The 288,358-nt window shown below is 44.9% G+C and overlaps 7 protein-coding genes and 1 non-coding gene across 12 annotated transcripts; 3 read left to right on the top strand and 5 right to left on the bottom strand.

Moving 5' to 3' along the window:
* Positions 1-50,311: 50,311 nt before the first annotated feature.
* Positions 50,312-50,383, bottom strand: TRNAT-CGU. The gene has a single exon. It is a non-coding gene; the product is annotated as a tRNA-Thr (tRNA).
* A 5,201-nt stretch (positions 50,384-55,584) lies between these two features.
* On the bottom strand, positions 55,585-175,834 carry RAB11FIP4 (RAB11 family interacting protein 4). Of its 5 annotated transcripts, XM_030961834.1 has the most exons (15): positions 175,497-175,834; positions 139,160-139,247; positions 129,696-129,784; positions 75,969-76,192; positions 72,519-72,710; positions 70,861-70,995; positions 69,408-69,443; positions 68,415-68,514; positions 67,909-68,012; positions 67,260-67,400; positions 66,641-66,722; positions 66,245-66,382; positions 65,631-65,789; positions 65,159-65,302; positions 55,585-63,352 (listed from the first exon to the last, which is right to left on the bottom strand). In XM_030961834.1, exons 1-15 carry the CDS (start codon positions 175,638-175,640, stop codon positions 63,236-63,238), a joined length of 1,893 nt encoding a protein of 630 aa, XP_030817694.1. In that variant the 5' UTR covers positions 175,641-175,834; the 3' UTR covers positions 55,585-63,235. The 5 variants fall into 5 exon arrangements, with proteins under 5 accessions (XP_030817694.1, XP_030817695.1, XP_030817696.1 ...); XM_030961835.1 differs by lacking the exon at positions 72,519-72,710; XM_030961836.1 differs by lacking the exons at positions 70,861-70,995; positions 72,519-72,710.
* Positions 175,835-183,077: 7,243 nt separating this feature from the next.
* On the bottom strand, positions 183,078-195,679 carry SCPEP1 (serine carboxypeptidase 1). The gene is made up of 13 exons (XM_030962359.1): positions 195,592-195,679; positions 194,466-194,611; positions 193,517-193,606; positions 192,666-192,821; positions 192,132-192,206; positions 191,855-191,927; positions 190,910-190,947; positions 190,600-190,728; positions 189,054-189,138; positions 188,195-188,308; positions 187,433-187,570; positions 185,959-186,122; positions 183,078-185,847 (listed from the first exon to the last, which is right to left on the bottom strand). The coding sequence occupies exons 1-13, from the start codon at positions 195,641-195,643 to the stop codon at positions 185,782-185,784; spliced, it is 1,326 nt and encodes a 441-aa protein (XP_030818219.1). The 5' UTR covers positions 195,644-195,679; the 3' UTR covers positions 183,078-185,781.
* A 60-nt stretch (positions 195,680-195,739) lies between these two features.
* On the top strand, positions 195,740-201,611 carry COIL (coilin). The gene is made up of 7 exons (XM_030962192.1): positions 195,740-196,003; positions 197,049-198,222; positions 198,537-198,623; positions 199,167-199,214; positions 199,849-199,924; positions 200,659-200,747; positions 201,251-201,611. The coding sequence occupies exons 1-7, from the start codon at positions 195,744-195,746 to the stop codon at positions 201,344-201,346; spliced, it is 1,830 nt and encodes a 609-aa protein (XP_030818052.1). The 5' UTR covers positions 195,740-195,743; the 3' UTR covers positions 201,347-201,611.
* Positions 201,612-205,609: 3,998 nt separating this feature from the next.
* Positions 205,610-215,717, top strand: TRIM25 (tripartite motif containing 25). Its single transcript, XM_030962191.1, has 9 exons — positions 205,610-206,292; positions 207,347-207,442; positions 207,876-208,109; positions 208,548-208,704; positions 209,198-209,275; positions 209,646-209,714; positions 211,018-211,044; positions 211,371-211,466; positions 212,137-215,717. Exons 1-9 carry the CDS (start codon positions 205,672-205,674, stop codon positions 212,667-212,669), a joined length of 1,911 nt encoding a protein of 636 aa, XP_030818051.1. The 5' UTR covers positions 205,610-205,671; the 3' UTR covers positions 212,670-215,717.
* Positions 215,718-217,211: 1,494 nt separating this feature from the next.
* On the bottom strand, positions 217,212-224,485 carry LOC115911405 (meteorin-like protein). The gene is given in 5 exon segments (XM_030962364.1): positions 217,212-218,661; positions 221,188-221,247; positions 221,557-221,966; positions 223,959-224,036; positions 224,346-224,485. Coding segments are annotated over 5 exon segments (1,005 nt in total). The 3' UTR covers positions 217,212-218,344.
* A 588-nt stretch (positions 224,486-225,073) lies between these two features.
* On the bottom strand, positions 225,074-240,354 carry DGKE (diacylglycerol kinase epsilon). Its single transcript, XM_030962154.1, has 11 exons — positions 239,640-240,354; positions 237,905-238,064; positions 237,306-237,425; positions 236,247-236,390; positions 234,375-234,532; positions 234,033-234,084; positions 233,771-233,884; positions 233,206-233,277; positions 232,569-232,696; positions 231,556-231,667; positions 225,074-231,140 (listed from the first exon to the last, which is right to left on the bottom strand). The coding sequence occupies exons 1-11, from the start codon at positions 240,083-240,085 to the stop codon at positions 230,982-230,984; spliced, it is 1,665 nt and encodes a 554-aa protein (XP_030818014.1). The 5' UTR covers positions 240,086-240,354; the 3' UTR covers positions 225,074-230,981.
* A 1,890-nt stretch (positions 240,355-242,244) lies between these two features.
* C18H17orf67 (chromosome 18 C17orf67 homolog) lies at positions 242,245-247,878 on the top strand. The gene is made up of 4 exons (XM_030962216.1): positions 242,245-242,353; positions 243,027-243,127; positions 246,280-246,419; positions 247,411-247,878. Exons 1-3 carry the CDS (start codon positions 242,299-242,301, stop codon positions 246,394-246,396), a joined length of 273 nt encoding a protein of 90 aa, XP_030818076.1. The 5' UTR covers positions 242,245-242,298; the 3' UTR covers positions 246,397-246,419; positions 247,411-247,878.
* Positions 247,879-288,358: the final 40,480 nt, after the last annotated feature.

Below are 288,358 nucleotides of genomic sequence, written 5' to 3'. Positions count from 1 at the left end.
TTGTTAGTCTAATTTTAGTAACTTGTAGGTAATTCAATACTGTTTGAAAGAGGTTATATAGGAGTGAACAGATCTAATTTTCCACCAGTAGAACAAGTAAAGCAGTCCCCTGGTCCTGCAAAAGGCCTTGCCTGTTATGGATAGCTGCATGGATTTTAGAAAAGCTATTCCAAATGTGTGAAAAAGCAGCGTGACTGCATGTGGGGCTTTGCAGGACCAAGGCCTGCCATTGTGTTTGTTTGGCAGAGCTGTTTGACATTGCAGTACATTTTTGTAAGTGCTCGTGTTGCATCTATTTTTACTGTGTTGTGCAATTAGACTTTTAGGACAGAGCTATAACTATTGAACACTGTGCTGGAAGTTACTGCATCTCAGTGGATGAGATAAGATTTTCCTTAGAACTAGAGGAGGGTATAGCTGTGGTATCTCTATGACAATTTCATGGACATTCAGAGATGTGAATATATTCCTTGAAAAAAAAATATATGAATATATTCCTTGTGAATATAATTATTAGATCAGCCTTTACTATAGGACTTGATTTTTCCTATTGGAAAAATTATTCTATGCTGGAAGTCTGAAAGTTGTTCCCACGTGAAATCTGATGTGTAGGATGTGAAACTCCCCCCTTTGCATGAAGGCATTTCAATGTGATTTCTGAGTGAACATGGATATGGTTTTATTGCTGCTTGGTGCTAACAGCTGAAGTAGGTTACAGGAGAAAAGGGGCTGAAAGTTGATTGGCACTGAGTGATCGCAGTGAAACTTGAACTCTGGCCAGGAATATTTTACAAATGGAGACTCTCCTCTCCTTACAGCACCTGGGATTTCCAGGTGATTTTGATGGGAGATGGGGACTCTCAAAAGCTCTATTTCCTATTCCTGCTTCTAGCTAGACTTTGTAGAGTCTAATTCCAAATGGCCTGACTGTGCCTGCCTTAGCTCCTCTTTGAAAGACAAACCTTACTCTGTCATGGGGGAATTTCACCCATAAGTGCTGAGCTTTTGTTTTTCTGTTGGGAAATTCAGGTTGAATAAATGCCAAAGAAAGCTTAAATTTTTCCCCTGCTTTTCTGCTCAGCCTCTTGCATGCTAGAGTATTGGTTGTATCCAGATCAGTATGAACTCACACTGGTAACTGGAATTCCTCCCTAAAGGATCAAAGCTGTGCAGTGCAGAGTAGGAATGCCTTTATTTGGATAAAATTGATCTAGAAATTATAGCAGCTGGCTTGAGTTCTTGGCCATACACATCCCAGTGCTTTAGAGGCAATGTTTACAGGAAACATTCCCTCTTTTTTTTTGCAGTTCAGCTGGTTGAAGACATCTCATTATCTGCCTGGCTTGCATGTCTGCATTTGGTGAGGATTTGAGTTTAAAACACTTTAAAGAATGCTCTGAATTCATAACCTGCCAGGGCTCTCTCTTGGTTCGTGTGATTGGGAAATCTGGATACCAGGGCAGGAAAGGCCAAAATGAAAAGAATAATGTGACTCAATTGACTGTGAAATTCTTCTAGGAACAGGTGTAATAGTGATCATAAACATTTGTGAGATATTTTACTACCAGCTTTAATCCCTGCAGAGGGGAATATTTAGGGGCAGGAGAATGAATGTGGAAGTAACTTCAAAGGCTGAGTTAAAAGATCAGGAGCTCGAACCTTGGGTCCAGCCAAGGAGCAGCTGAGCACTGAGGGGGCTGTGGCTCCCTTTGATCCATCATTCTCATCCAGATCAGTCCACCTGAGACCCCAAGAGGCCCTAATGGGGATCCTCAGGGTGGTGGTCACCCCAGCCACTGTCCTTTCCAGCACAACCCTGCATTTTCCCATTAGTCATGGCTTTTTAATGGGGTAAGACAAACTGTGTAGTGAATAGATCACAAAACCCAGGAGGGGGGGAAAAAATGAAGAGCAAAATTGTGCAGCTGTGGAACTATCTGTGCTAGAGAAAGTGATGCTGGGCTGGAGTGGCTCTTTGAGAGGGGGAGCTGAGAAAGCAGGTGAAAAAGTTCAAATTTCCTCATGCCTTGTGGAGGGCACAAAGCTTTTCTTCAGAGAATGCACAGGAAATGTAAAAGCGGGCGAGGGTCTGAGAACTGCCCAAGGAAGTTTGATATAGGTTGAAAGTTCTTCCTGTGCTTAGGGCCAGCGTGAGGAGCAGAATGCCATTTGCATTCCTCAGGAGCTCAGGTTTGCACAGCTCCTTGCAAAGGCCTCTCTGACAAATGAATTTTTCCCACTACCATTAAGGAAACCAACTCGGGGGTGATTGAAAGAGGGAAAACCAGGAGCCATAAAGACAAACATGTAGGAAGTGCTACAGAGTGATAAGGAAGCCACAATGGTAAATCAGTGCCTCAGGAGGAAGGATATGAAGGGGCACACAAGTATAAATCTCTCTAAACTGATCAAGGAGCTGGTGGGGCCTTTAGAGGGATGTGAATGGAGAGTCAGTGGTTGGAGCTGCTGAGGAGCTGAATGAATTCCTTGACTTGATAAGCAAGGAGAGCAGCTAGAGGTCACATACTCTGTGGAGGACAGGGAAACACAGTGGTTTTCTATGTGGGGAGAGAGAGAAGGCATATTATTTGAAAGTTTTATGTGTATATAAAGCAAGCAGACAGTGGGAAATTAAAACTACTAAAATTGACAAGTCACCAATTTTAGATTAACTTCAACCTACAATAACTGAACTTGGTTTTTGAGAAGTCCCTGGGAAAGCAGTGGTGTCTGAGGAAGGAGACACAGAAAGCATTGTCTCCTTATTAAAAAAAAAAGCATACAACAGCAATTAATAAAAAAGAAATCAGGCAAGTTGTAAAAAAACTTGCCTAAAGTAGCTATTACTGAAGGGCAAGCAGCAAGCAATGTTTGAGAGTCATTTGGTAGACAGTGAAGTAGCCCTCAGTACCCAGTCCTACATTTCTGCAATCTGTACTTTAAAAGGGCTGAATGTACATTAAAAGCAGCAGCAGCTGCCACAGAGGTCTGGGTTTGGATATAAAGATCTGGTTTGGAGGGAGCTGTGAGGTGCTGCTGCAGTACAGACTGTCCCACAGAGCAACCTGCACATCAGCACCTTCCTGATTGCCCAGTTCCAGTGAAAATGGAAAACACATTCCAGTCTTAATATCATGGGATTTTAGACTGCTCTGTGAGTCAAACCTACAGTGTTTTACATCCCCTCTGTGCTACTTGTGGCCAGCTGGAGCAATGGCAGATGAGCAACTTGGTCACACTTGTGCTTCCAACTGCCCTCATCTCTTGGGACTGATGGTTCCAGCACACTGAGACACAGGATGCAGGAGGATGCAGGAGGATGCTGCAGGATGCAGGAGGATGCAGAAGGATGCAGCTCTGCACTCAGATGTCTTCATTGTGTCAGAACTATTGCACCAGGATTTAATTCAATGGCAGGGTCTGAGCTTCTGACACATCCAGTGCAAGTGTGAGATTTCATCCTGTAGATGCTGTGCTGACAGCAGAGGACCTTTGTCAGGCTATTTCAGCTAAGCCATGGCTTTTTAACTTTATTTTTAATTTATGGAGCTCTACACATTTGACACTGCAGATTTGAACCTTTTTACAGCAAACCTGAGCCTATTTACTGTCTCCTTGCTCATGTAAATTCTTAGGAGCTTTTCCCAGACCTACAGAAAGAGTCTGTGTGCCCAAAGGGACCATGGTTTAATGAAGTTACTGCTGCTGAGAGCCTTTTTCATTAGCTCTGTGAAGATGGAGAGAAGCAAAGGAAGAAGGATGCAATACCCCAAGCTCTTTTGACCTTCCAGAAACTAGGAATACTCTTTACTTAGAGGAGAATTTCAACAGAGTTCCTAAGACTCATGTCCCACTAAAGAGCAGAGGCACAAGGCTCCTCTTGTGAGGTGTCAAGTTACCCAGGAGACAGACTGAGCGACTGAGAAATGTTGCAAGTTTTTGGAAAAGAGATTTATATATAAATGTGTTACGGGAAAAATACCACTGGTCATACACATGGTAATTCTTCTGTCTTACTTTGTTTGCTATCTTTCTTTCTTTATTGTTTTCAAAGATTTAAAGGAATTTAATTAAAAAGGCAGTTTAACTACCCTCTTCTTTCCAGATAACAAACACTAAAATAAAGTGAAGTGAAATAGTGGAGAGCCTGCTTTATACTCCTTTTAAAACTGAACACAAAAGCCAAATGAGATCATAGGGTTTATCAGGCAAGCTGCTTCCAGAAACGATGAGGAACTGCTCCTGCCACTGTACAAGGAACAGCTGGACTTTCATCTGAAAAGCCATGGACAGTTCTCATCATCCATCTTTGGGAAGAATAAATCCAGAGTGGAGTTTAGAAGGTGCCTGGGACAGTGAATGGTGCTCGCAAGGAAAAGCCAAAGGAGTGTGGGTCGTTCAGTGTAGGAGAGCTAGAGTGGGGGCACTGCTTTCTGTAGCTGCTGCAGAGGAAAAATGTTATATAAAAGGAAGGAAATTTTTGGCTGATAGAATAAACTGTCATGCAATACACTTAAGATGAAAACAGGGAGGGCTCTGAGTCTTGGAACAATGGGTTCTGCAAGACCTTGGACTGGGGCAGCAGAGCCAGGTCCCTGGCTGTAACCTGTACACAAAAGGGATTGAATGTGGAGCTGAGAAAGTGGGGTCTGGCTGCAGTGATCATCTCCAAGCCCACATGCTCCCATAATAACCTTAATTTCTTCTATCAGCCTGGTACTCCGTAGGAACTGTCCAGCTGTGGTCTCCCAGAGAGCCCAAAGTAGCTTTTATCCTCTGATGGAGCTCTCTCTTAGAGCTGGCTTGATGATGGATCTGGGAGCTGGGACAAAAGTGCCATCAGTGACAGTTACAGACCAACAGGACATCCACTGCCTCCACTGGAGGTGGCAGCCTGGCTTTCCTCCTGATGGCTGTTGTGACAGTGACCAGGTCTGCATCTCTCTCCAGGGTGTGCTGCCATGCCTTCTGCTGGCAGTGGCTGCCTCTGGAAGCTCTCCCCTCACTGTGGGGACACTTCCAGCTCCTGGTGGCTGCAGATCATCCCACTGAGTACCAATAGCTGCAGGGGGAGCCTGGAAATGGGGATGCAGGAAGAGAAGAGACGTGCAGGGCTGCTTCCATCCTGCCCCAGAGCTGAGAGCTGTCAGTGTGTGGAGCAGGCCTGGGTGTCTCTGCTGGTCCCTCCCAGGGCAGGAGGCAGGAGCAGAGCCTGGTGTCAGATGTCTGTCTCAGCCTCTGACCAGCAAGAAAGTCTCCATCTAAATCAACAAGAGCTCTCCAGACTTTGAAACATGGCGGGTGGGTATTTTTAGAAGCCAATCAATCAGTGGTGACTGTTCAAGTTCAGACAAGTCAAACACAGCCTGCAAAGTTACACAGAAGTGCTGTGTGTTGTGGAAGGTTGGTGAGCCTGCTTGTTCGACAAGCTGTGCCAAAGCTGTGAGTACCAGAGCCCAGCTCTTTTTAGAGAGATAACTGTAAGAGGTGTAAACACATTGTGGATTGTAAAACACACACTTTTTAATTGAACCAATAAATTGCAGACTGGGCTTCTAGGGAAACCTTCTTTCAATGTGCTAGAATTATTTTCAAAACCTGAACAGACCCCTGAACAGATGTTTATGTCTTGGCCTTATTTGCAGGTGAGGAAGTGGAGGCACAGTAGCATGAGCTGGAGTTCACCAATACTGAGCACAAGGAAGGATCCTCCAAGGAGCTTGCAGGGTTCTCTAGATGCTCTGCTAGTGTGTGGGGATGAAATAAAATAATAATAATGAATCATCTCCATGAAAAATGCTGGTGCAGCCTGGACTCAGACTGAACCTCTAAAACTGGAGACCAACAAGTCAGCACCCAGATTTAAAAATGATGTTATGACTTCCAAACCCTCAGTTTATCCAGATTGAAAATTGTCCTGGTGTTTTCTGTTGTCATTGACCATAGAGAACAGAACCTGTGGCTCTTCTGTCTGCTACTGTGCTGCTTCTTGTCTTTCCCTCCATCACTGCAAGGCATTGGCTCCAGAGCTCCACACCAGAGTCCTTGCACAGCTGCACAAAATGTAGTGCACGATCTGATTCTGAAGCTGGGCTGAACTCGTGTGTTCATTGCCAGCTGAATTTATGCTGATGCATTGGAAATACATTTTTAGGAAGGATTCTCTATAATTATTACATTATAGCTACTGTTGGGTTGCTCAGAGTACAGTAAACAATTGCTATGCTTGTTAGAGGCCATGAATACAGAAGAACATTCCTCCCTGTGAGGTCTGCTGTTAAATAATAACTTGTCATTTCAAGGCATAGGGGAGTGAATGCCCTCGAAGGGACATTGCTCAAGCCAGTGATCCAGTTCCTGTACCTTCCACCACGTTCTCAGAGCTGCCCCTGGGCAGGAGCAATGGATGTGCTGATGGGCAGCACTGCAGTTCCAACATTTTGCACCTGGATCCTCTCCCTGCTGCCTCTGTTGCTATTTTGCAGGAGCACACAGGGACCCCCTTCCCCTGGAATTTGGGCCTCAGGATGAAGGGCAGGTGAGTGGGGAAAGCTGTGAATGTAACAACTGTGCAGGGTCCAGCTCCCATAGGAGTGGCAAGAGAAGGTGTTCAGGCACACTGAGGTTATTAAGGAGTAATTTCCTGATCAGCAGGTCCAATGAGCAGCTTTCACCTGTGTGCTGTCTCCTGTCTGCTGTGAAGGGAGCACTCACCACTGCCTTTTCCTCAGGGAATACTAATGGTGTCTGTATCCTCCAGCTGTCCTCTCCAGTCACCTCCAGGAGCTTCAGAGCTTTGAGAGATCCTCTCCTCTGTTGTGTTGAAATTGTCTGATGCTGTTCTAGAACTACTCAGACACACACACACACAGAGTCAATACCTGTAATGCTTTGTTTCCTTAGGAATCCCAGGCTTAACAACCATCACCTCACTATTGTCCCAGATGTAACATGCAGTTGTGGTTTTCATGGTGCTGCAGAAATGTGGGGACACAGCTGTGGCTCAGATCAGTTAATAAAATGCAATTAAAATCTCAAGGCTGGAGCAGAGCCCAAGAAATCTGATGGAGCTGCAAGAGCTGGGCTCAAGCAGTGAGCACCAGCCAGGACAGGTGCTGTGTGTCACTCTGACATCTCTCAGTCTCTCTCTGTGGGGGGGGGACCTGCCCCTTATTATATGGTCACAAGAAAACAATGGAAATACATGGCAAGTGTAAGAACTGAGTCTGGAAGCAGCTCAGCAGCGATGTGTGGAGAGGAAGAACACTTTAGGTGCGCTTTAATGATGGTTTATGTAGACTGGAGAGAGATGTGGCTGAGGATGGACACCAGTTGCCTCTGGGGAGATTGCACTGAAGCAGAACTCTGGCAGAAGCTACAGTTTTGGGAGCTCAGTGCTTTTGAATTCTTACCCTGCATCAGAGTGAAATATCTGCCCCCACTTGTGACCTCAGCAGCCACCGTGGCACTGGGGGAAGGAGCCAGACTTGGATACAGATCTGACATTTCCCAGATGCATGGTGGCCCCTGGGCCCTCCATCCCTCCACCATAACACTCTCCATATTTAGGGAGAAGAAGAGGATGATTGAAGGAGGGAATGGCTGTCTCCATACTCAGCCCTCCTGCTTTTTTTGGTTTGCATTGCAAAATCCATGTTGTTTTAATGTAGCTCCTTGTATTTAATGTGTTTTTATTGCTTTCTCTAATAACACTGACCGAGCACTAACAGCCAAATTAAACAAGCTGTGCCAATAAGCCAAACATTTCACTTCAAGCAGCAAAGAGGATGCCTCTTACCCCTACTCAAGCTTAGACATGTAAATGAAGGACTTCACTGCTCCTGGGGACAAGGGGGCAAATGGCTGCTGTGGTGCAGGGCAGGGCTGGGCAGTGGCCCTGCCCTGGGCTCCCTCCCTGCATGTGCTGGTCCTCATCACCCTGGGTCTGGAGGTGGGAGCTGGACAAGGTGAAGGTTGGTTGTTCTCAAGGTTGTCATGTCGCTCCCCATCTCATGGGCTTTATCATGTTAGGTCTTGTGTTCTTGTGGCTGTAAGCACCTCTGAACCACTCTGACTTCAGTGAGAGCTGAAGTTCATGTTCTGCATCACTGAAAGCCTTTCCATGAAATTAAAAATCAATCCCAAACCTCCTCCCCTGGTGGTGATCTGTGGTGTGATGTTGATGTAAGTGTACAGGAGTTTCAGCAGCTGGGTTGCTGGCATTTTCATAGAACTTTTTTCTAATTCTCTCTGTCTTTTGCATAATATTCCTGAAGTTTTTTTCACTGTCTGCTTTTCCCCAACATGTCCCAGACTTCTTCTCTGTCGTCTTAGTGCTGTTTCCTGTTGTTCTCTGTGATCTCCCTTGTTCCATCTTTTTTCTCTTCTCTGGTTTCCTCCCTTTCATATTCGCCCTGGTTTGTTCACACTGGCTCAGCCCACCATCCCAAAGGGGAAGCATATCTGTTTCATTCCCTGTCTCCATTTCCCTCCCAGCCCCACAGCTGTTCCTTCTCTTCCTATTCCCTCAGTCCTCTCTTCTGTTCCCAGAGCCATCCGCTGCCTTCTCCTTTTCATCTCCCTGTCCAACCCCTTTCTTCCATCACTGGAGGTCAACAACAGAGAAAACAGAACATGAACCAGGAGGGGGATGTTACAGCCAAGAATGATGTGCCTGGGAGATGCCAAGTATTGTCTCACCAGCATTAGTCCAGACTGCTTTCATCTGGCTGGGCGAGCTGAACCCACCAGCTCAAGCTCTGACAGTTTCTGATGTTTTGTGCCACACAATCTGTCATTACACCTGAGAAATTCCAGCCTTTTGCTCTGCACAAGTTTAAGGCCAAAAGCTCTGCAGTGGGGATGAGGTGGAATGTACACATAATTTCCAACTTTTCTGTTCCCCACCATGTGCTGCACTTTCCCAGCTAAGCACCAGCATCTGTAGCTGCCCATGTCTGTGCCTTGGCCTGTGTAATTATGTGTTTTTTAGTTCTGCTCAATCACAAGCAATCACAGAGCTGCAATTTCAGCTGGGACAGAAAATGATCTAACAAGTTGGCTTGTGTGTGATTACAGAAGATACATTCTGCCACAAATTTGTGCTGCCACTGCTTTGTGCTCCTAAGTGGAAGGCCCAGGGGGACAGGTGAACACGAGGGTGGCTGGTGTGTGACTCAGGTCTGTCTGTCGGCTTGGGTGAATTAAACCTACAGCTTAGACATGCAAAGAGCTTTTCACTCTGGAGGGAAGTGGGCTGCACTGTGTGTATCGGCCTCAGAAACAATCTGACCTGCCTCAGGCATCTCTTTATGGATTTAGGGAATGATCAAATCTGGAAGGGGAACCTGATCTATCAGCAGGTCAGCCAAAACCCCTCACAGCAACCCTCTGTGCAGTCCAGAAAGTGCATGGAGACCCCAGAGCTGCTGTTTCACTCACTCCACAGCTGTGGCTGCATCTCCTGCCCCTTCCCCCTCACCTTTCCCTGTAATCCCTGACTCAGGCTTTGCCTTCTGCAGCAACAAAGAAAATGTCATCACGCCGCTCCTTGGCTGGTGCAGCGGGAGCGGCGATGGCCGCAGTCACGGCTGGGGACAGCGGAGCTCTCTGTGCCATTATTGTTCTCTGCTCCAAGCTGGAAGCAGCGACAGAAGGACTCTCAGTCTGTCCCTCTGGAATCATCCCCTGGGACCTGAGTGAACCTTCTGTGTTGTGGGGTGTGCACCAAAGCCAGGAACAGCAAATTTTTTGCAGCAAAATAAGGACAGAATCCTCCACCTGAATTTAGAGTCAATATCCGGTTCTTTCACAGTGGTTGCTCAGCATTTATTGACATTTCAACTATGTTTAAAAGGACAAGTAAAGAAATACAGGAGGGGAGTAGGAGAATTTCTAGGGCCAGTGCAGGGTGTGCTGAAGGAGAAAACAATGCAGTGATTGCCCCCCTGGTCAGACCCTCATGGGGACAATTAAACTTCTTAGAGAGCTCTTCTTGTCAGGGTTTGGGACAGTCAGAGGATGTTTCCTCTGGGAGCAGTGATATGCTCTCACAGGTTCCTCTCCAAACCTGATTCAGAGCAGTCTGGTACCTCAGTGTGTAGCAAATGCCACAGGTGACAACTTTGAAATGCCCATCAGCAATTTTAGTGGTGAGTACATATGGCAGTGAGATGAAGGAAAAGTCAGAAAACACTCTTAGCTTGCCTGTCCCCTTCCTAATGGAGATTATAGAATTAAAAAGTTATGCTATGCAAACTGTCCATTTCTGATCATACCATAATGTCCCTCTGCCAAGCTCCATGGCCCATGAAAATGCTCACTCTGCTCATAGTATTTAATTGTTTTAGCTTTTGGTAAATCATCTGTTACAGCCTGTTGAGCATTTTAAAGCATTTCTTGCTAATGGATTTTCACAATGTGGTTTAAGGGATGTTGTTATTAATAAATGTAACTGCACTGAATAGTAATTTGATATAGATGAAAGAGGCATTTATAGATTCCACTTCTCTTTCAGCTGTTGCTAGGAATTTTCACTCCTTCAGAATATATTGAATTTAATCTTGATTTTTTTTGTTAAAACCAGGCTATTATGCTCTGATTCTATAAAGAGAATATGAGTAAGGTTGAACCAGTTGTGAAGTCCCCTATGAAGTCCCCAGTTCTTCTCAACATATCAGAGAGGTTTCCTTGATGTGAGAGAAAACAAAACTGGCACAGGTATCCCATCCAGCATTGGTGGAAAAGTGTAAAGGCAGTTTGGTATTGGGGGAGGGGTTTTTTGCAAGATGATGAATCAATCTTAATATTGATGGAAACATGAAAAGGAAATAATTTCTCCATGCTTGATAGCCAATTTTTGCTAATGGTCTGCTCTCCATTTCGCTTTCATTGCAATGACTGAAGTGCTTTGTTGTGTATAAATTAATTAGGGACTTGCATCTCAGTAGTGAACAGTGAGTGATTGGCTCCAGCAAAACAGGAAATGTGGAATGTCTAAAGGCTGGTATCTGCCACAAACATGGCTCTGTAAACACTTGTGGCACACAATAATGAGAAGTACTGTGAGTTATGTTGGGAGTGCATGATAAAATTATCATAGCACTAAACAAGAGAAATTGTGAGGAGGAATGCTTGCAGAAGAAAAATGGGAAATGTTCTTTTCTGAGAAGAGAGCTTTGCTTCATTAAGATTTGATCCATGCAGAGACTGATGTCTTCAGCACAGGAGACAGGTATTAATCACGGGAAAGAATTTATTTGCACAACCAGCAGAAAGGCAGTTTTCTTAGCAAATAAGAAAAAAATTACTTTCTTTTTCTCAATTGAACTTCCAGTTAAAGATGCATCATATCCAAATGCAGAATCAAAAATGAGCAAAGGCAGCATGAAGCTGGAGGGGGCTGAGACAGGGACTTTGCTCCTGCTTTTCTCAGTTGCTGGCAATGTGACATTGTTCAGCTCCTTCTCTTTTCTATGGCTCTTCCATACCTCCCACCCTCTGTGTATTTTCTTTGTTAGCTCTTTTTGAGAGCAGAGAGTTTCTCATAGCCTGTGTTAGTGCTGCGTGTAACTGCTCCAGATGCTATGGTGATATCGAGAGTAATAGCTCATCTGCCACCCAGCTCATTCCCTCAGCTCATTCTTTTGCCAGGCTGCACATTCTTGTGAATAGGCAGCTAAGAGATTGCTCTATAAAGCAGTAATATGGATCTGCCTCTTATAACAGGAAAAAGTTCAATGAAATTCAGCAGGAATAAAATGAGTACTTGTTATAGAGGAACTGAGACATTCTGTGCAAAATACACAAACAGTACTTACAATAAAGTTTAAAATTCAAGACAAGAAAATGGTGTGAGATGTCGGCTGCAACTTGCACCAGACTTCTCCCTGGGGATGAGTGCATTACATTATAATCATTCTGTTTTTCTGGATTGCTTTCCTTGCAGAGCAGGCTATAAATAATCATTATTGGTACTGCAAGGAGGCAGTGGGTTTCTGAACAACCATGACTGAATTCTTAATTTGTCAGTTACTGATACAATGCATCTGTTTTACTAATTATTTTAATGATGTTTTATATGCAAAGGAAAGAATACAAAATTACTGAGGGGTTTGGGTTGGATTGGAGGACAGCCTACCTGTGACTGTCTGTGTGTTTGTAAATCTTGGGTCTAGACTGATGACATTCAGTGGTGGTTCGTGTGTACGGTTTAGCAATGTCAGCCCTGAGCCTCCAGCTACTCTGCAGACAATACCAATGTGCTACCAGCATCCCATGGGGGACATCTTATTACTGGAGGAGGATTCTCAGGAATGAAAATGCAGTTTTATCCTTCTCAAAGTGTCCCTTGCCAAGGTCAGCCAGGAGCACTTACTTCGAGTGATGCGTTGTTAATATTCCCCTAACTCGCCAAGTGTGAGGCAGACACGGATTGCAGCTTCTGTCCTCCATTTCTTTGAGCCCAGCCATGCCCTCATGGACATCCATGGCCTGACAGTTCCAATCACTGATGTCTGTGGATGTAGAAGATAAGGTATTGATGTAGGAGGGAGAGGAATCAGGAGTCCCCATGATTTCAGGGAGCAGGGCTGTGGTTGCTGTCCTGTGGAGCTTGAGAGCAGAGTGCTTTAGTGACTGTCCTGGGGCCCAGCTCAGTCACTGTGCTATGGGCAGGGAGCACAGCTCCCTGACCTGGGATGCTGAATGATGATGGGTGGGCCAAAACATAGTTGTGGCCAAAATGAGCTTATTTCCTCTTGCATATCCCATCAGGAGAGCTCCTGAGGCAGTCCTGCTCTCCTCTCTGCCTCTCCCCCAAGGAATGCAGGTCCTGACCACACACACTGTCCATACAGAACCTCTGCCTTGAACTTTGTGCCTCAGGCTTCAGCTTTGTGAGCCCTTAGATAGCCCTTCTGCAGCTGCCTCAGGCCACACACAGTCATGAGACTCTCCTGGAGGTGGCAAAGCTGGCACTGGGTCTGGGAATACCTCTCCTGTATGGAGTTAAACAGGTGAGCATAATCAACTGGAAGCCTGAGCACTTTGCCTTAGCGCTTACCTGGAACAGGGTGAACATGTGCCTGCAGCTGGCTCAGGAGGCAGTGGTGACCTGCAGCCCCTCCTCAGCTCCTCACACAGCATGGGCAGCCTTGTCCTGAGGGGCTGGAAGGGCTGTGGGCACTGAGGGGCAGCATGAAAGGGTGTGCTTCTGATTTGGTATCACTTATAGGTGATGTGCTGAAGTCTGGCATTGCCAGAGTTAGACCTACCACAAACTCAAGACAACAATGTGGAACATTGGTGTCTCCCTGCTCTGAGCTATCTCAGCTGGAAAGGCTTTTGGAAATGAAGACAAATGGAAATGTAGCCTCTGGACTTGTTATTACTGTTACTCAAAAGCCTCAGGCATCCAGGCTCTGGCCTGTTTGACCAGTTGCTCTGTGCTGCTGAGGATGCTCTGCTCCTTTTCACTAGAAAGCAAAAGCAGTTTTGTGCCCAACAGGCGATAGACTTTCCTCTTGTTTTTTGTTGGTCTTCTCCACTGCCTTCCCCTGCAAGGGGGGAGCAAAGGGTGGTGCAGCCTGTGGGTTTAACTGGACACCATGCCTTTAATGTGGAGTTGTGTTTTTCTCTCTGGGCCAAAAATAAATGCTACTGAAGGACTAAACAGACATGAAAAGAAGGCTTGGACACTTGGAAGACAAGACTGCTTTGTGTTTCCCAAAGCAAAGAGCCTGTTCACAAGGAGGTTACTTTTTTAGACAAACACTAGTCCTGTGACACTGCCAAGGTCAGTAGGTGCCCAGCAGAGCACTGTGAATTCGAGGCAGACATGCTCTGGGAGTGGGGCACAGCTTTTGTCCCCCTCCAGAGTATTTACAGTATATTAATGAAGAGGAGAGAAATTTGCTTTGCTCTGCCATTTCAACTCTTCTACAGGGATGGAACATGCATCAGTTTGCCAGTGGAACAGCTTCCATCCATCTTTTTGGGACAGCAGCATGGCCTTAGTGCTGTGGTAGGTCTCTAATGCTGTTTTGGGAAGCGAGGGCTGTGCTGCTGCCATTCTGCAACTCAGAAAACAGGGAAAGAAAGGACAAGTCACAGGCAAGATCCTGGAGTGATTCTCATGGTAGTGGGGAAAGTCAGTGAGTGGGTGGGTGACCTCCTGCTGAGATTCAAGTCCCACTTTGAGTACACATACCCTACATGACAGTGATTTTTAAAGGGCTTTGGGATGACGAGTACATTTTTATGATGTGTTTTGAGTGTTGGTTTCCTCTTTTCTAGAATAGGCCCTGTACAGCCAGTTTAAGCGGCCTCTGCTGCTTGTCCTGCCTGCGTGTCTGGAACTGGTCAATCCAGGGTCTGGGTGAGCTTTGCTTTCTTCAAGAACCAGACAGAATGCAAAGTGAATAGCTTGGCACAGGCACCTCATTTTCAGGTGAGCAAGGTCTGGCTGCTGCAGCAATCTCGGTGGGGTTAGGAGGCTTTGAACTTCACCTCAGGCACTTAACTAATTTCTCATAGATTGCAGTGTGTTCTGAAGTGTGATCTTTATGTCTCAGTTGTCTATAAAATGAAAATGCTGGTTCATCCTGAGAAAGGTTACAGTGTCTCACACAAGAAAGGCAAGTGAAGTTCTTTCACTGTCTCTAAAGCGCTGAGCTCTTGAGTCGTCCAGAGCCTGTGAAGACTCTGGTTAAGAGCTTTTAAGGGTACCTCATTAGGGCTGAATCTCCAGCACTGTCTGTAGTCACACACCAAAGTATTCATCTCTCAAAGGACAAACGTTGAGAAATTAAGGGAACAAAGGAGTGGAATCAACTGCACTGAAGACTTGAGGAGTCGAATGTGATGAGAACTGGATTCCAAAACTAGCTGGAACATGCAAGAGGACAAACCCTGAAGGGAAACACTCCAAAACCAGCCCCAAACACATGCAGGAGTTTGGTGAGAGCAGACAAGGGATGGGCAGAAGGTCTGAGCAGCAATGGGGTGTTCGGTTCAGATGCAGCCAGGGACTGAAATCAGAGTCTGTAGGGGAACCACTGCCGGGAATGAGCACCTGCCTTTGGAGCCCATCACCAAGGACATGTTCAGTCCAGCAGTTCTGGACCTGCTTTATGAGCTACTCTGGCATCTTTGCCAGGAGTGGCATCAGAGAAGAGTGTTGGGACAAGACTGGAGGAACTATTTGCCTCAGTCTTCCCATTTTAATTTGCTGAGGTCAGAAAATATAAGGGTAGAATGAGAAATGTCAAAAGTAAAGTTGTGAATCAGATTTTGAAAAGGAAATGAAGCAGATGGTAGAAGGTGTCAGTTAGATAAATACAGAGGAGGAGAAAAGGAAAACATGGTCATCATATAGTGAGAATGGGACTGAGATTAGACTAGTCTCCATATGGTCCAAAATCAATTAAAACCACTTTATCTACATTTTCAGTAGAGATTATCATATTGGACAATGGGGCAAAGATGGAATTTCTAGTAGGAACATACTTAATGGAATGAAAATTATCACATGTAAGACGGAAGGAAAAGCTTAAAGAATTCCATGTGCTCAGATCAAGGTGCCCTGGCAGATTTCCATCTCAGGATTTGGAAAGAACTGGCACATTAAAGGAGCTCAGCATAACCTCATATTTCTCTTTGATGACTGATTTTTTTTTTCCAAGACAAATGAAATACAGGTGATATACTCTATCCAGACATGAGTCAAGAATCTGATATTACACCACATGGGAAATTAGTAGTTGAAGTTGAGAAGATGGGGATTAGTGTGGATGGCAAATGCAGAACTGCTAAAGCCAAGGACAGGGAGCTCTGTGGGAAGGAGAAATGCTGGACAGAGAGTGGAACTCCTCAAGGGTCAGTCTTGAGCCAGTCCTACTTATTTTGTTAATGACTCTGGCACAGCTGTAGGAATGTCATAAAGAAATCTGCTGAGGACACGGCCTTTGCTAATCCAGAGAAGGATCGGAACATCAATCAGCAATAACTTAATGACAGAATTTGAGATAGAATAGACAAAGTATAAAGACAGGCAGTTAAAAATTAATCACTAGAATATCACATTACTCACTTGAAAAGGACAAAAGCAGGGTGGTATAAAAAAAAACACATAGAGAGAATTACTTGCTCTGAGGGATAACTGTGAGCCACCAATCTGATATGGAAAGGCAAACACAGTCCTAGAAGATACAGGTTCACTCATGTCCAAGGAAGATTAGCAGGTACAGAGAAGGGCATTAAAGATGATCAGAGGGTTTAAAACAAGAGGAGACTAGAAGAGCTTCATTTGTTTAGTTTCTCAAAACAAAGACTAGAGCAGATAGGATTGTTTTTGGTAAATACATCTGATAGGTAAAGATCAGAGAAAAAAAGAGAATTGTTTAAACTAAATTACGATGCTGGCACAAGAACAAATGATGTTAGGGCTGGAAATTTAAGATGAAGTGTTGGAATAGGCTGCCAAAAAGCATGATATGATGTAATTGATTGTGATAGTGGGAGACTGGCTCAGTAATGCTGAGCCCTGTGTTCCTAGAAACGTGCAGCAGACGGGATTTTGGCAAAGTGGGCACTGGCCTCTAACAAGGAGGAGGAGCCCCGTGCTGCCTGTGTGAGCAGGAGAAAGAGTAACTGGCCAGTCACCAGCTTTGAAAATGGGGGAAAAAAGGAAGCTTTGATTTCAACAGCTAAAGTGAGGTCCTTCCCTCCTCCTCCCCTATGGGAACTGGCAAACTCAGCTCTTTAATGGTTCAAGCTCATCTCAGCCTTGCCTATAAATAGATAAATGAGATTCCTCCTGTCCCAGTGAGTAATTCTGACATCCTCTCACTGCCTCAGAGAGCTGAGTCACAGGCACTCTGCACTCCAGTCCCTGCATTACTTACATGGTCTCAAAGGAAATTTTAACACATCCAATGAATCATCAGGGATTGGATCATGTTTAAAGTTATTCCATTGGCATTTCCCTTCCATTGTAGCAAGTCTGCCAATACCTAAAACTTTGGCTAATCCGGACTCAAAACGCATTGAGGAAATAGCATGTTGACATATACAGCTACTAATAATAATAATAATAAAAAGTATTTTAAAATTTGCACCAAAAAAACAAGTCATCCTTAGTGGATTCCTCCAGTGCTTTTGGACCTGCTAATTTTGTCAGACTTCTCCTTTTTCTGTAGCTGCTTATTTAAAGGAACTCAAAACTTGAAATATTTAATATTCAGTCATTAGGCCCCTAATTTAATCTCCTGTAGATTTCCTGCCAAAATATTATTTGCACTGAGACGAAGCTTGTAGCCCCATTCTCATTCTCTCTCAGAGATACACATTCCTGGTCTTACCCATGATAAAAATAAAATGCCTGCAAAGCTAAGACAAAACCAGAGCAGTGTTAAGTACAGAACACAGGGCAGTGATACATCACTGTATGAGCCTTATGGGGCATTGTCACTTGTCACCTTGCCTTCTCCCAGGTGGTGCAGAGTGGTCTCATTGGCTTAGAAGCAACACACATTTGAAATCAGAACATCTCTCTCTCTCTCCCTCCCTCAAAAAATATCTGGAAGAGTGGAAAATTCTCCAGCAGAATTTGGGGGCTGTGAAACAAATACAGAAATATTTCTCTCTGTTGGTTTTCTGGCTTGCCTTTCGTATCTTAGAACTGGTTGGGACATTTCACTCATTATTACCAGACTTGGTTTCAGTGAGAAATGGTAACATTTGCTGGTTTGCTGCTGTGGTTTGGTATTCTTAGACCTAAAACCTGGTTTGTTCTTTTGATAGCCCTAGGAAATCAGTGTTGTATTTAAATAACATTTTTCTAGTACCTTTTCATCAGGCAGTTCTCTGCCTGTCCATAGATTGTTAACAAGCGTTTACTCCACACATTCCAGCCAGAGCTGCAGTTGCTCCATGAGACACTTCTGTTGTGAGGCTGGTTGGCTTATTTATCAGCCCAGCACAGCCCTCACTGCCAGTTTGCTGCCAGCTGTTAACTATACAATAGCATTGGGAACAAAATCAGTTCTGGCTCTGCCAGCAGACTTGGACATAATTCAGCTACCTGTCGACAAATGATTATTTGTTTAAGAGCATAAACTATAATATTTTTGTAACCAAAAGTTTTTACCCTCCTCTGCAGCTGGTAAAAAAACCTGAGGAATTTCCAGAAGTTCTCACTTGTGTCTTTTTCAAATTTTCTTACAGCACTGCCTTGTATTGTTGTCTCTATGCAGGAAAAGACATCCTTAATGGGCAAAGCAGTGGTGTCTGCATGCTGCTGGAACAGGGCAGCTGCATTCCTTGGTGCCACTTGGCTGCTTGCTTGGGCTCTGAGGCAGCAGTGCCCGCTGGACAGTTGGGCTGTAAGGATGCTCCAGGACAAGCCAGAGGCCTGAAAACAAGCCAGGGTTTCTGTAAAGCATTAATCACCCCGTGCAGGGCTGGGCAGTGGGAGCGGGGTGAGAGTGCTCTCGCAGCACACACATGGTTTCTATCTAAGCTTTGTTTCAGCTGGATCTTTCCCACTAACTCATCCTTCTTTAACACCTTGTACTCATTTACTGCAGGGCTGTTTAGCAGCACAAATCAATTAAGTGCTGCAGAAACCCACTGAGACAGGGAGAGTTCCCTGTCTCTGGCTCAGCCGGGGTGGGAGGCACGCAGAGGTTAAGCCTGTGCTTTTTGCCACACAGGGAGTGAGGGTGGAGCGTGGAGCAGCCCCCAGCTCATCTCCTGTGTGTGTTTCAGCCCTCCCCAGCACCCTCAGAGAGACTCACAGCTGCTCCAGGAGATCTGAGAGCCTTGGGGAGCTTCTCAACTGGCATCAAATAATCAGAGAACTGGAGAGTGGCAGCCCTGCTGCCATATCCCACTGAGACTGGCCAGGGAGTCTCACTGAGCAGGGCTGAGCAGTCCTGAGGCACCCAGCTGTGTCCTGTGACAGGGACAGGGTACAGTGAGGGTCTCCAAGCTCACCTTCATGTGTCTCACAGGCTTGTCCCTCATAAAATTGCCTATACCTGCTGGGGAAGTCACTGCTCAGTGGTTTGGCTACAACTGGCCAGGGGCACATGCAGGGCTTCAGGAAGTAGCAAAGTCACAAAATCTGAAGGAGAACAGAGTCAGAAAAAATGAGTGGCTTTAAAATAATCATTTGGTTGGTCTTGTTCCAAGTGTAGCACCAGCTCAGCCATGCCAGGCAGAGCTCAGGAAGTGCCTTCCATACTGGCCCCATGGGAATGGGATGCAGGGATGTGCCTCTGCTTCAGGCTGGGCTGGAGCTGCTCACACACAGCACAGGCTCCAGAAACAGGAGAGAGTAATTCAAGCCACATGATAAAGCTGATCCACACAATGAAGGAGGATAAAGCCTAACCAAGCAGTTCCTGCTCCTCATGGGTGTCTCTCAGGAGGGCCTGAGGCTGTGGGACATGCCCTCAGCTCACAGAGACCATTAATCATGAGTGTGCCTTGGTCCCTGGCTATTTTAATCACTGTTGAAATACACACTCCTAAAAATGGTATTTGATTCCAATGCACATGATTTCCTTTGGCTTCCTTTCCCCCAATTAAGTGCAAGCTGTAACTGCTTGGAAATCCACACACTGGGATCCATAGATTTTCTTCTCACCTGTCATGGAGGAAAAACCACTTGATATTACACACAGCATAAGATCCATGGCACCAGACATAAATATCAGAATATACTGTAATGGGGCTATGGTCTGAGTGTGCTACCAACCTGTCCTGTGCAATGGCACACTGGAAATGTCACTGGGTCCTACTGGATCATCAGTTCTTCCCTGTTCCACTTTATTCTGTAATGATTGAAAATGCCTCTTGTATATGCAGGCACTACTCAGGATGTCAGTCTGTTGTTGGAGAAGTGAATGAATCATCAGAAGTGGATGAACTGGGAGTATATTTGTAAAGGGTAGGCTGTAGAAACCAGTAAGTCTTTAATTTTTCCTTCAAAAATGAGCAAATTGTTGAGCAAACAAATTGTTCTTCCACAGGTTCAGAAGAGCAGCAGAGAATCCTTGCGCTGCTCAGCTTCTCTCATGAGGCAGAGGAGCAGCCTGAGGGGTCTGGGGGTGCCTTCCTTTGAGTGCCCAGCTCCATGGGCTTACTGGCACCCTAATTTACAAACTGGGTTGCTACAACTCCGAATTTCTTTGCATTTTTTGTCTATGAGGGTGTTGCTAATGAGCTTAAAGAACCAGTCTGAGTTTACAGACAGAAAGAAAAAGTGAAGTTTACAGGAATATCAACTTAAAAATATAAGGAACATTTTGTAGGTACACGAATTATCAGGGACCCCTTCAGTGTTTGTCACACTGAGCCAGGTCATGGGCCCATGACACCAGAACAAATAGCCAAGAGGACTCCTCACAATTATAATGTGGGATTTAAATCATTAGACCCACAATTCTCTACCTGGGACACCACAACTGTTTTTCTTGTATCCTTACTATTAAGGAAACAGCACATACTTTTTCTTTTCTTTTTTCCTAAAAGCTGCATATAAAACAGCATCAAGCTCAGTAACAAGAGGACTTTCTGTCTGTTGGGCTTCCAGGTTAAGAAGACAAATCCTGCTCCAATGACATTAACAAATTTTTCAAACTTGATGTGGCAGAGAAAGACACAGTCACGCTGTGCTAGATCAGGTGATAAGTTTGTGTTCTGAAATAGGGACCCAGGGATGTCAGCTCATTTTGCTGGGGTATTGTTTTGGCTTTTCTCTTTAAAAAGTACCAAGTATCAGCCTTGAACCCCAGGCAGTACAAACTGGGCACCAGAACAGGGTCCAGCTCATGTGAAAGTTGGCCCAGCCATCCCACTGGAGAAGTTGTAGTTTCTTTCCCACCAATTCCAGCAAATGTTCTCTTGGTGAAACGTGGCCAATTCTGGTACAATTGAAAAGACAAAGTCCAATAACCACCTGCAGAAGCTAAAGGTTCCTTGAAAGCTTGGATTTATTCAGTCTTGCTGAAAATCAAATGTTTAAACTATGACAAAAGCTTGCCTAAATAACTGTATTTCCTCTGTGAAGCAGCTATTTATTCATCAGAAACTACAGCAAAGTACCCCAGGGCTTCAATAAAAGAAATCAATAAATTTGCCTCCAAAATGTATTTCCTGCTCTGCTTTTACTCCATGTATGTGTCTGACATACAATTTCTGTTTGATTGAACGCAGCACATTAAACTGTTCTGGACAGGAGCTGTGCACTGAGAGCAGCTGATAACAGTGCAAGGCATTTCAGCAAGCATCCCCTGCAGTGAGACTCCTTGCAGGCATTAACAGAATTACCTGTGCTTGAATAGAAATTTCTTTTTTTTTTTCTTCTTTTCCCTGTTGGGATCTCACCCTGCACCCTTTGCTCTGTGCTGCCTCGGGTCAGTTCTTTGTGGGCAGTCACCAATCCAGATGCTCTGCACCTTCCAAGGATGGGCAAAGCAGCATCACTGCTTGCTCAGGCTTAGTTCATCTCCTGTTACCTGTTTTTCAGAGAAAAAAATGTGTGCATGTGAAGACCAGGGTGTTTTATTTCAACAGGATCTATTTTCATGCTCATGATGCGTGGCACAGACTAGGGATGGCAACTTGAAGGAAGTCTGGGGCAGTGCTTAACAGCAGTAGAAGCTGAGTCTGAAAAAAACCCCATAATTGCCTGCATGTACTTTTCAAAACACCTTTATTTTAGGTATTTCTGCTTTTTCAAAGCTAAATTGGAGGCGTTAAGTGGCACTGAACTTTAAAAAGAAAGAAAATTCAATCTAGTCAGATTTGTTCTTGAAGTCTTAGTGGCTTAGTGTGGGCACTAAGAAATGCACTTTGGTCTGCTGACAATGTCCTCAAGTGCTAAAGTGCCTGCAGGATGTGCACAAGGGATCCTGCATGTGAGCCCCTGGCCACGCACCAAGTGACCCTAGAGAGCTCTGCTGCAGCAGCCCTCCTCTCTGACAGGCACTGTGGCACCTGGGGGAGCTGCTCTGGGAACAGAGCTGACAAAACCAGCACCAAACCACAGTGCTCTCCTGTTTCCCACATGCAGTCACACACATGGAGGGTTTTGTCCACAGAGGCCAGGATAAGCAGACAACTTGCAGCTTGCCACAAGGAACAAAATACAACGTTATAAAGCCCTGGAACAGCTTCTCAGACATTTCTATAGACAGAGTTCCCATAGCACATAAGAAAAAGATCCGTTTTTCAGGGTCTGGGCTGCAGGATGAACTACAGTTGTTCTGTGCACATCCTCTCTTAGAAGTTCTGACTTGTCCTTCTGACCTTAAAATCCATGGGTGGCTTCTCTTCAGTGGCAGAGCTGAGGTAGGGAGAGGCTGGGGAGGCGTATTCCAGTATTTCAGGGCAAAAAATGTGTTTATTTTAACATATAAATATCCTTATTTAAAGTGTTGATACTAAAGATAAAAATTGTAACAAAAACATCCAAAATAGTTACAAACCCCCATTCCCAATCCTCCTGTTTTCATCACAAAGAATATTCCACAGTAGTAGAGTGCTGCTTTGCAGCCCATTAGCAGAAGAGGTGATTGGGTCAGTTGACTTGTAGGTGTCAGAATCAGAACAGATTGAACTAATTCCATCCACCCATCTTGCCAAGGAAATATTCAAGCCCTTTCATCTTGTTTCAGTATCCAAAGAAGACATGAGAGTTGCTGGATACAGAAGTCCTTGTGGAGAGGAGCAGCAGATCTGGGGTTTCCTATGATGAGGCAGTCTCAGAAATCACAGGCGTCAAAGCAGGAAGTCCTGACACAAACAGTTCCAAAAGTGTCACATTCCTGGAATCAGCTGGCACAAAGGACACTCCAGGACAGTTCTGTGGGGCCTTGAGCAGCCCAGGTTTCTTTGTTCCCTGTGGGTTGAACAGAATCCATCCTTCACTGACAGCGGTGCCTTCCTTGTGCCCATTGTCTGTCTTATCTGTCACACTGGAACAAGGCTTGTCCTTTAGGACTTGCTTACACAGCAGCTGCAGTGGCTACAGCAGGATGACTCCATGTGAACACTCATTCCACAGCCATGGGATCAGCTCCTGGTTCATACCATACCTTAAGTGGAGCAGCCTTAGTGTGTCAGTGTGCCTTACAAAGTTAAGCCAGACCTGGGACTCAGCTCAGGGTTTCTAGTCACTTCTCCTTTATAAAGAATTCAGCTTTAAGAAAAGCAGTTGAAATGCTCCTGAGAATGACAAATAACAAATAAGTAAATCTTGCTCCAGAGCCATAAAACCCAGTTAAAAAAAAAAAAAAGCATGCAGTCCTAATCTATTGGCATGGGCATATAAAGCAGAATTAATTGATAATCATATCAATTAATTGATAAAAATGCTAAAAGCCATAAACAAAGCCTTTTCAGAAAGGTAATGAATACGTAATCCGCAGAGACAATGTGAAAGGACTGCTGCTGCTGTGGGGCCAGGGAGCCATTAATTTGTGTATCCATACCCCTAGAGTTATTAAAGGATAAAAGCTTTGAACATTGCTGCAGAGTTCAATGAAAATAAAAACTTTTACTCAGCATACAGAAGCTCTCAGAAATGCAAATAAAGTATTAGAATGCATAAAGATGGCAAATAATTGAATATTATGGTTCTGTTTAATAAATTGCTTCTTTGCACGCAATTACTTCATCATGGTCTGATCTGAGATATGAGAGCAGGAATAAAGCTCAGAGAAAGATGCTGTGGATGACCAGAGACCTGCAATGAGTTTGCTGAAAGAAGAGTAAAACAGATTTGGGAGGGGAGGAGTGGTTTGGGTAAGGGCTGGATCTTGGGGAAGGGCTCTTTGGGTAAGGGCTCTTTCTGTGGGCTTGGGGTGCATCTCTCTGGTTGCATTTATTTCTGGCGGGGGGGAAATGTCAGACAGACACCATAGGGAGGGAAAGCACTTGGCTTGTTTAATTTCTCCATCTTTGTGCTCCAGTTCTCATGCCCTGAGCATCATAAGAAGCACACGCTCCACACCACAGGTCACAACTCCACGTCCAACAGCAACATTGTCCCCAGCCTGACACCCTGCTCCCACCTGCCTGCCCTCTTTCCTGCCTCGAGCTCTCCTTCCAGGCCTCCCCGTGCCACAGTTGACTATTGCAAGAACAATAAGGATTTTTAGGGGCATTATGACTGGGTTAGTAAAACACAGCTGCCCCTGAAAGTCCCTCATTTTTCTTGCTGCCGCTCAGTCGGTCCCCAGGAGGGCAGGGTGTGACAGGGTCCGTTCTCTCCAGCGTGGCACACACAGCTCTGCTGATGTGCCCAGAAGTGCCCCAGCCCATGGCAGGGGAAGGAGTGCAACTGCTTTGCCATCCCTGTGGGCTCCTCCTAAGTGAACGCTGTGCTGAGTTTCAGCAGAATGCCAGATGGCTCGTCTGTCACTCACAGGGATGCCACCAAACAGAGCCTGGCACAGCTCACTGCAGGCAGCCCTGGAATACCCCAGCCAGAGGGGCAAAAAGCAGGATTACCTCATCCTGTGGTTACTCCTTGTTCTGGCACCCATGTGAGTGGTGGTCTCTGGCCAAGGGAAGTGGAGACCCAGGGGCTGACTGGCCCCACACATCCCACACTGGGTCATACCCTGCAACCCCAGGGGCACTTGGAGCTCCCCTGGGGACTTGCAGCACTCAGGTCCCAGCAAAAAGTTCACATCCATCTGCAGCAGCAGTTGCCTTTAATTTATTTTAAAAGCTGAGAATTTTAGGGAATTACTTCTGATTTCTTAACAACTTTCAGCTAGAGTAATATCTGAAGAAGATCTATACATTTCCAACTAAAAAAGGGCCAAGTATTTGGCTGGAAATTTTCAACCCTCATTCAAAAGTCGTCCTGGAAATCCCAGCCCAGCCCTGCATGTTCTTAGGGCAAGGAGTAACACTTTCATTTCAGTTGATCAGTATTTTGATGGCAGTGGACTCAACAGCAACTACAGGCAGATTCCCACAATTCTGCTCTGTTCTTCCCCCATGAATTCTGCCTGTAGAGAGCTGGGGTGGGCCCCATCCCATAATGGGCTTGCAAGCATCCCTGCAAGCTGTTGCCCTTGAGAAGGACTTTGTGACATGCTCAAGGACTTCCAGGAGAGTTTGTGTCAAAGCAGGAACCCCTCAGCACTCTCAGAGCTCTTCTTCTTTCCCTTTCCCTTCTAGAAAAAGCATCACATTGGTGCCTCAGCAAGGGACCCTTTGCCAGCATCATGTTTGCAGGTGCTGCCATTCTCACAAGCCATCTCGCAGCTGGTGTGACCAGGGAAGCTCGGGGAGTCACAAAGGTCCCAGCCCTGTGCAACACAAGAAAAATATCCTCACCCATCCCACATGGGATGACACTCCATGGTAACAGACAACCTGGCATCCAAAAACCCTGGAGACCCTCTCAGAACTACACAGAGCCACACCTTATTTTCATTTACAATTTCTTCAGTAAGTCAACTGAAAGCAAACCCTATGCCCTGATTTGGTAATAAAACATGAGCCATGATTGGATCCAAATATTATTTGCATCTTTGAGAAAGTTACAACAGCAGTGTGACAATGATAATAATAAAAAAAGGCAGCAGCCCTGTAAATGCTAATGATGTTGGTGTCCTAAATGAAGCATAAAAGCCCACGAGAAGCAGAGCATGAGTCAGAGCATCAGCAGTCCCACACTGAAAGCAGCACTCCTGGCTGCTTCATTCATTTTTGGAATGAGCATCAAGTAGTTTTTAGGACTAAAATGAAAATGAGATGCATGTTGTTATTATTTTCAAAAGTTTTTTGGTTTTATTTTCTTCTCCTTGGATTGACAATAAGCAATTCTTTCTAGTTGAGGGGAGCCGCAGGCAGGACCAGGTCCCTGCAGCACTGGCTGCTGTACCACTATGGAAGAAAATCTGATGAGCCCCTGCCCCAGGGAGAGCACAACCTCCCCAGCAGCCAGGACCCCACCACGAGCAGGCAGAGCAGACCTAGGGCACAGAAATGCAGCAACTGGAGTTGTTGCAGCCTGGGCAGGGTGTCTCACCCCCAGTTTTATTTGACTGGCATTGGGTCATTGGCAGAATTGAGTGAGGATGGATATGTGCTGAAGGGGAACACTCTCCACAGAGGTTCTGCATGTTCCCTCTTGGATTGCAGAGCCAGCACCGGGCTGTGCACTACAAGAAGAGTGAATATTGCCTAAGCTGCTCTTGGCTCCCTGCTGCCCCCGTCCCACTTCCAGATAAAGCACAATCAGATTCTGATGATCAAAGCACACATCTCTAGGTTACACTGATGTTAACTCAAATTATTTTTGTTGTGCTGTATCTGAAACTTAGAAAATGCAAGAGCAGAACAAAACCAAAGTGAAGGTAGAAAATTATTGCAGTTGCTAGAATTCTTCCAGCTTTAGTCATGGAAGGGGATTGCTAGAAACGGACAAAAGGCTGTTTCCCTTAATTTTTTTAAGTGTGAATATTGTCTTGACAGTTTCCTTTCAGAAACAAAAATTGAAAACAAATTGTCCCATACACAAAACAAAGGGACAGATCCTCAGCTGGAATGGACTGGTATTACCAAGTGAGTAACACCCACTCACAGGAGAGATCTGAGCCTTTTAACCAGCAGCTGCCGATCCTGCTGTGCCCGGACAAGAGCTTCAGCCTCCGGGTTTAGATGGCAGCAGTGCTCGATCTGTGTAGCTTGGGGAAGACGAAGGGCTGCCTTCAGAGCAGCTGAAAGGACACCAAGGCTCTGAGGACTCTGGGACTGTGCTCTTCCCAAACCTGGAGCTGACTCGAGGTGCATGAGCCAGTGGACACGACACCAAGAGAGCAGCCCATATCAGCATGGCCCTGGAATTAATGAGCTGCTTTGGAGAAACGCTGGCAAAACTTCCAGAAACCATTACATGTGGGGTTTGCTTTCTGGAACAAGGCGTGGCTCTGATTTTTCTCTCAGAACCAAGATCAGGCTGATCACCATCTTGAAAATTACTGGAGCAGTCCCCAAGAAAGTATTAACTGTACAGCACAAAAGAAATGCACAGTGAGAACTGTGATCCATCCTGGCCAGTTCTGCCCCTGTCCCTCACCCACAAAAAATTAAAAATACACACATTAGGAGAATTCAGGAAGTGTCTCACTTTGCCAAGGGACAGACCATGTCCCCATTGTCACTGTCTCCAGCGGAGCTGCCCAGCTGAGCTCCTGGCTGGGAGAGTGCCCGGGGGAAGCTGCCTGGGGCCCGAAAGGGCAGGAACACTGGAGCACTACTGGAAGAGCAGCCATCCTCCAGGGTGCTCATCCAGGGCTGACAAGAGGTGGGTTTGACCACGTGCATGTGACATCTCCTCTCTTTACAATCCCCATTTTGGAGCATCACTTTTTTTCCCTCACTCCCAACATCAGCAGAGGAGCTGGAAAGCCAGAGTTATTTTTAGGAGATGGTACATCCAGGCTCTGTTCATCTTGACTGGGTCCCTTTGAAAATGGCAAGGTTGGATAATCAAACACATTACGCAGAGTTTCCATAGAGGCTGCTTTGCAAACGAGCCTCCCACCATTCAGATACCCAGGCACCAATATTTCAAAGAGGAGCTTTTGATGCTGCCCTGGTTTGCCTCAGCATGGTGACCTCACTAGCATTTGTACACAGAGCCTTGGAGAACAAGCAGATTAAAGCAGCTGACTTTAAGGATAAAAAATAAAACAATTAGCCATCAACAAGCTACTAGAGGCTGCCACATTACACTCAAGGGGCAAGAGACCATGACCTGGCTCGGGCTGGCAAAGAAGGTGGCAGTGCTGCCTGGCCACATCACCCACCCCGAGCAGCTCAGGTGGGAGCTGTGATGGCTGACACATCAAACTGGCTGGCACCAGGACAGGGACAGGAAGGGAGAACAGTACTGCAGTAGGAGAAAAATGCCAGGGGAGGAGCTGTGGCTGGAAGAGGCTCCACAATTCCTAGCAAATTAACCAGGGCATGGCCAGCCAGCCCAGTCTGGCCACTGCTGTCTTGCTAAAGTCTCCAAAAGAAGGGGGGAAAGGGGACACATTGGAACAGCCTCTTGATAATGGTCCATGGCTCATGCTGAGTTTCAGACAATGTCCAGGACTGGCTGGAGGAGTCCCAGGTCACAGTTCTGCCCAGGACCACGCTCAGTACCATCGGCTGGTGGGTTCAGTAGTGCAGCTGCAACCCAAGGCTCTGACCCCAGCAGTGCTGGAGCAGCTGGAGAGGGCTATGGGGGCATGGATAGTGACCAGCAGTGCCTGCTGGCTCCAGAGGAGTGTGTTCCCACAGAGCCCTGCCCAGACTGGTCAATGACAGGAAAAGCAGCCACACTGCTGGCCTCGACCTGCCAGTGCTGGCCCCCAGTGCTCAACCCACCTAAACCCTGACCAGTGAGTTAACAGAGAAGCTGCCAGCAAGAGGCTGCCCCACCTGGGCTCTGCTGCTCTGCCCAGCACTGAGGGAAGCAAAGAGTTATAGGACAGCAGCAGGGAATTACCAAGCAAAAAGGGTTTTAAAAATCATTTCACTTTAAACAAAACTGAGGCATTACCATAAAGTAAATGGCCACACCTTGCTACTTACTCGGCTTTGCTGACAAGACCAGCTTTTCCATAGCTATTCAAATCTAGCAAGTTCTGGGTGCCTAACTCACTCTTTTAAGTTCATTTTCAAACTCCAGCCAAAAATCACTTTCTGATTCACCACTTTCTCAGGCACAGTATTATTCAGAGAACGCCTGCAGGCAGGTACTGTGCTGTACAAAGTACATAAGCACAACTTTAATTACTCTGTGGACAAGGGATGTGATTAATTGTATGCTTTAAGTTAAGCATGTGCTTAAGCATGCTACTGACCTGGAGCTTTAAGTACATCTATCAGGTGTTCTGGTGCTCTCCATTTACCAGTTCTTTGAGGTCAAATAAGTGGAAAGAATGTAAGAATACTCCTGTGCTCATACACTCCAAAGAATTCACACAAAGTCCAGTTTCTTACTTTTTAAAAAATTACAAATTTGGACTTATTGTCCCCATTTTTGCACCGATTATAAGCATTACAATACTACGTATATGGTCAGAATGTATTAGCATTAAAACATGAGCTAATTATTGTCATTTTCAAGCTTTTAAAAAGCATTTGGTTTAGTTTTTTACTTTGCCTGGATACTGCTTCAGGTAAGAACTTAGATTCATTTAATTTGCACACTTTGTGGATTAGTTCCCTTATGTCTGGGCAGTGTACAAAGCTCTAAAAAAAATATGGAGCATATAATTGAAACTATTGCCCCTGCTAGCAGTGGACTCATCGGACGGAAGAAGTCAAGCATAAAATGTGCATCAGCTATGGGTGGTCACGTAAATCCACATTTCATTAGCCACAGTTTACATGATCCTGGGAATTTTTTTCACTGCACTTTTCCACCTTTCCAGCAAACGCTTATTCCTAGTTCAGAATAATATAGGAAGGTCAAATTGTGTCCATTCCCCGGGGAGGAGCAAGTAGAGAAGACTGGGACCTGAAAGCTCCACTTTTTTTTTTTCTGAAGACACAAGTGCCCTTTTTGTGGCACTCGGGGAGCCTGGACGGGCTGGCCAGAGCCACTGCTGGAGGCAGGCGTGTGACCCGTGCGCAGCGCCAGCATCCCAAGGGCAGGGAACACCCACGCCCAGCTACACCCACTAGCAGTGACATTTCACAGGGACAAGCCAAGAGACTTCCACTGCAGCAAAGCATGTGCAAATCAATTTTCAACAAGCGAGGGAGAGCACAGAGGGTTTGGTTACAAGCGAGGAGGCACGTGCCTCTGAAGGGAGCCTTCTTTGAGGAAGTAAACAGATACAATAATTGATAAGTGTTTTGGCTTCGCCTCATCACTAATCCCATCACATGCTGTTCCTTGCCAGCACATTCATGAAAAGTGTCTATTTTGGATACTGGGGCACAACAGAGAAGAGAAAAAACCCTGCAGCTCCCAGAGAGACAGCTGGTCAAGCCCAGGTGCACTCACTCTTCTTGAAGCACTAATACACTGACCTCAAGCTTTTAAACTATATTGCTCTCTGCTTAAGATGTTGGTTTTTGTTGTTAGCTTAAGCTCTTTTTTTTTGGTACTGAACACAGTAAAATCTTGCACAGAAAATGAAGTTTACATTCCTAGGATCCCAGACTTAGCACTGCACGTGTGGGGAAATGTACATGACTTTTCCCTCTCATTTCAGCATTACTTCTTATGGGTAACTCTGAAATGTTTTTTTCAAAGGGAGGAGGTTGCCAGGCACAGGTTCATAACCACTGGTTACTGTGGAGAATGCCCACTGGTTTTGGGGTTCAGCTCTATATATACTGAAGCTCCTTACAGCAGCAAGTCACAGGACAACCCCCCTCATTTGCTGAACGACATTAATTAAACTGACAGGATTTGGCAACATGAAGCTGAGCTAAGTGTCCTTAAAATTGCTGTTAGTTCAGAGCCATAGGAATAGGTTAAAGAAACCAAATTCACTTGCCATGGAGACTGAAAGAAAGTCACAGCAACACTGAGAACAGCTGGGTGCTGCAGGCACACCCTGGTGCTGGTGCCTGCGGGGGTTCAGTGCCCAACCTCCAGTCCCTGTGAGCTTCTCATCTACCAGTTTTAGATCTCTCATACCAAAGCCATCAAGCAAATCCAAGAGTTAACTGAAATATGTGGTTAAAACCTTTCCATTTGCATCAGTGGCTGGGGAGCCTTCACATCTGTGACTCAAAACTGATTGTACAAACTTCCTGATTAGTGAGGTAAGAGCTCTCTCCCAGCCTCAAGTATTAACTCAGTGAGACACCCTGACCCTGGAGCCATCTCCCCCTTTCCTCTGCCTTGAGGGGAAGTCCAGACCAAGGATCCACTGTTTAGACTGATGAAGTCAACTGAACTCCATACTGGGTGAATGAGGAATCATTTTGCCAGATACTTCTAATGAGATACTTCAGTGAGAATGAGATGTTACCAGTTAATGCTCTGTGAGTGTCCAGGTTCATGACCACCCTTCAGTACTGCAGGGGGCACAAGAAATGCTTGGCAAAAGGGGAAATTCTATCCCTTTAAAAATACTTTTAATGAACAAGAGGCTTCTGGCTGTCAGGTAGTAGCTCAGCAGCACTGCTTACATTCAAAGCTATGCCTGGAATAGTGAAGTAATAGCAAATTTCATTAAAAGTAAAATCTTTGGTTGCTGTGGAAATCATTCAGGTGGGAGACTATTTCTGGAGGCTGTATTGGGATGCACTACATTTCTTTCACTGAAGTGTTTCCTTCCGGGTGTGAATTCACTCAGGGGGGACAGGAGGCAGGGGAGGAGGAGCTCAGCCTGTGACTGATTCCATTCACCTCCTGTGCACTGCACAGGCCACAGGCACGAGAGGCACAGGTAACACGAGGTCCTGACCACAGCTTTTAAAGAAATCCTCATGTTTGCAGCCCACTAGGTCAGAGCTTCAGGGATTATAATCCCATCCCCACCACCCTACAGCACAGCTCATGCTGTGCTCTGCAACAGCCTCTTTAGATGTATTTTTAAGCACTGAAACCCTGATTGCTGCCTGCAAACAACTGACTGTAATTTGGCATTGATGTAAACAGTGATACTGATAGCTGACCAGTTATAAAATAGTTCTGTTTGGAAAACATACTTCAACGTTGTAGAAGGTTTGAAAGTATCAGAATTTCCCAACAGTTCTGAGCATAGTGCTATAAAATGATAGAGTGCTCGTGACTGTTTGTCTGAAAACATTACCAAAATTAGAGTACGGGATAAATCCTGGGCTGGTGCAGATCAGGAGATCTCTGCTGGCTTACAGGAGATGTTTTATTTAGCACTGGGCACACCTGCTGTTTCTTTGGAGAGCTGTAAATTCATTCCATGATATAGCCACATCTACAAGCCAAATTTATGTATTTTAAGACAAAACTACTATCAAATGTTTTGAAATTAAATTGCAGTTTGTGTTCTTTTTGAAGGCAATAATACCATAAAAGTAAAAAGACATCCAAAACTTTATGTAACTAGTATTACATAACACCTTAAACTGGCTCATAAGCATTTTTCTTACTCTGGATTTATTGCATTTTTATTTGGGGCATGTGAAACTACTCGCTACACAAGTGCAGTTAAGTGGGGCTGGGCTGTGGGGGGAAGATAGAAATCACTCTGATAGAACTTCCAAAGTGAGAAACTTATTGCTGTGTTTGCAAAGAAACACTGTCAGAAGAAAAAAGGTTTCATTGTTTCTCACTGCCCTTGATGGCCATTGATACAAAAATTAAATGAAGCCCTGGAAGGGGGCTACATAGAGGTAGCATTAGTTTTAAAGGCTGCCTGCACACAGCCCCTCCGACTGCACAGAGCATTAATGCCATAAATACGTGTGAATGTTCTCATTCAGGCTGTAATTTATTCCCCAAGGAGATGCAAAACTAGCTCAAATATGCTGCAAGAAAACCAAACTCTTCCAATGAAGCGAGTGCAGTATGTGAATCCCGGAGCTAAATTTAGGCTGGGACTTGGAGTAAAGTAATTCTAATCTCAAAGTAGCACTTTGAGTTGCAGTAACAAACACTGTGCAAAGATTCAGGGAAGTTCTTCTCCTTTGTTACAATCTATTGTGCATGACATTTTGGGAGCTCTTTACTGACTCAGATTTAAGAAATTCAGCTTAAGTTACTCAGTTGAATTTTATTGTTCAGTGACATTGATTAAAACCTCCCTTCACTTAGGTTGTTTCTAAAATGTGGATTCAGGCTGGTTTTGGGGTGTGTGCACCAGCACACATGCTTAATGTACTGAAAGCTTGATGTAAACCATTAACTGCAGTGCTGAATAATCCACAAGATGGAAAAAATGCATACTGTAAATATCTGATTAGGGGTTTTTTTCTAAATGATTTTTTTTTGGTGCTATGATCCAAGGTAAATTAAAATGGGTGAGCTCACTTGAGATTAAGCACCTTTCTGTTTCTTGTTCTGTACAACTGCTATTTGCATGGAAATGTTTTTCTTCTCCAGAAATATTTCCTTCCAAACTAACAGATGAAGTCACAATCATACAAAATATCTCTGTAGTCAAAGCAGATTTTTTAATAAAAAGTACTTTAATATGCAACTGAGACTTCAAGTCTTTTATAGTATCCTTCAAGAGTAAACTACACCCATAATGCAGGAATTGAGGAAACTATCTTTCTTTAAAAAATCAAAATATCATTTACAGTTTTAAATCAAGCATATTTTAACTGATCTACTTTCAAATTCTTCACGAAACAATCTTTCATTTCACACAAGATTTTTCATGTATATTCTAGCTCCAAAGCTCCAAATCAGTTTGCCACAACTTGTTTCACTGGAATTCATCAAAAGACTAAAAAGCCAAGTGCCAAGTTGCCGAGTTCTGGCTGCGGCAGAAATTGCCCAACCAATCCCCACAGCCTGGAAAGCCCCAGTTCTCAGAATTAGCTGATGCTTTAAACAAGAGATCATAATCAAAATCATGATTCCTGACAAAGTCTCAATATTTCACTCTATAAATTCTTAATTCATTTTCCAGCCATTTGTAGGTTACTGCTGGCTCCACCCTCTCAAATATCAGCAATTGCTGCTGCTCTTAAAGAAAATTCCACTTTGGGGAAATGTGATATTATTCCAGATGTTTCAGTCCATGGCAGTTCTGCCTAACCCAACCTGATCGTTGCTCTGTAATGCAGCTGAGCCTTGAACAGCTTCTGGAATTTATTCCTCAAACTACTGCACTTGCATATTTGAATTTAACCCTACCAACAGTCATATACTCAAAAGTCCTGTTCTTTGTAACAACAGAGCCACCCCTAAAGAGTTTTTTTTCCAAAAACATAAAACTGTGACTAATTTTAGCAGGCCTTTGGGCCACTGTAAATTAGTTCCTACAGCCTGCTGATTGAATTAAAGTGTTTTAAATTGAGTTCCTCACCATACTTCAAAAGTTATCATGCAGAGAGATTTTGTTGAATCAAATCTGCTTTCAAATTTTATAGTTTGAGGAAATTCCATACTTGGAACGGGAAAAGAAAAAAAAAGTGAAGTGCATTTATAGAGATTCAAACCAGTTGCAAGAACTGGAATGCCACTATTTTCTTTCATTGGATTTCACCAGCAAAAGGATGGGAAAAGATCCTGCCCTGCCTCCAGCCATCCAGGACTGACCCATTCAGCAGACTGGACAGTTCAGGTGATGTTTGTTCCTCAGAATCCCACCTGGAGCAGTGGGCATTACTCCATGGGCTGACATCTGAGTCCTGCACAGTAACTGCCTGAGCAGGACCCCAAAGCCTTGGTCAGGTGGGATGCTTTGTATTTAAAATAATAATAATAATAATAACAACAAATGACAGCTCTACCAGGCATGATCTAGGAGTCACAACTCCAGCCCTGGACCTATAAATGGTGTCACTAACAAATCTATATTGGGAAAATACTGAAATCCTGCAAATGTGGGCACAACATCCACCCATGTGGACATCAGGGACACCGTGAAGGACTTTCTCCCAAAGGACACAAAGAACAAAGACCTATTGCCTGCTGCCATAGAAGGGAAAACACAACAGTCTAAGCCTCATAAACTGACAGGCTACTGAGATCCAAATAAAATTCAGGAAGTTTATCCAAAATCAAATCTACTGAGCAATGTCTTGGAAATATTTTGATTCTTCAGTGCTAAAGAAATATGCCATGAATCCAAAGCCCATGAGTTGGGAAGGGGAAGCTGTCCCCAGACCAGCATCACCCTGGCTCATTTTCTTCAGTCTGCAGCCATGTGATTTGTTTTCCACACTGCTGCTGGCTCACACCAAGGCTCACACAAACACCCAGGCTGGCAGTGGGATCTGACAGAGGTATTTTGCCTTCAGCAAGGAAGGGTTTCCCTACCCCAGCCATCAGACACTCCCCTCTTTGGGATCTGAGCAGTTGTAACCCTCCTGGCAGTACCATCACATAGACCCTCCTTCTTCTCACTTGCTCCCCCAGAGCAATCAAGCCCAAGAGAAACCTCTCTACCAAGCAAGGATCACACTGGCACAAGGAGACAGCAAAGTGCTTTGGGAAAGTCATTCAGGGGCCACCAATTTACCTTTGACAGGGCTGTCACTTGGACTGTGGCAAGGAGCCAAAGCCTCAGAGGTGTGTCCCCACCTGTGGGCCAGCACCAGCCATCCTGCAGCTTCTTCCAGGCTCTCCTCCCCTCTTCCCCTCCCCTCTGAGACCTGGCACCTTGGGGTCCTCAGGAGGGGAAGTGATGAAATCAGCAGGAGCTGGAAGGATTTTCTCAAGTAGGCCAGCAGTGGGAAGGAGCAGCACATTCCCCTCCCCATCTGATTGCCTCTGAGTGCTGAAGAGCTGGCCTGGAGCAGGAGCTGGCCTGGAGCACAGCCCGACCTTGGCATTTGCCATCTGCAGATGGAGCCAAGAGCGGAGGGGAAAGTGCCTGCAAGCTGGGCACACACTCACTGCTCCACTCCTGCGGGGCTCAGCCCTCTCCACGGGTGCAAGGCTCTAACACGAGCATGCCCAGCACTCTGGGAAAGGTCTGTACTGAACAACAGAGCAGATCTCAGGCACAATCTGACTCCAACCTGTCCCTGATTACACATACCTGTAACCCAGACATCACAGGCTTGCTCTGCTCTGTGCCCTCCTGCAACTTAAAATACAGCCCTGGCTCGAAGGTCTCTATTTGCAAACATAGAGGAACAGTGGTTCTTAAATTGCAGGCAAACATTTGACTTCACTCAGGGCAATTCAAAGAATATCCTGCACGAACCCCACCCTTCTGCCTGACAACTCAAACCTTAAGGCCTAGATAGTTTTCTTTCAGGCCTTATCACAGATAAAATATGGCCTTTTTTTTTTTTTTTTTGCTGAAGGAGTAAAACCTGCCAAATATTTACCAACTCTTTCAGAAGGCTGAAAATGTCACCCCTACAGTGTAATAAACTTCCCCGGAAAGGCCCTGATAAATAGAAAGCCTTGCTGTACTGCCCAGAACTAGTTTAGTGTGGCCTAAGTATTGCCAAGTCTGACTGACAAAGGAAGCATATTTGTACACACAGAAAGATTAGCAAGAGAGGCATAAAGTTTATAAGTGAAAATAAAACAAAGCCCCATTATTAACCAGGGAGGGGGGAATAATTGAATCTGCATCCCAGAGAGCACAGAACATTATGAAAGCCTCAGAGCTAAAACAATAATTTAAGAGCTTGTCCACAACTTGCAGCAGAAGCTTGAACCATCTTCTTTAGCATTTGGAAAGTGCTAAACCATGGTCTACCCCCAACCCAGCCTTCAGAGCAATATTATTTAAAAATAAAATATTTTTACTTGGTAATTTGACCCACAAAAAGTCACTTGGGGCATAAGGGAATGTTCCCTTCCAGCCTGAACATTAATTCAGAGAGAATGTTTAAACTCCACAGTGTAAACCAGATGCTGAGAAGTACATCTGCATTGTACTGTATGTTCTTTGGGGCACAGACAGAAATTGGAAAGTGCCTGTCAATGCAGTGTGTGTGGCTACGATCTAAATAATCCTAATAATGTAGATGAATGGAGAAAAACCCACATTCCCAGTACCAACCAGTCTGTCAACAGAGTTCTCACAGCTATAGACAACTATATCCACACTAGTGCAAACAGATGAATATTGCTTAAAAAATGTGTCCTTTCACCTTGGCAAATGCCATTAAGAAAAAAACACTCTAAAAGTGACTAGGGAGTTGGAAGCTCAAAGGTACACATTTAACAAGCCTTGGTGACCGTAAAATGCTGAGCACTCACTTTCTACAGAAGCCAGGCTTCCACTGAATCTTGACTGGTACGCTCAAATGAAAAGGCAGTAATTCAAATTATGCTGTATAGTGCTCCAAAATAGGTTTCAGGCATACAAAACTTGCCAGAGCTACTTAAAGGCAGGAAGAAACTAATTGTTGCTGCAAAAAAAAAAATAATCCAGATTATGTTAAACCTGACAAAAGCTAAACTCAGCTGTTTACCCTTCTTCACAAAGAACAGCACAGTTAAGAAACTCTGGCATGAAAGGGAAAACTTCACTTTAGCCCACCAGCGAGTCCGGGAGCCCGACCAGCAACACAACCAACCTCCACAAAAATCGCTGCTTGCCAGAGATAGATGCCTAACAAGTTGCACAAGTTGGAAGGAGTGGGCTGAGGAGGCACAGGAATCTGCTCCCCGTCCCCCTTTCACACCATCAGGTTTTGATGTTAATGATACGGCCCCGCGTGCCTCGAGTATTTTTACACTATGCTCGTCTTCTTGTAGCGCCGGCTTGTTCCAGGGCGGATGATTAGAATCAGATTTCTGTGATTTCACTGCAGATTCATTTCGTTAAGGGCTACAGATCTGCGGGGGGAATACGGCTGCAAACCGGCCAGCGGAGTGGCTCCAAGGGTTCTCTCCTAAACGGGTAACACTATCTTTGCATTTACTCCTTACTTTCAGGTACTTTTCCTTTTTGTGGCCACTAGACTTGGTTCTTTGGAAAAACAGGCATATAGGGGAAAGAAACGTGCAAAAAGCTTTCCTTGAACTTTTGGTTTCAAAGAAAGCTCCCAACCAGAATAGGTTCATGAAGGGAACAGGCCCAAGTAAGACCTGACTGCATCCAGTGTCCCCCAAGTCAAAAGAAGCACCTGAGGGACCACACATAGGAGAAAATTCTGATCAGTCAAGGTCTGTATGTCCTGACCCGTGTCAGGAGCTGTGTCAGAGCAATAGCTATTAATACACATTAGTGTGCTGCACACAAGTGTTTGGATATAAAGGGCTGAAGGAGAAAAAAAAATGCAGAGGTCTATAACAGCATTTGTAAATTTCTCCCAACTGCGAAAGAAACAACGCTTATTTTTCATGGGCAATGGCTACAAAAAATTGTGCTGAAAACCCAGTTTGTTCGTAAAAATTTCATGGGAAAAGAGCATAAAAGTTGTGTGAGTCTGTGTACACACATACAGAATGTAGACTCCTACAATGCTACATCAGAGAGAAAATTAAATTCTAAGTGGCTCAAAAAAACACACAGGAAGATTTTAATTTTCCATTTGCTTTTATAGACCTTAGCCGTGAGAATTCTGTTACCACTTGGCCTTTTTCTTTAATGGAGGTCAATATCATTGACTTTTTACAAGAGGGAAGTAAAAAACATCTCTACATGAATCAAAAAATTATGAGGACCCTCAAAATAGTTCTAAGAACTTAAAATATAATGTAACATAACGCAGAAGGGCATAGAAGTTATAAATACGACGCTATACAAGCCAAGAGTAATATACACACCCGGAGTTGTATATACACCGTGCCCAAAGAAGGAGCACAAACCAGTGTCTGCAGACGTGCAGTGTGCCGAATCGAAATCCGACAAATAATAAGGAATTCCGGAATGCTGGGCGGTAAAAACGCTTAGGTGAGTAAGAGAATTTCCGGTAGCCCGGCTGCTCCGTATGGATGTGACTAGATTTACTAAAAAAAAAACCTTAAAAAAAAAGAAAAAAAAAAAGAGAGAAAAAAAAAGAAGAAAACAGATGTGTTTTTAGAAAGCGAAAGCGGAGGGAAGGATGCACATGGTCCTGCGGGAGCGAAACCGAGCGCTCGCTCCGCCAAGGCAGGGCCGGGCACAGCCGGTCCGGACCGCCGCGAAGCCGCGGGGATGGCCGCCAGCACCGGTAGGACGCGCACGTTTAAGGCCCTTTCCGAGGCAGAAGAATACAAAATGCACTTACGGTTCGCGGAGAACCAGCTCCGTCCTCTCCCCGCGGCGAGCCGGGCACCCGCCGGCGCCAGCGCCGGGCAAGCCGCGGTCCCCGAGGGCCGCCCGAGCACCGCCCGCCGAGCCCCCGGAGCGACCCGCCCGCGCCGGGCCCCGCGTCCCGCCCGAGCGGCCCCGGGCAGCGCCAGCGCTCCGTCTTCGCCCGCTGCGCGCCCGGCAGGTCCCGGGAGCCGAGAACTGGGACTTTGTAGGCCAGTTGAAGACACGAACCTCTCATCTCGCCCGCAAAGACCCAGCCCTCAGCTCGCCCATCAGGCGCAGGCGACCACTACTCACCGCTATCTTTAAATGAACCCCTTTTTCTGGCCGGCGCTCGCCGCCAGCGCAGAGCCCCCGCCCCGAGGCCATCGGGGACCCCGCCGGAGCGGGATCATTTCCCCGGCCGAGGAAGGCAGCGATCCGCGCCGCCCCTCCCCGAACTTGAGAGCAGTCCCGGTCCCGGAGCCGGTCCCGCACCTCGGGCCGGGCCCCGACGCCCATCGTGACTCGGCACCGCTGATCCCGCTCCCGCTCCTGCGGGAACTCCGTGCGGGGAGAGGCGGGAGCGAAAACACCAAACGGACAGAAAATCCCGAGCGCCCTCCGTTACCTGCTCTGAGTAGGGGGGGCACGGGAAGGGGGCTCGTGGGCCCCCGCCGCCGCCTCCCCGCCCAGAGCCGCAGGTCCTCGGGAATCCGCACGGGAAGGGCTCGGGCTGAGCTACAGCCGAGCGGGGAGCGGCGGCGGGCGGGCGGCCGCGCTCCCCTCTCCTGCTTCCCGCAGCCCAGGGGCTCGCAGATGAATATTTAAGCCAGTATTGATCACGGTGGGTTTTCTCCTACCCTTCCTCTTTGCCCTTGCAAAAGGCAAAAAATAAAAATAAATAAATAAAATGCGTTGCCACAAGGGACGTTGCAACATTTCTCTTGGCTTTTCAAACGCGGCGTTTGCCCCAGCGAGATTGAAGTGTCCCGACACAAGAGCACCAGAGAAGTAGGGGAAAGAGGGGAAAAATACCAAAACCACCCAAAAGCAGTAGGAAAAAAAAAAAAAAGCCAAAATCCAACACCCAAAGCCATCAAACCGGAGAGAGAGGAGCTGCTCCGTGCAGCGTTGCGGTCCCGGGCGGCGGGGCTCCCGTCCGGCGCAGACACGCGTCCCTCAAAAGTTCGCTCCACGTGTTGCGGCCGCGTCCCGGGAGGGTCGGCGCGGCCCGGCGCACCGGGGCGGTGCGGGCTCGCTCCGCCGGTCCCGCGCCGTTTAAGGAAGCGGCCAGTCCCCACCCCTGCGCCGGGCAGCTCCCGCCGCAGCCCGGCCCGGCGGCTTCGGCAGCTCTCCCGGGCTGCCCTCCCCACCCGCTGCCCTCCGCGACGCCTCGCCGGCACGGCCGGCCCCGCACGGGACAGGCGGGGGCTCCGCGGTCCGGAGCGGCCGCCGCGTCCCGCGCAGCCCCGGCCGCTCCCGCCCTTCCCCGCGCTCCTCCCGCCGGGGCAGCCCCGCGGCCCCGCGCACCGAGGGGGCGGCGCGCCCCCTGCCGGCCGCTCCCGGCGCTGCGCGGAGCGGGGCGAGGGTCGAGCCGGGCCCGAGGGAAGAAACCCCGCGGACAGACGTGCGGACAAACCCTGCAGACAAACCCTGCAGACAAACCCTGCGGACAAACCCCGCGGGCAGACCCCGCGGGCAGACCCCGCGGACAAACCCTGCGGACAGACCCCGCGGGCAGACCTTGTGGACAAACCTTGTGAACAGACCCTGCGGCCAAACCCGGCGGCCACCCCGGCATCGCCCGGCGGCGACACCCGCTCCGCACCCCGCACGGACCGAGGCTGCTCGCAGCCAGCATCTCCCTACACTGCTCCCTGCATATCTCCCCGTACATGTCCCTGCAGTGCTCCATGGGTATCTCCCACACGTCTCCCTGAACTGCTCCCTGCACTGCTCCCTACATGTCCAGCCTTCCCCTGCACACCTTGAAGTGGGCATGGACACCTTGTGTGTATCACAGGTACGGCAGAGGACATACTCTGCCCTTCCATGTGTGCCAAGTCTCTTCATTTACATCTCCAGTAAAGCTGGGTGAGTTCACCTCTACGACCGAGATAATCTGGGCACAAAGCGTAGCTGTACCCTGTCTAAATTGTGTCATTTCTTTACACTACTCAGTTGTAAAAATGTTTTAATAAAATGCTACCAGGACCTGAAAAGGTTTTGGCTTCTTTTGGGTGACTTTTGTGCTCATGCATTATGTAATTTTGTGCTCATGTGTGACGTAATTGTGTGTTACGTGTGACGTAATTATGTGTTCATGTATGAGGTAATTGTGTGTTCATGCATTAAATAATTGTGTGCTCATGCATTAAATAATTGTGTGCTCATGCATGAGGTAATTGTGTGTTCATGCATTAAATAATTGTGTACTCATGCATTAAATAATTGTGTGTTCATGCATGACCTTATTGTGCCTTCATGCATGTGGTAATTTTGTGTTCATGCATTATGTAATTGTGTGCTCATGCGTGAAAAAATCAAAGCTAACAGCCAGAGGCCTCATCTTTTAAATCTTTGGGTTCAGCACCCAATGTACCTCTCTGTCATCTACACCACATTTTTTTCCTGTATATCTGTACTGAAGACAAGGCAGCCCTGTGTATGCATTGTTATGGATGTAGCAAGTGACTCTACCTGGCCTGTGTGGATAGAATGCCAGAGAGAGAACTTGAACTGATCTGCCACGGAACTGCTCTCAATCAACACTGTGAAACCATCCTCTACACAGAAGAACTTGTTCCTTGGCTAGAGGCCTGATGACTATGTAGAGCCAAGGAACATGTTGTTTAAAACTGATAGTAGAATACAAGTGAATCATGGGCCATGGGCAAAAAGGTTGGAAGAGGGACAGAGCTCTCTGAGCCTTTTGAAAATAAGACATTCTGGCAGAAGGTAGGAAAAGAAAGAATTTCTTGACCATCTGGAAGGGTTCTGCAGAGATGATGCCTAGAGAGTACAGTAGAAATTAAGACTTCCCAAAAAGGTGTAAAAGACACTAACCTTTTCTCTGGTGAAGGGAATAGATGCTGCAGAAATCCCTTGGGTTGAACAAGAAAAGGCCTCATCAGCTTTTAGGAAATAAGAGACTCCTACTCTTACAGGATGCAAGTTACATCTGCCCACTTCACTCTCATTTAAAAAAATTTTTTAATACTTTTTTTTCTCGGTCTCAGTCATGTAGCTGCTTGAAACACCACAGAATAATTCTGAGAACAACAAATTCACAGCAAAAAAATGTACCTATGTGTATGGAAGGAAGAGCATGAGCCAGGGAATGGAGTTCCTCCCTAACTGAGCTGATGGCACATTGCTTCTCTGATGTCCTGACCAACTGCTTAATTTGCTATTTTCAGCAGCCTCAAAACATGTTGCCTCTTGTCTTGACCTGGCCCCCACTAGTACTGATGTGAAGTGCCACTTAATTTTCATGAGAGCAGAGCGAGACTTTCACACAACATTTTTGCCCAGCAGGAGCTCTATTGCAGGGAGCCTGATCCCATGGGACGAGCTCAGCTGCTGGCAGCCCATTCCCACTTCCACTGGCGCCCCTGGCAGCCCTGTGGCGGTCGCAGGATAAGGCACATTTCAGGCGAGTCTTCACTTGGCAGGAGGTACTTCCATACCTGAGAAGGTCGGGTCTTAGGACTTCATCTCCTCTCACAAATACCTGCTGGCTGTCCTTCATGGTGTGCAGAATCCATGCACAGGGAATGCATGACTACACCCCTGCCTGGATGGGAGCTGGGAAGAGGATTAGGTCCGCATAGAGTTCAGATGTAATCACAAGCATATCGAGTTATAAAGTATCACAACTTACACAATTCTAAAAATAAACATAACCAGTTTCTTTCAAGCTGTTTGGCAGGTAAAAGGTTAATATATTAATAACGTTTGACCAGCAATAGCCCAGAACAATAACTATGGAACAACATATTCTGTCACTTCTGAAAATAGCCCTCTTTGGAAAAAAAAAAACAACAACAAAAAACCATTTTCACAAGAGCCACAAACCAGATGGAGTAGCTTTTTTAAAGGTGTTCACAAAATGGAAGCCAGGTGTGAAACTTCCAAAGTCAGGAGGGATCTTCTGTGGATGGGAGAGTGCCCTGCCTGCTGCTGAGTGGGACATGGACACAGTGGATGGTGCTTGGTCCAGTTGAATGAATACATGCATTAATCTGAGTCTGTCTTTCTCAATCCTGCCTGTGCCTATGCAGTACCTTTCTCTGCCAGTAGATCCACTGATTTGTTAACTCCTGTGTGTGGTACTAAGCAGCATGTGAGCAAGAACGGCTTGTAGCCAACAGCTTGGTATTTTGGCATCTGACCTTGTTGAGAAAGAGAGTGGATTGTCAAAGACATTAAACTTGAGCACAGTGTAACAATAGGAACAGTTGAAATCCACTGATGGCACAGGATGAAATTCTGGTCTTCACCCACAAATATGAATCCATGCCAGAGACAAGGGTCAGATCTCTCTGTCTCCCCATCTTGTTTGTTTGTTTGTTTGTTTGTATGTCTGTTTGGGGTTTTCTTTAGCCAGAACAGTAGGAATAGCAAGTTTGTGATTAAAAGTTCAGAAATGTGCAAATATGATGTACTGCAAGGAGCTGGCCTGATCCCATGTACCTGTGCAGGAACACCAAGCAGCCAGGCTCATTCAGGATGCATAGGAAACTGCAGTCCCTCCTCTGTGATCCTTCCTAGAACCTGGTGGTTCATCTCAGAGCACCCATGTAACACCAGTGAGCTGCAGCTCCCAGTCACTGCTCAGACATGCTCTGGTTCTCTGCTCACTGGCCAAGGCTCTCCCTGTCCAAAGAACCTCTGGGAAATCATCCAGACAAGGGGAGTGTCCTACCAAAAATTGGGCCTTCATATTTAAAGCATGTGTGCATATATTGGAGAAAGGAGAAAATCACAGAACTAATGAGCTCTGATTAAGCTCAGAAATAATGGTTTCCCGTTCAAACACAGAGCTCTGTCCCTTCTTTGGACAACTACCTCATCCCCAATTGTGTCTATTAAAGACAATTACTGGGGGAGACAGATATGTGTAACCAGATGTGGAAATAACGGTCAGCACCATATGCAGTTTAAATTCTTTGGGCCTGAACAAGTTACATAAAAAAAAAATTGGGTATGTGTGTGTTTGTGCACTGTGGAGCAGCTGTCAATGGGGAAATCCCCTTAGCCCACTTTAATCCTACGTTCCACAATCCCCAGGGATTAAACAAATGCACTAACATTATTTACTGTAATGCTCCCTCCCTGGGGGGCTTCAGTCCATGAAATCCACTCCAGCATTTGCAAGTTCCAGTTGTGAAATAGGCTGTGCACATTCTATATTTGGTAGCTCACAAGTACTCTTTCAGTTGGGCCCAGAGTGATGAAAGGACAGGAGTCAGGAATTCAGCCCAAGCAAGTCTCAAAGGGACCAGGCTCAGGCTTGGAGCTCATTTCTCACTGTGCAGGTCTTGCACAGGCACTGAGGCATTGCAGCGACTGCTGAGAGGGGACAGTGATCGCAGGACTCTACAAGATGCTTCCCTAAAATTAAAGATGCTGCCACAGTATGAGTCCTCCTATCTATACTCTGGACATAGGAAATGAGGCTTTAAACCCAGATTCACCAGTAAAGCCTCACACACCTCCCACTTTCCTTTTCCTATGATGAAATCTGTGCTCAAACTTGGGTGCAATCCCTGTGAAATTAGTAACAGGGATTCCCCCAATCCAGATGCATAATCCTCACAGTCCCAATAAGGCTGTGACAGTGCAAACTGCACACCATTGAACTCGTTCAACCATCTGGGTTCAATTGATGGCCACAATGCCCAGCAATAACACAGACAAGATTCAGGCTCCCAAGGACCCTCTGACATACTTGCAAGGCCAGCTGATTGCTCCATCTCTTGCTTAAGCTTCCCATCCAAGTTTATTACAGCTTCTTCAAAGACAGTAAACATTACATTCTATATTAGGCTGTCCTTGCCTTGAATGCATATACAGTTTAAATTCTTTAACTTGGGTGATTGTACCTACTCAGCACTAGTTTGAAGCACCACTGCCACAAATGAGCTGGCAAGGCAGAGCCCCAGGGAGGCAGCCACTGGCCCCATGTCCTTCAGACACAGCCAACAGTAAAAGTTTAGAGGCAAAGGAGTTTTACAGAATAGCTGAGGCTGAACCTCTGGAGGTCACCTGGTCCCACCTCCTGCTCAAGCAGGGTCACCTAGAGAAGGCTGCCCAGGGCTGTGTCTGGATGGCTTTTGAATTTCTCCAAGGATTGAGACTGCACAACCTGTTCCAACATCACCTGGAAAACTCTTTCCTTAATTTTGAATGGAACCTCCTGTGCTTCAGTGTGTGCCCTTTGTCTCTTGTCCTGTTTGTTGCTGAAGCTTTTGCACTGACCTGATATCCCAGGCTGGCCTCTGAGCCTGGCTTTGTCACTGTAATCACCAGGCCTGTGCAGCTGTACTGTGCAGAGCGCAAAGGCAATTCCTCTCCATGAGATTCAGAGAATTGCTTAGGTTGGAAAAGACCTTTCAGAGCTCAACATTAACCCAGCACTGTTAAGTCCCCCACTAAGCCATGTCCCTAAGCAACGCATCTTTTAAATCCCTTCAGGGAGGGTGACTCAAACATTTCCCTGGGCAGCTCTTTCCAAGGCTTGGCATCCTTTGGGTGAAGAAATTTTTCCTACTATCCAACCTAAGCCCTCCCTGGTGCAACTTGAGGCCATTTCCTCTCGTCCTATTGCTATATTAATCCAACACCTGACTCTGCTCCCATGGCACTGCATTTACAAACATATCATTTCATCAGCTCAAATAGATTTTTTTCCCAATTTACAGAAAGATCATCGCAATAAAAGCTATACTCATGTTACTGCTCTTCATCCTGTAACAGCTTGCTCACTGCAGTGAACTTCATTCAGTGGTAAAGGCAAGGTGTACACAGATAAAGAGAACCTGCACACAAACCTTCCAGGCCTAGGCTCTGATACTCTTTCTAATTTTTTTTCATATATTTTACAGCCAGGAACATAAGAAAGTTCTGAGAGGGAATCAGGGAGAAGAGCAGGGCTTCTGTGAGCAACAGGCCCTGTGCTGCTGAGGTTAAACAGGCTGCAAAGAAGGGATTAGTAATCTCCCACCCATCCATTTTGCTCCTCCTTCCCTGCATAATTGCAGGTCATTTGAGACACGCTGCCTGGAGCATCAGTTGGCATTTTCTGGGATCCCCAGAAGCACTAGCTGCCGTTCAGCACCACTTTCTTAATCTAAAATCTGTTCCACAGGTTCTCTGGGGAAGATGAGCGCTGCTCTGCACTACACCAGCACGGCAGTGAGGGCTCCCACTCCCTGTCGTGGCTGCCCTCGGAGCTCATTCACAAAATCCTGCAGCTGCCATTGCCACTGGCACCCCTGGCTCTCAGAGGAGCAGCAGTGCTGTGCTGGGCCCTCCATCCTTCCTGGGCAGGTAGGAACACCCTGACCTGTCCATTAATATCTAATTACAGATGGCAACAGCAACCATGGGGACCTGTGTAAGAGTTGCTACTCCTGTAGTAAAGCAAAAGTACAGCTGGGTTCCTCACAGAGGAGCTTCCCAACTGCTCCCCTCACACTTCTGGAGAAGAGGACACCAGTAGCTCTGTCCCTTGAACACAGAATAAGGATTCTCACTCTGTCTTTCCTACAGTGACATAAACAGAGTTTTCAAGGGGAAAAAATAATTCTTATTTCCTATCTCACTGTCATTTTAAAAATTACTGAATTCTGCAGCATTCAAAGGATTACTATTCACATACACGTACCTGCTCCTCTGGCAGAACAAATCGAGTAATTTCTGTTTCTGCTGAAGCTTTCAGCATGCAGACAAAAACATTTTTTATTCATCAGTGGTAAAAGGCTACAGCCATTTGACTTTAAACACAGACATGCTTCTGGGCTCTCTTCCAGGAAGTCTGTGTCACCCAGGCTTTAGATCGATATGTTTGTCTGCAAAGTCACCCTTTTGATCTGTAATTTTTCATTTTGACACAAGAAATGCCTTTTGGTCAAACTTCAGCAGTCCATTAAATTCCAGGCATAATAGAAATGAGAATCACATTCCTGTAGCCATGTGAAGATTTCCACAGTTTGGGTTTTATTTACTCATGGGTTAATTTACTCTGCCATATATTTGAGACTCAGACAATGCTGCAAATACTGTTCTGTGCCTCATCTGAGCTCACTGCTTCCTGCCCAGTTTGGGGTGGTCTCACTGGCACTGGCAGCTTTATAAAACCCTTTGTATGTTTAGTTGTCCAACCTACAGGAAATGTTGTTGAGGTTTGGGACTGAGCACATGGAGCATCATCCCACCCTGGCTGTGCTGTTCACCTTACAAAGAGGGGTCTGGGCTGCAGGGACAGCCCCCCACAATGGGAGGGCAACTGTGCCAGGCCCATGGCCCAGCTGGCTCAGCCTGCTCACCCCTGGCACACCACGCTCTGCTTGCACAACCCACCACAGGCCTTTTCTTTCCAAGGTCAAGGTTTCAGGGCTTGGGTGCTGGGTTTTTTCCCTCTCTCTTCTCCCTCCCCCCTGTTGTTTTTTTTTTTAAGGTGCCAGCCATGCCATGGAAGGATAACCCAAAAAGCAGAGAGGTGGGAGATCAATCCAACACATTATTAATGGGGGAAGCAGGTCTGCCCAGCTTTTGGGCCAATCCCCCTGCCTGGCTCCACTCAGCAAGGTCTGAGCAAGGCTTTCCAATGATCTCAGTGCTATTTCTGACCCAGACACAGCTCCTGCTGTGTTCCCAACACCCTGCTCTTTGCTTGCTGAAGTTTGACCCAAGGCAGGATGCAGCAGACACTCAGGACAGTTGCAAAGTGCTGAAAATGTTCATATAATCCAAACAAACCCCATTCTTTTCAGTGCCCATTCACATCTTACCTTTAAAAAGCAAACATTTTCTGTCAGCCTCTTAAAAACACATAACTCAGAAATACTGCTAAAATTGAAAGTTTACAAGAAATACTGTTAAAATTGATTAATTTTTATACTTATTTTAAAGCAGTCAGGAAAATGTCTGGATTCTGAATAACTGGTTTGTCAAGCAAGAGAGGACAGGGAATTCTGTTTTTAAATGTGGCCAAGATTTCCAGCAGTAACACATCTTTTAAGTACTTTAATTGTAATAGAGTTTTATTAGGTAATTAACAGGGGCCTCATTTTAATCCTGATTTAATAGCTCCTCATTTCATAGAGGTGTTATGTTCTGAGAAAGGCAGCTCAGTATTTTCTGGGAAAAAAAAATCAAAGATCTTAAATCAACTCAAAAGGGCCACCTAAAAAATTTTATGTTTTCAGTCAGGACTTGTGTCCAAAATAAACAACTCTTTCCTCGACCCACCAAAAAACCCTAAGCCAAACCCATCCCCAGCACAGCTATGATCAGATCATAAATGCCTTGATTAAAGTTCATTGGCTGGCACTGCAGGACTTTAACTACTAATTAAAGCCAAAATCAAATTTATTGCCTGAGTAAGAAGAGGAGGTGGGAATTTGGGAGGTGAGCAAACACGTGACCTGCCCAACACAACCCTGCCCTGGAGACAACAACAAGGGCAGGATGGCCCACACAGAACTGCCTGTCCCTGAACAGAAAGGATCCTGTCGTGGTGTTGTTCCAGAAGTGAAGATGCACAACAGCAATCCTGGGCCAAGGCTTTCCCGTGGGCCTCTCCCTGGGATTCAGCAGGAGCCTGCGCAGGACCTTCCTCACAGACACCTGGGAGCGAGAAAGGAATATTCCAGTTCTGCAGAGACTGAAGTTAAGCAACTGGTGAGCTGCCTGGATGTGTTATGGCCACAGAGAACAGCGATGCCAGAGCTTTATTAAAATACCTGGTTCACAGTCCTGGGTTCGTGGCACACGTTTGGGCAGGACCTGACTGCTTGAGTTTACAGGATGGGAAACCTGCTTCAGGGAGAACCTCAGTTTCACAACTGGTTTCGACCAGAAACAAACCCACAGAATTCTGAAAATCTCTGCAAAAGCAGCAAGATGGCTTTTGAACAAGTAGAAACATTTTGGTTTGACATTCCGCTGTGAAATGATGTAGGGGAAAAAAATTAATCAAAAGAGGGTGTTTCAAAGCTGGAGCTTTCGTCCTCAAAAGCCTCCAACAAAGGTGATGGGATTTGACAGCACTCTATTTTGCAAGTAAAATAGTGTCTGCATTTTTCTAAACAAGTTCTAAACTGCATTTCCTGCTTTTATATCAAAACATACTACAGCTTGTTTTGTGGCTTGCTAATAACATCCTGCACAACCATTTTGTACAGACCTCCCCAAACACCTCATGCACGCACACTTCCAGTCCCCGCTGAGAAAGGCAGACAGCCTCCTGCCCAGTCAGGTCCTGGCCAAGTGTGGCACGGGAAACAGCAAAACCAGCTTTTTCTTAAGCATCAAAGGAAGCAGCGAGCTGCTTCAAAGAGGCTCCTCTGCTCTGCCCAGATATCTGGCTATTGCTGATTTTGCAATACAATGACTCTACTCTTTACATATTTCAAGCTCTCTGAAAGCAGCAATAACCAAAGTGATGTTACACAGAGGCAGCAGAAATGCTCTTGCACGTGTCATGCTTTACACAGACTGATCAGGAACCAAGCAATTAGGGCAAATTCTGGTATAAATGGTACAGTCTCATGGAAAGGGTGGTCAGACATTAGAATGGGCTGCCCCGAGAAGTGGTGGAATCACCATCTCTGAAAGGGTTAAAAGATGTGGATGTGGCAGTTGAGGACACGGTTTAGGGGTGGACATGGCAATGCTGGGTGGACTCGATGATCTTACAGGGCTTGTCCAACCTTACCAATCGCATGATTTTAACAGCACTAAGCGCTTGCTTATTCCAGGATTCAGCCTGTCTATCTGTGAATCCTGCTGCTGGTGCTTTCTGTGTACCCAGCACTTACACAGAAAACACCAGCAGGAGGATTCGTCACACCAAGCGCACCTGCAGCGTCACAGCACGCACATCTGCTTTGTTTTAGCTGTGATTCACCCACTTCAGGACACAGGTCCTGAGGCAAAACGCCGAGAAGTGTCGTCTGCAAGGGGCTTTCTGGATCTGGGGTGCTGGGGGTGACCCCGGGGCTGCGGGGAATGCACACTCACGGGCTGCCCGGTACCACCCGCGGGCTCCCGAACTGTTCGGCGGCACAGACGTCCGGGACTCAGGGACACCCGGCCGGCCGCACGGTGGAACTTCCCCCGTGATCCGCAGCTTCCTCGCAGGGCTCCGGGGCCGGGTCACCGACACTGACGGCAAAAATGAGCCGCAAACGAGGCGGCGTCCGCGGCCTCCCCGCGGCGGGGCTGCCAGCGCACCGCGCTGCCTCGGCAGGCACGGACGGGGTTCGAACCCGCGATCTTCGGTTTACGAGACCGACGCCTTACCACTTGGCCACCGCGCCCGACGGGCTGGCTGCACCCGCGCGCCGCCAGTGGAAGGCAGCGAGCGGCGCGGCCGGGCCGGGCCAGGCGCGAACGGGCCGGGCCGGGCCGGGCCGGGCCGGGCCGGGCGAGCGGCTCGGGGCGGTGGGATCGGGGCGGGGCGGGGCGGCCGCGCCGTGCGGGGGCTCCCGCGGGCACGCGCGGACGCGGGGCGGAGCGCCGGGAACGGGAGCGCGGGCGCGCCCTGCCCCGCCTGCAGAGCTCGGCATCCCCTGCCCCGTGTCGCTGCGGCAGCGCTCCTCGGAAAGCCCTTCCTGCTGCCGCCGTGTCCCCGGTGCCCCCGAGCGCCGCTGCTCCGACACCGCGGAATCCCCGGTGAAGCATTGCTTTCCTTCCTCCCGGTGCTTCTCACGGCAGAGGAACGCGAAGCATCACTGCGAAATCACAGGGCTGCCTCGGGAGACAAACAGTCGCTGTTGGGAACGAGGAAAGTCTTGCCAAGCTCGCACGCACCTCCGGCGCTGCCGCTCGGCAGTGCTGCGGCACCTGCTCCCGGTTTGGGGCCGGGGAGGATCCCCCGGGGCACGAGCCGGCACCGGCCCGGTGGGACGCACCTGCCCGGGCACGGCGGGGGCTGTCCCGGCACGGCGCGGCTCCATTCCGGCACTGCCACCGCCTCCCCGAGAGCCAAACAGCGGCGTTTCCACCCCTTCCCTTGGGACAGTATCAGGCAGTCTATGTTTCCTGATATTCAAACTGAATTTTCACGTTGTACTTCAAACCCATTATGTTCTGTTTACATAGTCAAATCATAATGGCATAAATCATAAATACAATACTGGATTATTAATATTTCCTCCTTTGGGTTTCCAGCTACCAAATATTTAGTCTTATGGCTAACACTTGGTTAAAACCCAAGAAATGAATCAGCTCTCATTTTTATCACCGCTAGCTGTAGGGCAGGAGGGAAGAATTTGAAAGTTGTGGTTTTGAACTATTATTTAGCTTTGAATTGAAATTTTTCATCCTGTTTTCTAGTTTTGAACCAATGTTGGGCAGCAGAAAGTAATCTGGTATTTTTTTGGCTTACATACTCCTCCTGAAAACTACACGCCAAACCAAACAAACAAAAAGCAAAACAACCCAGGCACAGTTAGAAGCAATCTGACATAGTAGAATCACTTTTTCACTTTATGAATTTGTAACCAGGACCCACTCTGCTGAATCAGATGTGAGTTACACAACCTTTATTACAGGGATGCATCCTGTGTTCACAGTGTGCTCCTTGCTCAAATAAACCAACCACGTGAGGCCCGATCAACTCATTCCAAAGAGAAACAGTTGCTTTCCTGAGGGTCTCATTTTTAGGTCTTCAAATAAATACTGCAACAAGCCTATCCAAAAAAAGTAAGGTTTACTTGTTGAGGCTACAGTAATTTGTGAAGTCAGGATCCCAGCTATATTCAGATCCTGAAAACAGCAGGATGGCAGGAGCTGCTGGGGTTACAGAACTTAGAGATATTTTGCACCCTCTGGCCCTGGACTTTGCATTTCAGGGCAGTGAAACATCCCTGAGCATAGGACAGCCCTGGCAAGGCTCGTCCGTCCTCCCCTGCTCTGGCAGAGTGATGGGAAGAGCCCGGCTGTTTTCTGCTGCAGGGAACCTCTGCTGTGCCCATGGCCCGGCCCTGCTGCTCCCTGCAATGGGGCTGCACCTTTAATCCAGATGCACACAGTATTTCCAAGAATGAAAGCAAGCCCCTGTGCTGCTGCTGCTGTTCTTCAGGGCATCCCCCCATTCCCTGCTGTGCACAGCCAGAGCTAAGGGACAGGCTTGGGCAGGGTTATGGCTCTGTCAGGTGGGACAAGTGCTCAGGCTGACCAGAGGATTCCTAAAGGGCTGAGAGCAGCTCTGCCCAGTGACCACTCAGGTTTCAAATAAAGGCCTGAGCACGTTAAGAAAAGCCACAGTGTGGCCAAGAGAGACAGTGCTTCACAAAACACAGCCAGCAATTTTCTCCAGTACAGCAGGGAGAGAGCAAGCCCAGCCTTTCAGCAGCTGAGTTCCATTACCTCTGTCGGTGCCACAGCCCAACTCCTCTGTCTTTTCAGATAACAGTACTTGAGTCATAACCCATTACACACTATCACATCAAAATACAAACTGCATCCCTGTCTGCTAAGGCACAAAGGTCCCAGTGTGATGGAAATTCAGATTTAAGCACCATGCCAGAGGACATGCTGACATATGATCATTGCAAAGTCATTTAAAAATCACCAATAACCCAAATAATTATAGTTACACATCTGGGACAGTCTTCAATTTACTGGTCACATGCATCCAAAAAGCAGTTGGCTCTCAGGATGAATTTCACCCTGAGTTACGCAAGCCACAAAAGTCCCGGCTGCACTGCATGTGTCAAAAGGCATTTAGGGTGGAGTGACACACCCCAGATCCCAGTCTGCCATCAGAGATTCAGGACAACATTGAAACACGGGCCATCACGAACAGTGAACAGAGCGAGGGAAAACATCAAACTCAGGGCCTCAAGACTGCTATGCTGAAGAAAATGTGTCAGCCAAGACAACCTGAGCAGATCAGAGCCTGCTGCCAGACTACAGGAGCTGCCTGATGTACTCCCTTGGTGCTCCCATGAGATGTATTTCCTCTTTGTAACAGTCCTCCTTGTCACTCCCCAATTCTCTTGCAATCTCTTTCCTACTCTGCTACTACCCCCTTTAGCCTCTGTGTGCCTCCAAACCACTTTTTCCCCCAGATGATCAGAGCAAGGCAACAATCACCTCCCAGGAGTTCTGAGCTTTAATTCCTGACTGTAAAATAACTGAAGGTTCTTGTGTCTCACCAGCCCAGCATAACTTGCTTGAAACTATTACAGACTTTGTGGTACGTGGTGGGGATGATTCCTGCCCCCAGAGTAACACGTGATTTGCTTTCCCACTGTCTTTCTCATGTACCAGCAAGTAACTGCTGTGCAAGTAGGTCAGTAGTACAGCACATTAGACTGAGCTGCTGAGATTTGAGAACAAAACTACTCCCTGTCTCTCTGGTGAAGTGGTTTAGCATACACAGTAGGGAGTTTTCTTTGAGCCTGCTGTTATAAATCTGAATATCCAGCATCTCATTGCTGGGAGGAATCTGGGAACAGGGAGCCTGAGAAGATAACACATGGGCACATTGCTTCATGGATTATTTGTACTGTATCTTTGCTCTCATTCCCCAAATATCCCCCAAATATCTGTGCCCACTGTGAGAAAAGCTACCTCACAGCCTCATGGGATGATACTTTAAAAGACATATGCCAGGTTTAGAGACTACTGTCCATCAAATGAAAGCTGTTTGGTATAGTATAATCACTTGAAGACCATCAAAATGTTTTTGAAAGGAAAAAATTTGCCCTGCAACGCTTGAACTGACTAGTGAAGTCTTTTCAAATCTCCCTTTCCTCTTCTGCTTTGCCCCAAGCCCAGCTGGAGGCAGAGATCTTACCACCTTAAACTCTGCTTTGTATTTTAAATAACATGCCACAGGCTTGGTTCCCTGGCTCCCTTCCCTGTCTGTCACACAGGTGCAATATGGTCACATTTTGTTAGCCCAAGAACATGAGGTGACACTGGAGGTGCAGGCTGGGGGTGGGAGCAGCAGCTTCTCACGAGTCAAACTTCAAACCCACGAAACCCCCTGTGGAAACCCATCCCTGACCCACCTGCACCCCGTGGCTATGTCAGAGTGGGCTTTGCTGGCATTCCCAGGCCAACCCTGGTGGTTTCATCTGAGATGCTGCTGGGCAGCTAGGACAGGGCAGGGAACTGCACTGGGCTGCTTGAGGGGACACCTCACCATGGAGTGTCCCCAACACATAACAAAAAGGCTCCATTTTTCCCAAGTAAGGAGCATCCAGCATTTCTCTGGGCTGACAGTGTCTGCCCCTCTGTCACCACCCCTCTGCTGGGCAATGTGCCCACAGACACCAGCTCAGGACTGGCTGCCCACAGGGGCCTGCCCATGGCGCACTCCCCTCCCTCCACACAGATCTTGCAAGAAGCAGCCTGGAACCTAAGCTGATCCTCACATGTTATTCTTTTGACTCCAGCAGTTAAAATAAAGCCCAGAGAAGAAGCCAGCAGGTCTGGTGGCTCAAACTGGAGATTAAAAGAAAAAATTACCTCAGAATGTTGGTCGAGCAGGCCCTGGGTGTGTCCTCCACCATTGCACCTCACGTAGAGCCTGTTCCGCCAGCTCGGGACATGGGGAGTCCTGGCCTGAGCCCACATCAGGCTGAGGTTCCCCCTGGTCTGCACAGCTGGCACCTGCGACAGGTCCTGGCTCCCAGTCACGGCCAGAGGTGTCCCAGCACTGTCCCGCTGCTGCCAGGATAGTCCCGAGGTACACCCGGGAGCCTTGGCCTCTCCAGGGGCCGCCCGTGGCAGAGTTTTCCCTCAGGACTCTCCTGCCCGTGGCAGAGTTTTCCCTCAGGACTCTCCTGCCCGTGGCAGAGTTTTCCCTCAGGACTCTCCTGTCTGTGGCAGAGTTTTCCCTCAGGACTCTCCTGCCCGTGGCAGAGTTTTCCCTCAGGAGTCTCCTGCCCGTGGCAGAGTTTTCCCTCAGGACTCTCCTGCCCATGGCAGAGTTTTCCCTCAGGACTGTCCCGGGAAGCTGCTGCCTTCGGCTGAGGTGTGAAAGTCCCCTCAGCACGTGCCCTGGGGTGGGCACCGCTGGCCATGCCAGGTCACACTACCCCAGCCCCAGATCCCCCAGGACACAGCTCCAGGCTGTGCCCTCCCCACAACCAGCTCACTGCTCCTCAGGGAAGGAGCCACAGCTTGTGCTCATTAGCTACGTGGGTCAGTAAATAATTGTATTTAAGTCACATAAAAAAGCTGGAAACAGCTCCCAGATGGAGTTCCCATCAATTGAGAAGGGCAGCGCTGTTGGTGGAGACATTAATGGGTTGGGTCCTGTGAAGCTTGGGCTTGGAAATTTAACACAACTGTGGATGTCAGGAAAGGCATGCAGCGAGCAAACATCTTCCCCGGTGCCATCTGTGTAACTTATGCAAAGTGAATGACGCTGGTGCTTGGGCGGGTGAGAACAGAACTGGGCATTCCTTCTTTAAATGAAGCACAGAAATAGAGGTGGACCAGGGAGGAAGGTAAGGAGGGACATTGAATCAGTCACCCACCACAGACAATGCTTTAGTCATGCAGGGAAAGCAAATAATTTATTTACATATCTGATTGTACATTACAGCTACCTGAAGGATCCATATCAGCAAGGACAGCTTTATTGTCCCCAAAAGTATTTCAAGAAAATACAGAGAAAACAGTGTAATGGCACGTTGCAACAGTACTGACATCACTTCACTGATGTTATAAATTACAGAATGAGATTAAAAATAGTCATATGCCACTTTTGCTGGCTGCTTTTTTTCAGTAACAATGGAGCAAGTGAACTTTGCTCATTTTCATACCAAGCAGCCTTTGAAATAAAAAACAAAACCACCTCCTTACTTCTAATGCAGTTTTTTTTCTGTGAAATGGTTGTCAAATTCAGTTAAAAAAAATCTGCTCTGTGAGAATGGAACATATTCTTTCATAGATAAAAACTTTGTTTTTTGAAAGATTTAGGGGATATTGATGATTTTTTCCTTGAGACTTACCACAGTTTATTATCTCACTGTCTGGGGGCTGGTGAGTGGGGTATTGGTAAACAACAAGGTGTGAGAGAGGGAACAATTTGAGGGTCTCATCAGATGAGCAGGGTCAACACTCCAGAAATGAAACCACCAGCTTGATAAGAGGTTGGAGGGAGGGAAGGACACTTCTAGGACCAGGGCCCTTGTTGCCAGTTACAGATGTCCAGGCTCACAATGCATCTACACAGCTTCCCAAATGCTGTGGGAGAGTGCTGTGCTACAAACCCCAAGAGAAGGAGTTTGTTCAGCATCTGCCAAAATGTGAAGAGCAAGACACCCAATCTCTCACATCTGCAAGAGCAATGCAGAGCCAGGGTCTGTCCTTAGGAAATGCTGCCACAGAAGCCAGGCAGGGAAGACAAGGACTAACTAAAACATTTTAGGCACTCTAAGATGGAGAGTCTATCAATTGGTAATGCTATTTCTTTTTCCATTTCAGTGGTCAAAGTAAATCACTTGCCTGATCCCACAAAAATAATCCCAGAATGGAAGCTAACCTGAAATGGGCAATGTGTTCAAATGAGGTTTTGGTCTGGTGCCCATTTCAAGTATAAAAGGAAGCAAATTTGCTTTAATGGAAATAAAAACTATAATCACCAAGTCAGGACTGTAACATTTAATTAAGTGTTTTATTATTTTGAATTAACTTAAGCCAACAAGTGGATAGAATTGGTCTCAAAACAATACTAAAACAATAAATCTGCAGAGTGTGTGTGACATTGCCTTACAAGAGACCAACCATCTGACACAACATTCCTAAAAGAAGACAAAGAACTGCTAATTATGTTAAATTTCATTTGCTACGTAATTTAGACCATGACCTAGTGCTTCTAAAAAAACCTGTACAAAATGAATATTTTTTACATCTCAGAGGCACATGAATACAAATCTGATCTATTTTATATATACACATGTACATTACAAGAAACCAGATGATTAAAGAAGTGTATATAAAAAGTGTCCAAAACCAGATGATAAAATGTGAAAATAAAATGTATCCTCACAACAGAGAAGTAAAAGGCACAAGTACTAAAATATGTAACCATGCAAAAAAAGTGACTAGTCTGTGCAACAGAGAAAAACAAATGGCTCTCACAACTGATTTTACAGTAATTCTGAAAATGTCTCAGCATTTACATATATATCAGTGCAACATTTACTGCCCTGTAGTGTACTGAAGTGTTCACAGGATACTAAATTCTTGGTTCTCCTTCTGATGTCCCTTCTCCAAAGCCAGAATAATTTAGCTATGGATAAGGTGGTAAATAAATCAGGGCTGATGCTGGGGAGTGTGAGTTCATCACTGGGAGGAGGAGTGCCTGCAGCCCCTGACCCCTGCACAGATGTGTCCCCCAGAACAGTCACCTGCCACCCCTCACTGGGGCGCAGCGGCTCTGAGGGGTTTGCAGGGTGTCACTGTGCCCAGAGTGGTGACAGCAAAGCTGACAGCTCAGGTGTCACAGCTGCTCCACTCACAGCACCTCCATTCCAGGGCTAGGTGTCCAAATTACACTGCAGAAGCCCATGTTTGTTAATGTTTTCATTAGGTTTAAAGTCCAGTAAAACCAAATCTCTCTAACAGTATGTTTGACCAGGTACTGCTTTTGCAGTTGAACAGAAGCCGCAGACTGAAGGCAGCAGGCTGAAGGCCGGGGTGCAGAGAGCAGCAGAGCCCTGGCAGCTGGCTCCACACTGTGGCAAACCGGGGTAGCGTGGCCCTGCCTGCAGATTCTGCCTGCAGATCCTCAGGGGCTGCTGCTGTCACCTCTGTGATGTGCTGGCCACGCTGAGCTGCAGGCCTGAGCCTCCAGAGTGTGCAGTGGGACACCTGCACAGAACCGAGGCACATCCCAGGGATCCCTCACCTGGATCACCGTTACTCACCCCACCTGCCTGTATACCATGACAACCAGCTACAGTTTTGTCTTGTACGTGGGACACAACCAGTTCTCACAACCACAAAAAAAGGCAAGGACAGGACTGGCCTGGTATAAAGACAGGACTGATATTCTTGCCTTGGTAGCTAAAGTCACACTAAAGCCAAGAATATTGAATTTGTTCCTCCCATCTGCTCAAAGTGCTGCCCCAAGGCACACAGACACCTGACAGTGGCTGGGGACAAGACCAAGAATGTAAATGTCAACAGAACGCTGAGGAAGAGTCCCAGAAAGAAACAACTCTCTTGCACATCAGACCAACTCCCAGTGCATTATGCAGAATGACAGGATTCAGACCAGTACCGACTGCAATCTTCATCAAACTCTAAAGCTACATGTAGAGTTTCATTAACTAGAAATCCATGCATGATTTAACAGCAAATTGCTCCTAGGATCAATATTTTGAATGAATTCAAAAATACTGAGATGCAAAGGAACAAAATGTCAGAACTGTGGTACTATGTCCTTTAAAACCGACCAGTCATGACTTCTTGACAATGTTTCTTGAGTAACAAATGACTTGAGAAGAATATGAGCATTGCTGCTTACACCAGGAGCTGCTCAGTTAAAGTCTGAGTCAAGTTTTCACTTAAATCAGTATAAGCCAAGCCACTGATTTGGCAAGTGTTTGATCAGCTGCTACTTCCTTCCTTCCTTGGAAAAAAATCCCTCAGACCACACCATACAGTATTTGTTTTAAGAGAAAACCACTGCATATTCACTGCCATTAAAGAATGTAAAAAAACCATTCTTTTATTTGTAAATTCTAGTTCTTAGACTCATCACATGTCACGGGCACTGTGATGCACAGACCAGTGAGCAGTGCCTCGTGTAGCAGCCCACAATGTGTGTTTATATATCAGCTTCCAAGCCCTCATTTACAAACCAGATTAGGGAGCCTAAATACTGCCCTAGATCCTCTCTGGAGAGCAATGCAGTTCTACCAAAGTAAATGGAGCATTGCTGCACTCAGACAGCAAAATATTTGTTGATACACATCTTTGAGAATTAATAATGCTGTGTTCAACTCCCTACAGAGCTGGCTGAGAAATATCTGAATTTTTCCCAAAGACCGTGAAAGGAAAGTTGGCAACAAAAGTTCATTGGATGCTGGGTTTCTTTGAAACTTCCTACATATTTGCATATTTAAAATTCCTTAAAAATAGATGGGATAGTTCATCAATGTTGCACTTCAAGAAAAATTCCTTAACTGCTTTAGTCTTAAATAGAAGCTATTCAAAAAGCTGAAAAATCTTCTTTTGATGTCAAAGCAGTTTTGAATCAGCATCATTCTGAAATCAGAACTAGGCAGCAGCTGAAGTCTGGAGGGAAGCAGCCAATACCAGGAAAATCTTGACAGACTGCATTTCAGGTATTCTTTAAGTGCAAGTTTTGAAAGAGGTATTTTTTCTGCAGTACCTTGCGTGGGATTAGCCTGACCAAGGGCAGCTTCTAGCCAAAGGCCAGTCTCATTTTCCACTGTCCAGAAATACCTGTAGTGGTTTGCAACAGGTTTGACCAGAATATAATTTAGCTTTTCAGAATCTAAGGTCAAGATACAGTACCTGGGATTGTGTTTACACCCCCAAGGGTTAAAGAGAACCATGGGTTTGACACAGGAGTGTTCACTGCATCTGTGTATTGCTAGAGAGATGATACCACATTTCTGTGCCTGAAGTGATTTACCCAGGGAAGGCAGGCCCTTGTTCCGCCAACAGTAACACTGACAGAGGCAGGCTGTACTTTCCAGGCCAGCCTGAGAATACAAAGGATGTCCACAGCAAAGAAGTAAGAAATTTATCAGAGGACAGCGAAGTTAGTGTGTCCCCATTTGCAACATCTCCTGTCTGTTCTGCCAGTGTCTGTCTGACACTTGATCAAAATATGCACTCTCTGCAACACTGGTATCAGATTACTCTTCTCCCTGCCCCAGTGAACCACCAAGTGATCCTTTATTACCAAATTACCTGCCTGTCATAAAACACAATGACTTCTTTTCTGGGATAAAAGGGTTCTCCAGGGCTTGAGCTGCAAGATGAGTTACTCTGATATCTATAGTTACTCAGTCTAAGAATGCAATTGCTAATTAGTATTTTTAGAGGTGGATACCTTAGAGGAAAATATATCTGCCAGTGAAATGCCTCTCCCACCTCCAACTCACATTATTTGTCAAACATAGTAAGTATCTGGATATGATTTCCACAGTAACAGATGGCAGTACGACACCAAGGGCCCCACAGGAGCAGAAGGATACCTCCTTTACACAATAAAACACAGCTACAAACACCACCAACATGGTGGTAAGACATCTCTTCAAATGCAAACACTGGAGCAAGGAAGAGTTTCTAAATACTTACACAGCTGGGTACAGAGCTGAACAAGAAGTCCTGTAAGATTTAAGAAATTTCCACTGCTAAGTACCCTTGGCTAGAGCATTCCTTTTGGGATATCAGCCAGATTTAGTGACTACATGTCACTACTAGTGACTGTTCACCTCCTACATATAATTATCTGCACAAAAACTTGGCTCTCACTATAATAATGTCTTCTGTTCAAGTCCACGGGCTTTGCTTTCAGTGCAACAGTCCTCAACACTTCCACCCTAATGAGACTGGGCTTTAGATCACTGAAATTTTGAAGGCGAGTCCAGTTTACTTAGAAACAATTAGGGGAAAACATTCAGTCACCAGCCTAAGCTGCAAGAGCTTCACTCTAACTAAATGCACTGCATGAGAGCAGCACAGCAGTGCAACACAGCTCCAGAAGCAGGGCTGCTGGGTCACCTGGCCCTGCTGGTCACAGCAGGTTTGCAACAGCCTCCTGACACTGTGGAAGAGTTCTCTGTGGCCTACAAAGAGTGAAGTCTCTGGCACTACCTACAAACAGCACCAGGCAGAGGGAAATGCCATCACTAAAGTGCAGGTGAGGAGTCCTGCAGGCAGGAAGCACCGAGCTGGCTGAACTGCCTCTCTCCCACCTTCTGGGCAGCACATCCAGAAGCAGCAGCAGGTGGGAAAAGTGGATGTGTGGGGTTTCCATGGGGTTCCACCTACTTCTAAACAAACAGAAGCTGCTGCAGTGTTACATCTTACACCATTCCCAGGTGGCAAAGGAGTGGTCTTTAAATCCTTTCCTCCAGATCACCCCAGAGCCTCAGGAACCCAGCCCTGTGACATGACTGAACCAGAGTGTCCCATTTCTCCCAGAGCACTGCAGACCTGTGTGCACTGTTGTCTCTCAGTCATTCTTCTGGTTCCTCTCTCTTTCCACTTACTTTACATCTGCCTATGCAGATACATAGAAACAAACTGTTTTTATTTTCTTGCCTTCAAGAAAGCCTGATTTCAGCACGTCCCCTGCTTCCCATCACTCCAGTAACACATCACTGAAGGCAAAAGCACAGAGATTGCAGAAAAAAATTATATATATTTACATCCCTAACTGAATACAGTTTTGTGTATTCAAATTCAGGAAAAATGTATCACATATACACACCAAGATACATCAAGAGAATACTAGGGGCAAGACACTGTCAACAGCAAGAAATACACAGAAAAGCACAGTCATTGCTACTGTAACATTCTCCTGGGGAGTGTATTTAATAGAGGAAACATCTCTATGCCCTGGGGAAAGCCAAATACTCTGGCTGATTTTTCTGTGCCAGTTGGTGTGAATCAAAAGTGTGAAACTTTTACTTTAAAAAAAAGTGCATGGAATAAAATTTGTTTTTAGCATTCAACTACCCAAACAATTCCATAAGCTCCTTATATAAGCTACATTATTAATTAAAAATGTCCTAGCCCTACAGAATAGATCCAGCTCTGGAGAACACAGGCACATGTTGAAGTCATCCCTATTTAAGGCAGCATTTAAGCATACACTCAACTTTAAAGCTTAATGTTCTGTCCCACAGACGTCCATAAGCAGATGCAGCACACACCTAAAGTTAAGCACCTGCACAACTGCTCATCTAAACTGGGATGTGCTCCCTACTCAGCGCTTTAGATATGCACGTGTGTGCTCAGTCTGGACTGGCAACTCCCGCAAGATGAAACTCTTTTTCTTTTTCCTGTCCTATAGGTAGAAGCCACTCTGTACCAGACTGTCCTCCACTGCTGCGCCAGGAACCAGCTGTTCCTCTGCACAGGCTGCCCAGAAATGCCATTCTCAAAGGAGTGCAGCTGTCTGGGGTGGGAAAGCAACTCAGCACATCATATGGAGGGCTGGTCCTCCTCCTCCCCCTAAGGTGAGACATTTCATGCAAATATTTTGTTGTTCTGTTTCTTTTTTTTTTTTTTTTGGTAAGAACTGGAATGTGTTCCTTCAGTGAAATCTTTAAAATCAGGGTGAGGGGAAGTGGCAGAAGCCCAGAATTCATTTTAATGGCCCATAATATACCCCTGAAAATAGGGGAACAGATTTGAAACCTCTTTGCCTCAATGCTACAGGGACCCTGACATAAAAAACACACATGCACACACACTAGAGAGCAGGCTCAGAGCATCCGAAAGCAGGCTCCAAAGTGATCTTACATGAAAAACACTTTGTGCTGACAGTGGCAAACAAATGGATAGTGATTTTTCATAAATAGCAAAAATTCTGCAGTATCTTCCTTTCCTTCCCATTTACTTTGTGTATTTTCCCAAATGTTGTGGGGTTTTGTTGTGTTTTTGTGGGTTTTTTTGTTTGGTTGGTTTTTTTTGTTTTGTTTTGTTTTTGTTTTTTAATCTGATGTGTGGTTTAAGTACTAAAACTAAATCAAATAGGAAACTACATTCAGCACCAGTCAGGAACTGAACCTGGGTATGTCAATTAGTTTGTGGTACCCAAATTCCTGGAAGAACAAAGAAAAAAATTCTTGCTCCTAAAGTTAGGGCCACATCCATATGTTTCCATTGTCTATTTTTACCTTTACAACTAGAGGTAGAGTCATTTTGTCCAGTATCTAAAACAGCATGATCCAGTTATATTGTTATTACATTAATATACAGTATCCATCTCATCACAGGTATTGAAAGTGCACGGAAAAAGTCTAACCAAGCCAATTCAATGACAAATAACAGTGTACCAAACATCATATAAACACACCCGCGCACCCACACTCACACCTAGGGTGTATTATATCATTTATAGATTCATTTACAGTATCAGAGTGCTGCTTAGATCCAGTGGCATGTGCAGAAATATCAGGCAGTTGCTGCTTTTCCTTCTCATATTCTCTTCAATTCTTTATTTCCAAGATAGATGGATTGTGGTCCAGGATTGCCAAAATTATCTTGTCCATATACTGTCGCAATCTGTAATTTATCTCTTCCTGTTCTTTGAGGGCTTCCATGAGCTAAAACACAACATTTCCAAGTTACTCCTGAAATATTCTCAGTAGTTTATGTAACAGTCTGAAATTGAGACAGGTGAGAGACCAGTGCCTGCTCAGGATCATCAATTCCTTTTGTGACAGGTTTTCTAACTCCAGCTCCTCCCTGTATCTGTACTAGAAACAATTCTGTATGTTACAGATCTTTGCTATCAAACAAAGTGGTGAACAGTCATCTCCAGGGATCTTCTGGCAGGTCATTTGAAACAAGTACCCCATCTACCATGCCAATCCATCCTGCATCCATACCATGGATCAACTGCCTCATCTCAGAGCAAGAGCTTCATGATACTCAATTTTTTTATTACTACTGAAATCTAAAGGTGTTTGCATGAAAGGCTGCTGAACTGAACAAATATTTCAGTGTTTTGCACCAAGAAAAATATGTGCTTCCTCTGGAATTCCTCTGGATTTTTTTAAGAGATGTGCATACTTTCTCTCCAAAAAATCTCCAAAACAACCACTACATACTCCACAAGAACAACCCACTTGCTATTCAATGTTCTGTATTAAATACATGTGTTTCACCAGATTTTTGGGCTGTAAAAGGCCCTTCAACCTCTCTAAAGATGAAGACTGCTTTGCTTTTCATCTCTGAATGTTTAATGCCAAACTGAAAAAGCTGCCAAGGCATGTCAGAGTCCCAGATCCTCCTAAAGCTCATGTTATTTGCCTGTCCATTTTCATAAGACTTCACAGAAGTCCCACCCTGAATCTGCAGATTGTTACCTTTGTTCTGATCATAGAGGAAAAATGGCACAATGGGAACAGTTTGTGCAGGTCTGTGAGGTTTTGCTGAGTCTGGGACACAGCTTTCAGGCCTTTCTTCCTTTAAAGGGGGAGTGCTGGATACTCCTCACATCAGCCAGAGCCATGAGATTGAAAGGGACAAAGTCAGATTTTTCTTGACAATACCAAAAGCCAGTTTGCTTTTACCTAATTAGAGCTCTACAAGCAAACAGCCTTTCTTCACAGTGCTCTGGTTCAGCAAGAAATTAAGTTCTCTACCATATAATTCAAGGGCCTTCACTTCAAGGGCCTGCCCAGGAACTAAGGCTGACAGGTCAGTCCAGTACAGACTAGGTAAAAAAGACTTTTCTGTCTCAACTTTTCTTGATGAAGAAATGGGAAGTTCTGTCTGGAAGAGATAGAGCATCAAGGACAAACAATTCCTTTGATCTCCTTCACCACTAACCTGTCTTCTTCCCTGGGAGCTCTCATGTATCCATTGGCCTCATCTCACAATCTGTCCTGGACCTCAGAGGAAGCTACACCAGCTGGACTCAGCCCACATACAAATGGGTTCCCCAGAATATATTTCAAAGCATTACCAAGTTATTATTTGCACAGAAGTTACTTTCTCCAAGAATTCAGCTCTGCTACAGGGAATATATAGCTCAAATATGTGAGACCTTGTTACTGAAGCAACACAAGAACAAAAAGCAAAAATTAAAGTAACTAGCAATGGCCATTTTTGTATGAAATTAATGTCATACTCTCACATTACTCTGCAAGATACAAGATGTTAGAACTGCAAAACAGTTCACTGAGATCCTAATAATTCAAATTTTTTGGAGAGAAAAATGGGAGAGTTATAATATAAGGATACCAAAACAGTGTTAAAGGCAATCTTCTAACACCCTTGAACTCTTAGCAAAGCAGAATTTTCTGTCGTTCATTTGTCAGCTTCAGAGAGTTCAACCTTGACAGTTAATTACATTGAAAATTGCACATTCTTGGATGTAGTACCTGATTAGAAAAGCACATTACCTCATCTCTCGATGCAGAATCGATTTCAGCAGCCAGTGACTGGGCCTTTGTTTGCGTTGCAAAGAGGTTTTTAGCTTCGTAAAGACTGAGGCTTAGAATCTGTCCATTCAGATCATCATTTTGGTCACGAAGTTTCTGATTCTCCTATTTAAGGATGAAAAGACATTGTTTTTTAAGTTTGTCTTACAAGATTTCATTAAAAAATATTTTAACATTACAGGTAGCTTGGATGACACACAGTGAGGCTGCAGCTGACAGCAACTCTTACCTCCAGTGACAAGGCCTCCCTGCCTGAGTTTTTCTGGGGCATAATTTACATCACCAGTGCAAAGAAGTCCTGCACAGATGCAACGAGGCTCTTGTGCTTGTGTGAGAAACGGGGGGACAAAATCTGAAGGCAGAGTGCTTGGGCTTGCATTTTCAAGGTATTTCTGTACATTTGATGTGGATTGAGAGGCCCTTCCCTGCTCACCTGCTTCAGCCGTTTTATTTCATGCTCCATTTCCACCTCTCTGGTTTTGGCATTGAATTCACTCAGGCTGGAGGAAGAGCTTCTGCCACGTCCAGGACGTTCACATTCCAGCTTGTACAGCTGCAGGTGCTCCAGCTCCTTCCGCAGGTCTTCGATGAGCTGTGGGCAGCAAACAGGCCCTGTCTGTGTAGCCCTCCCTCCAAACAGCCCCCTCTGTACTCCAGCAAAAGCACTCCCTGAGCCTGGCCGAGGCCAGTCCTACAACACAGCCTCTTCCTCTACCTTTGCAAGCACAGGTCCCCTAAACAGCCCCAGAGCTGGCAATGGCTGTGATTGCTAAGCTTCATGCATAATTTCCCTTGCAAACAGAGGGAAATGTTAGGGCACACAGTTCTCCAAGAGCTGTAAGCCCTTTGGGTCAGGGATTGGCACTTTTTAAGTATTCTTGCAGCATTCATTGCTCTGTGGGCACCCTTCCCACAGAAACACAATCCAGCAATAACTTCACTGGATATGGTGCTCTCAGTGCTCATCTGTCTGCCCATTCCTTCTCCTCAGGGCTTCCATGCAGGTGATATGAGACTGCCTAGTCTTACATCCCTCTTCACACTTACCTCCTGTGTGGCTTCCCTCTCCTTGTTGAATTCCAGCCTGTTCTGCCTCAGCTTGTCCATCATCCTCTTGTACAAATCCATCTCATCCTTCAGCCGCAGACTCGTGTCCTCCAGCCTGTCTGACATGCGCTGCCTCTCCTGGAACCAACGGGGAACTTCAGAACAGGCTGGCAAGAGCAGGACACAGCTCAGCTTCACAACAGGAACCTACAGACACAGCTGGCCATAAGCTGCCTTGTGTCTCAGGACGTTCCTGCTCCTAAAGGTGACCAATGCTCCAATTCCATCAATAATCTTGTTTACGGAAGGAAAATTTAAGAAGCTGGGCCAAGCACTCTAAGAGTTTGCTCTTATAAAGAGCTGTTAAATTGCTCAAGCACTCAGGAGTTTTGTTACCTCATCCAGTCTCTCTGTTTGGGATTTCAGCCGTGTGACAGTGCTTTTCAGATCACCATTTTCTTCTTCCAGTTGCTGAACCCTGTGTTAATAACAAAAGTCTTACAGCAAATAACTCTTCAAGAATGTAGGCATGCACATCAGTGTGCTCTAAAAAGCCATCTCACTTGCACTTGATAGAAAGACCAAATAGGGAAAATCTTTCTAATCATAGCACTTTTTAACATGCATTTTTGCTCGTTCAGTTCTAAGGTGTAAAATGCTACCCTGACCCTCAGCTTCTTGTGCTCCTAACAACAGGTAGCTGAAAAAACATAAGTTGGAAAACACAAACGCAGACACAAACGTTTGCTAGAACTCATCACAATTCCTTCCTTGAATGTGTGCCAAACATCCAGTTAAGCTGTCTACATGGGCCACGTGGATTAAAGCATTAATGTAAAGCATCCTCCAAGCTTTTGGGCATTAGACACGTGACTGCAGAGCTACTCTACAGAGCTGCCAACGGGCCACCATCTGTGCACTGTTGCTGGTGAACAGCCTACATTTACAAGCAAAGTAAAAATAAAGAAAAGAAGACCTTTTGCCCTGTTCAGGGCAGCACCAAGATGTTTGTTACCTTGTATTTAGCAGTTCAATTTCAGTGCCTTTCTCTTTTTCATACTTGCTGTAAGCTTCTCTGTGTCTCTTTATCTCTTCTTCCAGAGTCTGTTCTGCTGATGTTTCTTGGTCTTTCAATAATTCCTCTAGTTCATGAACTCTAAGGAAATCAGATCTCATTTCAGTAACAGCTTCAGAAGCAAATTCATTGCCTCTCTCTTTCCAGCCTACTCCCTTGTTTAATTCTAATTCACCATCTCTTTTGGCATTTAACATCTCCCAGTATCTCTCATATTTACTAATAAACACAGAATTAAGTAGCATCAGTTCATCTAGTATTCTTTCAGTCTCATGAAGCTGGGACTAAGAACCAGCCTTCTGGTCTTGCTACATGCAAGGAAAAAACCCCAACCACCAGGGGTAACCTCTCTTACAGCAGAAGCATCTTCTCTGTACAAGTCAGTAACATCTCTGTCAAAAACACTTGTCTGCAGGCCTCTTCTTGCTGAAAATTCAGCAAGGCAGCCCCTATTCCACCTGGACTTCTCAGATGAAGCCTTATTTCATCCGTCAGCATTAAGGAAGAAGATTTGGTCATACTCTAGAGGTAGAAATATTCCTTCTCCGCAACTGTGCTGGTGAGGAGACCTGGCTCTGTGCTTTGTTACCTGTGAACCAGCTGTGTGTTCTCTTGTTTCAGTTTGCTTTTAAGGTCACCATTTGTCAGGCTATCATTCTCCAGTTCTGTCACCTTCTTCTCTAGGTACGTGACCTGGAAGGACAAGCAAAAGAGACTGAGTTTGAGTCTCTCTTCAAACACTCCCTCACTGTTCTAACTGGCATTTAGCTACTCTATCATTTTAAAAGGGGGCATATTTCTCTGCAAAGCCAGAAGCAAAATTAAGCTCCACAATTTTGAGTTCCCCAGACCCTGCATGTTCCTTGAAGGTGATCACTGCAAATACACCATAAAGAAGTCCTAACACAATGCCTAGAGCTGTGCTTGCTCAGTTCTTGTGTTAAGCCTGAAAAGTTGTAATAGTAATGGAACATCAAGGACATTTTGAAATAAGCTACTTCAGATCATGGGTAATTCTGAGTAAGATCTTGATCCACTGATGCTGGGCTCCAGCAGGATTTGGTTGGGTAACTCACAGAGCACAGAGATTCTCACCTTTTCAGTGATATCATTATCACAGGAGTCTATACTGTCTCTGAACAAGTCTTCTGTGCTGCCATTACTGCTGCTGAAGTTACTGTTGTGGAAGAGTTGTCTGAAAGATCAGAAGGATCATTACTTCGCTTGATGAGGAGGGAGGACAAAGAGTCTGGCTTCAGACTTTGAACATCCATGGTAAAATCTGTGCAATCATTTCAGTTACAATTACAACTGTTTAAGCCCAAGCCTTACAAGAGACTGGTAGCTAAATGAAGTCATACTGAGCACAGTCAATGACATTAGTTCTATGGAGTGAGTTCTTTGTTGCTTTTGATAGGATCTGCCACTAGCATTAACATAGTTTTAAAAAAACTTAAGTCTTATTCACACTATGCACTGAATTGTATTTGCCTTATTACAAATTTAAAATAGGGTCACCACTGCATATTGGTTGGTACAGTTAAGCTAGAAAATTTCATACTGTATGAACTTCAAAAACCAGAAAAAAAGAAATATCAAGCATTCCCACTGCAGAATAGTGTCAGAATATGTAACACTGGAGATTATCTAAAATGTCCTTGAACCTTACAGCCCTCACCAGACCAGGGCTGGTTCACTCAGTCAAAGGAAGATAACAATTCTTTATGTACTTTTTAAAGGGGTGCTCTTGCTTTCCTTCATATTTTGGCAACAGCAGGAAGGCCCACATTATGAGGGTTAAAGAAGCAGCAGTTGGACTGATGAAATAGCAGTACAAAGGAATACATTTGGCAGACAAGGAAGCAGAAACTATCTGTATTATTAACAGAGCTGTTTCCAATTCAGGGGCCTGCTCCAAGAGTAACAGGGGCAACATTCATACCCAAACACAGGCCCCCTTCCCTTAAAAACTTATTTTGGTACATTTTTGTTTTTCTAAAATTATTCCTACTTTCGTCTCCCACTCCCACGTATGGAATTGTTATGGCTGATTCCACAAATATTCATACAAAACTTGAAGACTCTTACCTTCCAAAAGCTGTGCTTGATATTTTCCTGTTAGGGCTACATGGATACAGAAGGAATGATAGAGGAATTAAACACTTATTTGATTCAATTTCAATTGCACAATGAAATATAATGGACGTTTTTAGCCTACTCAAAAGATGATTCTGTGAACAATATTCTTTAACAACTGAATCAAAAGCTGCAATTACTAAGAACACAAAGATGAGTGAAGCCACAAATTACTGTGATCATTAATAAGTCAATTTGCAGATACTGTTACATGTAGCAGAGATTTGTCAGTGTAAATCAGAGCGAAACTAACATTAGAAACACCACAAAGGGACACCAAGTTAGTGATGGACATTTATTCTGGATTTCCAGTTTTTAGATGATTTTATGAACAGTTAGTTTATCCTTCCCCATAATGCTTCCCAGTTCAGCACAGGAACTGAGGTCTTTCCATTTTTACAGTTCCCTTGTGCAGCCAGAGACTGGTGCTATCTCAATGAAGACCCTTTGCTGCAGACAGCACTGGAACCAGATCAAAAATATCCTGCTGCATCTCTTGGTAAGAGGATGTCACATCTCAGTGTGCACAGACACAGCTCTTGGTCAGGCACATCCAGCCTCCCTCAGAAAATTCCCAAAGCCCTGGCTGGTCGTGGTCTGGGTGTTGGCAGACCCTTGCTAGGGCAGGAACATTGTTCATGGCAAGTTCCACAGTGCTGTGCATAGTGAGGAGCAGCAGGGCAGCGCTGCGTCCCAGGGATTACGCTGACAGGCAGGACTCACATCCAGTTTCTAGGGGGAGCTAAAATCCCACCAAATAATTCCCTTCAAAAACTCTAGGTGATTGTTAGAAGCACTTTTTAAGTGCTCAGCACAGCTTAGGAGTGATCGAGTGGCAGAGAGAGAAATGTAAGAAAAAGGCCTGAAATTGCAAAGAACTCCAAACATAACTTCTGCCACAGGATTTATCATTTTTCCAAGTTCTGTTGACATCACAAAAAAATCCCAGAGAAGCCAAGTACCTCTGCTGACCAGTAGCTTTAGGAGAGGTGTATGTAAGGTTATGTGCATTAGCCAAGGATCTGGAGATCCCTCCTTCCCACCTGGAGAAAGCAGGAGCTAACTGTAGCTCTGCACTAAGCAGCACAGCAGATCCCACTTCCTGGGAAAAATTCCTTGAAATATCACTCTCACTCTGCAATCAAAGAGCTCATTGGTTAAAATATTTGAGTTTAGCAATGATGTCTGCACCTTAAATCAGAAAAAATATTTAAGAGCTGATGAAGAACAGCATTTTGGTTTGGGCTACATATCCAAGTCTAAATTTCTTACTGTTTTGTAAGAACAACACGTGTAAGAAGGAATGGGATACAGAAGGGAGAGGGCTTGCTCTCCCTGTCCTCCTGCTATTAGCCAGTCCCATGTTAAGGGGGCATTGCCAAAAGCAGTGCAATGGGCTGCTTACCTGTTTGCTTTCAAGTTTTTCAGCCTGGCTTCCAAATCGTTGAGGAGATTTATCTTTTTGCAGCACTGTGAGCAGTAAACATCCAGTAACTCGCTGTTATAAACATGTCTCATTTTTCGTGGGGTTTGGCCAGCACTGTTTGCAGGAAAGGAGAGATGTTACTGGCTGTAGTAACCAACCCACAACAGGTTTTCCTTGTGACAGTGTGTCAGAATCACAGATGAGGGACCTGAAGAACCATCTCTAACCACAGCCCATCTATGTCAGAGTTGATGATGGCCAGTGCTACTCCTAGGGCAAGTCCACCTGTCTGGGCTGAGGCCTTCCAGAGGACGTGGATGTTTCTGGGTGGCAGTGAAAAGAATCAGTTTGGGTGACCAAAAGAACAGCAAAAGGTACATGTGGTCCACTGTGATGCACATAGCAAAGGGAGCTACTACATGAGCATATTCAACCTCAGCAATATCCCCCTCTCATCTTGCCCATCTTCCCACTAGAGCCTGGCATGCAACCTGAAGAGTCTTCTCTCCAAGAGAAAGGCAGGAATATGAAGAAGAGAGTGGTCTGGTAGGAAGTCACATGAACCCCCTCAGATGGTAGGATGATAGGAACCCTGGAATGAGGAGGAAGGGAGAAGTGGACCCAGGTCTATAGAGGAGATAACAGTACCTCTTGGCATGATAAAGAGAAAATAAACTCAAATAAAAGACAGCAATCATGGCATGATGTGCACTGAGCCCCAGGAATGAGAATGGAAAGTGCTGCATAAACCTGAGGAAAGAGGGGATGAAAGACACGAGCCATCACCATGAAGGGGCAGTGGAGAGGGGTCTGGCTCTGCATGCATGAGAGACGTGGCCAGGCTGGATTGCAGGAATGCTGCAAACACGGGGAGCACGGGGGGGCTGCATGCAGAACAGAAAGATGCAGTGAGCTTGTCCTGTGTCAGCGATGAAGACAAGACCTCTGTGTGCTATTGATCCAAGCAGACTAATCCTAGAGAATCTTCCTGCTCAGCTCTTCCCAGCCCTGCTCACCCAGTTCCCTTGCCTGGGAGAAGGGCTGTACAGTCTGGACCTGCCCTGGCCACAAGATGTAAGAGCTGCAGAGACCGAGGATACATGCAGGAGGCAAGGGCACTGCTGTGGATTTGTAGCTCCTAACAGACAGCAGCTACTTGCTTATGTTTCCCAAGACATTCCAAGCCAATAGGATGCTTGTTTCAAATAACCCCCTGAACATATTGCAGCAGTTCCCCTCACAGATTAGTGCTAAGGATTTGTAGTATCAGAATGCTAAACAGAAACAGCTCTCTTGTAAGTCTTCACTACACCAGGGTGGGTACATAATGTGAAGTTGGTTTCCTTTGCAGCAAATCTTTTCCAATACTAGCCCTGAACTGTGGAATTATTGTCTGCAATAGAAAGAAATCTCTACAAGCAAAATAGCCCATTTTTTTCAACAGAACCCAGCAGAGGTTATCAGAAACAACATATTTGCTATAGCTCTTATTATTTCATGCACTCTGTCAATTAAAAGGCAGGAAATGAATTCACAATATTTTGCTTTTAAGGTAAGTCTACCTAACCAGTGTAAACTCTGCTATGGTCAGAGAAGAACAAAAATGAAAAATTGTTTGTTAATGAATAAGGAGCAACCTGGAAGATACAGATGAGCCAAGGTCAGAGTAGGCGTTGGTTCTGGTCTCATCATCAGGACATGGGCTACTGGGAGTAAAATCCACATCATCTCCTTCCCCATAGTCTTCAAACTGTTCTTCATTACTGATCAGGGAGGCGGTGGAATAAGTGGAGAGGTCAGATGCTGCAGAAGGGTTGTGAGGACTTGACCTGAAACAAGAGGTCAAAACATCTCGAAGGCCGACTTTGATAGCGCCTCACCTCATATGGAACCTTCCACCTTCACAGGCTGTCCCCTCTTTGAAGCTGTAACCCACCTTTGTGCTAAAGCCCTGAAGTGCTCAATGTACCTGATGTGCAGCTGACAGAGTGCCTTGAGAGACAAGAGCATGAGAATCTATGAACAAGGTACCTGTGTGACAAGTTTGGATCAACACAAACCATTTTGCTTTAAAGAGCACACTTTGATGATCCTCAGCCATCACTTCCATGTGAAGACCACATGGGGATTTCTGCTCTGAATGCAGGAACCATGCAGACAGCTCTGAAATGCATGGGATAGTGAGAGGACCATGTATAAGACAGAGGCTGTCACTCTATTCCACAACCAGAGAGTTTCCCAGTAATCCATACACCCTCTCCCACACCCCAGGAATTCCAGCCATTCTCCTCTGTGTGGTCAGAAAGAAAACTCTGCTCACCACTTACCAGACAGTCACTAAAGCTATTGATGTGACTAATGGAGGCTGGGTTCCTGCCCTTCCTTCCATCAGGACAAATTCTGTCTTGCAGAGGATATATGGACCACAAGAAAAGGCTGTCTAACTACCAGAAAAGTACCTAAAATGATGTTAAATGGGTAGGGAGTGGCAGGACCCTGTGACTTCAGAAAAAGCAGGCACATAGGTAAATAGATCAGCAGAGTCAGGCACCACAGGAAAGCAGCTGGCAGAGCAGTTTTGAGCACGTCAAATCTAATAAAACAGAGCAAGGTGGCTGCAGAGGGTGCACAGGGTTCACCTGCCCAGATTCCAGACTGCCCTGTGCAGTGCACCTGCAGAGTGCAGGTGTTTTACACAGGTTTACTCAGCTCCCACCTTGGTGAGGCAGTCAGACAAGCCAGTAAATCCACAAAAAAGTTCTTACAAACAAACTTCTCCCTACAGAAAATACACCTGGAAGACCTGAAATAGATGCTTCAATTGTGAGTCCCTGGCATTGCCCAAGTGTTCCCTCTCCAGCAGAATCCAAGGCTTCTGCAGTACAGCCCAAGCACTAATGGAATCTGCTGGCACTCTATGCAGATCAGGTTAAGTTTTTCTCTCCCTCTGCTTCAGCGCACAGTGCTTGTATCTCCAGCTCCACCGGCTGAGCCATGGGACAGCAACTCCCAGCTGACATTATTCTCCAGCAGCTCAATATTGTATATTTCCTCCAAAATTTCTTCTGAGTCTATCTTGAGCCTCTCAACCTCTCTACAGGGAGAGTCCTCTTCCTGTAATACTCCACTTGTGAGCTGTAAACAAGAGATGTACCAGTGTTCCTTTGGTGGATGCTGCAAGCATCATTTGCATATCCCTTCCCTCCAAAAGCAATTAGTAGAAGAGGAAGCCTGCCAACATTTCAGATGTATGCTCTTTTGTTTCCCCTGTTTTGATGAGATCCATTTATAACCTGCAACTCATTTATCTAACTCACATTAACAGAAATTAGGGCAAGTCAAGCCAGGCACACTATTGTAGGATAAAGATAGGAATACTCATACAAGAAATAGATGACTTATCTAACAAGGCTCCTTGGCTGAGGGATTAGTGAGAAGCTGACATCTATTCATAAAGTGCTGCTGCACCATGCACATACTGTGTATTGGTAAGTTTTTGGGAGATCTTACAATCCTACTGTTGTTTGCATCTTAACTGCAGTTACACCAAGTGAGTTTGGGAAGAAGCTCCTTCTTCCACCAAGATTAGAGGCCTAGGAATTACACAGTCATTTGCAAAGGAGTTGCTAAAAGTGACTGATTTTCCTCATTCTAACACTTTCTCAAGGGAACTTTCAAGTGTTTGGTGTTTTTTTGTTTGTTTGGGTTTTTTTTTGGTTTGTTTTCAAAGGTAATCTCCTGTTCTTCAGAGCAAGATTTCAGAGGCCTGATACACCTGATAACAACTCACCAGCTTCTTCAGCAAGCAGCACAGTAAATCTCTCTATTGCCCACAGTAAATAGCTCTATTGCCTCTTTTAACACAAAAGCATGAAGCTTCTCATGCTTTTTTCTCCCCAACAGATTTACCAAAGCTGAGGAGGTCTCAGAGGATAAATCAAGGTCTATCAGAGCACAGTAGCTCTTGGTAGCTCCTGCCTGGCCTAGAAGGAGGGTACAGGAGGCACAATGCCTTGCTCACCCCCTTCACAAGAGCCTGACTGGCACAGCTGGGAGGAAAAACATTTCAAATACAGCATGGGAAAAAGTCAGTCACCACAAGCATGGGGCTTTGGAGAACTGGGAATGGCAAGCAGAGGAGACAAGCTTGATAAAGAGCTGATGGAAACTGTAATTATCTTGATAAAGTCTCTGAGGTTGCTTGGGCAGATGGGAGAAGGCCAAAACTCAGCTAGCTGAGAAATTCAGGAGGAGGGCAGGAATGAGGCAGCACAGGGAGCATCCGAGGAGGCCCAGGAGAGAGAAGAAAGGCTGCCTTAGCAACGAACAAAGCTCAAGAGGCACAAATCAAGATGACAGGCCAAAAATAGAGAAGACAAGGCAGAGGCTTACAAAGCAAGCCCAGCTGAGCTCTGTCTGGTGGTGACTGCATTAATTCAGTTCAAAGCAGGATTAAGCCAAATTAGGTTCTTTTCCCCCACAACCATCTTTAACCAGCATTCCCAGGTACACACCTGGGAAGAGTCAAGTTAGGGTTACAGAGACACTGGTGTTAACAGCAAACTATGGTTACACACGCACATGCCAGGACACCCCGTGTTAAACACAATTTACTGTTGCACAATAAAGGTTATGGAAAATTAGAAACACAAAGAATTAACTCGGTACATGAAGTAGCAAAGCAAATCAGCAGAGCCCACAACACCAGGCACACAACTAGATGCACAAAAGACTGCAGCAGTATTCCCTATACTGAACTGCTTTGCAGGAAGTATTGTTTTAATTCCAGCATATAAAGCTTATGGCAGCAGAGAAGAATCTATGTTTTGGGGGATGTTATTGCAGTGATCTGTTCTGGAGACACCCAATGCTTTCACTTCAACACACAACATGAAAGTCCCGTGAGTGCTCACAGAACGTGCCGGAAGGAGCCAGGACCAAGACTATCTAAGCCACTTAGAGGACCTGGACCTCCATCCCCCTTATGTTGTAAATGGATGTTAAGTTTCTAAATCCATCAGCCATCCTCAGCCTCCCCCAGGAGGGATTAGCCACATAAAGGCTCCTTCCTCCCTGGCACCACTCACTTGTCCCCGGGCAGGAAGAGGCCACCGAGCACGCTGTCCTTGTCGTCGCCCCGACACACGTCCGAGGCCTCGGAGCTCTGGGCACTCTCGATGGCACTGTCCATGTCAGACTCATGGTGAACCTCCTGCTGGGCCAGAGTCATCCCCTCCTCATCAGGAAACAGCTCTGGCTCACTGTAGGTGCTTTCGCTGTCCAAGTAGGCACAGTCCTGGATTTCACCGCCCTGGCACAAGGAAAATCGGGAGTCAGTGCAGATCAACCCTGAAGGCAGTGCAGCAGACACAGGAAAAGCAACAAGACACTCTCTGGATGGCCTGGTAAGCAAGAGTGATACTGAATAAAAGCCATGAAACAAAAAGCTGACCTGCTTTACAAAGCCAGCTCCTGCAAGCCAATAAGGTAGCTGTACCTTCCAGAGGGGCCCATGTACTGCCTCTGACTTCACAGGAGAGAAGGACACAACATCCAGCTCTAAAATGCAGTCAGTTTTACCCTAATTCACTACATTAAATAATATGTAATAAAATGTACTTGAAGTAATAAATATCATCAAAGTTTTAGAACTAAATTAGGCATCTTTTGAGAGATGGTAATATATTAGTCACCAAGAGTTAGTCCTCTGATTAATATTACAGATTAAACAAAAGCAAATCAGATAAGTCCAACAGTTTACCCTGTCTTTGAGGATGGACAAAAATTTGTAAGATGAAAAAATAATTGGCAGGTGTTAGATTGTTTAGGGTAAGTCTTGGTGATAATCAAAGATATATGAGAGCAGGAAAAAAAGGGCAAAATCATCTCTTCCTGCTTCCTGGAGCCACACGTCTTGATTAAGCATCAACTAAAATAAGACATCATTCTCATTACTGCAGCTCCTTGCTCTTGCTGTTTGCCCTCTCCCTCCCCTTCCTGCCCCATGAATACTAAGAATAGCCAAAACAAGCTGGGTTCTATTTGCTTGTCCCTGAGGCATAAATAAAAATTCTGAATTGAAAAAATAAAGGCTAAGATTTTACTCTATCCTTTGATAAGCAGCCACACAATGCAGCTTTGACAATTCCCATCTAGCATGACACAAATAACTCAGAGCTGCAGAGCAAGTCTTGACTCAGAGCTCTACTCCAAAGCTCATCTGGAAGCTCCACAGGCAGCCTGACCATTGAGCTACTGCTAGCAAGTGAAGCTTTTAGAGCTGAGTTCATTGGCACAAGGAATGGAGCATTTCATTCATGGATATACCTCGTGTTTAGGCACAACTGTCATCCCACCCAGGAATCCTAAGGCACTGGCACTATCACCAGCACTCCCTGCCCTGCTGGTGAGCACATTTGACACCGGCCCAGTGGCACCACTCAGCTCCAAGTCCACCCCCATAGCCTCTGGACACTCTTCTGCTGGAGCAGAGGAGGCTCAAACATGCTTTTGCAGAACCGGTGATGTTCTGTGCTGATGTCACCAATTGTCTTTTCCACATCAAAAGGAAAAGAGTCAGGCAGAAGCTGCAGCTTTTCAAGATTTGCAGAAACTCCTATTAGAAATGCAGGTCTCACTATCCACCTTTTTCCTGAAATACCAATTTATATAACTCTGAAATCTGCTAGCATATGGAGGCTGAAGAAATTCCAAACAACCCCACCTGCTCAAATCTCATTAACTAATGACTACCCCAGCAGGGAAAAGGACAGCACTGCCTGCTGTGTTTGAAACTCCAGGTACACTCTCAGAGCAGACACCTGGATGCTTTTCTAGCTGAGCTTTCAACAAGCCTTCCAAATTAACAAGCAATGTCAGTGAAACACCTGGCACTATTCAAAAAGCCTTTTCCCACTTTTCTGTGTCAGCTTTATTATGCCTGAAACTTTTCTGAGGTATTGCTTCAAGAGGCATCCCAAAGGATTTATCCTTGGTCTATACCACGCAGTACTTATGGAAGCCACGCTCCTTGTGCAATCAGATTTACAGCTCTGACCCCCAGCCCCTCACCCCCAGCCAGCCCGGGTTCTGCAGGTCAGACACCAGCCCTGGAACCTGCCCTGCCTTAGCCCCGGGTTCTTCAGCACACCTGACCTGCACCCTCCCAAAGCCAGCAGGGACAACGCCACTGCGGCTCTTTGCAAATTACCTTGGGAGCTACAAATAGCACAAGCAGTAAGTCCTTTTTAGTAGGTGTTGAAAAAGCAAAGATTGCAAAGAGCAATTACAATGTTTCAGAAGCACTCAGAAGTGTTTATTTATCTAACATTTTCCCGAAGTTTCCTCCCCCACGCTGAGCCCCACAGGCACAGACATTATTTTCTTAGCAAGTTTAATGCAATAAAGCCTGACTGCAATTATGGAATTGCACCAGCTGGTAAAAGTCTGATCCAGGAGGGAAAGAGAGGGGCAAGCAGTACACAGTGGATCCCTGAAGCTCCCAATAAGCATGTCTTTTTCAGAGATCCTGGAGAAGTCTCTGCTTAAGCAAGTTTTTACAGCAGGAAAATCTCCCTGGTATTAAACAAATTAACGCAAGAAAGCAAAGGTCAAGAAGATCACGAAAGACTCCCTTTTTGCTCCCTGTAGGTAACACCACACATTTGCTTGTTCTAATTATAGCAGCTGAGGTGCTCTCTGAAGAGTCCATTAGCAATTAAATGTGCAGTGTCATCTCTATGGGCTGAGGGCTCACTTCTCCTCTCTGTCCCATTCTGGCAACCTTCACACTTTTATGGGAGAGCTGATCTACACCTACAGCACACACTCCACTGTCCCCAGCCTGCTCAGTGCCAGGATTCTTTTCCAAAGTGTAATTCCTCTATTCCTGCACTTTAAAGCCTCCTGGGAAATGGGGGAAAAAAAGTATATATATATATATAAAAGAGAAAAAAAAAAGAAGAATAAAAGAAATGAGGCTTTGGAGGAGGCAATGGTCCATCATAAGCCTCAACACCTACTTTACAGCTTCTGAAATCCCTCACTGCCAGACTTGGAACCCCTTCTGGAAGCAGGTCCTCCCTTCTGCTGATCCCACCCTCGAGCAGTGGGGAGCTCAGGGACTGATGGGGACTGGATAAATGGAGAACAGGGCCCAACCCAGCTCCTTGGAGGAGCTCCCCCTCAGCTGCTCCCCCACAGAGGGAGAGCAGATGCCACATCCAAGGCTGCCACGGCCTCTCTTCACAAACCTGGCCCGACCCCACTGCTGATGCAAACAAAGTGGATGTTTAGGAAGCACATCTCAGCTGCTCCCTGAGCACCCGGCAGCCAAATCACTCACTGAAGGACCTCAGCCCTTCCAAAGCCAGCAGCACCACGAATGACCCTGCCAGGAGCAGGAGGGCTCAGCTGCAGTAGCTGTCAATTCCCGCTTTAGGTGCTCAAGGTCCACCTCCAATGGGTGCTAACACAATTCCAGGCAATGCACAGCAGCCAGGATCAGCCCAGCATGCTCCAGTCTGTTCCCTGTGGGCAGAACCTCACGCTGTACCACTGAGCTTTGAGAGCTCAGGGGTGTGGAATTCCTGCCCCCTGGAAATCCAACATTCCTGGCACATGGGGACCCCTCGTGCAGACCCTGTAAAGCACAGAACTCAGGTAACACCACTCTGGTCTCCCTTCAGCTCCCTGGGTGAAACCAGCCTCCAGTGCAACTATCACAGTCACACATTGAATTAAAACTTTTCCTTCTGTGGCCTAAATAATCAGTAGGAGAACACAGACAAAGCATCTTTAAAACAACTAATACAGGTTTAAGTAAGCTATTACAAGACAACAGAATCAGGCCATGTTGCTGGTAAACAATATACAGGCATCCACACCTTACTGAGTAAAGCTGTAAGTTATTTGAAGCTGTAATTGTTCAGTGATCATGGTTTCTCACAGAACTATACTTTCAATGATGACATCTAGCACAAGCTGCTTACAAACCACACCTAAGGAAATTAAAGTAAAAAAAAAGGCTGATTGCACACATTAGCCCCTCAAATTATTCCTTCATAGCTTAGATATCTATAGTATTTCACGTACCAAATTAAAGGTTGGCAAGAAGAAGTGTTATTCAGGTAGCCTCAAGAGAGCTAACTTGAGATTAAGGAGAGTTTAAGAAGTTTAAAGATGAATACACACTTCTAGCCTGAGTCATTTGTTTCCAGTGCACATGTCATTAGCAGAAACCAGCCAAGAGAATGAGGTTCTGACGACTTGAATATGAATCACCGGGGTTGTCATTCTCCTAGGCAGCTCCCTTCTTTGTTGGCTGACTCAAAAGAGATAAAGCTGCTGCTTATGATCTTGGAAGATTCTCATAAAAAGAAAACCCAACCCTGAACGTTAAAACACCACCAACACAACATAGCTGCGGGTATCTTTAAAGCCCTAAGTGGTTTGCACTTTATCCAATCGGATGCTCAAGATAACTCCAAGTGCTTCACAGGCAGCCGGCCAGACGCCGCTTGTATAGCAACTGTTGAATATTCAGCAACAGTTTGCTCTATAGAAGCACCTGCTGCCCACAGATCCAAGGCCACTTCACAGAAACTAATGAATTCCCTTCCTCGAAAGAGGCTTTGTGTGGCTGCATTGAAGGCAGATGAGTAAGCCCAGCCTGCCTTTGCAACAGCCACCCCAAACAGAAGCAGGAGCCAGAAGACAGCGATTCCCATGGATTCCTTCTGATCCTTGTGGGGCAGGAAAGCAGTGTCAGCATTAGGTGGGTATGGGAATACAGCTCTGCCTTGCCCTGCAGTGACCTGACTGGGCTTTCCCAGGTTGGAGGCAATCTCCAAAATATGCATATAAAGCAGCTGAAAGCTAGAAACTTGGCTGACAGACAGGCTACATGACATGCCTACATCAATACATTCATGCTGAAGAGCAAGCCTCGTTAAAATTCACTCCCATCACAGCCAAATCACCAGTACCCCTGACATTTAGACAGCTTCACAGTATGCCAGAGGAGACAGGGAAGAAAAGAGGATCCAAGTATCCCACCACTCTGCAATCTGATTAGGAAGAGCTGGACCCATCACACACGACCAGAAACAAGAAATGCCACATGCAGATGAGCCATGGCCCTTCCTTACCAGGATCATGCCTCTGACCCCTCTGACAAGCTGAATCTGCTGTGGGATACAAGCCTGAGTGCCTGCACCTTCCCCAGCCACTTTGTTCCCAGCAAAAGCACAGGAAAAGTCACCTCACCACAACTGGAAGAGGTGCCATGTGGAGGTCTGCCAGGCTTGGTCTCAGATGAAATTACTCACTGTTGCACTCCATCATAAGAGAAAATCCAGGCTCTCTCATCTTTATTTAAGCAGCCACTGCATCGGAAGGCAAGTATTCTCTTAATTACTGACTGACAAAGAAGGGTGTGAAGCATTTCTCCCTAATGTGTTTTAGAAACAGCCACTCCTCTACAAACATTTGCATATTTACACCAAGTGGGCTACATTTTTTAAAGCACAGGTTTTCCCCAGCGTGTTTCCTTTCCTTTTCAGTTGCCGGGCAGAGGTGGGGAGGTGCTGATCTACCCTTTGATCTGACGGGAACAGGAGAGACAAGGAAGAGACAGAAGAGGAAAATGTAGGAGCACTAAGTGAGACCACCCGTGTGCCTCCGTGTCCATGACGTGAGCGAGCTCTCACCCACGGCCGGCTCCCTCCTGCCCACATCTCTCTCTCTCTCTCTCACCCAGGCTGCTGTGTCTGTGCACAGGGAAGGGCAGGCTGCTCACAGGTAGGCTGATGGGGGAAGGAGGCAGTCACAGAAACCACTTCCATCTCCTGCGGCAGAACACGGAAAAACACTCAGTCTCCCCATATAACTGGGAATATAAAATCTCTCCAAGTTCAAGATCAGCATGCAGAGCACTAATATTCTACTAAGCTGTTCAAATATGAAGTTATTTAGGGCCAAAAGTTAGTTTGGTCAACACAACAGCTTCCTGTGATTGTTTAGTTACTCAAATCTAATATTTGAAGCTCTGTTTAAGGCAAAGCTTCACACACTGTTGTGGGTATTGGAAGGAACTTCTAGGGACAAGATTATTCCTAAAATCCAGATCTTGGATTGAGTGTTGGACAGCACTGGAAAGGCAGAGAAGAGTCCCCAGAGAGAGGGCATGCCCGTGCTGCAGCACACTGCCAGCCTCCCTCCCCTGCAGGATAACATCTGTCTCTCCTACAATTGTGCAATTCAAGGACAACAGGTTCTGACTGGAAGACCAAGCTTCAGCTTCTGGGCTGTTCCTGCTGAACCACCCGAGGAGAGGGCACAGAGGTTCTGAAAGGCTGCTCTGTGCTCTGGCTGGGGAGTTCAAAGTGACATCGTGCCTTTTCCAAGGCAGAGGAGAAAGGCCATGTGCAGGCAGGAGCCAGCCAGGGAGAGCAGGAGTCAGGAGGGTTTACACTCTGCTGTCACTTTAATTGGCCATAATGGAGATGCCAGACTTCATCATATGCAGGGTCCAGATCCAAGCACTCCTTTTCACAGGTCATTGTTTATGCTCAGGAAGTTTTAGCATTAAAAGGCTTTAGCAGACTGCTAATTTGATCCTCTAAAGAAAGTAGAAAAAATAAAAAGCTCTTCCTTTTACTTTGAAGTTGTGTCCCCATCACTCCCTGGGCTGCCCCCTACTACTGGACTATCATACACTCATCAGCCATCACTGGAGGGTCATCAAAGCAAGGAGAATCCCTTTGCAGATGAAAAAACATCCTAATTTGCAGTGTTAGGAAGAAGACTGCATTACCTTCAGCATGGACAGGGCCAGCACATCAACCAGAGTTCAGATTTAAACCCACCACATCGGTTGGCACTTTGTTCCATCATTGCTTAAGGTACTTTTACCTCTGAACTGCAACAGAGTTTCCTTTTTCTTTCACGTATCTAGAAAAAGTGGTGTGAAGTGGCAAAAAGCTGACACACCACAAACATGACACAGGAAACTTCCAAGTTTCCACTGCCCACTCCAGTCAGAACAGAAACGAGATGTAACTATCTGAAAAGTCTTCTGGTAACGTTTCTAGAGAGAAATGCTTGTGACTGTGCAAGCTGCCAGACCTCCTCAGAGTGGTAACACGGCCCTTCCCACATAGTGAACTGCTGGGACAGCCCACAGCAGGTACCCCCTGCCACCCCCTCCTCCTGGACAGGGCACCCTGCTCAGCTGTACGTTAAAATGAGCTGTGGGCAGCTCAGCATCACCTTCGTGCTGTGTGTGGGAGTGCTGCAGACATTGGTTTATAAAAGCTGGTATACAACTTTAAAAAAATACTCATATTTGCTTAAAAAGATCTGCAGAGCAGATAATACATGTGACATAATGAACCCTCTTGAGAAGCCTTTGCCTTGAGATGAGACAATCTCATTCTATTTTTAAAGTCAGAACGGCATCAGGGAGGGAGGACAGAAAATGTCAAACTCTCAGCGTGGTTTGCTGCCTGGCTCTGTGGCTCAGCCCCTGCTGAACCTGCCAGCAGGGCATGAGGGCAGCTCTGGCACACTGGGGGCAGCAGCATTCACCATTCCTTTGGCAGCAACACTTGGTGGCAAAACTGTGCCCTGGCTGCCCTGGCCAGATGTCACAGCACTGCTCACACAGCAAACACAGAGCTGCAGCTCATGGTCAAAGGCACCCCAAGGACCCCCCAGCACAGACCAGTCTTAAGACCCAGGGTCACAGGAACGGTCAGATTATGTTACTTTGAAGCAATGGCACAAGGGAACACCTACGCTGTGGCAAAGAGCTGTAGGCTGCTTTCAAAAACGTGTCCTTCTGCCTAAGGCACAGTTCAGCACTCACTTCTCAGCTCAGACCCCTAATTAACCAGCTCCAAGTTACAAGATGCTCTTGCCAGCGCTGGTTGCTGCTCGGGGGACAGCTGAGCTCACACCCAACGTGTTTTCCTCAACCCCCCTCAAGGTCACCCCGTGGGGCCTCAATAAATAACAAAACCCTTGAATCACACTTGTCCGTGGGTGATGCAGGCACATGGGGAAGAGCTCCCTGAGCTGACTTAGTGCTGCCCAAGCCCTGGGTGAGGAGGAGGAAGAGGAGGAGGAGGAGGAGGAAGCACCTCCTGGCACCTCCACAGCACCATTAGGCACAAACAGCGTGAAGAACAGGAAGAAGCTGTCCCAGGCAGGAACAGTTCTGCCTGTGTCTAAGCTAATTATTCACAGAAACACTGGTCAAACTCCCTTCCCCCAAGGAATTTGGAAACTATAATCTTTGCATTTATTTTCTGTACTACTGCAAGTCTGGTCTCCAGCAAACACAAGGAAATAAAGCCATTTAAAGAAAAACAAAGAAAAAAAAGATTTTTGTCTCACAACTCATACTTTTGTCTTGCCACCCACCCGGGTTAGATTACACTGCAGTCTCCAGCAGGGAGGGATGCTTGGGGAATGGGAGCAATTTCAGACCCCAAGAGGTAGAGAAACATCTCGAGTTTCTCCACCACATTAAGAAGTCCAGCCATGCCTGATGAGGAGTAGTTTATGTTGGCAAGCAGAGGGAAAGCATTAAGGATGTGGCTTTGCTGTAGTTTATACAGAAACACTTCCCAGAGCTCATTGGTCACTCTGAATGTAGACAAGCCTAAAAGGTAATTTACTTCATGTTTAAGAAATACTGAAGTAGCTCTGAAGAGCTCCTCATTAGGAGAAGAAAGGAGCTGCAGGACTTTGGCTGCTTTTCAGCTGGTGGCTGGGCAGACCACAGGTTAAGGCATTTCTGCTGCAGGAATAACTGGAATTGCAACCTTTACCCAGCAAAGATTGCAAGTGCTGAATTTAAAAAAAATTTAGTCTCCCCATCTATTTATAAAAGACATTTTATTTATTTTAAAACAAAGTCTCTCACATACCTGCTCTTTTTTTTCAATGAAAAAGTGCTTGTTTTCCAGGGTTTTTTCCCCTTTTTTTCAGTTTCTACAGTGAAGTTAAAGCACTTAATTGCAGAAGGGCTGCCACGCACATCATCGAGCTCCACACAGGACAAACACAAACTAAGAACCCACTGATCATAGACCCTGGCTTGGTCAATAAGCTGGTTTTTTTCGTTTTTGATTTACACAGTAAATACACATAGGCAGGAGATACCTTTGAACCTGCACAGACACAGCAGATGGGAACCAAGAAGAAATCCTTTATAAGATTAGGCTGCACACTGAAAACACAATTCAAAGCAGAGTCATATGCAGAGACCCCCTACTACTAACCAGCAGTATTGAGTGTTAGCTGCAACACAGTGCCCAAAGCACTTTTCTATGCTGTCAGGAAGCACTTACAGAGCCTGTCCTGTGTTTGGTGCAGCAATCAACCTAAATGACTAAAGAAAGTACAAAAGGAGTGACATTATTATGCTGCATTTCAGAATTTTAAGGGTCAGCTACATAAACATGGAGAGCATTTAAAGATATTAATATTTGGATAATGGTTAATTTAGAAACAACCTATGATTACTTTAATAACCTAGTTATTAAATATTTAATAATTTTATAAACCATTAAAATTAATAAACTATTTATAGTCTATTAATAGCTATTTATGGTTTTATAAATTTATAAAATTCATAAACTATTAAATAGTTTAACTTAAAGTGTTTCACTACTATTGTAAAGAAAAAGTTAAGATCAAGCTATGCTTGACAAATATAACAGCACTGGTTAATCAATAACTGGAGCAAAGCAGTTCCATTACCCCTGCTGTTCTGGCATGGGAAGTGTTTTGTTTTGCACATGGCAAAGATTCCCCAACTACCCTGGTGGTAAGAGCCCTGTCAAGACAACCACAGCTGAGAAACATCTGCACATCAGGTGGCTTCTAGGAGACTTGCTGCTGTGTGCAGTAATTCTTCAAATAACAAACTTAAAAGAAACCCATTACAAATGGTTTTAAAACTGCTTGGAGGCTGCCACATCTTGTGTTGGGTACAGCTCACGCTCCTCTCAGTTTGGGCAAACAAACAGCCAATAGAAATTCCACCCTCTTTCTGTGCCCAGTTGTAAGAGCAATATTCCACACTACTGCACATATTTGGTGGTAACACCAAGTCATTCCCCACCTCGCCCAAAAATCAGAGGGATCACAGGCAGAAAAATAACTTATGTTGGGAAAGGGCAATCCAGTCCCATCACTGAAGCAATCCCCTCATTCACATGTCATCTGAATGGAATAAAACTATTTTCAACAGAAGTAGTTATGAAAACATAGCAAAAGGGATCAAAACAATCACAAATTATACTGGTGTATAGGTAATAATATAATATACTGGATACAGGTACCATTGAGTTCATATTTAGGGAGTCTATTCTGAACCCACTTCAGAAGTTTTCTCCCATCTGTGCCTCCTCCTTACCCACAGTACACAAATCAGCCGAATACCATGAGAATAAATAATTCTCTCTGCCCCCAAAGCCACCAACCTTAAAAATCTGCCACAAGCAATGAAAATACTGCTACTACCAAAGCAGCAACATTAAAATTCCACCTCAAAATCAGCACAGCACACAGCAATGAGGGCGCCTGTCTGCCCTGGGATCTCTAACCACACGTCACTTCTGCCTAACAGAAAAACACAATTGCCCTTCTCCATTTCAGGGACACGACGAACTCCAGGCCAGGAACTGCTCACATCTACAAGATCTCTGCTGTGAGCTGCTTTCATACGCTGCCAAACACATCTCATACAGGTCCATCATCGGGGGCAGAACCGCCTCACCCACCGCACCAGGGCAGGGCTGGTCCCACACCAGGGCCACAACAGGCAGCATCTGTAGTTCCAGCACAGGCTGTCATGACAGCCATACACCAACCACAAATCATATTTTTCTGCCTATGTCACTAGCATCCCGGAGCCAGCAAATGCATTCAGAACCACATCTGGGTATTAAAAACATTCAACAATAAGTAATGGCAATCCAAACACATTGCCAGCGCCACAGAAAATAACTACAGAGCAAGCCCCCTGCTTGCATTCATCCTTAAAAAGTACTTGGCTTTCCTCCTCTTCCCCTTTTAAAGGTTTAAATCCCAGGTATTTGGGCACCTCCAGGTTACAGAGCTGAGAGCTGTAAGAGGCTCAGCCATGCAGGAAGACATCTGCTTCTTCCCCTACATCCCCATTTCACCCCACACAGCTGCTGACAGACACAGACGTTTTTAGATTTTCCCGTGTAACAACATCCCCAGGACCCGCTCACTTCCATAGCGAGCCCAACCTTCCAGCACACACAACTCCGGAGCGAAAATCCCCTCCTTCAGCAAACAAGAAAAAACCCCAGCAGGTTTCGCTCCACCTGCAATTTCATGCATTTCACGAAAACGCCGATACCGCACCAAAAACCCCAGCGATGCTTTCCCCCCCTCGCTTCTGGATCCCCACCGGAGCAGAGCGGCCTCACGGATCCCCCTTCCCTCACGGACTCCCCTCTCCTCACGCCGCAGCCCCGGCGCGGGTTCCCCGCAGGGGCAGAGCGAGAGCCCGCGCCGGAGCTGCGGCGTGGAAAACCCCCCGAACCCCGCCGCAAACTTCCTCCTCACCCCGCAGGAGCCACCGGCCGCTTCCCGCCTTCTCCTCCTCCTCCTCCTCCTGCCGGGCTGCCCGTACCTGGCTCGGCGCCGGGAGGTCGCTGCCGTCCCCACGCCCCGTCCCCGCCCGCAGAGAGGGCGGGCAGCGCTTGCAGCCTCCCCGCCCCGCCGTTGCCGAGCGACGCGGAGGGGCCGGGCCGGGCCTCGGGGACCCGGGAGCCGCCGCCACCGCGGGTCCGGCCGTGGGCGGGCGGGCAGCGGCGGGAAGGGCCCCGCAGCACGGGCTGTGCAGCGCTCGGTGTTGGGCTCCGCGGGGTGAGAGTGACGCGCGCCCGACCCCGCTCCCGGCTTCAGTCGTAGTCATTTGGTTTTGCTCAAAAATAATGCGGTATTGCTCAAAATTATCTGTAATTAAAATTATGCGCAATTGCTGGTGAGAGGGGAAGATGCCTGGGGTTCCTGAGGAATGAAATGTGGCTTAAAACCCGATTAAAACCCGATTAATTCTCTCTATATTATATAATGATATATTATATAACTTTGTATAGTATATAAAATAAAAATCGACGTAATTATATGTTTATTATTTATATATTTACATATTTTTATGTAATTGATATGTTTTTATATAATTATGTGTGTGCAAATGGCACAGCTTGCCCAGAGAAGCTGTGGAAGTCCCATCCACAAGTGTTCAAGGCCAGGGTGGACAGGGCCTCCCCACCCCAGGGTTATTGACAATCTTCCTGCAGGTGGTGAGTGTGCAGGAACACATCTGAGATGGAACAGAAGAATTTTTACTGACTGATTTTGGATTTCTGATACTTCATAAGTGAAAGGGTTGCATAGCAGGCGCTGAGGGCTGTCAGGTCCCCAGGCAGGGACAATCTCTGGGGACGTCAGGGTTCACAGGGGACAGCCTCACCTGCCCAGTGTACCCCCATTCCTACAACAGTCACAACCGAACCCATGTACGGCCTCCCTGCGATGGTGACAGCCTAAAGCACTCTCAGTGTGCTCAAAGCAAAACAGATCCTGTTAGGAAGTGATGTCTGTTTTGTCCTTGATTTTAATCCCTTTAGTTACAAGATAATGAGAAGCAAAACAAAAAGGCTGAGAACAGTCACACTGACTTTGTTATTTTATATTCATTTTACTTCTTGGAAGTTGTGTAACTTCCTTTTTCGCAACACCTTGTAAGAGTTGCTTACTGTGCTGTCTGTGCTAATAAAGGAAAAGAAAAGAAAAGAAAAGAAAAGAAAAGAAAAGAAAAGAAAAGAAAAGAAAAGAAAAGAAAAGAAAAGAAAAGAAAAGAAAAGAAAAGAAAAGAAAAGAAAAGAAAAGAAAAAAGAAAAGAAAAAAAAAAAAGAAAAGAAAAGAGAAAAATCTGTCTCCATGTCTGTGCAGCATTAGACTACAAGGCAGAAAGGGGAATACAAAAAAACCATTTTCCCATAAAATTTCTATCTGGGAGCCAAACCCTGCCCTTATTGACTGTCACAGTTGTCACTGCTGTGTCACACATGGAGGGAAACACCATCCTGCAGATTCAGCCAGCAAACAAACACCTCCCTCCCAACTGTAATGGCACTGAAAGTCTCAGAAAAAGGAAGAATGCCCAGCCATTACACTGCCATTTGACCTGGTCATATTCCAAAGCCTGTCTTTAATGTCACCTCCAGGTATTTCAGAAGGGGCAAAGCTCTTTGGGGTGTACTTCTGAAACAGTGCTCATACATGGAGTTACAAAGATGCTGTAAATGTAAATCACTGAAAGATCACTTAAGTACTTTATGCTTCTAAAATATTTTGGACTTTATTGTGTCCAAAGACGAGGCATTTTCCAGAGAGGCCCAAAAGTTACTTGAAGCAAGGGATAAGGAAATTCTCAGAAAACAGAGCAAAGCAGGCAGACACAAACCCATCTACCAGTGTAACATCTCATGTCCCATGTATTCCCTGAACCTGCCCTCATTTCATCACAGCCAGTGACTCCTAAGTGTAAAACACTGCCGTTCAAAAAGGAAAAGAAGAGAAAGAAATTAATCAGCCCCAATTCTTAATATATACGCAATGCTTAAAGCAATTCACTGAACTTGACCCTTTTTGCAGTTCACTGAAAGAAAATGAAAAGAATTCCATCTCTGCTGAGCACAGAAGTTTTGGAAGGGCGGGGGATGCCTGAGGTTTAGCGTAACAAAGTGTAACAGCAACAGATGAAAGCCAAGCGCAGCTTCAGCCGGCACAGACTGCCGTCCCCACGTGCGCAAGGAGGTCACCGGGACTCGGCAGGGCACAGGGACTCGGGGCAGGTCCCCGCACACGGGCACCCAGCAGACCCTGGGCTCCCTGAGGGGGCAGCGGGGGGCCCCAGACCCTTCCTGTTCAGGGGCTCTCGCGGGCAGCTGAGAAGCTGATAATGAACGGTGCAACAGGAATCAAAAACTCTCCCCAACATCCTCCTATTCATTGATCTGAATGAACGGCAAAGCAATTTCTGCAAGACAGATTTAGGGACAGACAGCTTCACTGCTTTTTAAATAGGACACTTCTAAAATCTGCTTTTCCTTTCAGTATTCAATTTGAGAGAGACAGTTGTATGTCAGGGGCTCACAACAATCACACATGAAATAATTACCTGCATGGTACATTTTGTAATTGTTTCCTGACAGATGCAAGTCAGAAGTGTTTGTATTCTTACACAGATCAGGCACTACTATGGACATTATGAAACCTGACAATTACAGAACCATTACCCAACACAGATCTACTTTCAACAGCTTGTGATGAGAAAAACATAAAATAAGCATTAGACAGATAAAGCAGCAATAGTTAAAATGAATATTGTAATAGAAATGTTAAGAACATATACACAACTGCTGAACACTCTACTCACTTTGCTGTCCAGGGCTTTGATATTTATTACACAGTAATAATTAAGAAGGCACAAATCTCTCATTGATAGATGCATTTCTCATAAAGGTCCTAGAAAATGTATGGACTTTAGACAATCACTCCTCATTAAGGAGCGACTGTATAAAATCTTTATTAAGTAATAACCCTAGCTATAATACAGGTTCATTTCTCACTTCATTAAAGCTAAGCCTGATTAAGTAGAGATTATTATAAGCTGCCTTTGATCTCCATTGAGACAAAAACCTTATTTTTACACATTTCATGGTAAAGTGATAATTTTCTGTTTAATATAAGATTTGTTTCCTACAAAGAGAAAAGAAGAACACACTGTCATGGCTGAGGTTGGGCAGGTGACCATCACTGGCTTCTCTTGAAGGAATGAGGATTAATTCTGGGAGTGACACAGGCCTTTAAGTGCTTCATGCCTAAGAGCAGCAGGGGTGCAGAGGAAGGGAGCCTGCATGTCTGCTGGGACAGCAGCTTCCGCTTGGTGCAGCTGCAGCTCAACTGAGTCAGCACCACGGAACGAGAGCTTGCGTGATGCATTTCTCCCATCTGAGACTGGAGTCTATTCTCCTGTCATGATTTCAGGCAGCTGAGGAATTTGTGCAGGTTAGTGACTGCTCAGATGACCACAGACACTGAAATACGCTCCAGGCTTTGTGTGTGGTGTCACGAGCAGGCTCTGCACACTGAGACCCTCCTGAGCACAGGATTTGTGACCCCATCAGCAGCAGACCTGCTGCCTTTCAGAGGAAAGCCCTTCAATGCCTACACTCATCCAGTGCCATAAGTGCTGGACCCTGGAAACAGCCGGGTGTCCCTTCACACTCAGGAAAAAACAAGATGAATTAAGGTGGAACCTAAGTTCCACCATCCATATGCCACCTGTATGAAGTGTACCTGCAAAGTACCTGTGCTGAGTCCTGTCCAGGGTTTGAGCACAGTGACAAGCAGCTGTCAACAGAGAGTAAATTTTATCCTCATTACCACAGGAAAGAAAAGAAATTGGCAAAAGGATGCTTGGCACTACCAGATCCCACAGATCTCCCACACCAACACTCTGCATCCTGAAAATGGGGCTTGCAGAAGCATGCCAGAGAAAATCTGAGGAAAATATTCATTATTTGGGTGATTAGAAGAAAGATTGCTGAATATATCACTGAGAGACTAAATCAAAATCACTGCTGTCCCCTTCCCTTTGCAGGTGGTGAGGCATGGCAGGGAGCTGGAAAGAGATGATCTTTAAGGTCCCTTCCACCCCAAACAATTCTATGATTCTAGGATTTCCAGTAGCACCCAGAGTGCCTGGTAAAACCAGGGGCTCCGGGCCAGGAAACACCGAGCAGGGCACATCACTGAAAGGCTTGATGGCAGGGAAACCTGCTGATCTGGTACAAAGCACTGCAGTTTCTCTGGAGCAGTTCTGAACAAAGGCTGGCACCTCTGCTGTTCCAGAGGCAGAATCCTTCCTCTGCATCTCACTAAGGCATCGCTCACAGGCGAGTCACCCTAATGACAAGAAACTGGAGTTGAAATGTGAAGAACAGAGACTAATTAATAATGAAGGTAATGAGATCACCAGAATACATATACACCAAACCTGCATCTTAATTATCTCATGAAAACTGGCAACTCCAATCATGTTTCAAAAGCCTTTAATCATGCTCTCTCTGATGAATATTGGTGGCTATTTTACAGAGACTTATGTAAAAATACCTTTTGTGAAGGTTTTTCCCCTACAATAAGAGCTGGCCAAGTTACTACTGTGTGTAACTGCTCTGCTCCAAAATAAGATATCCCAGACTTGTAATTACAGCTGGTCTGATCTTCATCTCATCTACTCTCATCTTATTTTGGAGTGCTTCCTTTGAAGGAAATGCAGTAAGACGGAATTACTGCAGTATTATTATGAATCCCTTTTATTATGACAGAACAAACCAAGAACAATCCCTAATTAAGGCAGTTTCTGCCAACACAGAGGGAGCATACAGTCCCTGTCCCAAAGACCTTGCAATCACAACAGGCAAAGACATTTGAGGCAGGGGAAAGAGGACAGAATGAACTTGCTCCCAACTACAACTTGTTCTCATGATTTAAGGGGAAGTCAGGAGGAGGCTGAGATAGGATGAACACAGGACAAGTGCAGAGCAGGGGAGCTGAAGACTGCAGAGGGAGCAGAAACAGGCTGCATTTACAGCTGGCAGAGCCTTTCCAGAACTTTCTGCAGTTTCTTCCCTGCCCTCCCCATCCCTTCATCCCTGAACAGGGTAAGGAGGTCAGCTCCAAACTACAGCTGCAGGGGAACACTGCTCTGGGTGCAGCAGGCATAGCTCAACCCCTGCTCCCACTCCCAAAAAACCAAAACCCCAAGTGCCAGCAGAGAGGCTTATTTTAGTAATTAAGGAAGCAGCAATTTAGACTCTACACCACAGGGGTCTGCTCTCCCCATGACCCTCAGAGCAGAGAGCTTGCTCATGTCCTGCCCCCAGGAAGAGCCAGGCACATCAAACAGCTCTGGCTGAGCACAGGGCTGGTCCCTGTGCAAGGTGAGAGCACCAAAGGCAGGACGGGCTGAGGGCCACGAGCATCCATTCCTTGGGCCTGTAATGAACTTGGGCCTGACTCTGTGACATGCAATTACACCATGAAGACATTTCAGGAGACTCACCCACTGCTCTCTCCAGAGACGAGCTACTTGTAACCTCTCTGCCATCAGTAGGTTATACTTTGGCTGCTTAATGAGGCGTTCGGAGGGATTTCCTGTGTTCCTCTCCAAAACCCCTCATGAGGGACAAGTAGTCAAGAGCTGTGAGTGCAAAGGCCAGATGATGGCACAGGATACACATCCCCCTCATCACTGCAACTGTACCATTAGGATTTTCATGTCAAGCTCTGAAGGCATCTCAGAATGGTAGCTGTGAATCCATTATTAAAGCACCTTTGTCAAAAGCATTACAAAAATATGCCAGACACAAAATCTACTCTATTTAACCTTTGTCAAAAATGATAAGCAATAAAAAAATAAAACAAAACAGGCTACATGAGCAAATTCAAGTGAAAAATATGTAGGCTGTCCTTTAGAAATGGGCTGGGAGGACTCTGGGAGGGCATGGACACATTCACTTTGCCGCCAAGAGCATAGGAAGGAAAGGGAAGTGGGAGCATTCCTCAGCCACCTCAGAGCTTAAACCAAGGTGGAGGGAAGCAGCTCCACATTGCACCAGAAAGATGGAATCACGTTAACTCACCTATCTCCACTGTGGCTGTAGGGAGAGGAGGCTTCAGTGCTTTTTTCTTAGCCAAGCAAGCAACTGGCCAGGGCTCAGGTGAGCCTGGGGCTGCAGATGGAGCAGGGGGTTCTGACAGCCCTTCTGACACATGAATCTGCTGGATTATGCATGGTCTGTAAAAGATAGGCTGCTGCCAGAAGAACTTTTTGAGAGTTTCAGCTCTGAGCATGTTTTCACAGCATGTTTTTAAGCTTTTAGTCCCTTCTCTGTGTAACACAACTGGTTAGCAGAGGAAAGGAAAAGAGAAAGAATCAGTTGGCCAGGATAAGAATAATTCATGCTCACCAGGGGCTAGTATTTCTCTCATGGCACACAGCAAGGCTGCAGAACAGAACATCCAAAAGCAAGAACAAACCTGCACTGAGCTCATGGGTGCAACTTCACTTTGGTCCTATTGCTCGCTTGCATTACCACATCTCTTTAATCACACAATTACACACTACTTCCCACTGGTCTGGTTGTGTTCAGGACCCTGACTGGCTGGTGCTTGGCTTATCAGCAACTATTCAATATCTGCTTTAGTCTCTTGATCAAAGTGCAGCTTCATGTCTTATTTATGGCTACTACTAACAGCCTGCTCTGCAGACAGAACTATTTATTTCCCCCTAAGCTTTTCTGTGGTGTTCATCACTCTGACATCTGAGTGCTCTGCAACGATTAATTTATCTTCATAAAGTTGCTTCAAAATGAGAGAAGATGGTATTCCCATTTTACAGATCAGGAGCTGCTGCACAGACAGATTGAGGTCAAACATTTCCACTCATGATAGGTCCTAGTATGAAATGTCTCAGATCTAAATTTTTTTAGATACCTTCAAATGTAATGCCAAAAAAAAGAAAACAAACAAGGTTTGTGTGTTCAAATAAAACTCTGACTGGCTTCTTAGAAAGTCAGGTACAAGAACAGGAGAGGATTAGGGACTGTAAATGTTGGTTACCAGGAAGAAGGATGAAAACTTTCTGACCACCAGTCTCAGGAATACTGAAAACCAGTACAGACAACCCATGTGAATGTAAAATGCATTATGAGCCTTTCATGAAGCAGCAGAGGATACTTAAAAAACTAAACACATAGGGATGCCCTCAGCAGCTTAGAACACAGGACCAGACCCTGAGAGCACAGTTTAAGATAGGAGGAATTGCAGGTTCTCTCCACTTCTTGGCCCATTGAGCATGGAAAAACCAGAAAGCTTTGTAGTGTAGAAGACCACCCTGGGAAGGAAAGGTTTTGTTTTATCACTGTGTTAAAAGCATCTGTGGATGAAATGTGCCAGTATCACTTTACAGCATGAAAATGCCACCCAGGGGACTCTCAAGACTCATCTTTTTAAATGCTGATACCTCTTTGTCAGTTTTAATAAAAGACAGCTACAAAAACAAAGTGGGCCATGTGGTCTCAATGAAGCAGAGACCGTGGCAATCAATAACAGAAACAATCTGCACTTACTCTCTGGGAGAATTTGCTTTTAGCAGCAATATTTCTATAAGAAGACATCATTCAAGAGCTCCCTTCAATTTTTCTTGGGACAATGAGCCCACTGTGCCCAAAGCACATCTGTGCTTATGGAGATTTGCAAACCAGGACAGTGTTTAGACTGATAACTTGACCATGAACCATATGATGATAGATCACAGCTTGCAGGATGTTTGATCCTTCCTTTTCTGCCCTCAAATGGACAGTTTTCTATCTCAAAAGAAAACTTCTCTGTCAAAATGTTGACTTTTAATGCAACTTAGACATTAGTTTCTGCTTCACCTCATGATCTCTTTCACAGAAGGCCTCACAAGTGCTCACAGGTCTGCCCAATACAAGCTCCTGTCTCCAGCTCTGTTTTTTAGCAGATGAATAAGGTTAGGAAAGACAATAAAACTTGGGGAGAAGAGGGACATGGAAGTTAAAAGAAAATGTTTTTCATTTGCTATGCCTGAAAGACACCAAACTGTGCCACAGGAAATGCTTTTCAGTTGAGAATCCTGATACGTCTCAGGCCCCAGACTGTGCTGGATTTAGATAATCTAAATTACATTGCAGATCAAAGTTTTATTTGTTTGGAAAATGGCATCTGAGACCATTAATCTTTTCTCTCTTATCAATCCAGTCCCATCGTCATGTAGGACATACGTAGTAATGGGACTCCTGAAGCAGCTGGTCATCTATCCCAGTGCCACCAGCACACCAGTGTCAGCAGGGAAAAACCACTCATGGGCACGAGGTGGCCTTGGCTCAGCCCCTGGCACTGACAGATGTGGCCTCTCCATCCAGGCTGAGCAGAGAGTTGTTTGTCAGAGGGATGAGAAGGTTGCAAAGTGCAGGAGCTGAACTCTTTGCTGTGTTTGGCCATTTCCACCAGGTCATGGTGTGGCTCTGCCTGGGCTCTGCTGCTCAGCGTCACCTGTGACCCCTGCAGGGCCCTCCCTGCCAGCTGAGCTTCATCTTCCTGTCACCTGTGGCCACGTGGTGACAGCAGTGTGACAGCCCCCAGCCCCTGCAGTCCTGGGGTCTCCATGGATACAAGAGAGACACGAGCTGCTCTGGTCCTGTGGCTCTGCACTTCAGTGACATTGTGGCACTCGGCTGCTGCACCCCTTCTCTTTCACTTTTGGCTCTTTGCTTCACCAAATGAGGAACCAGATGTTTCCAGTTCCCTCTGAAGGAGAGACACTGCCACAGTGTGAGCAGGGAGCTGGACTGTCAGGCTAAACCTGTTTCAGTAAGTAATGTTCATAAAATCATTTCAGTCCAAGTTGCAGCTGCAGCAAATTCATACATGCCTGGTTCAGGATTACTTTTCTGTTTAGGATCTTGGATCATGCAGAATGTCAGGAATGGGCTCAATCAACCAGTTCCATCCACAAATAGAATTCTCATTCTTGGACATAGCTAAAAAATAGCAACCACTAAAATATTAACACGCAGATGGAAAACCCCCACTACTTCCTATAAGTATTGCCTACAAAGCATTGCAGAGGCATGGTTGGATATTACCAAGGGAAGTCCAATCTCAGTAAGAAACATACAGATTCTAATTTAAAAGTTACACAGAGACAGTCTTATCATCTGGAACATGAATTCGAGCCTTAATGACTCAGTACAGTCATCAAAATCATCCAATTTCCAACCTGGGCCATCCCTAGCACATTCCTTTACCTTTGTGATTTGTGGCTCCTATTTACCACCCATCTCCATTCACACTGAAATCCAGCAAGCCAGGTACTTCCATGGGCTCTGCACTGCACCAAGACACAGGAAGTCTATTTTCTGTGGCACCAGAGAATGGCAACTCAATGCTGTCCATGGCATCTCATTTTGGTGGCTTTTAATCTTGTCCCTGAGAGACAGGAGCTGTTGTGGCCGCTGCTGGTTTGAGGCTCTTTTTTGCAACTCACAGATACATAATAGGCAGAAGTTCAGCGGGGAGAGAGAAAGGAAATAAGATTTTTGCACGGTGAAAGTGGTGCTTTAGAAAAAGCTTCCACAACTCCAGTGAGACAAAAACACAGAATAAAAGGTGAAAGTTAAATTTTTATCAAACCTTGCAACCAGAATAACACCCTCTGCCTCCATGCCACCCTTGCCCAGCCATATCCAGTCAGATCCCTCAGTATTTTGTTCTGGTCTAAGCCAAGACCCAGATCTGAGGCTCCCAGGGGCACAGCACTGTACAGAGATAAACCAGCTGTGTAAAAACCTGGAGTTAAGTCATCAGAGTTCAGTGAGCATTGAGAGAGGGAGCAGCAGAGGGGATTTACCTAGAAATGGAGCATCTGTGAACCACCAGTTGTTTATAGAGACTAATGGACTTGCCTTGCTCCCCAGGTATTTTTACTTCAAAGGTACATAAAAATGCTTAGAAAACTCTGTCTTGATACTACAGCAAACAGCCCTACAATGACTTTGACAAACTAACCCCTAATGCAGATGAGAAAGCCACAAGGATTTTTCTTGTACAGTCATTCCATGTTCTGCCCTTTGCCCTGGCCCAGCCAGCTGGAGCCTCTCAGGGCACAAAAACCCCAAGACCCCAGACCATAAGACATAAAAACATTTCTGTGCACTGATTGCCTCCTCACAATAACCTCATTATCACAGCTGTCAGTCACCAGGACAAACCAGTCACTAACATGGGAACCACTGATAAGGGATGCTCACCCTGAAATGCACTTGGTGCCTGGAAGAACACAAGGGATGGCACCTTTAGCACCACACGAGGCTCCTCCAGGCCAAAGGAGCAGGAGGTGTCCTGTCCCTCCACTGCAAGGGACTGGAGGGGTCACATGAAGAGATTCCCTCTGGCTCAGTGTGGAACTGTTCAGCCCCTTCATTTCCACACTGAGCCAGCACTCACATGGAGATAATTGTTTAGATCTTCTAGGTTTATATCCCACAATGGTGATGTCCTGTGATCAGACTGGAAAATGTAAGGGCCTTTTTTCTTACAGATTTCCCAGCACATAAATCTTGTATTCAGGCGCTATCCTGTCTTAAGTGGCTACCCAAAACCACCATCATTAATCATTCACCTGGTGCATGATCCCTCTGTTTTATCCAAGTCCTTGATGTACTGATAAGGGGTGGCTACAGTCCTGACCATGCCAACATAAGGCTGGATCACTCATATCCAGTTCTGACCTCAATACTCCTCAGCCACTGCTCAATACAGTGGTGCTACAGTGAGAATTTGATAATGATTTATAAACCTGAGTAAATAAAACGTTTTTATCAAATTTCAGAAAAATGCTGTTAACATTTTAAAGTCAGCAAAAAATCTTTTCCAAGGCAGGAATTTTCAAAAACTTACCCTGAACATTGCCTGAGCCAGACACTTTAACAGATGGACTCAGAAAGCTTTTTTAATATTGGCTATTAATAAGTGCAAATGTTCACAATGACAAATGCAATGTATTTTTAGTCTGTACTGGGACAGTAGCCTGGTCTTCATCAGCACTTTTTGTCAAACTTTTCTCTTTCACACAAACCCCACCTGTAAGCCTGAATACACAGGCACACAATCACGAGCTCTTTCCAGCCTCACCTCCCTGTTCCACAGTAAGCTCTGTAAACACTCACACTGCTCTGCCTGCCTGCCTGCCAGGTGTCTCTGCTTCCATCTTGTCTTATTTCTCTCCCAGCACTCAAGAATGTTCTAACTGGGATTGCTCAGTGACTGTAGCTTAGTTAACCTGGAATTATCCAGTGTAAATCAACTCAGCATCAGGCTTTGCAGCTGCAATGAATGGATTAACTCATGATACAGTTAAGTAGGAGGAACAGGCTCGGTACTATAAACATCACAAATGCAAATATCTTTCATAAAGTCCTTTTGTTGTTATTTGTCAGAGTATAAACTGAGCAGCAGTGAGGAGGGAAGGGGTGGCTGTGAGCTATCTGTCCTCAGCAGCACATATACAGAGTCCCAGTCACCTTCTGCCCTTGCTGTGTCTTTAATTCCCAGCTCAATACCTGGAGCACAGCTACACCAACACCTCCAAAATCCAGCACCCTGAACCACCCTTGCCATGCTGTGAAGCCTGGCTGCAAGCAGTGCAAATATTTTGAATTGGATTCCTGTGGCCTTTTCCCTGGGTGACACACACAGTCTTAATGGCTCCCAAAAGAACACTGTGGTAACCATAAACTGTGATAAGTTTGACAAATGCCAGCTGACATAAAATGGACCCATTGTGTGTGTTTAACTGGAAGCAGTCAGAAACTCACATCTCGAGTTTGTGGTTTCTTCTGGGATCATTGCAATAGTTTCTACATGTCACAAGTTTATTCCAATAGAGGGTCATTTTTAGATAGAGAGCACCAGAAAGGACATGAGGAAACCTGGGGTTATTGCAGAGGGAGCCTGCAGAGGTGGCTCAATGCTGCTCACCTGCAATGCTGCTGTTTTGTGAACAACCAGCTGCACTCATTTCCCCAGGTGGCCCAGGAGAAGCTTTTCTCGCTCACTGGCCCTTTGGAGGTGCTGTCGTGTGCTGCAGGGCAGACACAGAACAAGGAAGAAAGTTCCAGGCAACACAGCTGGGATACCATCAGTGTAATTTCCTAACACCTGCACGAAAGGGAAGAGTGGCTGCTGCCATTTCACTGCGATCTGACAGAGAGAGGCTGTGCCTTTAAAGGTGGTCAGACACTTCCCACCCTTTAATTGCTTCTCCTCCATATTTATGTGATAAAAGCTCAAAGAAATACAGGCTTTGCTGAGCAGGCATACAGCCTAGGTGGTCTCCAGCCCTAAAACTATTCTCAAGTGACTTCTCCAAGCTCACACAAGAAAAGTGATAAAGTCAGGGCTTGGATGCTTCTTTCCCCATTCTTGCAATGCCACCCCCAGGACTCAGTGCAGTACCCTGCTAGGATGGAAGCTCCACAGGACTGGAACTACCCTCATCCTGGAAACATTTTCCTCAAATATTTGGCTCCACTCTTTCCCTCCTCCCTGAGTAATGGGCAAGGGTGGGGTGAGAGTATTTCACAATTAATTTTCCACCGTGGAAGAGAGGATGCATTTCCTTCTTCATCTGTGCTTTTGTTCATTGGTGCTCAGACAAATGGCTGAGCCCTGGGCAGCAACCTGGAGCGACAGCAGTGCTCTGGCTCCCCAGCAGACTGGACTCAGCTGTTTGTGAGGCTGCCTCACTGGATCAATTGTCTCTCCTTCCCAAGTCATGCTGCCATTTTATCATTAAATCACTATTAATATCAAAATTGGAACTCTGCTCAAGCCCTGAATAAAGTTGATCACAGAGCTCCTCAGCTGAAACTAATATTCCAGCTGCTGCTTCTGGGAAAAGCAATGTGTTTTTGACATCCAACTATGCTAGAAGAAGCTGGACACCAGATAAAGGCAGCCCAAAATGACTCAGTGAGCACCACTACTTTTGCCCCAGCCTGATCTGAAAACTACTGACATCAGTAGCAAACCTTTGTTTCAATAGAGATACATTTGGCATTAGCCTTCAAAACCCTCATTCAGTTACAGTCACTCGTGTTGGGTCCCAGCTACACTTCATGAACATCTCTGCTGCTTTAATCTCCCTGTTAGGTGCTGTTGTGCCCTGCCCGGGGACAGTGTTGATCCCATGGGGCCTCCAGGCAGGCCAAGGCTTCCCAGGGCCAGGAGACAAGTTGGAAACTTCTGGTGCCCTTCACCCACCAAGCTTAAAGGGGGACAGGACAGGAAGTGTCCTACCAGACTGCTCTGCTCCTACACCTTCCCAAATGCTGCCAGCCCCTCCTTGCCAGGAAAAAGTTCTATCTTCCAAGCTCACAGATAACAAATTCTGCATTTTGGCACTTTCATGTACTTGTAAGTAGCAATTGATATGAAGTAAATGCTTCAGATACGTGGCTGAGTGGCAGCTCTGCCAGGAGTTTGCATTTGTACCTGTCCTGCAGACACAGCTGCTGTGCCTGCAAACAGCATGGATGCTGCAGGTGTGGTTTAAGGCTTCTTGCAAGTCTTGGGGGAAAAGTGCCCATCACCCCAGAGATAATCCTGCCCTCCTTCTCTTCCACCCCCTTTGCAGAGCTGGCTCTGACCAGACTTCCAGATCCATCTACCAGGTCTTTTCACTGCTCCCATGTTTTAATTGCTTCTGTTTTACATCTGGTTGACCAAAGCTCAAGAGAAACAAGTTCAAAGCCTTTCTCAAATCACAGTATAACAGTAGGTGGTCCCCCCTATGGCAATCACACATCTTAAAACTAGGAAAAAGGAAAATGAAGGAAATAATTGCAGTGTCTGCACAGGCCCCATGCTGTCAGTTATCCCTGATAGGGAGTGTCTGCTCCCTGTTTCCTTCCTGCTGGCTCAGCCCCAGGCAGGCAGAGGCAGCACTGACAGCCCAGGGATGGATCAGCACCATCAGTCACTCCCACCTGGTGTCCAGGTGACTGAAGATTGCCTTCAGCTGCCTGAATACAGACATTTAATGCCACTCCAAAACCTCAAGGTATTCAAGGCATTCACATGGATGTGACACAGCCTATCCAGGAGCCCACACCACAAAAGGTAGGCACAGGCACCCAGGAGAGAGGGTGAGAAGAGCCACAGCCTCCATGGGGGCCTGGCTCCTCATCTCATGTTATGAGTAGAAAAGTCACCCATTTTTTTAAAAGATTGCAGAGTTCACAAGTTACACCAGTTGCTGCCAGGGTGGAGTTCTAACTCTTTGTTGTTGATGGTTTCATGTTGTCATCACCTGTTAATAGTTTTTCGTTAACTACCTGTTGTTGATGGTTGGAAATCCCCCTTTGTCGAGTACCACCCTGCTGCTTCCCGGAGGATGGCACCCGGGACGGTGAAGAGGAGGGGACAACGGGGCTGGTATGCAAATGAGGAACCCCCTCACCAAACCCAGCAAAAACCCCTAAAAACAACGAGCCAACGCAGAATTAAAGAGATCTAAGTGATGTCTAGATGTGAGGAACAGAATCCAGTGTTAGCTGAGACCCTTTTTACCCCTCATCCTAACCTAAAGACGTTGGCTAGAGAGAGGACCCCGAATGTCAAACTGAAAAACGGGAATCTCCTGGTGCTCTCATGAGGGCAGAAGCCCCAGCTCTGCCTGCAGACCAGCGGCCACAGCCGCACTCTTCCTCCTCCTCCGTGCCACTCCTGGGAGCAGCGGAGGCGTGTGCGTCTCCCCACCCGAGCTGATTTTTAATAAAAGCATTAAAAAGGAGAAAAATCTTCTGCCCTATTTATTTCATCTCATGTGTTGAGATGTGAACACCAATTCACCACTGAGCTGTAGTTTGCTGGGCTTCTTAGGCTGCCTGTGTGGCTGGAGCTAAAGATACCCCAGCCAGAGCCATCAGCCTTTCTATCACCTGAGCAGCCCTGAGCTGTGTGAGCAATCGTCCCCTCAGCCCCTTCTGCAAAGTGCAAATGCCTTTCTCCACCCCGAACTCGGAGGAATGCACAAGACCCAGGGGATTGTCCTTTGAGGCTTCAGACACTGCAGGGACTCACCTGGGAACACCCCAAAGGCTACACAGGCTCCTCTCAAGACAGTTATTGGATTACTGCTTCAGTGCTCTGTTCTTTAGGCTCTGCCAGACGGCTTTAATCAGCTGGTAATGTGACACTTCCTTCTATAAAGACCTGAGACCTACTTCCCTGGCAGCATGCCTTTTCCTCCAGGTCAGCCTGCATCCCTGATTTCTCACGTGTTGCGACACTGAGATGAAGAAAAAAAAAATTATCAAGGCAGTTGTAATTTCGATGTAAACCTGACAGGACATTCTGCTCAACAAGGATATCTCAAGGAGCTCTTGAGGCTGGCTCATTTCAGCTTCAGACAGCAGGAGAGGCTCAGCTCAAAACTCTTGACTTCAAATTCCCACTGGGTTTAAGTGCTTGATGTGATTAAGGAATGAGAAGTGAATCTCAAAAGAAATCAGAGGTGACACAACAAACCGTGGATACAAATTTGAGCAGAAATGCACTGCAAAAGAGATGTTATTTACTAGTCCAGAAAGTTTACTAAATAACCTACCTTATGAGATTTCTGGAGACAGGAGTGGTGCTCAGACCTGGTGCTCAGATCCTAACTGCCCCAAAAGCTGCCCTCCAGTTCTTACTTCCTTTACTTTACGTGTAGTTTTCTTGTCCAACTCCCATCTTTCATCACTCTCCACTCTTTTGCTAAGCCACATTTAGCAAGCAATCCCAAAAAATGTCACAGGAAAAAAGCTAGCCAAGGTGGTCCCTCCACAGCCACATGTGATCCTCACTTGGAAAAGTGTTACAAAACATCCTGAGTGAAATACTTAATCAGGCTAAAAACTTGGACCTCCCCATCTCACCTGGATGCACTGGTACCTTGCTTGGAGAAGGAGCTGGAAGCACCTCCTGCCCCTCTTTTCACCCAGCTGACAACAGGATGAAAATTTCTGGACAGTCCCTTATGCCACACGGGAGCAGGCAAAGCCAGTCTTGTTATTGCTAGCATGCAAACTTTGTTGTCACTGCTTGCTATAAAAAAGCTTTAGTTGGGCATGAATGAAAGGCAATGACTAAAACATTGTATGAAATTGATTTAATAAGGTTCAATGATTGAAACAGGAAAGATTTTCCTTGACAAATTGTTACAGGCCAGATTCAGCCTTCTGTGACCAGCTCTGCTGTCAGCCTAATTGAAATTTGTGCAGTAAAGGGGCAACAGCCTTTGCTCTCAATTAACTCAGAAGAAAAGTAGAAATCTTTTCAATCCTTCTGAATTATCAGCCCTTCTTTCATCTGTTTGGGTTGTTTTTGGTTTTTTTTCTGTATATTAATACAGCTATTAAGAATATTTGGGGATACCATAATTCACAACCATAATTTAGGACCATAAAAAAGCTAGGATTAGAGAGCAGGAGAAAAAGGGTATTTTGTTTTGAGGAAGGAGGTAGCAATCTGCTACAAATACCACTTATAAGGGCTGCATCTAGTCCCAGCTCATTCTGCCACAGACTTCTGGCTGCAGATTGATTTGGATGCATCGAGTGTTTCCTGGATTTTGGTTACAGATATAAAAAATCCAATTCTGCCACTCTTGATTATACTGACCAGCACATCCTTTGGAATTACTCCTTAAGGCTTAACTGAACTTTGTTTGTGGAGAAAAATAACACCTCATGGTAAATGAGTCCTTGAATCTGGATACAACAAAATTTGGGGCCAACCCCACCTTGGATTAGGTGTGTTTCACACGAGCTAAAGGCCACACTCCCAGGTATGTCTCGAGATGCTGCTGACCCCTGCTTGCCCTGAAAGCAGCAGCGCGGGTGTTGTTACCCTGATGGGGATCCTGACATCCTGAGCAAGCAGGAGGCATTATCTGGGCTCCAGGGAGGAGCAGCCACTGAAGCTGCAGGCGACTTTCTGTGAGAATCTCCTTCTCAGGAAAATATCCTTATTAATAAAACAGTAGGGAATGCGGAAAAGCAGACTGATCTCAGAGTAAAATGTTTCTTTGGGAGTTCCCTGAGGAGTCAGTAGCAGCTTGTTATGGAACTAACAAGGCTTTTACTGCTGCAGACATGTGAATGGGAAATATTTCAGTGTTAGGAGCAGCTAATAGAGGCACAAAGCAGGAAAGCTGGGCAAGCAGAACCAGTGCCTTGAATAACAAAACTCACAGCTACTGGAAAACCCCTGAAAGGTTCTGAGTATGAAACAATCCATGACCTAATTAGGTGGCACTGTTGCTGAAAAATAGAGGAAGGAACAGAAAGAAAGCAGGGGGAAGATTAAAGTGGGAGAGACAGAGAGTCCTTAATACTCAGGAGATGAGTCCAAGCTGAAGCTGACCAAGCCTGATGCTTTATTTAACACACACAAACACTCCATGAGGGAGGAGGGAGGCACAGATGAAAGGAGACTTGCTCCTCGCTCATGGAGCACATTTTATACACTGAGATGAATGAGGGAAACAGACAGGAAACACCACAATGTGTTAGGATCTGGAATTAACTAATATCCATGCTGGTTTCTGCTATGAAAATACCACATTTTTCTCCAAGGGGAAAAATGGGTTAGGAATCCCTAAGGAGCCTTGTAGGGAACAAGTATTACAGTGAACTGGGCCACAAAACATGATGTGATCTATTCTGCATCTTTCCCACAATAATTCCCCATCAGCCATGGCAGAAGCACAGTTCAGAGGCAAACTGGCACCTCTGAGCCAGACAGAGCACATTTCATGGGCACAGGTTACTTGGGTGACACAAAGGAGTTCTCTGCAGGAACAGGCTCAGCCAAAGCTACACTAAACCCTTGAGGCCATCACACGAGGCTGCAGGGGAGTAATCAGAAATATCCATATGGATACTGCCGTGGAGTGCACGGCCTTTTCCAAGGCAAGAGGAAATCCCAAACCATCTAATCAACAGCAGACTACACCCAAGAAGCTCACCACACACCACCGCAACCACCAAGGGAGCACAGGACACACCTCTCACTCAGCAGGGCTGTCAGATTCTTTCTGAAAAAATGTCAGGCCAGACTCTTAATTAGGGTGCACGGTCCCAGTGCTGACTTCAGTGAGCTCTGCTGATTTAAATGGCAAGGTTCTGGTATCTCCCACGTGCTACTGGAAGTGGAGAAGAGCGGGGCCAGCCAAATCCTTGTCACCTCTCAGCCCAAGAGGTCCCTGGCTCTGTCACAGCTGGCTTCCCACAGACACTGCTGTGAGCAGTTCTGGGCCAAGGAGAGCTGATGAGGTGCGGCAGCCTCATCTGGCTGCCAGTCAAGTATGACAGTCTGCACTTGAACTACACACTCATTCCAACAGGGAACCAAAGCTACAGGGATTTGGCCTGAGCATCAGATGTGTGAAGTCTTTGAACTAAGTTCCTTTAAACTCAGTCCCCCCCACAGAAAGCATTTGTACAACTGCCTGATCAAAAAGCATCGATAAATCGAGTCGTGACTCCCCTTCCTCTCACTGCAGTGTTCACTATTCCCAAAGGATCAGGCCCAAGTCCTTCACTCACTGCACTCTGCAACTAATCTGCTGCATCCCCACACCAGGAGCTGCTACAAAGTGCTGCTGTTTGGGCTGGGTGGCACAGAGGGTCCCTGTGCCTGGCTGAAGGACAAGCAGACACACTCAGCTCCTGGCAGCACCCTGAGTTAGCACCCAGCACTGATGGGAGCTGTGCTCCTCAGGATCCAGCTTTAGGCAGCTGAGCTGTGAGAGAACTGCACATGAGGAGCTGTGCCACTGCCCTGGCCTTTCCCCACAGCAACACAGGGAGCTGGGCCGGCCCAGCCCTGTGCTGTGAGTGCCACAGCTCTACCCTACGTGTACCTCATAGGAACGTGCAATTTCACAGGATGTGTCACTGTCTGTGCACAGCTGTGCCCCAAAATGCTTCAACCAGGAGTGCAGACATGCCTGCAGCCACTGCTGTTTGCATCACAGGCACAGGGAGAGGTTGCCATGAGCACCAGCAGCAGTCATGCCCACCCACGCCAGTGCAGCCCACGCAGGGACATCACATGCCAGGGAGAAAGGCTCTGTGTGGGCTCACTCAGTGCTCAGGGAGATCAGCTCCTTCCCTGAGGCCACACTGAGCCTGTGACAGAGGCTAGAGATGGATGCAGACACCCCTATCCTAAACCAGCCATACAACCACAGTCATATCCTCTCCTCTGATTTGGGATCAATCTCCACAATCACTTCTTTCTCCACTAAAAGCAAACACAAACATTTCAGAAAGCAGAAAAGCTTGGTGAGAATGAAAACCTCACAATACATTCCAGTTCTGCCTAAGAAAATAGACACCTTAGAAACCAGGGAACAGCTCAGCTCAGTTTTTCTCTTCAAGCCTCTTCATCACAGTCCCTGCCTCCAGTGCCCAAGGATGGGAATGGCTCCTGTTGCATCAGCCGTGCAGGGGGAGATGAGCAGAGCCCGGGGCTGGCCCTGCTCTGCTGTAGGTACCACTGCACACACAATGCCACGGGCTCACCCTGAAAACAACAGGCTGACAAAGGAGGAAGGGTCAGGCTCTGCTTTCCCAGTCTCTAAGGTTTTCTAAGACTCGGCTCCTTCAGTCCCACAGCACTCAGTGAACGGCTGGTTAAAGCAGCCTCACTCCAACTGAAAGCAGGCTGCTGTATATTTTAACTGTGTGTTTTAGCCTGACTTTTATCCCTGAACTACAGCACGCTTAACAAAGATGACTTCAGAGGGAAAAAACCATTCCTTAAATTAAAATTGTACTTACTGAGAGTGACTGTGAAAGTCTCTACGGGAACTGCAGTGTCTCTGAAGCCCGTCTCAGCAGCAGCAAAGTTTTCTCTCCTGCCTTGCACAAGCGGGATGTGAAGGCAGAGCTGGGACACGCTCTGTGCTGTGCCGCTGCTCTCCTGTGTATCGTTGCCAAGGCTCCCGGGGCAGACTCCAAAGCTCCCAGATTGGCCCTGGCCAAGGCATTCCTAATCAAATGCTCCTTTCAGCACGGCCACGGGCATCGCACAGGGCTGGGAACGGCAGCGTTCGCTTTGATTCAGGTAAAGATAAACTTCCATTAAGTGCTCTCATCAGTTTGAAATATTGCTTATTAGCGAAACATTTTCTATCTGGAATTGTAACCGATGTTAAAAACTATGTTAATTTTTCTTTAAATAAATAAACTTTCTGCCTCACCCCCCTGCTTTGAGCTGCTCCGAGATCTCAGAAACAATGGCAGGACTGAAGTCTGCCCCCAGGTTTGATGCTAAAATCTGCAATTGAATCAGCTATTTCTGCACAACTGTAAAAATCTGCTATGCCAAAATGTCATGATCTGCAGGTAAATGATTCTTGATGGAAACACGGAATTCATAAAATCAACTGCTGCAGCAACACACAATTAAACTTTTGCATTATGGCAACAGGTCCTGGACACTCAGCTCTCATGGTACCAATCTTTTTCTCAAAGATATCACAGTCCAAAACACGAGATGTGTGAAGTTTCAGACAGCAAGAAATACTCAGATAAGAGGAAGACAGAAGTCTCAAGTGCAGCAGAAACCAAACTTGTCTATCTGAAAAAAATATGATCTCTCTGCTACCTCTCAAATCAGTATTACAGATGGTCTGTAATACCCAGAGTATTACAGGAGTATTTTGGGCTCTCATCCTTTTGAATTTGTTGTCCCTTCATAATGTGTTAATTGTGTTAATGGCTATTCTGTATCTTAGTGGTGGCTAAGATGGAAAGGGTTCACAGACTCATGGAAACCAGAAGAGGTGAACAGACATTTAAAAATCTCATTTCCAGCGTTACAGCTGATCCTAAATGCACTCCATCTTCCTTGTTCAACATTAATATGTGTTTCTAGAGGTGAGTAAACTACAATAAGAATGTTTACATTATGGAAGTCAGATCAAAGCGTTTTAAAATTATCAGTATGACTGATCTGACATGTTTTTTTCCTTTTTCCCTATTGCTCACAAACAGGTCTGAAAATTACTTCTTCAGTTAGGGTAGGCAACATTTTTTCAGTATCTTTCAAATTTTAATGGTATAGAAAAGACACTTCCTGCCCTTTTCTATAATTTAATCATGAACTACACCAACATCTATAATTCAGATTTCTGCAACAATGGAAATTTTTGAACGGCGAATTTTGCTGATAGGGGTTGCTCAAATTGGAAAGGATCAAACATTCCCAATATTTAAATTTTCAGGGAGGATATACTTCAATCCTCTTCTTTTCTCCTACAGTTACCATTATGGGTGTGTAAATAACTTTAAATGAACTCCTTGTACAAGACCACGTGTAGTATGGTTGGAGTAAACTGGTTAAATGTCCCCTCCCAGAAGGGCCTGAGTCCTTGACTTCAAATAATAGGGTTGTAAAGGAGAGTGGGAAGAAAAGGAGACAATGAGGTCAAGAAAGTACCACGGGAAGGTAACTCTGGTTTTGCATCTGAGTTTTTACACTTCACTGTACTCCCAGACACGTTCTGGAAGAAGAATAAACTGCTTTTCTGCCAGCTCCTGGCACTGCATTTACACTGAGCCCTGGAGTGCTCTGCCTCCAACCAGCTTCATCACTCAGCGCAAAAGAGATAAAGCGTGAATAGCTCTGCCAAAAGGATGATCATCTGTTAATGGAGCTACTTCTGGACACCCCAGGGAGCGAGGCACCTGAGACAGCTCATGCTCTTTGCACACAGATGCTGAAGGCACATCACTCTCAAGCAGGCAAGGCTCTGTTTCTAGGTCAAACCACTGCACTGGCGGGGCCGATGTCTGTAACATTTAAGAATACAGAGCCAAGGGTTCAGGGCAGAGGGTGAAGGCAGTTTTCCAGCAGTTAGGATACCCTGGGATATGAACTGACAGGGGAGGGCTCCACACATCACAGCAAAGACTGGCAAATATTACACTTAAATAAACCAAGCATGTTTAAAATGTATCTCTCCCACTCACAATTTCCATGAATTTTTCAGAAGGTCTAAGAAGGTCTAATTCTGAAAAGGTAAATTAACTCCCTATCTGTTCACACTTAAAGCTTTTTAAAAAGCAGGCCTGAAGTCTGGAATAAATTCAGCAGGCAGCAATGTCTTGACCTTACATAGGAATATTTGCTTAATAAAACTTATGGATTTATCAGGCTGTTTCCTTCTGTTTCCTTTCTGGTGGGTAATGGAAGGTACACCCACCACTTCACTTTGACGTGTGTAACCCAGAAAAGCCTCAGCTCGCTGTAAAAACGCCAAGTGATACGTTTCTTTGTTAGAAGATGCCTCGGGGCTCTTGTCGCATTCTTCTAAACACGTCAGGAAAAACGAAATGCATTGTTAACAGCCAGTAGAAAAGCACCACACATTAGTCATTCTTCTCCTGAATGGAAAAGAACAATTTCTCATGAAATATCGTTCCCATTATATTCCTAGATTGCTTCGCTGGGTAGCTGCCCTGTCTTTCACAAGCCTCAGGCTGAAAAGAGGGATTCTGAAAGAGAAATTTTGATACTCCTGAAAAGAATTAAAGGAAAACGTGAAAGTTCTCACTAGAAGAATTTTGTAAAGACTAGTGCCAATCAGTTTCTTGAAGTGCTCTTAAGGATTAAACAAATAAAAATCAAGTCAAAATGAAAAACTGAAGCTTCTACTCTTGAAAGACATCAAAATGAGAAACTCTGAAATTCGCAAATAATTTCCTTTTTCCCGAGCCAAAATGTTGTCAAAATCAGCATTTTATGGATATTTCAACTCTGAGAGGAAACAGCTTTACCACTGAATTTGGCACATCCAGCATCTCAGCCAGAAATGCCAATGCAAAAAGAGAACTTGCAAGACACGCAGAGAAGAAACACACCCAGCTGGCGGAGCAGAGGTGCGGGTGTGTTAAAAATGGGTTAGAAACTGTTGTAAAATAGTTGATAGATCATTAAGCATGTACTGTTGGTTTGGTTATTATATTGTAAAAGGTACTCAAGGTACCATATTACACCTCAGTAAAGTGCACCAAGAGAAACGAGCCAGCCTGGACAGAACTGTAATGGGCCAATCAAGAGCCTTAAACCTTCATGCAAATGAAGGATCCTAAAAGAAACCAATCCAGAGGGGACAAAAAAGAGGATAAAAAGGGGCTTCTGACCCACTGAATTTGTGCTGCTCCATCTGGGACATCTCTACATCACTGCTGAAAAGAAGCCCCAGCGCCGGCACTGCAGCATCCTCAACGGGAACGCTCCTGCTCGGCCCGGGCCCCCTTGCTTTAGGCCTTTCATTTTCTTATAATAAATGTTGAAATCACTTTAGTACCGGGAGCCTGCTCTCGTTTTTAACAGGTGCAGTGTCTGTGTGTCCAGGGCTCCTCCACTGCCCTGTGCCAGCTCAGTGCACGCTCCTGGCACAGCAGTGTGGCTGTGGCAGCGCTGTCTTGTCCCAGGGGCTCTGCTGGGGATCCCTCTGCAAGCAGCTGCTCCCACCTGGCCAGGGCTGCTGGCCCCAGTGCTGCAGGCCCCAGTGCTGCTGGCCCCAATGCTGCTGGCCCTAATGCTGCTGGCCATAATGCTGCTGGCCCCAATGCTGCTGGCCCCAGTGCTGCTGGCCATAATGCTGCTGGCCCCAATGCTGCTGCCCCAATGCTGCTGGCCCCAGTGCTGCTGGCCATAATGCTGCTGGCCCCAATGCTGCTGGCCCCAGTGCTGCTGGCCATAATGCTGCTGGCCTCAATGCTGGAGGCCCCAATGCTGGAGGCTCCAATGCTGCTGGCCCCAAAGCTGGAGGCCCCAATGCTGCAGGCCCCAATGCTGCAGGCCCCAACGCTGTTTTTGTGGCCCAGCATTGTCCTGCAGAAGGGCTTCAGCCGCTCCCCAATGCCTGTCAGAGCACACCAGGGCTGCTCTATGGCTGAGCTCTCGCCTGGTGCCACAGCAGAACCGTGGCTATTTGTGGCTATTTATCCGCTGCCTTATTTCCAGTTCGCACTGGGCACACAAAGACACGGATAAATGGCAATTAAATCAGCCACAATGGGTTGTGTTAACTACTGGTAACTAAGAAGCCACCTTGATCCCTCTCTGCATCTAAGATATTCACCACACGACACCGAGGCCCCAGCGCACAAAGACTTTTCAATTTCGGATTAAAGGCGTTGCATTGGAAATAGCTCTGGTAAAGCCCAGCAGATTACAACTGGCAAAGAGGGACAAATGAATGGCTGAGGGAAATCAGTGGGGATAAGAATTTGCACTGGAAGAAGGGGTGCAACCAAACCCACTATTTTTAAAAAAAGTTTTACCACCTTCCCACGGTTCTGGCACCTGCAAACTGCCTGGAGGAGAGAGAAATTCTGTGGACTGGCTGTTCTAACAAAGCCTGATTCCACTTGCTCGAGTTCCGGTTCTTTAGGATCAAAATCTGGGAAAAAAAAAAAACCAGCCCTTGGGAGCCTTAACCAAAAGCTGCGCCAGTAAGAATGAGACCGAGTCCCAGCACAACTGGAGAAGGCAGACCCAGGACAGGGTGTGAGCTGTCTCCAAGACACATGTTGGAAGTTGCAGTTTCTCATAGGAAGACTTTATTTGTTTCCAGCTTCCATGATTGCTTTTGAAAGCATGGCTTCCTCCTTTCAGGATTTTCCTGCAGAAAATTTTGTGAGTTGCTCTCCAGATGATTCACATTTAGTCCTAGAGACTATTTTTAGCTGCTTTTATTTCAGCACACGTTCTTGGAGAGCCCTGCTATTTATGTGGTCGACATTTCCCTCTTCTTGGCTCCTCTGGGGAGAAGCTCCACGAGGCAGTTTTTGGGAGCACAGCCTGCACATCATTCCTCCTTTTGTGTGTTCCACACAGCAGAGCTGGAGCACTCCTGAGGTTGGCAGCAGCAGTTTTTATCACCATGAAGACACATAATGGAAAGTAAATAAGCCAAGGAAAATCAAACACACTCCAGCTCCTCAGAAGGTTTGCAAGGCCATTCTCAGGCTGGTTTGGGCAAAGGTCTGATGATCTGGACATTGAAGGCGTAATCATGCAGCAAATACAGAGACAGTTGTGTACAACTGAGCAATAAAAACCATGAGAAAATTGCTGCAATATGTCTGGGGTAAGCCTGAGACCAGGACATGAAGTCACCTCTTTGTTAGGGTCACAGAGCTTTGAAAAAATGGGAGATATTAAATTATCAGTGGGTCCACAGCCAACATCAAGGTAGGTGTACATATGGTGTTCGAGCTGGACACTGATGTCTTAGGGATTAGTTTTATAGTGTTGACACAGATATTATGGGATATAGCTAGCAACAACCCAAATCACATGCACCTAAATAATGTTTCCAGCCCAAGAGGCAGCTCTGCAATTGGAAAACTGCCTTGTATCAGCTTTCACTGATTTCTTTCACATATGGGAATAGTGCTGAAGTATGAAACCATTTTTGCACTGGTAAAGTCCCACGGATGAAGGTCTGTCTTGCTTTAATGAAACCCATAAAAAGGCTCTTTTTTATGACACACAGAAGATTAATACTGCAAAGTTTCTGCTGCTCTTCCAAGTGTGGTTAAAATTTTTGAATGAGTCTAAAGTTTTGCCTGGATATAATTTGGATTCATGCATGCACACACATCACAAACATTGGGTCAGGACACATCACAAACACTGGGAAACCCAACTAAACCAGAAGGGAATGAGCTGGAGGCAAAGACAAAAAGCAATTTCAAGTTATGCATGTTAAGCAATTGTAATTTTTATCTTTGCTGTCTTCCCTGGTTTACAAGTAAATCTCTACCATGGTGACATTCAGCACACTCTAATATACAACCCCATCTTTTAAGAGCATCCTGTATATTGATTCCCAAAGTATGGCTCAAGCTCATTATCTTATAATCTGCTAGGTTAGGAAGAGCTCCTGGGGAGCCAACATATGGATGCACTGTGAGCACATTATCAGCAGCTCAGCCCATTGCACTGAGCAGTGGAGCTGGGCACACTCTTTCCTTGTGGCCAATATGGTAACAATTAGGGCTGCTCAGTGGTTCAGTAGACTAAAAGATTTGACAGACCAAATTTATCCCAGGAGTAATTCAAAGAAGATGGAGGAGTTACACCAGGAGTCGTGGCCCACTGTGCTCCTCCTTGAAACCCCTGCTTGAAAATATGAGTTATTTGCACAGTGAAGTCTGGGCTACTAAACAGTAATTAGACAGCTACATGGGAAAGAATTACCTGATTGTGAGATGATTAATTAGTATGCTGTCAGATATGATTATCCTGGATCTAGGGAATGCAGTGCATTTGTTCCTTGCTCCTTACAAGATGATGACGGCAACATGAAGCACTTCTGCCCTAAATCCCTGAATGAACAGCACAAGAGCGCAGGCAGCAGCACTCAGTACCCAGGGCTTTAATGAAGGTAGCAACAATCAGGACAGACTGACACAGCTCTGTCCTGTCACGGGAGGGCAAAAGCAGACAAGGAAACAGCTTCACAAAGACACCTGCACCATACCTCAAATGCACTCAGTGCACCACTCCTGACATCAAGTGCAGCCTTCCAGCAGGAGAGAAGCAATTTCTGACCACCTCTGCTTGGCAGTGTGGGCACCATGTTTCAAAACCATCAGCTCCAAATTTTAGCATTGCAATTTTTTTTTCAGCCTTGTAAATTTTAAAAATGCCTGTAGGGACTGGAGGATAAACAGCACACTCACCTGTGGCTCCTGAGACACCAGGGAAAGGCAGGAAGGCTGATGTGATAGGGAGAAGCAAGATTACCAAAACTGGCTGCTTCTAGCAAAACACAGCCTGACCTAATCAACTGAACATGCCTTTTGTACAAGGGTGCAGCAAACTTATAATGCCACCCTTGTGCAGTTTTGTAAAGTAGATTTGACACCTACCAATCTCCCTGGACCAGCAGCTGCATAAACCAGTGCAGGTAAGCAGACAGGCTTGTGCCTTCAGCACCATCCTGGGCTTTAATCCTTTCCCTGGCTGAGGCAAAGGAGCCCTGCTTTGCTCTGCCTCTCATTTGGGCAGGCTCTGCAGACAGAGCAGCAAGGAAAAGCACTCTGGAAAATTATTAGCCTTTGAAATTCAGTATCAAATTCCACCTACATGCACAGAAGTACTGCTGTTATAGATGCTCAGATAGAAAAGCAGACAGGGCACCAGCTGAGACCCAGGTACCTGTTCTCACTCGATGATGGACATACTCTGTGACCTCAGTGGTATGCAGGCACCTGGCTTATCTGGAAACCAATCTGACTCTGGCACCAACCGGGGCCTTATCCCTGAACAGCTCAATTTACCTTCAGACTTGGATGAATAACAATTTTCTAGCTCCCAGAGAAGCTGCAACAGGAATTTATTAGAGCCTGTGAAGCACTTTGATAGTATAATAATGGAATAAGTATTGTAAATAGTTTTTATGCTAATTCCTTCATTTACATAACTCTGGCCTCAGCCTCCAGGAATTTAACTGATATATGGGATGTGAATAAATCTCTCTGAAGTTACAAGCCTCTGTCCCAAGCTTGCAGATCATTTCCACATCTCTCCACCCGTGTAGGGCCACCCCACAGTTGTCTCTGCAGGATAAGAGAAAGCAGCTGCTGTGAGATGATGATGAGTGATAGCCTCAGTGCACTGGGAATCGTGCTGCTTCCCTCAGCTTTGGCACCAGCCTTCAGTGGAAACAAGAAGGATGGCAATCCCTTTAAAATCCCCAATGACTAAGGCCATGCCCACCCAGCTCTCTGGGATGGAGGTGTGTGGGCAGCTTTTCCTGGCTGGTCCATTGCTCCAGCTGGGGTCTCCCCACTCCTGTAAGTAAATGTCATTAGCACTTCTCACATTCCAACTCTCCTGCTGGGGCAGCTCCTGGCAAATTCTTAATTCCAGATAAAGCAAAGCACCAAGGTGCTTCAGAACCAGCCCCTTCAGAAGCATCAGGAATGAAGTCCCTGTGCACACTGGTGACACAAGGCCTCCCAGCCACCACCTCCCTGGGAGCCCTCAGCATCACCACCAGGGTGCTGAGCACACTGTGCTGAACTTGGCCTCTGTGTCACCCCTCAGCTAGACAGCTCCCAATTAACAACCTTGTGTGGGCCCAGCCAGCTCTAGACAATATTTTCAAATGTGACCACTGTGAAAGGAAAAAAAAAATAGGTCAAGGGGATTATGCAGGGTGACTAATGATTGCTGCATGCTGGGCTGAGATGTGAAGTCTGGCTGTGTTTTCAAAGGTGCATAATAATATGTCCTTGTCTGACCCGTGGTGCTGTTGACACTTTTTCTGAGTTGATGCCTCCACAAATCCCCATTAGACTGGAAGCTTGAACACCCACCATGAATGATGGCAGTGGAAGGACTGCCAACGTGGAAGGACTATCAAACTTTGCAGAACTCCCATTTAAGTTTCACTTAATTTCTTAAAAGCCAGGCAGCAGAGGCAATTATTTAACTGTCAAGCCCTTTTGGAGTTGTTTGCTGGGGGATGTGGCTGCTGTTCCCAGACTTGGGGCAGCACATGTTAATTCCATGACAGTTCTCTGGAGCTGGACAAGGGATAACAGGGGGCCACTCTGCTCAGTACAGCTGGCAACTACAGTCATGTGAATGTGCCCTGCCAGCCAGCTTGCCATCCAGACAGTCAGAACTTACAGCTTTATCCTTATTTTACTGATAGGGAGGACAGCATGGTATATGGAGGGCATGGTTCAGCCGGCCCTTCCCAAAAATCACAGGAGGTTTGTAGCAATAGGAAAATGAATTCAGCTGTTTTCTCTCCTGGTCCTGTGTTTAGCATTAGAGTCCCTCCAAATACACCTTTCATTAACAGTGAAGGTAGAATTAATTTTTCTTGGCTGACAAATGTTCATTAGCCAAGTATCTGCATCAACTTCTCTGCCCTGGTCACAGAAATACTCCCCTTTCTAGCTACAGAAATTGGAAGAAAAAGCAATTCCACTATAGCTCAGCCAAACCTACAGTTCCCCACAGGAACTCTGGGGCAACAAGTGCTGCAGCAGCCTGAGAGAATGACAGAACAGCCTTTTGTTTCTGTTATGGTCCCTTCACAGGCACTTAGACTATAAATATCAGCAGAGCGAAGTTTCCCCGACAAACACAGACATCCCAGGAAAAACACAACCCCTGTTCAGCCTCACTGTGAACAGGAACTGGGAGACATTTGGTGTCAGGCAGCGAGGCCTTCACATGGCTGCTGGCAGCCTGGCAAGAGCAGGGTGTGATGATGCCAGACTGGGTGTGCTGGGCTGAGCCTGGAGCAGGGAACAGCAGGTGCAGATCTGCTGTAGGAGGCAAGACACCTTCAGTTCATACAACATTTATTTCAGGATGCCTCAGGGAAAACTCCCAGCTTCAGCAGAAATGTACAGCTGCCCAACAAAGCTCACGAGTGTGGGCAAGGCTGTGACAATATTAACACTATCCACACCTTTCAGACTGATTTGCACCTTTTGGGTGATATTTGCATTTTTACAAGGCACGAGGAAGGGCAGCACCTAGGTACATCCCCTAGCTGCCTTTAGATTAGATCAGTTTTAACTCCCAAGTGATTCTACACTGACCAAAGGACAGAAATTCTTTGCTATAGCAACAGCAGAGCTCTGTGCCTGAACAGGTATGGCCCAGGCAAGGCCTTTCAATGGGGTCCCACTGGGCATTGCTAAGTCCAGGCTTGAGCTCCTCACTCCTGAGGTACAGCACAGAATGCAGCAGAGGATCCACTTCTGCCCCATTGTTAGGTCTCTGCAATCACAGGCTGAGAAGAATAATTTTTTACAAATTCCCTGATTTAAATCAACCCCAAAGTGACTTTTTAAAGAAAAGTCTGCTGGAGCTAACAGTCTGATTGTTCCATAAATCAGTTTTTTTCCCAAGTGTAAAATCTCCACTTGCTCATTCCGTGTCTTTCATCCTAATTAAATAGTGATGTGAAGTAATCAGCAGTATTGTCAATGGCCTGGTGCTGCACAGATACTTCTGAATATACAATATTAGAGGGAAATGAAGCTAATGAAGAAGATTCCCACCCAGCACCTGCACCATGACCTACAGTGCAGACTGGAATCATCCACTGAAAACCAAGACACCCCATGATTGTGGTCTGAGTCCAGCCAAGGGCCTGCAGTGCCCCAAGTTATGTAAAGAACAGGTCATGGAAGGGGCTCTCCCTATGCTAAATATGACCTTTCTTTACCATTTCAGCAGGGAGCAAAATACCTCTAGTTACCTTTCACATTCTATTTCCATAATCTGCTCAAATTAAAACACTGAACTACTCTTAAACACTGATCCCTGCCCTTGACACTCACCTCTCCCTTCTAATTATTCGTATTCAGTATGGAAGTGTTGGGATGCCATGAGAATAGAGGCAGTGAGCTGTCAGCACAGGGGAAACTCTGAGAGCCCCTGAGTCATCCAAGAAGCAGTTACAGATGTGAAGTGCCTCAGGAAGCAGGAAGGTGTGTGCTCCACATGGTTCTTGTTACCCAGGGCTCTCCTGGAAGCATGAGGGGCTCCAGGGCAGCCCCAGCTCCCAGGACAACCCAGCCCCAGCCCCAGCCCCAGCCCCAGCCCCAGCTCCCAGGACAGCCCCAGCCCCAGCTCCCAGGGCAGCCCCAGCCCCAGCCCCAGCCCCAGCTCCCAGGGCAGCCCCAGCCCCAGCTCCCAGGGCAGCCCCAGCCCCCTGGAAGGGGGACGTGGTGCCTCCCCAAGCAGACCTGCACATGCCAGTCCCAGGGAGCCATGCTAACAGAGGTGAGAGGGGATGTCCTAACCCAGTAGGAACTCCTGGGAGCTTCTTCAGGAGAGTCCTTTCTCTCTTGGGTATCAGCTCCCCTACAGGAAAGAAGACCTTGCATAGGAAGGTGAGTCCATGCACAATGCAAGTATCTAAGTCAAACTAAAAATGACCACTTCACTCAGTAAATCTTGAAATACTCCTACTAGTGCTGCTTTCTTCCCTTTCCAATGTCTTCCTTCTAAAATGAAGTAATCCTGTTCTCCCAGGAGAGAGGCAAAGGAACACAAGACGGGCACTATAAAAATACGATCAAGAGAGTCTGTCTCTTCCTGTGAAGGTTTTTGATCTAGTAAGACTACACACAAGCTAGAGGAAAAGCATATCCCTCAAAAGTACAGCAAGTAATGGCCTGGCTCTAAGTCAGGAAGCATCTGATGATTTTGTTTATGGGGGAAAATCAGTGACCTTCAATAACTGCAGAGAAAGTGCTCGAGGACATTCCCCAGCCCTAGGACCTTGCCTCACAAAGCACATGGGGCAGTGCTTTCACTACATTTCACTGCTAAAACTTTTCTTTGTAAACCAGCAGGGTATCAGTCACTCTTGGCAGGGCACCTTCTGCAGTATCTGAGCACAAACTCCTTCCCCTTTGATATGAGAACCACACCATGACACAGGATGTCTCCTGATGGCAGCGTTTTGTCAGGGTGCAGTAATCTGAGAAGGCTTCCTCAGAGCTCCTTTATAGGCAAGGAATTGTACTAGAGAACAGTTGAACTCTGAATTTACTGCACAAAACTCCCTTTTATAATTCCCCATAATATCTCACCATTGCTTGGCAGTGAGACAAACAGAAACATTTAAGTGCAGTTTCAAAACACAGTGGAAGGAGAAAGCTGGTGATTTACTCTGCCACTTGACTAACAGCTTCCCAGGTGACAAACCTGTGGCAGCTCCCACAGGCAGATAACCCTGCAAAGTGTGATTCATAGTGGGATGGTTGTTGATCCTCGTGCTGAACAGTTCAGAGGAAAACAAATATCTGTGAAAGGCAATATTTATCTATTAGTCTCATAAAATACTCTGCATTACTGATTTCCATAAAAATCAGATCTCAGAGGTGCAGTGAAATACTGACTTCATTCATTATTCAGGTCTCCTCATTTTTTTAAATTATTTTTCACAATAATAACTAGTCTCTGAAATATTCTGAGGAGTGACAAGCCATTTTAAATTCTGAAACTCTGAAAACCCAAAGAGAACCCCGTCAAAGGTGAAGCTGTAAGAGTTGGAAGGAGGGATATATATGGGTAAGGCTCCTACTGTAACAGTCTCCAAAGCTTACAAGGTGGGAAAAAAACTCCCAACCAGCTCCACAGTAACACAAACTTGTTTCTCTTATGCTCTTAAATTGATTTTTAGCATCTAAGAATCTGACAAACAGTTCTTCATGGCTCTTCAATACCCCTCTCCATTCTGGACAGGTTCCCACCTTGCATGGACTAGACCTTCCCATGATTGTGCCTTAGGGCATTGTAACCATATGTCCATCTCCTGATGAAAGACACATGCCCCAGTCACCCACAGAAATGCTTCCCAATGGCATTAGCCTTCAAGGACACAATGATTAAGAACTCACTGAAGCTACAAACACCAATAATTTTTTCAGCATGCATATGGCAGTAATAAATGTAGAACAGTTACAGATATAGGAAACTTCTTGTGGAGAATACACAAAAATACCCAAGGTTCTGTCTGTTACTCTGTCACCAAAACAAGACAAACATCCTCTCTGTCAGTTGAAGAAGGTGGCAGCACAGTCAAGTCAGTTGAGAAGCTCCCCCCATTTTAAATGAGGTCAGGCTTTGTTAGAGTGCTATGAATAAATTACTACTGTGGGAAAGACAATTTACCTCAGTATTGCACTATTCTATACAAATGGGTAGCCAAAACTCTCTGATGTATTTATACCATATTTATGTATTTGCTGCACCTATCAAAGGGCGCAGAGCCTGCAAACTTTCCCTCCTCCAGTCACTATCCTGCTTGGCTCTAGTGGCATTGCACAAACACACACTGAGAAAGCCTCTTCCCCAAACAATCTGTGGAGTGACCAGAGACTGATGTCCAAAGGTAACAAACAGGCAGGATTCACACCAGGGCTGTCTCCCCACCGACCCTCAGGCTCCACAGCTCAGGACAAATCAAAACCTCTTGCAAAGTCAAACACTTTGTTATCACAGGCTTATTTACACAGGCTGGCACAAGCTCCAAGGAATCACCCTTTCTGATAAGCCTTTTCTGCTTTGTGCATTCCCTTTCCAAACCCTTCCTAGCCCTGGTGGTTCAGGCTGAGCCACCAGATTCACACTGTCAGCCCAAAATGCTCATCAGCATTTGCGTCAGCTCTGTGTCAACACTGCCATAGTTATATTATTGTTATTATTCCAACTTACACTTCCCAGCAGCTTATCATAACCGAGTTCCAAAACAAGCCTGGGATCAGGGTACACATCCACCCCAACAGGCTGCTCTGTCTCATGGTCTGTTCCCAGCTGATGCTGGAGTCAGCTGGGCATTTACACCAACAGCCTGGGTAAAAAGGTGAGCCAAAGAGCAAGTTTGGCAAATTAAATCCTAATTAACACGGCCTCTCAGAGGCCTAATTAATCCTGCCTAGATTTCTGTAAACTCGGAAAATCTAACAATTGATGGTTTCTTTCCTCTTTCCCATCTGCAGCTGTTGGAGCAAGGACAGCTTCTCTCCACTTTCACCAGTGCTGAAACTGGTTTAGGTTCTGCAAGGAAAGAAATGTTCCATGGAGCTTAGGATGAACCTCAGCAGCCTCTTGCTGGCACGTAATTGCTCAACAGAAGCTGCATTTCTGTGCATCCCCATCCTAGCAGGGCCTCTGTGTCCCTGACTGAAAGAAGGTCAAATAGCCCATATCTCTTCTTAATTTTTAATCGCAATTTCATGCTGTTATTTCAGCTGCTGGAGGCAGCGTAGCACAAATCCCTCAGGAGTAATTCCTAGATACTCCCTTGTAGGCTGGCCTACTTTTTCTTCCTGCTCAGTTACAAACTGCTTCTCTGAGCCCAGATGTGTGACAGTGCTGGCAAAGCCTGCCTCCACCCAGACAAAGACATTCTACACCGCAGCATGCAAAAAAAAAAAATAAAAAAAATTACCTTTTGATTCTTCTCCAGTTTCTAAAAACAGACAGGATAATCAAGATCTCATTTTAGCTCTGTCAGCCCAGCTGAGTACTGGTTTAATTTTAAACAGTTCTGCTGCCTCTGATGCAGGACATTGCCGTGGTCCCCCTGTGGCACTTCTGTGACACTTTGCTGTGGCAGAGTCCCACAGCAGGACCAGGTCACAGCCAGGCCAGGAGAACCTGGGGGACACCTGAGAGAGCAGGACAAAGACCATGTGCTTTTGTGGGGACTTTGGATGTGGCAAGAGCTGGGACAGACGTGAGAGACAAAGGACGTGGGAAAGGTGTCCTGGAGCTTTCCTAACTGGGAGAAGAATTGGGCAATTCATGAACTATCTGGGTCACTTTGGTGGCAATTCTTGAGGCTACCGAAATAATGAACCCTGAAACACTGTCTCAGCACAGCAACAGCTGTGTGACAGAAATGACTCCTGTAAGATTTCACCTGTGGAAGAATGTTTTTATTTTAGTGGGAAAGTTTCTAGCAGTATGTGCAGCTATTGTTTTGAAAAATGAAAGAAGCTACCTTTAAAAAATGACACTGCTCTCAGGTTCGTCAGAGAAGTTCAAAGGCAGGAAAGAAGCAGTCAGATCTTTTTTGTTTGCTTGTGCAATGAGGGATTTTGCTGGTTTTATCAGCTAGAACATCCCTCTGTGGTTGACTTTCTCTTTACAGTTTCATAGTAACCTGGAATCTTGGTTTTATGAACCAGCTTGGTTTTATCAACCAGCTTTTACACATTTACATAGAAATTTCTTGTTCTGAAAAAAATCAACAACCAAACCCACACACAAATAAAAAATACACCAACCAATTTAAACCAATGTTATTTACTAAAAAAAAAAACCCTATCCCTATACTTCAATTTCACAGCCTTACCACTGTAAATATTCCAAGAAGAAAGACAATTGTGCATTGTCCCACAATCTTCCATAAATGAAGCAGAAATTTCCCCAAGCAGCAAGAAGAAATGATACAAAGTAGAATAAGAAATTAAAAAAAAAAAACACAACAAGTAAACAAGTAAGAAAGAACCAGTGTCAATTTATAGAGTGGAGCACAAAGGTTTCCTCGTCAAGCAAGTGTCAAGAAAGTCAGTGAATGCTGTGTGACCTGCCCTCATAGAGCTACTTTTATGACAGATATTTTGTATTTGTGTATCAGTCAGGAGTTGCAGTCACCACCCTCTGACCGAGCAGTTGCATTTCTTTCACAGGAACACAAAGCAAGGCGAGTGGTGCCACAATATTTCTTTGCTTTTGTTGCTAAGAATGCTGTACTCAGGACACAGCATAAATTGAAGTGGACAGATTTTCAGTACATCAAACAAAAGGCAAAAGGCACAAAACCACAAAGCCATACGCACCTGAAGGACTAAATCAATAGGGATGAGACCTCCTCCCAACTTTTAGCTTTCAGTCATTTCACAGCTTCTACCTAAAGACTATGCCACAGCCTAAATTGGTTTATCCAAGGATGGGAGGAATATTTTGCCATGGCAACTGACAATTTCAGAAAAAACACCCCCAAAACTGTGCTCTGTCAGAAAATCAGCAGATTAAAAGGTTGAAGATAATGACTCAGAAAGAAAATTCAGGTTGAGACATAAAATGTCTATTAAGTTGTTCTGCCAAAGAGAGGGGTGACAGGCTTCAAAATGGTAAAGCTCTGAATGCTATACAAAACTCTACCTGGGGCACAGAAAAGAAATACTCAAAAAATATATATATAGATAACAATAAGTGTACAAAATGACTTTGCTATGGATGCCTGGAAGGATGCTCAGTTGGAGCCGAGTCACAGCTGTGACGTCTGAACCAGGCAGTCACACTTCCCCGTCTCAAACCACCCAGCCAAATTTAGCCCTAAGAAACAGTAAATTTTAACTCAGACACAACCCTGTGGGGAAGCAAACAATCTTTGGCCCCTCACTGATTTATGCTTCTATTACAGGAGACCACTGGTTCACCTGCAAGAGCAGGTGCTTAAAATTTAAACCGCTAACTGGCAGCATTTGTACAAAAGCACTGTCACAAATTCAGCCCAGATGCTGGATTCTCAGAGGGCCCCACCTGAATCAACACTTTGCACTGAGACACTCCATTCTGAGGGCTGTGGCTTCTCTGCCAGGTCACCCCCCAGCCCTGCTGGCCTCAGACACTGGGGGTGCATCTGGGGTGTTGCGCCAAGAACTGCACAGGAAAAGATTTCTCCAGCCTACAGGCTCTGTTCACCCAGCCCAGGATGAGAAAGTCATAAACTCAGATTTCTCTCTAAAGAAAACCCAAAACACATTTTGAGAAAGAGAAGAATTATTTTTGACCAGGCCAGAGTGTGTTATTTCTTTTGAGTTATTTTATGTGTATTTTATACCACAACTGAGCAAAAATGAGTCAGGGGTGAAGTAATTTCCCCTTTAAAAATGTCTGTGTGTGATGTTCCACCAAATCAAAAATGCAAGCTGGTTTTAAAAAAGAAAATAATCTTCAATCTCTTTTATGGCTGTGTTTGGAGGAGTTGGCATTTATTTTGTTGAAAGGTGCCTGCCTTGCCCCAAGTGCAGAACTGCTCATTCTCAGTACAGCAGTTCTTCAGGGCAACATTTCAGAATCAGCTTGAGCAGCCAGAGAGGCAGGTTATTTTTATGCAGGTGTTTTGACCAAGGACAGTTATTTTTGCATGTATGCACAAACCTAAAAAATAAAATTCAGAATATCACCAGGTGAAAGCAGGCAATTTCCATGTAAATGAATTCCAAATGGTGGCACACCATGCTCTTCATTGCTCTGGGTAATTGCTCACTGGGGGTTTCTCAGCAGTTGTAGTTAATGTTGCTTTTTGATGCTCGAAAAAAAATAGGAAAAATGAATTGCTGAGAGTACTGCCTGTAGAGGTTACAATAAACTTCTCACTGGTGCAGACAGTGCACACTGCCTGTGTCAAATCCTGCCTAGGAACAGGCACTTCTTTCTCTCTGTAACTGCACGGCTGTACTTTAGCAAGCTTTTCTCCCGCCTTACCCCTCCAGCAAGGATTCAGACAACGACCTTGGGAACGACCCCAGAGGTTGATCTAACACCTGCCAGGGCCTAAGAAGTGTTTCTACCAATTTCAGCAGGGGCTGGGATCAATCCTGAGGCCATCTCTGGAGATGCTGAACACATTTATTTCTCAGGGGATGCAGCAGAAGCTGAGGGGAAGGAGAACATGGCAGATTTAGGAGCACTGGATCCAACACAGACCTCTGGATGTACCAGCTCCCATGCGGGCAGCAGGACACAGGAGCCCCCCAGCAGCTTGGCAAGGGGAGCAACTTGCAAACATGCACTGTGTGATCCCAGGGGGGCAGAAACACCCCAGGCACCGAGCACAGGGAGGGGAATCCTCACACTGAGCATCTGCAGGGCTGAAAACACGATGGGAGCCAACAGGGACTGAGAGCGTGTGGGTGGTGCAGAAAACTGGAGGATGATAAGAAACGGGAAAAAAGCTTCAGTTTGATGTGTTTAATACTGCTTGTCCTTACCACACTGACTGGCTTCTTCTCTTGGCCATTGGTTGAAAAGGCATTTCCACATTAACCCTTGTGTGCTTTTTTGTTAAGACAGGAGTGTCTCCACTATTTCTGCTACAGAAGGTGGAAGAAAGATGGATTTCACATTGAGATTGGAAACACCTGTGTTTGATGCTAGGAAAAACACTATCAAGAAAAACCTTCTAACAAATGAGGTCAGTTATTCTCTCCAATGGTGGAGTCATTGCTTCTAAACACAGAATATATGAGATTAAAATTCAAAATATTCTGGTTTCAGGCTCTCTTGCTACCTTCTTCCACAGCCTAGTGAAAAACCCATTTGTATCAGTGTTTTCACAGTGCAAAAGGTCCCCTCTGCTCTGACACAGGTGTCTGGAGATAACCTTAAGCAGCTAGTGGGGAAAAACCTTTTTTCACAAGCTGGTGAGGGACTCCTAATTGCTATTGAAAATATTTTCAAAGCAGCAGATCAGCCAGCAGTCCCAGCTCCATCCCAGAGGCAAACACAATTTATTTGTCATGTTTCAACAATTTTTCTGCTGTTCATACAGTGTAATTAATCACTTGGCAGGCAGGGGAACACACAGAGGACTGAAAAGACAGCTCATTCTTTGATATGCAGCGATCATCCTGTACTTTGGGAAGAGACAAATTCACTCTTATTTACAGATGGGAACAGAAAAAAAAAGGTATGTGGCAATTCAATACAGCAACAATTAAGAAGAAACAAACAGCTTTGACTGAAACAAGGACTCTGCCATTATTGTTCCTTACAACATGCTCTTCCACTGGGTTTGCACACATGGCTTCTGGCCATTGATCCCAGATGAAAAGGCAACAACTGACATGGGAAAACAGCCTGTTCCTTCACAAGGAACGCTCAGAAGTGCCCTGCTAGCTGATGTGAGAGGCTCTAAGATCTGTCACTCAACCCCCTCTTCTGTCACCTGTTGGGGCGGTCTAGATTCAGGCTCCCTTCAAATTTGAACACCAAAATCCACCAGGTGAAGAGCTGACAAAGGAGCTCCTGTTCTGATTCCCATTTCCCTAAACTTAGGTGCTCAGACAGAAGAGCACCTAGACCCACAGCAGTGCTTCTCAGGGTCTGCAGTGCAAACCGTGGCCAGAGAGCTGCAGATGCAGCCAGCCCAGCTCCCTGTGAGTCCTGTGGCCAGTGCTCCAGCTGGCTGCGTGCCCGGGAAGGCTCCGAGCCAGCCATTTGGAAATTCGAGACACAGGCACTCTGCTTTGTTTGAGCTGGCTCAATCTGGGCCTGCCTTTTCACACACAAGCTTCAGCTGTGGACTCTGTGTTGGTTACCATCTCCAAAAGGCTATCCAAGGCCTCTGAAGTGCTACTAGATGCCTGCCACAAAGCAAACTGGACTAGGAAGACTTTTGTCTCCCTTCAAACTGAAGCCAAAACAAGAGTTGAGGCCATAACAGCAAACACTGGGAAAGGAATTTGGGATTGACAATTTGGCTTCTGGCAAATTCTGAGTATTTCTATTACCTCTCTAAAGGCTGTGAGAGACAGAAATTATACTAATGAACAGCACTTGACTGAAGCAGTGCCTCAAATGGAACACAATTCAGACTTTAACCAAATCAACAGACTCGACTCACAGACAGACAGAAAAGGTTTATTTCTGTGTCCCAAAGCTGAAGGGCTCTAGAACTGCCATCTCCTAACTGCAAACCCATCCTCCTAAGTTTCTTTGGACCAGCTGTCTCTGGTCCAAAGAGAAAACACACTCAGCAGCCTGAATCAATGCTGATGGAAGTCAGTGGGACATCCTGTAGTAACCCATAAAAGTTACACTCTTTATGTTCTGCATATCACACCTTAACAGCCTTGAGCTCAAAGACAGAGCTCTCTGTTTTTCTGTGGTGTCACTCACACAGCCTCTCAATACAGGCCATTAAGAACCTTCCATGGAATGGCCCTTAGATTTTGAATTGCATACACAATAGGATTTTTTTTTCTGCCTTTTTTTTTTTACAAAGTTGTCAGACATTAAAAGCTTGGTGGCTTTTGCTTTTTATTTACACAGAAGAAAAACAAAAAGTAAAATCAGATCATTTAAAAATGTCAAATGAAATGCCCCAAGCTCCTGGTATCAAGGGGTTTTATGTATCCCTTTAAATTAATTGCACTCAGTTAATTTTAATTAAAGGCTGGAGGCTTGGCAGTTTCTTCTTCCCCATTTGACTCAACATATGCAAACAGCTGGACTAGTTCACCACTTCACAGTGGCTCCTGCCACTTCATCCCACCTCTTGGAATTACCTTTACCTCGCTGCCTTTGGGCTTCAGGAAGCTACAATACAGGGAGGAGGCTCTTGGGAGGGGAAGCAAAAGTGAAAGCAGAGGACAGGGGAAACTTCCTTACAAGTGATCAATGCAGAGACAGCATAACAATGAACCAGCTCAGTACCTGCCTTTGTGTAAGCACAGCCCCCTGGGTGGAATAAAAAAGATGCATTTCCTTTTAAAGTATCTGTTTGTACCATCATAGCAGTTGTGTCCTTCTGCTGCCTGGGAATTTGAGTGCACCTGAGAATTAGAGAGACATGCAAAGAGCGTACTGGGCTGAAAATCAGATTAGACAGGCAACTACACTTGTGCCAATGGGAGCTGCCCACAAACGTGATTACAGCGCCAGGAATTCACACTCATTAAGGTCTGGGAGATGCAAGGACAGTGTATGTGTTTGCCATATGTTCTTCTTTGGGAACGGGGAACAAACACCATGAACGGTGACAGCCTCAAATCCACGCGACCCTCAGTTCTCCTCCGCTTCATCAGCTGGAAAATTCCAACTTCTGCCACAGCAGAGGATCCTTGAGGCGGGAGCAGAGGCTGCTCACAGCCTTTCCCAGTCTTTAGCTGACATCTAGCGAACAGTTTCCAAACTGCACCTGGGGGACCTGGAGATGGGAGATGGAACCAGCCCCTCTGGAGAGCAGCGCTGCAGAACAGCTGTGCGATAAGTGTGGGATGTACATCAGTGCACACCATTCCCTGTTCTCTCCCACCACGACAGCTCGCCTGGCCTGGGTAGGTGTGGAAGGACCTGGTTCTGCTCCCAGGCTGCACAAATCCCCCACTGGCTCTATTAAAGTGGACAAACACCACTGCAGGACCCCACTGCAATGGTGCCACCCCTTGCAGGGACCATCCAGGGGGCTGGTGGACATCAGGAGTGACCAGCAGGGCTTCCAGCACAGCAGGGTCAGATCAGCTCTTTCTGAACAGGGAGGGTCACCCTCTGCCCCCTCCCTCTCCAGAGGCACAAATCCAGCACTCAAATGGGAAACTCAGCAGCTGTTACCAGGATTAGCAACTGCAATTCCAACCCTCAGGCTCTCCTGGAGGATGAATGGCAGAAGAGGTGCAGTTTGCAGAGTTTTGCAGTTTGTTTTCAAGAGCTCTCCCCCAGCACATCTTGGCATGACAGCAGATGTGAAATCTCTAAGGAATACAGACCCAACTGTCACCTGCATTCTAAGAGTGTCAGAACCAGCCTGACACATCTGCACAGCAACAGGGGAACATCGACTGTGCAGAGCCTGTTTGCATTTTATAGCCTCTATCAGCTACTGCAAACCAAGGAGTTTGGTTTATGGCATCTCTTAAGGTAACCAAGCAACAGCATGGTGTCTGTGTCATCAGTTACAAAAACCAGGGGTTTGGAAACAAGCAGAGTGGTGATGGGCACTGAGGTGCAGGAAATGCCTCTGTATTTTTGGTATGGACAGTGAAACCAACTGCAGCTCACCAGCACACTTATCACATCCTTCCTCAACACATGAGAATTGTCCTCACACTTCACTACCTGTGAAGGTAAAATGCTTTTCCTGTTGATTTCTGTATCATTTGCACCACTGACACACAATCCTTCTCTGAATTCATGATGTCAACTGCACCTTTAATCTTTACATGGGTGGAGGTGATTAAAACCAAAGTAAAGTGACGAAGGGACAAAGAGATGCTAAAAGAAAAACTTGGCAGTGCTCTACTTCCTAACCTGCACAGACACTGACAAATCCAGGATACAAATGAGGACCTTTAATGGTTTAAAAATATGCTATACCCACCAGCCAAAATACTAGCAAAGATTTCCAACAGTGTATTGTTTCTGCTTCTCAACAGCTGCTGAGGCCCTGTTTATTATCTGCAGAAGGTCCCTAAGGACTTGTTCACCTACAAAGTTTGACTGATTAAATTAGATACAAACCAGTGTTTTCCACTTGTGAGGTGCCACTGAGCTTGTACAGGGATCTCCCTTCACAGCCAGATGAATACTGAGGCTTGTAAGAGGAACATTACCTAAATGCTAAATACTTTCCCACCAGTTAACCCATGTTAAATGCAGTTAAACAGTATGGATGGCTTCCTAACAGCCATGAACCTAGGGAGGAAGAGTCAATAGGCCAAGTAAAACCACAACATTACAAAGATCCAGCTACACTCCAGAGACTTCCTCAGCCCACTGACATGAGACAGAAACAGTGCTTCTCTTACCTGGTAATAGTAATCAACATATTGTGGCTGGTAGTGCTGGGGTTCAGAGTCTTCAGGAGACAGGACATCTTTTAGTAACTCTTCACAGCCTGGCAAAGAGAAACAAGGGGAAATGATCAGGCCAAGAGCTTATCTTCCATTACATAGACAATGGAGGAAGAAACATTGGTTTCTAGCCAATCTGTATGCACAAAACCTTGGAAGGCAGCTTAGGGATTTATTTAAATAGATGTAACACAACTCTGCCTTCAGAGTTCTGCCCAGCACACATTTAACATGTGGAACTTGAAAAGTGCAATTATCTCAGCATGGATACACTAGCCTGCAATGAAACTGAAAGTTGAGCATGGCTTGGCTTGGTAAACTACCCTGTGGGGTACCAACCCACCTCTAACCAAACCCAGGCTCTGGAGTCAAGCACTGCATTTGCAGGCTTGGCATGAGCTACCAACTACTGCACATCACTGTCAGGTGGAGCTGCTTCTAATTTTCTCTGGTCAAAATGACAAAGGGACAATGCCTAAGTGTCACAAATCCCCCTTCAAAAAAACCTCTGTCACAGAGTGTTTCACAAGCAAATATCTATGCACTGCAACCAGAGACTTGAAGCTTGTGTGTTTGCTTTTGTTAACAACCACATTAAGAGCTGGAAAAATCAGTATCTGTGTTTCCCTCAGTCCTTCTCTCATCTGAAAACCTGAGACAAATATAGAAACACTGAAATCACCAGATGCCTCGTTCCTCATTAATTACCAGTGACTGCACTTGGCAGGGTGAGCTGCAGAAGGCAGTAATGTCAGGCCAGGTTATTTTAGAGCACCCAGCTCACAGCCTTGGGCCCAGACTGTGTGAAACCTTCTCAGCATTGTTGTGCACTATCCTTCTTGAAAGCTGCAATTGCCCAGCAGTTTTTCCTCCCTTCCACCCCAGCACTAATACAATATATTTGGCTGTGACATTACACATGCATACTACTCCCAAAGCAGGTGAGCCAGAGGAAACAGGGGGATGGAAGGAAGTGTCAACTGAACAGGTTTACACCATTAGCTGACCTTCTCTCCTGGTTTTACATGAAGGAAGGGATGAAGACATGTTGTGGTTATGGAGAGGAGTCCCTTGCAAAGGAAAGGAGTACTTTAGAAACCAGAAAAAATGACCAAATGGAAAAGGTGGGGGGGATCATTGTGCTGTCCCTGTCTGCCACACACAGGCTCATGCTGAGGCAGCACGTGCTGGATGGAGACATCACTAGGACTTCAGCAATGTCACATGGACAAAGGCAGCAAGACCTTTTTTCCTTTTTCAGCTTCTGCAGCAAAGTGAGAGTCTCAGGTGGTTCTGAGCAGATAAATGAGGATAAATGAAGCTGTTAAATACCCACTTTGCTGGAGAAGTGAGTGGCCAAGAATGTGTGGTAGGGTCACTTCCCAAAGAGGAGTTTATCTGGGATTAACAATCAAAAACATAATCTACTGGCTGACAGAGGAAAGATGTCAACACTTGTTTGCCTGGAGACAGCATCTTTCTATGTAACTTGCCCTACCTGTAACTGTCACATGTCCCACCCAGCCTTTCCTTTTCTTCCTCTTGGTTTTAGCTTAAAGTGCTCTGTACTTGCCTAAGGTTATTTGCTAGTCCTCTCACATAGGAAAATTCAATTTATTTTTTCTACCTTTTGACATTAACAACTAAAGTTAATTGCTCATCAAACTGCCTTGTGCCAGCGCCCACTGTGAGACTCATCACATGTATGAACTGCTTTGCTAAAAGGGTCTCTGCATGAGATGGAGTAACCACTCCTTACAGTGAATTACCTTCAGCAAAAAGGAAAATAAATATCAAGTGCTACACCGTAATGGATGCAGGTTAGTGTAATGAACAGAGCATGTTTACAGTGTTCTAAAATTTCTCAACAACAATAGTTTACACCATAATTCCAAGCTTTACTTTCCTGTTGTGCTCATAACAGTGCTCTCCCAATTTTCTTTTTTTTAGTGGGGAAAAGTCACAAAAGTTGTGGGTCTTCAAATAGGGATTTAACTGCCCAAAACAAGGGTGTGAGAAATGTTTGTACCTTGCCTCCTTTCAAAAGGCCAGCCAGACTGATCTGTTAGAGTCACAAACAGCTCCCAGATCTCCAGGGTCTGAAATGTAGAGTCTTCTGTGTCTCTTCTTTGCTGTTCATTTCTTATCTAAGATTACTCCTGATCACATTTTTTCATTTCCCTTGTCCATTAGGGAGAACCACTTCAGGATAGCTCTTGGCCTGTCATTTATTCAGTAAAAACCCTGGGAAGAAAAGCAATGCCTCCTTTGCATCCAGCTGACTCAGCGCAGCTCTCACCAGAGCACCTGACCCAGGCTTCTACAGCCTGATCCAGAACCTGGCCAAGCACCAAACCCATTTCCAGAACATCAGCAGCCATTTGATCCAATTTGATTACCAAACTCCATTGCTTAAAATGGCAAACAAAGCCAAATCTTGCTTTTATTGTAGTCACAGGCCAAGTTTGCATTGGTGCTGCAGATTCAGGGTATAAGTTCATCTGAGCCAGTCTCCTTCTGCCAAGGTGAGTTTCTAGTGGAGAGGTGTCTGGGTGTGCAGCAGGCAGGATCCCCTGTGCACTGCTCTGCAGGCAGGCTGGCCTGACAGCCTGGCTCTCTCCATCCTCCTGGAAGATCTGCATGTGATTATATTCCATTAAAAAGGGAAGAAGAGAAGGAAATGCTGAGAGACCATTTTCCTCTGAGATTACTAATCCACATCACCACTACCTTGCAGACATCTGAACCTGTTCAAACATCCAGCAAATCAATGAAAAAATGGCCACTGGCTTCAAGAATCTCGAGATTGTGCCACTTTTTTATCCCTGTTAAAAAGTGAGTTTTTAAGAATAAGTTCTCCATTCTCCTCTTCTCTTTGAGGACACAAATTGGAATCTCTTCCCTCTGGAGGACTGATGCTGGTCTTTTCCTTGGTCCTTCTTTCACCCCTTCTCACCAGGAAGGTGATGCACAGTCAGGTGATGAATCAGCTTTCTTATTCAGTGTTTTTCTGCAATAGTGCCAACACAATCTCACCTTTTGCTCCCCTCATCTAAATATAATTGGAATTTTTCAGGTACTCCAGGAGGGTTACACAATGGTGTAACATAAAGAGAGAACACTGGAGTGTCTCAAATGCTCTGCCATGTGTGCTCTTATTGCCTAGGACATGTTCTTACTAGAACACATCCTGGGAAGTGCAGTGAGCTAAATTAGTGTCACAGTCCAGACAGAAAACAACAACAAATCAAGGTTTACTCTGGCAAATCTCAATATGGAAATAGGAAGGTACTGGACAAAGATTTGTTCTTTGCTGGTAGAACCACTCCCGAGCAGAACCCCACGTGCTGAGGTCTGCAGAACTGCCATGCTGGATATTTCAAGCTGTGCAGCAGCATGCACCCAAGGCTAGAATCTGTCCAAAAATAACCCATTGCAATGAAGCAAAGGAATAATTCCTGGCTACTTTAAGGGCCTCTTGCACTAGAGATGTCCTATTATTGCTATAAATTAATTTTCCTGGAAAAGGTAGAACTGAAAGCCACTTACATGGCTGATTAGAGGTATTTCATTTGGATGTCTACCCGTATCTTAAGATTTTAATGTGCTCAATGTTCTCTCTCCTTTGCTGCAGTTGGGAAAATTTCATCTACGTTTCTGGGCAGCACTTGGCAAGAAGATCTGTCTGCACTGCAATAACAGTGAGGAAGCAGAGAGAGGAAAGTAAGGTAGGAATAGCTCCAGGTCCTTGTGCAGCCACTGCTGCAGCCCCACTGAAGGCTGCCCTTTGATGGAGAAACAGTGTGAAGGCTGTGCTCCATGTAAATCACTGTGACACAGACTGGCAGCAAGCTTGTGTCTGGAGAAAGGACTAAACAATCAGATCACAAAATGAGAGTGGCCAGAAGCTGCTGAATTTTCTTCTTCCCTGACTAAAAACACCTGATGAGCCAGCACAGAAGCAGCTTCTCTGTCCACTCAAGAGACTCTTTGAAACGTGGATGTGTACGAGTTCTAGTTTAACAAAGCACTGAGTCACTTTCTAGCCTGGTCTGACAAAATTATCTGAGTTAAAAATATTTATCCTAATACTACAAATGAAAAAGCAAACACGATTCATTTGACCAGAACAGGGTCATCTTCAGTCCTAAACAAAGAGGAGGAAAGTCATTTATAAGTCCCTGAAGGGGAAGACATCAAGCTTTAACTTTTTCAGTTCACTCAGGTGCTAGACATGATATCCCTTATGAGATAATTTTAAGAATTTACAACCAGTTTTATTTAAAAATGCTTTTCCCACTCTAACAAAAAAATCAATTTGCAAAGAGACATTCTGGCCACAAATAAACTCAATTTTAGCAAAGCAGTTTGCTGCAAATGCTCCAAGAAGGAGATTTAACCCATAACACATCACACAATTTTCACAGGCAATTAAGCAATTTTAATGCTATAGGAAATCAAATCTGGTTACCTAATTGAATGTAGTTGGTTTCTGGCATTTTTCCTAACAGCAAGAGCTTTTCACTTTATCTGCCCTTGGATCTTTAGTGGTGTATTAGACTCATTCATGGTTTCAGAATGTATTTAGTGAAATTTAGTGAAGTCTTAGAAAACTCTGAAGTACTTTCAGGAGTAGCCAATTTCAGTTCATTGAGCAGCTATAAGTAATTAATTCCAGGAGAGCTCAGCTCTTCACATTCACTGACAGTCCTTGTCCCTGGAGCCACCCCAAGCACCACCCCTGTCAGTAAGTTATTCTTACCAGAACAGAGAGATCCATCAGATCATCTCCAGTTACAGCCTCATTGAAGTCTGAGATCTACAGCTACGAACCTAAATGGGTTCATGTAGACTTTGGGGTTTTCTGATGTGCTTTACTGAAATTCCCATGCTGGTGCAGCTGTCCTGGTCCTAGATATTATAGGCAAATAAACTCCCTTTTACATGACTGCAACACACCCATCTCTTACTCCATGCTGGATCTTCAGGGCACAGCTGGCACAACACTCTTCTCAGCTATGGGACTGGAAATTAGATTTTATAATTAGTTGAAGGAGATGGCCAAAACTTGGCACTGGTTTTGTGAGAAATATGTTGGCTTGGAGCATCTGAAGGAAACTATAAAAGCTATTAAGAAAAAAATAATCTCCAGTGAAACAGAAGGCTACAAATGTTCTGCTTTAGAAAACTTTGTTTTGAAAAAACACCATCAAATTTCATACTCTATTATTTTCGTATTATTTCACAGTCCAAATAACCTGTCATAGTCTGAGCTAGCAGAAAAGCCAAACATCCCTTTTGGAACATTTCTTTGAAACATTGGATAAATTTGTACTCTTGGAATTTTCATTAAAAAGTGCTAGGAACTCACAGGGAAACATATCTACTTTTTAACTTTTGGGTGTTTATATACAAGCTTGCTTCTAGAAGCCTTCCAACCAACTGCAGTAATTAGATGCCTCAGGATCTAGGGAAGCACAGAGATGGATTTTTGAAGGCACATAATGGTCTGTGTTACTATTTTGAAGACTCAAAGGTTGCTATTGCTGCAGGTGGGGAAGTGTATAAATTCACAGCTGTGCTTCTTCCACACTGTTAATGAATATGAAGGAGACCCTACAACCCTCCATTTTCAAATTCCATAACCAAGCATAACTAAAATGTCCTTAAAACTTCTACAACGTGAAGGAAAGGCTCCCTTGCTCCAGAAGAATAACAGGCTGCATGATTTCATCTGAAAAAGTGGTGATTCTGCTAAAGCACAGAGATGCGCAAATGCTCTGTGCTGACACGGCTCAGTCTCTTCTGTTATAAAAGCCATGACCCTTCAAACCCTGCACAGCAGTCAGCACTGTTTTCATGGTTAAAATAAGCAATAAAGTCAGAATACATCTGCCTTTGTATTTTAATTCTGTATTAATCTGTGTTCATACAGTACCCTCCTAGCACTGTGAGCTGTAACACCGAGGGCAGTAGGGGGAGCTCCCCCTTTATTTGTCAGGGTTTGGATACTTTAAAGCAGAATATCAAAGCAAAGAGACTACTGGAAGGACAATAGAAATCTCAGAATACAAGGAACAGGTCAGACTCAGTTAGAGCCTGGTCCTGCAAACATCTCTGACTGTGGAACCCACCAGCCTGCAGAGCACAGGGAATTAACAGCTCCACTCAAGCCTTTAAGTATTACAAGTGGCAGAAAATATTTACTGGATCAGTACAATATGAATTCAGAGCAGCAAAAACACTCATTGGCTCTGCTGAGCAAACAGTAATGGTTCTCACGCTGACCCTGCTGAAATTAATGGGAATTCAGCCTTTGAGTGATATTCTGGCTGCTCTCAGTGTCTCTGAGGCTACAGGTGTTATTTCATGGCAATTGCTCTACAGGCAGACAGTTATTAAAGCCCTGCAGGCAGCAGATAGAGAGGGCAGCTTGAGCACAAGTAAAACCTTCATACTCTGGCCTTCCAATGAAATTGCTGCAAAGCTTTAAATTTGATGGCAAGCCTATCCCTGGCTCTGGCAAAGCCTAATTGCATGGGGAAAGCAGCCTGGACAGCAGGGACTCGGCACAGATGCTGAGGCAAAGCCCTTTAATCCACAAAAGACCAGGAGAAAAAGCAAAGCTTTCCATAAATAGCAAGCACCATACCTGTCCAGAATTCCACCCCAGAGACACAGTGGGAAGGAGCTCCTTCAGCCCTCCAGCATACTCACCTCCACTTGAACAAATCTTCTCCACCACTTCCCAAGGTCCTACTGTCAGTGAGATTGCTCATCCTTACCCACAGCTCCTGCTACTCAGCAGCTGAAGGAAATGAACTGTTTTCCACCTGACAGTCCCAGCAGCTGCTGCAGAGGTACATGACCCATATGGCATGAGGTTTATGCAGTTCCAGGGGGAAACAAGGCTTGATGTCCATTTGTAGAGGAACACAACACTTCTCATGTGTACCATGCAAGACTAAACAATGCCCTGGTTTATGGAGGAGAGAGGCCAAGCTGCAGAGTTTAGATCCAAGGCTAGGAGTTTCTCTATCAACCAGTTGCAGAGCATTAAACACTTCGATGTTTGGGATTTTTTCAAGTTCCATTATTTAGCTTTTCACAGAAATACAACCCTGGATATGAAATGCTCAAACCAACATCATCAGAGGTCAACTCTGATTTAATCTCTTGCTCTTAGATGTCTGAAACCTCGTGATTTAAATAAATTCAAGGCACTGAACCACCAAAAAACCTTGACACTATATCACCTCTGTGCAGCAAACAATTTCATCACCATACTATAAAGGCAAGCATCTTTAAGACAAATTAATTTGAAATCTCATAAATAAGAAATACAGTAAGGCATTAGGATTGTAAAGCTTGAATTTAAACATTTGGCTTCCATGGCTAAGAATAGCATAACTTCATACTCTATTACTGAAAACCCCAGTGGATTTATAGTAGCATCTCATTTTGCTCTATTAATCTGACTGCCCCAAGCAATTGTAATAGGCTGAGATGTCAAAGAATCATATTTATAATCTGTTGCTGCCAAGACAAATTGCTTTTGTTTGATAATAAGCCTGCTACTCCCCTTGGGATGTGGCTGCACTAAAACAACATGGTGGAGGCTTTCCATTCTGAAAGGCAGGCATGCCCTTTCTGAACTTTAACATAACCAATTTAATTTTTAAGGAAAATATGGCAGGTAGCCAAAGATGAATAAAATTTCCATGCTGTGAGGTGAGCAATAGAAGCAGTTTTTCTAAAGAGACGCTGTGAAAACATGCAGCACAGTGTCTTATCAGAAATAGATACAGCTGCTGCTGCTTGGATGATAAACACTTAGCACTGAGTCTGTGGAAGTGTTGAAATGCTAATGATGTGCTAAGGGAGCTCTAGGTGATGCTGCAGAACTGGGTGATTTCTCTGCATCTGTTCACAGCTACATCCTAACAACCATCACACAACGATCTGGACCCTACATGCTCCACACCTGGGATTTAAGCTGCTCATAAATTTGGAGTGCAAGGTACACCAGTTTGTCCTGGTCACATCTTTGCAGGATTAAACCTTAGGATATGAACACAACAATTAGTTCCCACAAGGTGAGCAAGGATGAAAACCCCAAGGCCTCATGACTGATAACTCAATATTCTCACACTGTCCCCACAGTAAAGGAGATGGAGCTGCCCACTCCATCACTGAGGGTACATGGACAAGGGCACAATTACTACAGAAGAGATGTTCTGGATCATTTCTATCCCTTCCTGATCACATTTGTGCAATCTTTAGACTGTGAATTACAGAAGATGCCATATGATTTACAGAGCTTGTGTCTTAAACTAGAATTCAGTTTGCTACAGCATTTTCTGCTCAAGGAAAACCCCAAGCAGAGACTTTAGGGTCTGGGCACAAATGTAATAACTTTCTTCCTGGGCTTTCTCTTGCCTTCTCTTCAAACACAGCAGTGTCACCTTGGACAGTGTCTCCAAAAATATTGATGAGAGCAGCTTCTCACTGTAATTTTACCTAATTATACACTGTCTTTGGTGCCATAAACTTTAATTAAAAGTACTGTGGTTTTACGTTTTTGCATCGTTATAGCTTCATAATAATCTCATCATGGCAGACTCTCCAGAGGCTTCTCCTGGAACCACACCACGATCACTGTGACATTCACCCTGTCCCTGAAGCGAAGCCTCTGGGCTGTGACATCACTTCAACACTTTAGAAAGGACACACCACGTGTCCAGGGAAGATGGATTATTTCACTATGGGAAGTTAGAAAAGCAATCAGCAGCAAATCAGCTGAAGTTCCTCCTCACTGTTTTTTTTTTGTGCCTTTAGGTTAAGCTCTAAAGCCTAACAATGTCAAGGACTGTTTCCTTGGAAAGGAGGAGGTTAGATCCACCTGATCTTAATCTTCAGGGTTTGCATCACCAACCTGTAATTAACTTACTTCCTTCCAATACATGACCCCAAGTACCCTAACAACATGAATTAATTATACCTTTCAGATACCTCAAGAGGAGTTTAACAGGGGACTCCCTACCTCCCTGAGGTAAATCAGTGGCAGAACCAGATCAGAATCTGGAAGTATCAAACCTGGACCCTGTCTGTTAACTACAAAGCTACTCTTTCTTCTGCTGTATTTGTCTTTAAACCACAACACATTTATTCTGACAAAAATTAGCAGTAAACCAATGCCCAAGCACCTACGGATGCAGGAACTCTAGCATTGCTCACCATTAATGCATGATGAGATGCACAAAAAAGAAAAATATCCTGGCTCTGTTCCCAGAGCTGCTCCACTGTCACTACAAATAACCAGAGTTAAAAGAGAGGATGTCTTTGATCATTACATTTTCTGCAACCAGAGAAACATTAGTGGAACTGAACAGGATTATTTTTAAGAAATATGCACATACCTTTGATAGCAAAAACTCCGTGACAGAAGTCCTTAAAATTGATTCTTCCCAAATCATTCGGGTCCAAGTACTTTGCCAGTTTTTCCACCTAAAATAAAAGATGATAAAATATGTGTTGAGCTTGGTGTATCGGCTGTTGCTCTGATACAGTCTGTATCTTCTACTGAAGACTAAAAGTTGACGAATACTCACAGTGTTCACTTGAACCACCCAAGAAATGGTTCTGCAAGGAGAAATCATGCCATGTACGACCTTGGTGCTGACCAAGGCATGTGCTCTGACCAAAACTTCTTCAGCTGGGACACATCAATCCTGTCCTATGGGGATCTCAAGAGCTTAATAAGGGGAGAATCTGTGACTTGTCCTCTCACCATAGAGCAGGGTGCTGACAGAATTTCTTCTCTGGGAGCTCTTGCCATGCATTCAGCTCAGAGGAATTTAAAACCTTAGTGGTTCTCCACCCCTCTATCACAAGTTCTCAGGGAAGGAGAAAGGACAGACCAAGATGCACACAGCCCATAGTAGTCTCATTTCCTAAATAGTCTAGATTATAGGAGACAAAACCCATTGGGCACTTGGAATGAACCAAACTTCCTTGACACAGCAGAGAATATGATTTTTGTATAGGAAAATTAACAGTATGAAAATATATTCACGTGATGAGAGAATGGTTGTGTCTAGTACACTGTGCAAACAAGCAATGTACTTCTTATAATCTCAGCTTCACAGTTTAGTCTTTCTGATCATTATTCACCAATAGAATGAGATTATACTGAATTTAAATACAGTCACCAAATTAGTACTTGCCCCAAAAATGGTTGGGAAAAATTTTCAGGAAGTTTTTGGGCTAGAGGAAGAAAATCAGCCTAGACTGGAGAGGCTCTTGTGCTGTCTAGAAAAAAAAAAAAAGGAATGGAGCAATAAGTAGCCAAAGAAGAATAAAGTGAGAAGCAGACCAGTCCAGGGAGGTGAGTGCACATCTGGACCCACAGCTGGCTGCTCTTTCTGACAACCACTCTGCTAGAGCTTGTGTACATCCCCTTGTGAACCAGTGCCTTTCCCTGTAGCACCTTGCAGGGACCCTCACTGAGGCAGAGGCAGCCCCTTACTGCTCCTAAGAGCTCACAGGCAGCTCCACACAGCCCTGCCCTTGGCTGGGCCCTCCAGACACACAGGAGTTTGAACAAGCTGAGTGCAGGGACAGCAGGCGTGGAGGAGGGCACAGGATCCTGCGGCAGCACAATCTGTGTGAGCTCAGCTATGTCAGTGTGAGCAGCAACAAAAGCCCAGCTGCAAAGACGCAGCAAATGAATCCAGATGACCTAGTTTCTCAATTTTCTGGTGTGGCTTTTCCCCACGTGCTAGCAAAACCCCAGCAGCCTCCCAAAGCCCTGCAGATAATTCACTCATGTGTGCGCATGACACTTCTTCTTACAGGCACTTATCAGTGTCTATAAATTCCCTCTGTACCAATGACTGCCATGATAAGCCAAAGGGCTCACTTGGAACATGCAAATCTGGATGAAAAAAATGAAAAAATTGTTACTCATTTGCAAAATTCTATATTGAATGAGAAAGGCACAATTTGATCCCTAAATTAAATCCTTTCCCCTCATTTTCTTATGGAAAATAAAAAATCAGCTTGTATAGGCAGGGCAAGTAAGGAGCTATATGATGAGTTTAGAGCCCATGTTAGACATTTTCTGAAAACTTTCATACTGCAGAAGGCTTCCAGAGCTCCAGTCCTGCCAGCTGGGCAACAGAGCCCAGATGTCAACTATGGTGTGACTCATGATCAAATTCCCACCCTGGCATCACAAGGAATTTCTGTAACCCCACTAATTTAGAGCACCAGAACACACATCTGTGTTTCCAAAAAAAAAAAAGAAAGCTGCTTCACCAGAAACCACAGTGTGTGGTTAATGCACACCAGACTAGCTGAAAATCCTGACTGAAACCAATTAAGTAGAGACATGCTTGATATGGAAAATCCGGGTCGGTGTTATCCCTGTCACCTTCACAAACAACAACTGTGTTTTAAATTTTAGTGCAGAGATTCCTGCAGCCTCTAGTCTATTTAATATTGTGCTATAACAAGTGGTGTCACTGGGTGTTCACAGTGAATGTGGCACTTTAGGTTTATTTCTCAAAGTTGATCCAATGATTTTTGTCCACCAGCTGCTCAGACATTTAAAATTACACTTTTAAAATCAAATTAAATGAGATGTTATATGCCTGGGAGTGTGTATTATGGAGGAACAGAGGATATGTTCACATTTTGGTCTAAGCAATGTCTTAAGAGTAAATGAAATTATCATGTGAGCAAAGTGCTTCAGTGTCCAGTTTCCCCTAAATCTAATTTGCAGGTTTTTAATTGGATATTACAATGCAAATAACTGACATCAGTGCAGGAGATGATGAAGAATTTACAGAACAGCCTGATGGAACTGATGCCAGCAGCACTCACATCTTCAGCCAGGAATAAACACAGCTCCCATGGCAGGTCAGGGGATAAAAGAATTTTGATCACCAGGGACTGTGTTTGGGTGGATACTTGCATAGGGTTTGTGCATTAATATACACACATATTTGGTACATAAATCCCTGCATATTTGCACACAGTTTTCAAGAGCCTGCAATGCACTTGTTCATGCTTTTTTACCAACAGCTTTCTGGAATAAGGCAAGAAGCTCTTCCTAGTTAATTCTAGACTGAAGGCATTGCTTTAAGTTACATTTCAATCTGTGGCCACATAAACTACAGCTACCCCTAAATCTTCTCTGGTGTCCACACTGCATAAACCACCCTTCTGCTTCACTTTGTAAAGAAATAAAGTCCTCTCATCCTCCTTCTCAGAAAGGGTTGGCTCCCCACAGTGAATCAAAAGTTGTTTTATTTATTCATTGCCTTGGGAACCTTATGGATTTGTCAGCTTACCTGGCAGGCTGGGTGACACTGAAGCCTTTTTTGCAATCAACAACTACCTGGGACTGGGGGAGTGCACAGCCCCTGCCAGGGAATGAGGGACAGCAGCTCTGTCCTTGGTAATGGAACAGGGGCACAGCCCAGGTGTGCATGTGGGACACGCAGGATGGGCCAGCCCTGGGCACACTCAGACTCCTGGGCCCCACATCTCTGGGCTCTGCTGGGCTCTGCTGATCCTCTGGCAAGGGACACAGGACCACAAAACCAACTGCTGCCAAAATTCAGTGTGAAATGAGTGTGTGATTGTTGTGGGACCTACAGGCAGCACAGGGAGCACGTGTGCTCCAGAGTTCAACATCAGAAGTCATCACAATGAGATGGGGCAGTGTTTTGGGCTGGGGACAGATACTCTGCACAGAGCAGTCCCCCACCATGTGGGATAGACAGAACAAATAATGGATTGCAAACTAGTTCTTCACTGTAGGAAGTGAACAAAGGCAGAAAAAATGAGCTGCAGGCTCAATAATCCAGCTGGTTCTTTTGGCAGCTGCAAGGGTGTCTCTAATGAACTCTTCAGTAGACATCCAATAGTCAGAGAGAAGACATAAATCTGAGAGAGAAGAAATAAATCATTTTTCTTTGGGAAACAACTGGAGAAAAGCAAACCTCTGTCCCTATTGTTTAACTGGCCTGCATGAATGGGTGATTACCCTTTCAATGCAAACATGTTTCTCCACTGTAGTAACTGCTCACTTCAAATAAGGGGTTGCCTCCCGTCCCTTGGGCTTCCCAGCCATCCTGACTGCCCTGCAAGGGGATGTTTGCCCTGTGCTGCTTTCTGACACACAAGAAGAGGCTGAGAACACTTGAAAAAGCAGAATGGAAAGGAGGTTTGTAGCAGAGAGAGTGGAGGAAGGGGAGAAAAGAGAACAAATCACTGACAGACCGCAGAAGATACTTATTGAAACGGATCTTTTCTTGCAAGTGAGTTCAATACAGAGGCACCTGCACTGAATAGCCAAGGAGCCCTCTCCAGAGCCCTGGCCAGCTCTTGTACTGAAGCTGCCAAGACAGCATCAGTACTTTTTCCAGCAAAGATTTTCTGTCTGGAACTGAATCCTGCTTCCATTTGCAGGCAAGAAGAAACTCAGACCTCTATTGACCTCACTTAATTTTCTTCAAAAAGGAAGAGATTTTGTTAACACAAAAAACATTTGTAAGATTCAGAAGTAATTGAGTTCAGAGGGACCCCACACCAGCTCTATCCACTGAAATCTTGCAGCAGGATCCAAATCACAGCCAGAAGATGCCATTTGAAATAAACAACTTGACTCAGTAATTTGCCTTCATACTGGAGGAGCCTGTGAGCACGTCTCATCCTGAAGTGCAAGCAGGGAGCACCTGGGAGCTGTGACAAAGGCAACACAAGCACTTGCAGGAAAAGGTCAGGCTGTGCTGTGGCAGTGACATTTGGGCAGCATCTCCTGAGGCAGAAGCATTTGTGAGAAACCTCAAAAAAACAGCAAAAGGAGACTAAACATGTAAATGCTGCAGGGTGGAATTAGAGAGCTTCCCACATGATTTATAAAAGGAGCAGCAGAACTGCACTTGCCCTGGTTTCAACAGATTGGCCTTTCCCATATTGGAAAGGGTGTGAGTTTACACCTGGACAGTTGGAAATGCTGCTCTGGCTGCAGGGCTGGGCAATGAGACCACCTCGTGTGTGAGAGCCACCCCTGTCCTTTTCACCAGCCCCTGGGCTCAGGTGTTCTTGGCACTGATGTGGCCCCAGATGTTGGAGCTCTTCAGTCAGAAGGGCTGTCTTTGATGAGCTGGGATTTATAGATGGAGGGGAAAGTAATGAGATTTCTCTCTGATATTGTGGCATTTCAGGGAAGCAACACAAGACGAGGGAAATTATTTTACATTGCATTGGAGAAACTAGCACTCACACAATTGTGGTACCCACTGCCATATGAGATGCTGAAAACATAGATGTTGCAGAGAACTGACATACAATTAAAACATCTTATGCAACCAAAAAAAGAGAGTTTTCTTCTGTTTAACTTGGCCAAAGGGAGATCAAGTGATGATTACTAGGTATAAAGACTTCTGCAAGCAGGGAACTACAGGTTCAAAAAGACTGTAGCAGAGGGAAGACACAAAAAAACATTATCTGTAAATTAAATTTGCAAAGACTCCAATTAAAAGCAAAGCACAATTGTTTTATCAGCACCACTGTTTACCCACCAGAACTATAAATTAGGAAGGGTCTGGAACTATAAAAAGCAACTGGAGTCCCTCACCTGAGGCCTTTTGAGAAGGTGAGACACACCTAGAAAATTTACCTAGGCTAGGATAAGTGGGTTGCAATCTGAGCTGTCACCATTTCAGGATGTCACCTGAGATGAGCTGATGCTCTCCCTGAGCCTGACCCTACAGCACACAGGACCATGTTCCCAGTCACATTTGGAAGGAGTGGAGGGACAGCATTTCAGAGTCACGAGTCCAACAAAGTGCCAGCCCACTCAGTCCTGACAGACTGTGCACTTGTAAATAATTCATACCACTGCAAACAGCATCATGAATTTCCATCAGCTGCTGTCTGATCCCAAAGCATGCAGGGACATACATCACTGCTGGAAACAATGGCTTTGAATTTGCTTTGATTTCAAGCATCACTCATTGCCGCTTTATCTGCGGGCTTCAAGCCTGAAAGTTGGCTTCTCTGTGAGCTCTCTGTAAACAGAAAGGGTTGTTTCAGTTTCTGCTTTAACTGTGCACACCCAATTTATCAGCCAAAAGGCAGATCTTGAGACTGTGTCCTAAATGACACAAGCAAATCTGTTGAGTAATCTTGGCCTCAACTTTGAGCAAATTCCTAAATCTGTCAAAGCCATAATTTACTAATGGCTGCAATGCAAAAAGTCTAATCAAATCCAAGGGAGTCCATTCACTTGTCTTCCCTGAGTTTAGCATAACACATGGAATTGCATCTTCTTTCAAATATGGCCTGACTCCATGGGGCCTCGGTCCAACGGGGAGAAAAATATCCACCAGTTATCCAGATGGAGAAAACATCCACCATGTGGAGGATGTGAAATGTGAATCACAAAGGCACAGAAAGAAAGAGGTGGCTCCAGAAGCACTGCAGGTGGCTGAGTGCATTCAGAGGCAAAGGAAGCTTCCAGTGCTGATGTGTTAGGAATGCTCTGTGCAAGCACAAGCACCTGGGCTCAGGTGGGTGACAGATGGTGAGCACAGCAGAGCCACTGAGGTGGGAGTGGCTGCGGAGCTGCGGCACACACGGCAGGGCAGCTGCTGCCCTTCCCCAGGGCAGGGACACACAGCTCCAACCTGCTGAGCACTGCACACAGGGACAGGGAGCAGAGCAGGGCAGGAACAGCCTCCTCTCACCTTCTGGAGGAGCTGCAGGATCCACATCACAGCCCCCAGGGCAGGAGGGTTTATCCTGACTGGGAGATCCCTGCTGGGGGGAAGGACACAGCATCCCGTGCCCACGGGGCTGGCATCCAGTGCCCACGGGGCTGGCATCCAGTGACCATGGGGCTGGCATCCAGTGACCATGGGGCTGTGGCACACAGGGCAGAGCAGCAAGATTTCCAGTAGCATGATGTTACCAGCAAAGTATTTCATCTGCCTCGGCTTCCCCTTCTATAAAGTGGTGATGGCAATACTGACCCCACACTCAGAGTGCCCCATAAAGGCAGTGATGCTGCAGACAGCAGTGGAAGCTGCCTGGAGCTGGGCCATGCTGTAGCTTGTGGGGTTTCTTACCCTGTCTCACTTGCTCAGGGGCTGGTGTCTGTCATCTCTGAATACACCTCCTCAACTGGACAATGGAACACCAGGCATGCTGGTGATCTGACACAACACACAGGTATTTCTAAACTGTGCTTTGCTGCAATGAAATCTGCCCCACTGGGCAGACCCTTGTCATCATCTCGTTTTCAGCATTTTGTTATGTTAATAGCATTTTATTATCTTCTGATGGGAAAAGAGTAGCCACACAGTACTGCTGAGAGACCACATTAGGGATGGACTTGTTCAAAACATTCTAATATGCAAATGAGCTATTAAGAGAACATAATACTCCACGAACCTCAATAAATGTTTGTGTATAACAGAAATACAGGCAGTGTTTGGAAAATTGATGCTCTGATTTCTGTTCCAGAATGAAAAATCACTTGCAGTCTTTAACACACGACGACACAAACCTAATTTGGGATAACAACAAATACGATTCTTACCATACATACCCCAATTTCTAGGTATCATCCCTACAATTAGAATGTCTAACCATAGCTGAGATCCAAAAGTCATTACTCTTACGGAACCCCTTCTCTCACACCATATACCTTCCTGGTTAACCTCTACTTACACAACAGAACATTTTACAACCACAAAGAATCACTAATGAAGTTTGAAACAGAGTGCATGTGAATAGCTCTGAATCTGACCTCACTTGAGAAAGGATCATTGCCTGGCATTAAGAAGTTTCCAGAACTTTCTCAGAGTACACATCCCAAAGAGACAGTTCACAGCTATAAAAACTACCTTCCCCCATTTTATCTTCAAGCCAGAAACCAGCAAAATCCTGGTGAGCTTTTCCTCTGCCAATCTACACCGCTGGATGTATCAATTGTTTATACACACAACAGCCCTAGAAGAGTAATTCCCATTTATTTTGTCCCTCTTAATGCAACATAGCAGCTGACAATGAGCAAGTGCCAGAATCATAAGACCAACCTCTCTCTCCAGTCTCCCCCACAATCTATGGATATGTGAGAACTGAGAACCTTTCATTTAGTTATTTAAACAGCTGATTCAAACAGGATTCCATTTCCCTCCTTCCCTCTGATGCTGTGTTGCAAAACAAGACATTTGGCTGGGCCCACCAATCTTACAACAGTCTATGGGGAATCCCACACAGTCTGGAATACCATGGGAACAGAGAGCAAGGCTAAAAATATGCCGAGCCATCTGCTCACTCTACAGTAATTTTTTTGTGTTGTTCTGGAAACAAAGGGTTAATGTGTTGAACTGTTTTCCTAAAACCACTGATTCACTCAGTTGCTAAAATAAGCAGAGCTACATTAACACCTTCTCCTCCACAGTTATCAGAACTGAAGCCAAGGCTGCCTGGGAAAACAAGGCTGCTAGCAAAAGCTGTGACAAGCTGAGACGAGGCACAGCCCATTATCGTCCCCATTAGCATAAGTCAAATACAGCAGAAAATAGTCAGATCACAAGAGATACATGAGGCAATTGGTCATGTGGGTGCAGTATAATTTCCTTTAAACAAGGAGCAGGAAAATGTTTCCATATCATCAGGGCTTATCTACAAGTGCTGCAGCACAGATTGATTTTCAGTGAAAATATTCTTCCTCTCTGCAGCTTGTAGTGTGTGTGATCGTTCTCATCAGTACATAAAGGGAATTTACACAGAATAATGTTTTTCATGGCTTTCAGTTGTGAGACATCAGCCAAGCAGGATCTACTCTCAGAATAATGACTGTGTTTTGTAGTAAAACTGGGGAGAGAGGTGGGGCCCGTAGTGCCAGACAACACTTTCTTGGTGCCTTCCTTGCTGACACATCTGCATTTTAATTCAGGTGTTATGGTTTGCAAAGAACAAACGAAATACCAAAGGCCAGCAGGAAGGAGCTGGAGAGGGTGGCGAGAGCAGAGCAAGTCAGGTAGGTGAGTTACAGGGAGCAGTTCAGACATCAGGGGGTCTTAAGGGATACACAGCGTTCAGAGTCAAACAGGAGCTTCAGAAAATTCATCAAACCAGAGCCAAAAGCCAGTGCTGAAATCCAGGCAGTGGCTCCAGACTGCACGGCTGACACAAAATCAGAACAAGGCACTTTTGTGCCAGCCCTGCGATGGCACTTCACTTGTTCATCAGATTCCCAGGTCAAGAACAGGGCTGAGTGCAACAGCACTCACAAGGTATTCTATCATCCAGTTTTGTCAGCAAACCCTCTCAAGGCTGGATTTCCAGCCTCAAAGTTACAAAGCAAGTGTTACACTTCAGACAGCCACTTCTCTTGACTGTGCGCTTTATTGTTATATTCTCTCCTTAACACACAAAGCTAACCCAACAACATACAGCCAGCACACAGAGCTATGCTTCACACACATCTGCCTTCAGAAAGAATTTAGATTTTGGTCTGAGAGCCAGCCAGAGGCCTGCCCAGAGCAGCGTAATTTGGGCATCCTCAGGTGTCTCAGCCTGGTCTCCTGAAATCAGTTTTGAACTGTTTAAAGGGAACGTGGCTGGCTTTTGGCAAAAAGTAAAATGTAGGCCTTGAGATATGACCTCAAATGAAAAGCCTGAGCAGCAGTCCTGCTATTAAACTGAATGAAAGCAATTTCATGGCAAATTAATGCCTTGACACAAAAACGAGTATGGGAGGAATGAGGATGGGATGAATCCAGCTCAGGGAGACACACATTAGTTAAGATGACAAACATCAGGCAGAAAGGTATGATTAAAGGAACAATATTCCACTTAGCTGAAGGGAAAGATCTTAACCTTTAGAAAAGTGTGGCTGGGAGATAATGTCCTTCCCGTCCTTCCCCGAGGACCAGAGAAGGAAATGAGCAGTAAGTGCCACTCATTACACTTACGGTGGGATAATTACCGAGTCTGGAATTGGTTTGAACAGGCTCGAGCAGCAGCTGACTCCTGTGACGTTAAGAGCAGGGGAGCAGGACAGGCAGGCTGTGACAGCCGGGGATGAGCCCAGTCCGGACTGTCAGCGCTGACAGGGGGAAGCAAGGAACTCCCAGCCAACAGCAGAACTGCCCGGGGCTGAGGGAAGCAGGGAGCCCTTCCTGCCCAGCCTGCACAAGCAGCCAGAGCCCTGACCAGAGCACTTGCACCGTGTTAATCTTCTCTAATTCCCCTCCGCGCCTTGCTGCAGCTGCCAGCTCCACGCAATGCAATAGCCCAGAAGGAACCGCAGACCTCACGTTCCCATGCCATGAGCAATCCCCTCGTAGAGAAATGTGTCACTCCAACTGCAGTGGAGGAAACTTTGTATAAAATCACACCAAGAAATCCACACTGCTCTTTGATCTACACCGGGGAAAGCCATTAGAGGGAATGATAATCAGCCAGCATTTTTGTGTAGAAAGGGCCAGAAATACAAAGCCTGAATGCACAGAAAAGGAATGCTCTTTACAGCCTTAGAAGCTGTACAAGGGTGCCTCATGTTACAGGACTGCCTGAGCTGTGCATCCTCATTAGCCATCACAGCCTGGTCAACATTAGTACTTCTAAATGGTTACAAGGCTGAATGGAAGAAACATCCAAAATGCAATAGAAAAATCCCTAAAAGAGATGAAGGTGAACAGCTACAATGGAATTGTACTTTTGTGTTTCAGCAGTGTGCCCAATGAATCTGCTATCAAATTAGTCTTGGTATTGTAAGAAGCTCCATGAGGGACTGGACCCAGCATTCCTGGCTCACTGCACACACTATTGGAAAGATAGTATCTGACACAAAGGTAATTTTCTCAACTGACATGTGATTTCATCTTCTCTTCTTATCCAGAAACAGATGGACTGCAAAGTGTGCTGGGCCTGGGGACTAAGTAGGAAAAGGCAGATTTTGAAAAAGAGATTTAGGTAATGATGTGGTGACTTCCATCACCTGGCAAATCACATCTCTCAGGCTCAGGTAAGCAGGTCACTGTTCCCAGTCCAGCTGTCACTCAGGATAATAGTCACTGGAGAGGCATTTCTGTCCAGGTGTGTGGGACTGGACTGTTCATGCCTGTATGTACAGCACAGAGGACCACAGGGCTGTTCCTGTTCTGTGAAATTGTTTCCTTCTAAAGCCTTTTAAGAAGTTACTGTTTTGGTCTTGCTCATTTCTACAGCTGCCTTTTCCAACTGCCTTTTAGTAGGGATGTAGCTTGCCTTCTCTGTCAACATGTGTATATTTATCATCTCCCTGTGGTGTATGCTAATTTATTTTTGATATCTGTTGATGTTTTGTGTATGAGTATGTGAATTCATTTTTTCCCACATTAAAATCAAACCAAACAGCCTGACCAAAAAATTGTCATTTTGATTTTTGCAGTGAATGTAAGTTCCCTGTAGTTATTATGACAACATGTCACCACAGGGTCACAGAAAGTGAAAATGAATTGCTTGGAAAGCAAAACCAACCAACCTGTCAGTGTAAAAACAAACAGGCACTGTTTAAAGAGAGCTTCTCCTAGATGGACCCTAGAAATAAGGTAAGAAATGATCGCTGGACCTCAAATTATTATCTCTGGTGAAGAACATCCCCTACAAACAGCAATCAGATTATGTGCAGCTCTGCTTTGGAGCATCTGTACAAGAGGTGAGTGGACTGGTTTCTCCTTCCCATTGTACCTCACCACAACATACAGAGTAAAATACTATTTCTATACTAGCTGAGTCCCTTTAAAAGTCAGAGAAGGAACTTTGACCCCAGTCTTGTTCTTTCAGTTCACAGGCTCTTCTTCACTTCAGTTACCAGTTTAAACACCCTTGACAATTTATTGATTGCCTGTGAAATCCCTCAGTAGGTAAAAACTGATTACTGTGTGTTTGCCAGACCTTCCACGGTGCAACTTCTCTCAAATACTCAGAGCTTCTGCTGCTGCTGCCCTCTCCCAGCCTGCCAAAACTGTGCTTGCATCTATTTTCCTCCAACATAAAGGTGCCTTGTAGCAGTTACAATCACGAGGTGAGAGCATGCAGAAATCACAATAGATTTATGCTGCAAGGCCCTCACCCAGCTGCATTTCACTGCATTTCACTGCATTTCACTGCCAGACTGGAGAAGCCAGTTCACTGCTAATAGCTGAACATGTACCAGCCCCCCAAAAACCACAGGTTTTGTGCTGTTCCAGTCTCTGCCAGGTGTTACCTGCTCAGAACATACCTACTACAGTAACAAGGATGTAATTTACCCTTCAGTGATAAGGCTCAGCAAAGCTCTGTAGCAAAGGCACATGTATGAAACATGAGGTGGAATGCTGAGAGCCTGATATAACAAAAGGAGCCTTCTGAGAGCACCTTTCACTGGACCAGTTCAACAAAGGAATGCTCACTGGGCATGGTGAGGTTTCCTGACATTTTTACATCTGTCTCTCTGCCACTGCTCACTGCGGTCTCAGCCTGGCTGGCTCCCCACAGAGAGGGCTGATAGACTGAGTCTGCCTAATGTGTTCATGGACCAGGTGCCATTTTGTCCATGTTTTTTTAAAATCTCTCTGTGAAGAGTCTGCCTGCGAGAGGAGGTGAACCTCAGGGCTGCAGCTTGGTCAGTGCATAGGGGGAAGTGCTGAGGAAAAATGACCTGGTGCCAAACAAAATGCAGGTGCCTCAGCAGCAGCAGAGATGCTCCCTCCCCACTGCAAACCACACCCTGCTCACCCTGAAGAGCCAGCAGCTCCCATATCTCTTAATCCTCCTGGTTTGGACAGGATCCATGCAATTCCTGTACAATTAGGAGTAACAACCTTGTGGGCAAAGTTACAGCTATTGTGGAGAGGAGCACCCTGCCAGCAGCGACTCTGGGATGGACCAGAGACAAACACAATGTCCTAGCTGGATGGCACCATGTCCCCCTCAGCTGGACAGCTCTCTGCAGGTCCCTGTGTGACTGCACAGCCTGCCAAGGATGGAGAAGGTGGAAGTGGTCCTGAAGATGCTTTGTCACGCTCTGGGAGCCAGCTGGATAAATGTGACCTGGAACAGGGCAATTGCCATTCCAATACACACACCTAAGCTGAGTTACAGTGAAATGTTACACCTGATGGCAGCTCATCCTTGCTGTTCCTTCCAGGTGTGCATTCACATTTCTCACAAATAAAGGTTGATGCATTTTTATTAAATGACCAAGCCCTGCCCAGACAGAGAGGCAGTGAGGTGGGTATCAAGGTAGTGAGGCAGCCAAAGAACCATCACATCATCAAAAGCTCACAGGACAGGGTTCACAAGGAGGGGGAGGAATAGACAGGAGGGGGAAACAATTCCCTTAGCACCATTCTAAACCTGACCTTGAGCAAAGCCAGAAGCAAGAACCTGACAGAGGAGCCACTTGTATTGTATTATACAATGAAAGTCATGCTAGAAGAACTTAATGGCCATAAAATCTGTAAATCACCAAAACCACTGGGAGATTTTTAACTCTAAAAAGTGCTTTTGCAGTAAATTTCTAAACCTTGGCAAACAACACTTACCCCCTTATTTGAGAGATGCTGGAAGGCATCATTATGATGTGGACTTAAATCAGATTCGCCTCAGACCAAGACTTTGACTTTATCCAGGTGGATGTCACTTCCCAGCAGGCACTATAACTCAGAAATGGTCCAGCAGTCAGGACTCCCTATAGCACAGCACATCCTCCACCTTCACTGGTCCAGAACAAATCTCTTCATAGCCAGGTCTGTCAAGCCTCATTAAGGTGGATCAGCGCAAATGTGAAGTGTTGAGGATTACAAACAAGAAGAGCTTTGAACCTACACACCTGCAGGTCTCAGCAGCAGCTGTGGGGTTTTGGCCAGTGCACTCTTGGGTTTGGGCTATCATGATATAGTTCAGAAATGCTGGTACAGACTCTTGTTCCAAACCTGCATACAAAGGGTAACTTTCCACACGTCTCATGTGGGGAATTCATCACAGGAATTCATCACTTCCATTGCTTTGCAGACTTTGATGTGCTGAAGAGCCACAGAACAGAATACATTACTTCTTGCCCAGAGTTTACAAAATGGTTTTTCTCTTCACTGTAATAGGAAATAGGAATAGGTGGCCCCTTTCAGGACCACCAGGGACCACCAGCCTTGCAAATGCCTCTCAAGACACTGCAACCAAACCAGAGCCTGCCCAACAGAGCTCTGTGAAGATACCCTTAGTCTCTTATTGAATGGAGCCCACAGGGAGGCTCCATGTCTCTCTGAACAGCACAGAACAGCTCTTTCATGTAGTTTGCATCCAGCAGTGAGATCAGGGAAAGCACCAAGGCTCCACAAAACGGAATATTTTGTCAGCGGAAAAAAAAAGGGCATCATGAATTTGGGCAACAGTTGGGCCATGAGCTGGCAGAGGAGGCAATTTCCCTGCTCTAGGGTGCTTTGCCTCTTGATGATAAACTCTTGTGGCTAAATTGCTTCTGGCTCTCACCATGTGTCTCTCTGCTCACTGTGTATTTATGCTGCTGCACTGGTGTGAATTAGGGAAAGGTACAATAACTGAATTTCTGCTGCACTTGCAGATAAAGGCTGCACATGCTTTGTCTGGGATGAAAATGAATAAATAATAATAATTCAACAAAAGAACCTAAAAGCATAGTACCCATTGAATGGTGCACCAGGGAATGGCAGCATCAGCTCCAGCCAGAGGTCAGTCTGCCAAGGAAACAGAAGGCAACACTCATACAAAGGGATGAAATATCAGGAGGTGATGTTTCTGTCCTTGTTGCTGTCAATTTTATGGAATGTGGGTGTACAAAGGACTCGGGAAGATGAACAGCAAGTGCTGAGCTCAGGGAAAGCTGCAGAGTTTACTCTGACAGCCTTCCAGTGACAGAGCTGCACAGGAGCTCACTGGGGAGGTTGGCATTGGCTGAAACAAAGCAGGTGCTGCCCACCCCACCAGTGTTTTGGTGTTTTGGTGTCAGGTGGCCAAACCTCCTGTGGGCTGAGATCCCCAGTGAGCCTTGCCCACCTTGCTGAGGGGTTCCACAGCAGACAGGGCATCTTTCAGGGACAGCCCTGAGACGTGATGAGAGGCCAGCAGCCAGGACAGAGTCACTGTACCACAGGAGTAACCCTGAGCCAACTGTGGTGTGGGGCCAAAGCTCAGAGAAGTGCACAGGATCCTTCCCACTGACCCCAACACCTCCTGGTCAGGGTGCAGAACTGGCAGCAAGGAGAAGACAATTACCAGCAAGTCCTTCTCACCCCTGGTCAAACTTCCCACAAGCAGCAGCACTCAGCAGGAGAAGTGAGACTTACCATGGGATTTGACAGAAATCAGCAGCTTTTTGGAGCTCTGTCAGAAGTGTATCAGGGAAAAGCTGCAAACTGCAAGTGTCAGACTCCTGGAAAATCTTTTCTCTGTTCACCATTTTCTGTTGTTTCTCTTGGCAGTGGAAAAAACTTTCCATATAACATGGGATACTCTGTCTCTAGGACATTTCCTTTCTGCACTACATCTCTAAGTAAGTTTTTCATTCTTGATCTTTCAGAGTTATCTCTAGCCTTTCTCATCTGGTTCTGAAGCATTTTCCTGTGCTTGTATTCCAGGATCAATTTCTTGGCTGATTCAAACAGGAAACCCTCCACTTGCTCCAAAAGACACTTGCTATGCAGGCTATTAATATCCTGCTGAACATTTAATAAAGATATAAACTCAGTGCTAATGCAGAGTGCTGAATTAAAGCCTTGCAGACCAAAGCCTTTAAGAGGACCTGTGAATCAGGTGCAGCCAACAGCTTTTCAAGGCTTCTCACCCTGGCCATTCAAACTTAAGACAGAAACTGAGCTGTGGTCTGATGGCTCATTTTATGCTTGGATACACTGCATATTGACAGCAAAGGGAATCTGTGGAAACCACAGCTAAATCTGGGTTGCAGGCTAGTGCCTCAGACAGACAAGACAATCTGTCACCCCTTGAATAAATTATCTGCTCAAAAAAGAGTGTAATACAATGCTATTCTCAAAAAAATCACCATTTTTCTGTTGTTCTTCCTTAATACTTTAAGCTGCATCCACTGACTGCTCACCTGTGGAAGTTTGCAAACACAGCTGAGGCATTTCCTGCCCCAGGGTCCTCCTCCTTTATCATTCAAACACCAGAACCTTCTCATACCAGAGACAAGAAGCATGACTCAAACCCTAACGCCACAAAGCTGCCTCTGGAGAGAAGGTGAGACTCTGAAGCTTTAAGAGCAAATGGATGGAAAATGAAAGTGGGAAGAGGAGAGGGATTTCCTGTTCTAAAAGACACAGTGACACAAAGTGCAGTCAGATCTCATCTGTACTCTGCATCAAGCAAGTGTCCATGCAGCAGAGTGCTCCAAGATTATTCAGTCTGTGACACTGGAAACATATCTCCAGACAATAAGTGTTTTCTACACAGCTTTTATGTGGTTTTCTCTAGTCCCTGCTGAACTTACAACAAACCTTCATCTTTTACAGAAACAGATTTTTTTCTCTTTTTCCTGGATTCTGCTCTCGTCCTCACTGAAAGCAAAACTTCCAAGTGCTTTTAAAGCATCTAATGGCAAGTATGAAAAAAACCTGTGCCTTGTCTGAAAGGCCATGGTTTAGCCTGGGCAGGAGCTGCTGGCCCTGCTCCAGAGTGAGCATAACTGGTATAAAAATAATTCTGCCTGAATAAAGAGCTGAAGACTGAACTCCTTGGGAAAGCCATTTTAGACTGTTTGAGTATGTTAAAAGAGGTCAGATATTAAGTAAATACTCAATTAAGGAAGGAAGGCAAGTAATTAGTAAGGCTAATTCTCTGCAGAAATGGTCTGGATGGTATGCAAAACTCACCCCAGCACCACCTTCCATACAAAATAAGTCTCAGCTCTTGAGAGAGTAGCTCAGCTTTGAGCAGACCTGGGTTAAATCACCAACTCAGCCAGAGATTCAGTGTTTTGGACACGGACAGGTCATCAGTTTCTTTTTGTGTCCGCTCCCAAACCCCAGAGTGTACTCACAGTAAGTACACACTGAGACACTCGGATACACAGCAATGACCCCAAACCTGTGTGCATACACAGTTTTGTATACATTAAAACAAGTACTTGTGGCAATCACAGCACTCCAAGAACTCTAAGAGGCCCAGAGAATGCTTCTGTATACATAGATTTCTTCTTGAAGTAAGTCCCATGTGAAGGAATCTCATTACTGAAAAATAAAATGTTATTCCACTTCAGGCATTGGAACAATGCTCCAGTGGGGAGCTGGCATAGAGCATGGACATGTGAAAAGAAGCAAACATCTATATAAAAACCATGTGTACAACCAGTGTTATATAAAAACCATTAGAAACACCAAGCCTGGCTGGTTTGAATCTACTTGGCCTCTGCTCTCATCTACTGCAACACAGCTCCACAACTGACATGCAGAGGTGGAGAGACTCTAAAAATAACCAGTGCAGGGAGAGGGACAGAAGCATGAGGAGGAAAATGTTTCTTTGGCCTGGCTGACAAATTGGGCAGCAGCTCCCAGTGCCCAAGGAACACCTGGTGCCAGTCCTGCTCTGTGAGCAGCCCTGCACTCCCTAATATCCTGGTGGCACACCATTTCTGGAATCTAAACATGGCCCAAATACATACATAAGACATGCAAGAAGGGATTTTTTAAGTCTGAGGATAAGCCAGAAATTGTCAAATTCTCAAATCAGCCAAAAGAGAGCTCTGATGTAAGACAAAATTTAGTTGTCAGTGAACTGATGTAGGACATCACCCTAATGCTAAGTCAAACACACAGAGCTCTAATTCAGTAACAGGGATTTAATCCCCAGCCTGGGTGGGTTGAGCTCTCTTATATGAACTGTAAAATTGGAAAAATTAAACCCAAAAAATCCTCTGGCTCCCCAGAACAGACCACCAAGCCAAAATCCTGTTCTTGTACGTAAGGTCTCCCCCTCTGCCGGACTATCCCAGGGCTCAGATTTGAGTCAGAGCATCCCATCACAAGTTTATGGCAAGCTGGAAGAAATATTGCTCTTCTCCACTTCCTAATCCCATTCTCATTTGACTACAGCATGTTCCAATTCTTGCACAACTGGTGCTGGGAAAAGCAGTGAAAGCACTGTAATTGTTTATGCAGGTTAATGTCCCAGCCCATTTCATTCAGTCACAGAGCTAAGCTTATACAGTACCTGGGAACAATTTGCAAGGAGACATAACACCCAGATTTCATCTAGCATTTTCAACAACTTTTATTTTATCACTAACATTGACTTTGGGTTACTGCTGAGAGATGGGCAGATATGGCGAGAGCAGGAGGTTAGGCATGAGATCCCACTAAAGCTGGCACATTTGGGATGTGCTGCATCCCAAATTCTGCTCTTGCAAACTGGAAGTGTGTCCTGAGAGCTAAAACCAGAGACAGAAGTCTGCCTAGATGTGCAGATCTTCCCCAGCCACCCACTAGAGTAAAACCTGAAACACAACAGCAACATGCCCAGCACTGTGCAACTCCCAGCTGTAAGATTTCAGATTGGCTGGAGATGATAAGAGCAAGCACCAACAAGAACAAATCCTACTTCCTTCCCTATAATCAAAGGTTTTCTTGCATTCCTTGTGCTGCTTTCTCCTAGTGAAAGCAAGAGAGGACAGACAGCCTGTAGTTCTCATATAATTACCAGTTGTCAACTCATCTGAAAGACACCCAGTAAGCTCCTGCTGTGTCAGATGTGCAATTAACTTGTTCTGCTCTAGCAAGGGCACTGCATGAGTGAGAGGGCTTGGAGGCTCCTCTTTCTCACAGCAAACACATGACAAAACTCTGCTCTCAGTTCAAGCCTGGGAATGGCTCCAGCCATTTTAACCTCAGTATTAGTCTCAGTCCTTCACTGCACTGTCATTGATTTGGATGGAGAATCAGTTGTTATCCCACAGCCTCAGACTGTGGTTAGTGCTGCAGCTCTGTGTCCTGCTCTGTGGATGCCATTTGCACACACTTCAGCCCAAGCCTTGCAAGTGAACTGCTTCTCCCATATCTGTGTGCATGGTCCAGTCAGACTCACAGATTTGCATTCACAAGATGAGACACTTTCAAGCACACAGAAAAGCTTGGAATCCTGCAGTCAGACATGATGGCATTACAGAATTTCGTTCAACCTCACCTCACTACAGTGTACAATGAGCATAATTTGGCTTATTTGATATAACAAACACAGTCTCTGCTGCTGCAGCTGATCAGATGTATGCTGTCATTTCATGGGTTCCTAAAAAGTCCCCTTGGGCTTAGATGTCACTTAGTGCTCTCCAGAGTATTACACTGCATGGCAGATTAATGTTCCATATTTATCCAAAACATTAGACCAACATCCATAGGCAGTATCTGGCCTGCCCAGTGCAAGCCCTGAATATGGGCTCAGCACTGAGCTCATATGTGTGGATTTTGTCCCTTTTGGAATTAAGAGAGGGAAGCAGAGGCACAGGATATTGCAAACCCATGGCCTGTTTAGAGCAAGTAATGAGGGGTGAAGTGCAAGAAACCGAGGAGAATGGAGGATTCAGGGTGCTGAATGTGTGTGAATATGCACATGCTGTCATGTGGCAGCAATAAACATCACATTCTCCATCACTATTGAACAGAACACTTTATCAGATATTCTCAGTAAACTGCAACAGTGGTTCCACCTGCCCACCCCAGAAATAAGCTTGTGTCACACACCAATTGCTGAGCAGAGAGATATCTGCAGCCAGGGCCAAAACCACCATACATCAACTGCTCCTGGTCTTCAGAAGGGCAAGATTTACACACTAGACAATGTCAAGATAAAGCACTAATTAAATAAAAGTGAAAGTCACTGGAAATTCTGCTTGGCGTTTTTCACTTCATAAAGATAATGGAATAAACTTAGGACCTGCCAAAAGAAGAAAGGAAATATGCCAAAGAAATCACCATCCATCACACAGCACACAGCCAGTGAGCTCAAATTCCAACAGCAGAAAAAAGGCAGCAGCAAACCCTGTGCAAATAATTCACCAATAAAGATTTGGAATGAGGGAAAACACTTGAAGGATGAGCTGCTGAAGTCAATCACAAACAGGGATCAGTGACACTAAAATCATGGAACTAATCTAAAGTATTTACTCTCAGAAGTGGAAAAATCTTACAAATAGAGCTTTGAAAGTGCTGTGTATTTCTAAAGCACTGGATTGCTGATGCAGTCTGAATACTGAGAGAGCACTGAACACCTGCCTGCCACTGTCCCTTACTCAGATGTTTCTGCTCCTGCTCATCCACCACAAGAGCTGAGCCCCCTACTCCCCACTGCAGGGCTGAGAACATACCATAATATTCAAGTCTAGAAGCCTGTGAGCAACCAGGGAGCTGCAATGTGCATGGAAAAGGTCTGTCAGAAGTGATGGGAGTCCATCAGCCTCCCCTCTGGCACAGAGCCCTAACCCCTGGGCAGCAGCAAGGGGTGGAGATCATAAACAATGGCAGGAACCACTCTGACCACACCTGGGAAGAAATTCCCAGGAGCTGCTGTTTTCATGTGCAGCCACAGAAGCCAGAGTGTGAGTGAAGTAAAGCACCCAGTTAGGGAGGAGGCAGGCCAGGATGTGACCAAAACAACAGGGCCCACTGCAGGTCTCCAAAGGATGACTGACACAGACACAGCTTTCCCCTGTGCAGGGCTGTGGGGCTGGGGTCAGATGGTTAAGGACTCCTGCACAGCACTGCTGTCAGGCATCTACCCCTGTGACTGCATCCTGTGAACAAAAATAGGGAAAATCCTGGTCAGGCAGAGAGACTGGGCAGTTTTTCCACATCAGCTGTTCATACCACATCTCTAAGAAGCAAGACAAAGAAACCTGTAAATATTTAAAATAGCATTTATTAATCACTTCCTTGTTTCTTCTGTATAAATGCTACTTACCTGCTTTGGGAATTTGGGCTCCCGAGTTTAAAGTATAGACTGGAACAGCTGCTGTTTCTGTAGGAGAACCATTACAGGTCTGTTCCATCAATCAGCATTTGATTAATGCTCAGTTATACCAATACTGAAGTAATGGAGAACAGAGTAGACCCTTGAAATGTCCTTCAATCAAAGGAATAAAATTCCTAAAGAGAATTCACTCACCTATTAACAGGAAAGGAGAAATTATTTTTTTCTAGGTGTTTTTCCACTAGGTCCTAAAGCCTCTATTTTCTTTTGTTCGTGTTCCAGTGTTTTTAAGAGTGACAGAGGACACACGGGTTCTCCCTCTTGTTATCACTTTCATGCCAGTAAAAAACCGAGTGTGAGACTTCTGGGGCTTCCAGCAGCAAAGACCAAAGATAGTCAGTCTAAGATGAAACACCTTTGTTTTTGTTTGAAAAGATCAATCTTACCACAAGGACAAAGACATGGAAAACACTTAAAGAAGTGCTCTGCTTGCATTGAAAACTTTTAATTCAAAGGTCCAGGTTTGGCTAAGCCCAGTTCAGGCAAAATTATGAATCTTGCATACAAGCAGAACTGTACCTTCCTTCACTGCCACAAACACAGCAACCCTGTCTGTAAAGATGCAGACTTGAGCTAGGTGTAAGTTTTTGTTCCTCCTGAGCAAGAACAAGATCTGTCTTTAAGCAGTCAGTAGAGGTTCCAGATCACAGCTGTCCCTGGTAAGAAAAAGCAAACACTGCAGAAGGATGTACAGTAAGTGCAGTGTTCAGCCACTGCTCTTTAGTCTTTTGCATTTAGCAAGGCAGAGAAGTCTGCTGATACCCTTTGAGACTATTTCCATCTTTCTCCCTTCTGCATTCACTACAGCTCATCCCATTAACATTTCTGCTGAGTGCCCTTTAGTTGATTTGAAAGTGCCAGGACTGATTGTTTGCTGAGTCTGGCCTGTAATTTTAAAATCCAGGCACAATTTAAACACACTGAACAGGCACCAGGAGAGGTACCTTATTCTCTTCCACTCTGTCTCAATGATTCTGACACTTTTTAATTTTCCTTGCATCTATTTTTAGCTCTGTCCTAACCACCATGGTCCTTGGTAAAGGATGCTCTTCTAAATCCATAGCTGATCCTCTTCCCATTCTCTTCAAGGTATTAGTGACAAATAGATTCATCTCTGCTCTGGCCATCCTCTGTGGACACAGAGAACCCTCCTAAAGTCAGAGGAGCTCCACAAGACTGTGGCAGATGACCACAGCATCTTTCTCTAACTTTACAGATTGATTTCCAAGCAGTTGGTCAAGCTCTGGTCATGAACACTCATGGCAGAGAATGAAATGGAAAAGCAACTTATGTCAACTTCATCAATGCACATTCAGTCTTTTTACACCAGGAGAAAGTGAGATGCCACATTTCAGGTGGTAGCTTTTGACAACACCCCACCTTTGATTTAGGAAGAAGATGGGATGGGGGAAATTCATATAAGGAAAAAGCCATTTAGAAACAACAAGAGTCCTGAGAATTATGAGTAATTTTGCCAATTTCCTGACAGATGTGACACTTTCACATGATGTCTGCTGCGCTGACTAATGCACCAAACTGTCACAATGTGTTGACAGACCTTCCCCAGTGAAGAGGAACCTGTTTATTTATTGTTAATCCTCCTACTGTAAATCGGTTTCATGGACTTGCATAAATCCTTCTGTTCCCAATGCACAGATTACCCAAGATGCAGACTTTACTGCATAGGTAGTGCACACAGTCGGCACACCTGGAGATTTTCCTGCATGTCATTTCCTGTTTCTGAGTTATTCTGGCTAACCTGATTGCTCTTCACTGCAAACAGCAGGGCTCTCTGGAAACCATGAAGTGTATTTGAAGATCACCTTAGGTGTGATGTATTCCAGCATGTTTTCTGCACCTGGGTTATTTTAAAAGGTCAGATACAATTACAAAGCATAGATGGAGGGCACCTATATCAAAAACCTTCTCTTGAGCATTTTATTTTGTGGCATGTGTATGTGAGCTTTCTCACTGCTGTCTGTGCCTCAGGTAGAGCTCAGAGAGCTTTAATAAAGTGTTAAAGCAGTTTAATTTTCCAAATAAAAAGATAATTCTTAGAATTCACATGATTTTATTTAAACATTGGAATATTTTATGCCAAAAAGGAGTCAATGGCTTGAGTCACAGTGGCTAGCACAGGGCTGTTGGCAACCAGTCTCCCATTTAATCAGAAATCACTGCAAAGGAACAGACAGTATTTGCTTCCAGACCAAGTAGGTTGTCAGAATATTTTGTGTTATCATCTAGTCTGACAGCCTCATCTCAAAGTGTTTACTCAGACCTGTCCTGAAGATGCACTTTGGAACATCTTGATCAGCAAGCTCCTTTCCTTCCCAGCCCTGCTCTGCTGTTCAGACTCACACCTTGCAAGAATGCTGAGCACTTTAGCCCCAATTCAGCACAACCACAAAGCTGAACTGCCAGTTCAGAATTCTGCAGGTTCAAACCCTCTGTCTGTCAAAAAAACTTCTTGGTTCTCCATTTTCTGTTTGCTAGCCTTATGCCCTTAGAGCTGTCTCTCAAAGACGTGGCCCTTGTCTCATCAGGAATATTATGCTATAGCTTAATATTGACTGATAGGACTGATTCAGTAATACCCAGGCATTCAGCTCAAGTATCTTAAACATTTTACACCTACTCTCAGTAGTTTCTTCCACTGCTTAGCTCTTACAGATAACAGAATCAAACAATAAATTAACCACCTTATTGAAGAAAACCTGTGGTAGTGAATGGAAATGGCAGACTTTTTACTCTGCTTTTAGAAGTTAAGAATGAACTGTACTTTTGCTATAGAATTCTATAGATGGTTAAAATCCAGAAAACTGTCAATTTTTACATCCCTCATGCTTTCAGATTAATTTCCAGTCAATCCTGTTAAAACAGATGCCCCAAATCATAAAGGACTTTTTGAGGAGCAAGAAATATGGTTTAAGTCCAACAAATCACAGCTATATGTATTCAATTTGAGCCTTGTACTCAATCCCACCCACTCCTATTCAACAGAAACCACCAATGCTTTTATCTTAACACATCCAAACCCTACTAACATCCCATGGAGCACCCATCTCAGTGCTTGGCACATCTCAGCCCTGGCTTTTCCACTCCTTTATTGTCTTTTTACCAATGGTAAAAACACTGTCATGTGTTTCAGACTATCCATCAGTGCCTGGCTACACTCAGGCAGAGGAGAAGCTGTGCAGGTTATCCCAGATTTCCCTTGCAACAATGCTGTTTTTAAGATATTCCCCTGCATTTCAGAAACCTGACACCTTTTATTTTGTTTGGTTGTCTTTGAGTTGATCAATTTTCAGCAGAAGTAAGGAAGTTTATCCAGCCTGTCAGCATCACAAACTCTGGAACTGCATGCTGTAATTTCAGTGGAACACCAGAAGGTCCTGGTTGCACATGGATCATAAGGTCAGCTTTGGTCAGAAATGTGTTCCTCCTTTTTCCCCATGTCAGGAAGTGTTGACCATCCCCAGGGCTGTCCATACACCGAGTTCCTGTGCAGGTTAACACACATCACACCTACACCAGACACATTCCACATCAGCCCTGTCACCTCTCCTGCTTCGTCATCACCTGTGATTCAGTCTTGGCACATGCAAAGCACTGAAAGGTTGTGCCCAGGAGAATTTTGCTGAGGTGCTGGATAGACCCTTTTTGATTAAAGGTTTTCACAGAACTGCCAAATCCTTTTTTCTTATCCAGCTACCTCAAACTCAGATTTTCAAACTAATTCCACAGAGAGCTCTGGCAAGAAATCTCTACTGCAAGCAAAAATATCGAACATAAAACACTTCATAGTCATATTGTAGGCTATTCTTAACTTGGGTAACTTTGCACCAGCAGCTTTATTTCCCTTCCCCACCACTCTTGTGAATAGTATTAAAAAAACTAAGAAAATAGGAATTATTACAGGATGCTGAGTTTCTCAAGAGGGCTCAGGAAAGTCATGCATTTCTTGTCTGTTCCTACATGAGCACGGGCTCTGCAGGACAAATCAATGCCATGACTCTCACTGAAACAGGATTTACCACCTCAAACCTCATGTCCGTTCAGAAGAACCCAGGGGAGCCACTTTCTTCAGCATGAACTTAGTTGGTAAATGCTCCATCAAACACTTCCTGTAACTGCTCAGATTTGAGCCTTTTACCCTAAACTAAAACAGACCCTGGTGCTGCCTCCCTGCCTACAGGGCTGGGGTGAGCAACTGCTCCCCGAGTGCTCTGCAGGCTTCTGGGAGATCTCAAATCCCCATCTAACACCCGTTCAACTCCATCTGATGTCCACAAATGGCGATAACAGAACAACAAGTTCTGAGCATCAATAGAGCATGGTAAAACCTGTCTTGTAAAGCCACCAGTTGCACATTTGGTATATCACACTGTTGCATTCCTATTAGCAACAGCAAAGAGGAAAAAAAGCAGGGGTGAGAGCAGCACTGCTCCCTACCACCCCAAGACACTCTTTTTGTAACACTTGCTGACTGAGAGCCAGGCCTGCTGCAATCTAAGCCTTTTTGTCAGATCCCCTACCATGTGGTAGACCCTGAATATTCATTACCTATTAAGAGCTTTGAAAGTGTAAATTCATCCCACAATCAAGTGAACTGATTTATTCACACAGCTGAGTCACACTCATTTACAGTCTGTGACCTAAATCTATTAATCTGGCACCAAAAAACCCCATCTATTTTATTACTTTATTTTGGTCATATTAGTTGAGCAAAGATGAATATTTTAAAATCGTGGGGGGTTTTCCTTTCAAGCAGTGCTGACACACAGCCTGTACTAAGCCTGCTTTCCTTGCTGGCCCCAAGAAGTGGTGCAGACATTGCTCATGTTATCTGGCAGGGAGTGACCCATTTAACAGAGAGTGCACAAAATCTTCATGGGAATCACATCAGCTCTTTAGTAAGAGTCTGTGAAGTGCCAAGCAGCAGATAACATGGAAACCTCTCCTAAAGAGAACTATAACTCCCTCATTAATAACAGAAAGCACAACAGCCAGTTCTGACAGAGGGGAAAATTGCTCTGTGGAGAGCAATGCGTTATTGTGTCTAGCACCTCCTGAGTCTTTTCCTAGGGCCAAAGCAAAATTTCACTAAGTCTGTGCTGTACTTGGGGAAATAAAATCACATTTTCAAAAATGACTGGAGTATTGCAGAGGCACTGATTTTTAGAAGAACTAGAGAATCATTAAATACAGTGTAGGGGTAACATTTAAAATGCTGTCAAAATTTAATCTTTTACAGCCTCTCCTTTCCTCCCCATTCGATAGCTGTGATATTCCTGGAGTCCATCGCTGATATCATAGATAACCCCATAAGCTTCTGAAGAAAGATGGAGTTTTTAAAAGGTTGAAGTTCAGTGCTGTGCTGAAATTGCAATCACGATCTAATTACAGCGTGCACTGAGCACACACTTTGGGTCTTAAAACCCATTTCCATTGCAGGCTGGCAGTTTACTCCTAGAAATCAATTCTTGCTGTGGGTATTAAGACACACACAGGTACTCCCTCAAACAGTGACCCCCTGTTTCACAGGGTGCACTTCAGCAGTTATTTCCTTTGCATTCATTCACTGCTGACCATAAGTTTGCAATCCTTTAGAAGGGAACTTCCTTCTTCCCCCTTCCCAACGAGATCCTTCTGGCCAACTGATTTAGGGAAACCACAGGTTGGAGCTGATGGTGGCACACAGTGCTACAGACTGATTGTAAAATGGGAATGTTTCTATCAGCAGCAAGAGTGGGAGAGAGAACACAGGGGGAAAAGAAGAGAAATTAAAGTTGAAATAGTATTTGGTTAATTAAAGAAGTACCTTCTGTGACTGGCACACGTGTTATTCAGTGAATGAACCTTCTAAGGTACTGTGAGCTGCAAAGCAGTTACACAGTGTGAAAAGGGAAGGGAGGTACCAGCTCAGTGAGGTTCCACTTCACTGGCACTTCAAAGGACGGAGAACACACCTCTTTATCCAAAATCACCGCTCCCAAAAGGCTGGCTCTGCAGCTTTGCTCTGCCGAGGATGCTCAGCCTGGCATCCCTGAGGGCTCAGGAAACATCTCTGGAAGCCAACAAGAGTAACTGCCTGTGTCTCTTCAGCCATCCTCTGCCATCCAGAGGTCTGGAAGACAAACCTGATGCTCATGGTCCTTCCAGAACAAAGTCAAACAGGGCAGGGGGTGGCAGCTGTGCTGTGATGCTAATGTTTCACAACTGTTATCCATGGCAACCCTTCCCCCTGTAAAAAGGTATTTAAAATGTCCCTCTTTACGCTTCTTACCTAAAATAGAGACATCAGCAATTTCTTGCTATGGGAGAAGTCTATTCTCCTACTCTCTTCACCCTGTACCACAAATCCAGGGAAGCAGCTCTACAGAATAGTGCAACATCTACAAAATGCAAGCAGTGTCAGGCACTGAATTAGGAGCAGTGCCACCAAACAGAATGTATTGCTAAAGATCTGCTGCAGCAGCCAACTGCAATAAACCCAAAGGTAATTTAAAGCCACATTATGCCACCAACTCAATCAAGCAAGGTTTTCACCTGAAGTGTTGTGTAAATCATTTGTGTTTATGACCACTTAGACCAATCCTTCCAAGGCTCCTTTCCTTTCCAAACAGGTGCTGTTTTGCTGTAACACAACCAGAGCTTAACAATCACCCTCATTTGAACAGGAGCACCCACCAAAAAGCACAAGCCATGGTGAGTCCAGAACTGAGGCTGTCCCCGACGATGGAAGGAATAAATCCAGAGAATAACACAGTGAGGCCAGAACATCACACATTACTTTAGAGAGTCTCCAGCAAAAGCAGTGCTCAGGCAGAGCTGTGATGCTGCGGAGTGACAGAGGGGATTGCAGTCTGTTCATGGTGCCTCCCTTGAGGCACCATCGATCCTCCTGCATTAAATTTCCCTGCTGCCTGGTGCCCTCCTCCTCAAACCATTCTGTGGCCCCAGGCAGAGACTGAGAGCAGCAGTTTGGCCCTGCTCGTGCCAATGCACCAAATATTCAGTGCCCACCCCAAAGAAACAGCTGATACAGAGCATCACCAACCCCCACCACCCACTCAGGGAGAACAAGACAGGAGTACCATGAGGATGCTGCCACACACCAGGGCTGTCAGGCTTCTGAAAACATATTTAGAATGCCACAGGGGAAAAAAAATATTTCTCGGAGAAGTGCAGTTGGCAGTAGTGGGGCCAAGAGTACAAGAAAAATATAGTAAGAGAAATCACATGGACTAGGCACACAGAATAAAGCAATCTGTGCCACAACCTTCGGCAAAATGCAAGAAATTTGTGAATATTTGACCTTTTTCCAGAGGCTGTCTGGGTGACTATCTAAATCAAGAAACAAATTATCTGCATCTGCCAGCATTTGCACCACAACAGTAACTTGACCTGTGCCAAATTCCCTGTACATAGCAAATTGTCTTTTCACCCATTGGAAAGACATTGTGAGCTTGGTTAGAGCCCAAGCTTCCAATCCTGCTGAAAGATGTCCAGAAATCCTCTCCAGTACCAGCAGAGTCACCAGTCAAGGTGACTACAGGACACAAGAGAGGTGCTAGATTATTGATAAAGATCATAATCTGCCACCCCCAAAGTCACACTGGCAGTTACAGATGCACTGACCTTCAAATTTAGACCTTCCTAAATGACAGCTGTCAACAGCAGCCTGCTCAAACCAATTCCATTCTCTCTCTGAACAAGCCCCATTTGACTGTCTGATTGGAAGCAAATATCACAGCACTTCCCAGTGAAATGCAGCCGAGCGTGCAGAGCAGTTTGTGTTTGGCAAAGAGCACTCAATTCCCAGGTGAGGAGGCAAGATGCAGATTTCCTCAGTGGAAACTTCCAGGCCTTGTAATTGCTCAGCAGGAAAAGCAAAACTGACATTATCAAAGCTCCTTTGAAGATGTGTCCCAAAGCACTTCTCAATTCTTTATTTTCAAGCAATCCCAGAGAGAACTGAGGAATGAAAGACACAATTCACTCTTCAGGCTGGAGGCTAAAATTCACAAGTTTCCCCAATATCTGGCTGCAATAAATGAATCATAGCCAAACATTCATGGATCATAATCCTAAATTCTCTTGTACCACACTTTAAAGCTGTTCCTACTTCCTGCACAAACTCACTGATTTTCTTTTCATGCAGATTACATTGTCTATTCTCTTACATGGCATGGCATTATTCATGGTTTTGCTTTACCTATTGCTTTATTTTCCCCACAGCTCTGGATGACTGCAACCTGAACACAACTCCATTAGGCAGAGAACTGAACAACATACTTTCCCTTCCTCCAACATCCAGAAAGTCGCTGCACTTGCTCAATACATAACTTGGTAAAAAATTGATTTTTCAGCTTTCTTACCAAGTAAAGGAAATCAAATCCATTTTATACTTTTTCATGTTTCTCAGAAGAAAAGAGAAAAATGCTTTGTGTTGAGCAAAATTTTATGTTTTGAAGCATTTTAACTTGTTGTTTGCCAAATACTGCGATTTAAATTTTGTCAATAAAAAGCCAGCTTCAAATGAAATCCATCAAGACAGCATTCTTATAAGAAACCCCAAAAGTGAAGTTAATTACATCCCTACCTCTTTAAGGCAAAAATAATGTGCCAGACTCACAAAGCAATTGTTAAAGAATCCGTGTAAAGTGTGCAGCAGGTTTCTCCTGTTCCCTGTAGGAAAGTGGCCTTAGAACATATCCCAACATACACATCCTATATATTAGGCTTAAAACTGCCCATATAGTCACTTACTACTAAACTAGCAAAGTCACCAATATTTTAGGACAGTTTCTCAAATCTGTTAATACCATGCAAACACATGGACAAAGCTGTTTGCGTGTTTGTTTGGATATTTTATCATAACAACAGAAGTGCCACTGGAAAATAATATCCCGTGTTCCAGAAGCCATCTGGATCCCATCAGGGAGAGTCAGCTCATCTGGAGGTGATGGAACCACCAGAATGTCCCCCAAAGGGGAAAAAACCAAGTTTGACAATGCAGATGTATATGTGATGTTATGGAATACTTGAAAAAACACAGATATAAGTTCTGAAATGTAGATCATTCTGAAACACCCCTCATTTCACCACGCCAATATCCTCTGTATTGCAGAGCACACCATTCCAGTACCCTTCCTCCTAATCTTAGGAATCCTAACAGAAAAATGTCTCACCTGTTTCTAAGCTTTTCACTTGACCCCTAAAACCATAATGCTTCACCCAAACTAAACTGTCAAAGCAGCTTTAAAATCCAAGGAGGACACTGCAATTTTCCCTGCATTTTGTGCCCTGTGCATTGACCCTGTTTCCCGTGTTGTATTTTGACCCCACAGTTCAGTGCTGTCTCTCATCCTGGGGCTGAACATCCTTCAGAACTGAAATGGATTCAAGGCTTAGGAAGGAGCCCTGCTATTACTTATGACTTTAACTGCACACAGAACCTGAAACCAGCATACATAACTACAGAAACACCTGCAATCTCTCCAAGTGAGGTCCTTCAGCTGGATCTTGAGTAAAAGGGTATCATACAGTGCTTGGTTTACACTCACCCTGCTGTTGTAAAACCATATGTTGGAGTAGTAGTGATTGTGTCTGACACTCTCTTTTATCATTTTGTGCTTAATCACACCCTGCACTGAGTTAACCACATTCAGGGATGGGTTTACTCAGCAGCCTGTGCCAGGATCTAGGTCTGAGATCACGTGTGTTCCCAAATCCTGCATATTTTAAGAACTGCTAGAACTCCTGAGCAGACAGTCTGATGCAAAAATCAGACCAAGGATTTTAAAATATTTGTGACTATCAGCATTAAAATCAGATAAAATTAATAGGAAACTATAATGTCAACTGCACAGAGAATAAAAACATTAAACATTATAAGGCCTTTTACTTGTTTCCACTTCATTGCTACAAAAGCACTGCTGCTGAGTCAATTGTGCTAAATTGCAGGTAACAATGCCATTTAGAAGCCAAAAAAATTTCTGTATTGGGGATCACCCCCACCAAAACTGGACAGCAATGGCTTTTTCTCCCTCCAAGACTTACCCTCCCTTCCAGCAATTTTGTTTAATTTGCTTTTCCGAGCTTTCTCATATTAGAGGAATAAAATTGATACGTGTGATAAATCCCAAATCCTCTGTAGGATTTGCAAGAGCAAATTTCTGGAGAACATGCAGGCACATCACAGACAAAGAACACCAATTTTACAACTTAACAGCATGGACTGAATCAAGATGGAGGGAGAAAAAATTGCACAGAAAATATCTGGCCCTGCCTGGCAGCTAAATGCTTTAACACACCACTTACATGTGCTACTTTCTATACTGTACTGTCTTCTATGCTTCATTCAGGCATTTTTTTACTTTTGCATTTAATGATATGTCAACACAATATCACTGTACCTGTGCTAAATGCAAACACTGTGGTAGTGATAAAATACAGTCATTTAAATATCAAGAATTGCTATCAAAATTGATTGCCTTTCCTTCAGGCATTAAGAATTTACTGTTTCAGATCACTGACTTGTATTGCAAAACACAGCAATAATCAATTCTTAGCTGTACATGCATCAATTCTCAGCTGTACCCCTCAGAGCTCTCACCTTTGAAATGCAAACATTACATAACAAATTAAACTCATGAGTGCACAGCAAACCCACAGCTCCTCTCTCCACCACAGTGCTTTGGCAAACGTTTCATTAACACTAAATACCAAGCTTGCTTTATGTCAGCTGTTTAGAAATACATGCTTGGTTTCAGCATTTTTCAAAAGGCTATTTTAAACATATTCACTGCTAGTTTGTATTGAATTAGGGAGGCTACAGTGGCTGTACCTTTACTAATCCATAAACTGAGTACCCCACTGTTCCAGTTCAGAACTCTATTTTTTTCCAGTCATTGTAAATTACATTAAACATCTGACTCATTAACAAATAGAGTTTTGAGGAATTTGAATGCATAGCAGCCTTGTTGCTGCCTAGAAAACACTGTCATGTGGGACTGCTCTTTGTATACTTGATACTGTCTAGGCAAATATTTTATTTTTCTTTCAATAATTATTTCCAGGAAAAGCAAAGAAAAAGTATGCCCTTATAAGAATGGCAGTATCATTTGATAACACCCTTTTGTTTTCATGTTTCAGTGCCAAAGTCTCTTTTCTCTCTTTTTCTCATGGCTGCAGACTCATGTTACCAAGAAGACTGAGCTATTCTGTCATTGTGCACACTGGCAGGAATTTTGGTTCCTTTAATTTCTGGGTGCAACTCTGAGCTGCAGCCAGGAGTAGTGAATTCCCTACTGAAATTCACCCAGACTCCTCAGAAAGACTCTGGATTGTCAGGCAGTGAAATCACAGTCCTGAATTACAGGAGAAGCTGCTTCTGGAGTGGTTCCAGCAGAAGGGCTGTTTGGAGTACCACAGCCTCGGCTCCTGGGACACATCTGACAGCACGTCAAAAGGAAGCACCAGGAGTGCCATTGAACCCAGCCACAGCCACAATCCACTGCTGGGGCAGCACTTGAGGTTGATGCCTTTAATTTCAGCCCTAACTGGGGCTGATGACTGAAATTAGCAACAAACATTTTCCTGTAGCAGTTTTTTTTTTGGCCAGAAATTTTCATCTCTTCATGAGAAATACATGAAGTCCTTTTTAGCTATTTCTGTTCTATACCACTAGTAAACCATTGTCTTTAAGTGAGTTACTGTCCACTCATGTGAATAACTGATATTGGCCTGCACATTTTATTAGCTGCTGAAGCTCCCTTTTAATTGTGACACTGCTCAAGTCGATGAGCAGATCTCACCATGACAAAGATGACTGTGTGAGCACCTGCATGGCTTGCACCTCCTAAAGGTGTTTACCTGCCTCAGAAAGAAGTTGTCAACACGCTCAGCTTACTTCACTTGTTGCTGAAAACTGAGTGTGGAGTTTAAGTAGAATCTGGCATAATGAAACATCAACTGGCACTACCCTGAAATCCACATTCACACAATCCGCTGCCAGAACTGGGGCTTGCTGAACGTGTCACTCACAATGCTCCCAGACACTTGGCTGTACTGCAACTCTTCCCCAGTGAAAGGGAACCAGATGGTGAGCGACTCTTGGCATTTCTCAGTGTTATGTGAAGTGTTTCTTTAGCTAGTGAGCACATGCCATCCAGTCAAGTTGCTCTGGAAACAGCCCTTGGTGTCTCTCTTCAGACTTCTACACAAACGGCAAACGCCCCATTCACAAGGAAAGTCAGACCCAAGCACAGAACCAGAAGTCTCAGCTAGGAGTTTCTGTTGTCCTGGAGACAAAGAAGCATCTCGGAGGGATTTATTTCATCCTTTGGTCCTGTTACAGCCTCTGAGTGTTCAACTGCTCATCAATGTCCACGGAGAAAGACTGATAGAGACAACTCAGTTAAATGCCCACAGTCAGATGGGATGAGCAGAGGCCAGAATGCCCAACTGCCTAAAAGTACAAGTTCCACAACTGTTTGTATATGCAAGCAGGGCTTGACAGCCAGTCAGGTCTGCTCTAAATTCAGGAATTTAGAGACCTGGTTCTGTTCCTGGCTCTATTCCAATACAACCAAATCCTTTTTTCCTCTAGCTGAACCACAACTAGAGCAAAGCAAAAGCTTGCAAGCAAACTTGCTAAAACCTATTAGAAGCAGACATTTCAAAAGCCCATTAAAATAAAATAGAAAAAGTTAACCAGAACCATTACAGTTTATTATTTTGACTGTGCAGGTAAGGAGTGCTTTGCTTGAAGGGAAAGCTGCTGCCTTGCTGCAACGATTTTGCCTTGGGGCAGTTTTCAGAGAGTTGTTATCTTTCAGGAATAATAAAATTCAGCATGTTGACTACACACCACACACAAGAAAGAAAAAGAAAACAGAAAGAAATAGAAAAAAAAAAACACAGAAGGCTAAATGCCCTACAAACCCTACTAAAGTTAGTATTAAGAATTTGTAGACTCCAAACTTTGGATGGTGGCGGCTCTGAGAAGGTGGAGAAGAGATGGAAATCTGTGTGCCCTTCACAGATACTCTCTCATTTCACAGACATGACCCCAGGCTACTGTTGGTAAGTATCAGAATTATTCAGTGCTACAAAATAGGACCCTTCCTGTGGCCAGATGAACTCCATAAACAGAATAATATTCTGTTTATATTTAATTGCACATGAGGGCAAATCAATCTTTCACTGATGCTCATGGAAAGATTTCTTTCAAATGTAAAGGGAGCCCAGACGGATGAGGCCCAAGAAGTTTAGCATAATCAAAAATATAATTAATTTTCATTGACAGTAAATATATTCTAATGTGTTAAAGAGAATTGCTCCCTAACAGTGTCTCCTCAGTTTAATTTCATGAGATGCATTTCCACACAGAACAGGGTATGTTCCTGCAAGGTAGAAAGCACTGTGCTCCTTGGGAGAGCAGATTCTCACCATCTCCAAACATCAACTGTGATTCATTACACAAAAAGTTCATTTTTAACAAGCCTTTAAACTAGAGTTGTTCACCTGCAGTGGTTGCTCTGGAGTAAATCTGCACTTGGAAAATTGATTCTGTATTTCACTAGCAAACCTCTTTGGGTGATTTACAAATCCCATTTACTCAGCTGCTCCTTTGAAGTCAAGGGACTTCCAACACCAACTACAACAGGCATGGGGAAGTAAACCAGAAAAAGTTATAATATAACACTGATAGATAAAGAAATAGGATATATAGATAAGACTTCTCTGTCCCAGTTTTACAAATATCTTATCAAACACTGCCAGTTACAACTGAAAGAAATACAAAGTAAGCATTTCTCAGCACTGGCACTCTCCTGTGCCTGGCCAGCAAGACAGCCCATCCTGAAACTATCACTGACAACTGGTACTTTTCTAGCCCTGTTTTTACTGGACTTTCCAGTTTTCTCTTTCTCTCCATTTAAATATTTTTCTACTAATATATTCCAATTGACTCTAAGCTTATGAGATCATCACCTGAACCTTCTGTTGCATCTTACAGAACCCACTCCACTCTCGCAACCTGAAAGATTTCTAAAACCAAAAAGAATTGTTGTGACCTCAGTGTCATCCTGCTGCAGAACACGCAGTAGAATTTTGTCAGCCTTCCTCAGTGCTGCACAAGAAAGCCCCTGATCTGCCTCCAAATAAACACAGCAGTGCAAAAAGCAATTTGGATGCAGTTTATCTGGCAATAAGGATTTTAAAATACTTCTATTAGTTTATATGAAATTATACAAGAGACAAGCCCAAAATCAATAAAACTTGTTACAATTACTCATTTCTCCTTATTTTGCTTGTTAAAACCACAAACTGCAGCTTCTCATTAAGAAAATGTTTAAGACCTGTGACTATCTGTAAGTAATAAGCCTTCTGTCTCCTGATTTCCTGATTTAATTCACAAGCTGTGTTTCATTACGAATGGCAAGCTAGAAATACGCAATTTGCTCCAACAATTACTTGAATTCACTCTGGCTTTGCTTCCTCTTTGGCATGCCTCTATAAATCACTGTTTTATTAGCTCCTCACATTAATTTGTTTTATTGTACTCTAAAAGGTAGTTTGACACTGGTTTTCTGAACCTCATCATAGTCCCAACTTCGCTCCTCCTCCCGGGCACCCAAAGTTGCTGGGGCGCACCATGAAGCATTGAACAGTAAAGTGTAACATCCCAAAAGGATCAAATTGAACAGTAAAGTGTAACATCCCAAGAGCTCTCCTAGGAAAGCGTTTCTTGCTGGTTCACTTCGCTGGAGCTGCAGCCCTTGATTGAATCACTGAAGGGAACTGTTTCCATCCAGCGTATGGCTTTGCCCTCACTGCCTCTGGCCCGAATCCCACTCCCATCTCCACTGATGTCACGATTTACACCGGTCCCACTGACGCAACGCTCTGCTGAGACCGGTGGCGCGACTCCAGATTTACGCTGTGTCACCGAAGGGCTGGGGAGGCAGGGATGAAGGGCTGGGGGCAGGCAGAGATGAAGGGCTGGGGGCAGGCAGGGATGAAGGGCTGGGGGCAGGCAGAGATGAAGGGCTGGGGGCAGGCAGAGATGAAGGGCTGGGGGCAGGCAGAGATGAAGGGCTGGGGGAGGCAGGGATGAAGGGCTGGGGGAGGCAGGGATGAACGGAGCCCTCGCTCCCAGCCCATTCCCGGGCGGTTTGGGGTTCCTGCACAGGTGCTTCCCTGACTGCCCAGACGCTCCGGTACCGCACCGGCTCCGCTCCCAGTGCCCAGCCGAGCTCAGGCTCAGCTCAGCCAGGACGGACAAAACCCGGAATAAAAACAGCCCTCGAAAGGAGCCGCGACCGGCCCCTGTACCCGAGGGGTCTAAGGCTGCCCCGAGGGATGGGGGATGCTCCTGGGGAAAGAGGGAGCCAGGCTGGTTTGGGGAGGGCTCCACGGGAAAGGGGGAAGGCGGCTGATGGCCCTGAGGGCGGGGGGCTCCAGGCCGCCAAGGGGAGGGCTCTGGCACCCCCGAGGAACCGAGGGAGCCCGAGCCACCCCGAAAGGAGCGGGACCGGGACCGGGCTGCCCCGAGGCACGAACCTGGGCTCCCGAAGGGACGGGGAGCGCGGTGAGAGCAGGCGGCTGACGGGCCCGGGCGGGGTCTGGCCACACACAGCAGGTGAAAGTTGCGCGGGGCCCGGGAGTCGCCGCACTCACCTCATCCCCCTGGCCGAACTGCAGCCCCAGGGCCACGAAGTGCTCCACTCGGATGAACCCGTCCGCATCCTCATCGCACACATCGAAAACCTCCTTGAGCTTCCGCAGGAACCGCAGCAGGCTGGCCGGCTCCATCGCGGGCATTAGCTGGAGGCCGGCGGCACGGCCGCGGCCGCAGCAGCCATGATCGCCCGCGCCTTCAGCGGGTGCGTGACATCAGCTCCGGGGAGCGGGGCGGGAGCGACGGCGAGAAGGAGGAGGAAGGGATGGAGGGAGGGATGGAGAGAGCGGAGGGAGGACGCGAGCCCCGGCGGAGGGAGGGAGCGAGCGACGGGCGGGAGAACAATAGGGCAGAGCTGGAGGATGGCGCTGAGGGAGGCGCGGCCGCCGCCAGGGGGCGCCGCGGGCAGCAGGGAGGCCCCGGCGGGGCCGGGCGGGACCGGGACACAGGGAGCGGGGGGACAGCGGGAGCAGGGGGACAGAGAGCGGGGGGACAGCGGGCCCGGGGCACAGAGAGCGGGGGGACAGCGGGACCGGGGGGACAGAGAGCGGGGGGACAGCGGGACCGGGGACACAGCGGGACCGGGGATAGGGGGACTGGGGACAGCGGGACCGTGACCACAGAGACTGAGGGGACAGCGGGACCCGGGGCACAGCGGGACGGGATGTGGGAACAGCGGCGATGGCAGGGAAGCTGCCTGAGGAGCAGGGAACGGGCAGGGAGAGAGGCAGGGTGCACAGGAGGACAGTGACAGCAGCAGCAGCCCGGGACGCCGCTGGCCTGGCATCCCCAGGGCTCTGCGGCAGCGCACGGACCCCTTTGCAGCCCCTTCACTGCTCCGTACCTCGGTCCGACACCCCAAATAAAACACCAGTCACACTGCAATATTTTTTCTTAGAAAAAGCCTGGTCTGAATAGTTCCAGGGTAGACGGGAAAAGCCGAGTGTAGAGAGTTAAGGGCAATTAAGGCAAGGCAGGACAAGCGCAGCTCCGTTGCGCTCAAGCGAGCAGGCAGAGCCGGGGAAGGATCCCCGCTTGGCTGGGCACTGCCACTGCCCACCCCCGCTTTAATCACACAGAGCGGGAACGAAAGGAGGTCCCTGCCTTTGCAGGATTCCTCATTAAAGCCGCCTGCAACTGCTGTGCTCCATGGCTGGGTTTTAATTTGATCTCTCTGCTCTGCCCCTTTTCTTTCTTTCAAGAGTGTTTTGGGCTGCCTTTGAAGCCCACAGCTGTGAGCTGCCAGAGGGGAGACGGGGGATGGCTCTGGTTTCTGCTGTCAGACCAGGCATGATGAGAGCAGCTCTAGGGGAGGAAGGAGCTCTGGCTGATCAGGCTCAGGTACTCACTGCCTCTGCCAGCACTGCCTTCGTGCTATGGATGCTGAGGGCAGGTGACCATCAATCACTGAGTGACGTTCTGTAGGTGATTGATAAAGCTGTCCAACTAAAATGACCATGTAAGTGCAGCAGGTTTTGAATCGAGACAGTATCCATTCATTTGCTTCTTGCAGTAGGAGAGGTCCATATGGCCCTTAACAACCCTGAAAATTCCATTATTAGAGCAATCTGCTCAAATTTATCTCTTGTAGAAACCAGTGTGTTCTCAGGAAGTTTTATTTCTTTGAGCACGAGTCTCTCATCACTTTTATGTGCAAATTTAAGGTTTGGAAAGAGGCTGGCTTGACAGCCCTGTAGCCTGCAAATCACTTGTCAATCAAGAACACAGTGACAGCAATACAATTCCCCACATATCCACCCTCAGAGAGATAAGGAGCTGGTTCCAGAGCCTCTGCCACTTTGATCTTCCTTTATTTTTTACAAAAAAAAAATCTCAGAAGAGTTCTCCTTTCACTCACTGATGTACTAAACGGTCTTTCCAGTCTGGGGAAAAAAAATCAAAGTGCGGAGATCAGATATGAACCTTGGGAAGCAAAGAATTTCTGAAGAAGTAGAGGAGATGTGAAAGGAAAAAGGGAAGCAGAATATTTGATCAGCAATCTTCTCTGAAGCTGTCTAGTTAGAGCAGGATTCTTGAGATGTGGGGATGTTTAGCTTTTATCTTGAGACCCTTGAACTCTTCAGGTTATGTGGGGATTGAGCTCAGCACACCCTGGGGACACCTATTCAAAAATCTGTGAGCTGGTAGCCCTTGGAGTTGTGGGAAGACACCAGGAATCAGCTCCTGTTAGTCTAACTGCTCTGAAGTCAGTTCAACCTCTTCAAAGGCTCAGAGCACATCTGTGTCACTGTCCCACCTCATTTGCTGCGATTGTCTCAGTGACTCCTTGCTCTGACTGCCCTCTCTGTGTGCAGGTGGGCAGCTGTGCCCAGACTGGGAAGTGGAGTCACAATAAATGTTGTGGTAGGAAAAAATTTTAAAAAAGGAATATTCCTGTCTGTCATGACCAGAGGAAGAGTTCCCACACCTCAGAGGGGTTGTGCTCAATTTCATGAAATCCAGTTAATTTCCACTGACTCTCCTTTACCTTCTGCTGGAAGATGAAGGAACTTGGTCTGGATATCCAAGTAAGGGGCAACAGGGATTTAGATCAAAACTGTCATCATTAAAATCTGTGTCAGTCTTGCACTAACTTGGAATGGGTGGATTCAGGGGATGAAGATTTGGGTTTAGACACTGGGGTTTGGGGAATTAGTGCTGAAGTCCAAGGACTGCCACAGACAGCCTGAGTGACAGCAAGCACTGGAACGAAGCTGATAAGAGAGCTGGAAAGGTTGTAGAAGCTGTCATTGCAGACAGCTGAACATGTGGAGCAAATATTTGACAGCTGGGAGATGATTTGATAGCAGTGAACACGGGAGAATTGGGATGAGAGATGCTGTCAGTAAGGGTCTGTGATCTTAAAGCTGGGGGTGTCCCATAGGGACTAAAATCAGGACAGTGAACCAAACACTTGCCACCCACTTGTTGGGCAGCTGCTCTGCCAAGGTGAAGTTTTTAGGGCTGAATCCAGGAGGTTGTTTTTTATTTCCAGTGGTGTAGCTGTCATTGCTCCTTGCTCATCCCTGCTTCTCCACTTCTAGGTAGGACATGCACCAGTGGGCTATTTTCCCTTACTGGTATATCTAACTACCTGTTTAATCAGAGATAATTGGCAACTTCTCCATTTGACTCAAGAACTATGTGAAATCAATATTTTACATACTGCCACTCTAGTTTCTTTCTAGAACTTGAAATATGACTAGTGGTGGTGCTACCATATTTGCATGCTAAGAGTAAATAGTTCAAGAGGAAATATTTCATTGCATACCACAGGCCATGGCTGTTATTTGCAGGATTTCTTTACAATCAGCTGCTTTTCCATCAATGTCAGTTCCACTCAGATAGCAAATTGTAATCTGGTGTCAGAAACACTGTCTAAGGAGGGCACTCCCCAGGGCTGATGGCCCAAGCTACAATTCTGGTTGTGTTCCAGCCACATCCAGAGACCAGCCCTTAAGAACAGCTTCACAGTACAATTTCTCTTTATAGTACACCCAATATATCCCTCCTTGAATATTTGGCTTCTCATAGTCTTACTGTATTTTTAATCAAATCCTGTTTCCCATTGACTGCTTTGGTTAACCACAGATAACAGATGTACTTTATCAACTGGACATTAAATATCATAAACAACAGGTAACAGGCAGAAATAATCAGCTTATTAACACCTTTGCTCCTGAGAACTTAAAAATATTACTCAAGAAGTAATGGAGTTTTCTCAGACTAGCTTAATTAAGTTTGGAACAGAAGCAAGAGACTTGATTTTTTTACTGCCTTTCCTCTAATCTATTTTTCTATTATAAAAAGTTAAACAGCAAGAACAAAACTTAAAAATTTTTGAAAAATATTTCTATAGGCAAGGATCTTCCTTTGAACTTTTCTTAATGCTTTAGGACCTCACCTTGTAAAAGTTTTACTGGTTTAATTTTACACAGTATGAATGCTCTTGCTTGATTTCAACAGCATTCTTGCCAGATTATTAATTAGGCATGAGCAAAACTCTGTCAGATAAGCCCAGCTAGAGAGCAACTGCACTAAATTCAAACACATGAATGCCTTATTTGTTTCTCCTTACAGCACATACTACCCAAAGACCAAACTACCTGTTCTCCCGAAGTTACAGGTAAAATAAACAATCCCGTGTCGAGGTTCCCATAAAGCCGATTCCAGTGGGAATTCACAGGATCAAAGGAATATTCCCTGTGTTCCCAGGGACAGCAGCAGGGCTGCAGATGCCAAGGCCAGCGTGTCCCCTGGCATTCCGAGGTCTCCTGACTCCACCGAGTGGCCGGTCACTCCACTGCACGTTTGTCACCAACCGAGGCATGCACCTGCCGAGGCTGGCAAGAAGAATCATACCTAAAGTGAGGTGAATGGATGAGATTTCTCCCTCCTCCACATCCCACAGTCCTCCAGATGCCCTGGGGCCAAGCCTCTCCTCTTGGTACATCCCAGAAACCTCCCTGCTGCCCCAGGGAAAGGACAGCACCTGCCCACTTCTCTCTGACCAGCTCCAAGCAATTGGGCAGGCTTACATTTCCCTCAGATTATAACATACAGTTGCATCTGGCAACCTCTTGAAAGCAATAAAATGTTTAAAGCTCCAGGAAAACTCTGTGAAAAGCAGACCCAGTGTAGTAACAGCAGTGATGCACTTTTCAACTTCTACCCCAAATTGTGCTGATAGGTGACACACAGACATCCCTCTCTGGCTCTAACAAGGAAATCACATTAATAGGCCTAAGCCCCAGATTCCCAAAGACTTTTTTTCTCTTTTCCTTCCCTCAATTTGTTAAAATCATCTAACAGCTGTAACAGACTGAGGATGAACCAGCCAATGTATTCTTTTAGCCTAGCTCACCCATAACACAACATATAAACAGTTGAAACTCATCTTTTACTGCTTCAAATTAAGCGTCTACAGTTTTGTTTATTTTGTCCTATCCAAGATAGACTATACACATCTGAATACATACATTCCATCTGCAGTTTTAGTAGAGCTGACTACAGGAATTTTAATCCCAGATATTGCTGTATTCAGCAAGGAGAAATGGGAAAGAATAATAAAATTAGAACATGGTATACCATACTGATACTAATGTCAGTCATCACTTGTGTTGACTCCAAACAGATGGAGGGAGATGAGTCCAAAATGGCTGATAATGGGAGATAAAGCACAGAACAAAAGTATTTATACAGGAGAATGTAGGTGCAGAATCTTTATTGCTGTGACCATCCACAGGCCAACTGGGGCTAATGCTGGTGAGCAGAGTCTGGTTCACAGACACTCTGCAACCAGCTTGTAGAGAAATAGCCCTAAAAAGAACACTTCAGGACCAAAGAAGCAATAGAAAAGCAGCTTAACCAGGCTGGTTCTAGCACCTTTATACCTTTAGAGATGAACTTTATACCTTTATAGCTGCCTTCAGAAATGACTGGTAGGCACTGTCAAGTCTAGGCACTACAGCTTGCAGATGGAATTATTCCAGCTGCCTCTTAGAGGATTCACAGCATTTAAAAACTGATACAGCCCTATTCAGAACAGAATCTACCTATAAATGTTGGTGTTGAAACTGGAGGATAAAAACTAGGGGAGAAGAGAAATGAGTTCTTGGATTTGGACCAGCTTCAGTAAAAGTGTGACATTTGCCTCTCTGCTGTACAGTCACTCTGGCCTTGTTTTTTCACGTCCCCTGTGAACCTGTACTTGTGTTTGCCAACGTGACATCCAACAGAAATTCGGACAAGTCCTACATCCTAAAGCTTGCCTTACCACAAGTATACTTTGCATCCAGAATTGTGCAATAATAAGATGGAAATACTGAATAACAGAGCTGACACATTAGCTGGAATCTGTATGTTTTTGGTTTTCTGAGATACAGCACTGTGCCCTTATAGTGCCTTATTCTCCAGCCTCAGGTAGGTTAGGAGGAGTGAATAAAAAGGCATGGCCTGAAGATTACCACTTTAGGAGCATTTCAGACCAGTGCTGGAAGTTCTGAAGTCCCCTATGGGTGGGACATGGCTTAGCAGTATTCCCAACTGGTTTAGACCATTGCTATAGTTAATTCAATAATCAGTTCTGCTAATGCTTGCCACTGAATTACTTGAACACAGTGAAGAGTAACAGTCAATATATGAAATATGTCAGGATGCTTTGCTTTCCTTGGCAATATTTTAGGTGCCTGATTGAAAACTGCTGCATTAGGCTGTTCATGCTAACACACCCCTTCTCCTCCAACACGGTTCTCTGCTACCTCAATCACCTACCAGAAAGGAAAAAAATCCTCTCCCAGCAACGACCAAATGGTTCATTTGTCCCTCCACAAGACCTGTAACTACTCCTTAACTATCAAATCTGTCATACAGCAAATGTTAAACCAGGTTCAGAGAAACTTTTGAGGGTGATCTCTGCTCTATTGAAGTTCTTACTGCTTCTGCATCAGTTTGTGGGCCAGATAAATTGCTACTCCATTCCTGAATCCCTTTTGGAAAATCATGAATGTGTCTCAGAGTTCAGAAGTGACACATAAAAATTGTGCTGCCATACATAAGAATATTTACAGGATAATAGATACAACATGACAATGAAGAAGTGCTCCAAGATTTCCATCTTGCTTCAGTACACAGACATTCTTTTGTTGTGGCTTTGAAAGAAACTTCTAAGTTTCTTTCTCTGGCTTGGAGAAGGTAGATTGTTATAGCAAGCCAAAACTGTTCATGCTGAAGCAGCATGCTGAATTACTGATTTTTAACAGAGATCTGTTTCTGTGAAAATTAACTTAAACTGATGGTGAGCAAAATAATTCAGTGGCTGTCAGGCTACCTATGCAATCAGAGCCTGCAGCTGCAGAGGATGAAATACAAAGACTGGGCTGTTTTCTTCAGACTGATCCAGTATCTGTAATTATCTTATAATATTTAGAATGAATCACTCTAATGGATTTGCCAAGTGACTGCCCTTATCTGGAAAAGGCACAGTGCATGAAATCAAAGTGGACAAATGATGTCACTGCCAATCAGATACACAGCAGGACCTGAACTCCTTTCAAAACAACTGATTACTTACAGCATCTGCTGGGCAGGTGACCTACCTTTGTGAGGATCTAGAGCTGTGACACACCCGTGACAAAGCCTTTACTGGAGTAAAACAAATTTTCCTTGATGCTAATGGATTGCTGCTTTGTTGTTTGCATTTAAATGAACCCTAGTTAAAAGCCTGTCTCCATAGGCAAGTGTTTTTATTCTAGCACATTTGGATTTGGCATAGCCCCTAAACCCAACAAATCATTACCACCAGCCTTCTTGACACCACCTTTTTTCATCACAAGCTGTCTCTGCCAACAGAAAAACCTGCTGAAGCTAAAACAAAGCAGGAGAAGGAACAGATGCCTCAAGCCTGTGACTGAGCACCAGCCCATGGCAAATGAATCAATGTCCCATTTGATAAAGAGAGGTGAGAACAGCACAAAATGCTGCTTTCTGAAGAGACCACCTTCTCAGTTATTTTCCTCTCTCAGGCCCTACAGTATTAATTTAGGATTAATGCAGAATGTTGTATACAACAGGACTGAGGACCAACTCAAACTGCTGTCATGGTCTAACCCCAGGCAGCAAACAAACACCACAGAGCTGCCCACTTACTTTCCCCCGAGACAGATGGGGGAGAAACTGAAGGGTAAAAGTGAGAAAACTCATGTGCTGAAATAAAGACAGTTTAATAGGCAACAAGCAAATCAAAAGAAGGAGTTCATTCACCACTTCCCATGGGCAGGCAGGTCTCCAAGGAAGCAGGGTTCCATCACATGCAGCAGTTACTTGGGAAGACAAACAGCATCACCCCCAGTGTCCCCCCTTCCTTCTTCTCCCCCAGCTGAGCATGACACCCCTGGCCTGGGACCTCCCTTGGGTCAGTGAGGTTCAGCTGTCCTGGCTGTGTCCCCTCCAACTCCTTGTGCTCCCAAAAGGCCCCTCACTGCTGGGCAGAAAAGGCCTTGTCAGAACTGCTCAGCCACAACTAGAACACAACAGTGTTATCAACAATCTCCAGCACAAATCCAAAACATAGCCCATACTATCTACTAGGAAGAAAATTAACTCTATCCCAGCCCAAACCAGCATATTACCCAGGCAAAAAACATACTGATTTGCTAGGGAAATTATTTAAAAATATTCAAAGAATGCAGATATGCAAATTTACACACTGGTAGCAACCTCCTCCTGTTCACCTAAAAGCCAAAGCAGAAAATAATGTCATTTTCAAGCAGTGAAATCAATGTGATGCTGAAGAGAAATGAATTAGACCCATTTATTGAAAAGAGTATTTCAAAAAACAAATCTGGATCTGCATTGCTAAAGGTCTCAAGAATACAAGAAGGGAACATGAAAAAGGAAAGCAATTATTAGGTACCAATAGTGCAGCTGCTGGGTGACTGCACACGTGCTCACACAGCCTTGGGCCTGTCCTAGGGTTACTTTATGATGCTGAATTGTATCCCCATTTGTCTATTCAGCCCAGAAATAAGTTTTGCACCTTTAAAACTAGATCTGAGGGTGAAGTGGGAGAAGGAGAAGCAGTGAAATGTCTGAGGTGGTTGTTTTCAAAACATAGAGACAGAGAGCTTCAGCATTTTTCTCCCCTGAGCTGTGTTGTCTGCAGCACAGACAGAGAGCAGAAGAGAGCTCTCCTTTGCTTTTTAGTTAGTTTTATTTCTTTAGCTAGCTGAGGCAGCAAAGTTCCCAGGACTGTGGTTTTTTTTTTTTTTCTTGGAAGTGTTCAAACCTGCTCTGGACTGAAAACCCAGGAAACCTTGGGAGCTCACACCTGTGGCCCACCTGGGCCTGGTCACAGCCTTCTCCAGCACCAGAGGGACTGATAAGAGACTGAGCTAGCCAAGCTACACCCAGCAACAAAGACTTCCTAAATTTGCCATCTCTTCAGAACAGAGAGAGGTTTTATTGTTTAATATTACTCACTTTTTATGCTTGTGAATACTTTGCTTGTTAAATAAACAGTTTTTTTCCCCACTCTTCTCCAAGGAAATCTTTTCCCAAACCAGTAGAGGGAAGGACTTGAATCTGCTTTCTAGAGGAACCCCTTTTGGAGTTTCCTGACAAATTTGCCCTAAACCAGGACAGTGCCTCAGTTCTTGCTAAGACAGTGCTATCAGGTATTTCATGACAGTGTCAGTGGCTGAAGTGAGTTTCTGACAGCTGGATGGAGCTGTTGTGCCTCCTATCAGACACCAATATAAAACAAGTACTTCATGCTCCACAGCAAAAGTCAAATGTCTGACCAGTCTCTTCTTGACTATGTATTATTTAAAAAAATGTTTCAAAATAATAGGTCTCTGCAAGACTTAAAAAAATATCCAAAAGACATGGATCAAGATTTTGTATATCCATCTTTTAAACACTCCTGTAATATTTCAGAACTATGCTGTTATTGCTCAAATAATGCTCCTTTCCTTCTGGCTAAACCCAGAAGGTTTTAAGAAGCTTCTGTCTGTTGGGACTCTTTTAATACCCTCTTGTACCAAAGGCCTTCTGCTTCAGGATACAGAAAAGCAGGAATTTCTGCTGGATGTGCTTCAGGTGTTGAGGATAAAGGCAAAGTTTGAGCAGTGGGCATAAAGAAGAATGGAAACAAGAAACAAATGGTCAGATGAAAATGGAAAATCCTCCTCTGTGGGATGTTCTTCTCTCTTCAGAGCACAGGAAGTCTGAAGAATCCTGGATCCTAATTCAGGCACCTCAGCAAGATGAGATGGACTGTGATTCCTCTAGGGCAGGTCCTCTGTCCTGGCATTTCCATGGCTTCATCTTGAATCCAGCCAGGTGACTCAAGCCTGAGGACAAAGGAAGGAACATTCCACAGCCTCATGAAGCAGGTCAGCTCTCCCAGAGGAACACAAAGCAAATCAAGTCAAATCAGTTTTACTCTTAGTGTGCAAACAGACAAGGGAGCATTCAGGGAAGGGCAAGAGCACAAAATCCTTCCAAGGCAAAGGTTCAGGGCTTGTTCTTTATGACAGGGGACTTCCCTCTGGAAGAGTCATTTATGAACAATGTTAAGGCAGCAAATCACAGCTTAAAAATTCAAAAGCAATAACTCATTCAAGGAAAAAAAAAACATCTTTCCACAAGCACTTGTGCACATTATCAGCAAGATGAGGGAGGCTGTGTGCCCAAACAGCCACTGTGCCTCCTTTGGCTTAGGACCCAGATTCACACTCCTGCAGAGCCCTGCTGCTGGACAGGAAGCCAGATGAGCTCCCCTCCCTAGTGCTGCTGCTGAGTCACCATCCTGAGCATTTTGAGTGCCATCTCTCCTTGGTCAGCTGGTACCTAGCACAGAGAAAAGCACAGGATAAGCAGCTGCTATGATGAAGCAGACAGCAGCTACACACACATCTTCAGCCTTCTTGCTGATTCCACCCCAAGGACTTTATTATTTACCATGTGCCCAGCCTTGAGAATCCAGAAGAAAGCAAAGTTCTTATAGGCCTTGTGGAAAGCAGCAGTCTCAGTGGATTCTGGAGACACATAGAGTGCCTTCCACCTTTTCTGGCTGAACTGCTCCAAATCAGGCCACTTCAGTTTCCGGATCCATGCCTCCTGGCCTGTTGGAAACAAGAGACAGCATTGATTACCAATACTTAGAAACTACCAATACTTGGTTCCACAGCAGCTTGGGAGTCCAGTTCAGCTGGACATCCCCTGAACTGGATACCAGAACAGCAGTGTTTGCACAGAGTCTGTGTGTTCAGATCCTAAAACCAATTTTCTTATGCCTAGGAAAATTCAGGACAAACTGAAACAAATCAATGGAGGGGAGAAGGGAATAAGTAAACAGTGAAGGTGTGTATGAAATGGATTTAGGATTATACAAGTTGAACATGTGCTTCCTGGAGGCTCTGCAGCCCTAGAAATTCCAACATATTTCACTTTGCACCTCAAACACCTTGAATGTCCTGCCATGGAGAGGGATCAGCCATACCAAGTTCCCCTCCTGGAAATCAGAAGAGGCACTGTTTCTGTTGGACACTCATTGAGAGGAGACTGAAAAGGCTTTCTGTTTCAGGGGCTGCTAGAGAAGGTGAAGGTCAAGACAGCAACAAGATCAATTCTAGGACTCCAAGGGGGACAAAGCTTTAGCCTACCTGTGAGCTGCACGGAAGAATTTACATGTTAACTGCAGCTCAATTTTAGATGAAAATGTGATAAACTGGAGCATCACTAACTGCTAATCTGTTTTGACAGCCTAAATACCATGCTTCCTGGATTTATTGATTGCTGTGTTGTTCATGAAGGGCATTTGAATATCTAAGTGGACAGAGACATACAAGGAATAAAGCCTTTCACAGCATAGGAAGGTGTTTGTGGAGTCTCTGACTGCAGATTCTTTAACTTGGTGAGAGAAGACCAGCAGAAGGGAGCACAGCACCCTTGTGAGGCATTTCAGCAGCACTTGGCCTGGCTCCCAAACTGCCCCTGGACCAAACCAGCATCTTGCAAGCAGCAAACAAAGCCCTAGGTGTGCAGGAGCCTACACTGAGAGCAGGTGTGATCACTGCACCCTCCCTCATTAATTACCAGCATTCTTTGCCTATGAATGAGCATTCACACATACACATCTATGTGCTTATCCAGGAGGATTAAGTGAATTATTAGCTTCACTGAAACAAGCAATTACTGATGTGGCAGATCCATTTCTCAACAGTATAATGGAGGTAAAGGATTTGCCTCTCTCAGAGGGATATAAGCAAAACGTCCTAAGTGCTGCTCATTTATGACTGTAGTACTTAAACACTGCTAGTTAGATAAGAGGTTTGCACAGGAGATTGGAGAAATCTGGATACCAATATACTGACAGCTCCACATTCTACTCATCACATGTTCTGTTTCCACCCCCAGTGAAAAGGTTCCTCACCCATGGTGTCAACAATGAGGTCCAGCTGCCCATTATAGACTGTAACACTGACATTGGCTGCCAAAAGCTGATCAACAATATCGATGACGGGTCTCATGAAGTCCTCAGCCATGTTCTCAAAGACCTGTTTGGACTGACCTGGTTGGAACCAGAAAAACAAATTTTAAGTGATGAAGGATGTATCCCCAAGCTGGGAGAGAAGCACAGGCTAAAGGCTTTAAAATGGAGTTCACAGCTGCACAAAAAACAATCCTAGCCAAAAGTGGCAGTGATTTATAAGTCTGAGGAACAGGAGGACCAGACAGCAGCTGTGCTCCCACTGGAGCTCACAGACAGTGCTGTAGTTTCTGGCTCCCATTTACACACACAGAGTGCTGACATCAGCCCTTTAAGCCTCTTTTACATCCCCTCCTCTGTAAGATCTATCATTATATGATACCAGACTTCTGGCACAGAAAAACTGACAGGAGTTTCAGCAAGACTGCATGAAAGACAGAAACCAGTTCCTGAAATACAGAGGATCTTCCTCCCTCCCCCTGTATTTTTGGCTAAAGATAGATACGAGCAGCAGAATCAGAACCAGAACCACACTTGCTCCCACAGGCCTGCCCCACAACATCTTCATTTCTGAGAACAAATCCCCTCGTTAGCCCCATGGACAACTACAAGTCAATGAGACCAGTTGCCAGAGTATTCTCCTACAGGATGCAATACTGTAAAACAGTGGTAATGAGCTCATCAGGTGAGCAGACAGGAAAGTACCTCCCCACTTCACACAGTCAGGAATGATCATCAGCTTCTTTCTGATGGGCCCATTCATCAGCTCATCGAGGCTGCTCTGATGCATTTTTCTGACATGGTGCTGGTAAAGCCGCACTGAAAAAAGGGAACACACACACTTAACACACCATCCTGCACAGATAACAATCTTCAGTGTCAATCATGGCCAACAAACCCTTTTCTAATGAAATTGCAGCACCACAGAGAGAGATTTGCTTACTTTTACTAGAAACCACTGCAGTCAACCCTTATTTAGGGCAGGATGATACAGGAAGAGCCCATCCATTCCTACTTTTAGCTAACACTGCACTTTTTCTGGGCATCTGCTTTAACCACTTGGCTCTTCTCAACAGACCAGTTATTTTTGAGCTCCAATGTTTTACTTTCAGGAGTTTATTTCACCTTCCCTTATGAAGCCAACAGAAAAAGAGTTTGAAAGAAGTTCTACACATGTGTTTTTCACATTGATGCACAAAAAATCATGGAGCAATAATTTAATCAGCCTGTTTCTACTGATGAGACACTCTGGTGTCCTGTGTTAAAGACAGAAATGAAAGACAGTAAGAGGAAGTAACTTAAAAGGTCATGAAACAATGTTGCAATTATACTGACTGCTTCCTTGCTGTAATTTGTGCAGGATGTATAGGTGGAGGTGTCATCTATAGGGTTGTTCCACATTCCTATCTGTCCCTACTTATGCAACAGCAAACAAGTTCTGCTCAAGAGAATATCAACATCCATTTTAAGGATGTGCTACACTGAGACTCTTTCCACTGTTAGAGCTGAAAGTATGTGAATGGAAACACAGGGCCTCAGAAGTTCAAGTATTTAAATAACTTACTGAGATGGAGATTTTCTTGTTCATCTGATTTCACTTCTGGAACCTCCTTAGTCAAGATGTTATAAAAATTCACATTGTCTGTGTTCTGAAAACACAAGATAATTTCAGTAACACTAATAAAAACATCTCTCAGAGATGAAGAGCAGTCTTTCCTGAAAAGAAAAAAAAAACCCAGTAAATCCTAAATAAAGGACCCTGTGACCTGTCACTTTACCTGCACACCAGGAAGATACTTGTGGAAAAACTTCAGTTCTACATTTGCTTTGAGAGGTGGGAAAGAGGTTCCTCAAGCTTGTGTTGTTCACACATGGGTTGTGCCAGAGATGCTATTTACCCTCTGAAGCAGATGTGAAGCTACAGGAAGTCTTACCCTGCATTACTCATGGCACAGAGCTGCAGTGCCAGGTGATGCTCTTAGACAGCCCCTTCTGCCAGGTCTGGTGTGGTGCTGCTCTTGCTCAACATCCTTCCAACCTACAATCCTCCAAAATCTAAAATGCTTCCTCGAGCATGTGGTGCTGGGTATGGCCACCCCTGTTCTGGAGCTGCTGACAGCTGGATGTGCCCAGGCACTGCAGACTGGCAGCTCTGCTGCAGCTGACAGAGGCTGCCTGCACCCAAGGACAAACGTGAGCAGTGTTGCCATTAGAGAAGTTACTCCGGATTCTTGAAGCCCTGCTTCACTTTATTTTTGAGTTTTTAAAGTTCTGATGCATAGGTCAGAAATCAGCTCACAAAAGCAACTGCAGAAGAACTGCAGTGCCTTCACCTGCCAGCACCATCACAACTGAGAGGGGAAGCCAAATGGATTTGAAAAGTAAAACAGGAACCAAAAGTTCATTCTGAACAGCAAGAAGTGAAACCAACGATGTGCAAGGCACTGTCAGTTATGAATCACAGAAAAAAAAAAAAAAAAACCAAAAAGGTCCAAAAAAGAGAAAAAGGAAGTGGCTCCAGATTAGCCTTTCTGTCCAAGGAAGACAGAGCCTTACATGTACTAAAGAATGAGATGTAACAAAGAATTAGATTTTGGAGTGACATTTTAACAGGAGAAACCAAAACAAAACTTTACCAGTCTATAATGCTGGAACTTTCTAAGTAACAAGATGCAGTGACCCACAGGAACAGACCATAACTTGAGATTCCTTTCCATCCTGTCCACCTATTGTAGTTCTTCAAATAGAGATGTGTGCTTAACTTCAAGTTTGTGTCTTGGTGGATGCAGTTTTCAATATTCAAAGCTTTCCAGGAGACATAGTTTATTTAAGTTGAAATTGTGGAATCAGGAGGACTAGTTGTCTGCTGAAACCTCAGTGCACTTCTGGAAGACCACAAGGGCTCTCCTGCCCACGTTCTCTGTCACTCTCCTAGCAGAGCATGGCAAACACTCCTTTATATCAGCACTGGGATACAACAAATCCTGGCAAAAATGACTGGGCAGAGGGTTGAAGAATTCATGCCAGCTCAGCACTCATAGAAAGGATAAGTTGAAATCATGTGCCTCCCCAGGCAACAGTTAGTTCTTAATGTTAGTCAAAGATCTTACCTCTTCAATGACACCTTCAGCCTTGCCCCAGAGCTCAGTAGCCAGCCCATATTGATTTTTATTTATTGCATCCATTATTTCTTTGGCAACAGCAGTCACCTCTGCTAGACCATTATCATCAAGGAGAGACTGGAAGACAAACACAGAGAAGGAGCTTCAATTCCAACTCCACATCCATTTATTGCTAACAGCCTCCATGCTTTCAAGGTTTTAGTCAGGCCAAGAGGTAATCTTAAAATTCAACATCCATTTGTACTGTATGGCAGCACAAGGGATGAGGTGAGGACCAAGAATTTAAGAAGGTACTTACAGTGCTGTAAAGGTAGGGCCCCCAGGACAGGACAGAGTCTAAACAAACAGAACAGATTTCAAACATCAAACTGACAATCAATCATTGATGTAAGATGTAACTTACTTCTCCTTTACTGGGGCCACAATATTTATGAACAAAATAAATGGAGATGAATTAATCAGTAAGCTCTGTTTAACTCTAAGGTTATGTACCACAGAGCAGGTTCTTTACAAATCCTGCAACATCATTTAACCCCTATGAGTTAACCAGTGAAATTTATTTAAAGCAACCAACATGTTTCTACCAAAATGTTCCCCCCAGCACTGCAGCACATTGTGCCAAAGGTTTAACAAGAGGATGGGAATTATCTAAATTGATCTGTTTGAAAAGTCAGAAGAGAAAAACGGAGTTATAAACCAGATCTGTTTTATAACAACTTTGTAAATTCTCAAGGACCAGCTGATGGCAGACAGGTAAGAGTTTGCTTGGTATTGTTCTCTGCTGTAGAGAATCTGTGAAGCCTGTCCCTGCCAATACCACTGAAGGACCAAGAGCCCTTGAATTTGCTTTTTATCCTCCACCAGACACAAATCTCACTTGCAGCCTTGTGAATCACTTGGTGGTCACATTCCAGCACAGGACTCTTACAAAACACCTCAGAGGCTGTGGAGATGTGTAGGGACATTTTACCATCCCTCTACTTCAGATGCAAGTGTGCTCCTCGCTGATCTTGCTCTCTGGCTTTTCCTAATCTAGATACATTCTAAAGAGAGATTCTTCAGTCACAAGAAGACTTGCAAGGCTGCAGTATTTATTCTTGATTTACCAGACTCACTGGAGAGTTAATTCACTTAAGGCAGGGATGGCCTTTTTGACTTCAGGCACTCATGGAATGATTCCAACACCCAACAAAAACAAAATAACAACAACAAATCATCCACAGTTTGAGGAGTTTAAACATACCCAAAGGAGAAATCCATGAGTCTCCAAGAGCAGTCCCCATAAAATTGCACTTTATGGTCCCTTTTTGAACAGCCTTCGAGAATAAGAGGAAAACCAAAACAAAACACCAAGAATTAAATTTTAGCTATTCATGACTCTAGAATCAGTTTTCATGAAGTGAAAAAAGCAAGTAGTACTGTGAATTAGGCAATAGGGGCAGTGTATTCCAGAAAATAAAAGTCCTTGTAGCACTCCCTGTTTTGAAGTGAAAAGTGAACTGTATCCTCCAAGTACTTACCTTGTGCAGCTCTAAAGCAACCCCAGCAGCCATTTTACCTCCATAAGATTCAGAAAATATGTAGAATGGGATGGTCTGGGGAGAGAAAAACACACAAGGAACTCATTGCATGGAAGGCAGAAGATGCCTCCAACCATCTTCCACATCCCACAGGACCCAGGCACTGGCTGTTCACCTCTCACCATCAAACATTTAAGGTTTTTCTCATTTTAAGCTGTACATTGGATTTCCATAACATCCTGGTGATTTGCTGGGGTTGGTTCTGAAGCATTTTGGAACTGCAAGTAGCTGTGATCCTACATATGCTGCTCAGATCACTCAATAGACAATAATCCACCCCAATGCTTATCTAACTAACCCAAAATCAAGATACAACTCTGAAATGTGGAAAATAAGAGACAGTGGTTATACCTGCACCACACACTAGCTAACAGCAAAGCACTGCTCATTGGGAAGTCTGCTCCCTAATTCTTTTTGAATTCTATTCAAAAGCAGAGAAAAATACAACAATAAACAAGAATTCAATTCACTTACCTGGAATTCAGGTCTACACTTGAAGAATTCTCCAAGAAAAACCATCATATCAGAAACTACTGTGGTAAGGTTTTGGGCAAACAAGCTACAATCATCCACATAACTGAATCCAGTGCCCACAGGATTATCCACAAACAAGACACTGGCTGCCTGCAACTGTAGAAGCAGAAAGAAGGTTTGTATAAAACCTCAGTTCAGCACCAGCAAAAAAATTAAGTTTTGATGGCACAAATGATTAACTGAGCCAGCAAATCCCTGGACCTGAAAAAACTTGCAGAAAAATTAGGTGCAACAAAGTCTTTCAATTTGCCCAATCTGTAATGAGAAATACACCCAAAAACTCCCAGTGATCCAGAGGCAGGTCACCTAGGGGAACTCCAGAGTACTTCAGACTATTGCTAACTCAGAGCACAAATATATTGCTCTAATTAAACTTCCACCTTCACAGGCAGCTGTAATTTGTTTTCCCTTGAAGGCCATACTGGACCTGTAACTATAAGCCATAGGTTTTACACTGCCAGCCACCCAGAAAAAGCTCTGAGATTGCACACAATGAAGCTGTGATCTGAAAGAACACTTTCTACAATTTCCCTCCTGTTTCCCAGACATTTCACTTCACAGTTCCATGGAATAGACATACTTCATTAAATCAAATTAATGTCTACCCCTCAGTTCTAAACAAGGCTATTCCTATCAGCTAATTTAATAACCACAATATTTTAACGTTAAATATTATAGTTCTACCGAACTTTAAATGAAAAATTGTTCTGGTTTTTTTGTGTAGTGATCATCTGCTTACATAAGCAAACAAACATTTGTAGTTAATAGTTAGAAGCTGAACTCTACTGTACCCAGGTTGTATTTCTTGGTTTCATTTCTTTGTCTAATGGACCAATCTCTTCAAAGTTCCCATACCCACAGCCTGAAGATCCTGGACCTCCCTGCAGGGAAATATCAAATGACACAGATGTTAAAAGGCAGCATGGCACAGATATGACAGATGGAAGAAAAATACAAGCCAGCCAGTAAGTAGAATGACAGATTGTCAATTTTTAGGAATGGCTTTTGCACTACACGTTAATTTGCAGAGCAGGGTCTGTTCCTCATGGTCTTGGGCTATGCACACACAAACCATTTCTGAAAGCAAGAATTCAACAGAGAAGCAGTCACCCACTTGTGAGAGCTTCTGGTGAGCTGCCTGCTATGTGAGCACAGTTTGAAAACCTTATTCCCCAAATATGGAGTGCAAAAGTTAACTATTTGCTAACTGGAGCTTTGCAAGTCATTAGCTTAATCAGCATGTACAGCCTGTGGGTTTCACACTGATTAAATAACCCAGAAAGAATAAGAACAAGTCCTCAAGTGATTCTATTCAGCATTAACTTCTGAAATGTACTGTGGAGAACACACCATCCCTTTTATCAAACGGGGATTGTTTCCATTTAGAAATCATCCTCAATCTCTGATTATTTTATTTACTCTCTCTCTGAACATTGTTTAGACTTCAAACTCGAGGAAAGGAGCTGTGAAATTACAAGGCATGAAAATCACTACTGTTACATAAAAGATAAGAACAACCTCTGTTATTGCAATCGAACTTGATGGAAGGCAGACACTTGAGAACACCCCACAACTGCAGAATGAAATCACCCTTATTTTTCCCAACCTCAACACCACATTCACAAGGTGAGGCATTTAGAACCAGGCAGTTTTGAATTCTGATGTTCAATATCAGATATCAAACTGAACCAGGCACAGATGGAAAGAATTATTGCTAAGGTGTCTCTCACCAAACCTTACCTGAAGCCACAAGACAAGAGGTAACTCTGTGAAGTCTTTGGTTGGGTTGTTTGCATAGTAGAGCCACCAGAACATGTGGGCCTTGCTCCGAACCTCCACATATCCCCACACCTCCTTGGACTCTTGGGGCTGCCTCAGAACTACACCTTGAGGGGAATAACAATAACAATCAGCTACGTAGAAAGGCTCAGCTTTGGACTTTCCACCAGAATTGCTCCAAAACATTACATTTCAATCTTAGGTGTGATAATTAGAAGTGCTACTACTATGAAAAGAAATTACTATAAGAAACCTCCCTATACCTACACCCCCACCCACGGCTGAGTTATTGTCAATGAATGAAGTGTGTAATTAAGCGCTGCCTTATCAGAGGCTGGCATTAGAGCTGCCGCCGGAATAACAGCCCAGTCGCTGGAATAATTTGTTCTTGAAGTGTTTTCAAGGCCTGGGCTGAAAGCACAGCCCCAGTGAAATAACTCCCATAACCAGCTGCCATGTCGACAAGGATCACAGAATATTCTGATGTGAAATGGACCTAAAAAGACCGAGTCCGACGGTTTCGTGACCGGCCGGGGCGGGGATCGAACCCGCAGCCATTGAGTTATTGGCGCCACGACCGGACCGCCCGAACTCATCCCAGCACTTGCGAGTGGGGGTCCGCGGGGACCTCTCCGCTCCACAGTCCCCAAGGAGAGCAGATGCAGACAGACAGAGGGTCACTTCTAAAGGAATCCAAAATATAATTTAAGTCAGTAAAGTCTGGTCACCTTACGCAGTCAGTCTACTGTCGATCTCGGACACGGAACAGACCTTTGACACTCCGTCCCTTAATCTTAGGGATCAGGGGAGAAGGCAGCAGCGCACGCAGCGGGAGCAATAAGGCATTTCCAAGCCATGGTGGCCAGGCTTCGCTGCTCCCACTGGGACTGCCGCTACCCTCTCCGTCCTTCCCGACGGCCTCCCCAGCAAGCGGAATTTCGCGCGGCTCAGCCCGGGCCCTGCCCGGCAGTGGCTGCGGGACACAGGAGCGCTTTGCCCGGAGGCCCCGTGCCCGGAGGCCCCGCTCCCTTCCCTTCCCTTCCCTTCCCGTCCCGTCCCGTCCCGTCCCGTCCCGCCCGGCCCGTACCTGCGGCCAGCAGCAGCACGGAGAGCGCGGTCACGACCCGGAGCAGCCCCATCGCTCCCTCAGCTCCCGCGGTCACGGGACCGCCCGGCCCGGCCCGCCCTGAGGCACCGCCCCCCGCGCCCGCCTCCTCCGCCCCTTCCTCCTCCTCCTCCATGATGGCGGCCAGCGGCGGCGGCGGCGGCCCGGTGCGGCTGCGGCTGGTGTTCGACCACCCTCCGCCGGCCAGCCCGGGCTGCGCGCTGTGCTGGCTGCTGCTGGAGCCGGGCCAGGCGCGGCTCGTCACCGACCTGCTCAGCCTCATCCGCCATCGCTTCGGCTTCAGCCGCCACGCTCGCCTCAGCCTCTTCCTCGAGGGGGCGCTGCTGCCGCCTGCCGAGAGCGCGCGCCTTGTGCGGGACAACGACTCGCTGCGGTACGGACCGCGACAGCGGGACCGCGACAGCGGGACCGCGACAGCGGGACCGGGACAGCGGGAGAGCGGGACCGGGACAGCGGGGACAGGGACAGCGGGACAGGGACAGCGGGACCGCGACAGCGGGACAGGGACAGCGGGACCGGGACAGCGGGATTGCGACAGCGGGACAGGGACAGCGGGACCGCGACAGCGGGACCGGGACGCGGAACGGGACAGCGGGACCGGGACAGCGGGATTGGAACCGGGACAGCGGGACCGGCACAGCGGGACAGGGACAGCTGGATGGGGACCGGGACAGCGGGATGGGGACCGGGACAGCGGGACCGGGACAGCAGGATGGGAACCGGGACAGGGACCAAGATAGGAACAGTGGGACCGGTGTAGGGACAGCGGGCTCGGGGGTCAGTCCCGCACACGCACACCATCAGTGTCCATCGGGAGCTAAAGGCGGTGCCAAGGCCGTACCGGGTTCTGCCCGGTGATGCCGAGCCGTGGGACAAAAGGCAGCGGGCAGGAACTGATGCCCAGAAGTTCCACCTGACCATGAGATGCTGGGACACAGAGGATGTGGAGTTTCCCTCACTGGGGATATTCCAGAGCCCTCCGGACACAGCCCTGTGCCCTGTGCTCTGGGATGACCCTGCTTAGGCAGCGAGGTGGGACCAGATGACCCCACTGTGATCCCTCCCTGACCCGTTCTGGGATTCTGTGAATCTCCACGTGGTTTTGGTGGGACAGGGATGGGGCTTCCCCAGGATCTGAGCTCTTCCTTCCCTGGGCAGTGGAGTGGGAGCCGGGTGCCCACGGGCACCGACTGCCAGCACCTGAGACACCCCAGCATGCCCAAAGGGATGGAGGGAGCCAAGCAGTTGGAAATATCCCCAAAGATGGAACGGGAGCCTGTGCCTGCAGGGGAGGGTTCTGGACTGTCCAGGGAAGAGCTGGAGCATCTTCACTCAAGGGGAACTTGCCTGAGCTGCTCACATGTGGGGAAAATTCTTCATTCTGCTGAACGGTGGTTTTTGTTTGTTTTTTTTAACAGAGTAAAATTGGAAGAGATAGTTGCAGATGATTATGAAGAGATAGATGATGGCTTTATTTACACAACAAAAGTAGACAAAAAAAGGCACAGACACAAGGAGGATGAGGAAGAATTGTCTAGGAATGAAGGCAAGCATAAAAGGAAAAGGAAAAAGAAAAAAGTGAAGCATAACCTTGAATATTCCTCCTGTAGGGAAGAGACGTCTGTAGATACTTGGGACTCTCAGAAAAGATACACAAAAAGAAAAAGAAAGGAAGAAGTTAGGGGAAGAAATAAACTTGCAGAAGGTAAGGAAGACAGCTCTACTTCCCATTCTGAAAAGATGAAAAAAACAGAGAGGGAGAAGCAGTTGGCAACAAAAACAAAGGATGAAAAGCAGACAAAGGTTGCTGCAGCAAAGATGGCTTTAGAACAGGCAAATGAGAGCTTTTCTCTAAATTCTGGTAAAAATAGCACCAAAAAGATCACAACACAGTCCGTGAAAAAGAGGGTGGGAGCTTCAGATTCCTCCAGCACATCGTCTGACAGTGACAGCAGTGAATTAAATGTGAAGGAAAATAAATCTTCCCATAAACCTGTAGTGGTGACACTTCCCAAAGACACATCCCAAGCTGCTTCAGATTCTGATGTGAAAACTAATAAAGTGACTGTAAAGTCTAACACTGAAAAGACTAAGACTGCAATTAGTAAAAATGCTAAAAAACCCCAGTCTTCTAGTTCAGATTCTGACTCGAGTACAGAGGATGAGACGGTGACATCAGCACAAGACAGCACTGCAAAGGAAAAATCAGTGCCAAACCATGTGGTGGCTGTAAAAGCCAGCACCAAGGCTCCCAAAGCACAGAGCTCCTCTTCAGACTCTGATAGTTCAGATTCAGAAACACTGGTCATTAAAAAATCTGCAGCAGCTGGACTGGGTAATTCCATGGTAAGGAACTGCACTAAACAGTTGCCAGCCAGTGTCCAAGGATCCTTTGCCAGCCCGAGCCGTGGAAGGGGGCGCGGAACGGGAGAGGATAACTTCTGGAGAGGCCCCAGGGGCCGTGGGTTTCGTGGGATGATGAGGGGCCATGGGAGAGGAGCAAACCCTGGCTTCTTCTATAACTACAGCAGTGAAGGCCACAAACAGAGGCAGTTAAATGAAGCTGCGACAAACACTTCTGTCCTTGTCCAGGTGAGTGGCTGACACAGGCAGAGGTCACCTTTCTCTGGCAGCTTGAGCTGTACAAAGAACCTCCAGGATGAGAGTAATTCATAACAGCAGAAATAGATTAGTGGGATAAAGGCTGATCTTTTATTTACTGTAATTCCATTTGTCAGCCTGAGGACGTGTTTGTGAAACAATAAAGTGATTGTATTCTATATCCTAAAAACAAAGCATTGTACCTTGCTCTTCTCAGGGATTCTTGCAATCCAAACAGCATGAACATTGTCTTCCGTTTTCACTGATACAGTAATTTAATCAGTGGGTTACTCTTTGTTTCACAGAATCCCGTGGAGATTCCCAAGAGAGACTATAGTGTGTTACCTCTTCTAGCTGCTCCACCCCAAGTGGGAGAAATAATTGCCTTTAAGGTAAACTCTGGAAATGCTGAATGTTAGGTTAAAATTGCTTCATTTGGGCCGCTCTTAAGTTTCTGACATAACAGTTTCTCTAAAAAATTCACTTGTTGTAAAGCCTGGCTTTGATTTTTGACAGTTTGGAGCAAATACAGAAGTTAAGTGCATTTCTTTAGACTTTCTGTATTTGTAGAACACAAGAAATGCTGTCTCTGCTGTCATTGCAATGTAATTTTCCATGTAAATGTTATTGCAAATCTTACCATACAATTAATTACACTGCACTGCAAAATAAAAAAGTAAATGAAAATTAAATCCCTGCAGCTGAGGAGACTGGGATCCATCTCCCTGATCTCCTCACACAGCCTGACCTGAACCTAAATCCTTTGCAGCAGCAAGTCCTGGATGTGTACCTGGGACCATGATTGGCACTGGGTTCCAGGAGTAGGAGACTTGGCTCTTGCACTTTTCTGTTGCTGAGGAAACTCTGTCTGGATGTAGATGGAACCATCAAAGATTGGGAAAGTTACAATTTGTTACTTGTATTTCTTTCAACAGCGCCTGGAGCTAACTGAAAATTACAGTCCTGAAATTTCAGACTATAAGGTACTGGTTTTCTTTCCTCCCTTCATTCACTCACAGAACTATGATAGGTGAGGCAGGGCTTAAATATTTTGATGCTGTGCAGTGTTTTTCCTTGCATCCAGTTCACTCCACAGGCTATTCCTGGTGCAGCAGTAAAAATCAAAACTCTAGAAGCCAAAACTAATTGAAAATTTGAAAGGAGTAGCTGTTATTAAAAAAAAAAAACAAAACAAAAAAACAACGACAAGGATTATTAATAATCATTAATATTTTAGAGATGACAAAAAATGCAGACCCTCAAGTAGAAAAAATATATCTGTATTTGAGTCTAGTGCTGTTTGAAGTTAGGGCAAATTCTTAAAACTGGTGCAAGTAAAATTTTGTTGCTACTTCAAATAACTTGGTTTCTGGGTAAGTACTGATTTAAACTGCAAAGTTAGTGACAATGAGTAACTTTGGTTTATTGATGCCAGTAGTTACAGATTGCTGAGCATTAATTCTTTGCAGATTTTATACATGGAGACTAGAAAATTTCATAGCCAAATATACTTATTTCCTCTGGCAGCAATCAAGTAGTGCACTGGTTGTAAATATGGAATAGTTATCCTGTGCTGAAGTGTGTCTTACCTGATTCTTTTCTTGTTGTTTTGTGAAGGAGGCAAAAATAATCAGTTGGAATGATGAAAAAAAGCAGATTGAACTTGAGATCCTTTCAACATCAGCAGGACAATGTACGTACCTGGGGACACCAAGGGCTTGTTGTCATGTGCTGTCACTGGAAAGCCAGAAGTCCAAGGAACACTTCCATCTTTCAGGAGTATTCCCAATTTCCTTGGGATCATTCTCAACACACCCCTCCCCTCCTCATTCCTTTCCCAAAACATCTATTTACATTGAGAAGTTCTAACCCTTGCTAGTTGAGCTGAAAGATGCTCATGGGTATTTACAAAATAATTTTTTTCAGTCAGTTTGAGTGGTCAGTAACTCACCTCTACTATGGTTTCATTTTCTGAAAGAAATTATTTCAGAAAGGAAGAAAATATATTATTATTTTAGAGAGAAAGTGTGAGATCATAACAGTGTATCTTCAGTGGGTGTGGAAGTGAGTCCCTGCAATGACAAGGTGCAGTTCCTGAGACCTGAAATGATTAATGTTTCTCAAACTGTGTATCCTGCAGTTGCCACGTAAACCATAATTAATGAATTGTCATATGAGCATTTTTGTCAAATTTCAGCAACATATTGTTCACTCTCTCATGTGAGTAGTCAGATAATTATCTTAATTTTGGTGTGTGGTACTCAATTTTTCCTCGAGATTTTTGGTTACAATTATGAACCCAGACACTGAGCACAAAAAAAACTCAAAACAAACCGCAAAACCAAACTGATTCTGATCAGCTTTTGTGGGAAACATTTAAAGTTTCTTTGGTTTGTAGCTGGTTGAGCTGTTTGTTTGGTTTTCCAGTTGCTAAGGAGCCAGGGAAGTTCGACCTGGTGTACCAGTCTGCAGACGGAGTGGAGCTGATCGAGTACGCCGTGCCTCAGGACACCAAGGTACGTGGGGCCTGCTCTGAGTCCTGCCCCCAGCTCTGCAGGGCTGGCACCTGCCCTGCTTCCTGCCTTTCCTCACCTCAGGGACATTCCCTTTGCAATCATGCATCTGATTTGAATCAGTGGAAGCAAAACCAGTTGTTTCTTTCTATCAAGAACGTGCATGTTTACATCATAATAATCAGTTATTGTGTGGTACTCAGTTAACTGGGGTCACAGCCACTCATCAAAGTTCTTGTTTTGGCTAATAAACAACATCATGTCTCATAGACATCCTTTCTTACCAGCTTTTCCTTTCATCACTGTTGTTCTTACCTGCACCTTTCCTTACCAAGGACATCAGGCCAGGTTGAGGTTCACCAGTGGGATCAGTGACTCACAGGAGGAGCTGTGGTCTCTGTTCAGTGGTGCTGTTGTTCAGGTCTAGGCAAAAGCATAACAGCACAGAAATTGCATCTGCTGGTGCTGCTGGCACCTGCCAAGTGCTGCCTGTGGTTTGATTTCAGATAACTGAAAGCTGGGATGCACTGATAGAGCCAAGACTGATTGTGGAGCCTCCAGTTAATGGATCCAGCCTTGAAAATGGAACATGTAGGATGTGAAAAGATGTGAACAATTGTACAGATCTGCTCTGTGAAATGCTGCCTTCTGGTTCTGAGGGTGGCAGGGGCACTGGTGGATGTTACTGTTTTAAAAAGAATAGGCCAAAAGAAAAACAGTTTTTTCCCTTAGGCTATGTTTTTATGTAATACATGAAAACTTTGTTTATTACAGGAAGTCTAATATAGTTCTGTTGGGTTTGAATATTTATATCCTACTGTAGAAAGCTGCAGAACTGGAATGGTTTGATTAAAAGATAAAACACAACCCTGTACTGTGAGTAACTGTTTAAATGTCTGGATTTGGCTAGAGCTGTATAACTGCCAGAGGTCACTTTCATTTAAAAATTTATTATAAATATTGTTGATGTGCAGAACTGTCCCTCTGCTTCTGCCACAGGATACAAATGCTGTGACTTTGCAGTTACTTAAAGAGTTCACCTAAACATATCCAGAAAAGCCTGTGGATTTCAAGCTTCTGTAATTTTGAGGCAGATAAATAGCACTGGTAACTGTCAACTTGGCTTAGAACCAATGGAATATAACATGAACCCCTGGCACAATTGTGTCCCACTGTGTTAATCCATGTAGGCTCTGAAAGCCTTTGTTGTTGGTTTTAGAGCAAACCCTCTTGCCCTTTAAGTGCTGAAGTTTGTGTGCTGCCTTTCTTCTTCCCTTTCCAGCAGCAGAGTGGGTCAGCAGGTGCTGGCAAGGCACTGCACTGACAGCTTTAATAATTATCAGCACCTTGTACCTCTGGAGCCTTGGCAAGTCTTACATTTCCAGATAATCCCTGTGCTAGGTAGTTGACTCCTACAGAGAAGACATGGGAGAAAACAAACCCTAGATACAAACAAACATGAAAATTTGTACATTATGGTTTAGCTGTCATGTACTCTGACCTAGTGCATGAATCCATTAAAGTACTGTGCATTTTTGCATCAGCCCTACTAAAATGTCTTGTTTGTGAAGGAATTGTTTTTATACAAGTAAAAGGAATTTGTGTTTTGTGGTTCACTTCAGATACCATTATTTCATGCTAGGATTTGTTTTTTTAGAGAAAAGTTCAGTTAGATTCGTGTGGCTGTTCTTGCAGTCTGGATGAAAAGAAGATGCCAGACACGAGCACAGTCATGCTCAGACAGTGGGGATTAATGGAAGGATTGTTTTCCTAAGGGAAATTGTTACTTGTTAATTCTTAGGAAGTTGCAAAAGCTAAATGCAAGTGTTTCACAGTACCTCTTGTTCCATTGCCTACTGTGCATTTTTGGCATGAATTAAATGGATGCAGAGTCACTCTGGCTGTGCCAAACAGGTGATGCTGGAAAACAAATACACCCCTGAGAGGGTGTTTTGAAGGTAAAATCTTGAGTTTTATTTACCCATTGTTACCAAGTTTGCATGAAGCTACTGCCTCACTGCTCAATTCAAATCAGACCAAGGGCAGGCAGCCTGAGGGAACTGCCAAGAGCCCTCCCTGTCCCATCCATGTCCTGCTCTGAGGAATCTGGGATGGGACAATGTGCACATGAATCCCACAAGGAGGTGGTGAAACGCTGAACAAACCCTCACTGCTGCCTTCCTGTCCCCTGGGGCTCTCCCATCTCTCACCAGCCCCTCTGCTGGGGGCAGGAATATGAGGTACAATTTATCCCACTGTGCTTCCAAAGCCCTGCTTGGGCTCTGTGGGGCACTTTGAATGTGCAGTGTCTGTGCAAAGGGTTAGATTTAGTTCAGAATCACAGGAAGTTCTCAAGTATTTGCAAGCAAAAGTGAGTAATAACTTAAGTAGGTATTTAAATGGTAGCAGTAATTTTTTTATGTTAAAACTTTATTGTCTCATAGACAACAGGAGTGGTTGGTCTTCCTCCAAACCAGAATTTCAAGCCCTCTTTGACAGTGTAGAACTTAAATTGCTCATCTGAGCTCTAAACATCCTGTATTATGCTCCAGAAGCAGAAGCTGCAATTGTGAGGGTTTATATTTACCCTTTTTATTTGCATACCTTTGTCTATATCAGTTGATACCACATGAGTGCCACAGAAAATACAGTGAAGGTGCTGAGTCTTTGAAAGATGACTTAGTCCGGATAAGCCCAGGGTGTTCGTTCACCTATGGAAAAATAAAAAATGCAAACATTAAGAGCTGTTCTTTTGTCCCATCTCATGCACAGCACAGCTCTCCAAGAGCATTCCTTTGCAGTCACTGTCAGCCAGCCCCTGTCAGGTGTTTGCTTTTCCTCTGACAGCAGTTACAAAGTCCTGGTCAGCACATCCCAGCCACGCTGTAAACCTGTGGCACCGTGCCCATCTCCCAGAAACTCCTCCACCCTCCAGCACATGACAGAGCTGATCCCTGAACTTTTGCTCCTGTCACAGCCCTGCAGCCCCAAATGCCTCCATTGTCCTTTCTGCACCTGTATCTGTTACTGAGCAGTGAGTCAGAGCCCTGTGACACACAGCCCCTCTGCAGCTTATCCTGAAGGAGTGTTCAAAGGCTGGAGGGATAACTGATGTAGGTACAAGTTCATGTTGTCTGTGCAACATAGCTTTACAATGATTCTCCAGATTTAATTTAATAGTCCAAAAGAACAGGCTAGGAGCAGATTTCCCTTGTAACAAACCACCCAACATAGCTTCTTTTGAGTGCTTTATACAGTGAGCATGAACAAGATCCAGCAGTGTGCCCAGATGGCCAAAAAGGCCTGGATCAGGAACAGTGGCCAGCAGGACCAGGGAGGTCATCCTTCCCCTGTACTCGGCACTGGTGAGGGCACACCCCGGGTGCTGTGTCCAGTTCTGGCCCCTCAGTTTGGGAAGGACGTTGAGATGCTTGAACACGTCCAGAGGGGGCAGCGAGGCTGGAGAGGGGCTGGGAACACAAACCCTGTGAGGAACCCCTGAGGGAGCTGGAGGTGCTCAGCCTGGAGAAAAGGAAACTCAGGGGTGACCTTATCACTCTCCACAACTCCCTGAAGGGTGGCTGTGGCCAGGTGGGGTTGGGCTCCCAGGCAGCAGCTGACAGAATGAGAGGACACAATCCTAAGCTGCGCCAAGGCAAGTTTTGGTTAGATGTTAGAAAGAAATTCTTCACTGAAAGAGTGATTGGGCACTGGAATTGTGTGCCCAGGGAGGTGGTGGAATCCCCATCCCTGTAGTTTAAAAACCAGACTGGATGTGGCAGTCAGTGCCATGGTTTAGTTGATGAGGAGATGTCAGTTTAGGTCATAGGTTGGACTAGATGATCTTAAAGGTCTTTTTCAATCAAGTTCATTCTGTGACTCTGTGTAACTCCTGAACCTTCTTGGAAGTCCCCAAGGACTAACACCAACAAGATTGCCTGCTAATACTTTTAAATGACATTAAAGGGAACCTCAGCAGTTCTCCACACAAGGTGTTCTTTGCCCACTGGACAAGAGTTGAGAGCACACAGCTCCTTCTGCTGCAGCCCATCAGGTTCTGTTTAAATTATTGGGGGTCACAGACGTTGTGCCAAGCTGCTCCTTTTATCCCTGCTGCCAGCATGGGTGGAGAAATACGGAGGGCACCAAGGAAGTCCCTGGGACACGGCAGACGGCAGAAGAGGAAGAGGAAGAGATCAGTGGGACAATTTGCAGTCAAGTTAGTTAAGACAGGAGTACTTGCCATGTTGCTATTCAGCATCAATGTTCCTGTTAGAAACAGTTTTCATTGAACAGTTAGACTGAGAAAAAGACATTTGAGGAAGCATCTTCTGTTAAGATGGTTTCCACAATCACAAAGCAGTAATCTGTGTGCTTTAAAAACATTGCACTGACATCAGCTGTTGCAAACAGATGATTTTTAAAGTTTTTTCCAACCCAAACCTATGAGTCCGTAGGATCTCCAGCATCCAGGTTACCCACAGCTCGGAGCAGCTGGGGCGGTGCTCGGGGGGATTTGGGTTCACACCCTGCCTGAGCCCCGGCCGGACAGCGCTGGGCCGTCCCGAGTTCCCTTGAGCGGGGCCCGGCCGGGAGAGGGGCGGGCAGCGCGGGTGGCACCGCACCCCAACGGCCCCGGAACCGACCCCGAGGCCTCCGGGCACCGCCGGGTGACGCTGCCCCGACCCCGGCTCGGAGCCCCCGGCCCGGCCCGGCCCCGGGGTCCCGTTCCGCAGGGCAGAGCCCCCCGCATCCCGGGGCTGCCCAGCTCCCACATGGGCGGGCGCCTCAGGGTTCGTCCCCCGGCTGCCGCCCCTCCCGTCGGGGCGGGGATCGGACACGTAATTTTCCGGAAAGCCCCAGCCATAGTTTCGTTTCTCCGAGCCCAGGTTTGTTTCGGGTTCTTGGGGCAGCTGCGGACGGGGCGATGGCGGCGCTGGAGTCGGAGCCGGGCCTGTCGGGGCTGGAGGAGGAGCTCACCTGCTCCATCTGCCTCTGCCTCTTCAGCAGCCCCGTGACGGTGCCCTGCGGGCACAACTTCTGCGCCTCCTGCCTGGAGCTCACCTGGGCCGGGCTCTCGGGGGGCTTCAGCTGCCCGCAGTGCCGGGCCACCTTCGCGGGCCGCCCGCAGCTGCAGAAGAACACGGTGCTGTGCCGGGTGGTGGAGCAGCTCCAGGGCCGCTCCGGGGCCAAGGGCGAGGAAGAGGAGGAGAATGAGGATGGGGATGGGGAGGTGGGGGGGTGCTGGGGCGGGGAGGCCCCCGTGTTCTGCGACAGCTGCCGGGAGGTGCCGGCCGTGCAGACCTGCCTGACCTGCACCGCGTCCTTCTGCGCCGAGCACCTGCGGCCGCACCGCGACAGCCCCGCCTTCCGCGACCACCAGCTCTGCCCCACCGTGCGCGACCTGCAGCTGCGCAAGTGCCCCCAGCACAACAGGCTCTTCGAGTTCTTCTGCGGCAAGCACGGCGTCTGCATCTGCTCCCTGTGCCTGCTCGGGCACAAGCTGTGCCCCACCAGCCCCTTGGAGCAGGCAAAAGCCTCTGCCCAGGTGAGCAGCCGGGCTGGGCGGGGGCGGCCCCCGGGGCTGGAACCCCCTCCCAAGGGCGCCCCGGGGCGCCCCTTGGCTCCCTCGGTGCCAGGGGAGCCGCTCTGGAGTGCGGGGAGGAGGCCGGAACAAGCCGTCGACTGTAAATCTCGTGTCTGGCGTTGGTGAACTGTTATCTGCCCTCCAGCAGTGCTCAGGCACGTCCCCAGAGCCATTCCTCGCGTTTTCCTCGTCTCTCCAAGATGTTGCTCAAGAGCAGGGGTCTGGGAAGGCGCTGTCAGGGAGCTGGATTGACAGGGCTGGGCTGTCCTGGGCTGGGCTCAGCAGCGAGGCCTCCCGTATTCTGTGGCGTCACCCAGCGCTCTGAGCCTCCTCTGCTGCTCTGCTCCCTGCCAGGGCTTGGCACTGCCTGAGGGGCTGACAGTCCGCTGCAAATGTTCTTAAAGAGAATTATAAGGGTATCCTAGATCTCAAGTGTGTAGATGAAAGACAGAAGGAGGTTCAGGGAGTAGAAGCGAAGGAAACCTGGCCTTTATATTTTCCAGCACAGCTGAAAATCAGTGTGGATGAGTAAAGTATGCTGAAAAGGTTTAGGTGGCCAAACTCCCATCTGTTCAGTGGGTGTGTATGCAGCTTAGCTGCAGAACTTGGCCCTGACTGAGCTTAGCAGAATCTTCAACTAAAGGAACAGGTAAATCTCATCTGAGGGAGAACGTTCTCAAAAGGAGTGGGGTGAACAGTAGCATCAACTTAGTGCAGGGAGTCCAACCTGAGAGCTAATGTAACATTTATTCTTAGCATGGGAACGGCTGTGCTGGTGAAAGCAGCGGGTCCCCTGTGAAGGGAGTGTCAGCAATGGCATCCTGCTCTTGGAGAGGTGGGGAGGGTGTGGGTGCCACAAGCCACACATGTGCAGGACGGTACTTTTACACCCCCTAAGGTTTGAGGGAAGGTGGGTTTTAAGCTGAGAGTAATAAATGCTTACAAGAGTGTTTAAAACTGAGAGCAGACATGACAGCTGCCTCTCTGAAATGCTTTCTGGTCTCTCCCGTTGCAGTCGCTGCTGAAGAAAAAACTTGGGGAGCTGCATAACCAGAGTGAAAGAACTGCCCGGGCAATGAGCACGGTGAAAACAAAACAGAACCAATCTGCTGTAAGTGGGAAACTGCTCAGAGTGCTCCCAGGTTGCCTGGCACCCGCTGGCCGCTGCATGGTGTTGGTGATTGTACCCTTGTGACAAGGGCTGTGGTGCTGAGGCTGCATTGGCAGGAGAAGGTGTTACTAGGAGGGAACAGAAAAGAGGAGTCTTGGCAGGGCCAGGCAGCTCTGTGGGAGATGGGAGTGAACCTGGCACTGTGCAAGGTTTTACAGCCTCACATGAGGGTCACACTAAGAATGGGCTCCATTCCTTGTGGGTGAAGGAATTTTCTTTCCAAACCACATAGAAACCGACAGCTCTTCTCTTGCTTGTTTCAAGGAAGAGAAGCCCACGTTTCCCAGAGACTTTCATTCAGTACCACTTAAGAGTATTTTGTTTACAAACTGTTCTTTTGAAATCAGTGCCTATCTGCTCTTGTCTGCCCCAGGAGACAGCTTCAAGAAAGAAGGAATTGATCAGAAATGAGTTTTCAGAAGTTAAAGCTGTAATTGAAGAAAGAGAAAATGAGATCATGAAAGCAATTACAGAGGAAGAAAAGAGAGTTTGGAATAAGTTTGATTATATTTACAGTGTTCTGGGAAATAAGAAGAACGAAATTCAGTCTCTCAAAGATCAGATTGAGATGGCACTGACTGAAAGTGATGATATTCTGTTTTTGAAGGTAACGTGTCATTTAAGTGTGAATCCAGTTCTTCATTCTAGAGTGCAGAATGACAAAAACCTGCTCTGGTCCTGTTCTCCAGAGACTTTCAGTCAAATGGAGATGCAGTGGTGTGCAAGAACCTGCTATCAAAGGATGTCCTGAAAAGTACACAAATATCAGTGAAAGAATGCTGAAGGGGTGTCTGGTAACTGTCCCAGTTCAGCCACTGCCTCCGTGAGGTGTGGCAGCTCTGTGCTGGGACCTGGCTGGTCACTGGTTACCAGTGGGAATTAAGGTGTCTGAGCTGCTGCTGGAATTTTGCCATGAGCTGTGTCTGACTGTGGCCTTTGTTCCCTTGAATTTGAGACGAATGCACAAACTGCATCCCATTTAAAGCAAGTTGGTTGTATTTTTCTCTGTGTGCTATTCAAGGTGGTCTCTCATTTGTGGTTTCAGAGAGCAACAGCACTGCAACGAACATCAACAAAAGAGGCTTTTGTTCCTGTAGTTGAAATGGACCAAAATGTGATGCATTCCACTTACCAGTCTGCCATTACCCTCAAAGACATAGTGAAACTTTCAATAATGCAGAGTCGGGAGAAAAAAGAAGAAGGTACTGTGTCACTGAGGAAATTGGCATCTTCTACTTTTGCTTTGAGCTGAAATGAGGGATCTTTCCTCTCCAATTCAAATACATTTTTTTAAAAAAGTGCAGCAAATACAGTTGGTTAATATAAATTGTGTCTTCCAATCTCTGCAGTGCTCCATTTCCACACAAAAAACATTGCAGTCTGGGCTAAACTGGGAGACAAAACATGCCAGTGTTTCTTCACTGTTATCTATACTTGGATAAGCTGATGAGTATCATGATATTACACCCTTCTGGCACAGCTCAGCCTTTCTTCCTTGGACTAATTTATGGTGTAACAATGTAGCAGGGTTGGATGTGGTTAGGATGTGGATTTGAGGGAGATTGGAAAGGCTTTAGAGTGGCAGGACTCCACCTGCCATAAGGCAGGAAAGATGGATAAGATGGAAGAATGTCCTCAATAATGCATGTCTGTTCCTGACCATACAAACCATAATGTAAATTATCACCATTGCAGCCAAACCTATGAAAATTCAGGCCCCTCCAGCAGTTCATCCAAACAAAGCCACTGTTGGAAAAAAGCCTCCTGGACCACGTAAGTACAACAGAACACCATCCTGTCCTGACTATGGCTTTACTGTTAAATAAGAGTTGAGGCAGTTCCCCAGGAGCGTTTGCTGTGGTGGTGATGCAGTGATGAGCTGCACCTTGGCACAGGGAAGGGAGGTGTTTGGGGATGCATGCCTTGTGAGCTGGACAGGTGAACTGCACAGGGACACGGGTGCATCAGCCTGTAGTGGTGTCAGTGTGGGCTGTAAAGCAAAGCAGAGCCTCCCCACCCTCTTGTTGGTGCAGCTTTTTTAAATTTGTGCCAAACACCTTTTGGTTTGTTTGATAGAATTTGTATGTATTGAGTTCTGCTTAGGATCTGTTCATGTTCTGGTTTTTTTCTTCCTCCCTCACAGACCAGACCCGCAAAGAGAAAACTGGACCCCAGGCTCAAAACACTCCACAGGGGGAGACAGATACCACCAGTAAGTGGGGATTAAAGGAGCCTTACTCAAACATTTTGCTGCCTCCAGTCTAGGGCTGGGGTGATGGTCTTTGTGGCAGGTTATACTGGGGCCTTTCAGTTCTGTTTTGTCCGGATACCAGAATTAATGGGCACTGTAGCCTGTTTGGACGATCTTCCATGTTTTCTTTTTGAAGTAAATGTAAGTGTTAAGAAACAGCTCCTGTTACTCCCAGGGAGCTCTTGGCACATGGTCCAGGTGCTGGGTGTGGGGCAGTCAGGGGGTGTGCTGGGGAAGCAGGACTGGAATGGAGCTGCAGCTCCTGTTGCTGCACTGAAAGCTGTGTTGTAAAGAGGAAAGGAATAGTCAGTGTTCCTCACAGGAACAGCAGCATTCCACGTGCCTGGACACACTGCTCCTGGAGGAGAGATCAAGCTCCTTCCAGGCTTATGACGCTGTGCAATAGGAAGCAAATGGAAGGCTGTGCTTGATGTGCACAGGCACATTTGTACATGGCTTCAGCCTGCTGGACTCTCTGCTCTGTACTGCTGCAGTTTCAGGAGAGCCATGGTGATGGTATTACAGCTGACACAGTCTTACCAGTGGCTTTTGCCTCCCAGTAGAACTCACAGTTTACTTTTTTGTAGGAATGCCGGGGGGTCAGCATGGTCGGGATGGACAGAGACGAGAGATCTCTGAAGCCAGGTCATGGAACTTGGGGTTTATTGCAAAGGGCCTGGGGCAGGGCCCTGCTGGGAGCTGCCAGCCACAGCTCAGAGCAGGAATGAGAGAAGAGAGGGGGAGAGAGGATGAGAGGATAAGACTGTAAAAGCATAAGAGAGTAAAAGGGGTAAGAGCTAAGAGGCAAGAGTAAGTGCTAAGAGTTAAGAGAGCGAAGTTCCCGTTACAATACAATAAATCATCTTCTGTGTTGAATATTCTAATTCTCACTAACCAATCTAGTACAAGATACAAATCCTACAGCATTTACATACAGCCTATAAGAATCATTACATTACCATACTGTGCTACAATTTAAACCCTAAAAAATCCTCTTTGGGCCCCTTCTGCCAAGCAGGCAGGGTCTGCTCAGACCCTTGGACCTGCCTGCTTGTAGAGGGTCTTGTTTCATCAAAAGGGGATCACCTTCAGCTGGCCACACCATTGTTTTCCAGTTGTTCAGTAACTAAGGGACCTCAAAGGTTGCTTTCATTTCAATCTCACTTATAGTTTCCATATTCTCAAAATCTTTTGCCAGGCAATCATATTCATAAGGCTTTCCTGGTACATCCTTCCCAACACTTTTTTCTTTTCCCCCCTTCAGAAGAGAAAAAGAAAGCTGCTAAAGTTGGTGAGTACAAACTTTCATCATGTGCATTCTAATTTCATTGACTGCTCTTAAAATGATAAGATGGTCTTCAGTGTTGGTGTATTGAACAAAAGTTCTGCTCTTGCTGGCCACTGTGGGAGCAATCCAACACTGAGAGAAGCTGTGCAGAGAGTGGGATTTTCAAAACTTGACATGACAGTGAACAGCCTGAGCTAAAATTGAAGTTAACCCTGCATGGAGCAGGAGACTAAACCAGATCAGCTCCAGCCTGAGTGTGTCTGATGGGGTGTTAAACATGTGAGGTCTCTTCCCAGCTGGCCAGACTCTCTGTTCTTCTGTTGACGCAGCACCACCCACCGCACCAACTGCCCCAGCTGCTGCTGCTGCTGCTAAAGATCTGATTGCCAGCTTCCTGAAGAAACCCAGAGAGGAGCTCTTGCAGTGTAAGACACCCAACATTGCACTCCTTAAAGATGAACCTTGCTGTTGTTGTACTGGTGCTATGTGTCCTCTGTAGTGACCTGGCAAAAATACATCTGAGAGATTTTGTTAGCTTAATAGATTGTTACAAATGGAGGAAATTTCTGGAGAAAAAGGGGGGCAGGAGGTTTCTAAGTGGTTCTTTTGCTGGATGAATCAAATGAATCTTCAGCATCCGTGAATCTTTATGAAGATAAATGAAGTTTTTTAAGTAAGGATTTTGGTTTCCCCAAAAAAGATAGCATCAGGGTAGCCTGGAAACACACTGTAATGCACTGGATTCTTTTAAAATGAAATGCAGGCTTTTATGTGAGCCCATGATGGCTTGTTAAGATGCTATACAACATGGCATTTCTTTTGCTGCCAGATCAGCAATCACCTTGTTTTGGGGTGTTTGGGTGATAAAGGGATCCTGTGAGGCTGCAGGAAGGAAGAAAACTCTCTCTCCTTTTGCCTGTTGTGTGACATAGGGCTGCAGTTGAACCCAGCAGCTTGTACTGTGGCCCTAAGAGCTGGCTGCACTGGGGAGGAGAGCAGAGCTGGCAGATAAACAGGCAGCAAGTGCTGAGGCGGGACAGGATAAACAGAAGTGCTTTGTTCTTCAGCACCTTGGAGTGACTCGTGTCATTGCAGACGCTGCCAACATCACCCTGGACTACAACACAGCCCACAACACCGTGGTTCTGGCTGACAACTACACCAGGATGTCCATCTCAGACACCTTCCCAGGCCACAGGCAGCACCCTCAGCGCTTCACCGATTACCGCCAGGTGCTGGGCTTCCAGTGCTTCAAGAGGGGCATCCACTACTGGGAGGTGGAGCTGCAGCAGGGCAGCTTCTGCGGCCTCGGCGTCTGCTACGGCAGCATGGAGCGCCAGGGCCCCCAGAGCCGCCTGGGCAGGAACAGCAGGTCCTGGTGCATCGAGTGGCTCAACTCCAAATTGTCCTCCTGGCACAACGACGTGGAAAAGTGCCTGCCCAACACAAAGGCTACCAAGATCGGGGTGCTGCTCCACTGCGATGGGGGCTTTCTGATTTTCATGGCGGTGGGGGAGAAGAATAACCTGATCTATAAATTCAAAGCCCAGTTCACTGAAGCCTTGTACCCAGCCTTCTGGCTCTTCTCCAGTGATGCTGTTCTCTCTCTCTGTCACATGAAAGAGTAAGGTCTGGTATCTCAGTTTAGTTCATTTACAGCTAATCTGTCTCAAAGATTGATTGTTTGATGCAGAAATTATCATCTCTTTTAAGCAGTTTAGAAAATCTGCCAGTTCTTTGGTCTGAATTGCTAAAGCCTTTAGATAGTGATTTAGCAAAATGTTGGTGATGGTACAAACTACAAGGGTTTGCAAAGGTCTTGATTGCCATGAAATCAAAGTTATGATGCAAATCCTTGTTAAATGTCTTCAGTGGCGCCTGTGGCTTCTGTGGTTTCCTGTAAAGGAGCAACAGCATTAATGTGTTCATGAGTAAGAGTTCCTGTTTGAGAAAGAAACAGGAAGAATTCCTTGACAAATTCAAGCTTTGAGGGAGGTCTCACTGTTGCCTTTTGGCCTGTGCAGAGACTGTTGTCCATACAGGTGTTCTCAGTGTAGGACTCCACCAGATGCTACAGAAAGAGCTGTTGAAATCCCTAAGTTCAGGCTGTAAGTTATAAAAGCCACTATGACAAACCTCATCAGAATGGAACTGCAGAGACTGCTAGAATTGATGGGAAATAAATGGTATTAGAATCACCAGGAAACAAATGACATCAGCCCAGACACTGGGAATACAGCAGAGTTGTCAGGAAGACATCCTGCAGAGCAGTGGTGTGCACCCTGTGATGAAGATTGTGGGATGAAGCATTCTGTGTCATCTTCTGACCCAGAGCATGCTTCACATCTTCACTGAAGGCTCTTCAGTGCTGGGTTTTTGTGTGTGCTGAGTAGTTCAGGGGCTGCATTCCTGCTCTCAGGTTCTCCTGTCATAAAGCTTTTCTTCTTTATGAAGTGGGATATTCTCTGCTGGGTATCTTTAGCTCAAAGCAGGGTCTCCTGTCATAGAGCTTTTCCTCTTTATGAGGTCGGATATTCTCTGCTGGTGTATCTTTTGTTGTTCAGGTGGTAGACACTGGATTTCTTGCATGTTTCTGGGACTCCAATTTGAGGAGTCTCAAGACAGAGTGCAAGTACTTGGAAAATGCTGGTTCCTCTCTGCATGAAGCCTCTGGGCAGACAGGGTGAGTCTTTTGACATACAGAGAATTAGCACAGAGGAGAATATACATCCATTCTTCCTGGGATGGATTTTTAATTCTCCTGGTGTTCTTTGGGTTGTGGTATGTCTTCAGAAGTTCTCACCAGGTACAGAGAAATCTGTACTTCTTCCTTACAACTTTAAAACAATCTGTAGGCAATCAAGGTGTTTGGATCTCACAGTTACAGGGCCTGTACCTTGTTGGTGCCTCTGGACTTTTGTGTCAGCTTTTATTTCTTGTAGCCCATGGGAAGCTCACACGAGAGCCTTCCTGGACTTGGATTTCTAAAACTGCCCTTACAGGACTTGGTGAAATGGAACACAAAGCCACTGCTGGCAGTTTGGCAGGGAATTGTTAGAAGGCTTAAAAGAACCTCTGTGACTACACTCCACATTAGCCAAAGTGCTTTGGACAGAGGCTTTCAGGAATTCAGGCTTGGTGTCTATTTTTACTTGGTTTGTAAACTCTTAGTACTTTGTCAAGGATAGCACAAGTCTCATTTCTTCCAATGTTTTGGTCAGAATAGGATATGGGATGGATGGTGGATCTGAAAGTGCCATGGCTGTCTTTGGAGCAGTTCTACCCTCTGGAGGGTCTCCCCTTTCCAAAGCAGTCAGCACTAAAACTCCCAGCCTGAGCAGAATGTTGCAAAAGGTGCACAAGGAGGCTGTGTCCTGCTGGGAGCCAGGAATGGGTGACAAACTGGGTTTTCTGCCCTTCCAGTTTTTCAGCAGTGAAAGATAAGAGCAGTTCCCTCTGAGAAATCCTTTTGCTCCTGGGCTGTGCACAGGGCTGCAGATGCACTCAGCAGGGTGCTGAAGGAGTTCTCTGTCCCCTTGGCTGTGGGCAAAAACGTGCTCCAGCAGTCTGTGCAGTGGAGAAAGTCCCCATCCTCTGTTCCCTGCTTCTTGACTTTAAAGAGGTGTCAGTACTGGCCTCTGGGTCTGTGGCCTTCTGTGGCCATGCTCTGGAGGGACACCCAGACAAAGGAAAGAGCAGCTTTTATTCTGCCTTGTTGGACAGAGTGGGATTCTTGGCATGGGACACTGGTGTAGGACCGCGCATGTGGAACACATGAGGTGTCCTGCATTACCAGGCAGTGAAACAAGCCTTCTGCTGGGCCCCTGATCCTCTGTTCTGCTTTCTTTTGTGCTATGAATGACTAGAAGTCACAGAGTGAAGTTCTGTTAATTTGGAGTTCACAGAATCACAGAATGTTCTGAGTTGGAAGGGATTCACAAGGATCCCTGAGTCCAGCTCTTGAGTGAATGATCTGTATGGGGATGGAACTGGGGACCTTGGCATTATTGGGACCAATCTCTGGGCATCTGAGAAATCTTTTGGTTAGCTTCAGGTCTCTTGCATATTTTGGAACATTAGTGTGATACAACTTCTATAACTAATAATAAATATTAGTGTGTTGAGGAGAAATACTAGTTACTGCATGATAAATGATCATTTGAAAGCCTTTTCAACATAATTGAAGTGGTTTTACTCGGGCACTACCTGTAAGAGCTGCACTGGTTTTAAACAAGGCATATATAGGAGCATATATTTTAATTGTAATTCTCTTTTTAGTATTAAAATGAAAGCAACTTAGTCTAGAAAAAGAAGTAATTCTGGTGTTAACACCATGAGAATGTGCATTGATTTGCATTTTAATATACAAATTAGAGTAAATCAAAAAAACAGTCATTCATTGCTGAATGAAAATAAATGAATGTTTAATATTTTCTTCAATTAAAGACATCAGTAAAGAAGTGTATTTAGAAAAAGATGTGCAGTTATAAACCTGTTGATTGTACTGATATATCAGCCCTGTACTTCAGTCTGTATAAGGTGAGTTGTTGTTTGTAGCTGTGCCAGCCACACAGGGCAGGGCCACCACCATGGATTCTGTGCCACCTGCTCCCTGTGCCCACTCCAGGGGCTGGCTGGTGGCTGGTGATGGCTTGAATTCAATAAAAACTCACAGTAAACCCTAACTCTGAATGTTTTGTTCTCTGCTCAGGGTGGAAGCTGGGAGGGAGGCAGAAGTGAAGACAAAAAGGCTCTTCCAGGGCATCACTCACTGGGCTGTGGGGAGCTGGGGAAGGGACAGGCAGAGCTGAGCTGTGCTCTGGGCTGGTCCTGAGCTGCCTCCTTCCCACACCCATGATCAGTGATGCTGCCTCCTCACTGGGGATGGGGAGATCATCCTGCCCAGGAACAAAGCTGGAGACTGGTGGTGTTTGCAGGGGTCCCAGGAAGAGGGAAGAGATGAGAATCTTGACTCTATGTTTCAGAAGGCTGATTTATTATTTTATTATATATATTAAAAGCAAATTATATATTAAAACTATACTAAAGAATAGAAGAAAGGATTTCATCAGAAGGCTAGAAAGGAAAGGAGTGGAATGATAATAAAATCTTGTGACTGCTCACAGCCCCGACACAGGTGGCTGTCATTGGTCATCAAGTAAAAACATTTTCACATGCTGGGTAAACAATTCTCCAAATCACATTCCAAAGCAGCAAAACACGGAGAAGCTGAAGCTTCCCAGCTTCTCAGGAGAAAAGATCCCGGCAAAAAAGATTTTTCATAAAATATGTCTGTGACAGGAGACCTTTTTGGGTAAGCACAACCATGGTCATCAGCTGGAGGAAGTTGGACAATTAAGGACACAGTGTGGGATTGCTCTAAAAAGCTTTAGATGAGATCCAGCATCTGCCAGCCTAAGTTACACCTGGAAGCAGCAATAGGTGATGATTCCTGATGATTTCACCCAGTGAAATTGGAAGCTGCTGCCTCCCCATGTGGCCAGTGGAAAACAGTTCAGCAGGGAGCTGCTCTGGTGCCTCAACAGATTCAAAAATCAGCCCAAACAAAGCATCCATGGAGCAAGAAGTTAAACATTTCCACCTCAAGTTCTCCAAGTGAGTTGGGCTGAGGAAGGTTTTGGGGAAGGAAATGTCTGAAGAGTTTGCAGACTCACACAGTGGTGCTTGAGCAGTGTGATAGGTACTACAAAAACCAAGGGGGGAAATCCTCATCTTCACTTCTTGTCCCGTGCTGTCCCTGGCATCAGGAGGTCAATTAGGTCTGCCAGAGCTTTGCCTCAGTTTCCAAAGACAGACAAAGAGGTATTTTAAGCCTGTCTAAGCTTGACTGTGACCTGAGCAGGTACTGAGGCCCCAGGGAAGTCAGCATGATCATATTCATTCATACAAGGTCTGTTTTCTTCCTTGGTAATGGCATTTCCTCTTGATTTAGCTTTGTGAATACTTTTGCACAGCAAAAAAGAACAACCAACTTAGACTCCAAATCAAGCTCTCTGTGAATATCTGCAAAAATGTTTATCAAGACATTCCCTATTTTAGTAAAATTGTCTTGCTTAGTGTTTAACAATGTATATTTCCGTACCCAGGCTCTGACTCCCTCCCATTTCTTTCTTCCCCCCTTCCCAATTCCCTCCCAATTAAGTGGCTGCTACTTCTCAAACAATCAATGTCAGTTAAAAACGTGTCACAGTGTGGTCATTGTATGACGTCCATTCAAAGCTCATGTCATTTAGACTTTCATTGGCAGCTATTTTGTCCCATAAAAAAAGTTCAAGACAGCAATTTGTGAATCTTGCTCAGCCAAGTAGAACTGTGGAAAAGAGGAGTCATTCCAAAAGTCAATTAATTGTGGCCTGCCAGAGTTCTCCTCATTCAGTTTTCTCCAGGCCCTCACATCTGTCAGCCCCGTGTTGCCCAGGCTGCAATCAGCTGCCCTTACATGGGAATAATGGGTTTATTCACACCATTTATTGCCTTCTGTGGGGTAGACACATTTGTGTATCATTTTACAGTGTAGCAATTCCATTTACATAAAATACAGGCAATTGTGTGAGTCTGGCTAAAGCACTAAGGGAGGGTGGGAGGAGCCACCAATCAAATAATAAAAGCTATTTGAAAGGAGGCAGATAATTTAGGTGAAAATACCATCATGAGCAATTCTTGATCCTAAATTAGTTCAACAGAACTTTAAGGAGGCAACTTAGTTGCATTTTGTTTGTGGTTGTATTAAACTCCCTAATTTTTTCAATGTCAGAAAAGAGCATGTACTTTTTACAGCATCTACATTCCATTTTAAAAATCAAGTAATTCTTGGTGAAGAAAGGGCTTTTTTTGCTTTAGAGGTAGTTTCTTCCTCCCAGGTTAGAGAGGGTTTTCACATTTGCCTTTAAAGGAAGAGAAATCAAGCAGAGATTGGGGAGGGGAGAAAAATACCTAGAGAAAAAGCACATAACATTTACACAGAGCAAGAGATGTTAGAGAGACTTATCTAGTACTGAGCACAGACTGCTTTCTAACCTTCCCCAAAAGGTCTTTCGAAAATCCCGAATTATTTTGTGAGGCAGAGAAAATGTAATGGTGAATGTAATGAAATGATGAAAGAGAAATTAATGTGAGTTTAGAAGTCAATTCACAGGGCTCACAGAGCCATTATCTTCAGGAAATCCTCCAGATCCCAGTTTGGAGGAATTGTTAACTTTAGTTCTTGGTTTTAACTCTGCTCCAGATTCAGTATCCAAAGATTGGGCTGGAATTTTTCAACTCTCAGCAAGTGTCTCTCATGTCAGTTGAGCTCAAACTCACAGGGGCTGGCTCCCCTTTCTCTGGCAGCCTGGTAAACCAACATGAAATCCTTGAACCGAGAGGCACAGCCCAGCCAGGCTTCCCCAAAGTGTTCATTCCCAGTGAAGAGGAAATCTCCCCCTCCCTTCTTCACCCGGCACTGCAGGAGGGTTCGGATGGGGCCTCGCCACTCCCCACTCCCTTCCTCCTGCTGGAAAATCTGGTTTTTCTGCCTGTAGACCTTCTGGGCTCTGACATCCACCTGGGACATGTGGTTCTCTGGGTCGTGGGAGACACCTCGGATGGAGCCTTTCACCACTGGATGTGAAGGAGACAGGAGGTGGTTATGCAGCAGCAGGGGAACAGTGCAGGTACTGCGAGCTCATGCAATGAAAGAACTGAGAGCAGCTTGGCTGTGCAGTTTTGACACCCACCACCTGCACATGGACACGTTCCTGAGCTTACGTTGCAGGGGATCCCCATGCAAGCTGCTGCATCCTTGGAATTGTGCTTTATGAGTGCTCAAACCAGCTACACCAGGGGAAAAAGCTTGATAATGCAAAGTAGTGGAGGATAAAAAAGCACATGACAAAAGGTCAGCTCAGGGATTAATTTTTTTCAGTCTGTGTTCCAAGACTACAACTACCACAGATGCCTCCTGCCTGACTCCAGGGGACTCTGGAGCTTTTCCTTTCACAGCACTAACAGAGGCTGATCCAAGAAGAATCAAAATATTATTTGGCCAGAAAAAAATGAGAGCTTGTTAAGTGTTTTTCATTTAAACGTTTAGTGGGATTTTTCCCTCTCAAAAGACAATGTCATCCATCCACCAAAAAAACACTTTGGGAGATGATGAACAACACTAAAACTCTTAAAGTGACTTTATTTGAAACCTTATTTAAAAATCACTTCGCATACATGGACCTTCTTCTCCCAGAAGGATCCTAACTGGAAGGAAAGCATAAGAAGCCATTGCCTCTGTTTGAAAGCATTCTTTGCATCCATCATACGGAGAATGAAGCATCCCATCTGACAGGTGTTGGTTGTCCTGAAGCCACCTTTATCATTGTCACTGCCCCCATTTTCCACAGCAATCAATTATTCTTCTACTAATTAAATTCATTTCAATCCCACATCCATAGAAGGCTCAGAAACATTCACCATTTGAGAAAGAGCTCTTCAGCAAGTGGGAGGTTACAAAACCACCCTCCTGCCACTAAACTCCTTCACTCTTGTACAGAAAACTCAACAACCCAAGATGCAGAAACACCTCATCTCAGAAGTTTTCAAGAACTTCCTCATTCATTTAGATTTCCAAGGGAATCCAAAATTTTGTGTAACAGATGTCTCTGGTCTCTGTCCCCCTCTTTGTGTGACCATTTTTAATCAGATGCAGTCAAGTCTATTGACAAGCTATAATGCCCTTGTTCCTGCTGCTCCAGGTTGCTCCTGCACTGCTCGGGGGGCAGAGGCTGCAGACCCCCATGCTCAGGACAGCCATAAAGCCCCCATTCACTGCCAGTGCCATTTACACTTTCATCAGCAGCTCTTTTCTCTAATCAAACAGCTGATGAGAGCGATTTGTGAGCGCAGGGCAAGGCAGTCAGGCCATAAATAGAGTCAGTTCGAAGGGCTGCTCCTTCTGGGCTGTGGGTGCTGTGAGTGTGGGTGTCCCTTTGTGTGTCCCTTTGTGTGTCCCTTGGCGTGTCCCTTGGCGTGTCCCTTGGCGTGCCCGGGCCCCACAGCTGTCAGTCTCCAGTGGGCACAGCGCCGGCTCGGGAACAGCACCTTCCTCCGGGACAGACAACAACCCCAACAGGGCTGGCTGGATGCCACCACGTAGTTTAGAAGAAGAATAAAAATTACCAGTCCTTCCTCCAGCACAGAGAATGGGCTGGGTGGCACCAGTTAGTTCAGAAGAATAAAAATTACCAGCTGTGGAGCGCTCTTAAGGAAGCATGCTCTGCACTGGTTTTGTATTTGCACCATCATGCTGGTGTCTGATTTTAAAAGCCTTAAAGTATGGCAAGCCCTGGTAGGAAAGCAATGATTTGGTGAGATTTTAAAATGTTTAATACGGAGTGTGTAGTTTTATTTCTTTATGTAGGTACATTTACAGCATTAGAATTGTGGCTACGTGGAGAGGCAACTCTACAGCTTTAGCTATTTGAGCTAATCAAAGAAGCACAAATCTGCATGTGGAAAAATGTGGCAATAAAATGAACAAATTACAAGTGAAATAAAAAATCTATTGCATTAGTGAGAAAAATGGAAATTTTTAAATGTATTATCAGATGACTATATCTTATTATTTCTTTTCTTATGGACTAATAACTGTGCTGTTCCCTCATAAGGGATGAAACCTAACCAGGATGTCACTGGAGAAAAGTTTAAATCACATGGAATCTTTAGCTAAGTTGCAAACAACTCACTGCCTCTACAATAAAAAACTGGGGAGTGTCAAACTGAGGGGAGAGAGAAGGCAGATTCATAACTGGGATAAAAAAAATACAGACAAAGGGAATAAAAATGACCACACCAAGCATGTTCAACCTCCATGTACATCTACACACGTGACTCAGCTACACCTGTGAGCCAGCAGCACACCTGTGAGCATTACTCACGGTTCAGTTTTAGCTCATAACCTTTCCGCCTGCAGGAAATTAGGACCTTGGCAGCAAAGCTTCTCCCTTCTGGGTTTCACTTTGTGTCCCCCCATTCATATTCTTTTCCAGTTTCTTTCCCAGATCAGAGAGCACAGTCACGCTATTATTTTAAGAAAAGCAGCATATCAATCCAAATAATCAATATAAAGGCAGAATGACTCCCCTTTAGTCAGCTTACCAAAATCACTGCTGCAGATGGCCATAAGGAGTTCCATGTTGTCACAAGGACGGCACACAGCTAGAAGAAACAGAGCAGTTACTCATAACACTCTAGTACATCCCATTGCAAAAGGACGGGTGAATTCAGAGGAGAAATGGGGCAGAACAACCAGCTTGAAGAACACTGTGATCAGATGCAAACCAAAATTCTTGTTATGCAAATACAGCACAGCAAAGCAATAAGCACAGGGGATGCTCTCAGAGGGCAGTGCGGGCAGAAGGGCCTCCTTTGCAATGCCAGAGCAGCCTCTGTCTCCAGAGATGCAGCAGCCCAGTGGGGATCAGCTGCCGCCTTGGATCTGCCCAGCAGTGGTGCCCCTGTTCTTACCCTCAGCCAGGGCCATCTTTTGGAAGTCGGGGCCGGCCGTGCTCTGCTTGCCCAGCAGCTCGTACTGGAAGCTGGCGGTGCGGCGGCTGATGTCCCTGTGCGGGCTGGCCTGCAGGAACAGGGCCACTCGCTGCGGGCTCTGGGCGCTGAAGCAGGACACGTGGCGGGGCCGAGCCCCCTCTGCCTCGCTCAGCACCAGGTGCAGCTGCCCGGCACGTTCCACGAAGATGCTGGCGCCCTGGAAGTTGCTGGAGGGTTTGATGCAGAGCGTGGTGTGCTGGGCACCGGCCACGTTGGGCTCCAGCAGCACGCGCAGGGCTCGGGCTGGGTACATCCACTCCAGGGAGCCCTCGGTGCAGCGCAGGTGAACCTGCTCCACAGCACGGGAACGGGGCTCCCGGGCCAAACCACTGCGGGAAACAGCGCCGTCAGGAATGGGGGGAGAGGGGAGGGGAGAGGAGAGAGAAGCCACTGCACCACGCACCATCTGGACATCCAGATCTTATTCCTAACTCTCCTAATGACCCTTAAATTGGCTTCCTCTGGCTGGATTGTATCCTTCCCTCGCACCCCTGGGATGTGAACTGCAGCACCACGCAGGAGCCACAGAGGACAGGGAATGCGCACAGCTGGGTGCATGGGAAGGAGCCTCAGTCCCTTTCACCAAATCCATGCTTGAATGTCTGCAGCACTCAGAGAAATGTCAGTGGGCAATTTCTCACTGCTAAATAGCTCAAAACTTTTCCTTGGGGTACGACTGGCCACTGCTCAGCTGTTCAGAAAATCCCACCTGCGAGGGTGTGGATGGGGGTGAGAGCCACTGACTCGAAGCATGAGCAATGTTATGCCTGAAAAATTTTGTTTAAAGATCTACTTTCTGAAATTACTTTTAATATTTCCAATATAAACTCATCAAGAACATGTTTTTTGATAAAAAGCGTGGTGCTGCTCCCGAGCTCTCGCTCAAGCCTGTGCAACTCCACTGCTTTCAGAACAGTTACTGTTGCTGAGGCCACTTATGAAAGTCAAATCCCTGCCAGCATAATTAGTTAAAAGAAAAGTAAAAAGGCAACAAAAGACAGTGGGAAAGGATGTAATATTAGAGAATATCGAGAACATTTGTGGCCTATTTCCCTGCCGGTCACTGAAGTACACCCAGCAGCACGGGGCACCGCAGCCGCTCCCTCCCCGCGATCCCCGGGGCCGGTTCCCGGTTCCCGCAGCCCCCGGCCCACCCTCCAGCTGCAGTGCGGCGCTGCCCCGGCCCCTCGCAGCAGCGGCAGCAGCGGCGGCAGCGCGGCGGCAGCAGCGGCAGCAGCGGCGGCAGCGGCGGCGGCGGCAGCAGCGGCAGCAGCGGCAGCAGCGCAGCAGCGGCAGCAGCGGCAGCAGCGGCAGCAGGGCCGGCATTCCGGGCGAGCCCCGCTCCGCGGCCATGGGCCGGCGGCTCGGCTGGGCGCGGGCCGGGCTTTAAGGGCGGCGGGAGGGAAAGGGGTGGGCTGGGGGTCCGGGGGCGGCGGCCGCGCCTGGCACCGACCCCTTCCCCCTTCCCGCGGGAGAGCCCCCCAGCGCTGGGGACAGCAGGGACATCCCCGCCGTCACCCTTCCCTCTGCGCGCCGCTGTCCCCAGCGCCCGGGCCGGGCACCCCCCCTTTTGTCTCTGAAATATTTAGAAGTGATTAATAACAGTTCCTCATCGCGGTGTAGGAACAAACAAAAATCGTGTCAACATAATCAAAGCGAATTTTGAATGAATGATGGAAATTCAATAGTTTTAACTTCTGCTTTCATGATTATCTTTCAGGGGTCCGTGCACAAGAAAGCTCCGGGGCCCACGATTATCATGCTAAAAGCCGGGCTGTGCCTGCCAATAATTAGATTTCTATATGCATTGCCCTTTCCATATTTTCAGTGAACGACATGGGGAGATGCTCTTTTGCAGGTCTGGGAGAGCGAGGCTCTTTGCTGCAGCTCTTAAGCGTGGAATGGGGATTTCGCGGCCGGGCGGGGACAATGGCCCTCGGCACGGCTGGGCGGCACATCCCGGGCTCCGCCGGGCTTTGTTCGCACGCAGCGCCCGCGGTCACCGGGACCCTCCGGCCATCTGTTCCCTTGCGGTTACCGCGTGTTCTCACACTGCCCACAGATGCACGGGCACAGGCTGCCTGCAGCCCTTCTGCGAGCAGGGATTTTCCCGAAGAGGAAAATAAATTTGTTAGAGGAGATACCTGAAACCAGAGCTTTAGTCCTCAAGTGTCTGATACCAGACTCCTTGAATCCTGCTTCGATCCGCTTTACTGTTCACTCACAAAAATTTTGTATTTTTACTGTTATTATCAAAAAAAGAAACAATCTCAGTCTTGACTTGTACTTTGCTAATGTCTCGTGTTCTTCCCCACACATACCTGTGCTATGACTCCTTGCACAATTTTTGGCTAAAATTTGGCTCAAGTGGGTGCTCTGCACAGCTCACTCCAGCAATTCTAAAAACATTTAAAGATGCATCAAACCTTGATGGTTATCAGCATTAGTGCCAGTGATCCTGAAAGCTCTGTGAAACTATTGTCTTACTCATCTAAGAAAAAACCTGCTGAATATCTACGCTCTGACCCCATCCTGAATGGAAAACAACACACAAATAGTCTTTAAAAGGTTTGATTGTGGCATAATACAGGAGCTGAGAGGCAGAGCCCTTTTCTCTTTTGTGCAAATGAGTTTAGGGAACAGAGGAGAGGACTTGGGGAGGGAGCTGACAACTATGATAAAGTGGCCCCACAGGAGGATTTATTCACTTCCAAAGGCCCAAACGAACCCATCTGCTGCCATCAGGGGAAAGCTTTGAGCCACTCGATCCCTGAACGTCTCCCGGCAGCAGCGTTTCCCCTCGCTGGGAGTTGTGCTGATTTGCCCTCAGCAGCACCTCCTGCCCCATCTCCAGTTTCTACTGACACCAAAACATCTCCTGTTAAAACTCTTATTTGAAACTGCTCATCGCAGCTAAGGCATTTGCAGGGCTCCTTCCCCTCTTCGAGTAAATAATGTGCAGCATCAGAAGCTGTTTTAAGATCCCCAAATCAGTGGCAACGGAGGTGAGAAAGAAGAATACGGACACTTCACATTAACTGTTGAAGCCTGGGAATTCAAACCATTTTAACCACACCTATTGAAAACCCACACAACCTCAGCTCCTCCCCGAGGTGGAGAAGAATGAACCAGAAGCAGACAAACAGCTGCTGAGAGATCCTTGCAGGTTACCAGTGTTAGTTTTACCTCCAGATGACATTACCAGGCTGTCTAGAATTTTTCCCATGTGTTGAGGTTTGAGATGCTCAAATTTTGCAGCAGGAATTTTGGGCAGTAGCACAGCTACAGAGTTCAACAAAATACAACTTTGGTCTCAAAATGCCAAAGCTCATCCAGCTGCAGCCCTCCCAGAGCCAGGCAGTCATCCCCATCCCAGGGCTGTTGCAGAGTTGAAGACTCATATTTGTTTTTATGCATAGCGAGGAAAAGGAAAAGCTGAGTTTAAATACTTTAATCCACGCCCTTAAATCTACAGAGAAATACAGTACAAATAACGAGACAAACAAGATGCATTAGGAAATTCAGTAACAGAGTCAGTGCTGGGAAAAATCTGTATTTACAATTTTTTATGAAGAATATGGAGCAGCTGTTTCTGCACAGAGAATTTTTTAGGGAGGGTAAGTCACAGAGAGAGGCCATGGTACAACAACTGAAGTTTTCACTTTCCCCGTGTTAATGTGCAGGAACCACAGAGGGGGCAGTTCTGTGGCTCCACTGAAGCTGCAGCTTCTCAGGCAGAACCTGGCCCAAATCACACACTGTGCCCATGGAACCACTGCACCAAGCATCACAAATTTGTATGAGACAGAAGCACACTCACTGTGCCTCTGCAGCAAATAAAACCAGACATCTCTGCTTTTCTAACAACAACTTTTACAGGATTACCTCCTTACCCTTCCATTTCAGCCCGCCCTCTCTTCAAAACCAAAGGAAAACCAGTTTGAGGCTTGAAAACATGGCTTGATGGCAAGGAAAAATTTGCAAATTTTGATTTAAACATTTATTCTGGAGGTCCAAGATCGTGCTAACTGGTTTTTTCATGGCAAGCAAGACCTCACATCCTGTACAGCTGTGAGCTGTGGGGTTGCTCTGGGGTTTTGCTCTCTGAGGGGCAGGAATGGTGCAGTGTGTGCTCACGTTTGGGCACTAAATACAGATCTCAAACTGCACCATAAGGAAACAACTGATCTGCCAAGAATCCACTGATCACTCCTTACTGCTCTGTGGGAAATGAAAAACACTGAATCCCAAATGTCACCTTTCTCAATTGAAAACTGCCTAAAATGTTATGAATTCTATTTTGTGAGCTATTTCTTGCACTTGAGGCTCATATTTTCCTTGTTTAGTGCCACTTTAGAACATACGGACAAACATTCGATATAAATCCCACGTGGCAGCATCACAGCATGTGTAGCTAAAGAATATATTTTTTTAAACTGCTAACATGCTGACATTTTCTTGTAAGGAGTAATTACTAATTAAAAGTTACAGCTCTTAAAAGCAACATTTTACAGTATTCTGATCACTACTTACTAAACAACTACTATACATACTGAAGTTACAAGCTACAAAAATAAAAATCCATTCTGTTTAACTACAAAAATCCTAGAAAGAGAAGATGGCTGGAGGTATTCAAAGGATTACAGCAGTTTGTAGCAGACAAAATGGCTTTTGAGGGATGTAAACCTTGAAGGTACAGAATACAATAAACTCACATACAATTTTTATGCTGAAATCTACAAACAAGTTGCAAATTAAACAATGCAAAGAATTAATTACATACAGCAGCAGGGGGACACAGCACAGGACACAGGGCAGTATCAAAAAGTACAATTTTGAGCACATTCATATTTTTGAATAGTTAAAGGCCAGATCCTCAGCCAAGGTCAGTCTGCACAACATAACTAGGTTTAGTCAAGGCATGTGGCTTTATTCCAGCTTGAAGTATCTCCCTGAGATGACCAAAGCCTGAATTGGGTATTCAGCACTCTTAGATGATAAAATCGTGCTTTAGTCGTGGCCTCAACATTGCTGAAATAAAGAATGTGTAAATTCTCTCCATTTACTTAATTACCACAGGAAGAAGTGGTCTCTGCTGCTTCACTCTGTGTTCAAGAAGCACCTCTCATTTCTCAGAAGAAACCAGGATTTTAAATTAAGTGGTTGACATTCAAAAGAATTACATCCTAGTATTTTTGAAGACAGTTTAATTTAATTCCAACTGAAGACTTAATTTTTTTATTTTCCAAAAGGAAGAAAACTGCTAGTAGTCAGGACAGTTAGAACATATGCAGATTTTTAAGTGTCCTGCTCTTCCCCAGAGACTAACTGGGTTACAGTGCTGCTCTACCAAAAGCATTTGCTGCCAAGTAAAAACCAGTAGCTACCCTAACACTGATGCTATTGTGCTGATCACAGCTAAAGGTGCAGAGCTTTTTATTTAACCAGTGAGATACAGTAACACACACTGTAAAAGCTTCAGTGCAATGTAGCACAGAACCAGAAAGAACTGGCCAGACTGAAACCAAACCCTTCAAGGATCAGTTCTCAGAACCTGTGGAGAAAAGGGATGTTCCTCCCCAGCAGCAATGAGAACAAAGATTGTACTTTCAACACAGGCCCGGGGTATTGGGGAACCTTTGGAGTCCTGGGGGTGATGGTGACTGGAAAAGCCAACCAGGTGGGTCACTGGGCCAAGAACAGCTGTGTGAAGCCATTCCAATTTTCTTGTCTGACAAAGCCTTTGACAGGAGGCTCTGTGCACATAAAAATACGCAGCACATCCTCTAAACGTGAGGGAACAGTGCAATGTGAGCCAGCAAGGAGCTGACACACAGAAAGGCTCTCCATGCAGATTTATGCTTTTTCTATTGCCTGTCACAGGACTGAGAACCTACATTAAAGAAATTTATCAGAATCTGACCAGACTTGCTACTGAATGCAGCAATACAACTTAAAAATAAACTTCATGAACTCACTGTGAAGTGTTTGACAATCAGTGTTGTTGTTTACCCTGTACATTTTACACAAATCTATAATATATAGGCTGGCAGAAGAAACAGTTTGTTATTTGGCTTTTTGAAATATTGTTTTCTCTATTTTTCCAATGTTTATGATTAACAGGATAAGGGAAAACTCTTCAGTGCAGGACAGGAGCTCCAGCTGCAGAGTCCCCTTTCCCAGACAAAGACTACAGTGTGGGGATTTCCAGGGCTCCAACCTACAAGGAGTAACTCCTTGGATGGAGGAGCTGTTTGAAATGGTGCTCTATGCACTTCCAACATTTAAAAAGCATGGAGCAGTTTACATTCACAATGCACACTGGGCAGCTCCAGCTCTGGTACAAATCAGCCAAGTCCATTCCTGCTGCCAGACAATCTGGGAGCCCATTGCTGGGGCCAAACTGGGCTAAAAACTAGAAACTGGGGGCTAAAACTGGAAACAGCTCCATCAAAGTCATTCCAAACAGGCTTTAACCCAATTTGCAACACACCAGAAAAGAGGAAACATTGAAACCAAAGAACAGCTGGAAACAGCAAGGCTTCCCACAGACTCCAGGGCTGACTCTGTTTTACAAGACCTTTTTCTGCCATAAAAATGGTGACAGCTACAGAGTTACCATGGACACTGCAGCCTTACAGAATGTTCTCTAAACCATAAGTACAATTTCACAAGAGGCTTCCCCACAGCTACCAGGGCCACATTTGCTGCCATCACTTACAGTCCATTGGTGAGACACAAACTTCACCTCCAAAACCAAGACCACTTAGCAGGGGTTTTCCCAAACAAGCACCCAGTTAGATGCTACTTTCACTTTGTTTCTCCAGCAGGAATGATGGATTTACCCTTCCCAGAGGATTTCACAGGTTGGACTGGACTCATGGCAAGCTGCAGTGAGAGGGAGCACAAACAGCCCCACTGGGGCACAGGTGGAAGAGCCCATTCACCTGTGGGAACACAGGGACACTTCCAACCTTGGCATTAATTATTTTTTTTCTACATGTCAGGAGTCAAAAGAGTGAAGTTTTTCAACAGTTCAAGGTTATTGGGCTATAAACCAATATTTTTCAAATTGATTATTCAAACCAATTTGAATAATCTGATCAACTTCAGGGAAGTCTAAACTGCATTATGTACAGTTTAAAGTAGCCAGTGGTGTCATTTCAAACACTGCTTTTCAGAGCACACACCCTGCTTTTCCACAGATTCCTCATTTGTTTGTAAACAACTTACATAAGAACTACAGCATAAAACTTAAATACTTTTAGGGTGCTGATGGTTACAAGTAATTAAAAAAATAATAACTTAACTGGTAAGATTTTTGAAGCTAATACAAAAAAACCTCAAGGTAATGCATTCATCTAGCATAGCATACTTAGGGTATTTTAAACACTTTTTACATATATTTTACTATTATTTTTCATCTATATTTACATACAGTAAAATAATTAAAGTTATGCATATAAGGCTAATGAATATGGAATTTACAAATGGCTTCTGCTTTACAGTTCATTACACTCTAATCACATTTTCAGACTGCTATAAATTCACTGAGAATCAGTAGTATTGAAGTTCTAGTACATACACTTTCTACAAGGAATACCATCAAGTTAAAAATGCTTTCCAAAGAGGATTACAGTTGAAGGTTTTAAAAATACTGACTTTGCCAAGTTTCAATAAATTATTTTAAAATATAAATAGATCATTCACTGTTAATGCAAACATCATTTTACAGGTTTTTGAAAAATGGTTTCATTTAAAAAACCTAGAAACACAGCCTACTTTACCCAATGGTCTCATTTTCAGTCAGCATAAAGAAAAAAAATTCAGAACTGGGGGATCATGACAAAAGCAGCAACATTCAAAGTTCAGACCAAAGCTCTCACCTTCTTATAATCTTGGCTTACACAGGATAAATTCTCTTCCTACTTGGAAGAGCACCTTCAGTAACAAACTGAATTTACTCAGTGAGATATTTTAAACCTCAACTCAGTTCTCACCTGCTGTAGGCTTAAAATTCTTACAACGAAAAGAACAGGAATAAGATCTTTTACTTTTGTTAACCATGAAGATGTTTTCACCTGAGAAGCTTTTAACCTGAGAAGCTTCAGACATGCCTGACAGTCCCTGTGTACTCTTGTAGGTTTTCTAAACCTCCACGACCAGCATCATCCACTCATCTTTTTCTCCACTTTATATCCATAAGGGAAATGAGGGTAACCAACAAGGTATCTCTTACCACCTAAGAGTCAGTCAGAAAACAAATGCTTCCATGCTCTTTTTCCACAATCAAATCCTACACATGAATGCCACCTCTGCAAACTTAGCTCTCAACCTCCAGACTTACAATTGAAAGTTAACAGACTGACTTACTACTGATCATTCTCAGGTAATTGTGAGCCACGTTCTTCAACAAGTTTTTAAAAAATACCTCATATTTGTCAATCATCACAATTTCTTTAAAACCCTTCTCTCTAAACAGCTAAAAAATGATGCTCCTTTGTCCAAGTTTTCCTCCAAAAAGCCTGCCCAAAAACTATGATGTTGCTATTTACAAAAACTAGAATTAGTCTCTCACTGAACTGAAGCAAAGTCAAGTCACAGGATCATTCAGTGCAATTCATGGTACAAGTATTTTGAATTGTATGTTTGGGACTCAAGACCTTAGGGTACTCTTTGGCTTACAAAGCCACTGAAAAAAGACATTTCCTAAATAACATTTCCAGAAACCTTTGGTCCAAAAGCAATTTTCTTGCTGAGTACCTTCCCCAGAGCTCCCAGATCCTCTACTCTCCCAGTGAAGCTTACCAGAAATGCACTGCATGAGCAGGTGCACAGAGTTACTGCTCTTGCTCCCAAGCAGAGATGGCAGCCAGGAGCAGGCTGCTGTTAGAACATCAACCCACATTCTGCTTGGTCTGGGTTTCTGCTCTGGGGCAGGTGGAAGCAGGTCAAACCCCCAGCTGTTCCCCTTTCCAAGGGTATGAAACATCTGTTTGAAACACTGTGCTGTGTATGTGCAGGGACCTGATTGTACAGCAAGGAAGGGCTGCAGCATCCATCCCTTTCCAGCCATGAGAGGAACACACCCCAGATGGAAAGGCTGGAGGGCATCCCCACCAAGCTAAAAGCAAACCAGTTGTGGTAATTCAGCTGTGAAAGTTTCCATGAGTGCAGAAGCATGGCTTTTCCTCAGCTCTAGTTCATTCACAAGTATGAACCTTAGTTGATAAACCTCAGTCCAGATCAGACATCGGTGTTCTAATGAGCTGAAGTTTCTCGCTGCCACACGTGAAATTCCACAAAATCTCCAGGTCCTGATCCAGCTGCTCCCCGCCCTGGTGTCACTCTGACAGGCTGGAGGCATCATCATCATCTGTCTGCTCCCCAGAGTGGTACAACATCAGAGCATGGGTCTTGTGAGTGATGGTGACAGTGCAGGGCCCCTGTGCCCAGGGCTCCCCATCCACCTGCATCGGCATCTTGGAGCTCTTCAGGATCAGCTGGTACCAAACAACAACACAGCCACAGCAATCAAAACAGCTGCCACCAACACAGCAACACAGCCACAGCAATCAAAACAGCTGCCACCAACACAGCAACACAGCCACAGCAATCAAAACAGCTGCCACCAACACAGCAACACAACCACAGCAGTTCAAAGGGGCTGAAATCACCTTTTACCACTGCAATACACATTCATAGCCTGGCCAGGGAGAAACTGTGAGTGGCACTCACAGGCCACCAACCACAGCAACAGAGGTCTGTGTATTATGACATAATAAATTTTTAAGCAAGAGAAATATCCATCTCAACTGCAAACTGCAACCTCAGATCTGATTGAAGCAGTTGAGTGCTTGAGATTCTGTACTGTGTATTAAAAAAATTTAAGAGAACAGGTGCCTAATCAGCACTTACCCTCACTGTGTGTGCCTGCCCTAGGCGAACAGGATTGGCCAGTTTCACCTGGATCTGGGCACAGTGGAAAGAACCATGAACACCAACAACCTCCAGAAGTCCATCATCATGTCTATGAAATAAAAACATGAGACTTCTTTCAGTGATGCTGATGAGCTCCAGCACATATGCCCAAATATTATGTCCTCTTATTGCTGTTCCCAGAGAGAAGACAAATGTTGAGCTACCAACACATTTATGTTTTTGTGCTGGAGAACAAATCCCACTGAGCAGCAAAGAAAGCCATCAAACAGCTATGGAGCAATTCACCAGCCAGCACACCTGAGCTGGCCTCTGGAAATCATGGATGTATGACTTTCCAAGGCTTTTTGTGCACATTTAAGGCTCACAGTGGATTTCTCTTCCATAAACTTGTACAATTTTCTGTCTTTTTACTCAGATATTCATCAAAAGGAAAATCTTTTAATGGCTTAATTTTTTAGATCTGGGTAAAGGACCTTGCCCAAGTATTTTTTAGAAATTCAGGACTGTAAGCCTTGTAACAAAACTAAGGGTACATTTATATAGATGAAGAAGGAAGTCACAACAGGGAATAATTAATGTTTGAAATTATTTTTCTCTTTGGTATTGCTCCCAACATGTGAGTCAAAATTTTGGACATGTTTTGTTTTTACTTTCCATTTTAACCTCTAATGAGATGTGGTATTTTAGATTCTGAAATGGATCGATCTTCTACTTTTTGAAAGCTCACTTTATTGTTAATAGCCTCTCCACTGATTCTAATGTCTGTCATGCCAGACATTTTGAGATAGTCTTAAAACCTCCTTGATGAATAGGATGCCTTTTCTCCAAGTCTCCAATTCAAGGAAAATAAACAAATGTGAGATAGCCTGTCCCAAGGAACCCTTCCAGCCTGCAGACAAGCCTGGCTACTACAGCACAGTCTGCTGAGGGTATTCCTTACACTGCAAGAACTGTTAAAGGAAAAAACTAGGAAAAAATGCCCTCTGTACCTTGCCAAAGGATAAGGTTCATCCCCCATTCCTTCCCAGAGCCTGCAGCCACCTCCCCAGTATCCAATATTCAGCACAATGATGCCTTCCAAATTGGGCAACTCAATCCTCTCACCGTCCAACTCTAGCTTTAAAAGACAAGCAGAAGTTAATTACTGTGGACCAAACCCAGTACTTCAACAGAACTTATCCACTTTATGCATTTAATAGGTTTCCACTTAGAGAAAAATTGGCCCTGCACCAAGAAAATGTGTTTTCTTTCCATATTAAAAAAAAATCCTTAAGAAATCAGATAGTAAATTTCTATTAGTAGAGAAAAGAAAAAAGGAACTCTCACTTATGTAAGCCTCTAGTGTGATGGCAAACTACAGCTGAATATCAGTGCTTGCACTCATCAAACTGAGTCAAGGCCAGGAAAAAAGTCAGGAATTTGCAGTAAGCCCAAAGACATGAATTCCATGAAGTAAGCTGCAGCCAGCAAAGGGAACACAAAAATACTCCAAGGCCATAGCCACCCTCACACAAATAGCATTAAGTGCAAATATGGTAAAGAACAAAGCTTCTCTCCTTTTCTTTCACAAGATAAATTTTTACACTTCACTGACTGTTCAGAGAATAAGCAAGTTAAAAAACTTACCTCAACCTTTTTGTTAAGATCTTTACATTCTTGTACTAAGCAGTCTTTGGTTCCATAAAAAAAATAAACAGCCTACAAAAACAAACAAACAAACAAACCAGGGAGAAAAGAAAATATTGTTAGTAAAAGGTAATACATAGGAAGAGTATTTGAAATATTTATGTATAGTTATGGTTGTGCAAACCTTATCTAAAACACACACATAATATATTTGCACATCCTTGAACTAAACCTTCCTCATGAGATGAGCTACAACTTGCATAAGAAACTAGATTTCCACTTGAAAAGGGAATAAGCACTTAAGTCATGAAGTTTCAAAGCAAATGAGAAATTCTGAGCAAAACCTGAGCAAACACCAAATTTCGTAAGCAAGTAGAGGCAAGGCAGAACACTCATGAGTGGGCTTGCCATCATGTTTTATCCATGGAATCCCCTTCCCTAAGAAAAGTGAATTCAAACTCTTAAAACAGCTAGAAGGATGTAGTGGTAAAGGAATGTGAACCTAAAAATAACCTGAAGTCAAATCAACAACTCCAAGGAGGAAACGTCCCTTTAGCAAACACACCTTATTGATGATTCTGCTGGAAAACAGAGAGGGAGTTTTCTCACGATGGGCATGGAAATTCAAAGCCATAAGAGCATCAGGTCCTACAGAGAAGTAGTTGTTCATTGTGAATACCTGTAAGACAGAACTTCCAATTATGCCTTGTTAAAAATCATTATTAGGGTTTAAAATTCAGAGTGTTTAATGGGAAGTTGATAACAACAACAAAAAATGACAAACACACAGTATTTAATAGAATTCATATTATACTTGCAAACAATACCTTTGGTTTCCTTAAGTTGTAGTAGCCTTTGTTTGTTACTTGAACCTTCCATCTGAAAAACAACAGTTGGTACTTAGACTTGAGACAGACAGCCCTCAGTATCAAAGCTGTAGTTAGGAATCTCTTATCTATACTGGGATTAAGGCAAAACACTCAAATTTAGTTAAATTATGAAAGAGTTAAGCCCTGTAGAACAACTAAAAGACTAAATTCAGACCTCAGTTAGGTTGTAGCTCCTTCTGGCAGTACTTGTGTTTATGTAAAGAAACTGCTGCAATGGACTCTCAGTAGAGCTACAGCAGTGTTTGGTTCTGTACATTTTGTCTTTTCACTGTTCCTTACCTGTCTAGTTTGATTCCATCTGCCTCCATGACATTTCGTAAGATCTGCTCTACAGGGACTTCTCCAGCATAACCTGCACCCCAGCCCAGTGTATTAGACAGGTCATTCCCTGTTCCCAGAGGTAAAACTGCCACTTGTGGAATATATCGTTCTTGCCCCTAGGACACAAAACCACTGCAGATTAGCTCCTGCTTCAGCACTCATTGTCTCCCTTCCATCCCCAATGCTCAGATTAGATCAATTCACCTTCCCAGCAGCCTGTAACACAGAGCAGAGCTCTGGGGCTGGCAGAGCAGGTGGCACATTGAGCTACTTACCCAGACATAAGGTAAAGGAAGGAAATGTTAAACCATTGTGAGAAGGAAAGAGATACAAACACAATATGGGAATAACACATTCTGAATACTGAGCAGAGTATTCCTTCCCAGGAATGATGCTTTGGATCTGGGAAGTGACATGAACACTGAGAGATGTAACACACGTGGCTGTGAACTGCAACAAGACTCCAAAATGCTCCTACAAGACTGAGGTTAGGTCTAAACAACAGATGCACAAAGTACCAGTGTTCAACCACACACAGAAACACAGACACTCAAAGGAGCACAGTCAGTGTCTCAGTTTCAGACTGTCACCCACAGATGGAGCAGGTGAAGATCAGCTCTGCAGAGCACAGTGACAGGAGCTGCTCAGAACAGCCCCCTTAGCAAAGGGCTTGGCTCTCCTGACCACAGAAGGGTGAACAATTATTTCAGCTGTACTATGGCCTTTGCAATTCAGCTGTGAAAAGCACTTGTAGTAAACTGGCACTTTGGTTACTGTTTTATCCAGAAAGGTTATCAGCCAGGTATCAACCTGTATTTGAGAGTCAAGATAAATGAAGGGAGCAAATAACCTACTGTTGATAAGAAAAAGGTTTTGCTGATAAATCTCTACAGTTTACCTAATACCAATGACTCAATTTGAACAGGACAAAGAAAAACCCAGATTTCATCAACTATATGAGCACTGAGGGACAATTTATCAAGTGCCCAGGACCACACAACCACATATTCATTAACCTTAATAGTTACTTTATTTCTACTTTATCAGCACACAATAATTCTCAAAGAGGTTGTTGGACTATGCATGAAGTTGTAATAATGGCCTTCAGCTACAACATTTTATGTATTAACAAGAAAGCTCCAGTAAAAAACTTTGATATAAAAACTTTCTTTCAGCACTAGAGAAAAAGTTTATTAGGTAAAGCACTAAAGCTTATTAAAATTATTTTCCATTCTTAATTTTCTCAGGAGTTCTTAGGAGCATCCCATATATGAGAATATCTTCCATTTCAAATCCTCAATAAACAGAGTTTGTTTTTTCCTCCTCTACTTGCAGCTAACAGGCAAGGCTGCAGACAGACAGACTCTTCAGAACATATGACAAGAAGCAGACGCAAATGGCACTGGCAACATAACCAGAATAGCTGGCAGAATGATGAGGTTATTATAAAAGATTGATTGTGCTGGGAGAAGGGAGCAGTCAGAGCACAATAGCCAATATCAGCAATATCATTTATGACAACATAAATCTGTTCAGACAAAGAGGAAATAACAACGCAGAAAATATCCAGCAGCTTGTTCTCTCCTTGCTTTGCAGAAAAGAATTATTATCAATATCATTTAAAATCTATAGTGTTCATGTTTTCCCTGAACTACAAGGAATAATAAGATGCATTTCCCACACCCTTTCCCAACATGAATAAACAATTATGCAAATATTCCTCTGTAAGCCTATTCAGGAAGATGAAGGCAATAAATGCAGGTAAGAGATGAGAGGTAGAACTTTGGCAACATCAAAACTCATTTCACCTTTTAATTTAAAACACAATACCTTTATCTTCATTTCATCAATTGCATCCAGGACCCAGCCCACTGTGCCATCCCCACCACAGACCAGAACCCTGACAGCATTGCAAGGCAGCCAAGTGCAGAGCTGGAGAGCTTTAGCAGGTGCAATTTTGCTGAGATCAAAAACCTAGAAAAAGGAAAATAACGAATTCTGTAAGTTCACAGAACAGGACTTGGGATTTGCCTCACAGATAAACAACTTCAAGAAGTTAACTCTAATGCAAAACAAAGATTCTCCATTTGCAAAATTACATTAGCAAACGAGTTATCTTGACTTTCATGAGCAGGATTTGTTTCCCAAATTCACAACAGAGCACCAGCTGCCTCCCTAGGATTTAATGGCATTGATAAACTGAGCTGACAGAACCCTTGGAAAAGTCTGTATCTAGAAGCATGAAGATGAATTCTGTAAAGATGAAAGACTTCAGATAAAAGTAACTTTAAAATACTCAGCACACAAAGAGGTTTATTCTTTAAAGCCTTATTGGGATGCATTTGAAACAAAAACACAGTGATTTCTCTTGGGCTGTATTTTACAGCTGGGTTTTGAACTTCAAAGGAAGAGTATTAAGGTGCAGCCAGGAAATCCAAGAACAACTGCCTGCCTTACGTAACATCCTGAGCCATCCCAGGGGATTTTAAGGGGAAAGGAACTCCACAAAGCAAAACTGTCAAGGCTGACATTTCCACACATAAAGTGAGGATTCAAATACAGGTTTCCTATAAAGAAGATTTAAATGGTTCATTTTCTAAAAAGGGTACACTGTTTCAAAAGTCAGATACTTCTGACTGAATTACTGCATGTATTACCATAAGCAAAAAAAATGGACTGGTATTAGAATTATAACAAACTTGGGCCTGGGAGAAGCCTCTGCATATTTTGTTGCTCTCTGTGAAGCTGTTCCTTGCTAAAAGAACAAACTGCATGAATTTGTTTCCTTTACTGATCTTCCACATGATCCTATTGCCATTGTGTAAAATAGAGGATATCTATTCTGATCTAAACCTTGGTTTTGTTATGGTGGCTTTGCACTGTAAATACCTGAACAGGGTTCAGCAGCATTTTAAATTCTCCTAGAAATATTTCACCCATGTTGTTTCCACTGCGAGTATTGGCCAGCACCATTACTGGCATCCAGTGTTTACTGCAGTAAGGGACCACCTGCAAAAGGTAAAATCCAGTCAGTCACACAAATACTGCACGTTTGAAAACGTTTACAGCCTTGCTCCGAGTCCTATCCCCTGCAAGGGCTGAAATGAGAAAGTTATCAGTTAGTGTGAAGTAGACAAAACACAAATACTTCTGACACATCAAGGCTGAAGATTCTGCAGTGCTCAGGACAATGAATACTACAATGCTATGAACAAAGCAGTAAAAAACTCACAAAAATTTAAGGAAGTAAGGTAGACAAATCTCAGTATTTGGGAATTTAAAAAATCCACATCTGCTTATGTTTCAACCACGTTAGTAAAATGACAAACACCTCTGAATTAACACAGCAAGTACTTAACAGATCTTGAAACATATACCTGACAGTTGCTACTGTCACAATGTATTGAGTTCAAATTTCAAGGGCTGTCTGTGGGTTTATTTGGTTGTTTTTTTGTATATTCTAAACCCAAGAAGCAGCAGGCCATTACCTTTTCATAGTTGGTTCTTTTCTCTTTACGCATCTGGTTGATGGCAGACAAATAGTAGGGTGGAATAATTAAGTCTTTGAATTCTCCAAATGTACAATCCTCAGTCCTCAAACAATCCACCATGCATTCATCATGCACAGTGTACTGACACCACACACACCTGAAAAAAGACCAAAACACATGAAAACAATCTTCATACAGGCACATTGATTTTGCTCATTTATTTTAGACTTCTGTCAAAACATTTATGTCTACATGCACCATTTTAAGTAATATTTTCATTCCCTGGAAGCTTATGTATTGGCTATAGAAAATTACATGTGCTTGCAGGTCTAGGAAAGCATTTGAATTCTGCTGGAAAAAAAATCCAACAGTTTTGAATTAATTCAGTTCTTTTTAATTAAAAAAATAGGTGCTATAAATATGTTCCTGTTTGTAATATTAATAATTACACTGAAAGCCTGTAAAAGAACCTCAACCCCTGTCCATCTTAGAGAGCACAGATAAAATACTGGAGCTCAATTCAATACAGTGAGACAAGTAATGAATGAATGCATTCCTTAAGATTGATAATACCCCTTCAAACCTGAAACCTAAAAGGTTACATAGAACTGTACAAGGCTGATGGGATTTAGTTATGCAAAACTGCTTTGCTTTATGACCTATTCTAAAAGCTGTCCTGAAAAACAAGACTAGAACAAGAGGAAATACTGCAATATCCACTTCCAGCCTCTGCAAAATGTTAATCCTCATTTACTACATCCAAAGCCTTGATTTAAGCAGCTGGGAAAGCTATTTTTGGAGTCCTCCTAACTAATCCAACACACAACTAGAACATCAATGACACTTGGCCTATGCTCTCACTCTCTTTTCCTCTTCTTCCTTCCTTTCCCATTTACCTCCAAATTCCTGCCCTTCCCTCTCCTACACACACTCTCAAGGTTTTGTCTCTGATAATGTGCTCTTTTTCTCTGTAATTCTGCTTACTTCCCAAGCAGTTTGACAGTATCACATGGAAGCAAAGCAAAAGCTGGCAGAATCTAGGCTGAAAAGATCCTCTGAGTAGGCTGAAGTAACACACCAGGGCACCTGTCATTGCATTTTGGCACTGACAACTTTGCAAGCAACCTAACTAATGACAGTGCAAGTCCATTTAATGGCTCATCGTATTTTTAAAACACTCTTAACACAATCTTTATCAATATATTGCAGTAGCTTATAATACTCCTCTTTAGCTTTTTTGAGCATCCTTAAAAACGAAGCTGAAACCTCTACAGAACATTGTTTGCTCTATTTACACTGAGCAAATGCCAATTTTGAGATGCACACTTTGGTTCTCTGAACTATGACCCATGCCAGTCAAACTGCTCAGGTTATCTATCCACTGTACAACCAACAAATTTATTAGAAACTTCCTAATATCATCCCCTAAAACACAAACTCCCTTGAACACTGAGAGTCTCTTGTATGTAATTATACAGCAGCCTGCACATCATGCTGGAGTAATGCAATTAAGAGAACAAGTGGACATGAGATGCAATGTCACACTCTTAATCTATGACTCACAACCATGTATTTTAATTTTAGGTTCTTTGAAGCTGTTTTTTTTTTAACAGTATCTTATCTGACTACTGCAGAATCTCTTTTGGGGTGTGGTCTCCCAACAACCCTGTAGAAAACACAACACTGCCATGGCACTGCAGTGCTCCTACACTGTCACACTGCCTTGCAGTACCTGTAGTCGCAGAGCTTGGGCTGCGTGCCGCACTGTTGTTTACAGACCATGCAGCAGCTGCAGAGAGGGACATTGCCCCTGATCCAGTGGTGTGGCATGGAGCTGGGGGCTCCGGCGGTGCCCCTCATCATGATCTCCTTGCAGAGGAAGCGCCGGTCCGCCTTCTTCAGGCAGGGCTCGCAGACGCGCAGCCCGCAGCAGCTGCAGAAGGCGCCGCGCAGGATGTGCTGGGCGCACACGCAGCAGTACGAGGGCGACCCGAACAGGTCCGTGTAGTGCCAGTCGTGCTTGCTCTTGCGGAAGATGTCCCGGATCAGCAGCTGCCGCCGCGACCGCTGGAAGCTGCACCACGCCGTGATGAGCACGGGCAGCAGCACGGAGCACAGGGTCCACAGGGCCAGGCGCCAGTCGGCCCCGGCGCGGGAGGCATCGCCCGAGCCCTCCATCCCCGCGCCTCCCCGGCCTAACCCCTCGCACCTCCCGGGCAGGCGGCGGGGCGAGCTCCGGAACGGCCCCTTCGCTCAGGGAGCCAAGGCGCGGCTTCACGCACCATCTTCCAATCCCTCCTCAGGGCTCGGCACCGACCTGCGCCGCATCGGGCCGACGGCAGCGTTCCGGCCGGGGCTTCTCCGCCGCCCGCCCGGGCCTTGCGCGGCGCCGGCCGTCTCCGGGCTCCTCCTGCCGCTGTCCCCGGCGCCGGGAGGGCGCGAACGCACGGCCCCGGCCGCCCCTCGCCGCTGCCCCGGGCCCCTCCGCGGGGCACACGCGGCGGAGCGGACAGCGAGCTCCGGCCCTCGGCCCGCCCGGGAGCTGCCGGCGGAGCCGGGGCCGGGGCGCTCGGCGGGCTCGGAGCGGCGCCGCGGGATGCGCGGGGCGGCGGAAGCGGAAGCGGCCTGGGGCCGTTGCCAGGACACGGGCGCCGCCCGCCCCGTCTGTCGCGACAGCGGGGCTGCCGCCAGCGGCGCTCAGCGGCCGCGACAGTGCCTGGCGGTGCGGCTCCGCTGCGGCTCCGGCTCCGGCTCCGGCTCCGGCTCCGGCTCCGGCTCCGCTGCGGCTCCGGCTCCGGCTCCGCTCCGGCTCCGGCTCCGGCTCCGGCTCCGGCTCCGGCTCCGCCGGGCCCAGACCCGAGGCGAAGGCCGCGCTGGCTTGGGGCCGAGTGACCGCCGTGTTTGTGCCTTTATTGTCCAACCATAAATATTTTCCCCCATAATTTCGTTCTGCCCTAGAATGATGGAGTCATCAGAGTTGGAAGAGGCCTTTACTATCACCCGGTCCGACCGGCACTGCCACTGTAACACTAAACCACAGCACCCACGACAGGTCCCGATCCTCTTGAGCAGCTCCAGCGATGGGGACTCCACCACCTCCCTGGGCAGCTCTTCCCAAAGCCTGAGCGCACCAAACGATGATAATCTTTAATCTGAATTTCCCCCGTCACAGTTTGAGGCCATTTCCCCTGGTCCTCTGTCGGCCCAGCAGAAAAGCCCAATCCCCACCTCACTATAACATTTCAGGTGGTTGTGGAGAGCAGTGAGGTCCCCCAAAGTCGTGCCTTTGTGCTGTATTTGTCCTCCTCATGGTTGTGCTTTATTGCCGAACCATAAATGCCTTCCCCTCACAATTTTGTTCTGTCATTACATGTTTGTTTCCCTGGAGCAGTTCTAAAAATAGTGGCTACCATTAGAACCTACAGGTTTTTGCACTTTCAAAACAGTATAGTGAGCAATGATGTAAATTCATACAGCATATACAAAATTGATTTGATTCTAAGGTCTTGGTATCTTTGAAAAAACACTGAAAAATACACATACTGCACAGTTGGGAAACACTCAGATTTCCAGGGAAATTCCTCACTTCCCTCATGTAAGGGCCAATGATGAACTCCAAGTACCTATTTATATGTTATAGTTGAAGGGATGCATTTCATGCCCTACAAATTGGTGATGCTGGTACCACGTGTTCAGCATGGCATGGCCCAGAAGAGCTCTAGACATTTCTCAAAGCCAAAATTACCTGTTTGCAGTGACATTTGCTAACCTACATCCTTACTTAACACTATGCTTAATATGCTTTATAATCCTGTTTTCTGCTAACTTGTCCTGAAAGGAGGAGAATTATGTGGGTTTTCATTTCTATTGGTTCTATTAATTTGATAGAATTTGCTGTTTTTCTCAGCAGTCCTAATTTGGCTTTGCTAGAGTTAAACCCCATTAATAAGTACTTCTCTGCTGGAGCAAAGTTAGAGACAATCTTTGAAAAAGGGGCCCCTTTGCAGCTGCCTCTGAGATTAACAGTACTGGGCAGTTGTTTCTTTTAAAAAACAATAGTTTACCTTGGGCACCAAAAACCTTTGCTTGCCATGCTAAATATAAGGGATAGGCTTTATTTTCACAAGTTTAAAATACCCAGTGTAGCTCTGAAGCCTGAGGTGGAAAAAAAGGCCTTCTATTTTCTTTCCCTCAGGAAAAGAGTTATGCAGAGAATGTGTGAGCAGATAATAGACTAATTCAAACCTTCGGACCAGATGTCTTCAGAATCATACTATCACTCAAATTAAAACACAAACAAACATTTGGGACTGACGTAGCTCCTTCAAATAGGAGAATGCCTTGGTTAGGGTTGCTCATTTTGGAACAGACTGAGAGAAAGCAGAATCAAAATGAAGAAGTTTCTTGTGTTGATCTCCTTTTTGGTCCTGCTGACCACTGTTACAGGTAGGAGTTTATATCAACAAACCTGCATATGTGTAGAGCTGCAGAGCATATAAGTAGTATTAGTTTGTCAACCTATTCTAGTATTAATTTTTCATATATTTTAATATATTTAATTTTTAACACTCAACTATTTTTATATTGCAGGCTTTCCATGATTTGATTTTTAACAATCATGATGTTGTATTTGATATTTAACTCTCTGCATTACCACACTGTAGTCATTTGTTGTAAACCACAAAATTTTAGTTTTACTTGCTTACTATTTTACCAAGGTCCTGGAAGTGGAATGTCCAACGCAATCTCTTATTTGCAATGTATCTAACTCATTACTTTGAAAAAAATCCTATAAAGCAACACAGAAAAGAACAAAGGGTTGGAAGAGCAACTAATGCCAGTGGTTTGATGGTGCTGTTGTATTTGCTCATTTTATAGTACCATGAATATGTGGGCTTTGCTTCATACTAGTAGGACAAGAGAAAACACAAGTATAAAAATGGTTTAAAATTCCACTCCTATCTCTTGGAATGCAATATCCCCTGGGAAGGAGCTGTAATGAAAGAACGCTTTGTTTATAGAAAAAAAATCAGGTTTGGGACATTTCATTTCACAACTGAGAGATAAAATACTAACTTTTTGGTAATTTCAGAATTAATTTCTGCTGTTCTGTCTTTAGACACTTCACCAATTTTGTCTGAAAAAGATGCCAAACAGATGCTGAGGACTCGTCGTGAAGACAGACCAAGAAAAGCTGGTTTCCCTGATGAACCAATGAGGGTGATTTATGTTATTTACTCTTAAATTGCATTAACTGAAGAAACCCAACACCAAATCCCCCAAAACATTTGTGCTTAGTATTAAATTTCTATTGCTTCCAGGCATTATGTTATGAATATCACCCTTTAAAGCAGCTGAGTTCTTCCATGAAATATTAAAAAAACCTTTAAATTATTTCAATTACAGTTAAAAACATTCTGTGAGTGCTGAGTATGTCTCAGGAAATGTTCACTTGCAGAATGAGGAGATTATTTATCATGGTTCAAAAATACCAATCAAATTTTTGAGAAGAAAATGGCTTTTAATTTATAGAGATGTGGATTTCATCAGTTTGTGCCTGAAGTAAGTAACAGGAAAGGTCGTCTGCTTACAGTACATTCTGCACTGCAGGCAGAGAGGAGATGGAGGTGTCAGTGGTCAGTGTGGAGGCTGAGGTAGTTCTTAACCAGCTTTAAAAATCACTTTCTTTCATTGATTTATTTATGGATACTACAGATAGGATGGTTCTTTGTGATATTGTAAGAGTTTTTCATTGCTGGCTTAATGCAACTGTTTTGGGCTTGCATGCAATATCTACATTTATTTCTTTCTAAACCCTGTTTCAACAAAAGAAAAAGTAACAGAATTAAAGAGCCTTCTGTTTTCCTTGCTTTGACAAGACCTAACACATAATCCTGCACTCATCAAGGGTACTTAAAGTATTTTTAAACTACTGCCTATTTCTTTCCAAAGTAAATAAACTGAGCTAAAATCACATGGTTCTGAAGAGGCAGAGCCACAGAAGCCAGGAGCACACAGGGGATTGTGCACGTGAGGAGCACAGGGGGCTCAGTTTAGCAAGGTGCTGAGCACTTCTGGACTCCACAGGACATGAAGAGCACTGTGTGCCTTGCAGGATTGCAGAAACAGCTTCTGGTTTTCCCTTTCCAGTGGGTAATGTACACCAGCCAGAAAGAATCCACCTGCCCAACACTGGGTGAACACATAACAAACCAAAGCTGGCCCAGATATTGCTCTGTGCTTGTTGACAACCTTGTACACTGAAAATTGCACAACACAGCCAAAAACCAGAAGGCAGCGCTGCTGCCCATAACACTCAGGACTGGGTTGGTTTTTGAGTTGTTAAATAAGCCTTGTAGTTTTTGCAAATGAGCAGGAATACAGCTCCCATCTGCTGTATAACCATGATTAAGGTTATGTGGTAAACGTAATATTGAATACAGAATAAATGAAGCAGCAGAACAGTTGGATTGAGGTAATTCCTGTATGGCAAGAAGCTACAGGCATGCATGCAACATTTAATCTATGGTTTAATTTTAGCTGGTCCTGTGAGGAGCAGGGAGCTGGATGTGGTGATCCTTATGAATTCTATGACTCTGTGTGGGGAAAGGAGGGATTCAGGGCTAAAGAAATGTTTTTCATGACCATTAAAGAAATGGATTTCTGACTCTGCTTCTCTGTCCTTGACACTTTCTGTCCTACCACTTTTTGAGAAATTTCAACCTTTTGTTTATTTTCTTTTGTTTCTTTATCTAGAAAGCAAAGCTGACCCTCTGTAAGAAAATCCAAACATAAGAATATTTGTTTTGCTCCCTAAATGTTAAGGTTTTCAGTAGAAAAAGAAAAAACTTCTGATAAAAAACCAACCCTCATTGCCCTGCAGAACGTGGAGATTTTCCATGTGAATGAAGGTGCATGGCTGCTGCATCCCTGGGCACAGCTTGTGCACATGGAGTCAAGGAGAAAAACTGATTTTGTATGGATGCTTTGTAGCAGAATGAAATGAATGCTGGGATGAACCCACCTCTGTTCATCTGTTTTAAGCAAAAGCTGTTTGTACTGGGCCAGATCATGCTGAGCTGGGGAATGTAATTTGCAATTCTTTGTGACACTCTTTGACTTCCACAGTGCTGTTTGAGTCAGAAGCCTGTTCAGTTACAGACAGAAGGATCACCCCATTTGATTATTAAAAGAAAATGTAATTTATGTTATCAGCATGTCTTAAACTTAATTTGACTGAGATCCTGCTTTTGATAATGTGGGATCCTCTCAGTCACACAGTTATGTTCCCTGCCAGTTCCTAAGGCATCTCTCCCCAGAGATCTGAGCCAAGGCTCCTGGTGCTGTGAGCAGAGGAAGCCCAGTGAAAGGCAGGATCCTGATGCTGGAATACCTGGCCAGTGCATAGGGGTTTAGGCTACAGCTTCCATTCCAACAGTGCCCACTCTGCAAAGCAATGGGGGATTATTTTGAATGAATGTATCTGGTGTTCACAAAGCTTATGAGCCCACTTTTTAAAAGTAAATTTTGTCCCTGATGGAGGTCAAGTTTTGGTACGCAGCCTGTTTTATTTCAATAAATTCATTGCTGAGACCAAAGCCTCTCTCTATAAATTGGTGTAGAAAATTCACATTATTTTATTTATCACCGGTCAGCACTGGTGATAAATAAAATAAATATAAACGTTTTAACTTATTTTGATATTATGAGCACAAAAGGCATTGAACAACTTGTGCTTAAAATAAAACCAGAATGATTTTGTCGAAGAAATTACAAATGGGGTTTGATAAAGCCATTGCAATTTTATAAGATATAAATTTGGCACAGATAAGAGCTTAAATTTGATTGCTGCAAGTATTTTTAGATTTATAAATGTTTAGAGTAATGGAAATAAACTGGCTGCAGCACTAGAATAGCTTATGGCTTGGGAAATGTGTAGGTAGTGTGTGCTTCCTACTAGAACCCTTCAGTCCTGCCACATGATCCTGCAAGGGTTAATGTTCTTTAAGCAGCAGGAACCAGTTTTCAAAAGGGGCTATAACAAATCTGTTTGTGAGAATCCTTTGTACCCTCAGGCCCAACAAAGGCTTCTGTGTTGATATGCAAATAAGAAATGTGTATACAGAATTCCTAATTTATGAATATTGTTGTATAATTCTTGCTCACACCTTTGCTGGTTTGGAGATGAAGTCATTCACTAAATATTGCTAGGCTGGGACAAGCTGACCAGCAACACCATTTCACTATATTTGATTATTTTAAGGGATAAATTAATGGCTCTTCCATCAGCTGTGAAATTATCCTGGGTCCCTGGCCTGACATTAGAATTGAGTGATTACACAATTAAAGTACTTTTGCTTTTCTTTAAATAGGAGTATATGCTTCACCTCCAGCGCTTGGAGCAGAGATCAGAAGAGCAATTCCTTGAACACTGGCTGAATCCTCATTGCCTCCCACACTGCAACAGGGATCTGGTGCACCCAATCTAATGGGATTGCCTACCCTGCAACTGGTATATATACATATATATTTTTTATATATATCTTCTATGGTGCATCTTTTTTTCTCCATAATGAAAGGCAGAGCCACACCCTGGGAGAGAGGGGAATAAGCAAAGGCTGGGGGAAGCACCTTGTGCTGAAAGGTGTTGGGCAGCTGAGCAGGGGCAGGGAACAGAAGGGTCCCAGGCATCAACTCTGTCACTCTGATCTGTTAATAAAACTCTGATTATGCATTCCTCTGCTCTGTGGGTGTAAGGTAACTGCAGAACATTCTTACTAATGTGGCTTCAGATTGTTCCTGTTTCCCTCCTGTTCCTTTTCCAACTATTCTGTTTAAGTCTTGTACTTGTTCACTTAGCTCTCAGTGGGACTGGGGCAGGATTAAACACAGTTGTCATCCTGGAGATATCCAGGATGCAGTCTGACCTTCAAGGAGGTTTTTTAAAGAGGCATGAAATTTGTCAACTGAGATAAGTTTGAATAATAACCATAAAAGTGAAGCTGTATCACTGACAGTTAACTTTTTAATATAAAAGTTGCAGATTTAGCTTCATATTTCAAAAGTTTTAAGCAGTAGAATACAGAGATGGTATCTGTCACAGCTGATCTGTTTCAAAAGATGGAAAGTTCATCTGCTTAAAATTCTTTTATCTATTTGTACATCTTTAAATACCTTTAAAAATTGAGGTTGTGGTGGACTTCAGTGGGGCTCTATTAATCCACAATAAAACAAAGGTCTGAAACTCATTTAAAAACCAAAACATAGCATTCCCAAACTTCAACCTTAGGGGGTAAGTTGGAAATTTTCAAAAAAATCTTCCAGCTGAGACACAGTTGGAAGCTGGCTCACTTAGCTACAGGAATTCTTCCCAACAGCTGCTCCCAGGCCACTGTGCAGAATTGATGTTAGAAAAGTGTTTAAATTATTTGAAGCCCTTAAGATGTCACTGGAATGGCCAATGTCAGGATGGATTTTGATATTCTGTATTCTTTTTTCTGCAGATCTCCACATGGATTTATACATGATTAAGGAGGACAAGTTTATTCCTGCATTGGCTACGTGCTCACTGTAGAGCAGAACCTCTCTGCAATCCTCATGGTACAGCAGAACTTCCAGCTCTAAGTGGCTTGATGAGTTCTAGACCACCATGTATTTTCTACCAGCAATGATTGCATGCATGAATAACTGAATTGAAGGTTCCCACAGTTTCTGAGGTATGGGCAATTTATTAGTCCTAGAGTATCCTTTCAAGGGCACAGGTTTAGACTGTCTGAAGCAAAAGAAACTTGGAGGGAGACATCAATAGAATATTGCAGAATAGCAACATGAAGAGAAGGCCAGCTTTCTGGGCTTTGGAGGAATCCTTAATTACAGTTTTCTAGGTTAAATAACAATATTTCATGAAGACACAACATTTATGTAACACTATTTCCTACTGCCTGATGAGTATTTCATGTATTGTTTCAAAATAAAAGCTTGACTCAATTTCATTTGCAGATGATTTTGTTCTCTTAGTCTCCCATACTATATTCTGACAAAACTCACTGGAAGTGAGGCTCAGTTTTGTGAAGTACCAAGGCAACATCAGAGGACTTTGTAGGACCAGCAGCTGGGAAGCCCAATGGTGCAGACTTAATGATTGTGTAGTTTCTCTGCACAATTATCCTTTTCCCTTGTAATTCTGCCAGGAGAGGCAAATGAATCCAGCCAGCCCTTTCCTGCCTGTGTGCCTTTATAACTTATAAGTTATATATAAGTTATACGAGTCTTTTTTCCTGGAGAAGAATATCTTGTACAGTCAGACGGGAAACATATGATACCTGCAAACCAACATAAAAAATTGCTTGATGGCTCTTAAATGACTGCTGTGATCTGTAATGGCAACAGAATTAGTTATGAATGGGGCAAAGTAACTTTCAGAGCTCCTCACTGCAGTCACACTTGAAGCCTGAGGACTGGGAGCAAAATAAAACACAATTTAATGAATATCTATAAGGTAATTAGTGCTACAGAGCTCTTGACAGGCTGGACTAGATCAACAGTTTTTCTGGTATACTTTTCTTCCAGTAAAACAGCTCTCCTAGATGACTCCAAGGAAATAATTTAAATCTCAAAGGATCAAAGGCTTGCTTTCCCCTACTGCCAAGATAAATCATAGATTAAATCTGGGAGTGTGAAAAAGTACAATCAGGCTGCTATTGTGTTCTTCATTCATAACTCTCTCAATACAGAGATCTAAATTTGCATATCTCTTTGAGTTAAAGTCACTAGGTGAAATCCTGGCTCTGTTTTTATTTGCACAGTGAAAAATTCATTTAATGACAATTATGTCAACTGTCACCCTGTGAAAGTCGTTTTTCAAGTACTTCTTTGAAATGAAAGAACTCCCACCTAGTTATACTCAGTCATTTTGAAGATAACCAGGAAGGTTAAGCAGAAGGTTCTGTTCAGTTCTTCTCAGTAACACTGAGCTAATCCGAAGGCAAACATGGAATATTGTTCTTTGCTTTGCAGTTTGCTTTTCCACATGAGGGACAAAGGATCTCATGTAGGGATCTCCAACCAAAAGTGAAGTATTACTAAGTCTAATTAACAAGGAGAAAACTAGAAACAGAGAAAGGTGAAGGATTTCCTGATCACTGATCCACATTCTCTCCCACTTCACAAGGGAAGGAATTGTGTGTCGTGCTGAGAGCATTCAGCCTGCATTGGTGTCAGGCTGATGGGCAAAGGAGCCAACTCAAATTTGCACTCATGTTCAAACCAAACCCATCTCTCTTATAAATATCTACACCTCTGTTCTGGGCTAGAACTGACCACTGAAGAACATCCTGGTCCCTCAAGGCAAGAAAAGCAGCAGACACCATATAGGAAAGTTGGAAACATAGGGAATAAAGGGAGAAAAAAGAAGTATGAAGGAAAGGAGAATGACCTAAAAATGTTGAAGTTAAAAATAATAAAAGAAACCTAGACTAAAGCCTGTGAGTGCCTCAGGAATCCTGTGATCATGAAGAACATAGCCAAGTTACTGCTTTTTAAGACATTCAGCTCTGCTGCCAGATTTAAGAAGCGAAGCCGTCTCTTCATATGAATTAATTTTGCAAGTAAACACAGAAACACCCTCCAGCCTATGGGAGAGGCAGCCAGAGAAGATGAGGCCAGCAAGCACAGCAGACTTTCATAAGTTTGCTCATCACTTCATCACTAGCAAACACTGAAAGCTGAAGGGAGAGTGAAGGCATGTGGCTACTTTAGATTATTGCCATGGATGCAGCAACCCCTCAGCCTGCTTACTGTGTATTTCTGTATGTCCATAAAATATACACAGTGTTTTACACAGAATCCAGTGAACTAACAAGAGAACAGGATCTTAGGATCAAGTATAAATAAATTAGCTCAAGCATTTATTGTGACTCAGCAGTAAAAAAATGCATAGATAATTAGCATAAAAAGTAAACACTGCATAAATATACTTAGTTATAGCTACAGAATTATGTAATAAAGCTTTTTTTCAGAGTTCTTCAGGCTTTTTTTCTTCTCTTTCTCTACACAGATCTTTCCTTCAATCACTCTGCTTGAATTCCTCTATAGCTGAACTAGACTGAGTGTGTTCAAGGATTAGTTGCAGGTTTGTTTTTCTCCATGTCAAAAATCTTGTGGGAAAATGCTGGACTTTCCTACATTCCTGCAAACCAGAACAAGCATTCTGAAAGGTGAATACTGAAGGTGGGAAAGCTGGAAAAATAGTTGTTTTCCAAATGCATTTAAAGAGAGGGATTAAAACAGACCTGGGAAAATCTTCCATCCATGATAAACATGATCATAAGCTGCAGTCACTGACCTGTTTTACACCCAATGCCTTTCCCCAGCTGAGCAGCTGCCCACTAGATGCCACTGTTTCTGCACTCAACCAGGATCCAGCCCACAAGGACTGAAAGCACCACATCCCTCTTCCTGCTGCTTGTTTTTTCACTCCTTTTCTGAAAACGTTCAGTTCAATGGATCAAAATCAAAAGTCACCTCTATCCCATAAAATAAAGACCTTCAGCAAATGGCTGATTTTCCCCCTCTGGGTTGCAGACTGCTCTGAGTGTGGGTGTAGGTGTGGGTGTGCTTCATTATGCCAGAAAGAAATGGTTGAAAGTTGCTACAAGCACATTGTAGTGGTTTGTGGCTTTTTACTGCCTGCCATCCACACACAGAAGATTTTTGCTAACAGAAGATTTTGTGTGTTTGCAGAAGCTGTTCCCTCTTAGAGTAGATAATTTCATCCATGTTCACTTTCCCCAAATTAAGCTGCAGACTGATCAATTGGTAAAAGCATCACTCTTCAAGGCATGACATTATCTTCCTACATTTATTATCTTTAGCAGCATAGGGAGCTATGTGTTAGGTGCTGTACAAAGTGTACTGAAAAGGCAGACTGTGCCCAGGGCCAGAAATGTAGTGTCTCTCTATAAAGAGCAGATACATAACATCTGCTCTAATTTCAAATACACAAGAATTCATTGAAAAAGGCAAAGGCTGGGATTTTTGAAAGCATCAACTTTTTCAGCAAGGCCAAAAGATTTTATCACAGACAGATAAATAGGACATGAAGTAGCTACACTAATGCCACTAAGCACTTTGGCAGTTCAACTAATTGGCTCTTTCTACCAGACTTACCTTGCAGGAAAACATGCACCAGAAGTTCTTATTTACCAGGACAGGAATTTCCAGAAAGCTCCCTGAAAGCAAGTCAGTCACTTGCTTTATTTGAAATTCACTTTCACAGTGATGAAGGTAATGAAAAATGCAAAACTAAATTTACCAATTAGATGATTCAGTCTTTGTCTGCTTCTCAGGGAGGCTGAGCAGGTGAGCACATTCTCCCACTCACAATGACAGGACAGCTGCTCTGGAACATTACTGAAATATGAATATGAAAAAGAGTTACAAAGAAAATGCCTATAACCATCTGAAATGATGATATAATGTGTATGGAAATGTTGGAAATGTTTCCCTGCAGTACTCCAAGGCTTTTTTTTTCTTTTTTTTTTCCTGTTTCAATTGTCAGAATATTGTTTTGAATGAAGACTTCTGTTGCTCCCAGTGAATGAGTGCGTCAATAATTTCTGAAGCAGTGGAGTGAAATTGGATTGATTGAATGTGATCACTGCAGTAGGAGCCTACTTTAGATTCTCAGTGAGAACTTATTTTTTAATGACCAAAGAGATCAGAGTGGATTTTAGAAGGTTATCTGAGCCTTTTATGGTCTACAAAGAGTAGAAAATCTTGTGAGAATGATGTATCTTGATTTCTGATGTGTGATTAGAAATGCTGAGTGATCTGTCTCCTATCTGGCATTTTAATCCTTTTTCAAGTCTCGGTAGAGATGTGCACTAAAATGAAAAACAGTAAAAAGCAGAAAATGTTCAATGAACTCTGAGTTAATAAAATTCTCCTTATTCTATCAAAGCAGCAGTCCAGTGTCAGCTCAACATGAAACCAAAAGTTTGGAGCACTAATGTTATTCCAAATCTCAAGCTCATTTTCATATTTAGTTTTTTTCAGTGAGAGATGATCAGTTGAAGTGCATTTGTTTTTTCCACATTTGGGGAGATTTGGATCTAAAGATCCATTTGGGCATCTTTCTATATAACACAAGCATCATGCACATATATTTATTAAATTGAGTGAGCCAGCCTTGAACACAGAGATCTTAAACCAAAGTGGGGCAGAACATTGCTTCATTTTGTATTTTGTATTAGTCAGAATAAACAGCAACTGTTGAATGATTTCAAGAAATGAATTCAGCAAAGTGCTTCAGATGTTCAGAATGTACCTGGCTTAGAGATTTGCTAAGAACCTTTGGTGTGACTCTGAAAATGTGCCTGTAGTGTCCATAGAACTGAGACCAGTCCTCAAAATGGACTGGAATATCTGATTCACAGCACTTGTCCTGTCCAGATATCAACAGAGCTCAGTATTCCGTCAGTGCAGGATATATTTCTATCTACCTCCCATGCCCTGTATAGGATTGGTTCCAGCATCAGTAATAAACTCCTGTGCTTCTATTATCAAAATATGGTTTATAAGCACTCAAGTAATTAGCAGAGCAGAGCACTTTTTCTTTTTTTTTTTTTTTTTCCTCCCTGGCAAATACTTTGATTAATGTTCTGGAAAAAAACCCAAAAAACAGTGAAAAAGAAAGAGCAACACTAAGTGGCAGCCCCAGGAAAAGCCACAAAAAGGGGTTTGTGCTCAATTTATTGGTGCCATGGTCCACACAGGAGCAGCACTGGGCTCTCCCTGTAGGGAATGGAACACTCCAGCAAAACAGGGTCAGGCTGTTTCTGCAATCATAGAATAATACTGGGACGATAAATTTAAAGGTCCAGTGGCAGACTCTTTAATTTACTGGGAAATGACAATGCATCTGAGGCCAACCTATACACAATTTACTCCTTCATTTCTTAGTTCCCTGCTGCTGAACGTTACTCTGAGGCTGCAGATGTAGTCACCATTCGTGGACCATCCCAACCTGTCAGAGTCCTACTCAGAGTAGGGTGTGTTGATTCCTCACCTTGCTAAAAATGCAACTACAACGACTTAAAAGAGATAAAATACATCTTTTCCAAATGTTATGTTCACAGAGCAAATTCTTCCTGGAAGCAGGGATGGATCGAGGCTGAACTACTACTGGTCATCTCCTAGAGTCCCATGAAGGAACCATAATTTCATTTTTCATGTAGAAAATGTGGTTCTACTCTGCTGGATATGAAGAAAAGCTTGAAATACAAATTGTGTACAGCAGATTCTATGCCTTTAGGGAGGGAGCAGTTCCAAGGCATGTGACATCTTGTTCTTCCCAATTCTGACATTTACTGGCCATTCTCAGGTGGGCCAGGTTCAAGTCTGAGCAGGAGCCTCATGGTAGAGCCATAGCTGTGCCTTCATTCAGCCCTGCCAACTATGCAAATACATTTATTCATTTCCCACTTGTGAAAACCATGATTTTAGGCTCATTTATATGCAAAAGCAAAACAAATAAATGAAGTGGATCTGTGTCTATATTTATTTTTACATGCATATATATTTATGAATATTTTAATGTGCTCTAAATTATAGAAATGTAGCTTAGGTTTCAGCAGGGGATGGATCTGAACTGCATTTCAGCATTCCAACTGCAGAAGTTAAGGTTTTCAGGAACATTTTCTGCCCAGAGTAATTTATTTTTAAGTCCTCAATATTTGAGTGCATTTCAGTGATACACAAAGTTTTGCTAAGATCAAATCTATAGCACCAGAGGAAGGTTGGGGGTGAGTTGTTAGTATTTGGTATTTTATATAAGAGTCATAGCAGAAAAAAAAAATCCCCTTCTTCATTTACCATTTGATACTTTAGAGCTGCTCAGGGAAAGACAGAAAAATGTCTTTATTTCACATCACACAGCTGTTGCATTGCTCGAGAACAACAGTTTAAATATTAATATGACTTTGGGGCTAAAAGCTTTTCTTAAGAGACACTTTGATGCAATGAGTTTCAGCCAAGTGAACAATCACAAAAATAGAGTCAAAGACCAAAATCCCTCCAGATGACAAGAAGCCAGTTTATTTATTTATTGGTGTGTGCCTACAGAACTCATTTGTGTGACTGCCCCAGCTACAGCTTTCCAGCCCAGGCTCAGGGAAGAATTGCTCATGGATGTGACCATGGCCTCTGGAGTCACAAGTCTTCCTTTTCTCACCCCAGGCTTTCAGTGGGAATTGGACCTGCTCAGGTCTTCTCCTCAACAGCTTTGGTGAATTGAGGATAATTCTGTGCAGTTTAGGCTGCTCTTATCAGCTGCACATCCTCCTCAGCAGCTGTGCCCAAACTGCCCAGGGAGGTTAAAGCTTTCTTACCCACTGCTACTGCAGAGTCTGAGGGTGAATACTGTGGTTGTCTCATTTAGCTCTGCCCCTGACCAGCCTCTGAACTCATCATTCCAGCAGCACCCAGGGCTGACTGACCCCAGAGGAGCTCATGGCAGCTCATCCACCCAGGAACAAAGAGGAATTTCCCTCAAACCAACTGCTCTGACAGTGATTTGAGAGTGCCCTGAACAGAGGGCATTGCTGTAACTCTGGCTGGGATCCATCCCCAGGAGCATGGATGATGAACTGACTGGGCTAACTGAGGTCTGCAGCATTACTTACACCCCGAGACTGCTGAAACATCTTCAGCCTTGCTTAGGAAAGGAATCATCCTGCACAGTCTGAAATTCATGGCTGCCAAGGGCTAGGAGGATGCTACTTCCATCAATTCACTTGCCCATCTATTTCCTGGTTACCAGGGATGACAAATGTTCAAGCCACCTAGCTAATTTATTCCCAAACTTTGAATTCTGCTCCATGTGCATCAACATCTTTGCTGCTGAATCACAAGCCACACTCCCACACGAGCAGGTCTGATGGACACATGTGTGCCCAGAAGGATTTGCCTGAGCAGAGGGAAAAGTGGATTCCAGCTCTGGGCTGCACACAGTAAATCACCAGCACACAGAGAGAAGCGCAGGGACAACAGAAACACCAAAACATGCTTCTTTAGAACATAACTCCTTAAATTAAACAAGACAAGAAAATATAAGAAATGACAGCAAGGTCACTTTTTCCTTAACTGTTGCCCCAATTCATTCCCACACATGAGTCTCATTTGTTTTCAGTTGTGCTCATCTGCTATCTCTATCCTGCAGGAGATGGACACAGGCATTATCAGTCCAGAAGGACTACAAAAGATGCCAAGTTTTATTAGCCTATGCACATTTTGGTAGCTTCCTTTTATTTTTGGAATCCAGTTTCAGAAGTGCCTAGTGTTCCCTGTCAAAACTCAACTCCCATGGCACACAGAGTGCAAACACCTCCCCATGCAGTGCTGTGGATATTATGTAGACAAACTCACTAAAGTTGGGCTGCAATGTTTGTGTCCACCCTGTGGAGACAGAGCTGATTGATGTTGAAAGGAGCTGTGGTGGTTACAGAAAATCAGGGAGGTCAGCATTTAGCATAATGTTATCACTCAGACATTGTTCACTCCATTTGCCTCATGAGCAGAGTTTACTGCCTGCAAACCTCACCTCCTGGTCTGTATCACATGGACAATGCAGCCACTGCCCAAATTGATTGGTATTAGGGTGGGGCACTTAACAATAAATTCATCACCTTGACTGTCCTACAATTTTTGGGGTGCAATAATGGACTGCATGCTCTGAGGAAATCTTTAAATAAAGTAGTTTAGTTCTGCTTAAGAATTTGCATTTAACTCTGCAACTGTGTATTATTTACTAAGAGCCACACTTTCAATAGAAGCTCACTCTAAAATTGAAGATTTAAGGGTTGCAAAAATACAAGATTACCTTAAGAAACTGTGCATTGCTTGGTTAATGGAGACCCAGCCTCCCCAAACTCAGGAGTAAGACAGGCTGCATGGATGTGGGCATGGAAAATTGCTCCAAATTTTATATAAGGAAAATAGAATCCACTGCTTTAGAGGCAGTATCATAAAGTTTGATGTGCCTGTTTTAAAAGCATTTGGAACAGATATTCCCTCTCTCTGACCAGACAGAAATGCCTTTCCTTCCAGCTTTAATGCCAACTCCAGAGGGGAAAAAAAAAAAAGAAAGAAATTGACTTTCCTGGCATTTTGGAGCATAAGCACTTTGTGCAAAGTTGGAAGAAGTCTGAGTGGGAAGAAGACTGATGGGGGGTGTGATGGGAGGGCTCTGGGGCTGGGACAGCAGACCTTGGGCTGTGTTTTGATTGAATCAGGTGAGGCCAGCAGGGACAAATACAGGACTGGTCTCCCACAGCAGGGAGCCCCAGTCTATGCTCTGTGTGGAAACTGTCCCAGCTTTGCTCTTTGATCCTGCTGCTTAATTCAATCCAGGGGCAGATCAGAGCAGAGCTGGGTGTGTGGAGGTGCAGGTGTGCACGTAGCTTTGGGGGATGGAGGCATGGAAGGATGGAGACAATGGGCAGTTGGTGCTGCCCTTCCCAGTATGTACCATCCCTGCAGTACCTAGACGAGCTCCCATTCCTGTCACCCCTTTCCAGGGCCCAGCTCTGACACTCAGAGGGCCTTTTATTTATTTTTTTTTTTCATAAACCCAAGTGTTTATAGAAGCAGAGCTTTCAGTTATGAGAGCTGGTCTTTGGGCTGCCAGATTGCCTTGCAAGGTTGCAGACTCACAAGGGGCTGCACACTCCAATCCCTCAGGAAGCTGCTTGCTCTGGAGCTGCCCAGCATCCCTGTCTGCTGGGCTGTCAGCCAGGCAGCCCATCCCTCTGGCTGTCAGTCAGTCTGTCAGTCCCCCAGCATGGCCTGCCTGCCCCAGATTTGTGGCAGCTCATCTCACCCAGCCATGGCTGCAGCCCTGCCTGGCTTGTGCTGCTGCAGAAGTCTGAAACACCGAGCAGGTCTGAGCAGATCTGTTCAAACTTGCAGATGAACCCCTAGAAAGCTGCTGCTGCTGCTGCCAGCCAAACCAAACCTGCCTATGGGACAAACACTTTCTGCAGTGAGACTCTGCCAGAGCCAGAGCAGCCCAAGGCAGCAGAAAGTGCTTCTTCCTTGCTCTGAGCATCTCCCGGCCTGCAGTGGTGGTGCCTCAGGGATGATTGTTGACTCAGTCCTCTCACTCTGATGCACAGCTATTGTCCTGTGCTGACCAAGAAAGATTCTCCCATCTCCCAGGAGGAGAGCAGATGAGCTGCCAGAGAAGGGGCAGTGGATGCTGATCTGAAGGCACCTCCACTGCCTCTGTCACCTACAGGACATTGCCCCTCTGCTGAAGTCCCAGGCTCAAGAGTCTCTGAGAAATGACCTACAAATAACAGGTAGTGTAGCAACCCCTGCTTTAGTCCATATCATGAAAAATGAGAGACCAATGCAAGTTCTGTCTAAATAGAAACTTCTTCTTTCTGTCCCTAAAATGAGTCTCTCAGGATTACATACAAATGCCAGAAGGCTGTTGCAAAGGAAACCCAGAACACTGAGTTTGTTGGCCAGTTTTGCCTTGCGGAAAACTACATTGTGTTGAAGTTCTTCAGTTTGGTACTGCTCTACTGCACAAACTGGGAACTGTGCTTAAAAGAAAAGTGGCTATTTAAAACTAATTGAGATTTTAGTTGTGTTTCATGTACTGTGTCCACATAGCTCCACTGTCTGTGTGTCCTTTGTGCTTTGATATATGGCAATAGTACAGAATTACTGCATTGTGGGATGGGAAGTGGCTCAGGGGAGGAGGATATAAACCAGATGTGCATTCAGTGTACATCCTGTGACCTGTCTGGAGATGATACAAATGCAATCAGTTTTTGAGACAAAGAAAGAGAAATTAGCTCCAAGAGCAGGGAAGAAAAACAGCAGACCAGAGCAATTCAAAAAATAAGAAATCATTTCAAGCAAGCTACCAAAAAAAAAAAAAAAAAAAAAAAAAGAAAAAAAGGCAAGAAAGAGAACATTTCTTCTAAAAATTTGTAAAATAAAAAGAAGCTAAGAACGTTTCCCTTGTGTTTTGACTAAAACCACAAAGACAATTCTCTGCAGAAAACTCCAGCTTGTTTCATAGAACCTCTTGTTAAATTGTGTATAATTCATCTCAGAGGATAATTACATAAAGCTTTAAGCCTTACTGTCATTTTCAGTTTTATCCTCATAGTGCAAGTATTTCAAACCAGTAGCAGAATGGCAGAACTCCTCATGGAAAGCTGACTTTGGAGGTTCCACCTAAAAATAAAACCTTGTTCCAGCCTAGTTTTTTCCTCCAACAAGGGATTTTAGTGGGCAGACCCTCATTTGTTGTAAGTTGGACAGATCACTGACTCCATGGACATCACCACATAGCACCCTGCACTGTGGCAGGGGAAACACTGTGACACACCAGTGTGACAATTCACACCCAAATCCTGCTACTCTTTAGAATGGGCAGATTTTGTGGGATACAAGTCCCAGACTCTCCCCAGTACAATTGAAACAGTGGCACAGGGTGAACCTTGTGGAGTTTAGTGTATTTTTGCACCAGACAACTTGATTCAGAAAGGTGCAACCAGCACTAATTACCACCAGCTTTGTGATAAAACTGAAATGAGGATGGAGAAATGCAAAACACTGACCTGGAAGATTTCTCTCTTTCCAGAATGATCCTGGATTTTTTCTTGTTCTGTTACTAGGTTTTATGCTTCCCTTTTCCAGCACATTCTGGTGTCAAGTCTTGTGCAAATGTGCCACACACAGGGGCTTTTTCCATCACAGTAAAGAAAAAGCCACAGATGCTACAAAGGCTCCCATTGCTGTGGATTTGAACCTGCCCAGCCCCAGCAGTGGATACAGGAATTTCTCTCTTGTGGCAGAGTTTGGCAGTGGGAATTTCCCCTTTCTTCTCCTACCTTGGCTGCTGGTGTGGCAGGTCCCAGCAGTGGCCTCCCTGTTCCCACACAGCCGGGTGGGGCAGGGTGGGCTGGGAAGGGGAGCTCAGGAATTCTGGTTTGGCTCCCCTCGCACGGCTCGGCAGCCAGGAGGGGAACGAGCACAATGCCAACATGGATTGCTGCTTTTGGAAAGGAGGAAACCCAGGAGCCACAACCAAAGCACTGCTTTGCTCTTGGGACAACTCAACTGTGTGCTGCCCCTGAGCCCAACAGAACTAGGACAGTATTTCACTGAACTGGGAAATGGACTTCGGGATGTGTCTCAGAAATGAAATGCTCATTGTCTGGATAATGATAATTTGGAAAAACACCTTGTTTTTCTTTGGTTGACTGGTCTCTGGAAAAGTTTAGGATGGCATGCACATTGTGGTAAAAGGAAAATAAAAAAGAAAACAACAAGAAATTTGAATTAATTTGACATGCTGGGAGTAGTGCTGGTGGGGGATAGTAGACATTACAAATGGAAAAAAGAAGATAGCTGTGTTTACTGCTAAAGATAACTGTGTTTACTGCTAAAGAGATTCCTAGGACAAAAAGTGCTTGCAAACCTCAGTACCCAGTGGCTACTGAGAAATGGGAAGGTGCTTATGAGAAAAGAGAAGAGGAGTTGCCAAGAAATGTGAGAAGTTCACAGCCTTGCCTGGGTAGTTTCATTTTTGTGGGCTGGATGCTGCTGGTCTAATCAGGCCATCATTCAATGGCCTTTTGGGCTGCTACTGTGATGCCTTGTGAAGGCTGCCTTAGAACAGAGACTAGATGGAGCTAAAGAATAAAGTAGGGATTTATTAAGAGGCCTCAATGGATCCACTGTGGGCAGCACAACCCAAAATGGATGACTGGTGATGGCATCTCACACTCTTATAACTTCTGCTCCACTTGCATATTGGAGTTAATTGTCCAATTACAGCTCCAGCCCATGAAGTTCCATCCTTCTTGTTTTTCTCTCTTCAGTCCATGTTGTTTGTGCTCTTGGGCCTGAGATCTGGATCAGTTGTCCTTGGTCCCCAGCTAGAGAAAGAATTGTTTTGTCTCCCTACTCTGTGAACAGAGCTCACCATCCCCTTATATGAAGCCTAGACTTAAACACTAAAGCAGAACAGAATCTGAAAAATATAAAAGCTAAAACCTGAGGCATCAACTGGAGAACCATTCCCTGTTCCCCCAGACACCATCTCTGCACTCTCATACCACAGCACAAGCATTCATGTGCCTCTACTACCCCAAGAAACTGACTTTTAAAAAAAGTATTCAAATAATTGAGTTGAACTCAGCTGGATCCAGTGGTCCAACACATTGCACAGCCAGGCAGACACTGGTGCCAGACAGGAGTGGGTGAAAGAAGTGACTGGGTGCAGAGGAAGGGGGAGAGGGCTGGAACAGCCCCTTTCAGCAGCAGCCAGATTTATGCCAGATTAAAGTGACCGTGCAACCACGACCTCTTTGAGTAGCCCCCTTAATTTCATTTTGGGCACGTGAAGAATCAGCTTTTACTCCTACTGAGTTAAGAGCAGCACAAACAGGCTTTTATCATCCAATCCTCTCACATTTGCTGAACTTGTGATGTGCTCTGCCAGAATTTCTGGGACGATCTGTGGCAATTATAGGGAAACCCACCTAGGGACAATATCATTCCAGTGTAAGAAGGCTGGTATGTGTGCAGCTACTTTAGCAGCTCTGTCTGCTGGGAAAGCAAATGAACTCAAGAGCAGACAAGAACTGATATGTGAAGTCAGAGTATAAATCTGACTGCATAAATTAAAAGGACGGGAATGCAATGGATTTTGAATAGGTTCTTTCACATGACAGTGTTCTCCTGGAATCAGAGAGCAGACACTGTAGGAAAAAAAAGCTTTACAGTGCTCTGAAATAAATATTAGTGTTTCTCTTAGCACAGAGGAGTTAAATGAAGTGGCAAATCAAAACATGCATGTGTATGCATATACATTAGTTACAGATAGAAAATGGGGACTGCAGGGGGAAGGGGCTGATGAGGAACATTGACTGATACAGAACAAGGATAAATACAGAATATGGACAAAATATTGTCTGAGACAGAATATGCACAAAACATTGACTGTGTGTTGCAAGTTTTGTACTCTCCCTAAGGCATCTTCTCTCTGGCTTGCAGCTGGAAGATACAGGAAGGTCTGAGCCTCCACCATGGAATTTCATCTTCCCTTAGCAATTCCCTGCACAGAGCTACGGAAAGAGTCACAAAATTGTGGGCCAGTGCTACCCTGAAGCAGCCGAAAGCCTGCAGTTCAAGGCCCAAGGGAAGAACTGAGCTCTTCAGCCAATATGGTTGCAGAAATTATAGAAGCAGAAGAAATCAGGGTATGTTGTTGAGATCCAAGGTCTCTTGCAGGGTGTCCAAGAGCAGCATCATGTTATTTTAGGTCACTGCAATAACAACACCAATTCCAGTGCTGGTGATAATAATTCCATGTCTGGTCCACAAGTGATTTATGGCTATTTATAAAACTCCTCTCATACACAACCATGAAAGTAATCATGTCCCAGATAGTTTACAGTGAGCATTATTTCTTGCCATTTTCTTAAATATTTTATTAGAATTTGTATAATTCATCTGCAGGTTCAATGAAATGATTTAGCTTTTCTAATAATCTGTTATAATTCCTGGGTTTAATCTTGTAGGTGTTAGTTTGATATTGAGCAACTGAATACTTTAGGATTCAGTTGTCTTACATTAGTATAATTTCAGTGGTAACTTCTTGGGTTTGTTTTTTCACATTTACTAATTCCAATGCATTCATGAAAATTCTGATCTGTTTTTCTTTCAAAAATTGCATAGACAAAAACCACTGAAAAAATGAGAAAAATGTGGTTTTCTTGTTAAAACTGAATTAATGAAGCATGTTTTCACTGAAGTGGTACCTCTAACTCCCTATAAGCTCAATGTTTATTATTACACTGGGAAAAAAGGACATTTCTAGTACTAACAGGGTTTGATTACAGCTGTTTTTTGCCCAAGGAATTACAAGTGAAGCATTACAATGTCCTCTGGAAAGCTGTCCTCTCCCAGCTGGGCAGTTCTTCTCTTACTTGCCTGACCCAGAGCCTGCTGAGGCTGATTTCCAGTCCTTTGACTCAGACCCACTATCCATGTCTCCCGATCTTCTGTGATACTGGAAATCATTCACCCTCTAACTCTTATGAAATTTCAGCTGCCCTTGGCTGCTCCAATGGTTGCTTTGTCAGGATGCTTATTTACCCTTCACCAAAACACCACAAGTTGTTTAAAACTGAAAACATTCCAGTGAGGAGTTTCACGCAAAACATTCAGACATTATAAGTGAAAAGAATGATTGAAAAGAAAAATACAAAACTCTGCTGCAGTTTGTGTGTCTCTGCCACCAGAAGAGGCTACAGCTCAGTCATTCAAAACCAAATATGCAGTTTCCCTAATTACCCTCCCTGAGCAGACCACCAAAGCACTTAGCATGTCTCTTTTGCTCACCAAACATTTTTATAATTTTCCATAAGAAATAGCCAGGCCAGATGCTAATAACCACTCTGAGAGGATGGGAGTACATCATGTCTCCAGACACCATGAAAATAAAATAAATCATCAGAGGAACAAAATTGTATATGGCTTGTTTTTTTAATTATAAAGAAATGATGAATAGAAGCATGCACCAAAGTGAGGAGAAAAAAAGCTATTCTTGCCCAGACCTCGGCGTGCTGCTATTATCAGAAAAAATCACCAGTCTTTGGCAGAGCAGCCAAGAGGTTTAAGAGCACCAGCCATGGTCTTTAGAAAACCCTTCCCTTTCAGATCAGAATGTCAACATTAGGGACAGTGTCTATACCAAGAAATAACAGGCACAAATTTAACAATGAGGGCAGTTCATCACTGTGGTATCTTATCTAAGATTGTACGAGATTCCTGTTGCTTACAGTCTTTAAATCAAGACTTGGTGCATGTCTGGGTGTTGCACTGAGATGTAAAGCAGAGACAGGAGACCCCTTTGGAAATCACTGAGCTCACAGGAGTCCAGCAGGAAAAGGCAGAGTAGTGCTGGTAGGGCAGATGATCCCGTGCTGAGTGTGGCTGGACTGATCTCTGTCCTCCCCAGCTATTTCAAATTACCCTGTGTATCTTTACTCTTCCCCGTGCAGATACTCAGGTGTGTATATCTACACCTCAGTGTAGATGTAACATGGTTAACTTTCTGTACAAAGTATTAAAGCTCATATAGAATTTATGAAGAGATCCCTGGATGATGCTCATGTCCTGCCAGACAGCTCCTCTTGAAAGCATGTGCAGGTAAAATAAACCAATTTTCTGAGATAAACCCTTTAACAGATCACTCAGCATTATGGATAAAAAATTTCTTCCTCTGGGATTGGTTGGCTCTGGCCCTCTCTGACCCCCTGTTCTTGTCTCTGAGGTTCAGGCTACATGGGGAGTCAAATACTGGGACCTGCTGGTTTGCAATGCTGTCAACTTTCACCCAGAAGCAGCTTAAAAACCAGTGAGCTGCACTAACACCAGTGTTTGGTGCTTTATTGCACTGCCAGGCAAACCCAGAGCATCCACCAGTGCCTGACAAGGTTCTTTCTACCTGTATTCCCATCCCATGCCTCAGAACAAACTCCTGTACCAATATCTGTTTCTATTATTAAACTCTGCATATTCCCCCCAGCATTCTCCTAATCTTGTCCTTGGCTCCCCTTACAGACCTGCCTGGCAAACATTTCTGCCTCTGCTGTGAGGGGCTGAGCCCAAAATCGTGCCTTGCTGGCACAGCAGCCATGACTGAGTGGCAACATTTCAATCCCACTTTGTGCCTGGCCACCAGAAAGCCAGGCACACACACACACTCTGAAAGGCTGGCCGTGCATTACCACAGTGTCTTCTATAAGAAAACATGGATTTCTGCCACCAGACAGACACAGAAGCTAGTAAGCTATTCCCTGCATTCTTCTATCCCCCTGGGCACCCTGTGTAAGGGAAGCCATTGATGCTTGCCATCAGATAGACACACAGACTAGTAATAAAATACCCATGATTCACTGCATTTTATTCCTCAGGGTGCCTCTGAAGAGGGAGCTACTGATTTCTTACTTATGTTTAAATGATTTGTGAAGGGGGAAAAAAAATTCCATTTTATAGCTTGTGCCTTTAGCCATAGAGGAAACTGTTTTCTGTGAGTTCTGGTTTGTTTGGTTTTTTTTTAGATGGCCTTTCTCTAGTTACTTATCTTTACTTTGGTTGTTTTATAGGAAGCTGAAGTTTTCCCTAATCTGTTTTCCCTAATCTTGTAATTCTAATCAGTTAAAAGTGATCTATTGGGGGAAACATCAAACTGTGCCAGTTTCTGGATTTACTCATTTCAGTGGGAGATTTTCCAGCTTGAAGAACATGACCTTTAATGTCTCAGCATTCCTAACACTGTAGCCCCTCTCTAGAAGAAGCAATTATATCCCTAAAGATTGTGTAAAAGGCAAAAAAGGTGAAGAGAAGTGGACATGCCAAGGAGTTTTCCCAAAGTCACACAGAAAATCAGGCAGAACCCAGAGTTCTCTGTATTTGGGGTCACTGGACGTGCTGTCTCTGAGCCCCTGCCCAGCACCTGGAGAGAGCAGCCCCTGCACGTGTGCATTGTCAGGGGAAGAGCAGCCAGGACCTCCCAGCCCCAGGGAAGGTCCCAGTGCTCCTCCTTGCTCTTTGGGATGGGTTTGGGCTCTGTGGAGCACAGCACAACAACTGAAATAGAGACACAGGTCCCCAGTTCAGTGAGCAAGGGGAATCCATATCCCCAGGACAGGCAGGAGCCACAGAATTTCCTAACTCTGCAGAAAGCAGACCCTCCCTTGGAAGTCACAGGCAGGATCCTTGCCACAGGGTGGATTTTGGGGAAGGGTGTGAACAGGGCCTCCTCACCATTTCCTTTCCCTGTTGGTCACATTTAGCCTCACTCCAGTTTCTGCCTTGGAAGGCCAGCAGGAAGTGCTGCCTCAGGTCAGGGAGAAGGCAAGCACAGCATTTTCTGCAGGGCAGGATCCACAGCTCCAAACCACCTAATAACATGTCTCAGTTCCTCCTGACTTGGTAGTGTCTGCCTTGGAGAGGCCAAGGCTTGGAAGAGAAGGCATTGGCCAGGACAAAAGTGCACTGGCAAAGCTCTGTGGAGGCACTCCTGTAAATCCTGCCCACACTGCCCTGGATCCCTCCAGTGCTTTCAGGAGGACTGGGTCTGAGAATCTTTTTTTAAAAGCAAAGGATCAGTAAGGGGATTTAAAAAAAATTAAGTAATTGCTTGGCCTGAAGCTTGTTGCTGCTCAAGGACTTCCCACACCGTGCTAAGTGAGAATTTTCTCTTTTGGAGTCCAATTCACACCCAAGCTCAGCCTCAGCCACATCTGTTTTTCCAGGGATGCTCCAATGTGCGGCTGGTTAGCTCCAAAAATTGGTTGGGCCAAACAAGCAGAGTTTAGGGCTGAGCTGGCTGGGAGATATGCTGATCCTGTGCATTTCTTAGGGAAAGGTTGTTAAGAGAGTCCTTCAGGACCCCAAGCTGGTAAATAAAGCTGTTGTTTGCAAAGGGAAGTCCTTCTGAACATCAGCAGCTTACAGTTCAGCAAGGGGAATGACTCCAATTGGACCTGCACATGTGGAACTCATGTTCCATTTTCTAATATCCACTGATGCCACTGCCTCTGCAAAGGTAAAGTGCAGCCCTAAAATCAGCATCCTAACATGTGAGGAAGGAGCTTATGGGAACTCAAGGGTTGTTCATGCATTTTTCCCTCACCTGCACAGGCAGCAAACATCCAGACTCCAGTTCTGCTAGTCTGTCTTAAATCCCCTTATTTGGCTGAAGTAATCCAGGACTAATTTATAAACCATCTGTGTTGTCCTAACCTTCTCCTTTTGTCTAGAAAGCAAGACTTTGTGTTTACTCCTTTGTCTCAGGAGGATAAATCTCCATCTGAGTTATTTGCACACAGAAAGATCTCAGAGCTCCTGCTTAAGGACTCAGACATACAAGCAAACACAATAACTTGCCTATTAGGTTTCCTGGTGAAGGTAAAGATACAAACTTGTGGAAGAAGACATTTACTGGATGAAATAGAAAATATCTAATATTCACAGAAATATTTTTTCCATAACAAAATATTGCTTGCCCTTGAGCATTACTGCCAACCGTTCACTATCGTTTAGTGGCAGCAGTCTTGTTTGCAGGAGGTGTAATCCATTTGTCCTTACGGAAACTGGACATTACAATAGGCAAACTTCTGGAGGTGACCTGCAAATTATTAACTCAAGGTAAAGATCTAGAATCATCCAAGAGACACAGAGACTGCCTGAAGCAAAGGTAAAGAAGGAGCTGCTCTGGAAGGAGCAGCTAAACACCTCATTAACTGAGCTTCATGCCGTTCAGTCTGAGTGACTGAGTATTTCCAACACAATTGAAACTGTGGTTCTGTGAATTAATGTTATTTTTAATAAAAGGAGGCGTTAAGTTGCCTTCTTTGGTGAGCAGTGAGGAATGTTTCTAACTTCCCTACCAGACATGGCTGGTGTTTGGGTGATATTTGTCAGGCACTTGGAGAAGAAATGTGCTATATAAAATTAAAGATTATGCCAAACCTCAGTGTTGGATTAATATGTCTGTGTGAATTTAGAGGATGAAAAGTCACCTTCCATTTGATGGCAATGTGTCAAATTCCACGTTAGTGCAAACTGATGCAGACAGTTATAAAGAAGTTATTCCAGTTGTACTGACAAAGAATCTGACCTTGGTCCCTTTGCTTGAAATGAAGAAATCAGAATTCTGGCAGGTCCTGCCAGAAGTTTGTATGAAAACTGATGTCTAGATCCTGGCTTTGCTTTTTGGGCCTTTTTAAAATGCATAGTGATGATCTATGGCTATATTAGAAGCAAATGCCAGTAAAGAAGTTTTAAATCAGCAGAAAAGATGCTTTATAAATTACAGAATTTTGAGTGAGTTGTTTTTTCAGACATTTTGTGGATTCACCTGAAATTGCAGAGCAAGAGTAAGTTTCTGTTCAAAACTAAGAAATGGATTTTGTGTCCTCCCAAACTCTGTATATGCCTGCAATGTGGTAAATGGTACTTTGTGAAAACTGTGCTGGTGCATGAAATTGGGGTGTTGCAGCCCCATCCAACAGCACTGACTCCTTTGACTCAAAGCACTGCAGCAGCAGCAGCAGCAGCAGCAGCAGCAGCAGCAGCAGCAGCAGCAGCAGCAGCAGCAATATCCCAGCCAGATCCCCACTGCTCCAGAGGACACAGCCACAGACTACAGCAAACAGATCTGCAGGACCACTTTCAAAGCAGTTTCAGTGTCTCGCTGGGAGATTTTTGCTGGCTAAATTTGTAAAATTCAGAGCATACATTAGGTCTGTGACTCCAGTTAATGAGTCCTTTGTTTTATTAGCTGAATTGGTAAGGAGGGTGATTTTCTAATACATCTTTCCCAGCAGAGTAAAATATCCACCAGTGAGAACAGCCATAGGCAATCCATTATTTTAATATTACCCATGTAAGCTGCTCCTTACAAATAATGAACACTCCTAACTAAACGCTGCTCAGAAGAATAAATGACTAACCAGATTTTATCAGTACACAAGCTAAATTCAATGATTTATGAAGAAATCTTGGTCCCGTCTAATGGAATTTTCCCAAAATAAATTCATGTAAACAACTTGCCACAAAGAGGCAGTCAGTGCTGGTTGGTATGTGTAAACAGCTTTAACAGTTGAGAATATAATCTCCTTGACTGCTGGGCAGTCTGGGGAGATTCATGCAGAGTCTCCGTTCAGAAAACCACCTTTGGCTCTGCTCCTCCTGACATCATAATGCCACCCATTTCATTAGCTTTTAGTAGATGTTAATATCATCACAGATGGTTAGAATCATTTTGCTTTTCAAAGCCAACACATGAATTTTTACAGTGTTCACCAGAATGCCAGGATGAAAGTCACAGGTAGAACGAGTGGGAGGAGGTAAAAGAGCCCAAAATGAACAAAATCCAACTTCTGAATAAATGTATCACAGTGTATTCAGTTCCAGCAGTGGAGTTTCCAACACCTTTTTACACGTTCCTAGAATCCATCTGAAAGTACAGTGGGGTTGTATTAACGTGCCACAGTCATTCTTTACATGTTTCCAGGGTAACTCTTATTTACATGGTCTGTAACTGAAAAGTGAAGTCAAATATCTAATAAATTATCTCTCTGATGTTAATTAGGCCTGTTAGGAGGTGCCACTGAGAGCAAAGTGTGTAAACTGATCTGTGTGAGTGGCTTTAGCCCATTTGGGCTGATTCCCAAACAACCTAGACTAGAGTTCTAAAGCAAACCAAGCCCTTTTCAGTTTGCATCATTATCAGAAATATTTCCTTCTCTCTCTGCCTTAATTCATCCTCAAGAGCAACACAGCACAGTCAGCAGCAGTTCTAGGAGAATAAGGGCAAGTGGGCAGCCTGGCTGAGCACCAAAACTGTAAAGACAGCTCGCTTTTTCTAATGGCTATTCATAAATACAGCATATTAACAGTTTCATGGGCATGGGAGCTAAGGACAGCATGTTCTGCTGCTCAGTGGAAGAAGAAATCCTGCACTATACACACAGATTTTACAAGCACTAATAAGTACTTTTTTCAGATTTGTAGAACTTTCAAGGCTTTTCACAGTTAATATTTCTACATTAGCCTGATTTTCCAATCTGCCTGCTAGGCAGATGAAGACTGATGGTTTTTAAAAGGGGCTAGTGATTTTGCTTGCCTGTTCTGGGGTGCCTGACCTTGAGCCAGCCCTGAGAACAGCCTCATAGTTTGAGGATTTCCAAAAATCAGTTCCTTTGAGGTGTCTCAGCCTAACACCTCATCAGTCTCCCCTCAACTTTGGTCAGTGACAAAAAACAATCCCCAAATACTCCTTGCTGCTGAAGTCCCTGCTGCAGTTGGACAGGGTGCTTGCTTGCAGAGAAGATGTGAAATTTAATTGTCAGCCAAATGCTGCTGTTCCATCGCTGGTGATTACGAGCTCAGCCTGGAGCTGATAGAAGGGGTTCCTAGGACTTTCATCATGTAGCTCTCAGTTCAGAGCAGTGTGAATGAGATCAGTATTTACTTCCACTGTCTCAGACATCTGCCTGATTAGCTCTCTGTAAATTGTGAGCTGTTTTAGACTATGCTTTCTTGACTGTCAAAATTTTTGTTTCCATTTTAGGTTAATTTGTTTAAAACAAAAGAAGTGTCTTGGGCCAGCTGAATTAAAGGATATTATCCATCCAGGGCTTTTACATTAGAATGGTTTCATTTTGAAATAAGAACAGAATTGTTTAATTGGCACAAAAATAATACCAGTATCAGATAATAGAGACTTCCTAGGAAAGATATACCTGATGTCAGACAGCCTCCTAAGCAGGCTGGCAGCCAGTTCTAATGGAAAAACAGTCTGTGAAGAATTCCCAGCATATTATATTCCCAGGCTTTTTGGAAGCTATTTTCTGGCTAATCAGAAACCAGAAGCTATGTCTTCAGCAGATATAGAATAACATCCTTGCTGAAATACAGCAGCTCAAGATCTGGCCCCAGCATGCATTTAAGATGTTTAAGCTACACTTGAAGCCCAATCTTTTTGTACCCACCTAGCTTTAATTAGGTGTGACAGCACTCCAGGTCAGGGTGTTCAGGGCAGCAGGAATGAAGTGGGATATCAAACCAGAGCAGAATGATGGTGATTTACAATGACTGTGCAGAAATTGATCTCATGAAAAAGGCAACAGGGAAGTAATGTCTGTGCCTTTTCCACATGCATGTGCATGTACCTGCTGGCCAGCTCCCATCCTGTGGGTCCCAGAACTGCAGATGGGGTGGGATGATGCAGCCCTCAGCTGCACAGTGTGTGGGGAATCCATGGGATCAGTGCAGACAGGTTTAAAGCATTCCTCACAAATGTGGATTCATCTACAAAAGAAGTTAATGAAGCATGAGCTGTGAGTGGTATTTATGCAGCATCTGGGCTATGGAGCTAAAACTGTGGTAGCTTGGCACCCTTCTCAGAATACTCTTTTCCTACTCTCCTCTTCATAAAACATGAATTGAGATCACCCAGCTGAAGGCACTGAGCGCTGTGGAGAGCTGCTAGGGATGTGCAATAACTGAGTGTACCAATACAAGCATTGCAAGTCTCTGATGGCCTATCTGCCAATCTTAATAAAGTCCTTGAAGATGAAATCTATAACTAATTTAATGCCTAAGATATATACAGAAATAGTACCAGTCTGTCAATCCCATGGGATGCTGCTTCAACAAGTAATGGATTTTCAGTGCTGGGCAGCACTTTGGTCACTGCATTCCTGCAGGATATCTTCCTGCTTTTCCTTCTGCTTTCACTTACTCTGTCAATCTAGAAAAATTGTTTCATCTCCTTACACTTTATTCTGGTAATCTGTAAAGGAGCAATTCTGTAAAGGAGCTTAATTACTATTTGTAAGCACACCAGAATTTCAATTGAAGAGTGACATGGAAATACAAAGTATTGTTGCCTGTTCCTTTGAAACTTTTGAGCTCTTCATTATCCATCAAGCAGGTCAAATTCTCCTTTTAATTACTTGCACTTTATATCACTACAAGTCTCCAAAGTAATTATTTACACTGTTGTAATAGAACAGATTCAGGTTGAGATATCCTCATTTCAGAACCAAGTAAAGATCTTTGAGGATAGTTCAATTTTAATTTAAACACACAGGGTGTTTCCTTGGCTGGTTATTCCACCCCTTTTCCTTTCCTCCCCAGATATATGCTCTGCTCCCCTTTTCATCCAGATTGTTGCAGCAGTTCACCTTCCTTCAATATATGTCACATAGTCTGAGTTTATACCACTTGAAAAAGATCAGTAACATTTCTCACATCTGGAAGTGGTCAGTGACAGGGATACAATTCTCAGCAAAGCATAAACTTAAATTTTGCATAGTATGGTTTATATCAGATAGTCTAAAAGTTTGAAGTACAGTTCCAATATTCATCTGTAAATTGGATCTTTGCATTCCATGGTGGGAGATATCTTAATGATGATTAACACCTCTCTGGAGCAAGTTGAGATTTTTGCATTTTCTACTCAACCACCATTCAGCTGTGCCTGGCATTTGGGTCCCCAGCTGCCCAAGATCTTTTGACATCTCCAGGGTAAGCATGAATGACACCTCCACATCCTTCAGTGCAGTCAGCTTGAAAACCTGACAGTCCTTGGCCACTGCTGCTCTTTGCCACAGTGCATGAATAACTTCACAGTGAAACCACTTCTCTCTAGAACACAAATGCCTTTATTCTTGCTCTCTCCATCATAACTTGGCCTGCAGCTGAGTAGACTCATGAGCAGCAATACGGAACTCTTTTAGGAGAAATCATCCCGTTCATCCTCCCTAGCAGCCACTCCTGTCTCAGGAGCCCCACTGGCTGCTGAACAGGCTGCAGAACTCACCCTGGGGCTGTTGGTTTGGAACAAGCTGACAGCTCCATGCAGCTCACTGCTTGGTGTGTTAGCTGATTATGTTTGACATGTGAGGTCAACAAGATCATTGGAAATGTCCCATTGCTGATCTTCTGAGGATCCTCAGAGTTCTCTCTGACAGCTGCTGAAGTGCCTGCCACAGATGCCATAACCAGACAGGAAAGAAATATCTTCCCAAAAAGGTGGTTCCTGTGACTGCTACGTGTAATTGTGTAATTGTTCCTTACACATGCCCATGAAGTGTCTTGTTTGCCTAATTATTGGGATGGTATGAAAAACTATCAATAGCTACAAACTTACAAACCATGACTCTTTCTGAGCTAGTGAGATCATAGCTGCTGTGTTTTAGTTGGAAATACACTACCATCACTGAAAAGGGGGAAAAAGCATCTAAAAAGGGATGATTAATATGAAATGGGAAGAGTTTATGGCCATACCCATGCTATTGTATTAAGGAAATTTAGGTCAAATCCTAAGACACTGAAGATGGTTAAATCTCATTTCAACCCAGCTAATAGAGAAGCCACCAGGGCCTCCAGAATAATGAGGCTGTTTTGAAAGTTTGAAAGTGTAGCAGAGAACTCATGTGGATTTCTTCCCCTTTTTATATTCTTTTTTTGTTCCATCTGCCTCCAGATATTTAAATCCTCACAGAGTGCTGGGTCACATTATCAAGCTTTCCCCCACAAGTACAAAGCCTTTTTGGAAACGAAAACTGATGTTTTTATGCATCCATGTGAGATGGGGCTCTAAGCAATGCACCAAAGCTTGGGGCTCTAAGCAATGCACCAAATATTGCCAGACTTCCAATACACCACAAGATATCCCAGCACTGTATTGATTTCAGCTGAGTGATGGTGATTTACACCAGGCCAGCCAGTGTTCCCTGCTTTGGCTGTGAAGCTCTAAATTTGGTTCTGCTCTGCAGTTGTGTGGGCCAGACCCTGCTCACAGCTCTGCTCATGGCTGTTGTGGCACAGTGGAATGACACTCCTGACGTCCTCAGGCCTTCACTGCCCACCTGTGCCAGCTCTCTCTGCCACAGGTCACAGCCTGTGCTCCAGGGCAGGGCTGCAGTGTGCCAGAGACACTCCAGCACTGGGAAAGCCTGGGAATCACCTGGGAATCCTCCATGCCCGGCCACAGCCGGAGCTCTCGGGGACGCCGCGAAGTAGAGGCTGCTCTCACACAGGGGCTGCTCAGAGCTCAGCCTGGCACATCCCTGCACGACAGAGAGGACAAGCCAGAGCACTGTCACCTACACAGTACAAGCCAGAGCATTGTCACCTACAAGACACAAGCCAGAGAGTTGTCACCTACATGGTACAAGCCAGAGAATTGATACCTACGAGGGACAAGCCAGAACATTGTCATCTACAACCCAAAACATTGTCACCTGCAAGGTACAAGGCAGAGCATTGTCACTTACACGGTACAAGGCAGAGCATTGTCACTTACACGGTACAAGGCAGAGCACTGTCACCCCGAGGCAGAGAAGCCAGCGAGGCCAGGGCAGCCAGGCGGCTCCCGCTGACCACGGAGTGTCGCTGTTACCCAAACTTTGGAGCTGCTCCCGCACCTTCCGTCACAGCGCGATGAGGATGGGAACACAAAAAACCTGTCCCTTTAAACAGGAGGAAAAAAATTTAAAAATCAATGTGGTATCATCTCTTTTTGGCTCCTTCAAAATGCTCAACTTCTCCCCGTCCTCTCCTCATCTTTTCTCCTGGGAATCAGGATTCCTAAACTCTGTTTGGAACCAAAGTTCAGATTTTTTGGCAGTGTAAAGAGACTCAAATGAGAGCTAAATTAAACCTTTTCAAAACCTCCCAAGGCAGCCGAGTAGCAGACAAGAGGCACATTCCAGGCCCGTGTGGGAGATGTGAGTGTGGAGGCAGACAGCAAAGGCAAAGGTGATGCTTTTGCAGGGATGCCAACCTGTCTGTGCTGGCCCCGGCGCCGCCGAACCAGGGCCAGGGCTACTGTCCCCACAGGAACAAAAACCCCTCCCAGATATTCTCCTGGCCAGGCTAAACATTTGTTGTTAATTGCAAAGAGGACAGTCAGCAGTGGAGCACCACGCTGGGATGATGGTGAGGATTTGCAGAAGTTTAGCACAGAGGGGGGTGAGTGGAGGCAGGAGTGGCTCAGGGCAAGGCTTCAGTGTGGCTTTGGGGGTAACAAGTACACAAAGGAGAGCCCAGGAGGATGAGGCACCCCCATTCCTCCTCAGATTTTCTGTTCATGTCTGCTACAGAGTGAAGAGAAGGCAATGGGAAGGTTTCCTGCTGGCTTTACTGACAGCGACATTCGCTCACCATTTCTTTCCTTGTCCTTCTGAAGCAGCTTTGAAAGAGAAGCACATCCAGAAGAACAGGGATGGGCAGAGGAAACTGTATAAAATTCCCCTTCCAGCACCAGGCTGACCTCCTGCTAGGAATGCTTGGACAACTTCAGTTTTGAGGAATTCTGCATTTTGTCACAATTTTATAACTGTAGGACATTTCTTTGGAAAAACTAGAAAGTACTGACTTTTCCAAGCTTTAAACCAAGATTTTCCCCAAGATAAGGGAAAGAAGCTTATTGAAACTGTTTTTTACCTCCATCGTTTTGTATAAACCCTTTATAAACTCTTTTGTTTAATTTTTTTTGAACAGCAAAATGGAAACATTTAATCCAAGAAAGATCTGGTTTCATTGTGCATGGGCCACAGACACTGTGGTGTACACATGAGGTACATCTGGGTGTACCAAAGGAGCTGGTCTGAGTAGTTTCCATTTTCTAGGTATTTTTCTATGAACATTGAGGGAAAAATCACCATTACTGGTCTCTAAAACAGGCCAGACAAGCATCTGATTAGAAGGGATTTAGGTGGAGTTCATTTTGTTTAGAGGAAGCAGAGGGACTGAACCAGACTCTTTAGGTCTATGATTCTATGGCAACACCACAATCTCTGCAAAACTGTATGGTTTGTTCCCAGAACCATAAATCTAGCCTGGCATCACTGGAAACTCAGTGTTGGAAAGCTCAGTTTAATTTCAGATTTATTGCAGTAATCAAAACTGAACAAAATCAGCCCAGGACCAAGTCTCCTACCTGAACCTGTGACTTGTGGAATGAAAGTTGCTTGAATTTTCTGGTACTTACAAATTCCTGCTGGATCAGAAATGTCACAATCATTTTATGTCTTGGCTTTCAGTAGAATTGCAATCAGAGTGGTTGCCCCAGACAAACAAAACAAACCCCTGTGTCTCAGTCTGTTGGTGGCTGAGGAAGGCATAGTGCACACTATATTAATTTTTAAAAAATTATATAATATCCTCATGCAAATGAAAAATTGCAACGTCAGGCAGTGACTGAGCCATCCCTTCTGTCTACATTAACTCCTACTCTATGGTTCATTGTTTTCCTGGGTGGTCCCTACCAAAGTCAGGGAGGGGAAAACCAGATGGAATTGAATGACTGATCCCCAATCCTATGGAACTGTTGTCCATTGTTTGTAAGGCTAACATTCTGTTGAGTAGCAGACCCTCGAGCGAATAAAAATCGGTTTACTTATTTTGCCCAAATTCACTGATCTATCTGCAACTGACATCATAATCAAGTCCACAAACCATCACTGAAATTTTTACTGTTGGGGCACCCACACACTAAAAAGACACTGGATCCCCAGTCAGCAGGTCCCAACTGAAGAGCACCACAACACTGGCTAGTCAAAACTGACACATCACTGTTTTGTCCTAAGGCCACTTAAATTTTTAAATTACATTTTAAAATCTAGATGTTTGAATTTCACTGCACTTAGAGCAGACAACTGAACCATTTGTTGTAAAATATATCCAAAGAGTTTATACCTTTCACTGAAAAACTACTGGCCAACCTCTTAGCAAGATAAGAATCTAATTATATACTTTTAAAGTGACATTTAGAGGACTCAGTACTTTTCATATTTGATCTCAGATCTTAGAACTGGCATCTGTTTCTCCTTTTAGTTAAGAAATGGAAAGACTATTTACATATTCTTAGGAGTATATTTCCAATTGAATCTTTTTCAGAACTGCACTCTCAACATTTCATATTAGGTTTCTTGGCAGACAACTATCTTTTTCTTTAAGAGATTTATTTATTCAGTTGGATAGTTTTTTTCATCCTTTGCCTGGGCACTGGAGTCTTCGGCCTCACCATCCCATAATTAGAAAAATGACCCTATTTAGAAATTTTATAGCTCTGCTCCTAGACATCGTCTTCCTTGTCCATTTAATTATCCACCTTTTTACTGATGTGCCTTCATCTAGTAACTGCCTTTCTCCTCAAACTGCAGCAGAGTAAATTTAAGTGGGCATTTAGAAACTTGTTATCAAAAACCAACATCCAAACCAAGAAATCAGCTCTTTGAATGAGAACAAAATATTTCTATAGTCATTGAGAAGAGGTGGGTGGGGAAGACAAGAGAAACACAGGGAAAATACAGACTCTTATATTTTATACAAGATTTTATAAGCAATTCCTTCTGTCCCAAGTGTCAAAATTGTTCCTATCCCAAACCATAGGTAGAAGTCCCTATTATAGTTTCCCTAATGGGTCTGTATACATTTGCTATTTGGTTTTCAGGTAATGAAGCTGTCTGCCCAGGAGTCCCAGCACAGACTAAATAACCAGAAATCAACTCCCCAGCATTTCAACCCCACTCCAGGGCACAGGAGCAAAGCCATGTCCTTGTCCTCTCTGGGTATCCAATCTGACAATGGATTTCTTCTGCAACCTGCCTGGAAAGTCAAATCTGGGCTCCTTAGGACTGGGGTGGGAAGCAGATTCCAGAGTATTTCCAATGCCTCATAGAAGATACCCTACCAGCACCTCTGTGTCATGGAGCAGGGCAGTCCTCCCCCCAGCACTGCTGTGACAACAGCAGGGCTCACTGCACATGTCCTTGGTGGCACCACTGTGAATCCCACTGACCTCCCAGTTATTCTTCTGCTCCCCACTGCAATTCAGTTTACCAGAAACAGATATTCAGGGTTTAGTATCCAAATACAAGAATAATAAATAGAAGGAGCTTTGGCCTGTTAGATCTTAATGGTGTTTCCTTACTTGCTATAATAAAAGATTAAATCTAAGCCTAGTATGAATAAACCTTAACTGATATCTAGTGCAGTTATCTAAGGAACACACAAGTGATACCACCTGCACTTTCTGACAGAGAAATAGGTGGGCTACAAGATTCTTCAGAAGCATTTTGTGGGCGCAGGTTCAGGTGTGCATCCTACATAGCTGTACCCCCATGGGGGCCACCAGAGCTGCAGAAAAACCTCCCCAAGGCTGCAGCAGGGGCACAGGAGTCAGTTCTGTTGCCTGTTCCTGGTATGCAACTCATAGCTTGACCATCTCATCTGCATTTTACTCAGTTTTTGTTCTATATTGTTGTCTTTAGGAACCTCTCTGCTCAGAGTACAGTTAAACAACCATTTTAGTCTTAAGTTAGAGAGCGGCAACTTCCAGCCACTCCCCAGCACCCTCTCCATGCAAGCAAGGCAATCTTTGGGGTGATCAAGGACAATCCAGACCAAAAAAATCAACTTAAACAAGATATTTGTCTGTAAAAATCAGATGAAGGCCTTATAAACAAAATATTATTTTGCTCCAGTTTGTAATTTGTTTTCAATCATCTGTGATCTGTGTGAAGGACTTGGGAACTATTGTGTGATAAAGCACATCGATGGGCTGCCTAGAGGCAGGAGGCCTGGAAACTGAGAACTGTGAGCCACCAGTGCTGTAACTCCTCTTTCTTCTACCAGTGCCAGTCCAGAACAACTCCATGGCCTTCAGGGCAATTTCTTCTGCATGAAGAGCCAGAGGAGACTCCAGTCTCCAGCATAAGATGGAAAGATGGAGGTTGTAATTCCATCCCGGGATGGGGTGTGGTTTGCAGACATCAATAAGCCACAGCACATCCCCTCTTGTGGTTCCTGATGTCATTGGAATGACTCAATAGAATTACAGCCTTATGTTGAGCTGGGTGTATATTATTCTACTGAAATTAAAGCTTTTGAAATAGGAGCTTATTGTTTTTAATAACTTCAGTTATGTAATTCCTTTCTCATGTTAGTGCTTCAATAAACATTTCTTATGTTAAATTTTACTCCAGATCCATCCTTGCCAGTTTTAGGCTCAGAACTGATATATTGGAATAATCCTCTTCATTTTAAGTCCCACAGACACTGTGCTGTTCACATGATGTCATTCTGTGTATATTCCTTCATTTACTACTGGTGAGTCATTACTATCGTAGCTAATAGAAAGAGGATTATCTGTTTATTAAATCAAAGGCATGGCATTTTGTTGGTTGTGCTTTGCCTCCTTGATTTTTAACCCTCTAAATTAGATGTGTCAGGATTTTTCAGCACTGGCTGTTGTTGGTGAGAGGCACAGAGCTTCTGCTAGAAAGCCACCACAAAGAGCTCAGGGAAATTAGGACTGTTAATTCCTCACCAGAGATCTTACAGGAGTACCATGATAGAGCAAGTCAGAATCAAAACAGTGTGAGAGTCTTTGAGAGCCTGGATATTGCCTTCTCACCTTTTAAAATCAATAAATTAAAATGTCACCTTTTTTAATTCATAGAAGAAAATTGATCTCTACCCCAACATCAGTGCTTATAATCACAGCTGTGATTATAATATATTGCAAAGACAGTAGCAGCAGTCATGAGGTATTTATATAAATTAAGGGATCAGTATTGTGAGAAAAGGCCTGTAGGAAACAGGGCTACCTTCCTGGGAACATGAAGAAATGCAACTCTATAGTTTAGAAAGGCAAATATTTATCATAATATTTTCTGAGGAACTGCTCTCATGCAATACAAGTTTTTTTCAGAGGCTGCAGAGCTATGAAGAATTAAAAGAATAGCTATCGAAATTAATGTCTGCATTTGCTACACAAACTATGCACAAACCAGCATTTCTTCTAATAGGAAATTTCAGCATTTAGAATCTGTTTTCATTCTCCATTGAAATTTCCGTTTTCCCCCACAACCCAGCATTTCTAAGACTTTCCAAATTTCAGAATTAGCTAAACCTTTTTATTACAATCATGTAGAAACTATGAAACCTACCAATGCAACTTTATGGTATTAAATACCTATCTTTGTAAGCATAGTATAAAAATGAAAATCTAGACAGCAATTAAAATTATGGAGTTAAACCAAAATACTTCAACTTCATGACATTCCTCTCAAAAAAGCCAAGATGCTTCTTTTTAACTTTCCCATGGAAAATTTTTCCAAAACTGATGCTCTCCCTGGAGAAACACTTCAATTTTAGTTGAACTGCATTTGTCAGTAGAAAACTGCTCTGTCAAAAAGAATGTCAGAGAGCTCTATTTAATATAAACAGTGATCACTGCTGCAATAGAAACAAAAGCTGCCTATTTGCATTATGGCAAGAAGAATGATTCCAGAAACAGCTCCTAGACCTGTGATATCTCTTTGCAGCAAAGTCTCCACGAGGGGCTGGTAAGAAAGGCCTTAAAGAGCCTGTCATCAATCCTGGCTCTCTCTGCTTTAAAGCAGAAGATGCCAAGCCAGCCACCACCCCAGAGGAAACAGCAGCTGCAGGTAGAGTGTACAAGATTGAATGAAATCTTCCTGGCATGTTTCCTCCTCTTATCTCCCCTGTCACCCATTATCAGACAGCAGATTATAGTAAAGAACACAAGGCTGAAACACAATTATCCATGGACATGTTGGAGGACTCACAAATCTGCTAATGTTACTAACAAGCCAAGTCCCCCACTGCAGAACCTATCAGCACTCCAGACGGAGGCTCAACTGTTAACGAAACCGAAACCTCAGCGCCAGAGATACATTTCAAGCTTCTTGTGGCTTAACCCTGGAACCCAATACATCACAGCAACTTCTAAGAATTACCTAAAGAAAAGCAGTGTTGGTAAATCACCATAATTAAATCTTAGCTGATTTCACATCTGAGGTCCTTAAGCAGCAAGACATTGTCCTTGAAATTACATCTTGTGTTTTTGTTGCTGCTTGTCACAATTCACCACTAAAATACCGCAACAATGGGATCAGGACTAGGGTATCAATGCCTTTAACAAGAAGGAATATGCTTCTGGATTCATAATCCTAACACAGCAGCCAGGGTGCTGAGAAAGTCAACAGCTTTACAGACGTGAGTCCTTCATACAGCACCACTTCTGTAACCAGAAGCACAGAAATCCAGTGCAAAGTTATGCTATTATAGTATTCTTTACTGTTAATGACACTATTTGGAAAGAGATGCTTATCTTGGATTACCTTGCCCTTTTCCTTCAAATAAGTATGTCCCATTTTCAGAGGAGCATAAGCTAAATGGGGAAAGAGTGGGGGAAATAAGGAATTCTTATTCCAAAATAATTATCCAGGCATAGATCTGAAATGGGATAACTGCAGTGGTACAGACAAGCTTTAAGTCAAACACAGACGAGATTTATGAAACACCTTGGGCACAGGCCACAAAATACCTTGAGGATTAGAGTCCAGACCTTGAACTTGACTCAATATTCTTGGAAAGGACAATTTGGAATTCTCATTGTAGCAGCTACTGAGGAAGTATATTAGAGACTGCAGTCTACAACAAAATCTCTGTCCTTCAGCACTTCAGATGTACAACAGGGATACTCAGTGAGGATATTACACATTGTACACCTCACCATGTGTTAGAAGAGCTTTTTGTCAATAGTTCCTATTTAGATTGGAAATATATAAAGATTAATAAGAAACTCTTTGTATTACAGAACCACTTACAAAGACATCTTGATAAAAATACGACAGTAAACTAAAAGATGCTTTGTTTTCATTGACAAATAAACTGCACTGCACTGCAAGAGCATCACACAATCACCACACTTGTGTTTGCCAATCATGAGGAGCTATTTTCCCCAATCTCCTTATTTTATATATAAATGTAAAGATTTGTATGGATGACTACAAAATGTACTAAAACACAAGCTTCCACTGACCCAAGCTGCTCCCCACTAGAGGGGAGAGAAGAGCAGTTGCTTTGGCTAAATGCATGAAACATAACAAAATCAAAACCACAGTCAGGAGAGTAACATACAATTCTAAATGGAACTTGAAAACTTGAGAAGTCATTTAAGGGAACCACATTAAATGCTAAATGTTTAATGGGACCCATGTGTCTCAGGCAGAGAAAGAGAGTGAGAGAAATGTAACAGAGGAAATCAAGGAGACAATATGTCTGTGCGACTTGTTCTAATTAGGGGCACAGTGCTGGTGAGGATCATTCATTATAATTTAGTTAAATCTTTAGCATGGCAAAGGCACCTCTGTAGAGTGGTATAAAACCAAAGACTCCCAGTCATAAAGCAAGTTAAGGCCCATAGAAGAGAGGTTAATTTCAGTCATTTGTGACTGCTAAAGGCAGCACATCCCAGGAATACCAGCCCTTCTTTCCTGCCGCAGCGCCGTGCTCCAGCTCGCAGATGTCTGCAAATTTGGCATGTGGGGGGTGGTACTGGGAGGGCACTGGCGCGTTGTCTCCAACTTGTCTGTCGCTAAACTGAGTGGATCTGTTTCTTTTAGCAGGGGTGGGAAAGGAGTTCAAAGAAAGAATCAAAACAATCCATCCATCCAAGCTTTGGAATATCTGAACTGAGCCCAAATATCACCAAGCACTTCCCAATCTCTGCTTTGAAACAGGAGAACGGACGATGATTTGCAGCAGTTTGAGATGATTTACACACACACAGCATGTGTAACGCTCCAGTGTTATTTTAAAACTTACAAAGCATCACAAGAGCGAGTGGGGGTCAGGTTCAGGTTTGTGACACCAGCTTGGCTTGTTGCACACCAGAGCAGCAGAACCAGCTTCAGCTGTGTTTCCCCACAGCAAATCAGGGGCACAGGGGACCCAATTCACATTGCATTTGCTATTGTGTATTTTAGGAGTAATTCTATTTAAATGTGGGTCAGATTCTTAGCTGGTGTAAAGCAGCTGAGCTGCCTGCATTCCAGTGCAGATAAACTAATTCACACCAGCTGAAGGCTGGGCCAGTGGAATTACATTGCTGTAAATCCAGCGTCAGATCAGAACGGTGTTAACCTGTGTTAGCACTGGTGGAACTGAGAACAGAATTTAACCCACAACATTTTGACACCATTCCAAATATTCGTAAAACCCATAATAATTTTAAGTGTAAATGTGCCAAATTCACCCTGGTGTCATTCAGAGTCCAAAAAAACTACACCCTAGGGATAAATTTGGCTCTGCATATTTAATCTGAGTACACGGCATCATCCCAGCAAGGAAAGCAAACGAGCAATAAACATAGGTTTGCTGTTAAATGTTGTCTCCTTGCTCCTCAGCTTCCTAGTACTTTTTGTTTTTGGAGCTTATTTAAACGAGCAGTTTATGGTTTGATCAAGTCCTAAACAGGAAACCTAAAGGGTCTGTAAAACATTGAGTGTTCTAATTACAACTAACCTAAAAAACCCTGCATCATGGCACTCTTCATTTCTCTTATACCTGCTGTTCCTGTGATGGGATTGTTTCCTAGTGGTTAACACAGACATCAGGGAGTTGGGATTCTTGAGGTCTAACTCTCAGCTTTGCCATGGACTTGTTGTGTGGGCTTGGGGGAATTATTTAAGTTCTCTGTGCTTGAGTTCACTTATGGTGTGGGACAATTAATGATCACCAAAGGGCTCTGGGTTCCTCAGATGGAAACAGAAGGGGTAGTGTTCAGAAGTATGACAGGAATGCCCTCCCCTTTTCTATGTGATATTATGGTAACATACTAATCAAATTACACCATAAAATAGCCATAATAAACATTACAGTACCATAAAAATAACAATACTAGTACTAAGACATAAAGATAATAATACAGAGTTATTTATAAAGCTGCTCATTACCACGTTGCCAGGCACCTCATACACAAATCAGAGTGCATCTCCAACCAAAATTGCTTTGGATACTAGTAGAAGTCCTCTGAATTCCAGAGAGACCATGCCCAGTCCATGCCAATCGATGTGGCCCCGCTCAAATTACAGGGAATTTTAGCAGCTTTCACCAGAGAAAGTCCTGGCCACTTACACAACTTCTCTGTAGACCTCAGCAATAATAAATTATGATAAAGCATGCTAAAAAAAAAAAAAAAAAAAAAAAAAAAAAAAAAGAAAATTGAAGGCCTAGCTGAATTGCCTTTTCCTGACTCCAAAGCTTGAACTCCCATAAAACTTCTGAAGCAATATTTTGGGGAAGTGCTCCTCATTGCGCTCTCCCTCAAACACACTGAACATCACTTTCCTTCTATTTGTGTTCATGTGAGATGGCAAGACTCATTTTATCAGGGATTGAAGAAATCATATGACAAAGAACAGAAACAATCCAGGTCACCAATTCCCAATTTAGTTTTTTTTTCCCAGTTCCTCCCAGTATGGAGGTTTCCAGCTCAAGCTGGCAGACCTGCCCAGGACAAGGAGCACAGGACAGGGTCACCATGGCAGAGGGGGAATGGGTGCACAGTAACAGGACTGAAGAGCCTGGCCTCATGCTGCATCTACCAGTGGCTTAATACAGGCTCTTGGACAAGGCACAGCACAGGCTATTTTAAGCCAGCTCTGTCTCTGTGTGCCTTTGAAAGAGGGATTATGAGGACTAATGTTCGTGGAGTATTTCAGTGATGGACACCAGTACATGATGTGTGACTTTCCACTAACAGCCACCAAGTCATCACTTCACACTGCTGTGACTCCAGGCGCCTGTGTTTCCTCAGTTTCAGGCAGAACCCCTATGCTTTTGGCTGATTATGTTAATTTTTAACAATCAATGAAAGGAACAGCATGGGCTTTTCTAGGAATTGTTACATAATGTATAGGATTCATAATACACTGCCTAAACATCACTGAAGTGGATGGTTAGATACCAGTCTCAGGTTCATCTACAGGTGTATCTAGACCAAGATGTTCACCTGCTGTCTGAGTTGCAAAATAGAAAATTTTGAACTGGAAATTACTGAATTTGAACTGACTTGGTAATGAAAGTGATTTCAGTACAATAAAATCTCACAAACCTCTCATATGAGGGGCAAAGTAGGTGGCACCAACATGAACTCTGTGATTCAAAACAGCATAAGCACCAGGGACTAGGAGGAGTCAATTTATCTTAACAGAGTAGAGGAAGGACATAAAAACATAAAAACTGAATTACTAAAAGCTCCCTTTTCCACATGAAGGGAATATGCATTTAAAAAGTTTTAATTTGGTTCACTGGGTAGCAGATCACTGTTTCAAGAAGTGAGTTTAATTTTTAGGCTTCCTGTCAGACTACTGCATAAGCAGCTTCTGCCTGTCTCCAAATCTCCCACTGATATAGATTTAATTCTGAACATTCCAACAGCCTATGTTTCAGACAGAGGAAGAAAAGAACAAGATTAGCATTAGTTGATCACTCTTTCTATCTCCCCACTGTGAAGAAAAAAGAACTGCAGTAAAAGAGCCAGATGAACACTTGCCCAGCTTCCATGTGTTTGAAACAACTGGGCTGGCTGCTCCACAAGGAATATGGGGCTGTGAGCTCACCAGGCACTGCCCTTGAGTGCCTGGGCAAGGAGAGCAGGGCAGGCCCCAGGCAGCACCAGCCTCAGCCAAGCACCCACAGCAGGGAAGCCCCTGGTGACAAGGTCGAGTTGAGGAGTCACGCCAGGGGCAGCTCTGGTGACAGGAACCAGGGCCAGGCACTGCCCTGCCCATGGCAATAAGTCCAAGACCAAGCAGAGAGAACAGGTTGCAAGGCAGGGCCACAGTGTGGGAGCCACAGCCAAAGGGAGCCACAACAGAGCTGCAAAGAGGCACCTCAACAGCTTTGACCAAACAGGAGCTCAGAGCCCAGAGCTGAGCTTAAACAGAGCTCCTGGACCCATGGGCACAGCGTGGGGAGGCCACAGGTGAAGGGCAGCTAAGGCCATTAGTGCCCACCAGGCCCTAAAGCAAGGAACATCTGTCATTTTTTTGCTGTGGGAAGAAACAGAAATTAGAGATCAAAGAAAAACAAGAGTAGAAATCTGTGTTGGCAAAAAAAAAAAAAAAGTTTTTTTTCCTTAAAATTTAGTGATACTTTTCAACTCCACAAGTGGCTAAGGAACAGCAAAAAAAATTCTCAAGCTGCTCATAAAAAACCTCCTGGTATTAAAGTGGTAAGGACTCCATAACCAATTATTCAGAATTAAAAATAAATCACTAACATCCCTGAAATATTTTTAAAACAATCTCCTTCTGAAGTGAGAAAGGAGAAGAATTGTACTGGCTCCTGTGATAAAAGGCATGCTTTGGTCAGTGGCCTCTGAACTTGGTGTGGGGCTTCTTGTGTAGGTCCTGCAAGACTGGGAATTGTTCTGAACTTACAGTTCAGTTCCTCAACCTGTTTCATCAAGAAACTGGCTGAGAATAAGAGAAGAACATCAAGCGAAGGCATAACAAGCCCTAAAATAGAGAAATTGTGAATGAAGATAATAAAGCTTCAATATAAAAACATCAACACACACAGAGTATGAAGAGTGAAAAGATCTGAACCACCCCAGAGCAAATGTTGTGTTTTCCAGTGTGCAAAAGAATACAAGTAACATTTTCCATCTTGGCTGCTCTCAGTGAGATACTCAGTATACAAAGTGATTCAGTATCCCAAACATCTGAGAAGAGACATGTCAGTGGAAATCACTAAAAAGACATCACTGCAGACTCTGCTGCCTCACCACAACGGGAACCTCACACTGGGTGTGGCCCCTGGAGTTCCATGTGTGCACTCAGAGCATGAGTGGGAGGTTATCTTGCCTCTTGCAACTATGGAGAATACACAAAACCCCCAGCATGGCCGACTGAAGCTCCTGCCCAGCTAAATACCATTCCTTTTAGTAAGACCTTGCTCGCTCACAAGGCCAGGAAACACTTTATAAGCATATATGAAAACTGAGGTATGAGGAAAACTGAGTTGTAGAATGGCTTGAGTTGGAATGCTATGATTTAACCATTTTTAGACATTACGAAAGTACCCAAACTGAAAATACAGGTTAGGCACTTCTGCTCATTGGCTCTAACCAAAGAAAGGCTGAGATGAGCCCTTCAGTCCCCTTTCAGCTACTTAATCTTTTATTTTGGACCATCACCTCTCAGGGCTGATGGTGTAATGCTGTGTTGTCACCACTCAGGAAGATTCAATGGTTCCAGTTTTCCATTCTGGGTCTCAACTAGATTTCAAACTGAGGCCAAACATCACTGTCCATGGAACAACCACCACTCTTCCATCTCAAGACACAAGATTTGCCTGGGCAGGCCAGAAGAAAGTGCCAGTTCTGTCTGATAAGCCACGGTGTGTGTCATGCAAAGGACTGAGAGTCCCCAGGCCTGGCTCCAGCCCGCGGAGGACGCGCTGTGCGAGCCAAGGCTGCACCATCCATCCCTCCTCCTGTTCTCCGTCCATTGGCTGATCCTCCCGCTGAAATCCAAGGGAGTCTGAAAGCATTTAACAGCCTCTCAAAGATATGTCATGCGATCTAGCATTCTGAGCACAGAACTGGGAGCCAGGAACTTTTAATTGTGCCTGTAGGAATTGAAGCCAAATCACTTAACCTCTTTGCTTCTCGGCTTCTCATCCATAAAAAGAAAACTATGCTCATGCTGCTGGCTGGGGTTTTATGAGAGTTAATTCATAGACCTGTATGGAAAATGACTCCTCCTCTGCTGTAGAAATGCAAACTTTGTGTTAAAAAAAAAAATTAGTAATTTCTACAGAAACTAAGAGCAGACAGAAGTTGAAAATTCAGGCTGAATTCTTCTCGAGGGAAACACATTTCTTCTGCAAAAGCAGATCTCCAATGTGAAAAAGATGTTTCTGGAGGTTTTTTTTTTGTTTTGTTTTCTTTGTTGTGATGTTTTTATTTTGTTTTTGTTTTGGTTTTTGTTTGTTTGTTTTAATTCAATTTTCCACTGAAAACCAGCCTTGGCAAAATATTGGTGGCCAGCCCTACCAACAGTGAGACATATTGCCTTTCCAAGGTGCTGCGCTCGCCCACGCGCAGCGATGCCCACGGACAGCGCTCGGGAGAGACCCCCGAACACGCGGGGCCGGTGCGGCGGGGCCGGTGCGGCGGGGCCGGTGCCCGAGCACCGGGGACCCTGGGCCGGGGAGCGGCGGCGCGGGGCCGGCACCGCTAGAGGGCAGCGGCGGAGCGGCCACGGCGGGGGCTCGGCTCGACCCGGCCCGACTCGGCTCGGCTCGGCTCGGCTCGGCTCGGCTCAGCTCGGCCCGGCCCGGCCCGGCCCGGCCCGGCCCGCTCGGCTCGGCTCGGCTCAGCCCCGGGCTGCCGCGGAGCGGTGCCGGGGTCCCGGGCAGCTGCAGCCCCTTGGGGCTGTCCGAGGGTTCCGCTGCCGCGGGGACGCCGCGCGTCCCTCGCCCGCCCGCGCCGGGGATGCGGCGGCAGCGAGTCCCGAGCGCTCCCGGCGCTGCTCCCGCTGCTCTCCCGGTGGCGATGCGGGCTCAGCGCCTCCTTCCCACCCCGCGAGCTCCGCTGATGAAAGCGCAGAGCTTCGGTCACTGCTGATCTCACTGAAGGAATCGCTGCGCTCCCGCCGGCTCCTGGCTGCTTACGCGCGCCTATCCCATCGAAGTTAACTCGAAGAGAATTAGCCCCGAACCGGCGTAAGTGCCGGGATGACTGATGTACTAAGCCGCTGATGTGAATAACGCGTTCACGATCCAGCGTCGAATCTTCTAAGATGCTTGGCTACTTGGGAAGAAAAGGAGCAAGATTTGTCTGGTCAGGAGAGAAAGTGTGCTTAGTTACAGGCTATTTTCTACCATTCTTCACAGAGTAGCAAAGAAGACAAAGATTTTGCTAAAGTCTTCCCTAAGTATGGACAGTGACTTTTAGCTAATAGTCAAGGGGAAAGAAAAATAAACCCGAAACTACCTGATACTAAATGCAGTGTTTTAGATCCATATATTTACAAATACATACTCAAGTTCAAACAGAGCATGATGGGCTGTTACAAACTTGGCTGGACAGGTAAAGGGCAAAGTGGAGCCTGGGCTGTGCACTTTAGGCAAGCAGAGCCTGATCCCAAGCACAAGGGCCACAGACTTCACCTGGTGGCCATCCAGCGCCAGAGTCTTCCAGGCACTGCCTGGGGAGCTGCAGCAGTGACTGGACTGTGTCTCTGCTGTGGCCCATGTCCTCTCCTGGTGCTGATCCCTAAATTCAATTCATGAGCATTCAATTCATTGTATGCTCCAGCACAGAGCATGTGACTGGCTGTCCTCTGCCTGCTCAGGTGGCTCAAGGTTATCCTGCCAAACTAAAGCCAGAAACATCCATTCCCTCCCTCCCAAAGAAAGGCACTGTGAAACACAGATCCTGGAACAGACATGGCCAGACACATGCAAAATATATTTGAGATGAAGTAGGTGGGGTCATGTTCCACCAGCCCTGTTGGCCACCACTGGCAAACCCAGCCAGAAGATGACTGGAATGTGGATGTGGTGCACAAGACTGTGACATGTACACACTGTGGTGGCTGTCACTCCTCCTTGCCACTTCAGGAGCCTGGCACAAGGCAACTACCACTAAGGCTCATTTGAATAATTCCCACATACATTCCAGATGTTGACCACATGGCTTGTCTTTGTAAGGCTTCAAAATAAGGGGGGGAAAGGAAAAGGGTGGAACTATTTTTTTTTCCTTCAGTGTCCATATTTGTTTTCTACACAGATGTTTGTAGTTGTACAGAGGAAATAAGCATAAATCAGCACCCCCCGCCCCCCCCGTTTTTTTTTTGTTCACTATATGATTCATATTTATGGAACATGCGTGGAACTCAGTGGAGCTGACAGATCTAAGTTGTGGGCTGTTGTGCCATTTATTGTAGAACATATATACTGGTTTTAGGGACATGAAAATCTTAAAATAACCCCACTGATCAAAAG

Source organism: Camarhynchus parvulus, chromosome 18 (assembly GCF_901933205.1).
Source record: "Camarhynchus parvulus chromosome 18, STF_HiC, whole genome shotgun sequence".
In the NCBI taxonomy this organism is placed as follows: domain Eukaryota; kingdom Metazoa; phylum Chordata; class Aves; order Passeriformes; family Thraupidae; genus Camarhynchus; species Camarhynchus parvulus.
This window is presented reverse-complemented; position numbering and strand designations above follow the sequence as displayed.

Excerpts from the sequence above, each read along its gene's own strand:
- SCPEP1 (XM_030962359.1), bottom strand. The coding sequence starts at position 195,643 with ATGGGGCTGCTCCGGGTCGTGACCGCGCTCTCCGTGCTGCTGCTGGCC. Across the intron at positions 192,207-192,665 it reads AGTGTAGACCTGAATTCCAG|ACCATCCCATTCTACATATT; the intron begins GTAAGTGAATTG and ends TTCTCTCCCCAG. Across the intron at positions 186,123-187,432 it reads CCTCATTGTTGACACCATGG|GCCAGGAGGCATGGATCCGG; the intron begins GTGAGGAACCTT and ends TGTTTCCAACAG.
- RAB11FIP4 (XM_030961834.1), bottom strand. The coding sequence starts at position 175,640 with ATGCCCGCGATGGAGCCGGCCAGCCTGCTGCGGTTCCTGCGGAAGCTC. Across the intron at positions 129,785-139,159 it reads CGGAGTTTTTGCTATCAAAG|GCTGTGAAGAGTTACTAAAA; the intron begins GTATGTGCATAT and ends TCTCTTTGCCAG. Across the intron at positions 65,790-66,244 it reads AGAGGGAAGCCACACAGGAG|CTCATCGAAGACCTGCGGAA; the intron begins GTAAGTGTGAAG and ends TGCTGCCCACAG.
- DGKE (XM_030962154.1), bottom strand. The coding sequence starts at position 240,085 with ATGGAGGGCTCGGGCGATGCCTCCCGCGCCGGGGCCGACTGGCGCCTG. Across the intron at positions 236,391-237,305 it reads TGCTGCTGAACCCTGTTCAG|GTTTTTGATCTCAGCAAAAT; the intron begins GTATTTACAGTG and ends TCCTTTTTCTAG. Across the intron at positions 234,085-234,374 it reads GATGGAATCAAACTAGACAG|ATGGAAGGTTCAAGTAACAA; the intron begins GTAAGGAACAGT and ends GTTGTTTTTCAG.
- C18H17orf67 (XM_030962216.1), top strand. The coding sequence starts at position 242,299 with ATGAAGAAGTTTCTTGTGTTGATCTCCTTTTTGGTCCTGCTGACCACT. Across the intron at positions 242,354-243,026 it reads CCTGCTGACCACTGTTACAG|ACACTTCACCAATTTTGTCT; the intron begins GTAGGAGTTTAT and ends TTCTGTCTTTAG. Across the intron at positions 243,128-246,279 it reads TCCCTGATGAACCAATGAGG|GAGTATATGCTTCACCTCCA; the intron begins GTGATTTATGTT and ends TTCTTTAAATAG.
- TRIM25 (XM_030962191.1), top strand. The coding sequence starts at position 205,672 with ATGGCGGCGCTGGAGTCGGAGCCGGGCCTGTCGGGGCTGGAGGAGGAG. Across the intron at positions 209,276-209,645 it reads AAAAAAGCCTCCTGGACCAC|ACCAGACCCGCAAAGAGAAA; the intron begins GTAAGTACAACA and ends CCTCCCTCACAG. Across the intron at positions 211,045-211,370 it reads AAAGAAAGCTGCTAAAGTTG|CACCACCCACCGCACCAACT; the intron begins GTGAGTACAAAC and ends CTGTTGACGCAG.
- COIL (XM_030962192.1), top strand. The coding sequence starts at position 195,744 with ATGATGGCGGCCAGCGGCGGCGGCGGCGGCCCGGTGCGGCTGCGGCTG. Across the intron at positions 198,624-199,166 it reads GAGAAATAATTGCCTTTAAG|CGCCTGGAGCTAACTGAAAA; the intron begins GTAAACTCTGGA and ends TTCTTTCAACAG. Across the intron at positions 200,748-201,250 it reads CCGTGCCTCAGGACACCAAG|ATAACTGAAAGCTGGGATGC; the intron begins GTACGTGGGGCC and ends GTTTGATTTCAG.